Source organism: Saccopteryx bilineata, chromosome 2, assembly GCF_036850765.1.
Source record: "Saccopteryx bilineata isolate mSacBil1 chromosome 2, mSacBil1_pri_phased_curated, whole genome shotgun sequence".
Taxonomy (NCBI): Eukaryota; Metazoa; Chordata; class Mammalia; order Chiroptera; family Emballonuridae; genus Saccopteryx; species Saccopteryx bilineata.
In genome coordinates, this window is record NC_089491.1 from 37649014 (window position 1) to 37885333 (window position 236320).

At 48.2% G+C, this 236320-nt stretch overlaps 15 protein-coding genes and 3 pseudogenes across 27 annotated transcripts; 12 read left to right on the forward strand and 6 right to left on the reverse strand.

Moving 5' to 3' along the window:
* Window positions 1-7622: 7622 nt before the first annotated feature.
* On the forward strand, window positions 7623-8627 carry LOC136322210 (olfactory receptor 13C2-like; annotated as a pseudogene).
* A 5708-nt stretch (window positions 8628-14335) lies between these two features.
* On the reverse strand, window positions 14336-39495 carry TMEM8B (transmembrane protein 8B). The gene is made up of 13 exons (XM_066256780.1): window positions 38935-39495; window positions 35716-35905; window positions 35148-35355; window positions 29548-29681; window positions 28947-29215; window positions 28047-28375; window positions 24665-24758; window positions 24353-24476; window positions 24133-24275; window positions 23709-23887; window positions 15692-15838; window positions 15444-15560; window positions 14336-15206 (listed from the first exon to the last, which is right to left on the reverse strand). Exons 1-13 carry the CDS (start codon window positions 39485-39487, stop codon window positions 14871-14873), a joined length of 2823 nt encoding a protein of 940 aa, XP_066112877.1. The 5' UTR covers window positions 39488-39495; the 3' UTR covers window positions 14336-14870.
* Window positions 39496-39610: 115 nt separating this feature from the next.
* Window positions 39611-51920, forward strand: FAM221B (family with sequence similarity 221 member B). Of its 4 annotated transcripts, none has more exons than XM_066256783.1 (8): window positions 39611-39744; window positions 40299-40442; window positions 42469-43198; window positions 43344-43487; window positions 47535-47645; window positions 47793-47990; window positions 48185-48304; window positions 48456-51920. In XM_066256783.1, the coding sequence occupies exons 3-8, from the start codon at window positions 42469-42471 to the stop codon at window positions 48617-48619; spliced, it is 1467 nt and encodes a 488-aa protein (XP_066112880.1). In that variant the 5' UTR covers window positions 39611-39744; window positions 40299-40442; the 3' UTR covers window positions 48620-51920. The 4 variants fall into 4 exon arrangements, with proteins under 4 accessions (XP_066112880.1, XP_066112879.1, XP_066112878.1 ...); XM_066256782.1 differs by having other exon boundaries at window positions 39639-39744; window positions 40275-40442; XM_066256781.1 differs by lacking the exon at window positions 39611-39744 and having other exon boundaries at window positions 39886-40442.
* Window positions 51921-55237: 3317 nt separating this feature from the next.
* HINT2 (histidine triad nucleotide binding protein 2) lies at window positions 55238-57518 on the forward strand. The gene is made up of 5 exons (XM_066256785.1): window positions 55238-55495; window positions 56695-56835; window positions 56931-57035; window positions 57140-57212; window positions 57332-57518. The coding sequence occupies exons 1-5, from the start codon at window positions 55415-55417 to the stop codon at window positions 57421-57423; spliced, it is 492 nt and encodes a 163-aa protein (XP_066112882.1). The 5' UTR covers window positions 55238-55414; the 3' UTR covers window positions 57424-57518.
* Window positions 57519-58166: 648 nt separating this feature from the next.
* Window positions 58167-60645, forward strand: SPAG8 (sperm associated antigen 8). Its single transcript, XM_066256788.1, is given in 9 exon segments — window positions 58167-58188; window positions 58191-58264; window positions 58267-58385; window positions 58487-59261; window positions 59384-59558; window positions 59755-59800; window positions 59882-59996; window positions 60115-60177; window positions 60288-60645. Coding segments are annotated over 9 exon segments (1578 nt in total). The 3' UTR covers window positions 60477-60645.
* Window positions 60646-60685: 40 nt separating this feature from the next.
* Window positions 60686-80983, reverse strand: NPR2 (natriuretic peptide receptor 2). Of its 2 annotated transcripts, XM_066256786.1 has the most exons (22): window positions 79498-80983; window positions 78444-78649; window positions 72892-73005; window positions 72461-72596; window positions 72110-72204; window positions 71750-71882; window positions 71445-71529; window positions 70829-70949; window positions 70592-70666; window positions 70305-70382; window positions 69975-70079; window positions 69790-69861; window positions 66241-66400; window positions 65905-66060; window positions 65658-65826; window positions 65341-65487; window positions 64897-65020; window positions 64644-64712; window positions 61677-61851; window positions 61507-61605; window positions 61155-61246; window positions 60686-61022 (listed from the first exon to the last, which is right to left on the reverse strand). In XM_066256786.1, exons 1-22 carry the CDS (start codon window positions 80162-80164, stop codon window positions 60957-60959), a joined length of 3144 nt encoding a protein of 1047 aa, XP_066112883.1. In that variant the 5' UTR covers window positions 80165-80983; the 3' UTR covers window positions 60686-60956. The 2 variants fall into 2 exon arrangements, with proteins under 2 accessions (XP_066112883.1, XP_066112884.1); XM_066256787.1 differs by lacking the exon at window positions 70592-70666.
* A 40405-nt stretch (window positions 80984-121388) lies between these two features.
* Window positions 121389-128027, forward strand: MSMP (microseminoprotein, prostate associated). Its single transcript, XM_066256795.1, has 3 exons — window positions 121389-127165; window positions 127387-127495; window positions 127847-128027. Exons 1-3 carry the CDS (start codon window positions 127036-127038, stop codon window positions 128025-128027), a joined length of 420 nt encoding a protein of 139 aa, XP_066112892.1. The 5' UTR covers window positions 121389-127035.
* Window positions 128028-128112: 85 nt separating this feature from the next.
* RGP1 (RGP1 homolog, RAB6A GEF complex partner 1) lies at window positions 128113-132146 on the reverse strand. The gene is made up of 9 exons (XM_066256793.1): window positions 132026-132146; window positions 131475-131609; window positions 130748-130884; window positions 130377-130460; window positions 130136-130285; window positions 129719-129865; window positions 129355-129482; window positions 128973-129162; window positions 128113-128475 (listed from the first exon to the last, which is right to left on the reverse strand). Exons 2-9 carry the CDS (start codon window positions 131588-131590, stop codon window positions 128252-128254), a joined length of 1176 nt encoding a protein of 391 aa, XP_066112890.1. The 5' UTR covers window positions 131591-131609; window positions 132026-132146; the 3' UTR covers window positions 128113-128251.
* A 467-nt stretch (window positions 132147-132613) lies between these two features.
* On the forward strand, window positions 132614-142991 carry GBA2 (glucosylceramidase beta 2). Its single transcript, XM_066256791.1, has 17 exons — window positions 132614-133028; window positions 136363-136454; window positions 136749-136864; window positions 138291-138509; window positions 138816-139055; window positions 139291-139393; window positions 139551-139704; window positions 139794-139919; window positions 140113-140285; window positions 140528-140632; window positions 140827-140934; window positions 141026-141177; window positions 141293-141399; window positions 141549-141691; window positions 141773-141888; window positions 141985-142176; window positions 142472-142991. Exons 1-17 carry the CDS (start codon window positions 132694-132696, stop codon window positions 142745-142747), a joined length of 2757 nt encoding a protein of 918 aa, XP_066112888.1. The 5' UTR covers window positions 132614-132693; the 3' UTR covers window positions 142748-142991.
* On the reverse strand, window positions 142916-147669 carry CREB3 (cAMP responsive element binding protein 3). The gene is made up of 10 exons (XM_066256794.1): window positions 147534-147669; window positions 147084-147221; window positions 146812-146986; window positions 146668-146735; window positions 146468-146557; window positions 144657-144763; window positions 144479-144547; window positions 143715-143799; window positions 143543-143627; window positions 142916-143462 (listed from the first exon to the last, which is right to left on the reverse strand). The coding sequence occupies exons 1-10, from the start codon at window positions 147546-147548 to the stop codon at window positions 143158-143160; spliced, it is 1137 nt and encodes a 378-aa protein (XP_066112891.1). The 5' UTR covers window positions 147549-147669; the 3' UTR covers window positions 142916-143157.
* Window positions 147670-147768: 99 nt separating this feature from the next.
* On the forward strand, window positions 147769-179450 carry TLN1 (talin 1). 2 transcript variants are annotated; one of them, XM_066256789.1, is made up of 58 exons: window positions 147769-147907; window positions 153864-154031; window positions 154260-154357; window positions 154609-154738; window positions 154828-154980; window positions 155492-155634; window positions 155740-155867; window positions 156577-156637; window positions 157271-157375; window positions 157715-157870; window positions 158621-158722; window positions 158886-158962; window positions 159183-159363; window positions 159540-159653; window positions 159765-159873; window positions 160079-160287; window positions 160452-160550; window positions 160967-161017; window positions 161571-161738; window positions 161926-162220; window positions 162773-162939; window positions 163784-163912; window positions 164087-164203; window positions 164304-164417; window positions 164622-164756; window positions 164847-164975; window positions 165150-165252; window positions 165407-165615; window positions 165997-166116; window positions 166319-166516; window positions 166703-166842; window positions 167028-167121; window positions 167207-167296; window positions 167408-167530; window positions 168741-168884; window positions 169358-169519; window positions 169758-169898; window positions 169987-170168; window positions 170365-170497; window positions 170708-170809; window positions 170899-171069; window positions 171164-171313; window positions 171412-171513; window positions 171593-171712; window positions 172422-172568; window positions 172737-172903; window positions 173008-173191; window positions 173281-173406; window positions 173503-173619; window positions 176453-176638; window positions 176758-176865; window positions 177350-177455; window positions 177655-177779; window positions 177887-178012; window positions 178124-178186; window positions 178295-178477; window positions 178622-178750; window positions 178880-179450. In XM_066256789.1, the coding sequence occupies exons 2-58, from the start codon at window positions 153902-153904 to the stop codon at window positions 179003-179005; spliced, it is 7677 nt and encodes a 2558-aa protein (XP_066112886.1). In that variant the 5' UTR covers window positions 147769-147907; window positions 153864-153901; the 3' UTR covers window positions 179006-179450. The 2 variants fall into 2 exon arrangements, with proteins under 2 accessions (XP_066112886.1, XP_066112887.1); XM_066256790.1 differs by lacking the exon at window positions 160967-161017.
* A 3177-nt stretch (window positions 179451-182627) lies between these two features.
* LOC136322813 (programmed cell death protein 10-like) lies at window positions 182628-184053 on the forward strand (annotated as a pseudogene).
* Window positions 184054-188574: 4521 nt separating this feature from the next.
* Window positions 188575-196648, forward strand: TPM2 (tropomyosin 2). Of its 4 annotated transcripts, none has more exons than XM_066256798.1 (9): window positions 188575-188886; window positions 189305-189430; window positions 192704-192837; window positions 192931-193048; window positions 193147-193217; window positions 193362-193437; window positions 193909-193971; window positions 194137-194206; window positions 196498-196648. In XM_066256798.1, exons 1-9 carry the CDS (start codon window positions 188773-188775, stop codon window positions 196578-196580), a joined length of 855 nt encoding a protein of 284 aa, XP_066112895.1. In that variant the 5' UTR covers window positions 188575-188772; the 3' UTR covers window positions 196581-196648. The 4 variants fall into 4 exon arrangements, with proteins under 4 accessions (XP_066112895.1, XP_066112894.1, XP_066112896.1 ...); XM_066256797.1 differs by lacking the exon at window positions 193362-193437 and adding an exon at window positions 193681-193756 and having other exon boundaries at window positions 188592-188886; XM_066256799.1 differs by lacking the exon at window positions 196498-196648 and adding an exon at window positions 195176-195508 and having other exon boundaries at window positions 188594-188886.
* Window positions 191642-191762, forward strand: LOC136327802 (U4 spliceosomal RNA; annotated as a pseudogene).
* Window positions 196649-197573: 925 nt separating the features above from the next.
* CA9 (carbonic anhydrase 9) lies at window positions 197574-205267 on the reverse strand. 2 transcript variants are annotated; one of them, XM_066256801.1, is made up of 11 exons: window positions 204716-205267; window positions 203850-203879; window positions 203417-203587; window positions 203112-203254; window positions 202936-203028; window positions 201831-201897; window positions 198929-199086; window positions 198573-198723; window positions 198439-198468; window positions 197943-198024; window positions 197574-197807 (listed from the first exon to the last, which is right to left on the reverse strand). In XM_066256801.1, the coding sequence occupies exons 1-11, from the start codon at window positions 205107-205109 to the stop codon at window positions 197741-197743; spliced, it is 1386 nt and encodes a 461-aa protein (XP_066112898.1). In that variant the 5' UTR covers window positions 205110-205267; the 3' UTR covers window positions 197574-197740. The 2 variants fall into 2 exon arrangements, with proteins under 2 accessions (XP_066112898.1, XP_066112897.1); XM_066256800.1 differs by having other exon boundaries at window positions 198588-198723; window positions 204716-205138.
* Window positions 203416-216194, forward strand: ARHGEF39 (Rho guanine nucleotide exchange factor 39). Of its 3 annotated transcripts, none has more exons than XM_066256804.1 (11): window positions 203416-203508; window positions 211286-211442; window positions 212676-213141; window positions 213350-213444; window positions 213679-213799; window positions 214065-214183; window positions 214653-214723; window positions 214896-215084; window positions 215267-215496; window positions 215752-215840; window positions 216018-216194. In XM_066256804.1, the coding sequence occupies exons 3-11, from the start codon at window positions 213004-213006 to the stop codon at window positions 216031-216033; spliced, it is 1068 nt and encodes a 355-aa protein (XP_066112901.1). In that variant the 5' UTR covers window positions 203416-203508; window positions 211286-211442; window positions 212676-213003; the 3' UTR covers window positions 216034-216194. The 3 variants fall into 3 exon arrangements, with proteins under 3 accessions (XP_066112901.1, XP_066112900.1, XP_066112899.1); XM_066256803.1 differs by having other exon boundaries at window positions 214956-215084; window positions 216021-216194; XM_066256802.1 differs by lacking the exons at window positions 203416-203508; window positions 211286-211442 and having other exon boundaries at window positions 212947-213141; window positions 214956-215084.
* Window positions 216195-216382: 188 nt separating this feature from the next.
* CCDC107 (coiled-coil domain containing 107) lies at window positions 216383-219081 on the reverse strand. Of its 2 annotated transcripts, none has more exons than XM_066256807.1 (6): window positions 218920-219081; window positions 218686-218837; window positions 217310-217370; window positions 217134-217224; window positions 216947-217059; window positions 216383-216580 (listed from the first exon to the last, which is right to left on the reverse strand). In XM_066256807.1, exons 1-6 carry the CDS (start codon window positions 219023-219025, stop codon window positions 216528-216530), a joined length of 576 nt encoding a protein of 191 aa, XP_066112904.1. In that variant the 5' UTR covers window positions 219026-219081; the 3' UTR covers window positions 216383-216527. The 2 variants fall into 2 exon arrangements, with proteins under 2 accessions (XP_066112904.1, XP_066112903.1); XM_066256806.1 differs by lacking the exon at window positions 216383-216580 and adding an exon at window positions 216613-216867.
* A 5184-nt stretch (window positions 219082-224265) lies between these two features.
* Window positions 224266-225957, forward strand: SIT1 (signaling threshold regulating transmembrane adaptor 1). The gene is made up of 5 exons (XM_066254703.1): window positions 224266-224513; window positions 224629-224764; window positions 224851-224909; window positions 225012-225073; window positions 225151-225957. Exons 1-5 carry the CDS (start codon window positions 224450-224452, stop codon window positions 225382-225384), a joined length of 555 nt encoding a protein of 184 aa, XP_066110800.1. The 5' UTR covers window positions 224266-224449; the 3' UTR covers window positions 225385-225957.
* Window positions 225958-236320: the final 10363 nt, after the last annotated feature.

The following is a 236320-nucleotide window of genomic DNA, read 5'->3' on the forward strand; positions in this document are numbered from 1 at the left end:
TTAATAAAAATTTATTTAAAAAAAAAAAAAAAGACTAGCTGACCCTCAAGGCCCAGCACAAATGCCACTTCCACCAGGAAGCCACCCCACTTTGTTCCTCTCCCTGTGCTCCTCCTGCTCTATTTTCAGTGTCACTGTAAGAGCAGAGAGTGTTGAATTCTACTCTTTCCCAAGGTCCAGCCCTGCCCTGCCCCTGGCCACACAGGCTTCCTCAATAAACAAATGAACATAGCAGTGTAGAGGTGATAGTAGCAGAGCCCGGGGCTCTTCCCAAATCTGAGCAGAGCTGAGGCGGAGCGCGCAGTGATGAGGCCTGACTCTATTTCCAGGTCTGCCCAGCCCGCCAGGACATCAATCCCCTCAGGCAGCCTGGGGCCTGGAGTCCCCCATCTTTCATTAGTAGCAGCAGGAGCTCCCAGTGCCTCCCTGTGTAGCTGCACCTGGCTTTAGGGAGGCTTGCTCTACCCCTTACACTCCATGCCCCAGGATCCCGCCACAGCTGACTCTTCCCAGGGCACAGCCTCTTCCCAGCTTTCCTTCCTGCGAGCCCAGTGAACACAGTAGAAATGGACCCAGATTCTCGCAGCGTCTCCATTCCCTGCCCCCCAGGGGCACTGTCTGTATGATGGGAGAGCTGGACTTGGCCTCCAAGCAGGTAAGCACAGCCCTTGCTTGAGTCCTCGGCTCCCTTCAGTCCCTCGTTCTGCTTCTGTTGGTGAGAACAGGGGCACAGAGGAGAGGAGCACCCTGCTTCCTCCACCGGCTAAGACCTTCTGCTGGGTCTGCAATGTTACCGTATGAGTTTGGACTTCATCCTGTGGGCATTGGGGGTTTTGAATCATGTTTACTTTAGAAAGGCCACTGATTATATACCATTCTTCACCCACGAAATTGGTGAAGAATTTTTTAAATGTCTATTGTTAATTAAAGTGCATTGAAGTAGGTAATGTCATGTACTGCTGGTGGGGATGGGAATAAATTAATATGAACTTCCTGCAAAGTAAGTTGGAGTATCAATCAAGAGGCTTAAAAACTTCCAGACCCTTTGACCCAACACCTCTACTTCTAGAAATAAGTCTAAGAATATGATTAGAGGCACAAAGATTTATGTACAAGAATATTAATCATGGTATTATAGTAAAAATTGTAAGAATCTCAATGTCCAGCCATAGAAGAATGTGTATATAAATCCTGGTGGAGTCCAATGATAAAATGTGATACAGCCATTAGAATCTTATTCTTTGAAGAATATTTGATGATGATAAATGCTCACAATGTTAATGTTAACTGTTCTATGAGCAGTTAGAAAATAAGTGGTCATGTTGTACTTGTCTTTCTCTGCCTGGCTTATTTCACTTAGCATAATACTCTCCAGATCCATCTATGCTGTCACAAAAAAGTAAGATTTTCTTCTTTTTTTTACAGCTGAGTAGTATTACAGTGCAATGTACCACAGCTTTTTTATCTACTCATCTACTGATGGACACTGGACTGCTTGCAAATCTTGGCTAGTGTAAATAACACTGCAATGAACACAGGGGTGCAGATATTCTTCTGAATCACTGTTTTGGGTTTCTTCAGATATATCCCAGAAGTGAAATTGCTGGGTCATAAGGCAGTTCCAGTTTTAACTTTTTTGAGGAAACTCTATTCTGTTTTCCACAGTGGCTGCACCAATCTGCATTCCTAAAAACAGTAAATAACATTACATTCCTAAAAACAGAATCTAATGAACAAAAATAACAAAATAGAAACAGACTCATAGATACACATAATGCCTGACAGCTGTCAGAGGAGAGGGGACAGGAAGGCTGGGTGAAAAAACTGAAGGGATTAACAAAAACAACAACAAAAACAAAACAAAAAAATAAACAACTCATCGACCCAGACAACAGTGCGGTGATCACCAGAGGGAAAGGGGGGTGGAGGGAGGGAGGTAGAAGAAGATAAAGGGGATAAATGGTGATGAAAGGAGACTTGACTTTAGGTGGTGAACACACAATGCAACATACAGATCATGTATTATAAAATATTACACCTGGCCTGGCTGGTTTGCTCTGTGGTAGAGTGCCAGCCTGGCATGTGGATGTCTGAGGTTCAATTCCCAGTCAGGGCACACAGAAGTGCCCATCTGCTTCTTTACCCCTCCCCTCTTGCTTCTCTCTCTCTCTCTCTCTCTCTCTCTCTCTCTTTCCTTCCTGCAGCCATGGTTCAATTGGAGCAAGTTGGCCTCGGGCACTGAAGATAGCTCCATGGCCTCCACCTCAGGTGCTAAGAAGAGCTCAGTTGCTGAGCAACAGAGCAGCAGCCCAGATGGGCAGAGCATCGCAGCCAGGTGGATAGTTCAAGGCACATGTGGGAGTCTGTCTCTTTTCCTCCCCTCCTCTCACTGAATAGAAAAAAAAAAGAATATTACACCTGAAACCTATATAATTGTATTAATTGATATCACCCCAATAAATTCAATAACAATTTTTAAAATAAATTCAAAGAAAAAGAAAAAAAAGAGTGGTCACAATTTTGACCTGTGTTCTTGATAAAAATTCCAAAAGCCAAATCATAGTTTAATGGAAAATTCTGCAACAGCTGCTGCTCTACATAAGGCTGTTTTTAGTCCCTAAACTGTGTCAAGTTATTTTTTATTGTGCAAGAAATAGAAAAGGAAAGAGAGGGAAATAGGAACATAAAAGGAAAAGAAACATTTTTCATAGAAACACATGCTCCTGACTAAATCCCAGACTTAACATTCTCACAAGTGCTTGGGGTCCCATACCCTATACAACAATTCGCTTTCCTTAAGCTTCCATGAATCTATGTCCTTACCACATCCTGGAAGGAAACAGCCCATTTCATAGACCAATATCCTCAGGTCTGGGGCAAGGGGGTCACGGTCCCCAAGCCTCAGACCCAAGGCCAAGACTGCACTGAGACCCAGTCTTTAGATTCTCTGTTCGCTGTCTCTCTTGTGCCCACCCCAGCCAGGCCATCCTGGGACAGCACAGGAACCTGGGGTCTCTGAAGCCCAACAGCTGCCAAACCTGCAAACTTGTGTACTTTTAGAGTTTGAATATTAAATTGGGCAGGGCCCTGGCCCATCCCTGAAGTCAGGGAGCAGGAAAGGCGTCTATGTGACAGGATACCAGAAGGCTGGTCCTCTGGGGCAGGGCCCTGGCCCATCCCTGAAGTCAGGGAGCAGGAAAGGCGTCTATGTGACAGGATACCAGAAGGCTGGTCCTCTCGGGCAGGGCCCTGGCCCATCCCAGCACAGTACGTCTGCTGATCATGAACCCAGCACTTCCCAGTTCTGCTCTCGGGTGAGCCCGCCTGGCTGCCCGCTCTAGCTAACCTGCATGCACGAATGCCACTGGGCCAATAGGAGGTGAGGAGAATTCATCGCATGTTGACTGTTCTCATTTTATCTTTTTTAAACATATAAAACCTGGAATATCTGCTTGGGGAAGAGGACATAATACTAATAATATCAGCTACCACTTACTGATTCCTTACCGTGGATCAGCTCTGTGCTTGGAGCTTTGCATGCTTCCTCTCAATGGACCCTCAAAACAATCCCACAAGGAAATACTATTCTTATCTCCACATTACAGGTTAGGAAGGTGCGGCTGAGGAAACTGTTAGCAAGAGGTAGGTCTGGGATTTGGCGCTGGCCGGTCTGACTCCGGAGCCCACACTCACCTGCTCTGCTCTACAGCAAGGAGGTAATGAAGCAGGAATCCTAGACACAGGCATGCCAGGGAAATTGGAACAGAACATTCATCTTATTGGGTCACTCGTCTTTCTTTTAAAATAATTTGCGAAGCCTAAAATAAGTATTAAAAAGTTTATACTAGATTTATCAGCCAATTGATATGATATTTACCTTGAGAAGTAACCCTGGGTCTGTTAGACTTCGGGTTGGAAGTTGCTAGACGGACGTGAGAAAATGTTTTGGAGATTATAGAGAACCAGAGAACACCCAATCCAATGGTTCCATTTCACCAAAGGAGAAATTTGACCAAGGTCATAGAGTAGAATCAGAAGAAAGGCAAGAATCGAACCCACTTCCCTCACTTCCAGTCCCAGTTCATGGCGTCCCCCTGCCTCTCAGGAGGTATAAAACTGGGGAGTAGAATTAGACAATTATTCTCAGACACTCCGATTTCCCTGTAAACCTGATTTTCCAGGACATGACAGAGTGTGAGACACTGGCTGAGAGGTGCAGTGGCTTCTGAGTGTATTGTGAAAGCCCTCATAACCAAACACTCAGAAATATTTCCAGTTGTGCTCCTTGTGGGCCTGTGGTAAGATTACACAGGGCCAGCGGGTTGTGGACAGATGTGACACATGTCATTTCTGGGTCAGGTCATTTAGATGCTGGTGTTCTTTCTAAGCCGTAACAACCAATGATGGCCCAGACGGTGGAGACTCCATCACCCAGGGTCTCTGAGGAGGAGGGCATGGCCCCCTGAAAACCTACACTGGAGATGTAGCATAAGAAAGAAACCTTTGTCATGGTAAGCCACTAAAATCATGAGGTTGTGTGTTACCACAGCAAAACCTCGCTCATCTTAACTGAATCACAAAGGATGTCCCATTTTGTGCCCAGAGTCAAAGCTGTCAGGAGCCTGGCAGCATGGTATTTTCTGGACCACAGACTTATTTCTTTGGGGCCATTAGCCTGTGGCCTCATGAGCTAGTTCTAATTTCCATGAATGCGTTATGATCAGACTTAAATTGTGAGGAAACCCACTCTTCTCCTGATTTAGATCTTCAGAAACAGCAGCTATTAATTCAGGTAGGAGACTGGTACCCCCAAAGTTCTCCCAGAAGTCACAAAGGCTCATTATTCTGTTGGTGTACGTGTATTGGGAGGGCGGAAGGGGTCTCAAGATAAGACATCTGGGGTCAAGATTTTTTTTAAAGATTTTATTTATTCATTTTAGAGAGAAGAGGGAGAGAGAGAGAGAGAAAGAGAGAGAAGGAAAGGAGCAGGAAACATAACTCCTATATGTGCCTTGACCAGGCAAGCCCAGGGTTTTGATCCGGCAACCTCAGCATTCCAGGTTGATGCTTTATCCACTGCGTCACCACAGGTCAGGCTGGGATCAGGATTTTGGGTAGAAGAATAGCAGTAGATCTCAAGTGGCAACCACTGACTCCCCCGAATGGCAGTGATGAATCTCCACGTTAGCGGCTGTGCGGGCATCATGTTGTTGGGATAGCAAATTCTATAGAGGCATCTGAGAAGGCTGCACAGAGGAGGTGTGTGTGAGCTGAGCCTTGATGGATAAGTGGAAGAGAAAGGCCACTCCAAGCTAAAGAAAGAGTATGAGAAGGATGAGACAGGATTGTGCAGGGTTTGTCCATTAATGGGGAGTATCAGGTGAGGCCAGAGCAGGCGTGCAAGAAGGGACGGAGAGGAAGGTGCGATAGAAGTCAGGTCAGCCTGATCACAAAAGCTCTCAAATGCCCTTACCATCCCTGCTTGGTCCTTCGCTTAGACGAAAAAGTGAGGAAGAGATGCAGAGTCGGGTGGTTTCTAACCTTTCGTCTGCTTGAAAACACCCCCACATCTGTGTCCAGTGTCCTAATTTGAGGTTGACATAGGTCTTTTTGTAGCAACACACCCAACAAAAGCCAGGTCCTTATCTTTGAATCTGAAATACCATGAATACAAATCAGCCACATGAAGTCATAACCTTGCAAAAAGAGATGTTTTCTTTTAATTTTCCAGATTTCAGGTTTTACGGTTCCAGACTCAGAAAGAATCTCAGAGCTTTCTAAAGCCCAGAGAGAAGGGATGTGTCCAAGGTTACCGAGAGAGAGGGAATGAGTGTGAACTGTTAGCACAGAAGTCTGCCTCTCCTGTGTCCCCAGCACCTAGCACAGGGCCTAGCACATAGTAGGTGCTCAACAAATATCTGTTGAATGAGTGCACAAATGAGCTACCATACTCAGGCAATTCTTTATCTCTTCACCAAATCTTAGCAAGAGAAACCCTACCTTTAAATGTTTACATGGATAAGATTTAGGGTCTGTTACTGATCCGGATTAATCACCTGCCCCTACGTCCCAGAAACTTCCTTAACAATCACCCTGATTCAGGCGGCAGGAGGGGAAAGGCACAGGCTCTGGGGAGAGAAGGTCATGACAGACACTGGAGCTCTTGTCCCAGAGGTGTCAAGCACAGCCCAGCAGGTGCCTCGTGGCTGAAGACAAATCCTTTGATCTGGAGCCTCAATAAAAACATTAGTACTGGCCAGCTCATCAGCACCCTCACACGTATATTTCACCTGAGCTACACATTTTCCAAAAGGAAACTGAGTCTCAGAAAGCTCAAGTGACTTGGTCAATATCACACAACTGGTTAGTGCTGAAGCCAGATACAAAGCTGGGTGTTCGGAATCGCGCATTGCTTATCTGTTGAGTGACAGCCCTTGGCAGCACTCACTGTAGCAGGTGCTGAAAGGAAGGAGGCAGAGTCCTGCTCTCAAGTGTCCTAGAGGAGACAGGTACAGAGCACGCCACACAGGAACACAGAGGGTCGGCCAAGGGTTAAGGAAGCATCAGAAGGGAGCAGGTAACTGCAGGAGCAGAGGGAGAAGAAAGGAGAGATTGAGCTGGGCTCTGAGGAATGAGCAGGAATGCCCCCGCTGGGGAAGTGAGGTGAGGAGGGAGGACATGCCTACAAAAGGCAAATCCTTAGGCATAGATGTAGCACTGGGAAAAGACACGCTGTATTCAGGAGAGGGTGAGCCTTCTGTTCCTACAAACAGTAGATGCAGTTAAGGAGGAAGAATGAGGGGGGAAAGCCATCCCCCAAGGATAGACAGGGCTCCGGCCGCTGTGTCACAGGACATTGGCCTTACAGTCATTCCAAGAGTGAAGGGGCTGAATGATAGAAGTCACACTGAGCTTCTATTTCTCCTTTAGACCAGAGGTCACCGGGGTCATAAGACAGCTTTCCTGCCTAACAAGATACTGTGCCTTGGGGACATTTCAGCTTCCTCCTGTGAATCCCTGACACTGGCATTTCCCAAGGAGGCAGTCAGACAGCTCAGAACAGCAATCAAAGCCACCTGGGAGATAATTGCAGTCTCTTCCCACCCCTCCCTGTACTGAGCTAGTCAGCGACCTACAACACCTCTGTCCACTTATTTTCCTTACTGCTGTAGCCCAGCACCTAAACAATACCTAGCAGAGAGTAGGCATGCAAAAAGTATTCAGCAGTGAATGAATCTGAGCTACTATGGGCATAATTCAGCCATACGACGTCATAACCTAGAAAAGATGCTTCCTTTCAACAGCCAAGAACTCTAAATTCCAAAGGAACATGTCAAACGTGAATTCTATTCTATTGTCTCCCAAGCCCATCTTAGGGGGAACAAAAAAGGTCCTAAGGAACTAGGATGTGTCACAGCCCCTAAATTAAGTCAAACTTGCAGAACCAAGAGGGCCAGCTTGCAGACTTTAAGTCTAACTTTCTCACTATACAGATGGTGAAACTAAATTCCAGAGGTGGCGCTGACCTGCCCCAGGGCACAGCCAGATTGCTTGGCGCCCAGGCCAGCCAGAGCTTTTTTCCAACACCTGTGTGGTCCGGATGCTAAAGGAGGAAAAGTGAGATGGGTGGGACCAACGAGACGATTGTGACAGAATATGTCCTGCTGGGGCTACGCGGCCACCGTAACCTAGAAATGGTCCTGCTTGTGCTCTGCCTGGGCTTCTACTCCGTGACTGTGCTGCGGAACACCCTTCTCATAGGGCTGAACGTGCTGGACCCCCGCCTGCACAGCCCCGTGTACTTCTTTCTCAGCAACCTCTTTCTCTTGGACATCTGTGGCACATCCTCTTTTGTGCCTTTCATGCTGGTCAACTTCCTGAAAGCCAAAAGGACCATCTCCTCCCCTGGCTGTGCCCTGCAGATGTACCTGACCCTGGCGCTAGGCTCCACGGAGTGCCTCCTCCTGGCTGTGATGGCATATGACCGTTATGTGGCTATCTGCCGGCCGCTTAGGTACCCAGAGCTCATGAGTTGGGCAGACGTGCATGTGGATGGCAGTGCTGAGCTGGGGAACAGGCTTTGCCAACTCACTGCTGCAGTCCATTGCCACCTGGAGCCTCCCCTTCTGTGGTCACAGTGTCATTAACCACTTTCTCTGTGAGATCTTGGCAGTGCTGAAACTGGCCTGTGTGGACATCTCTCTCAATGAGCTGCTGTTAATGGTGGCCACAGTTGTTGTGTCAGTGGCTCCGCTCCTGCTCATCTGCCTGCCCTACGTTTTCATCCTTGCTGCCATCCGTAGGGAACCCTCTGCCACAGGCCGGCACAAAGCCTTTCCACCTGCTCTGCCCACCTCACAGTGGTGGTGGTTTTCTATGGGACTATCTCCTTCATATACTTCAAGCCCAAGGCCAAGGACCCTGACTTGGATAAGATTGTTGCATTGTTCTATGGGGTTGTGACCCCCTCACTGAACCCCATCATCTGCACCCTGAGAAATGGTGAGGTAAAAGCTGCTGCCATAGCTCTAATAGGGGAACATCTGCTCTCCAGGAAAATAGCCCACATTTCCTGTTGCTCTCCAATTCTATCCGGCAGGATGGGCGAGGCCAGTGATTGGCATTAGTCAACAGAGCCAAATATCAACAGTACAACGATTGAAATTTCTTTTGAAGGCCAAATTTTTTAAACTTAAACTATATAGATAGGTACATTGTTATTAACTTAATTAGGGTACTCCTAAGATGGCCTTTGCTAAACACTCAAGGGGCCAAAGAGCCGCGTGTGGCTCACGAGCCGCGGTTTGCCGACCAAGGGGCTAGGCTATATTGTGGTAATAACTTCAAAATATTGGTGGGTTGACACCACAATGTTTTATTTCTCGCTCATGCTACAAGTCCATTAGAGCTTGGCTGGGGCTCTGTCCTGTATCGTCATCTTCACCCTCTGGAGCTCAGGACAGTAGAGCAACTGCTGGGACACTGCTGGTCACCATGACAAAAGGAAAGGACAAAATGACAAGGCCCTCACTGACTCCTCAAGCTTCCATTCAGAAGTGGCCCGTTACCTTCCACTTACATTTTATTAGCCAGTCAGTACAAGGCACATGGCCACAGTGAACATCAAGAGGAGGGGACACAACTACCACGTGTCTGAAAGGAGAGGGAACACTGAGAAAGTCGTGAATAACTTATGACTGCCACACCATCCTACAGTCAACCCAAAAGCTACCAGGCAGTGGCTTTCCTTCTCTCTGACCATTCATACTTCTCTAGCTGATGCCTGGTTCATCATCCTGGGACAGCTCTCGTTATCTCGTTAGGTGGCTTTGTGCTGGGTTAAACTAACTAGTGGAACTGTGCCACCCAGAATTTCCTTCAGTATATGGTTCTGAATTAGGGCAGGCCATAAGAAAAATCTGCATGAGATTTGGAAGGCAGAATGGAAGCGGCAGCAGACGCTACAGGAGCACTCCCATGCTGCCACAGATCTGCTGGCTCACCTTGTCGTTAGCGCAGCCCCTCTGAGTCCCACCAGATCACCACCTTCAGCTGTTCTGACTCCTGTGCCACGTGCATCTCCATGGCAAAGACTGCCAGCTTCTCACACAGGTCACCAGTGTCACTGAGATTAAAGGCAGTGAGAACCAGACATGGGTTCCAGTTTGTCCTGCTAATGTGTCCTTATCTTCCCCCATTTCATCCCCACCAACCTAGGTACCGACAGTAACTTCAGGTCCAACACCAAATGCAGAGGGAATGGCCTTGCATAAACTTCTCTAACTGCTCCCACAGTCGCATAGGTCGCTTCTCCATAACAAATCCCTGCATCACTCAGCATGATCTGCTACTTAGGTCAAATCCTGATTCATCAAGCCCTGGCCGGTTGGCTCAGCGGTAGAGCGTCGGCCTAGCGTGCGGAGGACCCGGGTTCGATTCCCGGCCCGGGCACACAGGAGAAGCGCCCATTTGCTTCTCCACCCCTCCGCCGCGCTTTCCTCTCTGTCTCTCTCTTCCCCTCCCGCAGCCAAGGCTCCATTGGAGCAAAGATGGCCCGGGCGCTGGGGATGGCTCTGTGGCCTCTGCCTCAGGCGCTAGAGTGGCTCTGGTCGCAACATGGCGACACCCAGGATGGGCAGAGCGTCGCCCCATGGTGGGCGTGCCGGGTGGATCCCGGTCGGGCGCATGCGGGAGTCTGTCTGACTGTCTCTCCCTGTTTCCAGCTTCAGAAAAATTAAAAAAAAAAAAAAAAAAGAAAAGAAAAAAAAAATCCTGATTCATCATTCTTCTGTGTGGTAGAATGCAAGTGGCAAAAAGCCTTTGTAAATTCGAGGCTTAGCAAAAAGCTAAGTGCTCCCCCCCCCACCTCCATATTGGCTATGAAGCTGAGTATTTGCACTCATCCCATAGCCCCACTTCACTTGCTTGCTTAAGTTGCTGAAGGTAATTTACATGCCCTTCCTATCACCCCTTGTTTGTTCAGATGTTGATTTCACTTATGCATGGTGGGGGGATTCCTGTTTATGCCTTAAGAGAGTTCCTGTTTTTGCCTCAGATGTGTGACTTTGTATCAAAGACTTCCTTATTTGCATATGGCTATATAATAAAGCAAACTGGGGGCTATAGGCTCTCAGATATTGCCATCAGCATTGAAGAGGCCTCCCGATACCATCCTCTTTACTTGATGAGTCTATTTTCTTAATTCTGCACTGTTCTCCCTCAAGACCCAGAATTTCTAGCTGCGCTGGTCCGTGGCACTTCTGATCAAGAACCTTTGATGGGCTGGACCTGTGGTGGCACAGTGGATAAAGCGTCCACCTGGAACATTGAAGTTGCTGGTTTGAAACCTTGGGCTTGCCTAGTCAAGGCACATATAGGAGTTGATGCTTTCTGCTCTTCCCCCTTCTCTCTCTCTCTCTTTTTCTCTCTTTCCTCCCTCTCTAAAATGAATAAATAAATAAATAAATAAGTAATTTTAAATAATCTTTGATGGGCCCTGGCCAGGTAACTCAGTTGGTTAGAGCATCATCCCAACACTAAGGATGTGGGCTCGATCCCTGGTCAGGGCACATACAAGAATCAATCAATGAATGCATAAATAAGTGGAACAACAAATCGATGTTTCTCTCCTTTCCTCTCTCTCTAAAATCATTAGAGGATGGGGAGACCTTTGATAGCTTCCCATTACCACAATATGAAGTCCAAATTCTTCAGTTGAGTCCTCAGGCCCCCCAAACAATCCAGACATATCACCCCCGCTTCCCCACCCCCTGCACTTCTTCAGCCTGATGTTCCACTAACCCCTTCACATGCCCACCCCTCCCTACATTGTCTGTACCACCCACACTGCCATCTGCTGTTCATGCTGTTCTCTGGTAAGACCAGGAATATCTTAGACACCATCTCATTCATGCATCCTTTCCTGATGCACTTAGAAAGTGCTCTTTCCTTTTCATCCTACAGCATTTTGTCGGCATCTTTTATTCAGTATCTATCACATTCTGCTTTGCATTCATGATATTTCACCACAGTGTGAGCTCTTTGAGGGCAGGATTCAGCCAGGTCTGGCATGTCTCTGCAGCTCCCACAGAGCATTCCTGACAGAAGGTTTACTAAACTGAACTGTCCCTCAGAAGCCCTCAGAATGTCACCATCTGGGGATCAAGACCTGTGCTGCTGAGTTCTGTAGACGGACACAGCGAGGGAGCTGCAATATCTGTTGCCCAAAGCCCTGTAATCTTGGAAGGCTGGGATTGTTGGCATCTTGGTCTCTCCACCTACTGAGACAAGTCAGGAGACAACCAAGGATCCCATTTTGGGACCAGGAGACCAGGGTTCCAGACCTGGTCCAGCTGCTCTGCCCAGCACGGTCTTCTTGTCAGCCCTCTCCCCACAAGAACCCCACAGGCACCTCAAACTCAAACTATCCAAAACTGAACTCATAATTCTGTCTCCAAAGTTGTGTCACCAGCTCATAGAATGGCACTGTCACCCACAAGTCTCCACGCCAGAAACATGGCAGTCATAGATCACCATTCCATATATCCAATCAGTCACTAACTCCTATAGAATCCACCTCATAACAGCTCTTAAATTGGTCTACTCATTTTCACAGATACTGCCTTAAGCCTTCCTTTCCCATCTCTCTCACAAATATTGCAACATTGGACTGACCAGGCAGTGGCGCTATGAATAAAGCGTCGACCTGAGACACTGAGGACCCAGGTTCAAAACCCCGAGGTTGCCAGCTTGAGCACAGACTCACCTTGAGCTCAAGCTTGCCAGCTCGATCGTGGGATCATAGACATGACCCCATGGTCACTGGCTTGAGCCCAAGGTTGCTGGCATGAGCAAGGGGTCACTGGCTTGAATGGAGCCCCCCAGTCAAGGCATGTATGAGAAGCAATCAATGAACAACTAATGTGACACAATTATGAGTTGATGTTCTTCATCTCTCTCCCTTCCTGTCTTTTTGTGGCTCACACTCTCTCTCCCTAAAAAAATAAATAATATTGCAACACTGGTGTCACTTTACTTTTATCCTCCAAACCCTCTCCAAAACCCATCTCTGCACTAGCCATCAAAACACCAATCTATAAAAACAAAAACAGAACACCAATCTGTTCAAGCTACTCTCCTGCTTACATCTCTCCAATGGCTCACTTCCACAGGATAAAAACCAGACCCCACCTATCCATCCAACCTCATTACTGGCTGCTTGCCCCTCCGCCTCTCTACCCACACACTCTCCCCTGGCCCAGGCACACTGATCTATACCCAGGTCCCCAATAAATATCAGTCTTGCCTTCCTCTGTGTCTCCCCCTTGCAGTTCCTTCTCATGCCCAAACACTTCCTGACCTTTAGCTAACATGCATTGGACATATCAGATACCAGGCTAGGCACTGTACTGTGTTCTAGTGCTTTTCTGGCTGGGGATCAGGTGGAAATCTCAAGTGAGGGATGCAATATGGACACTAGTGGACTAGAAAGAACACTCTCCCAACATTATTTCATCTTGACATTATGAAAACTCATTCCACACACACTCCCCTTCCAGGAAGCCACTTCTGACCCCTCCTAGCTGGGTGGGGTCTGTCTCAGCTCTGTCCCCCTTTTCAGTGCCATCTGTATTCTTTTGACTCTGTCCTGAATCCCAACTACTTGGGTTCAGGGGTTCTGGTGACCTGACTTTATACCTCTTAATGTGATGGAATAATATTCCTGATACAGAAACAGATACCCAGCTCACACCTCTCCCTCCTTCTCACCATTCAGTTGGCCATACCACTCTCTGCTCAGTGCCCCCAAGGAGGAGATGTGATTGCAGAAACCAGAGAACAAAGGGATGTTTCCTGGCTGTAGACCTTCGAAAGCCTAGGCCAGAAAGGGAACATTAAGGCATAGACAAAAGATTTGGGAGAAGACATAAGTAAAAGTAAGGCTTCCCCGCCTCCTGATTTAACAAAAGATTCCCTAACCTTGGGAGTAGGCACAGGAGAAGGGGACAGAGTGTTGGCACAGAAGCATACAAAAAGAAAGGAGCTCTGAGCTCCACTCCCTAGGCCACGCCCCTAAACAGGTTTGCAGGCTCTAAAAGCTAGAGCGACTCATGCCTTGCTGATCCAGTTAATTCAGAACAGGACCCCAGAGTAGAAATGACTTCAAGGTGTATCTGGGTAGCCAAGGTCTCACAGGTCTTTTCACGTGGCGCAGAAGTGGTAGTGAGCCTCAGGACTAAATGGGGTTATATAGAGAGGACCAAGAATCCACTCTGGCATGGCCTCCCTGCACTGCCGACTGAGGACCAGATGGAATGACAGAACTTTCAGGGGTGGGTGTCGTATGGACTGCGGTGACCAGAAAGAACACTCTCTCAACATCTTTGCATTATAAAAGACCCTTGGAACTCAGCTATGACTTTGAGGAAAGAGAAGAACTTCCAAATTGATAAAAGATTATATTTCTGGCACTCAGGCAAAATGGGACTCAAAATAGGAGTTACATTCTTATGCTGTTTCTTGTGCATCTGAGATTTGTACCTGCTACTCCAATTTCCTGAGACCTCCTTCCCTGTTGGGTGTGGGTACTACAAGGGAGATTTGTCTGATTTAAGTCATCTCAGCACATGCCCACACACACTCACTCTCACAACTGTTCCCAGCTGCCGCAGCCTGATGCAGTAGGACTGAATCCTCAGACAGGAGCTCCAGCAGCTGGCTTGAGCTGGGCTCCCATCACCCCTGCTGACCTCTTCAGGTTCCCCTTTCCCCCTGCCCACACCCTTGGCCCCAGAAAAAAAGGCAGCACAGAACCAGCAAATATTTCATTGGAGATACACCAGACTCCACCTGCTTCAGCTCAGGATGCCAGCCCCAGTCCCAGCCCATCTGTCCTGCAATTCCCCTCCCAGCACAGCACAGCCTCTGGGAAGGAGGCTGGGGCCACGGCTGCTGAGCTGCTGGGAAGGTCTGGAGACTCAGTTTCCCCAAGATGGACTCCACTTCCTCAGGAATGATACCATGTCCTGGGAGGACTTTGTCTCCCTAGGAAGGAATCCATGTCCTCAGGAGGGCTCAGTATCCCTGGGAGAGCCACACGCCCCTAGGAGGGACAGGTGGTCCTGAGGGGGCTCTGTGGCCCTGCACAGGCCTCAGTCCTGAAGGACGCCATGGATGCAGGACAACTCCCGGCCCCAGGAAGTATGCCAGGTCCTTGGAAGAGTTCCACGTCAAGAAAGACTCCAAGTCCTCAAGAAATACATCTCGTCGTCTCATCCCTGGGAAGGCCCCACGCTTCCTGAAACCCCAAGAAGAGCTCTCTTCCCCTCGGGAGGGTTCATGTTCCCCCGCAGCCAGGCCCAAAGCCCCTCTCAGCTGGTACAGATACTGCTGACAGGGGCCCCTCCTGGGCCCACCAGGCCCAGCTCCTCCTGCTCGTTGATGCACAGCTGGTAACCGCAGCCCCGGGCCCGGGCTCCAGAGGGGACCCGGTGGTCAGTCTTGGCACGAGGGGGCAGCAAGAAACCCACACTGCCGGCGATGAGCATGTGCCAAATGCTGTGAATGTAGAAGTAGTTGTCTCGGGTCTCCACAAAAGCATAGAGTAGGATGGCACTACCTGCGATGAGGCTGCCCGGGCACAGGTAGAAGAGCCAGCGGCGCCACGTGGGTGGGTAGCAGTGCCGGCGGCGAACGCTGCGTACTGTCTGGGGGAGGCAGAGATGTAGGGCTCAGGAATGTGGGCCCAGGAACCCAAGCCAGGGCCAGTCACTGTCAGACTCCCCCTGAGCCGTGGCTGTGACTGCTGAGACTGGAATGGGTATCCTAGGCAGGATAGTGATGATGACAGGGCCCGAGCCTGCCCTCAGTTGGGGACCAGATACCCAGGGCCCTGCATCTAAGTCCTGTTGGGGTCCCCTACCCATAGCCCTCCCCACCCTTACCCAGGCTGTGGCCAAGATCCCCAAGGCGAAGAGACTGGGTCCAAGCAGATTCCAGAGTCCATGCCGGTCAAGCTGCAGAGCCATGGACAGCAGCATAGCCCCCAGCAAATACAGCACCTAGAGAAAGAGGACTCTAGGGAGCAGCAGGATGGAGAGAGGTGCTTGGCAGTGCCCTCAGGGAGAGGCTGGGAATGGATTTTAAGTAGACTTTAGCTATGGTTGTCCCCCAGGGCCCATTCTGGACTGACCTGTTTGACCACAGGCTGTAACCGAGCCATGGCAATGACAGTGACCCACACGGACATTAAGGAGCCCAGGAAATCACAAAACTGTAGCACATCATAGTCCATAATGCAGAACACCACAATGCCTGGCTGGTCACAGGCATGATAGAACTGGAGAAAGAAATTACAGGCATTGAGAAAACTGGGGACAGAGGTTCAAGTCTACAAAACTGAAAAAAGAGGCTGCAAGGGTGGTGGTACACTGCTGTCAGAGAAGCAGTGGTCAGAAGTCAGAGGCTGCACAGACTTGAAAAACCATCCCCTCTCCACTCCTGAGAAAAATATGGCAGAGAGGCCTGGTCTGCCTATATCTGGCAGCCCTGACCCTCATCCTCACCTTCCTAACCTTCCTGCATATGGAATGTACTGTAAAGAACACCAGACCAGGGAGGTCCACGTCTCTCAGGCTGAGGCCGATCCTTTCCCCACTTCCTCATGCTTACTGTGGGTTCCATCTATAATCTTCATCCTTGACCCAAGCCTTGGCCTGGACTGTGGCTTCTTGGCCAACCCCGACCCCAAGCCTCTCCGCATGTCCCAGTCTCCCAAGAGCTCAGACTCTGAATTGGGCTTCAGCCTCAGGCCTTGCACTAACTGGCCCTCTTCATCACCTCCTACCCAATGCCATGGTAGTCATAGTAAGAATAAAGGCAGCCCCTACAGCCATGCAGAAGAGCATGGCACTTCACACCATGGGAAAAAACACAGGGAGAATACAGTGTCCACTTGTCTACCTGTCCTACCCGCAGGGGACATAATAAGGAACAGGGTATTAAGGAGATTTAAAGAGGGGTGCAGGGGACACAAGTGAAATTGTATCAAGCTATCCAGGCACCTCAATTAAAGAGTCAAGGTCTGCCATCAGCCCCCCCTTGGTCTGTGGTCCCACTCCCTGTGCCTCTCTGGACAATGCTATTATGGCTGTTGACATTCTGTGAGTCACCTGAGTTCTTTTTGTCTTGGAATATTTGCTGTCACCTTTCTCTGAAGTTCTTGTAGAATTTATGATTTGAAATTTTATTGATGCCAAACACTAAGAACATGTATGGTTGCAAGAATATCTTTGGTGCAATAATGATGGGAACACATATCCCTCTGAAGATTTATGTCATTCACCTTATGAGCCACCCAAAGATAAGATACTGGACAGACCTCTGAGGAAAAGCATCTGAGAACAAACAGCAAAGCAGCAGACTCACTCCTCCATCTCCTGACATTGTCCTTGCTCCAGTCAGGAACAACGGGTTGTTATGGTGATGGAAGCAGGGTTAAGAAGAAAACTAAGAAGCTATAATGGAAGAGCAAAGGTTGTAACCTACATAAACTTCATCAAAATCTACTCTTGGAGCTGAGTTTGAGGCAAGCCAGAAGATTTTAGGGGATCAAAAGAATTTAAGATTTCTGTGAATCAGTCTGATCTCTGTCCCCTATGTTACCCCAGGCCCTCTGGAAGCCATAGCTATTGAGGGCATCTCCTGATAGAAGAAATAAGTTGGTGTAGTTTCCAGAGTTGGACTGGAAACATCAAGATGAACTGAAGCTGGGGCAGGAAGGCTAAGTGCTATGGCATCCAAAGGTGGCTTTTGAAGTGTCTTGATCATTGACAGAAGGGACCTGTTAGGCACTACTTTCAACCCAGGTCAATTTCTTCATCATTCTATTAAAAGACAACTCTAAGTCGCAAGGGCTCTGAGCCCCAAAGAGCAGTAGCCTCACAGACCTTGGTGAGACAGGTCTCCAGGCCCTCCAAGAGGCGTAGCCTTGGGTGTGGGAAGAGGGCAGGGGTATCCAGTCCACAGCTGAGGAAAGGGAGCTGGAGGAATCTCACAGGTTGATCACTCACTGGCAGCAACAGGGTCTCTGCAACTTCTGGGAAGAATGGAAATGGGAGAACTAGTCTCCTGTTTGAATGCATTAATGAGTTGAGAACAAGAAGATGGAGATGAGGTCAGAAAGAATAATTCAGGGGGGAAAAGCATTGTATCTCAAACTCATATTACAAGCCATGACACCCCAACCTTAATCAGACAGCATCCTCCTTAGGAAAATCATGTGGGAAATTAAAGCAGGTCTGTTGTACAAACTGACAGAATCTAGCCCAGATGTAGAGTTGCCATCCATAGAAGGGAAAACAGATTTGAAAGTTTAGTTTCCAGAGCCAAAGGATGAGAAATTAATTGTTAATGTTTCTTCTGAATCTATTGAAGAGTTCATTTGGTCAAATTATAAAATCATAACTCCAACAGAAAAATAGAAAGAAAGGGTAAATAATAAAGGGCAGGGAGAAGCTAGGAGTTTTTAAAAAGGAAAAAGAAAACTTAGGGATATTAGTTGGCACTGGGAAATCTTGGGTTTGATTCCTTCACATTTTAAGCTGTGAGACTTAAAATTTGTATACATATCTTATCTCTTTTCCTTTACATTAGAGGTAAAGTCCCTTCAGGAAGAGAATGCCTTGGAATGATCATATTTTAAGTACTAAAGGCTACTACATTACCCCATATTGTTTTACGATTTGAATTTTATTTTAAAGCATTATTAATTTTACATTTCCGACATAACGAAGCACTTTCCCCATATGCCTGACTTTCAAGTATAGAGAGGGAAATGCCCAAACATCTCTAGAAGAGAAACTTGTAATAAATCCTTCAATCTCAGATAAGAGAGGAGAGAGGATATATATCAGCAGAAGGAAAGTCAAGCTGAATCACCTAATATTGAAGACACATCTAAGGGAACAATTAATTGAAGGCTGATCTCAAATTTCTCTGCACTGAAAAAAAGAATAGCAAATAATGAAGAGACAGTCTCTAGAGCGGACAGGTTTTAGGGGGAAATCATCTCACTAATGTTCTAATCACAGAATAATAATGACTGATTATGCTCCAAGTACATTAAAAAGTTAAAGAGCTTGTTTGAGGTTGTAAAAAACCCACAGGGATAGAGTTAAGTTAGAATCGCAGTGTGAGGGAATTATTATTTTATTCAGTGAGAGGAGAGGAGGTAGACAGACTCCCATATGCACCTGACCAGGATCCACCCGACAAGCCCCCTCGGGAGTGATGCTCTGCCCATCTGGGGCGTTGCTCTGTTGCTCAGCAACCAAGCTATTCTTAGCGCCTAAGGCCAACTTGCTTAAATTGAACCATGGCTGCAGAAGGGGAAGAAAGAGAAAGAGAAGTGAGAGGGGAGGGGTGGAGAAGCAGATGGGTGCTTCTCCATGGCTGAAGGGGAAGAGAGAGAAAGAGAGAAGCAAGAGGGGAGGGGTGGAGAAGTAGATGGGCGCTTCTCCTGTGTGCCCTGACTGGGAATTGAACCCAGGCCATCCACACACAGGGCCAACACTCTAATCCTGAGCCAACCAGCCAGGGCCGTGAGGGAATTATTGTTCCATTAAAAAGTGTGGGCTAAATCAGCTTAGTGTATCCCAAGGTTCTCTTTACCACGCCACAGTCGCAGAGCTCCAGGGAAAAGCAACCTGGTCTCATCTCTCCAGGCAGAGGAGAATAGAAGCTCCATCTCCACACATGCTGCAGATGGCTTTTCCAGTTTACCTGAATCATTACCAGCTAGAAGCAGCAGTCATTGGGACTTGGACGTGAGCTGCAAAGTATAGAATTGTGACAACAATTCCAGTGCCATGCGGACTTTTTCTGGATGTGGACTTTTCCTGGACCCCTGCTCCTTGTGACAGCTCCTAACAAACTGAACTGGAGTTGGGTTGCATTTGCAGGGATTTGGAATGGTGTTGGTGCCAACTTGGATTTGGTGAACATGTTAAGGACACTACTCTTTTATGGATTCTTGCTGTATTGGCCAAGAGTTTGCTTAAAGGCCTTAATCACTGTAAAAAAAAAAAAAATAGAAGACTGGATAAAGAAGATGTGGCACATATACACTATGGTATACTACTCAGTCATAAGAAATGATGACATCAGATCATTTACAGCAAAATGGTGGGATCTTGATAACATTATATGGAGTGAAATAAGTAAATCATAAAAAACCAAGAACTGCATGATTCCATACATTGGTGGGACATAAAAACGAGACTAAGAGACATGGACAAGAGTGTGGTGGTAATGGGGGTGGGGGACAAGAGTGTGGGTGGTAATGGGTGGCGGAGGGGAAGGAGGGGGAGGAAAGGAAGGGGAGGGAAGGAGGGGGAGGGAAGGAAGGAAAGGGGAGGGGGAGGGGAGGGGCACAAAGAAAACTAGATAGAAGGTGACAAAACTAGATAGAAGGTGACGGAGGACAATCTGACTTTGGGTATGAGTATGTGACATAATTGAATGACAAGATAACCTGGACATGTTTTCTTTGAATATATGTACCCTGATTTATTGATGTCACCCCATTAAAATTAATAAAAATTTTAAAAAAAGAGATGCAGCAAAAAAAAAGTGTGGGCTAATTTTTATATTTGTTTTCCTTTTGTCAATGGTAATAAAAGAAGTGGTAAAAATGACACAGAAAGATGGAGAATCTAAGAAATTCAGAGTGCAAATTGGCTTCTCTTAATATAATTCTAATCTAATCTGATAATTTCCTCATCTTTGGACATTTCCTCACTTATGAGGTATTTTGGAAAATTATCCTAGATTATGCTTCTGTAAAAGTTTATCTTTTTATAAGATTAGTGTATAGTTCATCTAATGCTCCAAGCACTACAGAATGTAAAACTGGAAATGCAAATGTATTTAATCCATGCAAAGATTATGATATTTGCACTCAGGATGTAACAGAATTTACTGCTGCTATTTCCTGCTTCCATTTTCTCTTGGAAACAGTAATGGGATTTTGCCAAAGGCCACCACCAGTTACTTGTGATGGTTTGAGGAACAGAGAGGTAATGAGGAGGCAAGCTTGCAGCCTGGATGTCAGCATCAGCAAGGAAGACTGCAGGATATCAGCTCTGTCTGGGTTTTGAGTAGCAGAGCGAAGGATGGGAAGACTTGAACTGTATGGGTTAGAACTGCACAACTGTAATGTTTATTTTCCCTCATGATTTCTTATATTTGGTTTGGTTATATTTTCTGAGCTTTTGATTGGCTTGCTTTACCCTTTAAAAAATTGAAAACTACTAAACTGAGGTCATGAGTTGCTCTGTGTTTGCCAGGACTTCTGGGAAACTGAAGTCAGCGTAGAAACTTACCAGTGCACCCTCCCTACCCTGGTGCAAGGGAGCAATAGATCTCAGCAATTACATGGGAGGGATCTGGAGTCAGGCTGAGTGAACATTTTAGTCCTGCCACTCACCTTATACGTTAGACAAAATATTTAAACTTCTCTCATCTGCAAAAAAGGAGGATGGTTTTAAAAAAGTACCTATCTAGGCCCTGGCTGGTTGGCTCAGTGGTAGAGCGTCGGCCTGGCGTGCGGGGGACCCGGGTTCGATTCCCGGCCAGGGCACATAGGAGAGGCGCCCATTTGCTTCTCCACCCCCACCCCTCCTTCCTCTCTGTCTCTCTCTTCCCCTCCCGCAGCCAAGGCTCCATTGGAGCAAAGATGGCCCGGGCGCTGGGGATGGCTCCTTGGCCTCTGCCCCAGGTGCTGGAGTGGCTCTGGTCACGGCAGAGCGTCGCCCCGGAGGGGCAGAGCGTTGCCCCTGGTGGGCGTGCCGGGTGGATTCCCGTCGGGCGCATGCGGGAGTCTGTCTGACTGTCTCTCCCCGTTTCCAGCTTCAGAAAAATACAAAAAAAAAAAAAAGTACCTATCTATTATTATAGTGCTATAGTGTGAGGATTCAATTAGCAGTGGCTGGCACACAGCATGTATTTAGTAGAAGTTATTTTGGTGCTATATAAACTGTTTGGCTATATACAAAATCAGGTGCTAGGTTTGTGGCTTGTTTTGTTTGTTTTTTTAACATATTGTACATCTTTTATAACATATTTTACATTTTACATATTTTATATATTTACATTGTAAACTCCTGAAGAACAAACCAATGTCAGTGCCTGTGAACTGGATAAGAATCAGTGCATTACCCCAAGTAAAGACTATCGTGGATTTGAAGACAGAGAAGATTGTCATCTACCATACAGGTATTGTGACCTACAACATGACCAATGGATCCTTAAATGAAGACTGCTTAGGAATAGAATAAGTCTAAACTAAGTAAAGATTGGGAAAGGAGGGAAAACAAGGAACCTACTGGGAAACTGAGAGACCACTAGCTCTACATTTTGGCCCACACAGAAAAAAACAGGAGTTCGAGCAAGACTTGAGGCAACACCTCAGAGTCAGTATCTGTTCCTTAGTCTTCTGCTCATTGCCTTATTTAAGAAAGCAGAAGGTCTGTATGTGGTGCCAGTCACTGAGGCTCCCTCAGTGTTCCTACTGGGTGGAAGGTGTTTTATTCTTAGGTTGATTTACCATTGTATCCAGAAAATGAGGAGTCATCTAGGACTGAACACTCGAGCCAATGCCCAGATGCCTGTGTGAAGTGCAGGACACACACACTTGCCTACGTGCCCTGGGCTCCTCATACACTTAAGTACTCTTATTAATTGTGAATCACATTAGATCTGCATGCAGCCAAAAGTGGACTGGTGGAACAGCTGTTGCTGAGGATTTGGTGAGCAACAGTATAAGGGCATCTGGCAATAAGGAAGAGAAACAGTGTCTAATATAAAAATAGAATGAGGCACTGTCAGAGCAGTTCTAAAAAGGGGGCTGGTAAAGCAGAATTGGAATGTGCTCTTCTCATCCAGCTTAAGAAGCCAAGTCTCTCTACATGGCACGGATACAGGCTACTCTTCCTCATCGGTGGATGAACATCCAGGAGGAACCTGTGTATGACATGACCCTCAGTTTCAGGACAGTTTGCACCCCACCCTTCTCTTAAGTGATAAGTAGGATTTTTGTAATTTGGACATATATCTGATCTATTAGTGTTGAACAAACAAGAGGCATCTATTGGTTTTTGTGATATTTGTGTTGCTAAGATGTGAGGAAAGTCTGAATCCCTCTAATATTTTTGCAGGGCTCATAGGCAGGCAGTGTGTCCCAGATGCCCGGAGCCCAGAGATGAAATGAAAAGATCTCTGGATGCAGAATATCGGGGTGGGGGTAGGGTGTCCACATGGAGGATAAGTCACATTAGCGGACTCACTCCTCTGCCTTTCCTTGGAATACCTGTGATGCATGCTTGTAACATGAATTTTTATGATTATGGAAGAGTGGAAAGACAGAAGGAGACTGTGGAGATTCTGTAATGGGAGGAGAGGTATTTAAAACTATATTAATCTTGATCAAAATATGTTCCTTTGGGCTAGGATTTTATACCATACTGCCACTTTTCATGATGTCTCGACATAATTGAATCCGTAAAGCTTCTTAGGAACTTATGAGCCAGACTGTTCTATAAATTACCCCAATATAGAGATCCCCTCTGCCTTCCAAAAGTTCCATGATAATTCAAGAATGCCATGGCCACTAAACGGGGAGATACCTTTTCATACCATAAGAACACACTCACATTGTAGAAACCCTCAGTAGATGGAGAACATGGACACAGTATAACTAGCCCTTACCTCATGAGAGAACACGATGACACTGACACATGGGTGAAAGTGCAGGTCTCCTGCCCCATGCAGCTCTCACAGTGAGGGTACAGTTCCGTGCTGCAGAACAGTTACTTGCCCAATGTACTGAGGTAAAGGTCTTGGCCCTCGGGGTGGACAGGCAGGGTGTGAGACAACTAGAGACCCCACACTGTCTGCAGTGGCTGTCAGTTTTTTAAGTTACAAAGAGGTTTATTCATTGATCCCAATGTGCCTTACAAAAATGGCCATATTCTATGTGTGCCACTGTACGAAAAGGTGGGAAAGCACTGCCACAGAAGACAGTCACTAGGAGACACCCTCATATTATAAAGGTATAGACATCCCCAAACTGTGAAGAACATGGGGAAACGTAGAAGCTCACACACCACCACGGATAAGGACTCGAGAAAGACACTGACGCCACCGCATACCGTGGAAAAGAACATGGTGAACACGTAGACAGCAGCTTCCAGAACATATCGGCTCCGAATGGCCAGGACCACGGGTGGCAAAAACATGAGGTTGCTCAGGCAGAGCAGGAGTGTGGACAGCAGCTGGAATCCGTAGGTGAGTGCATCCGCACTGTCGGTGCAGCCCCAGCCCCGCCACCCTGCGGGTGGGGAGGACACAGGGTGGGAGGGTACAGAAGGTAGCCTTGGGTGTGGCCGACGCTTCGCTGGGGGGGGGGGCGCCTGTAGCTAAGCCCGGTACCACTGCCAGGGGAGGGTGGTCTCACCCAAGCTCCACCCCCCCATTCTCTCCAAACCCAGCCTCATTTCAGGTTGCCGCCCAGTCCCGCAGCCCCCGGAGCTCGTGAAGCCCCCCAGCCGCGCCTCCCCCGCCAGGAGCGCTCACCCGCCTTGCACTCGCAGGCCGCGTACAGGTAGTTGTGCGTGCGCAGCAGCTTGCACTGGCCGTAGGGTCCGCAGTCGTCCACACACGGGGACAGGAAGGTGCGCAGCCGCACCTCGGCAGTGGCGTTCCGGCACCGCACAAACCTGCGTACACACTGGCTGTCACCGTCACCTGGGGCTCGGGCATTGCCTCCTGTCGGGTCCCGCCCTGAGCCACTTACCGAGGCCCCGCCCCGCACAGGGAGCGAAGGGTCAGGAACCAGGTCCCCGTCTGCGGAAACGGGATTCGAAGTCTAGCCACTCTGGAGGTGGCACTGACTGAGAGGAGGAAGCCAGCCAAGGACTCTGAGGGGAGAAGTGCGGGGTCAGTAAGGAGAAGGGGTCAATTTGGGTCAGGACTTAAAGAACCCACACCTACCTGCCCCTACTTGCCCAGACCCTAGTCCATCCTTCCTCCATACCATGCCCCACCCCATCCCCGCCCCTGCTCTGGACTACCAGCCATCTCTGCTTTCCCCATTCCTCGTCCTCACCTTTGGAACAGGTCATTGCTGCATCCCCCAGACTCAAGGGCACCTCATGAGTCAGGCATCCAAACACTGTCACATTTTCCTGGCGCAAGGAGCTCTGGGGAGGGCAGGTATGAAGTTCATCCCACCCTCCAGGTCCTACGACCACCACCACCACCACCCCAGACTTCCACACCTGTTAACCCCTCCCCATATACTCCTCCAGGCCCTCACGGGATATCGCATTCCTGCAGGTGCTCTCAACACCAAAGCCCATCTTTCCACCCTTTTCAGAACAGAAAGACTGGGAAACACCGAATCTCCCACATCAGAGATCTTTCAAAGACTAATGAAAAGGCAAGGCCCCAAACCAAATCCCTCCTTTGGGCAGAATTTTAAAAAACATTCAGGCTAAGCCTAACTAGTTTGTGGGGGTGGGGGGGGCACGGGGCGGTTGCTGGATGTAGAAACTAGTTGTGAACAAAGTAACTGTAAGGTCTTCAATCATCTTCACCTCTTCACCTGAGTCTGAAGGCAGGAGGAGGCCTATAAAGAAATGTACTCTCCTCAGGTGAAATGATCAGGTACTGAAGAATGGTAATAGAATGCCTGAGGGGTTAAATGTAGCAATCTGGTTGAGATTAAAAGAAACTGAATATCCACAGGAGTAAATGTAAAGGGTTGTCTACACAGGAATAAAATAACGGGTTGCCGTAGCTCACCTCATTCAAGAAGGATTTGAGGTAGCTTATTAAATAAATATAACAGGATAAAAAAAATCCATGAGGGAAACTGAAAAATCAGGTAGGAAAATAAAGTTTGGCCCTGCCTGGTTGCCTCAGCAACAGAGCATCGCCTGGCATGTGGAAGTCCCTGGTTTGATTCTCGGTCAGGGCACACAGGAGAAGCGCCCATCTGCTTCTTCACCCTTCCCCTCTCCTTCCTCTCTGTCTCTCTCTTCCCCTCCCACAGCCAAGGCTCCACTGGAGCAAAGTTGGCCCAGGGACTGAGGATGGCTCCATGGCCTCGACTCCAGCCACAATGGAGTAACACCCCAGAGGGGTAGAGCATCACCCCCTGGTGGGCATGCCCGGTGGATCCCAGTCGGGCACACGCGGGAGTCTAACTGCCTCCCCATATGTTTGATACTGACTTCCAAAGCAAAGAAAGAAACATGATGAGTAACCAGACTTATGGGTCCATCAGCAAAAGGTTAATCCGAGTCACAGAAGTATAGCATCTATAGGTGTGGTTCTCATCAAAGCAGTACTGTGTGCTGGTGTGCATCCTGTCCTCAACAAGAAGAGTGAATTTCATACAACTTTCCTCAATGCAAGCCCAGGACAATATGCCACAGTATTATTCAATAAAAGTCATGGGGGGGGGGCAAAGATAAAAAATGTTTTTTAGGGATACAGCTCTCTGGTCCAAAATGACCAGTTGTTGATTCAAGGGGGGGGGATCAAAATAGTTGGAAAGATCAGAGTAGATATGCGAATATACCTTTCAGAATAAATACAACAGCTGTCTGAGGTGTGTAGCAAGAGTCACAGCATGCAGATGGGTGGAATGTAAGCATATGCCCATAAGAGTGAATTGACAAGAATGCAGAGAGGAACAGGGTGAGGGACTGCAGGGGGCTGGGCCTCTACTCTCAGGATACTGAGGAAGAACAAGTAGGGGTGCAGCCGGTCTCTGATATGGGCTCTATAGTTTCAAGGTCAAATCAAGACTTCACTGTCACTGCCCAAAGACATGGCTATATGCAAACACAAAATACATATACAGTTTTAGCCCGAACAAAGTCAGACAGAATTTAGGTATGAAAATAAGAAACATCTTCGGGTTGAAGAATCAGCTCTGCCCTGACCAGCAGGACCACTTGAAAATTCTCAGCTATGTTCCATAAAAGACCATATCAAGCCACAGACCAGGTCTCAGGTCAGCTCACAGAAAAATGGTTCCTGCCCCCAGAGCTGGGGGAGAGTAGAATTAAAAGGATCCCTGGCTGGGGGATCCTTCTTGGAGCAATACCAACCTAAGACAGTTGCTAATGGCCTTACACAAGGCTTTGCCCTCAGCCCAGTCTAATTCAAAGCATAAAATAATGACAAGAGGTACAGAAGTCTGGCTCTTCTCCCATCCAAGTACTAACCAGGCCTGACCCTGCTTAACTTCTGAGATCAGACAAGAAGTCTGGCTTTTCAAGTGTGTGAATTACACAAAGTGGGGAAAGCCCAAGACCCAAACCAGTATCATCGGGAAATGCCTCAAAGATAAACATAAACTCTTCCACTCGGGTTAAAAAGTTCACTGCAAAATCTTGAGATGGGAATTGGTAGCAGGTCACATGAACCAGGCTCAGGGCACAGAAATGTGTATGCCTCTTGGTTACCAGGAGACAAATACAGCAGTCAGTGTGGAAAAGAACTGGAACGATGCACCCCCAAGGACTACGCAGCTGTTATGAGGCTGTCTTCCTCTGTTTTCCAACCTTTTACATGGGATTCTATTATTTTTATAATTTCAAAGTAAATGAATATAATTGTTTTTGAATAAAAAAGAAGGAAAGGAAAAAGGCCCAGGGATCTTAATTCACCCAAGCCCCGGGTCATCAGTGGGATGCAGCAGCAGAAAGAGGTCATTTGATCTCAGGCTGACCAGAAGTTTGGCCAGAAGAGACAGCAGGGGGTGGGGAGAGGTCTAAGAAGCTAAGACCACACAGCTTTGAGAAGGTTGAGGGGCATCTGAAGGGCCCCTCATAGGGGCCTGAGGATATAACAAATAGACCATGCTGATACAAGATGTGAACAGGGAAAATGTGAGGAGAGTGAGGGGGGATATGAGAATTTTCTGTACTTCCCACTCAATTTTTCTATGAGCCTAAAATTGCTCTGAAAAATCAAGTCTATTAACTTTTTTTAAAAAGGACTTGGACTGATTTACTGAAATACAGCTTCTGGGAAAAAACAAAGATCAGTGGGTAAAAATCACAGGCAGGTTTTCATGGAACATCAGGACTGTCTGGCAGCTGGAGCTGTCTAAATATGCACTGTGCCCTCACAAGGTGCTGAACTCCCCACCACAGGAGATATGCAAGAAAAGTGAACACCTGCTATAGACAGAGGCCCTTAGTAAGGGGAAGGTTAGGCTACAAAACTGGGGAGATCTGGGCCACTCTGAACTGCCCTGCCTGACCCAGCCATTCGTAGTGGAGTCAATAGGGCGTGTTTGTTGAGCAAAAGTGGGCTGAGACATGGTCTCTAATCATAAAGTTCTCTAATCATAAAGTTGGGTGAAAGCAACCTTCATAGGCTTCCAGGAGGAAGTAAGGACCCCCAAACCTCTGTCACCTTCTTTTCCAAATTCCCCTATAGGGGTAACCTCCCTTGTCTCCACAAAGTACCGCATTGAGGTGGAGCTCCAGGCTAAGGACACCTCCACTGTCCAGCACTGGCAGTAGCCTCAGGCCAAACACAGCAGGGCGCTCAGGAGGAAGGGTCACACTCGGGCCGAAGAAGATGTAGAAGTGGACAGAGAAGGTGTCCAGCTCATTGCGCAGAGTCGGGCGCACTGGCCAGCAGTGCTCAGGTGGAGATGTGATCCCAGGCCCTTCCACAGGGGCCCCAAGGGATGGTGGTGGCTCCAGGGGCAATGGCTGGTTGCCCAGGGACTGGGGCATGTTCATGGCAGCTCCAGGGACCAGGGCACGGGACAGGCTTGGCTTCGGGCACTCTGTGGGGCAGAGGAAATCAGAGCTGAGGCCTGCCACCCTCACAGCCCTGTAGCCCACCACAAAGCAGTTCTCAGCGGAAAGGTTTTAGCAAAGGGTAGGAAGGGGTGAGAACTAGAATCAAATGTCCCTTAGAGTATGAGGCATCCAGGGTCACAGAATAGGGCCCAAGGGTTTCCTTGTGGTCATAGCTAACAGAATGTGATGTTGGAGGGAATCAAGGTCATCTCTCCCTCCTCAAGGACACTGTTGAATCAGATGATGGGCTTTCACAAGGCCAGTGTCCCGGAGGTCCTAGCTGTCCCTACCAACCCCAGGAAACCGAAAGAGAGATTAAATTAAGGAGAGTAATCAGGTCCCTTAGTGAGACCTGAATAGTAATGATCTGAAGGCCTTCCAGTGACTTGAAGCTCCAAGTGGGAGGACTTCAATAAGAGTGAAGGAGCCTAGGAGGGGGCAGGGAGATTGTGGGGACATGGCAGAGAGGCAGAGAACACAGCCATTATGCCTGCCTCTTCCCAGTCACAGATGTCAACACGGGCAGGTGGCTGGGGCAGACGCGGGGCTTCTGACCTTGCAGCCGCACACACAGCTGGAAGCGGATGGTCTTGCCAGGGCCACGGGAGGGTGTCTCCACACGCACGTAGACCCAGTGCCCCCAAGGGGGCAGTGCTAGCTCCAGCTGGCATATCGAGGCACCTCCACAGGCCACAGAGCTTGAGTTGTGCAGGGGTGGGGCCTTGGGACGTAGGCGCAGTGTCAGGGGGCAGGCGGATGCCCCGCGGCCCCCCACACACACCAGCTGTGCTGAAACCCTGTAAGTGAAGCTGGGCACAAAGACCCTGGGCAGAGGAGAGGTTGGGGGTAAGAAAACACAGGGTATGGAAAGGTGAGAGGGACATCAGAATGAGGGAACCACTAGGAAGAGAGGGGCAGGGAGGAGTAAGGGGCACAGGAGAAGAGAGGCCTTTTCAGGTCTTCCGCTCTGTGTTGGGAGAGAGAGAGGCAGGGGTCCAACCATCCTGGGGCTCTGGGTGGCCCCGCAGTCCAGGTTGGCCAGAGGGAGAGCAGGAACGCCCAGGTAGGATAAGAGACCTAGAGAATCCCATTCCTTCCCTGTTGGAGGCCAGGGAAGGAAGCAGGAAAGGGTCAGGTTTAAGGGGATTTGACTTACTTATACAGGGCTGAGCGATTGTGGGGAGAGAGGGTTTGCTCGGAGGGACGGCCAGGCACCAGCACGGCCACGTCCAGTAAACGCCGGATAATCAGCTGCGGCTGAAGGAGGTACTGACACTCATCCTGAAGACCCTGGGACAAAAGCAGGGTGGTGGGAGGGAAGAAACAGCAAGGGGGCTACTAAAGCTAAGTGAACAGAACTGGCTGATGATGGGGGACAAGCCTCCTCTGGCCTCCTGCTCCAAGGGCAGTGACTGAGGTTTTTATAAGTTCTGGGTCTTTCCTGCCTGATTACTTCTGCCCTTTCTAGGTCTGCAGGATCCGCTGTGATCCTCAGCACTGGCTGAGGTTGGGGATTCAAACCCAGGCCCTTCTGACAATCAGACCCTACCTTCCCCCTCCTCTAATCTAACCCTTCCTCCTGAGAATTCCTGAACAGCCCCTCGAGGTCATTTTAAACCACCCCAATCCCCCACCAAGCCCTCAGGAACTTGGGATACTGGCTCTCTTTGGGCCTTGGGAAACTCAATAAAGGCCTCCAGTTTAAATCTGCTCTCTCCCCCACAATGTCTTTAATATCCTTTATATCTTTAATATCCTTTATTCCCCACCTGCCCCTCCAAGTACTCGTCCAGCCTCTGCTTTAATACTCCCAGGAAAGGGCCACATATACCTCCCAGGCAACCTCCAGACTGTAAGCAGTTTGAAAACAGGAACCTGGTCTTACTTAATTTCTGTCTCCCCAGACACAGGGACTAATGTAAAGTGTACACCTCACAGATGAATGTTCGCTGAATCAATGAATGAAGAAATGTATCAACCCAGCTGGGGGCAGCACTGATCTCTCTGAAGCCAAAACCTGTCTCTGTCTCCTCTCCCACTGTTCTGTCTCAAAGGAGCCACAGGGACAACAGCCACACCTCCCGAGGCTGCCCGTCTGGATCAGACTGCTAACCTTTCTGTACTCAGCTGACACCACCCCTGGGCCACACAGCCTCGGCACTCTTCAGTAAGCACGGTCCCATTTATTCTGGTTCCTCCTCTGTGGCATTTGCAGCTGCCTAAGCCCTGCAACTGTAGCAGTTCAGGGGAGGAAAGAGCCACCTGATCGGGTTTCTCTGACATTCTGGACAATGACCGTGGGCTAGCCCAATAAACTCGAGGCTACTTTTCACTCACCTGTTCATTCTGACCAAGACAGATCTATAAACCTTGTTCTGGGACAAAAGTTCCAGGCTCTGACATCCCACTGAGTTTCACGCCATGAAACAAGACAGCCACAGCAGATTTCCAGCAAAGCTCCTCAAGGCTGGAAGGAGGTCTCAGTGGATGCCAGGACAGAAAACCCCATTACCCTCTGCCTGGATATTTTCTGTGATCTTTGCATCACTGCATCCCCAGCGCCTAGCACACCACCTGGCAAACACTAGGTGCTAAAAAATATCTGTTGAGTTCAAGAATGAGTATCAAAAAAGAGTGTACCTTCAGAGAGCTCCTAAATCCTCCTCATTGCTCAGAGACCTCAATCTCTGATATCCAAAGCAGATGTCCCTCACCTTTGGTGTCAAACCCTAAGGACCAGAACTACTATCACAAGTCATTTTATCTCATCAGCCTCACTTCCTATGACAGGAATCACCCACAGTAACCTTGTGGTGCATGATGCCCCAGGGTGGGGGCCCATGCTCAGGAGGTGACCCATTTCCTTGCTGGGCAGCCTGGGGGAAGAAAAACTTGGCTCCACATTTTGCTTGCTATAGGCTTAACTGAAGGATCAGTGGATATGACGTCAACGGTTAAGATGTGCTCCTTCCTTAAACTATGTAAGGTACACTTGCAGTATCCCCCCTTATTGTAGAGAGAAGCATTCAGTCAGTGGAGACCAGGGAGGGTGCAGAAATGCAGCAACCTTCACCCTGGAAGAGGGTAAAGAAAGGAAACCCAAACTTAAGTCTTCAAGAACTGTCAAGGCAGAAGGCAAGTGAGAGTCCAAACTGAGTCAACATTAGCAATCATGGACGGAACAGGGTCAAAGCCAGGAAACTTGAGAAACCAAGAGGGCCAAAAATGGGTAGTAGTGTGGGAAACAGTCTGAAAGAAGGTAGAACAGAAGGCATTAGATTGATTCTGAGACTGTCCTCGTATGGTGGGCTGGGTTTCCTTAGAAAGGCTTGAGCAGGGTGGCCAGTCCCAGGCTCTGGATGGGGCTTGCAGACTGAAGATGCCCAAACACAGTTGGCCTTCTGCATGGGAATACCCCAGTACCCAGGACAGCCCCTGGCCCACTGTCAGTCAGCAGCAGTCAACATGAAAGTAAACCAGTGCTGGACAGACGGACTACCGGAGACAAGAGTGGAAGCAGGGAGACCACTTAAAAAGTTTCTGCAGTGGCCCAGGAGGAAGCTGAGGGTAGGTGTGCTAAGAGTGGAAATAGGGCGAAGTAGATGCATTCAGGACATGCTTTAGAAGTAGAGTTAACCAGGCTTTTCTTTATAGATTGTAGAGACATAAGGGGGAATGAAGAAGCAAGGATGACACCTAAATTTGGAGCTTGAGCAATTGGTGAATGGCTGTGCTATTTACCGAGAAGAAGCTAGGGAAAGAAAAGACTTGGACTGGGATACGTGGAAGGGGAATTGAAGAGATTTTTACTTTCGGCTTTGTTTTGACTTGTACATGCTAAGTTTGAGACATTTCTTTGATAGCTCATCTGAGGTGTCAAGTAAACAGTTGGCTATAAAGTCTGAGATTCAAAGAAATTAGGACTCACTGAATACACTTGGAGAGCATTAATTTATAGTTGGTACTTAATTATTGTGCTAGAGACACCTAACGAAAGAATGGAGAGTAAGAAAGGAGTGGTCCCAGGACCAAGCACGGGGGCGCCACAACATGTTTGATCAAGCAGAGCAGATGCCAGGAGAGGACGCCGATAAGGAGTGGGTGGTGGGCAGAAAAACCAGGGCAGTTCTGTAAAGTCACAAAGGCCAGGAGGAGGGTCTATCAAAAAGGGAAGAGTAATATAAAGAACTTATTAACATGTAGTTACTAGTTAACTCTGAAGAAGGGAAGTGAGGACTAGAAGGAGACTAAGGGCAGAGGAAGACTTACTTTTTCACTGCCTTTTATACCTTTCGAATGGTGTGCCAGGTGCATATATTACCTATTCAAAACACAAATAAAATGATTTAGGAGGAGGAGGAAGAGCACAATGAGCACTGTCAGCAGATTTTAACCTCTTCAGTTGAGAGACTGAGCCACGCTTTGTCCTAGTTGGTAGATTCAACCAAACCCTTTCTTCTATAAAATCTAATTCTTTGGTTTCTTCATTTTCATTATTTTACCTGCTTTCAGTTACTTTCAAATCTTAGACTGGGAAGAGGAATCATTCAAGGAGAACTGTGCCCCAGACATTTGGAGAGTCCTCCCCTATTGAGCCATGTGGGTGCCAGATGTTACCCACAGCCCAAAGGCAAGCCCCTCAGGGCAGACGGGCACCTGGCACCTCAGGACGAACACATGTTCCAAGACAGGAAAGGCAAGAAGACGGAGGGCATGTGGGTCAAGATGGAAGAGGCTGACAGGAAAAAGAGGGAAAGGAAAAGAGGAGAGGTGACATCCGTTTTGGACAATATGAGGTTGAGAAGATGGCAGCAGAGCAACAAAAATTTGCCGTGCTCTTACTGTGAGCCAGGCTCTGTGCTGGCTGCTGGGAAGACAGTGGTGAGTAACACAGACGCAGGGGCTAGCGGAAGTGTGGGACCAGAGCTCAGGATTGTGGCCTGGACCCGATAAGCCACTTTTCTTTTACAACCTCTTAAGGCTCCCTGTCCCTTTCAGGATAAAGTTCAAACTTCTAGGCCCTTCATGATCTGGCCTCTGCTCAACCCTCCAGCTCCCTTACTTACCCTAACAACCACCCACACTGAACCATTTCTGTTCTCAAGCTTTTAGCCCATGCTAATCCTACCACCCCAAGTGCCTTTCCTTGCCTTCTCAACTTCAGTCCTCACTTCCTAACAGTTTCCTAAGACCATCTCTACCATATTACCAAGCTGAGTTAGCCATCTCTCCTTTGTCCTCTTAAAGCTTTTCCTATTTCTCACTAACATACATCTTATTTATGTGTGTGCCCAGGATCCATCCCAAGGCCTGGGACAAAGCAGGTGCTCAAGGACAAAGGTCTAAAGAGAGGTCTGAGCTTAGCCCCAAAGCTAGAACAGCACTATCTTCTGATTGCTAGGACTCTTCAGAAGCCACCCAAGGATATCCCTGAACCCTATTACTTTTTGTGTTGGTCAAGCCTCATAGGAAGTCAGGACCGGGAATAAGGAGGAACCAACTCAAGAAGATGAAGCCCTAGAGGAATGTTCTGGACAACCCACCCACAGGCTTGAGTCTAGGGAATTAACTAGAGAATTTAAGAATCCTTAGAGGCTAATTTAAGATTCCAGAAGGTAATCAAATCCTCAGAGGGACCTCAAAGATGATCCTTCCCTCCCCACCCCCACCCCTGAGCCTCTAGAACAGGCCTGACTGAAGAGCTACATCTCTCATGGTGTCCAGGTCTGCTGCCATTCATGGGCAAGATGAAACTGTGCCCTTTTCTCTCTAATCTCACCGCACCCAAGGGAGCTCTGCTGGTTAGGGCTCCAGCTTGCAATACCAAATCCCTGAGCCCCAACTTGCTACATCTAGTTGCAAATGGATATGTCAACCAAACCTGGCTCTGACCTCTCCTAACCAGGCTTCATAATTCCAGCCCAGGACAGCTTTCATATTCTTTAGCATCCTGTTCTTTAAATCCTCTCTGCTCATGCTCCGTCCTTACCAGTGGCCCCCACACACACTTGGCTGCCCTGCCCTTGACAATGGCCAGCTTATTACACCCTCCCTTCCCATCAACAGACAGGAGTAAGAAAGGAGGAAGTCTCCTCAACACCTGGAAGTGGCAGGAAAACTCTGTGGCATTTCCTTCCCCTCCAAACCAAAATAGAGAAGCATTCTGACCTTTGAGCCTACACTTCAGACTTTAACAAACTCTGCCCTATGAAATCAGTGCGGATAGTCAGGATGGACAACAGCTGCCCAAAGCTGCCTTTCAACCGGAAAGAGCTGCCCTGCCCCAGAGTGCTCTCATCTGGTCTTCCAGAGGGTGCAGGGAGCTGAAATTGTGATGGAAGAGGAATGTAGTCTCCCAGATGGACTAACGACTGGGCTGCAGACTACAAGAGTCGGCAGGGCTATCCTGGGTTTGTGCAGCAGCATTTGACCTAGCCTGGCTTCTGATCATCTCCATTAACCCTTGCACCTTCCAATAAGAAGGGACACTACACTGCAGCGCCGGGGCCTCTGGCTGATTGAAGACTCTGGACTTTTCCCTCAGCTTACGTGGACCTACCATGTCCTCCTAAGGCTCCCAAATTGCCTCCTACAGACCAAGTGACCTGCTGGCCTCTGGCTAGGCCCCACCCGAGCCACCCTCATGCTGATGCCCATCCTAGTACAAGGCTGGTGTTCCAAGTAACCCGCGGGAGGAATTCAGCAGAGATGGAGAAGCAGCTCTGGCCCCTCCTGCCCTAAACAACATCAACCCACCTTGACAGAGATGTGGCCGTGGGCCTGGGGAAGGTGGGCAGCCAAGAACCAGTCCCCAGGTAAGGGGCTGCTGACGTTAAAGATGCCTGAGGTACGGTTGGGCAATGTCCAGCTGAGGGTCAATGAGAAAACCCCAGGCACAGCTGTGTCCCCTGGGAAGTGTGTGTGCAGAGGATTGATGACAGGGGGTGCCCCGGACCGGAAATACCTAGGGACCAGAATGAGGAGAGGAGGAAAGCAGGTAATGGGGTGGGAGATGGGAAATCGGGAAAGATAGGAGAACTCATCACCAGCAAACAAGTAGATTCCCTACACTGGCACATACAATATAGAGGTTCCAGGTCGGAGGTCAGCACAGAAGGGGTAAAAGGTCAGCTCAGGCACTCACAGTCAAACAGTAGTCAGGAAGTAATCAGGAAACAGAGGTCTGGCTCCTAGTCAGTCATACTTCAATCTCAACAAGGGTCAGGGGTCAGGGTCAGGAAGTCAGTGTAAATACTCAACGTCCCACTTTAGAAAGTGGTCTGGGGTTAGAAGTGGGGGTCAGAAGGTTAACTTATATACTCACACAGTCACACTTTGGTCTGGGCAGTGGTCCCCAAAGGATCCCCCCTGCTCCTTGAAGATGATGAGGTTCCAAACAGCCAGGAATGTGTCCTCAGGAACATGGAAGTGGAAGAGTTCAGTGCTGGCAAAGGAGCGGAAAGGACTCAGCTTGCGGGGTGAGCAGGTGGAGTAATCGGTCAAGAAGAGGCCTCCTGGGGGCAGGAGAGAAAGAAAGAAGTGGGTAGGACAGAGGGCATTTCCAGTAAGTAGCAGGCACACCAGTCTTCCTCACCAATAGCACCAACTGAACAAATGCTCTTTTCTGGGCCAGGAGCTGGGTCTCATGCTGCCCTGGCTGTGATCTGCTTTAGTTTTTACAATGTATCCAAGAGGGATGAAGGGAAGTGAACCAACTAATGGGGAAACAGGCTTCCCAGGAGTCCTGGCTGTGAGGACTGGAAGGTAGAAAGCCAAGAACTGAATAGCCTGGATACTACTGTCAGAAGAACGCAGGGCTCTGGAACACCCTCTGCTGGGGCTGTTGGAAAAAATGACCTGTTTTTATAGGTAAGGAAACTGAGGCTTTAACCTACATCTGCATAAATCCGAAACCAGAACCTTTTATATGACCCCACAGCTACCCTTCACTTAGGAGTCATTGTTCTCCTCTTACCAAGCCTAACAAAACAGAGGTGTGGACAGTGAGCATGCCAGTGTGTGTGTTGGCATGGGGCTTGTAGACCACTGAGAAGGCTGGAACTCCACCTGTGGGGCTTGGGATTCAGCATGAAACTGTGTAACTTCCTTGTTTATTTTCTTCCCCTTTCTGTGCCCCTGTGGTCAGGAGCAGTAAAAACCCTCAGAAGCTTCACAAGAGCTGTCTGTATACTGGCTCAAGGCAGGAGGGGTAAGGGGAAAGTGTGGTGAGTCTGCAAGGGGCCTGCTTGGGTGGCAGAGGCAAGGACAGGAGCTGGCAGGCCACCACAAAGGCCCCTGGGGCAGGAGGAAGGGAGAGTCATCAGGCCCTCTAGGATTCAGAATGAGCAGCCTGATGGCACTTTCCGGAGGGAGGCCCAGGGAGGCAGTCAATTGGTGGCTTTGTGGAATCTCAAACCACTTGGTAATATTCATATTCAGAGCAGGGGGAGGAGAGTTCATCTCTAAATGAAAGCCAAGATACCTGATCATGGCATTAGGAGCAGAGCCAAGATGAGCAGGAAAGTCTGGTGTCAGCAGCTAGCCAGGTAAACAAGGGGGCTAGGACTGCTGTAATAGTGAAAATGACCCAGTAGCTAAGCTGGATAGGAGAGAATCCCAAATGGCAGGCAAAGTTGTGGGGAATCTGACCACTCTGGAGACTAAGATCAGTCTCAGAGAAGCCCAGAAGATGCCCCCAGGACAGGTGAGATGGTTAGGAATTCAGCAGTTTCAGGATGGAGAGAGAGAGAGAGAGAGAAAGAGAGAGAGAGAGAGAGAGAGAGAGAGAGAGTGTGTGTGTGTGTGTGTGTGTGTGTCTGTGTGTAGGGGAGATCTTGATGCACAGTTTTCAGCCAAGTAGGAAATACCCACAGGGTTACCTATCCTGACAATCTCCCTCTCTGGAAATGGGAGATATAACTCCAAAAATGAAGTGTTTGAAGTAACAGAGAAGGAGGCATCTGGGAAGGGAGGCTGCTGAAGGAGGCAATGGGGGTTCAGGTTGGCCCACCTTAGAGAGAACCCTGATTACAAATGCCATTTTAACAACCGGTTAGCCAAACTCAACAAAAAATTAGGTATCAGTTCTGCCGAACCAGTGCGAACCAGCTGAATCCCACCACTGACTTCTGTGCTCTGTCTACTGGAGCAGGAAGAGCTGAAGAGAACATATGTGGGCCAAAACGCGTACCCTCCCCCTTACACAATAACATAGGGTACTCAGGGGACGCACATGCTCACATACACCCCATGCAACATACATGTGCCTACACTCGCCAAAGCACAAGCATGTACATCCACTGCATATGCCCAGTATTTCCACAGTTGCCTCAGGTATACACTCAGACACATGAGTGTCCAGATACCAGTGAGCTTGGGCATCTCTGCAGGGGTGGTGACCTTTGGCATGCACTGACCTCCCAAAGCTTGTACACTGACCAGGTCTCCAGAGTTCACTGAAACCCAGCCCCCACCTACTAGCTACTTTGTTATTTATTATAGCCAAAGACTCTCTAAGGCACATCTCCATCACCCACCAGAGGTGGCTAAGGTTTAGGGTCATGAAAACCACAGTCATCTCCTTAGGATGGAGCCATCTTTATGGCACATCTATGGCCAAGATCCCCCACCCCTCCCACATTCCACCCCTTAAAAAGTCAGACCTCTCCCTCTCCTATCCAAATCAGTTCCTTGTTGGATGGTGGCCCTAGGCTGACAACTAGCAGATGAGGAACAGTTTGTCAATGAAGCCCCCTTGTGGGCAGACAGGGGAGAGGAAAGGTTGTTTGTGCTTTGAGCCCTTCCCCACTTGGGTTTGTTTTCCTATTAGTCATATATTGCAGTGAAAAAAAGCACTAGCATGGGATAGAAATTAAGAAACTTTTCTTAGCCCCAGTACTGCCATTTACAAGCTTTATGACCTTGAGCAAATTGCCCCCTGCTGAGCCTCAGTTTCCCCATCTGCAAAATAGCCTCTGAGTTTCAGCCCTACTCTAAAAGTGGCAGGAATTATTCCTAGGCAAATCAAGCTTATTTGAAACAAAACTCATCACAAGAAGAAAACAAATTATAATGGCAACTAACCCATATATCTCTGGTACTATGAGTTATTTTCAAAACTGCTTCCTTAACCCTGTTTTAATGCATGCCTAATATCTCAAAAATTTAGGCTAGTTCTTCCTACAGTAGATTAGAGGCTGTCTAGTGTGGAACTATTTCTCTCCCATTAAACTTTATGAGCAGGAGCAAGACTGCCTTGGCAAAGCAAGAGTCAAAGTGAGGTCAGAATGGACACCAGGAAAGAAAACCTTGGAGTCTCTGTCCTAGGGACTATTAGCCAACTGCTGAGCCTCAAGCCCTCAGTTCCCTCTCTTCTGACCCTCCCAGTCCTTCTCAGATATTTAAGAACTCTATCTTCCCTTCTTCTCCCCACTTCCTGCCCAATGTTCTAGTTACCAAAGTCCCACTTCTCCCAGTTCCCTCCAGTCCACCCCTCCTGCCAGAGCCCCATTCCTGCCTCAGTCTTTGCTGCTTCTGCACTCACCAGCCCCTGGGCCAAGGACAGAAAACAGCAACAGCAACAACAGGGCTGGCGGCAGCTGGAGCCCAGACCTGAGTCGAGGCTGGGAGAGGGGCAAGGTGTGAGAAAGGGGGGTGGGTAGTGGGAGAGACTTGGGTAAACAAAGAGATGAGGGCAAAGGTTGAGATAATGGGTTGAGCTGAGCTGGGCATGGGGGCTTGAACAAAGGCAGGGGATGGGACGGAAGGAGATGCTGTGATGGGGACTGGAGTAAAAAAAGGGTTTGGGCCCTGGGCTTAAGCAAACAGGGGGGCTGGGAAAGGGACGGGGGATGGTGGGACAGGGGCTGGGCTGGAATTTGTGACAGGAGGTGGAACAATGGCAGAGACGGGGATGGGGGCCAGACCCAGGCCTGAGACTGGGGCTGGAGGGAGAGCCTGGGCTGGGACTCGGATCTGGGCATTCGCTGGTATCCAGGCCGGGACTGGGACCGATTTGGGAAGCAAGGCGAGGGAGGGGCCGGGGGCCAAGGCCTGGATTGGGATAGGACAAGGGGCCGGGACAAGGGCTGGGCCATGGCCCGGGGCGGGGGCGGGGCCGGACAGGCCAGCGCGGGGCTCTCGCAGAGCTGACCCGCGGCTCCGCTCCCCACCCCCGGGGGTGTCTCCCGGTGTCCTCTCGGGACCGGGGCCGGGGTCGGGCCGGCTGAGGCCGAGCCGGGGACCTGGATAAGAGGAGTTTAGGCCTGGGCGACTCCGGGATGCGCTGAACCCGCGATAACCAGGCCCCGCAGCGGCGGCCTCGACCTGACGTCTTATGGCGCTCCGCCCCTCGGTTAGTTCGATTGGTCCTTCTCAGCAAAGCCCACCCCTGCCCTATTCGATTGGCCTCTAACTTGGTCCTGCCGGCTCCCTCTGTCTTTCTTGTCCCAACCACCCAGCCCCGATAGCTACCTCCTATCTTCACAGACCCCACTGGCAGCCCGACAGATATTTCATAGGAACCCTCCAGAGACCCTCACAAACAGACGCCCACAATGTCCCCACAGATATCCGCAGTCCCTACCCAGAGCCTCTGAAGGATCCCGCAAATCCCCTTTTTAAAAAAAGTGAATTTTTAGGTTCGGCCGCTCCAGACCCAATGCAGCCCTCTCAGGAGACCTCACCCTCTGGGGAGGTGACCAGACTTCTGTTGACACTGCAACTATGAGGCGTTCCCGTTGCCCTGGTGACGGATCCCTTCTCTCCTGGCCTGGGTTGTAGAGGCTTCAATTCAGTCAAGTCCCTCCATCCGCCCTGCATTCCCTCGTCCCTTCCCCTCCCGCCGTTCCCCAGATCTGACTAAAGCTTTGCGAATTTCTACAGGTGTCCTCTCCTCCCCAAGTCTAGGTTTGCAAGCAAGGCCTGTCACCACACAGTTCCCTGCAGCGGGTTTTCATCCAAAACCAAGAGCGTTCCCTCTCTTGGGGCTAACACTTCCCATTTTCAAGATCCTGACCTAAAGACCTGTGAAAGCCAAGCCAAAGTCCAGAGGTATGTAGTCTCCAATGACCCCACCTCCAAACCCTCATTCTATTTCCCTTCTTCCCCTTTTCCAAGTGGGGGGAGGGTAGAGAGACAGACTCCCACATGCGACTGGACAGGGATCCACCGACAACCCCTGTCTGGGCCAATGCTCTGTACATTTGGGGCTATGCTGGCAACCGAGCTATTTTCAGTGCCTCAGGCAATGCGCTGGAACAAATCGAGCCATGGCTACTGGAGGGGAAGAGAGATAGAGAAGGGGTAGGGTTGGAGAAGCAGATGGTCACTTCTGTGTGCCCTGACAGGGATTTGAGCCCAGGACATCCACATGCCGGGCCCATGCTCTATCACTGAGTCAACCCACCAGGACCATCCTATTTTCCTTCTAATACTTTCTGTTCCTTCCCACCTTCATCCAACCCCTTACTAGTCTCTACTTTTTATCCTTACCCTCTTTGCGCCTTCCTTTTCCCCCTTCCTCTCCTCCCATCCTCTGGTTCTCTATCCCTACCCCCACTCCAGGTCCCATTATCCACTTGCTGAAGTCTCATCATCTTCCTCCCCACCATCCTACCTCTCTTCCTACTTCCTGTCCCAAACTTCCCCTTTGAAAAGGCTATAATGAGTTTAAATGATGTATTTAGTATCTCTGAAGCATGGGGGGGGGGGGGGAGATAGGCTGGAATCCTTAGGCACTGTTGCAAATGGTGACAGGCCTTGAGTATCAGAGCCAGGAAATCTGGACTTAATCCTTAGAGTGAGTCAATAAGTATTTTTAAGCAAATGAATGCCATTGTTAGGTTTGTATTTTAGAAAGATCATGATTGGGTCATTAAGGAGGAATCACTTCTTTTGGGCATACTTGCAAGATAAATTAGGCATACCCCACAGCATGCTGGACTTACCCCAGCACAATACCAGCTCATTTGTATTAACCTGTCCACTTCCCAGATTCTTTCAGCTGAATCCCATCCTTAGCACAGTGCCTGAGTAAAAACGTAAGAAAGTGTCAGTTACATAAATCAATGAAAGAATGAGTGAGTGACCCTGGCAGGATAGCTCGGTTGGTTGGAGTGTTTTCCCAAAACACAGAGGTTGCAGGTTCAAGTCTCGGGTCAGGGCACATACAGGAACAGCTTGATGTTCCTGCCTCTCTCTCTCCCTGCCTCACTCTCCAAAAATAAAAAATTTAAAATGGGTAAGTGGATTACTATGCTGGGGAAGGCAGCAGAGACAAAGTTATTATATAATCTAGGTAGATAATGATGAGAACTTAAATCAAAATTGGAGGAAAAGGAGAGAAGAGAATGGATTTCAGGAATATTTAGATACATAGGACTCCTGGTGCCTATTTGTAGATAAGGATGGAGGGAAAAGGAGAAAACTAGGATAATTTCCAGAGTCAGTTTCGATGCCCTGTGGGACATCCATTTAGTAGGCAGTTGGTTATGAGTGTGAAATACAGGGGTTTAAAGAGGTCTGAGATAAAGTATGGATTTAGGGTCATCAGCTGGAAGTAATTTAAGCCTTGAACATGAATGACATCATCAAGGGGTGTGTGGTCCCTAGACAAAACAAGACTGTGGTCAGGGCCCTGCCATCATGGCATCCTCCTGCACTCTTCGGAGCAAACCCCCACTTTGGCTTGCTACTCCCAGTATATGCAATTCCACATCCTGACTTCCATGGTCCTAAGGTGTGCCCTAGGGCCCTGCTCTTGGACTAGCCAAGTTGCTATATTCAGGCTCCCTCCTGGGGTGTGGTCCTCTGCTACCATCTACTGATGGGATTCTGACTGCTTCAGCCTTTAATTCTTTAAGTTCCAGCTCCCTCACAACCCATAGCAGGATGCCATGTGGCGTCTAGGCACATGGGTGAACCTCGTAGCACCATACCCTAATACAGAGCTCATCTTGCTTCCCCCTTATAACTCAGGTGCACTGAGAACCTTATTCTAATTCCATACCTGCCTGTGAACCCTGACTAGTAGACCCTCCAACGCCAACCTAACGCCTGTACCCTATTCTACCACTAGATGGAAGCAGATGAAGTCACAGAAGAGCTTACCGCCACGGATGCAGAGGAGCTCTCTTCAAAGAACCCCTCTGCGAAGGACTCAGAGGAGCCCCCTATCCCTGAAACCCCTTTGGAGTCTTCCATCTCTGAGACCCCTTTAGAGCCCCTTACTTCTGAAATTCCTTTGGAGCCTTCCACTTCCCAGAACCCTGTAGAGACCTACAGCTCTGAAACCCCTTCGGAGCCTTCCATCCCTGAGACTCCTTTAGAGCCCCACACCTCTGAATCGCATGTGATGCCGTCCACCTCCCAAGGATCTGTAGAGGCCCATACCTCTAAAACCCTTTTCGAGCGTCCCCTCTCGAAGACCTCTTTAGAACACTCTATCCCTGAAAGCCCATTGGAGAATCACATCTCTAAGGTCCCAGAGAAACACCTCTCTTTTCATAACTCATCACCAGGCCATGTCTCTGTGGCTTCCTCTGGGGCTCTAAAGAAAGGTCTTTTCTCTGAGGCTTCCTCCAGTGAGGTCTCAAGGATAAGAGGAGCCACCCTGACCTCTGAATCTGAAATTCTTCAAAAGCATTCCCTTTTAGGCCTGTCACCCCAGGTCCACATGGACACATCTGCAAAGGAAAGGAAAGAGGAAGAAAAGGGAAAGGACGAGGTGGATGTCACTGACAGCACCTCTCACACAACTCAGCCTGGACATCATCTGGGCAAGAAGAAGAAGAAGAAAGGAATTAGCCGTAATTTTCCTGCCCTTTTCCCCAATCTCCACTGTCTTTCACCTGTCCCAGGAGAAGGGGTTTAGGTTACTCTTTGACCTGACTGACCCCTTCTTTTAGTTTTAGGGCCTCCTCACTTCTGGGTTATTCGGCCCCTCCTTTCCAGGTGACATCGTCAGCCCAGTGGTGCCTGCTAAGCAGGCAGAGCTGGTGGAAGTGGCTAAGGCAATGCACAGAAAGAGGTTTGGTGCTCGTGTGAAAAATCTTTTCCAATGGGACAAAAATGCAGCCCTGAATGCCATCCAGACTGGTGAGCCCAGGCAGCCTTTTGGAGACTTCTGACAGGGACAGGGCCATCCTCCAATCCATCAGTTTCTGGGAACTTGTCCATTTAATGGATAGCTACCCCTTGTGGAAATGGAAATGCCACTGGCCTGGAATCTGGGCAGGAAGCAGGCAGGCGGGATAATGTGGATGGCATGGATGCAGATGAGAAGTGGGGAATTTTGTATAAAGCTCAGATAGGAACTGTTGGCTAAAGTTGTTAAAAACAGAAGGGACACAGGACTACCTCAGCTCTAGGGCTCAGATCACGTGCACCAAGCAAACCCTAAGGATGAGAACCTGGACAGTCTCCAAGTGACTTATTGCTCTATACATGGCAAAAGGCCTTGGTTCCCTTGATGGAACTTCAGTAAAAGGCAGTCATCCCTGAATATGAGACCCATGATCACTTGAGTACTGAAAAGCTGTGAGTCTCCACCAAAGAGCAGAATCATATCTTCTAGCCCCATTGGTTCCAAGTCTCAGCCCAGAATTAGTACTCTTGAGTGGCGTGCTGTCCTTATCTATGTCTGTATATAAAGGGTTTGCAGGTGTACTGTGTAAACACATGCTATCCTGTGTGAGAGCAGTATACCTATGTTACTGAACTTTATATCTGTAGTGGTTACCTTCAGTAAGAGGGTCACCCAGACCTGCAATATGGATTCTGGGGTTTCTAGACTGAATTGAATATATGTCACTGAGTTTATTTTGGATTTTCATACTTCTTCCTTGTGATGGGAGTAGAGTTATGTCAAAACTAGATGGGCCAAAGATATAATGACAACCAGATAATTCTATGTCTTTATCATTCCTCCATGTAACTTACTTCCTTAGTCCCAGGGAGGAAACCCTCCCATGCAGGGAACCCCCCTTCCACTTCTGGACAAGAAAGTCATAGTGAGCTCATTTGTTTATCAGTCTTTTTTTTAATTATTTTTATTTATTTTTTATTCATTTTAGAGGAGAGGGAGAGACAGAGAGAGAGAGAGAGAGAGAGAGAGAGAGAGAGAGAGAGGACAGACAGAGAGAGAGAAGGGGGGAGGAGCTGGAAGCATCAACTCCCATATGCGCCTTGACCAGGCAAGCTCAGGGTTTCGAACCGGCAACCTCAGCATTTCCAGGTCGACGCTTTATCCACTGCACCACCACAGGTCAGGCTGTTTCTCAGTCTTACTTCAGCCACTGAAATACTTTTGTTTGCTTATTTTAACATCTTACGTCACTTATTCTCCTGGCAAGTGCAGGGTCTGTTCAGGGCCCTCATTCTCCTCCTTAGAACCTCCTATCTATTCCCCACTCTTCAAGTCCACTGTACTTCTTAAGATTGGACTTCTTCATTTTCCTGTTTAAACAGGCATTTTTATACTAAAATGTATCATTCAATCTTGAACAAAGATAACTGAAGAAATGCTAAGAAGGTAAAACTGACCTTTGTATCATTGGATGTGTAGGACAAGAGGGAGGGATGTGCCTAGAATGATATCTAGGTTATTGGCTTAAGTAACTGATTGGATAATGGTGCCATTAACTGAATGCCTAAAACAGAGCAGACGCTTTCTAAGTGTGTGTCAGATGTACAAAGGACAAAGGATGAGGGTCGGGTTTGGAAGGAATAATTGGCTGGAATACACTTAAAGTGCTTGTGGAACATGCTGGTGAGAGTCTAGTAGACAGCTGGCTCAATGGATCTGAAGCTCAAGAAAGAGGTCTGGGCTGGAGACATCCCTCATATAAAAATAGCTGTATCTTACATGGAGACATTCTAAGTGCAAAGAGATGTTATCATATAAATATGATTATGTGATCATGGAATTGTACAGAATCAAAATGCCATCCCAGATAATATCTCCTTCCCCTGCAGTCCTTGTCCACTCATAACAGAAAGAGGATTTGGAATCACAGCAAAGAGCTGAGGGCACTATTCTGGAATACACAGCCAGATGTCAATGGTCCCACCTAAAGGACACTGACACCTATAATAGAGTCTTATGTAGTTGCCAGTCTCTCCATTCAAACTTCAGTCTTCTTCATCTAAAAGCTGGATGCTGACTCCTACATCAGTGCTTGGACCTGACTTTCCCAGGTTCTCAGGCCAGGCCTTGATCTCCGGACATTGACCCCTTGTTCACTTCCATGCCTCACCTGCTCATCCAGGGTATCCTGCTACTCTGGAGTTCAGAATTCCTCTAGTGGAATCCTGGCCCCCACCCACCCCATTATGACTCTGCTTATACCATGCCCTTTCAACCAAGACTCACTGACATAATGGGCCACTGGCACTATAGCCCATCAGCGTCAAGACAGAAGCAGCAAAGCCAAAAGCCTCACCTGGACAGACTGTAGACACTAAAAGACCATGGGTAATACCAGAAAACCTAGTCTGACAATTAGGCCCAAAATTGTGGATTATGGACCTGGCCAGGGTTAAAGACCAGAGGACACTAACTGTTTCTCATCCTCCTCATGGAACTTCAGGATTATGCCTGGAATACAGAAGGACTTCTCTTCCCTCATGAAGGAATTTGCTCATTCACTTATTTAGTCAAGCAGTCTGTGTTCTCTGAGCACCTATTTTGTCCCAGGCCCTGTGCTAGGACTAGAGATATAGATTAAAAGACAGACTCTTCCTTGGAGTAACTCATAGTCTAAGAGGAGTCCGATCCAATGTATTGTTCTGTGAAAAGAGTAGTATGAGGAGCCATGGAAGGCAACAAGAGGGATCCCTAGACACACAGGAGAAGTTAGGGACACTTTTTTGGTGGAGGTGACACTTCACTGAAGCCTCTAAATTGGAATAAGAGTCCTCTACCTGAAGGTTCCACTCCATGGGGATTCATGCAAGATTCTTTCTAGAAGTTGGAGTACTCTCAGCTCTTATGGAGGATAAAAAAAATCTGAGTGGGAGGTGCTTTCTGGTTCTCCTCTCACACTTATGCAGCACCACCATGCTGGTCTTGTGGTGAGACTGACTATGAAGCCAGACATTTTCAGATCCCACTACTAACACCAGGCTTTAAAGGGTTGTGGCCCCTTGCTGGTGCGTGAGCTCAGGGATTCTTCTTAGCCTCACCTTCCTTTCCATGCCTCCTTTCTCAGCCTTACAAGCTTACATTTTTTGGTCTTCACCACTCATGACTTTTTTTTTAATACTTTATTTATTGGTTTTACAGAGACAGAAGAGAGAGGGGAGCATGGAATGGGAAGTGTCAACTCATAGTAGCTTCATGTTAGTTGTTCACTGCTTGCTTATTGTATGTGCCTTAACCAGGGAAGCCCAGGGTTTTGAACCAGCGACCTTGGCATTCCAGGCCAAAGGTTATCCACTACACCACCACAGGCCAGGCACTACTAATGACTTCTGACCTACCTTTTTCTCCAAGACCTTTGAAGAACCTTAGGCAGCCCTTCTCAAATTCACAGAGGGCATTAGTTCAATAATGCAAGGAACACAGAAGAGAATTATGAAGGTACCAATGTGAAGTGAGAGAAGCCCTCCTTCTGGCTCTAGGCCTGCCCAACTTCCTTCTTTTCTTCAGGTCCCTTTAACAACCATGCTCCTTAGTAGCCAATCTCCACTGTCCACCCTATACCCAGCCAATCATCTTCTCTTTCCCTCGTCCTTGAACACTTCAAGGCAACCAAGCAAAGTCAGACTCTAAGGTGGAGAGGGGAGAAGATGAGATCACCACAGTCACAGAGAACTCTGAGATTTATGTTCACCTTCAAACAAAATTTCATTTATAATCTTCCTGCTCAGAAATAGATGACTGTCATCAGTCATCTCTGACAAACTGACAGAGATGGAATGGTCTTAGGGTGGAAAGAAATTAAAACACTTGTGGAGTGATGAGACAACCTTGAGAAAAAAAATCTAAAGGGAAAGGAATCAAGATTCATGGTAGAGATAAATACACCTGCAGGGAGAGATGCATCTCTCCCCCCAGGGGGAGGGGATAGATGAGAACACTTGGGGAAGCTTGGGCTATTTTTTCTTCTCACTTGTCCTATTACTCAATCCCACTACACCCAGGTCTCTACATTGGCTGGCGTTGTCCCCATTATCTATGGGACTGTTTCCGGATTGGGGATGAGTCCAAGTGCTTTTGTGGACACTTGTTGAGAGAGCACCAGATCATATCGGGTAGGGAGAACTGAGTATCCCTCCCAGCCCTGCTTATGTGTTGGGATATAAGAGAGAAAGTGTTGGTATGGGAAAGGGGATTGGAATGGGAAGGCTGGGCCAAATCAGGTGCTGGTCTAATCCTACTACCCATTCCCATTCTCATAGATATATCCGTGCCCTGCGATGTGAGCCAGTGCCGCTGCCGCATGTTCTGCTTTATCCCATCATGCCCAGAGGCAGTGGGTGAGTTCTGGCTCAGGAGACGGGCCAGCTTTGACCCCAAGGCCTGGAGAGCCCAATGTCGCTGCAAACACAGCCATGAAGACCATGCAGCTACCAGGTTCCATCCCTGTCGGGTCAAAGGTACCTTCTAAAACAAAGGAGAACAGAGGTGGGCATGGGTGGGAACGGGATGCATATAGTTTGGGGATGAAGATACGGGAGCTGGTAAGACAGACTTGAGTTTGTGATTGGAGAGGAAGAGATGAGAATGCAGCCAGCCCATAGGAAAGCCATAAGTCCCTATACTTTTCTTTGCTGTTCCCTTGCCCTACTAGGCTGTTCCTGCAACTGTTTTGAATCTAATTTCCTCTGTGCGGCCTGTGACCAGTGCTGGGAAGAACATGAGACTTACTTTGAGACTGAGGAGACCCGGCGACGAGGAGGAAGGCCTTACGGTGAGGGGGGGCAACCAGGAACAGGGTGCCATTTTAGCATCTGTAGTCAGAAAGCCAGGCAGAAAGGTATTCCCATTCTTAACCATCCCTTCCTTACCCTCGCACCTCCTCACCCCCTGTATCCCATCCTTGCATTGGTTTCTGTCCCCAGGAGCAGACTATGTGCCTTTTACAGAGACTCCTACCCTCCAAGAAACCATCATCAGCAACACTGACCTCAAAGCCCTACAGAAGCAAGAGTCCTCTGGCCATCCTGGCTCCCACCCTGGTACCCCTGGGCTCCCTGGCCCAGTGCAGCCCCCAACCTGGCCCTAGATCTAATCCCTGTACCGGACCCTTTCACCTCGCTCTTCCTTCCTCCAAGGACAGACATTGTCAACACCTGACACAGGCCTCTGTGAGCCTGGTCCAGATCAGCAATAAAGGGGAAGCTACTGGAATCTGACCTCGCTTTATATGGGGCAGTTAGAGCCCAGCCTAGGGACAGACATTCTAAAACCTTAGAATCAGCAGCTATTGGAGGCAAAAGAGATCACTACACAGGAGAGTGGCTGGATCCAGCCATCTGCCTTCAACACACCCACATCGAACCTGATAGCCCTGGCATCAGGAGAGGGTGGCTTCAAGGAAGCCAAAGAGGGAGGGGTTTCAAGGATATTGTGAACAGTGATGTTAGCTGTAGCTGTGGTCTCTAGTAAGATAAAGGCTGAAAGGTGTCCAGTGAGTTTTGCAATTAGAAGGTCTTTGGGGACTTCAGAGAGTGTATTTTCAGTGGTATAGTGGAGGCAGATGGAGTGTCTTTAAGGAACTTGAATGAAAAGAACAGGAAAAAGTCAGACAATATCCAGAGGAAGATGTGGAGTTGAGTAAGCATTTTCTAGGAAGGAAAAGGGAAGAAGACAGTAGATAAAAGACCCTGAAAGATGCAGCAGAGAAAGAGAGATGCCTGGGGAGACCAAATCCCAGAGATGGAGCAAGGGGATGAGGTCAAGGCAGAGATGAAGGGGTTCACTTTGGACAGGAGAAACACCACTTCCTAAGACCAAAGGGAATGAAGGAAGAAAAGATGAGGCCTTCAGTGAACTGCAGGGAGAAGGACCCCATGAAAGTTTCCCTACAAAGTAGGAGACAAGGCGGGGAAGGGAGGATAAGAGTGGAGAGTAGAGACAGGGAAAGAGAGGTAAAGGTTTGGGAAGGTTAATGTGGGGAACTGGAAAAAGACCCGATCAGTGGGTAGTTCAGTAAGGTACAGTTGGAAGCAGAAGCCTAGTTAGAAAAGCAGAGAAGCAAAATATTTAGATTAATAGGTTGTGACGGATGGATGTTGGGGATGATAATAATAATCAGGAAAATAAGGCAAAATAAGAAAAATTGAAGATGTGGAGGGAGCTGACTATACAAATAGGAAAAGAAAGCAAAGCAGACTGAAAAAAGGAATTGTCAAAGGAGTAGATGTCCCTAATGAGGTCCAGTAGCAGATGTAGTGGTGGGAATTGAGGTACAGGAGACCAAGTGCAGAGCATAGCAGCTTTCAGATGAGAGCAGCTCTGATTACAAAGGCTTGGCTTAGAGAAGACTGTGTGCCTGAGGCCAAAATCAGTGAACTCGGAATGTGACTAGAAAGGCCATAGGTGACTCTTATGGGGAGTAGGAGATTATGGCACTAATGGGCTCTGTGATCCTAAGCAAGTCACTTTTCCTCTCTGGACCTCAGTTTCAGGATCTGTAAAACAGGAATAATCTCTATGCTTCCTGCTCTCAATAGAACCCAAAGAAATAACCAGTTTCAAAGTGCTTTGTACTCTCTTACCCCTCCTGGCTGTTTCCTTCCTCTTCTGAGATCCCAGCTCCTCTTTTTGCTTCTCTTCTCCAGAGCAGCTTTAGGGGTTGCCACTATCCCAAAGACATGTCAATGAAAGGTCACTGCCACCAACCCAGTGCTAACAGGAGGTGCAATAAAAGGAGAAACTTTATTCAGGTCAACACTTTGCAAACCAGGGAGACACAGCGCCTGGGGGAAATGAAAAGTGTACTCTGCCAAGGCAAAGAGGCCCACTTTTATAAAGTTCCTGCCCCATCCCTGATTGCTCTATTTAGAGGCAAATAAGGAATCCAAATTTGCAGTTTGATTGGGCCAAACAGCATTGTCCTGATTGGTCAGAATCACTCATTTTGATTAGTCATTATAGAGTTGTTCGGATGGGTCAGTAAAGATGCAAATAAGGCAATAATTGTGCAGTCCCAATTGGACAGAGAAGGCTTCAGCCTATTGGTTGAAAGATGATTCCAGGAACTCCTTTATAAGGGTGGGCTCAGCTACAGAAACACAGCACTGGAGGCTGGTAGTTCTGAGTATGGCTTTCCCCTGAAATGCAGAGTGCTAGAGGCTCCTATCAGTAATGGCTGCTGGACTCTGATTATGAATTTGAGCCCAATTAACCACAAGGAGGCTTTCTGGCAGGCATATTCCTTCTTGGGGTCAACAGGCACCACTAAGAACTGCAGCCGTTAAGGCACTAAGAAAAAGCCTATCTACATTTTCTCACATTTGGGGAGCTGTCTATCCTTCCAAGGGAAGAAATGCAACATGGACTACCGAAACTCTTGGGGGAAATCACAGGGTCAAATGTCTGCCCTTTGGAGGAGAAAGAGAGAAAAAGACTTTCTAACAATAATATGGCTATATTCCTCATTACTGGTTATAAGCAATTAGCACCATGATGACCATTCACTAAAACCAGTTCAGTTAATAGTCAACAATAAAGGAATGGTTACTATGATAAACACATTCCAGGAACTATTATGCAGCCCTTACAAAGTATATGTACACAGACTATGTGAAAGGCAGAAACCACAGGCCAAACCGAAAACACAAGGCTAGTGTGCTCCAAAAGGAAATTTTATTTTAAAAATCCCTGGGTGCAAGTGGGTAGAGACCAGCAAAGGGTATCAGCCCCCAGCTGAGCGGCAAGAGAGGACAGTAGATATAGGGCTAGAGGTGGCTTAGCATATCCTGGTTTATGGCCTTGGTCACTGACTTGACGAGGAGCAAGAGGAGGGGGATTTAGCTGCAGAAACATCTCCTCTGCAAGTTTTTTTCTGATGTAGCACAGGCCTAATCAGTGTGGTCCTATCTGGTGTCCTTGGTAAACATCCAAGATCGCCAGGGTCAGGTATCTCCCAGGAACAGCCAGGTCCTGGTGCCCCTGGGAATTATCTGTGACATTTATCACATGTATTCTGTTTTCTTTAGGCTATAAAGTAAAGACTTAAGATTGGTGAAGTAAGTTTCTAATTAATTTACAGGCTTTAATTTTTCACAGTAAATCCTGTGGCTAGGCTTTTATAAACAACTATTGTGATTTAAACTCCCCTAATTGTTAAGTCCCTCCCCAGTGTAAGCTATTCCTGACATTCCTGCAAAGGTAAACTTTTTGCTACATTTCAAAGTAAAAACCAGGAAGCCATTAAGAGAACAGCAAGCAAATTAACCATAACCTTCCAGTGGGGGATGAGAAGGTCCTGTTTCAAGCCCTTCCTCCTTTGGGCCTGCACTGTTCTCCGGACAGCAGCTGAGTAATCATTTTATCTATCACTATGTATTATGAAAAATTGACTGTAAATGAAAAAATAGAATATACAATACATATGTATTATACTATAAAATGAAATTAAAAGAAACACCAAATGTTATTCATTCTACAAATAATGTCAGGCCATGTTCCAAAATAAAAACAGTGATGCTTGACCAGTGGTGGCGCAGTGGATAGAGCATCGACTTGGTATGCTGAAGTCCCAGTTCAAAACCCCGAGTTCACCAGCTTGAGAACAAACTCACCTAGCTTGAGTGTGGGCTCACCAGCTTGAGCGTGGGATCATCGAAAATGATCTCATGTTCACTGGCTTAAGCCCAGGACTGCTGACTTGAACAAGGGGTCACTGGCTGGGCTGCAGCCCCCCAGTCAAGACACATATGAGAAGCAATCAATGAACAACTGAAAGTGCCACAACTACTAGTTGATGCTTCTTATCTCTCTCCTTTCCTGTTTCTGTCTCTCACTAAAAAATAAACAGTGGTGACTTTTGTTCTATGTGTTAGACTAACACTTACCATGTATGAGTATATTAGCATTTCGTGACCCTGTGTTTATGTCAAATATATATATTCTGAAAAGAAAGAAAAAAATATATCTACAGTGTGTTTGTAAAGTCATGGTGCACTTTTGACCGGTCACAGGAAAGCAACAAAAGATGATAGAAATGTGAAATCTGCACCAAATAAAAGGAAAACTCTCCCAGTTTCATACCTATTCAATGCAGTTCGATGTGGGCTCATGCACAGATTTTTTAGGGCTCCTTATGTAGCTATCCCGTATAGCCTCTACAGACTTGTCACTGACTGATGGCCTACCAGAATGAGGTTTCTCCACCAAACTGCCGGTTTCCTTCAACTGCTTATCCCATCGAGTAATGTTATTCCTATGTGGTGGTACTTCGTTATAAACGCACGGATATTCACGTTGCACTTTGGTCACGGATTCGAATTTAGCTAGCCACAGAACACACTAAACTTTCCTCTGTACCGTCCACATCTCGACTGGCATGGCTGTGGGCTGCTCCGCTGTATACACGGTGTTATGTCATCATCTGCACATGCGCACATGCTGCCACATCATCCTACAGAAACTGGGAGGGTTTTCCTTTTATTTGGTGCAGATTTCACATTTCTATCGTCTTTTGTTGCTTTCCTGTGACCGGTCAAAAGTGCACCATGACTTTATGGATACACTGTATATAGTCTAGGCCCTGGCCGCTTAGCTCAGTTGTTTGGAGTGTCGTCTGGAAATGCCAAAGTTGTGGTTCTGTTGTAAAGTACCATTTCACCAGGTTTACATAGAGACACCAAGTCCAAATGAATTTTTAAGGAGTTGTATTTAAAGGAGGAAATTTAATATGCCGGCCACATATAGCTAACACGGGACATAGCTGACCCAAATCATGTGCCCCGCGCACAGCCCTGAGGCAGGTTATATACCTTTGATCACACACAGGTTGGTGGGAAAAGGGGGAGGGGGAGTGATGACACAATTCATTAGCAAGCTTATAATATTCGTCTATAGGATTTATAAAAAATATTCCTATGTATCAAAACTTATAAGGTCATACAATAGCGAAAAATGTTGCTTTTCATATTAAAAGACATTTCCAAACTTTTCAGTGTTTATTTGCTATTCCTTTGTTTAGAGGTATATGCATTAATTATACATTTTCGGGATGGGGCAGGGATCCTACATGGCACCAGAGAATAAGCTTTTGTAAATGGCCCATTAAAGAAAGAAAGGAAAAGCCCTGACCGGATAGCTTAGTGGGTTAGAGCACCACCCAAAGCGCAGAGGTTGCCGGTTCGATTCCCATGTCAGGGCACGTACAGAAATGGACTGATGTTCCTGCCTCTCTCCTTCTTCTTCCTCTTTTGCTGAAATCAATAAAGAAAAATATTTTTTTAAAAAAAAGAAAGAAAGAAAAAGGAAAATGGCTTGCCTTATCTCTCCCTCCCCTCCCCACACCTGGCTGTTTACCCTGTTTCTCACAGAGGTGGGGGGAGGGGGAATCTAAGTCTCCCCAGCACAAAATCTCTTTACAATACAATGCTGTTGTCTATCCTGAGTTGGTGCAAATCACACACAAGTATAAAAATCATATTTACAAAATCTCTCTGTATGCCTAGCCTAAATTATAAAATGCATTTTAAGCTTCCTGGTAAAAGGGGTTCCCTACACAATCTCTCTGTAAGCCAGAAAACTCCCACATCCCTTTACTGTCACTTCCTATAGAAAGGAGAGGACAAGAAACCTGACTTTAAAACATCTATATTAATTTTTCAATTCTTTGGTACCTTACCACACACAGTTCAATTCCCAGTCAGGAACATACAGGAAGTAACCAATGAGTGCACAACTAAGTGAAACAACAAATGGATGCTTCTCTCTTTCCCTTTCTCTCTAAAATAAATATATTTTGCATATATCATAGAATATATATACATACATATATATGTGTGTGTATGTATGTGTGTGTGTGTGTGTATATATATATCTATATATATATATATTCCAGCAGAGCAAAATATACACCATGACACATTTCCCTTGTCCTAACTCTACACAATGAAAATACCAGGCACAGGGCTAACCGTATCAACCATCTTCTCTAATTAGGAAAGTGCATTTGCTTATTAGTCGTGTGACCAAGATAGGACACACACACACACACACACACACACACACACCCTTCCTCGTTAAAAAGAAAATTGCAAAAACCGTCTTTAAAACTGCAGGATTTGATGTTGGAGTGAAGATATTAACAAGAACATTAAGGAGGAATTGCCTTTAGATAGGTAAGTAGCAATCTTTGAAATGTTCAAGGGTCTAAAACTGATCTCGTAGGAAACACATCTATCTCACCAGTTAAAATAAATAAACCCGTCGCAGTTCACCTTCAGCCCCACTCGCCCCGTGTCCTCCACCCCGCTTCTTTTTTTCGAGACACCTAAGGCCTTCCACTCCGGGTTAGCGATGGTTTCTGGAGCCAATCAGTACCGAGTGCCTTCAGAAGACAGCCCTCCTCCTGGCCAATGAGGTGAAGGGCCTACAACCTTACAGGCTCTGCTCGGCAGGTGACAGAGCACCGCCCTCTTCCTCCCATCCCGGCAGTAGCGGCCAGACCCAAATAGGAAAAGCCCCACCCCCTCGAGCGCTGCTACCTAAACGCGAACGGCCGCGTGTATCACAGCCAATTGGAAGAAAATCCCACCTCTTGTTCTCTTTTTCCTTCCAATGGAGTGAGAAACTATCTCATAGTAAAACTAGTTAGAGGACCCAATGGAAAAGGGACTTTGACACAGACGAAAGACAAAACCAATGGAGTGAAAATATCGTCGCGTTGGCATAAGCCGCCAATGGGATAAAAAGATTCCGCCACTCCCCCGGGCTCCGCGACTGGCGGAGCCAATGGCCGCGGCTCGCTCCCAGGCACACCCTTCTGCAGCTCGGGTCGGTCGCAGAGCCCGAGCGCTGGCCGGGGTAACAGGTTCCCGCGGCCGAGGGGAAGATGGCGGCGGCCGTCGTGCTGGCCGCTGGGCTGCGCGTAGCCCGCAGGGTTGTGGCGGCCGCGGGGCCGCGGGGGGCGCAGGTGAGAAGTGGCCGTGGGCGCGAGGAGGGGGTCCTGCGGGCTCTAATGCCCTCCCGGGCCGGAGGCTGCCTGCCTCTCCGAATCCTTCAGCGGCATGCAGCCATGCGGCCTTGCGGGGACCGAGCGCGAGGTGCAAGCTCCAGGGCTGCGCGGTTAGGTCGGACTGGTGGTCGTGGCATTCCCTCCGAAAGCCTCGACGCGGGAGAAACGAAATGGCGATGACCGACGCCCTGCAGTGGCCCAGACGCCGAGGTCGGGACAGGGCCCATGCAGCCTGCCGCCTTCTCCTAAACCTGCCTGAAGCCCAGCTGACCGAACGCCTGCTGCGTGCAGCCCCCTTAGTGCCCCCCTGCAGGAAGTGAGCTTCCTCATCTCCGAACCAGCCTTCTCTCTCCCTTAAGGCCCATGATCTCCTACTGAGTACTAGTGTTAATCTCTCATCTTCCCCACTTTGCCAGAGCGACTGCAGGGGTCTGATTCATCCTATCCTTTTATCCCATAATGTGACAGCACTGACTCCAGCTTTCTGAGTCCCTGGGAAACTGGGACTTCCCAACCCTCAGTCCACTTGGGTTGAGTTAAACTAACTCAACTCTTTCACTGATTCTAGGGACTAGTTAAAATTCACAATAAGAAGTCAAACATAGCACCCAGACCCTTGTGTCAAAAGGCAATTGTATTAAAACTGGAATAAAACGGGTAACATGGCTTAAAGACCAGAAAACAAGTAATGGAAATACGTGGAAACATTCACAAGGTGAAAGAATATGGGAAAAGCTCCAAGTGGTATTAAGAGATGCAAACCACTCCCTTTATTTTACATTTGAAGCCAAGAGAAGTGATTTATCTAAGTTAAATCACTGACAAATAGCAACTGGGAACTAAGTCTACAAGTTCTCATTCTGAATCCTTTCCCCGAAAGTGTTAGATTTCCTAGACACTTTAGAAGCAGAAATCAATTGGACTGCTGAATCCTGCATTGTTCCTGAATCCTGTACTGCCAGGCCCACTCTCTGGCCTCATTCTCTGCTGCTGATGCTGTGAAATTGAGGAACTTTTCCTTTGGGTGGGAACCATTAATAGGTTCTTAGAAGGATAAAGTTAACGACTATCAGATCCCACCCTCTGCCAGCCCCAACTGAGTACATGGGAGAGGTATTACGAACTCTCTCCCTTGGGTGTGTCTGACCCACCTTCAGGTCCGAGGAGCTGCAGGTCTGAATGATGGGAATGAAGTGGCCAAGGCCCAGCAGGTAGCTGCTGGGGGAACAGCCCCAACCATCTTCTCCAGGATCCTGGATCGAAGCCTCCCAGCTGACATTCTGTATGAGGACCAGCAGGTGGGGTGCCCTTAGGACTCATCCCCATAGGAATTTCATAGATACTATCCAGCCTGTGGAGTAACAAGTGGCCTCCCACCTATCACTGCTCCCAGTGTCTCGTATTCCGTGATGTGGCCCCTCAGGCTCCAGTGCACTTCCTGGTCATTCCCAAGAAGCCCATTCCTCGGATTAGCCAGGCTGAAGAAGAAGACCAGCAGGTGGGAAGAATAGAGCCAGGATTTGGCTGGGGGAACCTTGGATTCAGCTAGAGGTTTTGCTCCTTGTCAGTAAAGCCACCTGTCTCCCTCTCCTTTCCCTGTAGCTTCTAGGACATCTCCTCCTTGTGGCCAAGAAAACAGCAAAGGCTGAGGGGCTGGGAGATGGATACCGACTTGGTGAGTGACTTGGCCCTTAAGCCCCTCCCTGATTAATTTTCATACCTACTTCCTAATATGATCTTCATTCTTTGACCTATCCTATGATCCTGACCCACTAACCCCAAGCTCCATTTCAGTGATCAATGATGGGAAGCTGGGAGCACAGTCTGTGTATCACCTGCACATTCATGTACTTGGAGGCCGACAGCTCCAGTGGCCTCCAGGTTAAACCTACCAACTGACCAAGGACCCCAGACCCGGATGTTTGGATGAAGGAAGAGGGGGAAGGGAACCTGTGATGCTAATAAACTTGCTCTCCCTCAATTTTGGATCCTGTCTTAAATATATCTATATCGATTTATACCACAAATCAGAAAGAAAACTGATACAAGATTATAGTCCCCTTTGACTACGATCTGAGTAAGACACACAAAGGAGGCCTATACTGTAGTTAAAAGCGTTTGCCTGTAGATCAGTGAGTCCTCGTAACTAGTGGTCCACCTGAGTCAAGCTTCTAGATAAGTAGCAGTGGGAATAAACCTGAATGAATAAGAAGAAACTGAATCCCAGGAGTGAGATGCTCAATCTTGGCTGTTGTCCAGCTGCCAATCCAAGTTTAAGATGGTCTTGGAGGAGGGTGGCCAATGTGAGGGCCTTTTATTGGGGGGGGGGGAGTAATTACACCCCAGGAAAGCTGCTATCCTTTAACTAATTCTCAAGTTTTACCATTTTACCTTTAAGCTATTGGCTGATGTATTTTCGTCCTTAAAATGTTTGAAAAGGCTTCCCCACTTTTGAGAATGAACTAAGGGGAAGCTACTGTTACCGCCTACATAAATACACCAAGTAGGCTTTTGTCTGATACCACAGCTCTGTGCCTGTCTCCAACACAGCCACCTTAGAAAGCCTCAAAGAATCGGGCTTAGGTACGGAGGTCGAGGCCTTAGATCAGCGGAACCTTAAAAACCCGGGATGAGGCGGAATGGAATTCGGACCGAAAGCGGACTTTACACACCGCGCCAGGTTTAAGACTTCCGCCCCGCAGGGAACTTGCTTTCACACCCCACCCTGTACTTCCGCCCAGCTCTAGTTCTGCGCAGTCTCCTGGAATTATTTGCCATCTCTATGGCAACCCGGTAGCTGGTGTCTGAAGATGGAAACCTTTGACTCTACGGAGGGATCGCAGTCGCGGTGAGAGCCGTAGCGCTGGCTGTAGGCGTTAGGGGACAAGGAAAGTAAGCTGACTTCCTCTGCTGAGCTCTTGACACTTTGATGTATTCGCTTTCTTTCAGATCTTTACAGGTCCTGCCCAGCTCCGAAGGACTAGGGTCCTCTTCGGAACCGTTACCTTCTTCGGATGGTAGTCCTAATTCTGCTCTGGCAGCCGCAACCGCAGCAGCTGCAGCAGCCGCTGAAGCAGCTGCAGCCGCTTCCACTGCTAAAGCAGCTGTATTATCTGCAAAGATCCAAGCGCCCTCCTCTGACAGCCTTCTTGGGAAGCCCTGCACGGGACCCAACTTTACCAACAAGATAGGCTGTGGGAGACCTGGCTTTCACCCTGTCTGTGTTTCCCGTATTTCTCTGCATCCCTGTACTGCAAATGACCTTAGCTCTAACCCTGGGCCTTTTACTGGCTCTAGCCCTGGCCCTGTTCCTGGCTCCAGTTCTGGTCCTGGCAGTGGCTCTGGCCCTGGTCCTGGCTCCAGTTCTGGTCCTGGCCGTGACTCTGGCCCTGGCTGTGGCTCTGGTCGAGGCAATGGTCTTGATTCTGGCCCTGGTCCTGCCTGTGAATCTGAGCCTAGTCCAGGCTATGACAATAAACCTGAGCTCAGCCCCCACACTCTTAGACACTTCAGAAATCCTGGGGCAGACACGGTCCCTAATTATGCCTCCTCGAATCACTACCAACACTGGGAGCCTCAGAAACAACCCTGGAAAATTTTGCAAGTCTCAGAACCTGCTGCCCCAAGGCTATGGGAGTCCCACAAGGTTGAAGGGAAGAGTAAGATTCTCAATGAAACATTGCCACCACGGGGTCAGTGCCTTCTCTACAACTGGGAGGAAGAGGTATTAAGGTTTTGATCTCCCTTTTCTTGAAGGCTGCCCCCAGTTTCTTGGGGGAGGCAGTAGTGTGTGATGAGAGTATTTACCAGGAAAGATATCATGATCACTTAACTTGGGGCCCACAGAGAGCCACCAACCACCTGGATCAGGTCCCAAGCATGCAAGATGGCTCCGAGAGTTTCTATTTCCGACATGGACACCAGGGACTGCTAACCGTGCAGCTACAGTCACCCATGCCCCTCAGCAGCACCCAGAAAGACTCATACCAGCCCCCAGGAAACTACTGTCAGCCAGTTCGAGGTGTGACGCATGAAGGAACGGGTCAGAATGGGTCCATTAGAGAAAAAGAGGAAGGAATTTCTGGTGGGACTATGGGTTGTCCAATGGGTATAAGGGAAAAACCCTACAATTTTTCTTCCTTTCCTCAACTTTGTTTCTCCTGGGCCAGCTTCTTAGCCAGACTCCCCCACTCTGTCCACTCCCTGCCCTCCCACAGGGAAGCGTGAAGCAATGCTGGAAATGTTCCTGCGCCACCAGATATGGTGAGAGGCTGGAGGAGGGGAAAAGGGAGGGGGAGGACAAAAACCAGGAAGAATGGCCTTGATGCCCCCATAACTGTATAGCAAAGAGGTGCAGGCAGAGCAGGAACCCACAAGGAAGCACTTTGAGGTCGAGTCTGTGACACATCATGACTACCAAAAGGAGCTGGTGCAGGCAGGGCCTCCTACATCAACAAAGGTGAGAACTCATCCCACCCCATATGTGCAGCTGGATGCCGGGGGTCTGTGGGAAAGCAGCAGGCCCAGAGGTTGAGAGAGGGAGCTTCAGGCCAAGTTATTCAGTATTTCTCCCTTAGCCTCATGACTACCATAAGGAGCAGCCTGAAACTTTCTGGATACAGAGGGCATCACAGCTACCGGTGTGTGAGGGTGATTAGCTGTTGGGAGTTGGGGGAAATGAGGGGAAGAGGTTGTCCTGTTCTGGCTTGGCAGAGAATAGGATCTGTCCTCATTCTGGCATTCCTGGCAGGGTGTCAGTAACATCAGGACACTGGACACACCATTCCGGAAGAACTGCAGCTTCTCAACACCAGTGCCTTTGTCCCTGGGGCAGCCTTTGCCCTATGAACCTGAGAATTATTCCTACCAACTGGGAGAAATCTCTTCCCTTGGCTGTCAGGGAAGAGGGCAGGTTGGCAGAGGGGGTAGTACTGTCTAAGGGTTGAGGAGAAGTGAGATGTGGAATATGGGATCTATTTCTGTACTGGAGAGGTGGGGAGGAAGTGAGTTCTGTTTGTACTTGGTAAAGGGACTTCACATAAAGGGTTGTTGCTCATCTGGAGTCTCGTTTCAGTGATTCCCTGAGTTTCTATGTCCATACCCCATAACCTTTCCTGGGAGCTGCCCTTATATGAGATGATGTCATCATGATTTTTTGTTTGTTTTATATTTGGCCAAAATATTCTGGTTTAGATACAGATATTTACAAAAGTAGGGAAGAAGAGGGCCAGGCCAGAGAGGGGCAGATATATATACAAGGTTGAGCTGCAAAGGTCAACTTCCATGTAAGGTAGGTTTTTGTGCACGTTGGTTTCCATCTCATATGACAGTATCCATTTCTGGTGTGTGGGGAGATGACAGCCACTACCTCCTCAGGTACCAGCAACAGGAGGTTGTATGACTTGAAAAGATTTGGAGTTTACAGAAGTCCAGCAGGTCCTTTCCGCTCTCCTAGGAGCCAGTAAGTTCGCATCTTTCCTTTTCCCTGGGAGCAGGAGAGTGAATATAATTCAGATTCTTCTATGTTGTGCCCTTTACCTCTCTCTCTTCCCCCAGGATCCCCACAATCACTTTCATCTGCCCTTTCCCTGACCCCCTTCCCATGGCCTGCCATCACCTTCATCTCCACATCCCCCCGAAGCTCTAGCTGGAAGCATCCCAGCTCATCCAGGGCATCCTTGGTGGTGGAGGAGACATGAATCTTCAGGGCTGGGGTGGGGTGGGGGATGGTGGAAATAAGAATAAAAGAAAAGGCAACAGAAGAATTGGTGGAGGCAGAGAGAGCGTTACCCAGCCACCGCCCCTCAGGAGACTCAGTCTTCCCAGTGCCCACGCACTAGAGCCTAAATATGTCCAAGGATGGGGCAGGCAGGAACTATAGTCTCAGACTGAGAGATTTGGAGGAACACTGAAAAGAAAAGGGCAATACAGATTGAGACCGAAGCTAGGATTGAGGGTTAATGTCTCACCTTGACCATTAGACTCCATTCGGGAAGCAGTGTTCACTGTGTCTCCAAAAAGACAATAGCGGGGCATCTTCAGGCCAACGACCCCAGCACAGACAGGCCCTGTGAGAAGAAACAGGTTGGGAGGACCTGGGAAAAGTAGTTACCAGGGCTGGAATGAGAGTTGGCCTTACCTGTGTGGACCCCTATGCGTAGCCTCAGCTGGTCATGGGGTCGATGGCGAATGCGGAAGGAAGAAACTGCATCCAGTAATGCTAGGGCCATCCGAGCAATTTCCGGGGCATGACGTTGACCATTTCGGCCTGGGAGACCAGATACCACCATGTAGGCATCTCCAATTGTCTCTACCTGATTAAGAAGGGGATTACAATGTCACTTCTATCTGTATCAGTGGAAATGGGGAAGAGTAGAAGGAAACAAGTTGGATATCACTATTAGTCATTCTGATAGCCTTGGAGGCTAGAAGATTGACTAGAAAACTAAGTGCCATAATCCTGAGAATATGGGGGGAGGGTAAATCAAGTGAATCTTTAAATCCTCCTGCCCCACCCCAGCACCTGGTGAATACTCGGTAAATGTTTGCTGAATGAATGGACACCCTGTTTGCAACAGGACATGGACAAATAGACTCTGCTGTCAGGAAATGGAAAGCAAGAAAACAGGACTGGCCTGAAGAGTGCAGAGGCTGGAAGAGGTCAAGCACCAATGAAATGGGCTCAGACAGCCTAAACTGTCAAAGGTAAGTAAGCAGGTGCTTGGTTTTGTCAATTGCACTGAAGCTATGTAAGAAACTGCCCCTGTTTTTAGGAATTAGACACTGAACTGTTAGGATAAAGGAGTACTGTGTCTGAAACTCACTCTCAAATGGCTCATAAAATAATTATATAGATAGATTTAAAAAATAAAAAAAAAGCAAATAGGGCCTGACCAGGCAGTGGCGCAGTGGATAGAGCGTCAGACTGTGACGCAGAGGACTCAGGTTTGAAACCCCGAGGTCGCCAGCTTGAGCGCAGGCTCACCAGGCTTGAGCACGAGGTCGCTGGCTTGAGCATGGGATCATAGACATGACCCCATGCATGGTCGCTGGCTTGAGCAAGGGGTTACTCTCTCTGCTGTAGCCCCCGGTCAAGGCACATATGAGAAAGCAATTAATGAACAACTAAGGAGCCACAATGAAGGACTGATGTTTCTCATCTCTGTCCCTTCCTGTCTGTCTATCCCTATCTGTTTCTATCTCTGTCTCTGTCACAAAAAAAAATTAAATTAAAATAAAATAAAGCAAATAAGGGAAAATATAAAAAATTGGTGAATCTGAATAAAAGGTTTGCCTGACCAGGCAGTGGCGCAGTGGATAGAGCGTCGGACTGGGATGCGGAGGACCCGGGTTCGAGACCCCAAGGTCGCCAACTGGAGCGCAGGCTCATCTGGTTAGAGCAAAAGCTCACCAGCTTGGACCCAAGGTTGCTGGCTCCAGCAGGGGGTTACTCGGTCTGCTGTAGCCCCACGGTTGGGGCACATAAGAGAGAGCAATCAGTGAACAACTAAGGTGTCGCAATGTGCAACAAAAAACTGATGATTGATGCTTCTCATCTCTCCGTTCCTGTCTGTCTGTCCCTGTCTATCCCTCTCACTGACTCTCTCTCTCTCTGTCTCTGTAAAAAAAATAATAATAATAATAAATGAATAAAAGGTTTATAGGAGGTCTTTGTTACCATAATAACTAAGATGGTAGAGTAAATCCAAAGGGAAGTGACAGGAATGGACATTTATTATCTACACAATGTTAGGTACTTTCTACAATAAATCTATTCCCATATTACAAATAAAATATATGAGGCACAGGGCCCTTCAGTTACTTGCCCAAGGGCACACAGCCACAAAGCCAATATTCAAATCCAAATAATTTTTACTCCTAAGCATAATTAAGCCCACCCTGTGCCAACCCAATTACTTCTAACAAAAAGCTCTTAAGCCCTGGCCGGTTGGCTCAGCGGTAGAGCATCGGCCTAGCGTGCAGAGGACCCGGGTTCGATTCCCGGCCAGGGCACACAGGAGAAGCGCCCATTTGCTTCTCCACCCCTCCGCCGCGCTTTCCCTCTCTGTCTCTCTCTTCCCCTCCCGCAGCCGAGGCTCCATTGGAGCAAAGATGGCCTGGGCGCTGGGGATGGCTCTGTGGCCTCTGCCCCAGGCGCTGGAGTGGCTCTGGTCGCAACATGGCGACGCCCAGGATGGGCAGAGCATCGCCCCCTGGTGGGCAGAGCCTCGCCCCTGGTGGGCGTGCCGGGTGGATCCCGGTCGGGCGCATGCGGGAGTCTGTCTGACTGTCTCTCCCCGTTTCCAGCTTCAGAAAAATGAAAAAAAAAGCTCTTAAAACAAGGCCCTGGCCGGTTGGCTCAGTGGTAGAGCGTCGGCCTGGCGTGCGGAAGTCCCGGGTTCGATTCCTGGCCAAGGCACACAGGAGAAGCGCCCATCTGCTTCTCCACCCCTCCCCCTCTCCTTCCTCTCTGTCTCTCTCTTCTCCTCCCGCAGCCAAGGCTCCATTGGAGCAAAAGATGGCCCGGGCACTGGGGATGGCTCCTTGGCCTCTGCCCCAGACGCTAGAGTGGCTCTGGTCGCGACAGAGCGACCCCCTGGATGGGCAGAGCATCGCCCCTGGTGGGCGTGCCGGGTGGATCCCGGTTGGGCGCATGCGGGAGTCTGTCTGACTGCTTCCCCGTTTCCAGCTTCGGAAAAATACAAAAAAATAAAAAAATAAAAAATAATTTAAAAAAAAAGCTCTTACAACATAGTTTGTCCCTCACCCCAATAAATTATTCTGTACCCACATCCTGTTTGATTCTTCCTGTCTGGAGGGGATAGAGAGAAAAGCTGGATAAGTGGAATTTATATCCCCAGGAAAATGTAGCAGATAGAGGCTAAATCTTGTGATGGTTCCAATGAGGGAAGCCTAAGGATTCAAAAGAAATTAGACTGGAATGTACAGTTAGAGTGTGAGAGCCTCATTTATCTACAAAGGGTACTCAGTACTAGGATGCTGGAGATTCAGGAGGGAAGACTGACCATGGAACAGGAAAGGTATGTGGGGTTCAGGGAGATGGGTCTTAAAGGGGTCTCAGTAGGAGGGTAGCCCCAACTCTCACCTTATAGACGTCAAAATTGTCAATTATGGCATCAAAGCAGGTATACAGGTCATTAAGGAGTGTCACCACCTAGGAATGGGAAAGTTGAGGCCCTGAGACTTGTGTCCAACTTCCTAAGAATTCTTAACCCAAGAGCCATAACAAGAAATAGGAACTCCAGAACAAATTCATCTTTCCTGTTATCAAGGACTATGCACCAGTGAAGCTTCCTCTGGTCCCTATCCCACCCCCTAATCTCACCCGTGGCTCTCACCTGCATGGGGGTGCTCTCTGCCGACAAAGCTGTGAAGCCAACAATGTCACTGAAGTAGATGGTAACACTGTCAAAGGCCTCAGCCTGTACAGTCTCTCCCCGTTTTAACTGCTCTGCCACTGAACTAGAAAGCAAGGGTACAGTTTGAGACAAACTCAGAAAGAGGATGAGATAGCTGGAGCAGAAATGAGCTCTAACAGGAAAGCTGAACCTCGTGGAGGAGGAGGAGGAGGAGGAGGGGGAAGGTGGCTGGGAAAACATTAAAGTCTAGCGCAAGGTCAGCTGTACAGGTGAAACAGTCTCTAGTCAGAAAGGCTCACTGTGCCCAAATGTAATAAAGCAAGGTTCTAAGAGTTGGGAGGTGAGTTCTCAAGAGGTTGATGAAATAGAATTCAACAGAGCAGAATATCAAAGGAAAAGTCAGGAAGGGGACAAAAGTCTCACTGGGGTAGAATCTGGTAGAGCAGAGCCTCAGCCTTGCGTTTCTCCTCCAGATAGGCCTGTGTGCGTTCCTCCACCAGCTTCTCCAGATTATTGGCATACTGTTCCATGCGCAACAGGAGGTTGTCCAGTATGCTGGTGCCACCCTCCCTGGGGGAGGAAACGGAGGGGCCAGAACATGGTACCTGCTTCAAGATTCTCAAGACTCCCAGGACTTTCTACCCAACCCACCCTCTTGGCCCCAACCGGCCCCACCTCATCCACTAAACCTGATGAGGCTTCTATCCCTGGGGAGCCCCTGCCCCTCAGTGCCCTCTCACTTGTTAAAGCGGCGAATGAAACCCTTAATTTGTCCAAAATCTGGCCGCTCAGCTGAGTCCTGGGCCCAACATCGTTCCATCAGCAAAACTAGTTCTTCATTCAGTTGTGTTCGGTCAATGCTAGGCCGGAAATATGGCCGCTGACCATTTCTGACCTTCTGAACAATCTCTGAGGGTGAAAAAGGTTTGGATGAAGAACAGGACTCCCCTAGGTAGAGGAGACTGTGGGTAGTAGACTGACTCTCACCTTTGGGGCTGAGGTCCAGGCCCTCCAAGTAGAAAGGACCACTGCGAAGTGCTATCTCCTGTAAGATGATCCCAAAGCTATAGACATCAGCCTTCTGCATGCCTGTGGTTGGCAAGGGGTTCCCATTGAGCAGTTCTGGGGCAGTCCACAGCTTCTCTGAAAAGAGGAAATAGACTGGCCAAGTCCTCAAAAAGGGTATTCCCAAGACCTCCTGGGCTCATTCCCATAATGCTCCCCACATTACTGTTACCCCATCTCTCCCTCTCATCCTCCTGGGTGGAAATGACCAGGGATAGAAGAGCAATGTAAAAGTGGGCTTATGGAGGGGGACCTCACTGGCATAAAGGGCATGGCTGTCATCAGGTTCAGCAGTCGATCGGAAGCTGGCCAGGCCATAGTCTGTGATTTTGAGCACAAAACGACTATCCACCACACAGTTGGAGGACTTGAGACTCCCATGAGATGCAATAATGCTGTTATGGAGGAAGGCCATGCCCTGCAGGATACAGATCAAGTTATGGAGTTGACTCATGTCTGGCTTAGGAGACCCACCTCCAGGAGGTGGGTGTTAGTTAGCTGTCTAAAGATCCTGGGACCATAAAAACAGTAATCCCACTGTGGAAGGCCTCCTGTGTACAGTTTCCACCCAAGGAAGCAGGCAAAACAGGAGAGTCATTCCTTTCTTGTATCATATGCTTTCCATTGGTACCCAGGTACCAGAGATAGGAGAAATGCTTAAGAGGAAGGACAAGGAGAGTTATCAGTTATTACTTTGGAAAGGATAGTCTGTTTTCTGAGTAGTGAAGGGAGCAGAACTATGAGGTGAACTCCAAGAATGATATGACACCCATGGTGGCCTCAAATGCATGCCACTACTTAGAAAGACATGGCTTGAGACCCAAGTATCAAGAGTACCTAGATGCATCAAGGAAGACTAACTAGTTGTAAACTTTAAGGTATACCCATGTGTAGGCAGGCAAGTCAGGATGGAGGAGGAAAGCAATTTACCAGAGCAGATGCTGGGCCAGAGAGAAAATCCAGGAAATAATAAATTAGAAAAAGCTGGAAAGTGGACGAAAGTAGGAGTCAGCTACCAAGCCAATGCAGAAGCTTGAAATTTCTGGCCCCACGGGGCTGACGCGAGAGAACCTTTTGCCTATGAGGGACTATACGACAGGTCCTAAGAGCGCCAAGTGGTACTTCCCAAAATGAAATCTGGAACCCACCCAACTCAGTTCAGTTAGAAAAAAGCTTCAATGTTTTGTATGCTAACCAAAACACTTCTGCCTAAATGTTTAGCTCTAAAATTTGTGAATATAGAAATGATCAGCAAACAATTCAATTAAAAAATGGGGAGAGGACCTAAACAGACTCTTCTCCCAAGAAGACATACAGCCTGACCGGGCAGTGGCATAGTGGATAGAGCATAGACCTGGGATGCTGAGGATCCATGTTCAAAACCCCAAAGTCACCACCATGAGCGCGGGACTACCAGCTTGACCATGGGGTTGCCGATTTGAGTGTGAGATCATAGACATGACCCCAAGGTCTCTGACTTGAGCAAGGGGTCATTGACTCAGCTAGAGCCCCCCTCCCCCCGTCAAGGCACATATGAGAAAGCAATCAATGAATAACTAAAGTGCCACAACTACAAGTTGATGCTTCACGCTCCACACACCCCCCCCCCCGCCCAAATCACTAAATAATATCTTTGAAAAAAGAAAGAAAACTGAGACTCTTGGACATAGATAAAAAGTGAAGTGCTTACCAGGAGGAGGGTGTTGGGAGGAGGGGATTAAAGAAGAACAAATACAAGGTGATGGAAAATAATTTGACATTGGGTGATGGGCACACAACACAATAGTTCAAATGTATAGAGATGTTCACCTGAAACCTATGTACTCTTATTTATCAATGTCATCCCATTAAATTTAAGCTCTAAATTTTAAAAAACAGAATTGAGAAAGAAAAAATAAATAATCAGGCTTCTGGCTTTGTTTTAAATCATTTTTCCATCAAATCATTGTTCTCTTAAGAGTCCTGTTTTTCCTATACTTATCATCATACCTCCAGTTGGGTACCATATTAACTTTTTACCTTTCATTTGATGGCAAGCTTTCACAAATAAAAATATATTTTCTCCCTGGCCAGTGACTCAGTGAATAGAACATTGGCCCAGCACGTGGATGTACCAGGTCTGATTCCCAGTCAGGGCACACAGGAGAAACGACTATCTGCTTTCCCCTCCCTCTTCCCCTTCTTTGCTTCTTCCTCTCCCGCAGCCAGTGGCTTGATTGGCTCATGTCAGCCTGAGTGCTGAGGATAGCTCAGATGGTCCCAGCATGTCAGCCTCAGGTTCTAAAAATAGCTCGGTTTATTCGAGCATCAGCCCAAGATGGGGTTGACAGGTGGATCCCGGTGGGGGCACATGCAGGAGCCTGTCTCACTATCTCCCCTCCTCCCACTTGGAAAAAAAGAAAAATATATATTTTTAAAATAACCTCATGAGAATTAAGCTGAAAAATCAAAACCAGCTTCAAGTGTGGTACAAATGATCCACTAGGCTAGTTTATTGGCTATGGCATTGCTTCTAAACCTCTGTCCAACCCATGAGAGATTTCAATTTATATGCTCACAAGTCCATAAACCTCTGGGCCACCTGCAAATAGCTGAAACCTAGCATATCAAAAGATACCAAAGGTTTAGTATAATTTTCCACGGTTTCTCTTACTAATAAATTTTCTTTTTCACATTTTAGTTTTTCTAAACAAAAGAGCAGATATGGCCTGACAAGGCAGTGGCGCAGTGAACAGAGCATTGGACTGGGATGCGGAGGACCCAAGTTCGAAACCCCGAGGTCACTGGCTTGAGTGCAGGCTCACCTGGCTTGAGCACAGGCTCACTAGTTTGAGCATGGGGTTGCTGGCTTGAGCATAGGATCATAGACATGACCCCATGGTTGCTAGCTTGAGCCCAAAGGTTGCAGGCTTGAGCCCAAGGTCGCTGGCTTGAGCAAGGGGTCACTCAGTCTGCTCTAGCTCCACAGTCAAGGCACATATGAGAAAGCAATCAATGAACAACTAAGGTGTCGCAACGAAAAACTAATGATTGATGCTTCTCATCTGTCTCTGTTCCTGTCTGTCTGTCTGTCCCTATCTATTCCTCTCTCTGACTCTCTCTCTCTCTGTAAAAAAATATAGATAGATAGATAGATAAGCTCATAGAGGGTAAAAATTAATTAATTAGTTAATTTTAAAAGATGGAGAAAGATTTGAGATATCTAAGGCAGGAAGACCAAAATTCTCTACAAGTACAAGACTGTCTGTGGCAGATAAAACTTATTCTTCCCAATTAAAAACCCCAGACCCTTTGTTTATTCATTATTACCCAACAATAGGAATAAGGGAAAGGGAGAGTACAGGACTTTTAGAGGACTAGAAGGAAAAGTCATAAGCAAAGAGAGGAAGAGGGAGGCATTTTAAAATGGGTGAACTCTTTCTTCTTCTCCTCCTCCTCCTTCTTCTTCTTTTCCAAGCGAGAGGAAGGGAGATAGATAGACTTCCACATGCATGCCAACCGGGATCCACCTGGCAACCCCCCATCAGGGGCCAATGTTCTGCCCACCTGGGACCATGCTCACAACCAAGCTATTTTTAGTACCTGAAGCGGAGGCACACGGAGCCATTCTCAGTGCCCAGGCTGATACGCTGTAACCAATCAAGCCATGGTTGCAGGAGGGGTTGAGTGGGGGAGAGCAGATGATCACTTCCCCTGTGTGCCCTGACTGGGACTCGAACCTGGGACGTCCACACACTGGGCTGACACTCTACCACTGAGCCAACCGGCCAGGGCCTGAATGAACTCTTAAGAGTAGGGAAGACTCACCTTAACAAGGTCATTAATGAGTGAATAACGAAACATCCAGTCCAAGTTGATGCTGTCATTTTCCAGAATATCCTGGCAAGTGACATGAAATGAATAATGTGATGACCCTAGTCCCACTAGCTATCACCTGCATAGAGTCAATGTAACTGTCTCCCCCGTCCCTGTAACCTCCACCTATCCCTCACCTGTAAACTCCCACGAGTACAATACTCAGTGACGATGCAAATGTTTGGAGGGTCTATGCAAGCACCAATGAAGCGAGTGAGATGGTTGAACTGAACATCTCTCATCTAGGGAAATAAAATGGAAAGGAAAAGAGAATTGAAAAAGCTAAAGATTAGATATAGAAATCTACCACATATATGAGAGGCTTTTCTCTTAATTACACCTACAATTTAAAGTCATTTATCAATGAACCTGTGCCCTCCTAGCCAATTTCACTATTCTACAGTCCTCTCCTTTCTCTTCCCCATTCCTATTTACCCTTTGCCCTCAACCCATACACCTTTACGTACATGTTTGAGTTCAAACAGAACCTGCCGGGTCAGCTCAATGCGCTTCTTATTCACATGTTTGATGGCAACAACATTTCCCTGATGGAGGAAGTGAAAGGGGAAAAGGCAAAATTAATATCAAAAGGAGCTTCTGGGTGCTAGGACTACTGGAGAACTGTGGAGCATCTGGGAGCTCAGCTGGACATAGAGAGGAGGGTTATGTGGAGCAGAAGTTCATGGGAAGAGGTGACAGATGGGAATGAGACAGGATGAAATGGTGGGGACCAGAACAAGCGATGACTGTTCACCTTGAAGTGACCGGTGTTGGCAAAGATCTGGTATTTCCCATGGGCTGTCATGAGCGAGCCGTAACTGGATCCCCGCTGGGGCCAAGGGCAACATGGAGGCGGAAGGATGAAAGGAACATTAGATGATGGTGGTAGTGCAGGGGCTATCATTACAGGCCAATGTGCTGGGAAAGGTCCAGGGTAAGAAAGGACAGCAACTCAAAGGAAAGCAGAGGGACAGCTGAGACAAGGGCTCACCAGTGACAGCGTGAGGCGACTTCCTGCACCTTTGTGATATCGATCTGAATTGCCAAATTGCAGCTCTTCCCAGCGAATGCGCCACAACATGCTAGCCAGCTCCTTTTCCAGCATCAGTTTTCTGTAAGGACTGCACACCTCAGTTGACTGGCAAGCCCAATCCTACCACCCCATAAATCAACAGTGGGGTTGCAGGGGCTTCCCTGTAGCTCCTGAAGCTGTGATTGTTACACCCAAGACACGGGACTAAGAGAGCAAGTTGTATTCTTGACACAGCTGGCACATTCCCTGTGCTCAGTTAGAAACAGAGGCCAAAGGTAAAAGTGTTTTCTTAAAAGGGTAGCATCCATGGACACTTCACCTTGCCCTTATGAGACCCCACTCAAAATCACTAGTTAGTATACCAAGTCTCAAACCAAACGTGGGAAAACAACACCAAGGCTAAAAGGCGACTAAAGGAAAAGGCCAGAGGGAGAGAGCATTAGGTCTAAGAGACAACTGCCAAATTAAGAGGCCTACCCGCACCCCGTGTTATAGGGACCACCTGGCCTCAGCCAGAAGGCTTGTGTGGCAATGGAGAGCAAAGGAGTAGGTCAGTGGAAAGCCCAGAACTCACCGGAAAATGAGAAAGCTGGAAACACCAAACATGATGAAGGTGATTCCTGTGCCCAACGCCACAATTGCCAGAGTTGAAAGTGGAGCTAAAGGGGAGAGGGGGCCCTGAGAAAGACTGTGTGTGGAGTTGTAAGCATAGGGAGGTCGGTGCTCAGGGTGCAGGGAACAGACACATTTCTTGAGGGAAAGAAGGAGCGGGTATAGGAGTAGAGGTAAAAGTCAAGCCAAGCTGGGAGTGAGGGAGGGGAAGGAGAAGAATGGAAGTAAAGGGAGGAAAGATTGCTCCCAGTCCTTGCACACACCCACTTTTATCACAGGATGGGTCGTCCAAGTCAAAGGCACAGGGGGGATTGTCCAGGGGGGGTGCCCCTTTCACCCAGGGGATAGGCCGTCCTGCCCACCAAATCTGCTTCTCAGCTCCCGAGTAGTGGGCTGCAGGCTGTGAGGAAGGAGAGAACTGGGCCCACAGGCCTGCTCCCACCAGCCTCCTCCCCCAGACCCCTGTCATATGGCTGCTTTTCTGCCCAACCTCCCACCCACCCAGGATGCAGCTCCCATAGAGAAAATAAGTCTCTACCTCTAGTACCTTTGATTCTGCCCCTGTTGAACCCTTTAAAGCTGGACTAGCAGGGCCCACACTCTCCTCCTTGCTTCCTCCCCCATCACCTGAAAGTCCCCAGAATCCAGGTCTCCCATGGCCCACAGGACAAAATCAGTCTCCCGGTCATTGTTCTTGTCCATAACAACCAGGCCAGTTACACCTAAGATAGAAAAGTGTACCCCTTACTTTGAGAATCTACCCTAAGCCCCTCTCCTATCTCCACAATCCCTCCAGTTATCTTAGAGCCCATCCCTGTCCCCATTTTTAATATGTGGATGCCTTTGTCATGTTCTCTGATCCCTACTAACTCTCTCCCCTGCCCCAATATCTGTATTTCCTTCTGCCCACACCACTCCCGAGTCTGACAGCAGCCGTATGGCCTCCCTCCTTATTATTAATCTGACCCTCTTTATTACCGTGGTATCTTCGTCCCTGCATTTTTTCCACAATTCGAAGTCCATCTTCCCGGGTGCCTCCTTCCTGTATTGTCTCATTCAGGACTTCAGCATAGAGCAGGATCCCATCATAGAAGCAGCCAGCAATGAGGTTCATCTGGGGGCGGTAACCTCAGCAGTGCTCCAAATGTCCTACCGGCCCCCTCCCCAGCCCCCTTCCCTATCGCTGGGGTCTCCTACATTTTCTCTCTCTGGGTTTGCTTTCTTCCCTTCTCTCGTTCCTAAGGTGCTACCCCTACTTCACTGGACACTAAGGCAGAAGGAAAATCCCGGATGGAAGTGGACAGCTCCCAAAGTAGGGCTGGCTACACGGCCACAGCTTCACGCTGAGTTCGAGAGAAGAGCTTCCCTCAAAGCCTGACTTGATTCTCAGGAGAGAGAGATCTACTTACCAGGGAGGGGGCCAGCTCCACACCAAAATCTTCCCTGGCTCTTATCAGCAGACGATTCTGGAATTCCTGATACTCAGGATTTGGGGGTTCTCGGTATGTAATGATCAATACCGTCTGTACCAACAGCACATGGGGAAGAGTGAATAGGATATTCAAGATGGGCATCAGGGAAAGAAAGGAAGCAGGACAGGGAAACTTGGTGAAATACACATGATATAAAATATGCATGGATGAATCTGAAGGCTGAGAGGATACTATGTATGCCTGCGGGGGTGGGGGGTATGTGTGTATGTGTGTTGTGTGTTGAATACATCTGGACGAAGGGAGTGGCACACCTCCATGAAAGGCAGATAGGACAGTTCTGAAATGGTGGAGCCTGGGAAACAGACAAAGTCAATTCCATCCCCAAGCCCCAGCCTCTCCCCTTCCTGAAGCCCCTGCCACCACCAGGCCGCCCTGCAGGGCTGCCACTGCACTCAAGGCATCCCTCCCGTCCCTTCTGGGCACCTGTTCACTATCAAGGGCACCCCTGATCAACAGCTCCTCTCTGGGGTGTTAATTACTTGAATGTTATCAGTAAAATGTTTACATTTCCATTCAGGATGTTTGAACACAGTGCCTCCACCCAGTGAACCAAAGAGATTTCAGGTCTTATGACAAATGGGGGAAATACTTTGAGACAGTGATTCCATCTGTGAAAAGCTATGAGCCCATTCATTTAAGTTGTGTGGAACACCTACCATAAGCAACACGGTCCTACATGTGGTATGGTCCTACACATCACTAAGTAATAGACATATGTCACAGAGAAAACATAGTTACACGCCTACACACATTTCATAGATAAGCTAATGACATATTTGGTCTGTCACGCACACAGCTCACTGGCCACAAGTCAGTGTGTCTCTGTCTCTCACTGTGGTGTCTGCCTGACTCCCCCCGGCCTCACACTTTACCCTTTCTTAGCTGACAGTCATACTAGCTTCTGCCTCTAGCCGAGTCCTGCAGTCACTGACACCAACCTCTGCCTTGGACAGGAAACTGGCTCCGCAGCTTCAGTGGAAGACTTCAGACCAATATATTGTGAAATGTGACTTTGTGAAATGACAGATTTAAATCTAGTCATTCCTATCAGTTTTGTTAATTCCTGTCGCAGCAAGCACATATAGACCATAGAAATGCTAGATACGTCACATATGATCTATTACGTATCACTTCATTCCAGGTAGGAAATAATGAAGTCAGTTTCTAATGTATATTCATTATATTTAGACCGGAGTTTGCTAATGATATAATTATTCTTACTGGAGCATTTGGATGCTTGATCACACATTTCTAATACTATCCCACTCTCAGACAAAATTAAAAAGCAGAGGGGGGCTGAGGATGGGGTTGGCAGGGTTCGTTCAGTTACACCTGTCCCAAGAATAAAAGAACCGTAGAAGGGTAGGATATTGTTGACAATGTAAAAAGTCAATAAAAGAGCTGGAAAAGATCAGGTTTAACACAATTTATGTTTCAATATAAAGGCTGATGATTGGTGTTTAATGCTTTTTAAACACTTAGGAAATATAGAGAGGTTTGTTTGTTTGCTAGACTAGCAATTCCTAAACTTCTTGGTCTCAGGACCCCTTTACACTACTAAAAATTATTAAGGACCCCATAGAACAGGGGTCGGGAACCTATGGCTCACGAGCCAGATGTGACTCTTTTGATGGCTACATCTGGCTTGCAGACAAATCTTTAATTAAAAAAATAATGTTAAAAATATAAAACATTCTCATGTACTACAATCCATTCATTTCCTACCGCTCATGTTCATGGCTGTGGGTGACTGGAACCAATCACAGCTGTCCTCCAGGACAACACCAAATTTTTATTGGATAATGCGTAACATACACGGGTCGTTGTATGGCTCTCACAGAATTACATTTTAATATATGTGGCGTTCATGGCTTTCTCAGCCAAAAAGGTTCCCGACCCCTGCCATAGAGCTTTTGTTTGTTTGATTAGATCTATTATCTTTACAATATTAAAAGTTAAAACTGACAAATTTTTAAAACACAAGCATGCTCTCCACAGCTGCCAGAGTGATGACCTCACCACATGTCACGTAGCCTCTGGAAAACTCCACTGTGCAGTCATGGAAGAATGGGAGTGACAGAGTGCAAATAACATCTTACTATAATTTTTAAAATAGTTTTGACTTCGTGGTTCCCTAAAAGGATTTCAGGGCCCCCCAGGATCCCAAGACCACAGTTTGAAAACTGCTATGCTAGACTGTTTTGCTGTGGTTACTAGGTACTAAAAAAAAGAAGAGAAAAGAGAAAGAACAACCTCCAAAGAGTTTCTGTGTTTGTGCGGGAGTTAAAGAGAAGGTGAAGGTAAGTAATTGTGTCTAATTTCACAGTGGACCTCAGGTGAAAAACAACAACAACAAGCAAACGCTGCCAAAAATGGGGTCAGCAGTGGGTGGAAGCCAAGAGTGCACCTAGGAAATGTGCAAGGCAGCAGACACCTGCCTCTGCCTGTTGGCCCACCCTCTCTGCGACCTGCTCTAGCAGCCCCAGGACGTCCCGTTAACTGTGGCCTAAAAAGACAAAGAATGGTCTCCCAAAGAGGCTCAGCCTCACACACGGCACTTGGTTTAGTGCTTATTCCATTCTAGCTGCTGGCTTCTACTTCTGTAACCCAATATCATGCTGGTCATCTAGCTTGTGACCTCTGCCTGGGTTTCTAACCCTGTAGTCCTCAAAAGCCCAACCTGGGTCTCTGGATCTTCAGTCTGGTCATTTGCTTTTTTGGTTCCACTGAATCTGCTTATTCTTTCCTACCCTGGTTGATCATCTTGGTTTATGATACCTGCCAGTTCTACTCCTGTCTAGATGAATTCTTAACCCTCTCTCCCTGTTCTCCCCAATATACACCTTAATTCAATTCAATAAGTAGGTGCTCGGCACATGGTACACAAAGATGAGCATGAGCCAGGACCTCAAGCAGCTATCCAGCATGAGCTGGGACCTTTCCTCCAGCATGAGACCCTCTTGGAAAAGCTCTGAGCATCTGTATCAAGGACTGCCACCCTTTTTAGACTGCCCTGGTTTTGGACCCCAGGAGGCCAGAGGCGTAGAGCGCTCTGGTTTTGGCCCCAGACGTAGGGCGCTCTGTTCTTTAATTCTTGGCTGGAGATGCCCACCCAACTTCCCTCACCTTTGCCCTGCTTCAGCTTTGGAAAAGGATGAGAGCAGGTTTGCCAAAAGACACCTTATCAGCCCTTCTCCCCCACCTCACCCCAAAGCCTTGGTTTTCCCCCCAGTATATTCTTGACTGCCTGTTCCCCCTTTTGTTGTGTTGTAGCAAACTCTTCCTCTTTGTTTTTCTGTCTGAATAATGTCTATAATGAGTGGGATGAGAATTAATTTATATAACTTATTATTAACTGACTCCTCCCCCTATCCTAAGAGCTGGGGCCCCTTGGCCAATAGAAACTCTCATACAAGAAAGAGAAGTGTTCATTCCACAGATAGAATGCATCCCAAAGGCTATGGAATCCTCCCACCCAAGAGGATCACAGGGACCTTCCTGGACCACATTAGCTAAAATACAATCCCCTCATTATTTTCTTTTAATAACATAACAGTCTATTCTCTCCTTTTTTTAGTAACACATTACAATTTATTCTATATTTTTATTTATTTGTTTAATGTCTGCCTATCCTACTAAATGTAAGCCCCAAAAAGGCAAGAAGTACATCTGTTACATTCTCCCTGGTATACTAGTACCTTGCACAGTCACTGGGACATAATAATTGCTCAATAAACACTAACAGAACAAGTTAGTCTTCAAATGAATCTAACACTGACTGGATAATATATATGTTCTATAGTAGACGAGTTAAGCACAAGAGTGGGGAACTCAATCTAACCTGGGGATTCAAAGATTGTTTCCTACAAGGGAAAAGAGTCGGTCTGAATCTTGAATAATACACAAGCATTATCCAGATGGACAAAGGTGAGAAGGTTGTTTTAGGCAAAAGTCATGACGTAAACAAAACCTGTCCTGCCACTGCCTATGTTCAGGTGTGACAGTCACAAACTGTCAGCCAGGCATGCAAACAGATGTCATTCACAGTCAGACATACACTAGTCAGTCACAATCATATATGTAAATCTTATTCATTAAATCTTACTCATTGAAAAAGATGACCATTTAAGTCCAGCCCTTATATATATCTCCAGGTTGAAAGGACCTTAAAGTTATCCCATACACCATCTCAAATCTTTTCAGGAAAAAGGGCGGATATGGATAAACAAATAAGAAATACTGATATACACAAGTTAGTGAAAATTGGGTGGGAGGATCAGGGAACAAATCATGGGTATGATCTTGAGAGGCACAGATATGAGGGGAGGGAAGGAAGAGTATCCCAGACAAAAGAAACAAAGAGCACAAAGATGGGACAAGGATGGGAGGGCCAGGGGGCCAGGTTGGGGGCTGGAGTACTTGGCATAAAGGGCACCAAGACTGAAAAAGTAGGTTGAAGACAGACTGTAGAAGGTCTTAAATGAAATAATAAGGAGTTGAGATTTAATTACATAGAAAATAAAGTCATTGAAAGTTTTGATAAGCGGGGTGCAATGAACAGAGTTACGTCAATTCTCTCTACCAATTTTTTCACAAATCCATTTATTTACATTCCTATATCATCACCCTTGTTCATCACCTCACTCCATTCTAACCTATTACAGGTGGTCTCACTGCTTCTAGCCTCTTCTTCCTCCTCAATTTAAATTCTGTCACCGAGTTTATCTTCACAAAAACCTCAAGGACCCCACATTCAAGTCCAGGTGCCTTAATCCTAAATTCAGAGCTCTCTTTAATCTAATTATACCTTTGCACCATTATTTCCTATATCTACTTCAGGTAAACCTTTATTTCTTGTCAGGTCCGTATCTTCTTGGTCCCCGAAACATGCCTATTCCAATATTTTTCTCTTTGTTCATGCTGCCTAGATCCTCACTCACACTCTGAGTAGGAAGATAACATCTATCTTTAAAAGTCACAGTAGAGCCTCACTTCCTTTATAAAAAACCGTCACTAACTCCAGTCACCTGACTCTCCCTCCTCTAAACCACTAAATTTCTCAGTGTCTGTTCCAGGACACATAATCATATTTTTTCTCACACTTGTATATAGTTGTATCACATCATGCCTTGCCTCTCCAGAAAGGGTGGGAGCCCTTCTATCGGCAGGGATCAGATCTTTTCCTGAACTTTTCTCCCCCAACACATAGCCTACTACTGGCGCATAGGAAAGTCACTGTTCTGGGATCTTGGGAGGTAGCCTTGGCAGACACACTGAAAAAGAGTCACAAAGGTGGGGAAGTAAGAAAGAATGATACTAGACTAGAAAAGCTTCTGTTCATTTCAAAAGCTACTCTTGCAGCTCACAATTCCTGCGCTGTTCCTGGGGTTTCTGTGGGGTCTTGTGAGAGACAGTGATCTCCAAAGAGGTTCCACTTCCCGCACCTCCTTCAACTTCGGCTTAAATACCTGAAAGGCCTCTCTGAGGGCCTGGGCCTGTTCCCAGGTGCGATTGTCCTGCCAGGGCCGACCTGTAGAGCGCGTGGAGCCTGCACGGAGACTCTCCCCAAAGACATCCAGGTAAAAGAAGACGTAATCCCCATTGGTCAGGTTCTCCCTCTGAGCCTGAAGCAGGATCTCATGCAGCATCTCCAGAGGGCCGCAGATATACACAACTGGGAGCAGGTACACAACAGAGGGGCACCCTGAGAACACATCCAGCTCCCCAAATAGCCCCCTCTCTGAAACCATCTGCATTTCCATTGTTAGCAAGGAAGAGTGCCCTAACCTACCAATCACCCAGCAGATGCTTCCTATCCCCTCCTTGGAGTCTATGTCATAAGAACCCTGGGGCTATATGGACCATCTGGCAGAGGTCAGAACCTGACTCCAACTCCCAGAGGAAGGGAGCTATCAGACTGAAGCCCTTCCTCTTCCCGGAGCCCTGCCTTCTATTCCCCACCCCACCCTCTGCACTCCCCCATTCTTCCCTGCTTTGCCTAAACTCAAAGGCTCTAGCTGCTCAGAATTTCTCAGTGTGAACTTTACCCGTCTTTCCTAACTCAGTGTGAACTTTACCGTCTTTCCCAACTCAGTGAGAGCCCATCTATAAAGTCATCACTATTTTAGTGATTCATCACAGACCCACACTATAAGGGGTCTTGGTGCTCCAGTCAGAGAAGTCTCTGCTCATGGATTGTCATACATTTTGAAGTGGCCATCAACCATCAACCTCATTCACTACTCTAGGGCACTCACATTACTCCTCAAACTCAACTTCCCCAGTCCAACATTCTCCCCTGACACAAGCTTCATCCTTCACGCTACTTTACTCTTTGTTTATACCTGCCTACGATGTCAGCAAGCTCCCCTAATATCGTGCCTTAGCCCTTTCACAGGTGCTCTGTCCACATGTGCTTCTTGATCCCAACTACCATGTACAGATGCCTGCCTCCCAGTGCTGAGCTCCAACTATACAACGACCCTCCGCCCCTGACCCTAAAATAGTCCGGGCCACACTCACTGCGCCCGTTGGACCGGATGAAGTGGGTGGCCTGCTCAGGGCCCCCTGGCTCACGGGCATACACGTGGTGCTGCACACTGAGGTTGCTGCCCTGCAGGGCCTCAAAGACGCCCTCGATGGTGAAGTAGTGAGGCCGGTCATCTGTGCGAGCGTCCAGATACAGCAAGGCAGCACGAGCCGTCCAATTGAAGTGCCCGTGTAAAGTCACTACAAACTCACCCAGCTTGGGAGCAGAGGGGCCGGTGCGCACCAAGGTACGATAATGCTCATTCTTAGCCGCAAAACCAGAGGCCACAGCACCCGCAGTCAGCAAGGGAAGGCGCCAATGTGAGGCAAAGCGGGCCACAGAGGCAGCGGGGTATACGCAACCGGGGCCCAACAGAAGGTCAGGATCATGATACAGCTTGAGGTCCACAGCACGCAGTGGTGCCAGGTACTCAGAGCAGGCGCCATCTAGTTCAGAGCTGACAAACCGCAAGTCCACGGGCAGTGCCTTGCCCAGCGCCTCCACAGCTAGTGCCACGGCAGGACCCACCCGTGGCCAGGCCCAGGCATAGCTCAGGTTGTGTTCTGGCAGCACCACTGCCAGCGTCAGGTTCCGTGCCAAGGGAGGACGCACCCCACCTGCCAGGGCTGCCACCAACAGCAGGAGTGATGGCAGTGCCATGGGGAGAAAGCAGCAGCCCCACCACCCCCAGAACCTGGGGCCACTCTGGCCTACCCTGGAGGCACAAGCACCACCCAGCCTGGAACCTGGGGAAGATGGGCAGGAAGAGAAGTGAGGATAAGCCAGCTAGGCAGGGATCAAAAATGGTAGGGTGGGAGAGGAGATGCAGGAATGCCCAGGGGGTGGGTAAGGAGTGGGTCTGCCTGCCTGGGACAAGGGCTGAGGGCTAAGAGCAGGGTGGAAGGGGGAGGGAGGGACCGAGGGGGCTGCGACTGCGATGGGGACAGTGAGAGATGAAGTAAGCTGATGAATCTAAAGTTAAGAAGGAAAAGGGGCTCCGAGGCTGGGATGGGGTGGGGGTTGGGGGGGAGGCTGGTACAAAGAAAAGGCCTGGGGGTACCTCACAGCTGAAGGGGCTCGGAGGGCAGAGAGCGGCGAAAAGGAGGACCAAGGGGGTAAGGTGGGACGGGGCCCGCACCGCGGAAGGACTGGGACCATGGGCAGGCGGGGATCGAAGCAAGGCCTGGGCCGGAGAGGAGGAAAAGGCAGGGGTAAATCTCCCTGTGAAGGCTTCTCCTGAAGCTCCAGCTTGGACTAACGGGCCCAGGGCGCTGGTCCCATCCGGAGCTGCGGCGGCCCCACCCGTGTCCCAGCTCCTCTCCGCTCCGCTCCTCCTGGGCCCGGGCGGCTGGCGCTGCCCGGCGCTTCCTCCCGCCCCCCGCCTGGGCCCCCGGGCGCGCCGCTAGTCCAGGTCAGGTCGCCGCGGCCGGGCCCGTCTCCGCTCGCTGCGCCGGCGGCGGCGGCGGCCGAGTGTGACTCCCCGGGCAGGCCGCCCGCCCCCGCCCCCTCCCCGCGGCTCCACCCTCCGGCGCCTGCTGTCGCCCCGCCTCCACCCCCCCCCCCCCCACCCGGCGCTCAGGGACCTCCCAGGTCTCAAACCCACCCAGTGACAACTCGGGGCTCCGCACAGACCCTCACATTAAGGGCCTTACCCCTGTCTTTCCCAAGCCCGTGGGCTCTCTCCATCTCACACTTTGCTATCAGCCCCTCTTCCCATCCTTCATGTATCCCTCTCTCCCTAGGGTCCCCTCTCTTAACTCTGCTGAATCCCTCAAATACTCCAGTCTCCAGAAAGCAGTCAGGAATCGCCAAATATTTGGGGTCTTCACTAGTCCTCCACCTAGTAAACCATACCACTCTTCTCATTGCCAGGAACCTCTCACTCTTTCACCAGTGAGACATGCCTGCTTGCTGGAAGACTGGCCCCTCCAGGACCAAGGGGCACCCATGATCCATTTTCCTGAGTCCTTACAATGTCCATGAGTCTTCTTCCTTGGGACTCAAAGCTTCCTGTCCACATGCCCCTGCGTGCGACCCCCGCTCCCCCCCCCCCATGTCCTCAGAGACCCATCATAGCCCACTGGGCTTCCATCACACCATCTGCTCCAGGTCAGCAGCCCCAAACAACCTCTTGTCTCTTTTATCTTCCCATACAGCACCGGCTAGCACCTGATAAAAGCTCATGGATTGACGAAGCAAAACATTCCCCCAGCAACAGAAGTCCATTGTATCTCCCTTGGGTTCCACCCCACTCACAAGCTTCCAACCTAGAAGACTCAACCCTAGATACCCCATAAGCAGAGTGCTGATCAGATTCTGAGGAACAGCTTGTGACAAATGATATCATGGTTGCCGGGAAGGACTGCTATGGGACCTTGGGGAGTTTTTCTCAATTGTCATAAAGGACATGCACATAAATCCATTCTCCTCCCCCTGCCAAGAGCCACAGTTTGTCTCCCGCTTTCCAGCCACTTCTCCAGAAATCATAGTGCCAAGAAGCTGAGAGAGCTCCTGGGTAGTGGGAGGGAGGGGTGTGGAAGAGCAGGGAGAGGGGAGGGGGTGTAGTTTTTCTGAGATGAAGGCGACACCTAGTGGTTTTGGGGGGGAAATTTAAGGACAATGCTATTTTATTCTTAGGTGTATTTCTTTATTGAACACTGGCTGCCTTGCACAAGCAGTAGGGGTGAATTTTTTAAAAAGGTGAATAATACAGCCCTTACCTTTGAGGAGCATATAAGTGGATCCCTGAGGCTCCAAGACCAAAGGCAAGCCCCCCAACAACTGTCTCTTACTCCAAGTCCAATAGAAATAGAAATGAAACTGTTCCTTTTTTAACAAGGAAAGATGGTAACTCCAGTTTCCAGCTTCCAACACTGGTAATAAAATGGAATTTCGTTTTATCTGAGCAAGGAAAAGGTGGCTAGAATAATTAAAAGGGTAATGGGAAACCTGAAAAAGGAATGGCTCCAGCATTAGACCATGCCAACCAAATACTACCTTTAAAGCAACTACACACAGCTTAAAGAGAGAAGCAAACCCAAAAGGACACAATCTCCACCAGAATTACAGAATTTCAGGGCTAGGAGGAATCTTATAAATATATTGTTCAATCCCCTCATTTAAAGATAATTGAAACTGAGTCCCCGAGGAGGAAGTCACATAGCTTCCTCCACGATTCCCCTTCCCCAAAGCTACTTGGCTTTTAATAGCAGAGCTGAGACTAGAATCAGATTTGCTGGTCTCTATGGGGCTCTGTACAGATATTCCACTGACTCACAGAACTCACCATATGAAGCCACGCTTACAGGATACAGGCCACCCAGACAAGGATCAGTCACCACTGTTACCCAGCCAAACAAATTCAAGTATGTGATATGTCTTTTTTTTTTTTTTAGCAAAGGAGAGAGACAGACAGACAGACAGAGACAGACAGAAGGAAAGGGAGAGAGATAAGAACTATCAACTCATAGTTATGGCACTTTAGCACCTTAGTTGTCCATTGATTGCTTTCTCATACTTGCCTTGACTGAGGGGTTATAGCCGAGCCAGTGACCTTTGGGCTCAAGCCAGCAACCATGGGGTCATGTCTATGATCCCATGCTCAAGCCAGCGACCCCATGCTCAAGCTGGTGAGCTCATACTCAAGGTGGCGACCTCAGAGTTTCAAACCTGGGTCCTGAGCGTCCCAAGCCAATGCTCTTATCCACTGTGCCACTGCCTGGTCCGGCGTGATATGTCATTTCAAGCATTTTTCCCCTCCCTCTTCCTTCCAACTGGCCACTAATACTAGAGAGTGGGCAAAGGAAGAGAAAGAAAAGTTAATTGCTAAATGTGTGAAAGGCAGTGAGTGGGTTTTGTTTTGTTTTTCACTTTAGGAGAGTGATTTTAAAAAGTTAGATAAAAGAGACTTTGGGCCTGGCCTGTGGTGGTGCAGTGAATAAAGCATCGGCCCGGAATGCTGAGGTCGCCAGTTTGAAACCCTGGGTTTGCCTGGTCAAGGTACATATGAGAAGCAACTACTATGAGCTGATGCTTCCTGCTTCTCCTCTTTCTCCTTCTGTCTCTCCCTCTCTTTCCTCTCTCTAAAAATCAATAAATTTTAAGAAAAAAATTTTTTTAAAAGGAGCACTTTGGTTACCTATATAATCCAATTTTCTAAGCAATCACTGCACTCCCTGATGTGGACAGTAAGATTTTGGCTATATATGGTGACTCCACTGCAACTCATACAAAGCCTGTGAAATCTAAAGACCTTGCTGGCCTGAGCAACACCCAGTTAGGAGCCAACTTTCTCTCTAACTGGGTGTTGTAAGGTTGCTAACACTGCCTTCACAAACACCACCTATAATTTCTTCTGGGACAGGGCCAACCCAAACACCTTATTTCTGATCTGTAGACCATCAGATCAGCTAGCTGCTAGAAGCTGCTGTGGTTTCCAATCTGCTCTGTTCCTTAGTGGAAAGAAATCCTGACCTTAGTCACACTCAGGTCAAAGGAAGCTCAAGACCCTCACTGAGTCCTGGAACCATCAGATGTGGGCTCATGCTAACCTCCATGACAAGTCTTGATGCCACACACTGACCCAGTTCAGCACTGAGCAGGTAAGTTTTATAACTTACCTGACTTCACAGCTAACTCTGGACCCTCAGATTTGCTCTACATCAGACCATGCTTCTGGGTCTAGAAGATTCCAGAGAAACAAACCACCTTCCAGTCCTCTCTCTGCTTGACTAACCTGACTTGCAAAACAAGGCTTTGAGTCTATGTGCTTGTCTCCTGCACACACAACAGACAAGTCCAAGAGAACCTGCCAACAGGGGGCAGAGAACAGCCATGGAAAAGAAGATAAAACGAGGCAGAAAAGATATATTTCAAATGCAGCATTTCCATAAGGGAGAGGAGGAAGCAGTGTAAAGAGAAACAGTGGAATGTACTGAAGACAAAAACTTTACTAAAATTCTGCATTATTTTTTTAGCCCCAGCAAGGAAGAGATAGACTCCTGAAGACAGGTCAGACCCCTGTTATTGCTCATGTGATCCACCTTCCACCCTCTCCCTACCTCCCTCTCTCCATAAGGAGGGCACAGTCTGGTCCACCATCTCATAATACTTAATATCCTTAAAGAGCTGTCGTTATTATTTAAAGGATCATGGGTTTTTACTTTGAATTCACATATTGCTTTTTTTTTCTTTCTTTGTTTCTTTCTTTCTTTTTTTTTTTTTTTTTTTTAGAGGGAGAGAGGAAGGGGAAGAGAGTAAGAGAGACAGAAACATCGATATATTCCTGTATGTGCCCTGACCGGGGATTGAATTGATAACCTCTGCAGCCTCTACACTTTGAAACAAAGCTTTAACCAACCAAGCTATACGTCAGGGCATACATTGCTTTCTTTTAGAGTTAAAAGGATTTATTTTTATTTTTATTTATTGATTTTAGTGGAGAGAGAGAGCTACATTGATCTGTTCCTGTATGTGCCCTGGCTGGGGAATTGAACCAGCAACCTATGTGCTTCAGGATGATGCTCTAATTGAGTTATCCATCCAGGGCAAAAAAAACAAAAAACAAAAAACCCGCTTTTAAATTTAAAATCATACCTTAGCTTCTAACTTGCTGGTCTACACATGTATTCTAAAAGTTGAACAGGTACCATACTCTGAGAGCCAGAAATACCAGGCTTGTGAAAAGACAGTCCAGAAGAGTAGTGTTTCTGTGGAGAATACTTCATAGAGTACCAGTGATTCCTAAAAAGGAATTTCAGAGTTGTCAGGAGAATTTGTCTTCAAGATGATTCAAGCTCAAGTGAACCCATTTGTCACCTATCTGCTCCATATAAGCTTAGACCAGCACATCTGTGAGTGTTCAGAAAGATCCCAGTGGTTTCCATGGCTCTTCTACATTTGGTCAGTTTTTCTAAGTACATATACTGCTTCCCTGTGTTTCTCTTACCACCCCTAGCCATTGTTATCAACCACAATAATTACTTACCACCTCTGGGGAGCATCTGCTACACAAAATCTCAAATATAGTATTATCTGTTATATTTCCTTCTCCACTTAAAATTCTGTCTTCATAAAAATCTTTCACTGAGAAAAATTGGCATGTGTTCTCTCACCTTTTAAGTCTTCAATATACAAATGTCTCACATAAAAAGAAGCAAAGACGGCATGATCATAACAGCTTCTTTTTTTTTTTTTTTTTAAGATTTTATTTATTCATTAGAGAGAGAGAGAGAGAGAAGGGGGGAGGAGCAGAAAGCATCAACTCCCATATGTGCCTTGAACAGGCAAGCCCAGGGTTTTGAACCGGCAACCTCAGCGTTTCCAGGTTGACACTTTATCCACTGCGCCACCACAGGTCAAGCCATAACAGTTTCTTAAGAATTGAAATGTGCCTGACCAGGCGGTGGCGCAGTGGATAGAGCATCGGACTGGGATGCAGAGGACCCAGGTTCGAGACCCCGAGCTTGTCAGCTTGAGCGCACGGACTCATCTGGTTTGAGCAAAAAAGCCCACCAGCTTGAACCCAAGGTCGCTGGCTCCAGCAAGGGGTTACTCGGTCTGCTGAAGGCCCGCGGTCAAGGCACATATGAGAAAGCAATCAATGAACAACTAAGGTGTCAGTCGATGAACAACTAAGGTGTCGCAACGAAAAACTGATGATTGATGCTTCTCATCTCTCTCTGTTCCTATCTATCCCTCTCTCTGTCCCTGTAAAAAAAAGAAAGAAAAGAAAAAGAATTGAAATGTATTCATCACTATTTCATCTCTATGTAGAATTTTCTAAAGAAGCCAAAGACTGGAAGAGGAGGAAAAATATGAAGCAAGATTTGACAAACCTGGCCTGACCAGGCGGTGGTGCAGAAGATAAGTAGATAGAGCGTCGGACTGGGACGGGAAGGACCCAGGTTCAAAACCCTAAGGTTGCCAGCTTGAGTACAGGCTCACCAGCTTGAGCACAGGATCACTAGTTTGAGCGTGAGATCATAGACATGATCCTATGGTCACTGGCTCAAGCCCTAAGGTCACTGGCTTGAAGCCCAAAGTCACTGGGTTGAGCAATGGATCACTCTCTCTGCTGTAGCCCCTGGTCAAGACACATATGAGAAAGCAATCAATGAACATCTAAGGAGATGAACAAAAAATTAATGCATCTCATCTATCTTCCTGTCTGTCTGTTCCTATCTGTCTCTCTCTGTCTCTGTCACACACACACACACACACACACACACACACAGATTTGACAAAGCTGTACTCTTGCATGGCTTCAATATTTCAGTACAAAGGAAAGGAAATAAGTAGTTGGCCATGGCAATGTAGGGTTGGTCAGACTGAACACAGGAAGACCAGCTAAGAGGCTCCTGGAGAAATCTAACTGTGAAAAGCTAAGTGCCTGGTCTAGGATGATGGATTAGTAATGGAGAGAGAAAAACCTATTTGAGATAATTTGAAGAAAAACAATAGAACTTAGTGGCAGTCTGAATCTACTGGATAAAGAGGAAAAATTACTCTAAGGCAGGGGTCACAGAGGCATAGACCCAGGCAGAAAAGGTAAATGTGAGAAGCAGCTGGGGGAAGATTTGCAAACCATGAAGTCCCTACTTCATCTATTTTTATTATTTTTATTTTTATTTATTTAATTATTTAATTTTTTCTTTTGAAGTGAGAAGCAGGGAGGCAGAGAGACAAATTCCTGTATGTGCCTGATGGGGATCCACCCAGCATACCCACCAGGGAGCGATGCTCTGCCCATCTGGGGCATTGCTCCATTGCAGCAGGAGCCATTTTAGCTCCTGAGGCTGAGGCCATGGAGCTGTCCTCAGCGTCCCGGCCAACTTTGCTCCAGTGGAGCCTTGTCTGTGGGAGTGGAAGAGAGAGGTAGAAAGAAAGGACAGGAGAAGGGGTGGAGAAGCAGATGGGCGCTTCTCCTGTGGGCCTTGGCTGGGGATCAAACCTGGGACATCCACACGCCAAACTGATGCTCCGATTCTCTACTACTGAGCCAACTGGCCAGGGCCTAATTTTTTTTAAAATTTTTTTTTTAAGAGAGAGAGAGAAACATCAATTTGTTTTTCCACTTATTCATGCATTCATTGGTTGTTTCTTGATTGGGCCCTGATCAAACCCACAACCTTGGCACATTGGGTCAGTGCTGTAACTAAGCTACCCAGTCAAGGCTTGCCCCTGCTCCATCTAAAGTAGATGCCTCCCAATCTGGGATGGAGGCCAGAGATGCCATTTCTTACATTTTTTTCCTTTGGACTGTTTCAACAGCCTCTGGGACAAATCTCTGGGTCTCCTGTCTCACCTCCCTCCAGTTCATCCTCCACAGAGTGTTCAGATGCCAGAGTGACCTTTTGAAACAAAAACCTAATTATGTCACTTCCCTGCTTAAAATTCTTAAATGGTTCCCCATGGAAGCTGAGTTTTTCAAACTGTTATTTTAGCAGAAAAAGCTTTCCTTCAAACAAAAGTTTAAGCATGAAACGGAAAAGAAGCCCAGCTACTGCAGATGAAGTAGCAGTGGTGGACCCAGGGACTGGGGCCCTGCCCTTAGTGCCTTCTGAGCCCCTGAGCCTCTGGGCATACCCACCAAACAGGGGGAGCACAGGAGGATTTTCCAAGCGGTACATATATATGGGTGGTTTCAAGGAAATCCATTTCCATATCCTCATCTTCCATACATACCCTTCCCTGAAACCGATCTGCACAAGAATGAGCCTGTGCTTACAGTCCTTCTCTTGCTTTACAAAAGAAAGTCATGCCCCTGGCCCTTGCCAAATCTTATTATGATGAACCATTCTAGGATGTAAAAACTGCAGGGACCAAGCAAAGGGCTACATAAATGAAGATATTAGTCCAGGGAAACTTAAAGATTAATCAAGGCACCTTAAACTTATGTACATGTATTCATGTACGTACTTCTCTGTTAAGGGTAAAACTTGGCATTGGAAATGGTTGTTTAACCCATGCTGGGATTCTCTACAATTAGCACAACTAAAGGAGACTATATTAATGACCTATTTTCTTTTCTTTTCTTTTTTTTTTTTTTTTTTTTTAGCAAGAGGGACAGACAGGAAAGGTGAGAGATGAGAAACATCAATTCTTTGTGGCAGCACCTTAATTGTTCATTGATTGCTTTCTCATATGTGCCTTGACCAGGGGGCGGGAGTAGGCTACAGCTAAGCCAGGGACCCCTTGCTTAAGCCAGCAACCTTGGGCTCAAGCCAGCAGCCTTGGGGTCATGTCTATGATCCCACACTCAAGCCAGTGACCCTGCACTCAAGCTGGTGAGCCTACACTCAAGTCAGATGAGCCCGTGCTCAAGCCCATGACCTCGCTCTATCCACTGCGTCACCACCTGGTCAGGCATTTTTAAAACTATTTTTTTTAAAGACTTTATTTATTCATTTTAGAGAAGAGAGAGAGAGAGACGGGGTGGGTCAGGAAGCATCAACTTCCATATATGCCTTGACTGGGCAAGCCCAAGGTTTTAAACCAGTGACCTCAGCATTTCAGGTCAACGCTTTATCCACTGCGCCACCACAGGTCAGGCTGACATGTTTTCTTTAAAAGTAATTGGAGTACACTAAAATAGTTGAGTTGTACTGTATACAAATTATGTTTCAATAACCTGACTTCAAACAGATAAACAGAAAAAATATAACTGAGAAGTTTTATAGGCCACCCACCAAAAAATTCAAATATACTGAATAAAAACTATGTATAAAAAATTGACTCAAAAAAAAATCAAGTGACTTCTTTTGTATTTGGCATGCTTTATTCAATAAGATTTTAGTCTACTTTATCAAATCATCATGAAATATTTACTATGATTACAGTCAATCTTCAGCTTATTTCAAGTTATTAAGTGATAAATATCTTGTTTTCTATTAACAATTTATAAATTTAAACGCATGATAATAAACATAGGATTTCAACTTAAAACTATATAGGAGAGTTATTACTATTTTAGGGAGCTCATGAGTAAAAAGTATTTGAGCTCTGCAGCTCAAAATAATGTTTAAGACATCAATGGCTACATAGTGGCTCAATCCTATCATAGAAGTCTCCCCTTCTAATAAATATTTTAAATAACAGCACCTTTACTGATTTGAAATAAAATTACTAGATAACACAACCTATTTATACACATAATTTCAAAACACCAAAAGTATCCTATCTGGAAAATAAAAAAGGAATAAAAGACAATAACCTATAGTAATGATAGGTATTTCAGTACATAGGGGTTGAACATGACTATCACAGAAGACTTAAGGAAGCCCACAGATGCTTATACCAAACAGTATGAAATGAGAAAGTTAGAGTTTAAGACAAGTAAGATCAGAAGCCAAAACATTAAAAGACATGATAAATTAACACATTAGTGTTAAGTAATAATAAACCAGATTTATTTATATATCACACCCTACACAATTACTTGGTAGAACATTTAAAAATTATACAGAACTCAGAATCTCTAAATCATACAGAATTCAGGACATTTATTTCACATACAAAATGTTGCCCTGGACAGATAGCTTGATTGACTAGAGCAGTGGTTCTCAAAGTGTGCACCAGGGCACACTGGTGTGCCCTAGAAGATTTTCAGGTGCACCCTATGGTATTCCAGAGAAATATGTGCCTGTTGGGGACCAAAAAACCAACAGGGTTTTTGGAGTTCAAATTTTTGGGAGACAGAGGTGTTGGGAATTGGCTGTAAACTGGCAGTCTGCCCAACCCCCCACCTCACTTGCCTGATTTGGTTGCAAGAGGCTGTTAAGCTGTGGTGCTGGATTGTTTACACTACCCCTCATGTTCCCAGAAAGATTGGAGGCAAGTTTCTTCTATCCTTTTTTGGTGTAAAGTTAAGATGATATGTATGGTGGGAGTTTTCTGCACTCAACACATTTAGGAGTAAAAAGAGAGGAATTCTTCAATGTATTGATGAGGAAATGAGAGTTTGCCTTTCAAATATATGCCCAAATATTGAAGAAATTGCTAGGACACAGCAGGCTCATGATTCTTCATAAACACAAGAATGAAGAAACTTAACACATTTGCGCTGGGACCTGCCGAATTTACTAAATCTTACTAAGAATGAATCTATATATATTAAAAGATAACATTTTTGTCAGGTTTGTAAATTTATTTTATTTTATTTTTTATTTTTTGCATTTTTCCGAAGCTGGAAATGGGGAGGCAGTCAGACAGACTCCCGCATGAGCCCCCACCGGGATCCACCCGGCATGCCCACCAGGGGGCGATGCTCTGCCCATCTGGGGCATCGCTCTGTTGCATCCAGAGCCATCCTAGCGCCTGAGGCAGAAGCCACAGAGCCATCCTCAGTGCCCGGGCCATCTTTGCTCCAATGGAGCCTCAGCTGCGGGAGGGGAAGAGAGAGACAGAGAGGAAGGAGAGGGGTAGGGGTGGAGAAGCAGATGGGTGCTTCTCCTGTGTGCCCCGGCCAGGAATCAACCCGGGACTCTTGCACGCCAGGCCGACGCTCTACCACTGAGCAAACCGGCCAGGGCTGGGTTTTATTATTTTTTAACCCCTCTTTTTTATGAATTCTAAAAAGCATAACTCAAAAAATTTAACAGAAAAATGTTTTCTAATGTCAGAATAAATTTAATTTTGTTGTATTTATTTTGTTTTATTACCACAAAAGCACACTTAGACTATATTTTTTCTTTAATATTTGACTTAATTATTATAACATATTTCTCAGAAATTTGTATATTGTGCACCTACAATTATTTATAAGATTTTAAATGCACCCCGACTTCCAAAAGTTTGAGAACCACTGGACTAGAATGTTATTCTAACACACAAAGATTGTGGGTTTGATCTCTAGTCAGGGCACACACAGAAGAATAGATTGATATTTCTCTCTCTCTCTCTCAAATCAATAAATTTTAAAAATGTATTGCCAGTGTTGAAGTACAAAGATTAAAAGGATAAAGTTTCTTCTCTCATGGAATACATGACCTAGTGGGGTAGGTAAAAAAGTTAAATACCTACTTTATGTTTTTAAATTATTGATTGATGAGAGAGAGAGAGAAAAGCATTCACCTTTTGTTTTACTTAGCTGTACTTTCATTGATTGCTTCCCATATGTACCTTGATCAAACCCATAACCTTGGTGTTTTGAGATGATCCTCTAACCAACTGAGCTAACTGGCCAGGGCCTGTAAACACCTACTTTTTAAACAATATGTTCTCAATTATGTGGAACTGTTCTCACATTGCACATTGCCAGTATTTGTGGTCCACCAGCTACTAAAATGGCCCACAAATGTCCAAAATACCCCTCTAGGGGCAGTACCACTGCTGCTAAGAACCGTTGGCCTACAGGATAGAAAATAAGCATGTCAGCCCACCAGGAACTGGCTCTGGCCTTCCTCTCCAGTTTCTTCTGCCTCTGTCTGCCTTCTAAACATACAGAACCATTCTTAGTTCCCTAAGTGGGCCACATTAGATCATTGGCCTGAAATGTCTTATCTTCCTTTGCCTTTTTCCTAACTACTCTTCTTTGAGGCCTTTCACCCCACTTTTTATAACCCTTAATACATTATTTTTAAAGTAGAGAGTAACTTTCGCCCTACCCCACTAGACTGTGTTTTCCATGAAGGAAAAAATTCTATCATATTTTATCTTTGTACCTCAACACTGATGATACATTTTAGAGTCAAATAAATGTTTTTTTCAATGAAGAAACAAGAGTACAGATGAGCTGATTCACTTGATAAGAAAAGAAATATTTCCTCTAAGACTGTAGGAAAAGATGGGACAATGGATGCAAGGATGGATTTAGTGATAGATAAATTTAACTTATCTTTTGAGCATTGAACTCAGTTGAATATAAACATAAGCTCCCACCCTATCACAGTCTTCTTCATCTATGCCATGACTAATGTCTCCTTCCTTCTCATCACAACAGCATGAACAGATTCCATAACTCTCTGTTCTCTTTGGTTATGTGAAAACTCAGTCCAACCCAATTGGTTTAAAACTTCAATCTCAGGTCCAATGTAGAGCTCATCTCCTCCCCTCTTCCAGCCCAAGCTGGAGCCATGACTTAAGGAACTTCAAGTGGGGAAGAGAATATGGTCCCTTCTATGGCTTTTCTTCTTCCTCTTCTAGTTCTCTAGAAGGTTTTTTAGAAGGGTTCTAGCTCTTCAGGGGTTGGGCACCGGGAGGAAAACAGAGAGGAAAGAGGTAACTGTCTTTTCAGTTAACAGGGTAGTTATTGTAAACCACTTCTGGCTGTGGATGACAGGCTACTGCAGCCTGTTCTGTGGCAGGTGTCAAATGCCAGCTCTGGTATGGGGCACTTGTGAGTGTACTTTAGAAAGTTCCCTAAGGCCTCTCCACTGAGTTGTCCGTAATAAAGACAATCTTGCCTCAAGTCATCCCTTCTACCTTCTGTCCAGCAGGGAGCCTCTTGGATGGGCTACCAGCAAGATGCCTTAAGTCTAGCTATCTCTCTCAGTGTCCCATTGGTCACAAGAAACTCATGGATCTTTGCTAAGCCAAACAGAAATAAATACAGGGTATCTGCTGCCACCTCGGCCCATCCTTCCACCTCTCTCTAATTTCTTTTCCTCTTCTCAGATAAATGTAGAGCTGGCCAAATCCACTGACCAAACATATAGTCTAACCAGGGAATGAAAAATTAGTCTTTCTTTCACATAGACTCTCTTTATACCCTCTTGCTTGATTTAGGGGGGGAGGGAGTACTCCCTGCTGGCTCATGACTCATCTGATATTTTAGATAGACTGGGAATGAGGTGGCTTGATGAGAGATGTGTGGGGCTAGTGGTTAGAAGTATCAGGGATAGTTCTGCTACTTCTTTGTAAATCCTGGAGAGAGTATCTGACACTAATTATTAACAATTCTTTCTAAAATTTATGGTACTTAGTGCTTATTTTCTTAACATTAAAAATGTTCCTTGACCAGGGGGCTCCAACCGAGCCAGTAACCCCTTTCTCAAGCTAATGACTTTTGGGTTCAGGCCAATGATTATGGGGTCATATCTATGATCCCACACTCAAGCCAGTGACCCCACACTCAAGTTGTTGAGCCCACGCTCAAGCTGGTGACCTCAGGATTTTGAATCTGGTTCCTCAGCATCCCAGGCCGATGCTCTATCCACTGCACCACTGCCTGGTCAGGCAATATCTTCTATAATATGCTGAAGTGAAGGAAAGATTATATAAAATAAGTAACTCAATTGCTATATAAATTCCTATATGAAGAGGCAAGGTTATCTTCTGAGTGAGGGAGAGAACCAGGAGTTGAAGGTTCAGATAGTATAAAGAAAAAAGAGACATAGTATAGATAGAACATTGGATGAAAGAGATGGACAGTTTCTTTCCAAAATTTAAAAAAAGGCACATATGCATACAAAAATGTTTGCACATCATTTCAGGGCTGATTATTAAAACATATATGTGCATATGTATTTTATACATGCATATATATTTGGATGAGAACTGAGCTCCAAAACCAACAGGCACGATATACATGGCTGCAAAGACTCCAACTAGATGAATCAGTCATTGACCTTGAACACCCGCTAGGTCCTTAAGAGAGAAAAATGGAGTGGTAATGTAATGCCAGCCTCTTCCACCAAATGACAGCTGACATCTTCTACCAACTATTGAAAGTAACTGAACTATCTAACAAATAGGGCAGAGGAGGTTGCCCATAATCTGCAGTTCAGAAGAAAACAACAATAAAAAAGAACCCTAAAGTTTTTCTTCTGAATCTTAGCTTTTTTTTTTTTTTTTTTGTATTTTTTGTATTTTTCTGAAGCTGGAAAAGGGGAAAGACAGTCAGACAGACTCCCGCATGCGCCCGACCGGGATCCACCCGGCACGCCCACCAGGGGGCGACGCTCTGCCCACCAGGGGGCGATGCTCTGCCCCTCCAGGGTGTCGCTCTTTTGCGACCAGAGCCACTCCAGCAGCTGGGGAAGAGGCCAAGGAGCCATCTCCAGCGCCCGGGCCATCTTTGCTTCAATGGAGCCTTGCTGCGGGAGGGGAAGAGAGAGACAAAGAGGAAGGAGAAGGGGAGGGGTGGATAAGCAGATGGACACTTCTCCTATGTGCCCTGGCCGGGAATCGAACCCGGGACTTCTGCACGCCAGGCCGACGCTCTCCCACTGAGACAACCGGCCAGGGCCTTGAATCTTAGCTTTACATTAACCTGACATAGTTCAACAAAGGGGTTCCAAGATCTCCAGATTAAACTAATTTACAATAAAAATCTACTGCTCACAGCCTGACCTGTGGTGGTGCAGTGGATAAAGCGTCGACCTGGAAATGCTGAGGTTGCCGGTTCAAAACCCTGGGCTTGCCTGGTCAAGGCACATATGGGAGTTGATGCTTCCTGCTCCTCCCCCCCTTCTCTCTCTCTCTCTCTCCTTCTCTCTCTCCTTTCTAGAAAAAAAAAATCTATTGCTCACAGAAGTTAGGGGATATTTCTAAATAAAACGAAAAAAAAAAAGAAACATTTGATTTTTTTTATTAAACAAGAACATCAGAAAAGCAAACGACAAGTCAAAGAAAGTTGTTCAATTATGCAAATGAGATACAAAACCAAGTTTTATTTCATTGATGAAAATGCACTATACAAAAGGCTGAAAATACTGGAGTATCTGAATGTTCCTTGATCCCCTAATTTTTGTGAGTAGTAATGTAAGAGTATTTTATTAAATTTTAAAGCATTATATAAGTACTAATTATTATGTTAATCATTATTTCTTATCTCAAAATGAAGTAGACTGTATCTCAGCAGTTTGAGGTCATATTCTAGAAAGGTGAAGTGTTCTAAAAGAACGAGATTGCTTGTTTTTCTAACATTGCACAAAGGTTTTCGAATTCTTTAATCTCTTCATTGAAAAGTCTAAGACAGGGGTCCCCAAACTACGGCCTGCAGGCCACATGCGACCCCCTTAGGCCATTTATCCGGCCCCTGCCGCACTTCTGGAAGGGTGCCTCTTTCATTGGTGGTCAGTGAGAGGAGCATAGTTCCCATTGAAATATTGGTCAGTTTGTTGATTTAAATTTACTTGTTCTTTATTTTAAATATTGTATTTGTTCCCGTTTTGTTTTTTTACTTTAAAGTAAGATATGTGCAGTGTGCACAGGAATTTGTTCATAGTTTTTTTATAGTCCGGCCCTCCAACCGTCTGAGGGACAGTGAACTGGCCCCCTGTGTAAAAAGTTTGGGGACCCCTGGTCTAAGAGGATACAATCACTGACGTGACCAAAAGAGAGTTTAGAAACTGTTAAATTTAGTTCAATAAAACAAATATTTGTTGAGGTCCTTCAGAGGGTACAAAGATAAGTCTCAGTTTGATTCCCTGTACCTTCACCCCCACCTTTAGGAAGTATACTCACTAGGAAGAGACAAGAGCCAGTTTATGAGACAGAGTGATTAATTAGATGATTGAGTGAAGTAGTAAATGAATATTGTCCTTCCCACATTCCTTGGTTGGTCCTATCCACCCCCATCAGTTCTTGCTCTGTTTCTTATCAGACCCACTCCTCACCCTCCCTGGTGAGGCTGACACTCACAGGCTGAGTCCTCAGTTCCTTGAGTCCCTGCCGAATTCAGTCAGTGAGAGGCAATGGCAGAAGACTAGAAGTCAGAAGGAAGCCGGAAGCAGGAGTGTTTTTTCCCTTCTCCCTGTGTGTTGGCCAGTATCTTTGACAGAAGTTGTGTGTCCCTATGGCTCTGGCTCCCCTAGGGTAGGCCCTCCAAAGTTCCGGCTTCTGGACTTCTGATTTATCCCGCCCTTGGGCTTCCTCGCCTCCTCCTTTCAGCCTGAGAGTGATAGAAAATTCCTGCCATTGCTAATCTCTGGATTGCCTTGCCTTCCCTTGAATGGCTTTCTAGCTCTTTCTTCGCTTTCATGGTTAATTCCCTGGATAAAATTCCCTCTGGCTTAAATAGTTGGAGTGATTTCTGTTTTCCTGGCTGGATTCTAAATGTGGCAGCTAAACAAAAAATGAATTTAGCAATATTAAGAGCAAAGACCCTGATTTCAAAATTGCTAAATTCAAAGTTTACTGTTATTGATGTGAGTCCAGACTGAACTATACAGAGAAGTGAACTGATTTTCCTCTTTTCACAAAGGAACACAAGAGAAAATGAATTTGAGGAAAAGACAGAAAAAGGATCGTTATGGACTTCCAAGTTCCCCCAAGATAAAATGGGGAGGGAACTGCCGACAAGGACAAAGAAATGATTGAATCTCCATTAAAATTTAGTGTGAGTCAGCCCTGGCTGAATAGCTGGGTTGGTTGGAGTATTATCCCAATATGCCAAGGTTGCTGGTTTGATCCCTGGTCAGGGCACCCTGACCAGGGTGTGTGATGTTTGGGCACATACCCTGACCAGGTGTATGATGTTTCTGTCTCTCTCCCTCTGCTCCTCTCTCTCCAAAAGCAATAAATAAAATTTTTAAATAAAATAAAGTTTAGGATGAGTCAAAGAGGAGCCTGGACCTGCACAGGGCCAGATTAACACCTTTAGAAACCCATACACTGAAAGGCTATGGTACTCTACCCCCCCACACACACATACACACAAATAAATTAAAATAAAATTAGTTCTTTATACATACAACATATGTGAAAGAAGTAAAATAAATTTAGATTCTCCCCCCCCCCCCTCCAGTAACTATTTTCACATTTAAAAACATACCAAATCTTGCCTGACTGGTGATGGCACAGTGGATAAAATATGGACCTGGGGTGCTGAGGCCCCAGGTTCGAAACTCTGAGGTCACCAACTTGAGCACAGAGTCGCCGGCTTGGGTGTGGGACCATCAACATGATCCTGTGGTCACTGGCGTAAAGCCCTAGGTCAGTGGCTTAAGCAAGGGGTTTCTGGCTCAGCTAGAACCCCCGGTGAAGCACAGGAGAAGCAATCAATGAATAACTAAAGTACCGCAACTATGAGTTGATGCTTCTCGCCTCTCTCCCTTCCTATCTGTCTGTCTGTCTCTCTCTAAAAATTCAAAAATCTTTTCCTCCAAGTCTGTTTGGTGGCCTTGTTTTGCCAGTGCCCTAAGCATACATTTTGTCTACCCACTGGTCGTCCAGTGACAGGCCTGTGCAGCCTACCCTCTCTGGAGCTCTGGTAGATAGCCTCTCAGAGATGTTGCATGGGCGTCTATGAGGGTGTGGGATGATGGAGGCCGAATCTCCCAGAAGCAATAAGAAGGGAGCCTTAAATTCACACGGTCCCAGCAGGAGCTGTAGGATTTAGAAGGGAAGGTGTGCTAGTGTGCCAATCCTAAGAGGCTCTTCCGGAAGAGCAAGAGGATGTGCAGGTTTCACCTGCTGGTGGTGAGGTGTGCAACACATGTGGGTCCAAGGGATTCCATGTGTGGAAAAAGCTAATGTACCATCTGTCAAAACCATCACTGGCTATTGTCTTTGAACCAGTTGTGGGGAAGGAGAGAGCAAGACTAGTTGTTGCAGAGAGAGGAAAGGACCAAAATGAGACCAATAACAAGGACATGAGCCTCTTCTACAAGTGCCTGTCTGTGTACAAATTATGAAAGATGGAACCAAACAGGTAGGGAACAGGTAAAAAACCAGAGATGGAGCTTCAAATTGGACTGGGAGTTATGAATCTTAGTACACACACACACACACACACACACACACTCTCACAGGATTGGACCAAATATACCTGAAAAGTACAGTATCACTCTGGGGGAAATGTCAATTCTAAAAACAAAAATTAACATCTCTGTACTTGCAAGTATTACCCACCTCCACGGTTTTAGCTAGGGCCAGGGTTGATCGTGCCTAAATTTCTATTGCCTGCTTTGTTTGCCTTCATGTGATTCCTGCTGCCCTGAATACCCTCCCCACTTACATGCCCTATTTTGCATATTCAAATTCTAACCATTCTTCAAGGTCTGGTTCAAATGCCTTCTGTTAAAGAATTGTCTTTCACCTGGAGCCTTACAGTGTTTTATGTCTCTCTTCTGTGGAGGCTTTCACTTTCTGCCTGTATTAGAGGAATATGGGTGTTTCTCATCCCTCCTGCCAGGCAGAAAGCTACCTGAAAACAGAAAACATGGTTTATTCATCTTTGGATCCCCTTAGCACCTACAGTATTTGTTGATGGAAAGAATTCTCTCCTCTAGAGTCTAGATGATTGTTCCCAAAATAATACCTTTAAAAACCTCTTTCTGAATTCCACTTTCGATGTGACCTTCAATCAGTCTGAGAGTCACACAGAAAATCACTCTAATAACTATCACTAATATTTATTTTGCACCTAGCACCAACTACTGTACCATGAGTGTTGCATCTAGTATCTTATTTAATCTGCCTAACAATGCTCTAAGACAGGTACTAACTATTACAGTCCCATTTGGGAAAGACCCTGAGAGCCAGAGATGCTAACCAACTGCCCAAAACCATCGAGTTAGTAAGTGACAGCACAGGATGTGACCACTTTAGAGTAACATCTACATTCAATTAAAAACAGTAGCACTCAGATTAATCGTTCACTTCATTTAAACCAATTCAGAATCATTTTTTAACTCTTTTAATGAAATTTATCTTCAAAGAACCATTATTTACCACATAGATATAATTTTAAAGTGTCTATAAAATTAAAATGAACAACTATTTTCTTCACCTATAATGATTGTTTTAGAAATAATACCTAATGCTAGCAAGTGTGCAGGAAATTGGTATTCTCATACACTGCTAGTGAGGTACAATCTGGTACAACTTTAGAAAGCAATCTGGCAATCTCCATCAAAAATCTTCCAAATTAATATACCATTAACCCATCAATTCTACTTCAAAAATTTAGCTTAAAAAGTCATAGATTTTTTACAGTGGCCAAGACATGGAAACAACCAGTGTCCCTCAGTAGAGAATTGGATCAAGAAGATGTGGTACGTATATACAATGGAATACTACTCAGCCATAAGAAATGATGACATAGTGACATTTATGGCAACATAGATGGACCTTAGAACATTATACTGAGTGAAATAAGTAAATCAGAAAAAGCTAAGAACTGTATGATTTCACACACAGGTAAGATATAAAAATGAGACTGCCTGACCAAGGCGGTGGCACAGTGGATAGAGCATCGGGCTGGGATGCGGAAGACCCAGGTTCAAGACCCCGAGGTCGCCAGCTTGAGCACGGGCTTATCTGGTTTGAGCAAAAAGCTCACCAGCTTAGACTCAAGGTCGCTGGCTCAAGCAAGAGGTTACTCAGTCTGCTGAAGGCCCGCGGTCAAGGCACGTATGAGAAATCAGTCAATGAACAACTAAGGTGTCACAACGAAAAACTGATGATTGATGCTTCTCATCTCTCTCTGTTCCTGTCTGTCTGTCTCTATCTATCCCTCTCTCTGACTCTCTCTCTGTCTCTGAAAAAAAAAATGAGACTAATGGACATAGATAAAAGTGAAGTGGTTACCAGGGCGAGGAGAATGTAGGGGAGGGGGACAAGAAAGGAGGAGGGGTGGGGGAAAAGTGTAAAGAAGGACAAATACAAGGTGATAGAAAATGATCTGACTTCGGATGATGGGTATACAACACAATGAATAGGTCAATCGCTGTAGAAATGTTTGCCTGAAATCTATGTATTCTTACTGATCAATGTCACCCTATTAAATTTAATGTTCTAAATAAAAATAAATTTAAAAAATCATAGATTTAACCCTAGCCAGATAGCTCAATTGGTTATCAGTGGTAGTCAACTTGGTCCCTACCACCCACTAGTGGGCGTTCCAGCTTTCATGGTGGGCGTTAGCAGAGCAACCAAAGTATAAATAAAAAGATAGATGTAACTATAGTAAGTTGTTTTATAAATATTTATTCTGCCAAACTTAGTGAAAATCTGACATAAAGTACTTGGTAAGTAATTATTATTATATGCTTTAACTTGCTGTAACTCTGCTTTATAAATTTTATAAAGTTATTTCCCTACTTTATAAATCACCATTACTGTGGAACCGGTGGGTGGTTAGAAAATTTTACTACTAACAGAGATACAAAAGTGGATGGTAGGTATAAAAAGGTTGACTACCCCTGGGTTAGATCATCATCCTGAGGTGCAAGGGTTGTGGGTTCAACCCCTGGTTGGGGCACATAAAGGAACAGATGGACGTTTATGTCTCTCTTCCTTCCTTTCACTCAAAATTCAATAAATACATACTTCTTTTTTGTTTTTTTAATTCAGTGAAAGGAGAGGAGGCAGAGAGACAGATTTCTGCATGCGCCCTGACCAGGATCCAACCAGCAAGCCCACTAAGGGCAATGCTCTGACCATCTGGGGCATTGCTTCATTGTTCAGCAACTGAGCTCTTCTTAGCACCTGAGGCAGAGGCCATGGATCCATCCTCAGCACCCAGGGTCAACTCACTCTAATCAAGCCATGGCTGCAGGAGGGGAAGAGAGAGAGAAGTGATGGGGGAAGAGTGGAGAGGCAGATGGGAGCTTCTCCTGTGTGCCCTGACTGGGAATCAAACCTGGGACATTCACACACTGGGTGGATGCTCTACCACTGAACCAACTGGCCAGGGTCAATAAATAAATACTTTAAGAATCATAGATTTGGCCCTGGCCGGTTGGCTCAGTGGTAGAGCATCGGCCTGGCGTGCAGGAGTCCCGGGTTCGATTCCCAGCCAGGGAACACAGGAGAAGCGCCCATCTGCTTCTCCACTCCTCCCCCTCTCCTTCCTCTCTGTCTCTCTCTTCCCCTCCCGCAGCCGGGGCTCTATTGGAGCAAAAATGGCCTGAGGGCTGAGAATGCCTCTGTGGCCTTTGCCTCAGGCGCTAGGATGGCTCTGGATGCAACAGAGGGACGCCCCAGATGGGAAGAGCATCGCCACCTGGTGGGCATGCCAGGTGGATCCTGGTCGGGCGCATGCGGGAGTCTGTCTGACTGCCTCCTCATTTCCAGCTTTGGAAAAATGCAAAAAAAAAAAAAAAAAAAGAATCATAGATTTATGGCCCTGGCCGGTTTGCTCAATGGGTAGAGCATCCACCCATTGTGTGGATGTCCTGGGTTCAATTCTCAGTCAGGGCACACAGAAGTACCCATCTGCTTCTCTACCCCTCTCCCTCTTGCTTCTCTCTCTCTCCCCCCTTCTCTCTCCCCCTCTCTCTCCCTCCTCCCCTCTCCTGCAACCATGGCTCAATTGCAGTGAGTTGGCCCTAGGCACTGAGGATGGCTCCATGGCCTCTGCCTCTGGTGCTAAAAAATGACTCCCATTGCAATGGAGCAAGGGCCCCAGACGGCAGAGCATTACCCCCTAATGAGCTTGCCGGGTGGATCCTGGTTGGGGCACATGTGGAAGTCTGTCTCTGACTCCCCTCCTCTCACTAAATAATTTTTTTTTATTTTTCTGAAGCTGGAAACGGGGAGAGACAGTCAGACAGACTCCCGCATGCGCCCGACCGGGATCCACCAGGCACGCCCACCAGGGGCGATGCTCTGCCCACCAGGGGGCGATGCTCTGCCCCTCCGGGGTGTCGCTCTGCCGCAACCAGAGCCACTCTAGCGCCTGGGGCAGAGGCCAAGGAGCCATCCCCAGCACCCGGGCCATCTTTGCTCCAATGGAGCCTTGGCTGCGGGAGGGGAAGAGAGAGACAGAGAGGAAGGAGGGGGGGGGTGGAGAAGCAAATGGGCGCTTCTCCTATGTGCCCTGGCCGGGAATCGAACCCAGGTCCCCCGCACGCCAGGCCGATGCTCTACCGCTGAGCCAACCGGCCAGGGCTAAATAAATTTTTTTTTAAAAAAAGCAAAACCCCAGGCTTGCCCAGTCAAGGCACATACAAGAAGCAACTAGGAGTTGATGCCCCCCTACTCCCACCCTAACCCCCACTTCTCTCCCTCTCTCCTCTCTTTAAAATAAATAAATAAAATCTTTTAAAAACAGAATCATAGATTTAGCCTCAAAGATACTCAACACAGTCTAGTGGTTTTATGTTTATTTTATTGATTTTAGAGAGACAGGAAGGAAGAGAGAGACAGGAACACCAATCTGTTTCTGTATGTGACCTGACTGGAGATCAACACAGTCTAGTCTTTAATAATGAGAAATTAGGAAAAAGCTAATTTCTAATTATAGAGCATTGTATAATGAAATTATATTACCCTTATACATTAAAATCCAAGCAGCCCATTAAACACTATTTAATAGATATATAATATCAAAGATTGTTCACCATACATCATTAAGTGAAAATAGAAGGTTGAAAGATATATGGAACAAACCCAGTTTCATTAAAAATATACACATGCCTGACCAAGCAGTGGTGCAGTGAACAGAGCATTGGACTGGGATGCAGAGGACCCAGGTTCAAAACCCCAAGGTCTCTGGCTTGAGCCCAAGGTCGCTGGCTTGAAGTTCAAGGTTGCTAGCTTGAACCCAAGGTCACTGGCTTGAGCAAGGGGTCACTCGCTCTGTTGCAGCCCCCCCCCCCAGTCAAGGCATATATGAGAAAGCAATCAGTGAACACCTAAGGAGACTAAGGAGCTGCAACAAAGAATTGATATTTCTCATCTCTTTCCCTTCCTGTCTGTCCCTATCTGTTCCTCTCTCTGTCTCTCTCTGTCTCTGTCACACATACACACTCTCTCTCTCTCTCTCTCTCTCTCTCAAATACCTGAAATGGTATAAATCAAAATGTTGAGAATGGCTATCTTTAGGGAGAGAATGGGTTAGAATTTGATATTTAACTGTATTTTCAATGATTATGTATTACTTTTGCAATAAGAAAAATATGGGGGTGTTTTCTATTTTAAAAAGTTTCATAGGGGCTCTTCTCCCCCGGGAGAAGTGCCTGGCAGGGTTCCTTTCTTCCTTTCTATAAAGCCTGTTACTCTCGACCCTGGCCGGTTGGCTCAGTGGTAGAGCATTGGCCTGGCATGCAGGGGTCCCAGGTTTGATTCCCGGCCAGGGCACACAGGAGAAGCACCCATCTGTTTCTCCACCCCTCCCTCTCTCCTTCCTCTCTGTCTCTCTCTTCCCCTCCTGCAGCCAAGGCTCCATTGGAGCAAAGTTGGCCCAGGCACTGAGGATGGTTCCATGGCCTCTGCCTCAGGTGCTAGAATGGCTCTGGTTGCAACAGAGCGATGCCCCAAATGGGCAGAGCATCGCCCCCTGGTGGGCGTGCTGGGTGGATCCCAGTCAGGTGCATGCGGGAGTCTGTCTGACTGCCTCCCCATTTCCAACTTCAGAAAAATACAAAAAAATAAAAATAATAAATAATAAAGCCTGTTACTCTGGTCTTTCAGACTCCCATGGATTCCAACATTTGGTGCCGAAACCCGGGACAGGGTACTAACTGCCTGGACGATCCCTCTTTGCCGTCCAAACTTACAACCAGGGAAGCAATGGGTAGCGGCAGCTCGTCCCGGGCTTACTCCTTGATTCTGTTTGGATGTGTAATTGTAGGTCACTTGGCCGGCAGTCTAACCCTGTTCTGAACCCCTGCTGGACCAGAAAGGTTTTCGAGGACATCGCCTGGTTCAGACCTCACAGCACGGAAATTGATGACCTCCTTAACTGGATGAGGGACTTGGCTTGCCAAGGTTCTCTTCTTGAGTTCTCTCCAGAAGAAGCAATAATTTTCCAATTTTTTCTCCCCTTTCTCCTCACCACCCCTTACCATATATTATAAAATTAATAACTGCCATTCTTTTATATGTAACCACAGAGTTGAGAAATGATAGATATGTGTATTCCAAACTGCCCTCTTGATGTTCCGCTTATCTGTCAGACCTCACCCTTACTGGACTATCGCCCCTGAGACAGAGGAATTCCAAAAAGCTGACAAGCCCCCCAAGGAGGAGCATTCTAGACATACCAGAACTTTTGCCTCAGTATCCCCTCAAGCTCTCCCAAACACTATATAACTCGCCCCTAGTCTGTAACTGGTGCTCTTCTCCCCAGGAGAAGTTCCTGGCAGGGTTCCTTTCTTCCTTTCAATAAAGCCTGTTACTCTGGAAAAAAAAAAAGTTTCATAGGGATGAAAGGATACCAAAAGAATTTCTATGTCATTAAAATAGGTTTATAGTTTCCATTTAATAACTATACCAGTAAAAAAATGATATAGTTTTTATATGTAAATTACTGGTAGATTTATTTACAAAGACATCTTACTTAGAACACTTTATACCTCTTTAATGCAACCCTATCACCATTAGTATGCAGCTCAATAAATACCTGTTGAGTAGAATTACCGTAGTTTAGTATAAACTTTTTATAAACAACCTAGATGAGAGAGAACACAGTGAAGCTCCAAGTTTACAGTTGACAGTACGTTCCTCCACCCTACCTCCATCACTTTTGACACTGTCGACCATCACCTTCTTCTTAATGCTCTTACCATGGCTTCTGCCACAGCTCACTCTTGTAGTCATCCTCCACCTCTGTGTCCAGTGACCTCTCACTCCAGCAAAGATTGTCCCCATCCCCTGAACTGTAGGCTTCCCCCACCACCACCATCACCATGCTGTAGTTTTTGGCTTTCTGCATTCCTCTTTTCATACTCACTTCCTTGGTGAGTTCATCCACAGTCATGGCATCACCTATCAAACGGAAATAATTTCCGGAACATGACTGGGTGTGGGCATGTGTGCCACGTATAAAAGGTATTTTGATATTGCACAATAGCAAGGATTAGAATTTTACAGAACAGCTCATAAAGGGAAAGACTGCTTGGAGGACGTGAGAAGGACTTGTTGGCATCACTGGCAGTGAACTCCTTGCCCCCTTCCATAAAGTAAACCAAACTAAAATACATAAATAGAACAAAGTCAGCCAAGCATGTGTTTACAATGGTCAGGTTAATGGTGTCATACATACCTCGTTAGGGGAAGGAAGAAACTAAGTAAATCAAATAATCAACAGAAGATTTTCTAAAAGATCCTAGATTCTATATTTACAAAACTTACTTATATACACAAAGTAGTTTTTTGTTTTTTTTTTTTGTATTTTTCTGAAGCTGGAAACGGGGAGAGACAGACAGACTCCCGCATGCGCCAGACTGGGATCCACCCGGCACGCCCACCAGGGGGAGACGCTCTGCCCACCAGGGGCGATGCTCTGCCCCTCCGGGGCGTTGCTCTGTTGCAACCAGAGCCACTCTAGCGCCTGGGGCAGAGGCCAAGAAGCCATCCCCAGCAACCGGGCCATCTTTACTCCAATGGAGCCTCGGCTGCAGGAGGGGAAGAGAGAGACAGAGAGGAAGGAGAGGGGGAGGGGTGGAGAAGCAGATGAGCGCTTCTCCTGTGTGCCCTGGCCGGGAATCGAACCCGGGACTCCTGCACGCCAGGCCGACGCTCTACCACTGAGCCAACCGGCCAGGGCCTCACAAAGTAGATATTTTTATTAATTACATCTTTTTTATTTTTCTGGTGGTCAGTCCTAGTCAGCAAATCACACTACTCTGAGGACTCAGCTTCAAGACAAATTGTCTAATTGCCTTCCTTCCCTTCCAATCAGATTCCTGCCCTTAAGCCTTTCCTATGTAGGAATTGCAAGACACCACTGGGTTTGCAAATTCATTATTTATACTCAGGGTATGTTAACGGTACATTCTGAAATAAGCTAAGGGCTACCGGCATGCCTTGCACCTACTGTCCAGAACATAAAGGTTACAGACTTTTGGATACGTGGTATGAGCTGACTGGACCCTCCACTCACATAAAAGTCTTCTACCAGTTTCACAGTTGCTGATATCACATCTTTCAGAAGTCCCCAAATAAGTTTAACATAGTGTGATCTGATCATTTAAACAGTTTTTAAGACAGCAATTTGAGGCTAATTCATGACTAATTCTGGCAGGAAAAAAAATGCATATGGTAGAAAGCTCCACAGACTATTAATGGAAAAGTATAGGATGCAGAGAGATAAAAGGTGGGTGCCGACAGAAATAGCAGACCACAAGAATCTGTCCTCACAGGTTTGACAGGGTCAGGTGTAGTGGATGAGTTTCAACCATATGGCTCTTCCTTCACAATGGGTGCAGCCAGTGCTGGGACATTTGTGGTGCTGAAGCAGGTACACGTGGATAAGCAGTCCTCCTGCAGCCGGGTGCACTGAGCTGCTTGTTCAACTAAGCTGCAGTCCTCTGGCATCTATTCAAACTTACCTCAGATGGGCCCAATCAGCCCTTTTTGGAAACAGGTGCACAGGTCTGCATCATTCAGTTTCCACCTTCCCTCATCAAAGGTGGTATGAGCTGACTGGTACCTTCCACTCACATGAAGGTCTTCTACAGTTGCTGATACCATGCCTTATTTTTTGTGACAGAGACAGAGGGACAGATAGGGATAAAGAGACAAGACGGGAGAGAGATGAGAAGCATCAATTCTTCATTGCGGCACCTTACTTGTTCATTGACTGTTTTCTCAGATGTGCCTTAACCAGGGAGCTACAGCAGACTGAGTGACCTCTTGCTCAAGCCAGCGACCTTGTGCTTCAAGTCAGTGACTCCATGCTCAAGCTGGTGAGCCCGCACTCAAGCCAGATGAGCCTGCACTCAAGCCAGTGACCTCGGGGTTTTTCGAACCTGGGTACCCTATGTCCTGGTCCAACGCTCTATCCCCTGGTCAGGCTGATACCACATCTTTCAGAAGTCCCAAACCAGCTTAAGATAGTCTGGATCTGATCATTTAAACAGTTTTTAAGGCACTGCTGAGACTCTATTGAACAAAAATTGCTTGGTCTCTCGGACAGCTGCCTCTCCCCACTTCTCTAGCTGAGATGACTCTAGATGTCTGAGGAAAAGGGGACTTAGTGGCAGCAGGAAAGAGTTGGACTTCTTGAACAAGTGGTCTCCTGGCTTCCTAGATCTCCAGGGTAATGTTTCTTTGCCATATTTGCTGCTTACACTGTTGGCATTGCAGCCCAAGTCAGAAGTTGCTATAACTCTAAGATCCCTCTCAGCCTAAAAATAGCCTGAGTGGTGCCCTCCGGCAGAATACATTGTACTGTATTCCCTTAGCATTATTTTTCTGAGTAACGTTGTGATGTCCATCCCACCCTCTGATGCGTGTTACTGAGCGCAGACACCACAGAAATCCTGCATTCAGCCGCTGCACCGACTTTCCTGCCGCACGTGGGAAATGCCCCACATCCTGACCTCCAGGGTCAGACATTTTCAAGAAATCTCACTGATGACTCTTTCAAAATATTTCTACATTGCCCTGGCCGGTTGGCTCAGAGGTAGAGCGTCGGCCTAGCGTGCGGAGGACCCGGGTTCGATTCCCGGCCAGGGCACACAGGAGAAGCGCCCATTTGCTTCTCCACCCCTCCGCCGCGCTTTCCTCTCTGTCTCTCTCTTCCCCTCCCGCAGCCAAGGCTCCATTGGAGCAAAGATGGCCCGAGCGCTGGGGATGGCTCTGTGGCCTCTGCCCCAGGCGCTAGAGTGGCTTTGGTCGCAACATGGCGACGCCCAGGATGGGCAGAGCATCGCCCCTGGTGGGCGTGCCGGGTGGATCCCGGTCGGGCGCATGCGGGAGTCTGTCTGACTGTCTCTCCCTGTTTCCAGCTTCAGAAAAATGAAAAAAAAAAATATTTCTACATTTCTTTTCCTATTATCTAGTTCCAGTCTCACCAGCCTCTGCCCAGGCTCAACAAGAATGAGTGCCAGGATCACTTAATAATGTCTGCTATGACAAATGACAGGGGAGCCACACTATGAATAATCCTTAACCTCTTCTTCCTCAAATTCATCAATCCAAATTAATCTGCCCTCTTCGTTTGTATCTACCAAAATCCTACTCATCTTTCAGAATTATTAGTTCAAGCTTTATTTCTTCAATGAAGGTCAACCTAGATGACAGTGATCTTATCCTGCTCTAAACTATCAGTACCAGTTTATAAATATTAGTAAATAGCACTTATTACTGATACTTGAAGTGGCTTGAAGAACAGTGGTACCATTAACACAAATTATGACTGATTTTAAGGAACCTATGAGTGGTTAATTATGGAAGATATCTGGTGCTATGGCCATCAGAAAAGAGATCTAGGGGTTCTACAAAGATACTATCGGTGAACTCTTTTGGCAGGAAAGATATTAAAACTGGGGCTGGGACAAAAACAAAATGTTTTTGCTTAACCAAAGAAGACAGCATTAAGTCCGGTCACTATACCTCAATAGTAACAGAAGCATGGGCTCACTAACTACAATTTTCCACCCTGTATTATGATAACACTCCCCCATATTGCGTTACAGCTGGCTGTGTGCAGCCTAAGATCGCCTTTTCCCAAGAAATCAGTGACCCTTTGTGGAAAAAGGTTCTTCTTGCTTAGTTAATTAAGTAGATTGTCAAAGAACTGAAATTCTTTCTTCAGTTGAGGAATCACAGATAGAGGCAATAACATTTTCTTGACTTTGCCAGGCATACAGAGGGATGTTCACTAAAACATAACCTTTCCCATTAAAATGTAAACTCCATGGAGCTTACATTGTTTAGTGTTTAGTGTTTTCATCACTGTATCTCCAGTGTCTCATTCAGTAGATGACTGATATATATTTTACTAATGAACAGTTAATAAATAGTAGATGAAGACAATACACAGAAAAGTTAATATTTCTATTCTACAATGTCTGTTTTTGAGAGAGATAATCTTCATTTCAGATTCTTTTTTTCCTACTGTATCTGTTGTGCAGTGAGAACAAAGAAAGTGATAAAATGGCCCAGCACTGGTGGCGCAGTGGATAGAGCACTGTCCCAGAATTGTGGATGTCGCCAGCTCCATCCTAGAGTCACCAGCTCCATCCTGAGGGTGCTGGTTCGAGCACCCATCAGGTCATGGATGAGTAGCGATCAATGGTACACAACCAGGTGGAGCAATGAGTTGATGCTTCTCTGTCTCTCTCTTCTTCCTTCAACCCTTTCTCTTTCTCAATAGAAAAGGAAAAGAAAAAAATAAAAAGAAAAGGAAGTGATAAAAATGAATCATAAACATAAATAGACCTAAACATAAAAGCTAAAACTTCTAGATATAGAAGAAAACACAGGAGAAAATCTTTGTCACTTTGGTGTAAGCAAAGATTTATTATGTAGGGCACAAAAAGCACTACCACATGCAAAAAGGAAAAAATTCAATTTCATAAAATTTTAAAACTTCTCTTCAAAAGACACCATAAGCCTGACCTGTGGTGGCACAGTGGATAAAGCATCGACCTGGAAATGCTGAGGTTGCCGGTTCGAAACCCTGGGCTTGCCTGATCAAGGCACATATGGGAGTTGATGCTTCCAGCTCCTCCCCCCTTCTCTCTCTCTCTCTGTCTCTCTCTCCCTCTCTCTGTCCTCTCTAAAAATGAATAAAATAAATTAAAAAAAAAAACAACAAAAGACACCATAAAGCAGTGGTTCTCAAAGTGTGTGCCCTAGAAGATTTCCAGGTGCGCCCTATGGTATTCTAGAGAAATATGTGCCTGTTGGGGACCAAAAAACCAACAGGGTTTTGGAGTTCAGATTTTTGGGGGACAGAGGTGTGGGGAATTGTCTGTAAGCTGACAATCATGCCAAATTCCCCACTTCACTTGCCTGATTAGGTTGCAAAAGGCTGTTAAGCTGTGGTGCTGGATTGTTTACACTACCCCCCATGTTCCCTGGAAAGACTGGAGGCAAGTTTCTTCTATCCTTTGTTTGGTGTAAAGTTAAGATAATATGTATAAATGAAAAAACTTAAAACATTCACGTTGGGACCTGCCGAATTCACTAAATCTTACTAAGAATGTATCTATATATATAAAAAGATAACTTTTTGTTGTTTTAAAATTTTTTTAACCCCTCTTTTTTACAAATTCTAAAAAGCATAATTCAAAAAATGTTACATAAAAATGTTTTTTAATGACAGAATAAATTTAATTTTGTCGTATTTATTTCATTTAATTACCATAAAAGCACGCTTGGACTTAATTTTTTTAATTTAACATTTGACTTAATTATTATAACATATTTCTTAGAAGTTTGTATATAGTGTGCCTACAATTATTTGTAGGATTTTAAACACGCCCCAACTTCAAAAAGTTTGAGAACCACTGCCATAAAGAAAACAAAAAGGCGCCTGACCAGGCAGTGACACAATGGATGGAACATCAACCTGGAACTTTGAGGACCCAGGTTCAAAATCCTAAGGTCGCCAGCTTGAGCACGGTCTCATCCAGCTTGAGCACAGGCTCACCAGCTTGAGTTCTGGTCATCATAGACATGACCCCATGGTTGCTGGCTTGAGCCCAAAGGTCATGGATTTGAAGCCCAGGTTTGCTGGCCTGAGCAAGGGGTCACTGGCTCAGCTGGAACCCCTAGGTCAAGTCATGTATGAGAAAGCAATCGATGAACAACTGAAGTGCTGCAACTATCAGTTGATGTTTCTCATCTTCTCTGTCCCTGTCTGTCTATCTGTCTCTCTCTCTCGAAAAAAGGCAATACAGAAGAGGCCACGTTTCAACTGAGATGTTAATTTTTTAAAATATTTTATTTATTGATTTTTAGAGAGAGAGAGAGAGAGAGAGAAGGGGGAGGAGTAGGAAGCATCAACTTCCATATGTGCCTTGACCAGGCAAGCCCAAGGTTTCAAACCGGCAACCTCAGTGTTCCAGGTGGACGCTTTATCCCACTGCACCACCACAGGTCAGGCTGAGATGTACATTTTAAAAAAATAATTAAAAATAAAGCCCTGGCCGGTTAGCTCAGTGGCAGAGCATCGGCCTGGCGTGCAGAGGTCCCGGGTTCGATTCCTGGCCAGGGCACACAGGAGAAGCGCCCATCTGCTTCTCCACCCCTCCCCCTCTCCTTCCTCTCTGTCTCTCTCTTCCCCTCCGGCAGCGATGCTCCATTGGAGCAAAGATGGTCCGGGCGCTGGGGATGGCTCCTTGGCCTCTGCCCCAGGCACTAGAGTGGCTCTGGTCTCAACAGAGCGACTCCCCGGAGGGGCAGAGCATCGCCCCCTGGTGGGCAGAGCGTCTCTCCCTGGTGGGCGTGCCGGGTGGATCCCGGTCGGGCGCATGCGGGAGTTTGTCTGACTGTCTCTCCCCGTTTCCAGCTTCAGAAAAATACAAAAAAAAATAAAATAAAATAAAAAAATAAAAAGCCGTCCTGTGGTGGTACAGTGGGTAGAGTGTCAGCCTAGAATGCTGAGGTTGTTGGTTCAAAATCCTGGGCTTGCCTGGTCAAGGCTCATACAACAAGCAATCAATGAACAACTGAAGTGAAGCAACTATGAGTTAATACTTCTTGTTCAACACCGCCCCTCTGTAAAATAAATAAAATCTTTTTTTAAATAAAAGCCAATCCACAGACTGGGGAGAAATATTTTTAATTCATATACTCACAAAGGACTGTATCCAGAATATATAAAGAACTTTTACAATGCAATAACAAGAAGCCAAACATTCCAATGTCTTGAACGAACAAAAGACTTAAATAGACTCAACCAAAAATGAGATATTGATGGAAATAAGCACATAAAAAGATGTTCAATATTATCACTCACTGGGGAAATGCAAATTAGAACCACAATGAAATACAAGCACACAACTGCTAGAATAATGTTTTAAAAACCTGACAACACGAAATGCTAATGAGGATGCAGAGAAACTAGAACTCTCATATGACGCTGGTAAAGCATTAAACTGTACAGCCACCGGGGAAACAGTTTGGTGGGTTTTTTTTTCTTTTTCAAATTAAACATAAATCCTAAGATTTCACACCTATGTATCATATTTATCCATGGTAAATGCAAACATATGTTGACAAAATGACTTGTATGTGAATGTTCACAGCAGCTTCCAAAATGTAGAAAACAACCTAAATGTCCATCAGCAGGTGAATGGATAAACTAACTGTGGTCCAGACAACAGTGGAAAACTACTTGGCAATAAAAAAGAGATGAATTATTGATATGCACAAAAACATGGATGAATATCAAAATTTTTATGCTAAATTAAAGAAGCCAAACACAGGATCCATACTCTATGATTCCATTTATATGAAGCTCTACAATGGGCAGAACTAATCTACAGTGATAAGAAATCTGATCAGTGAACGTCTGTGGTGGGGTCAGGCCAGGCAAACAGCAGGGGGAATTTAGGTGATGACTGAAATGTTCTTCTGTATATTGACTAGGGAGATGGTTACACCAGTATAAACACCTGCAGAAACTCAATAAACTATATACTTAAAATGGTCTCATTTGACTTGTATGTAAATTCTATTTCAATAAAATTAAACAATTATTTTGAAAGAATTAAGGAGTAATTTAAGTCTTGTTATCAATAGTGGCTGGCCAACAATCATTACAGAGGTTAATCAGTCCATCAGTAGTTAACAGGATCATCCTTGAGTCACCAATCTTCTGAAACATAGCAAAGGAATGGATTCTCTGTCCAGTAGAAATGGAGGTTATGGAATCTGTTTCCTAAGTCACAGGAGATAGAGTGTGAATTTGCACACCCTCTCATGATGAACTCAAGTTAATTTTTTTTTTAAATCAGGCCTAAGCTATACTGATTTGGGGAAAGTGATTTTTATCAGAAAGTTAATGCTTCAAAAGTGAAGAATTCCCACAGTGGGGAAACAGAACACTTCTAGTACATACTCTGATGGGGCCTGGACTACCCAAAGAGGACAAAAAACCATCTGGCGTGTGTACTGGTAGGAACACAGGTGTGCGCGTGCGCGCACACACACATGCGCACGCGTGCACACACGTGGGCAGAAACGCTCTCTGGCCACACTCTACATGAGCAGGTTGTTATGGTAGCCAGATTTTTTTTATCAGGTTCTTATTTGTGTAACTTGATGTACAAATGTTCATTATAATCACTTTTAAAATTGTCAGGCACTGGTAAAGCTTTCTGTGTAAACAAAGGAAGGAGAAAAAGCAAAGTAACACCTAATAACCATCCTCTATCTGCCTGCCCTACCTTATACTTCTCTCCTCCAAGCTCCCCCCCCCCCAATCTCCAGTAAGTGTAAAAACCACACCAAAGGGCTTGGGTTGGGCCAATAAAGGTCTAGGATAAAGCTGCAGATAAGAAGCATGTGTGTGTGTGTGTGTGGGGGGGGTGCTAACCAGGTGGTGGTGCAGTAGATAGAGCAGCAGACTGGGACAGCATCACACTTTGAACCCAGGTTCAAAACCCCAAGGTCTCCGGCATGAGCACGGGTTCACCAGCTTGAAATCAGGGTCACTGGCTTGAGTATGGGCTCATAGACATGACCCCATGGTCACTGGCTTGAAGCCCAAGGTCACTGGCTTGAGCTCCAGGTCACTTGAGCAAGGGGTCACTTGCACCACCTCCAACCCCTGTCAAGGCACATATGAGAAAGCAATCAATGAACAGTTAAGGTGCCACAAGAAGAACTGATACTTCTCATCTCTCTCCCTTCCTATCTGTCCCTCTCTATGTCACAAAAAAAAAAAAAAAAAAAAAAAAAAAATCAACCAGTGAGACCTGGCCCGTTGGCTCAGCGGTAGAGTATCAGCCTGGTATGTGGAAGTCCCAGGTTCAATTCTCAGTCAGGGCACACAGGAGAAGCAACCATCTGTTTCTTCACCCCTCCCTCTCCCCCTTCTCTCTCACTCTCCACCCCTTCTGCAGCTATGGCTTCAATGGTTGGAGCACTTTGGCCCTGGGCTCTGAATATGCTCTATGGCCTGACCTTAGGCACTGAAATAGATCAGTTGCCAAGCAACGGAGCAGTGGCCCCATATGAGAAGAGCATCCCTCTATAAGAAGCTTGCTGAGTTGATCCAAGTTGGGGCACATGCAGGAGTCTGTCTCTGCCTCCCTGCCTCCTGCCTCGCCTCTTACTTAATTAAAAAAAAAAAAAAAAAGAATCAACCAGTGAATACATGAATGGGTAGAACAACAAATTGATGTTTCTCTCCATATATATAAAAATTAAGCCCTGGCCGGTTGGCTCAGCAGTAGAGCGTCGGCCTGGTGTGCGGGGGACCCGGGTTTGATTCCCGGCCAGGGCACATAGGAGAAGCGCCCATTTGCTTCTCCACCCCCCCCTCCTTCCTCTCTGTCTCTCTCTTCCCCTCCCGCAGCCAAGGCTCCATTGGAGCAAAGATGGCCCCGGTGCTGGGGATGTCTCCTTGGCCTCTGCCCCAGGCGCTAGAGTGGCTCTGGTCGCGGCAGAGCGACGCCCCGGAGGGGCAGAGCATCGCCCCTGATGGGCGTGCCGGGTGGATCCCGGTCGGGCGCATGCAGGAGTCTGTCTGACTGTCTCTCCCCGTTTCCAGCTTCAGAAAAATACAAAAAAAAATTAATAAAAATGTCTTTAAAAAAATAATTTGCGGGCCTGACCAGGCGGTGGCGCAGTGGATAGAGCATCGGACTGGGATGCCGAGGACCCAGGTTCGAGACCCCGAGGTCTCCAGCTTGAGCGTGGGCTCATCTGGTTTGAGCAAAGCTCACCAGCTTGGACCCAAGGTCGCTGGCTCAAGCAAGGGGTTACTCGCTCTGCTGTAGCCCCACGGTCAAGGCACATATGAGAAAGCAATCAATGAACAACTAAGGTGTCACAACGAAAAACTGATGATTGAAGCTTCTCATCTCTCTCCATTCCTGTCTGTCTGTCCCTATCTATCCCTCTATCTGTAAAAAAAATAAAATAAAAAAAAAATAATTTGCGGGAGAGGTCACGAATTCACTGCACATTGTCTTTTGTAGTTTCCAGCATCGCTATGCCCGCTTCATGAGTACTCTGATGGCCTCTAGGTAATTAACTCTCCCACTCTGGGTACAGCCTTCCTGGGAGAGTAAAATCAAATGTTTCCTCTCCCTCAACAGAAGCCAAGGAATTTTCCTCGAGGCTCTTTCCCCCAGAACCTTTCTCCCTATGTCCAAACAGAGCCATCGTGGCACTGACTTAAGCTTGACATATCAAAGGATCTCCTGGGACTTGACGTCTTAGATGAGTGGTTGGAGAAGCAAAGAAATGGTTTGCAAGGGAGCCTGGCAAGGCAGTTGAGCAGTTCCTCCTCTATCTGTTAGTTTCACGCCGGGTTCCTTAGGTTTCCCTTCCATCCTGTGAGGCTCTGCTAAGTGGAAAAATAAATGTTTTAAGTATCCCCTTTCTCCCCTATCCCCTTTCCTTTCTCAATCCCCCTCATTAGAGTCAACATCCATTACCAATTTGGTGTGTTCTCTTCCAGACAATTTCTATACACTTCATTCTTGGGTGTTTTTTTTTTAAGCACCTATGTATACTATAAGTAGGATTGTATTAAACATTGTTATGCAACATTTTATGAAAGTTGATCTTCTATTTCTTTTGTATCTTCTCACCATCTCTGATTAAAACTGTACACACAAAAATCCAGCCAAAATTGGAGTCTATGAGTAAGGTGGGACTCAGTTAACCTCACTATTATACAGCCTATTAATTACCCATAATAGGATGGATTTGTACTCAAGTTCAGTGGAACAATGAAGATTCTAAAGAATGGTAACAATGTGTCAGGCTGAGAACTTCTTTTAGACAATATGGAAAAGGTTTTTGAGCAAGTAAATGTCAAGATGAAGACAATGTTTCATGAAGAATACCATGGCAACAATGTATATGATATAGACCAGAAGGAGAGATTTGACAGCAGAGAGACCTTCAGTGGCTAATAGAGAATAGTAGAGCTGAAGAAATAGAATTCTGGACTTCTGTCGTGGCCAGTGAAATTGGGAGAAACTTTTACAGAATTATAAGAAGGTAGACTAGTGAAGTGGAAAAAACAAATTATTGGAATTAGAAGAGCTAGATCTGAATTCCAACTCTGAAATTTATTAGCCATGTGACCTTTTGGCAAGGCACTTCCCTGCTCCCTATCTCAGTCTACCTGTCAATAAAATTAAGAACCTGGACTATTGGGGCCTCAGATTATTTTTCATAAGAACCACCCCCTCCAAAAAAAAAAAAACATTTTACAAAACAAGATTATTCTGGTTGAAGCCTGGCTAAGGGGTTCAGAGCACCAGCTATCCTTAATGTCACCTCTCTGCTGCCCGAGGCATTCTTGAGGAATCTCCAGAGGAGTAGGGAACAACAACATTTGAGAAATCTCTAAAGACTCTACTACCAAGTACTCTAATACTTAATGTCACAAGGAAGGTAAAATTGGCAGAGGTGCCTAGGAAAATAGCAATGACTTTAATAGTTGCCACAAAATCATATAATAGAGAAGATGAATTGGCTTCTAACAAATTTTCCTGCTTCTCCTTATAGGTCAAACCCAAGTTATGTCCAAAATCTCATCCAAATCTCGTGTAAATGGTAATCTAACCTCTCTATCAGCGGTTCTCGACCTATGGGTCACAACCCCGGCAGGGTCGCCTAAAGCTATTGGAAAATACATAATGCATATCAGGTATTTACATTCCGAATCATAACTGTAGCAAATTACAGTTATGAAGTAGCCACCAAAATTATTTTTTGGTTTGGGGTCACCGCAACATGAGGAACTGTATTGCGGGGTCACGGCATTAGAAAGGTTGAGAACCAGCCTGACCTGTGGTGGCGCAGTGGATAAAGCGTCGACCTGTAACATTGAGGTTGCCGGTTCAAAACCCTAGGCTTACCCGGTCAGGGCACATATGGGAGTTGATGCTTCCTGCTCCTCCCCCCTTCTCTCTCTCTCTCTCTCTCTCTCTCTCTCTATCTCTCTCTCTGTTTTCTAAAATGAATAAATTTTAAAAAAAGGTTGAGAACCACTGCTCTATATAAACAGTTCAGTCACAAATAATTCACTGCCTAATGATTCAGCTCATTTCAATTTGAGGTCCTCTAACTATTCAAACGTTCTTCCTTATTAAGCTAAATCTTTCCCCATCACTGTCATTTAAAATAAAGGTCTGTATTCCATCTTTGGAACTAAACCAAATAAATCTAACCCCTCTCCCACAGGACAGTCTTTCTTTCAACTGTTCGAAAAGAGCTGTTGACTCCGCCTTATTACCCTTTATTCTCCCTTGCTCTGGCTGCCATGAATGTTCTGTGGAGGCAGCCTGCTCTGGTTTGGGATCAGTTCATTCTTTTCTAAGCATCTAAATGCAAGTAGATGTTTATTCACTCATGACTTTAAAGACTTTAATCAAACAAGATGATCTGCCTTAAAATAAATGTCTAGCTTCATAATGAAATAAAAGTAGAACCCAAATTCATTATATATTAACTATTCTTTTCTTGCTGAATATGAGCTGCTCCCAATGTACCAGGAGTAGACTGACTGCTACATCTTTGACCTAAAGCAAATTGTGAAAACATCTAGCCAGGTATCCAAAGAAATCCAAGACTCAAGGTCCAATGAAGCAAATAGAAAAACTCTAGAGCTCATAATCTTATCAACTCTCAGGGGAATATAATTCTTACCAGTTCAGAACTCAGTTATCACTGAGGTAACATGGAATATCAATGTAAAACAGCTTTATTCACCATTCTTCATCCTACCCATTCCATATCCCACTACCAGGTCTGTAAAATCAGGGTCTGCTGACTGGGCCTAGGTATCTGCCATTCTGGGCTGTTTGAGAATAGGGAGTAGTATGACTGAGTCCCTAAGGAGAAAGCAAGCAGTCACAGCCACCATCTGTGATGCCTTGTGGGATCGCTGAGCCTTTATGGTTTCCTGTGCTCCAGTTGTCCTGGTAACCTGAGGCCTCCCTATTTGTGTTGGCATCCTGAGGCCAAGAGCGGAAGCGAAGCTGGAGCACCAGGAAGACTTGCAGGAAAAAAATGTGGGTAATACAGCAGTTATGCCACAGGAGGGTCAAATATAGGGCATAAAAATTACCGTTTGGGGAGCAGCTGGGGGTGCCGTCTTGTAAAAATTTGATTTCCAGATTCCATTTCTAGCCTTTTTGATTCAGTAGGACTAGGATGAGAAGAGGAACCTGCAATTTTAAGGGGCAACCTCTTACCAAGTAAGACAAAGACCACACTTTTGAAAATCCAGGCTAAGCAAACAAATCAGCAATTGGGAAGAAAAAGTATAACCATCTATCAATTTCAGAAGGGTGATATTCTAGAATAGTAGTTCTCAACAAGGGGTGATGGTGGGGAAATTTTACCCTCCAGAGCATGTTTAGCAATGTCTGGAGATATTTTGCATTGTCACAACTAAGAGGGCTTCTGACATCTTAGTGGGTAGAGGCCAGGGATGCTGCTAAACATCCTACAGTATATAGGATAGCCCACCCCCCCAACAAAAAATTATCCAGCCTGCAGCATTAGTGCCATGGCTGAGAGAATATTCTGCCCTTCGACTCCATCACCCGCAATCCACAGAAATCAACGTTACACACACGGTTTTATATCACAGTACAGAGACTCATGAGAGATGCCCTGGGAAAAATGAGAGTCTCAAAATGACTTTTAAAAAATAGTGAATGTTGTTAAAGACGTGGCTAAGGACATTAGAAGAACAGACAACAAAGGCAGGCAGGTATGGGCAACAATGGTGAGTAGAAAAAGGACTCACGGGTGCATGAGGCACCAGGTACAACAGTGGGAGTGAGTGCAGCTCCCTCAGCAGATGCAGCCTATTCATGGGTAGAAGGCTGGTAAAGAGATGATAAATGTGTTAAAATAACAACTAAGCAAAAAAAAAAAAAATTGAAAGACAAATGGATAAAGGAACTGTGAAGAAGTAGCTTTAGGGTTTGTCAAACATAGATCTGGAATGAAAAAATGTTAGGGAAACTTTTGCAAAATGAATGCCAAAGACTTCAGCAATGAGAAAAAAAGAAAGAAAATGAAAAGACTCCTAAAAGGAGGTCAAGAATGATGTGGAAAGAAGAATAAAAGTTATTTATGACCTTGTTATAATCACCTCCCAAGAAAGATGGGTTCAGAAAAAGTTCCTTGGTTTTCCTGAGCAGAGATAATGTAAGGGAAGAGGAGTTGGGGAAGCATGAGCACACCTAAGAGCTCTTCCGTGAGAGGAAGAGGGCAGAAGGAACGTAGGAGGAAGGCTCAAGGAGGACAGTTGTTTGTGAGAAAGAAGGGAAAAGAGAAGGAAGAGATTTGGCAGTCACTGTAAGGAGAGGGACTTTAGGAACTCTTTCTTTTAGGGAAAGAAAAAGATTAAATGAGGAATTTTTTTTTTAAGTTTTGCTTTGAGTTATGGGAGATGAGATAAAACCATCTTCTACCCCTTCTAAGAAAACTTCAATAAAAGCTGACATTACTGCCCTGGCCAGATAGATCAGCTGGTCAGAGCATCATCCTGATATGCAAAGGCTATGGGTTTGATCCTGGGTCAGGGTACATACAGGATCAGATCAACCTTTCTGCCTCTCGCACTTCTCCTCTTTCTAAAATCAATAAATAAATATTAAAACAAAACAACAAAAAAACCTGACATTACTATCAGGACTCCAGGGGTTGAGTTTGTGTTTTTTCTCAATTGTAACATGTAAGACACGCCTTCAAACAGATTAAGAGCCCAGTTATGCATGTTTTTACTGTGTTTGAGGTGATCATAAGATTTTTTTGGAATAGCCTAAAGACAGCCATGTGACAAGGAGGTAAGTTCCAAAGTTGTTTTTTGTTTTTGTTTTTTTGTGTATTTTTCTGAAGCTGGAAACTGGGAGAGACAGTCAGACAGACTCCCGCATGCGCCTGACCGGGATCCACCCGGCATGCCCACCAGGGGCGACGCTCTGCCCACCAGGGGGCGATGCTCTGCCCCTCCCGGGGGTCGCTCTGCCGAGACCAGAGCCACTCTAGCGCCTGGGGCAGAGGCCAAGGAGCCATCCCCAGCGCCCGGGCCATCTTTGCTCCAATGGAGCCTTGGCTACGGGAGGGGAAGAGAGAGACAGAGAGGAAGGAGAGGGGGAGGGGTGGAGAAGCACAGGGTGCTTCTCCTGTGTGCCCTGGCCGGGAATCGAACCCGGGTCCCCCGCACGCCAGGCCGACGCTCTACCGCTGAGCCAACCGGCCAGGGCCAAAGTTTTAAGAGCTGGCTAACACAAGAGGCACTTGCCTCATCTGGTTATTTACATTTAAATTAAATAAAATTAGAATTCCATTTCTTAGTCATATTAGCCACATTTCCAGTGTTCAATAGCCACAGTTGGTTGGTGGCTAATGACTAGACAGGACAAGTAGAGAACATTTCCATCACTGCAAAAAGTTCTACTGGATAGTACTGAAGGCGGGGGGGGGGGGGAGCTTAGAAAAATAAGCTAGCAAAAAACAAGCCCTTTTTAAATCTTTAAAAAGCTGCCAAATTAATAAATAAAGAGCTGCCACACTGAAAATGAAGTGATTTCTTCCACATTGTGTCAAAGAGCAATATAGGTTATTAATGGAAACTTGACTATAGTTGAAATCAGTACTACAACTGTAGAATCTTTTATATTCTCTGCCAGAGATAATGTTTTGGGTATAGAAATAGTATGTTTTTGAAACTCTGGCTTCTCCATCCCATCCATCTGCCATTCACCACAGCCTTACAAGTCTCTCTCAGCTCCTCAAACTCAGTGCTTTACATGAGGTCTCCTCATCATCACAGGAATGACTCTTCTCTCATCCTTCTCTAGTCTGGATACAGAATATCAAAGGATGCTGTCTCTTAAAATTCTATCCTAGCTATAAATTTACCTATCCTCATCTCCCACCCAAAACATATCTAATCTGTTTATAATGCAATATATTAAATACAAATTCATATTCAAATATTGACTTATGGTTCTATTATCTGTGCATTTCAGTCTGTGTGTACATGAGAATATTCATGCACACACACATGATAGCATCTACTGTTGGTAAACATTTAGGAATCTGACACTAAGATTATGAAATTCAGTATACAGTGCCTAGCCCAACACCAGGCTTAAGTGGTCACTCAGTGGGCTTTATAATAGTGATCGCATCATGCTTATGGATGCAAAATGTGGGAAGAAGAGACTAAAGTAGATGTGAATTTGAAAACTTTTCTTCTTGTAGGAAAAATAATGAAAATATAGGCATCTTGTGCTATATCTAGAGAAACACTGTTTAATCACAAAAGGAAGGCTGAAGCCTTGGTGAAAGTAGCATAATAGAGTTTGTAAATAGTCCAGAATAAGAAAGCTGGCTGGCTGGCTCAGTGGTAGAGCATCGGCCCAGTGTGTGGAAGTCCCGGGTTCGATTCCCAGCCAGGGCACACAGGAGAAGCACCCATCTGCTTCTCCACCCTTCCCTCATCTCCTTTCTCTCTATCTCTCTCTTCCCCTCCTGCAGCCAAGGCTCCATTGGAGCAAAGTTGGCCCCGGTGCTGAGGATGGCTCCATGGCCTCCGCCTCAGGTGCTAGAATGGCTCCAGTTGCAATAGAGCAATAGACCAGATGGGAAGAGCATAACACCCTGGTGGGCGTGCTGGGTGGAACCCAGTTGGGCGCATGCAGGAGTCTGTCTGTCTGCCTCCCCACTTCTCACTTAGAAAAAATACAAAAATTAAAAATTAAAAAAAAGAAAAAAGAAAAAGGTGCTGGAAGAGGAAAGAAGACAGAAGTAGATCACACAGAATAAATAAAACATAACCTTTTAAAAATCAGAGGTCTTCCCAAAGAGAAAGGAGAAAAAAGAGATGTCAACAAGAGTGTTAAAGATGGAAAAGAGCCAGAAAGGGCTGTGAACTTAAAAAAAAAAAATCAATGAAGAAGCTGTGGTGTATGTTGGCAAAGAGAAGTGTAGAGTTGAGGGGAGGTAGAATTTATAGTAAGAGGAAGTTGGTGTGAAGTTTTCCTCTAAAGATGCCCAGGAGAGCAAAGAAGGAATGAAGGCAAAGGCCACTGGGAATAAGGTAGTGCTGGAGCTGAAACATCACAGGAGAAAGCAACTGGGCCCAAAGTAGGAGTTTTTTCTTTTAATTAACTGACCCAGATTTTCTTGTTTCAGGCAAAAGCCATAACTGCAGCATTTAAGGATCTGTAAAATAAATTATGAAGATCTTAATCCTTGTACTTGCTATTGGCCCAAGACAACATAAATTATAAAGATCATGACAGAATTAGAGTGAGTTTCTGAGACAAATATCAAATACCATTTTAGAGTTGATTTTAGAAGAGAATTGGATATAAATTGCTATGTTGTAGAAATACTACATGAACAAAACAGCTTTAGCTTTCTCTTTATCAACCACAAGGTATATATAGAAACTTTGCAGTTACATACAAATCCACAAAAGATACTAAGTAACCTAACATATACAGTAAAACAGAGTTACTTGTCTTTGTATACTGTAGCCCAAAGCCCCCATCCCAAGAAATGTTTCACTCAGTTCAGGATACTTAGGGCAGGTCAAAGGGCTGCACAGGGAGGAAATAAAGTTAAGGTTAAAAATAAAGACTATAGCTTGGCCTGTAGTGGCGCAGTGGGTAAAGCATCGACCTGAAATGCTGAGGTTGCAGGTTCGAAACCCCTGGCTTGCCTGGTCAAGGCACATATGGAAGTTGATGCTTCCTGCACTTCCCCCCTTCTCTCTCTCTCTCTCTCTAAAAAAATAAATAAAATACTTAAAAAAATAAAGAATATAACATTAGGGAGAGGAAAACTGGAAGTGCTATGCTACTGATAGAGAAAACGGAGACATTAACAACACAGAATTCGGTCAAATCTGTGAGGGAAAAGTGGAGGCAAGACAAAGGAAAAGATTCAACACCATATAACTAATCTTAATAGCCTCACTTTGGATTTTAAATTAAATATTGAATCAGATTTTTCAAATTTTCTTTTAAAAAATTCAACAGGATTAAGTAGATATTTTAAATGCAATTTTAAATGACTGTACAAATTAGCAAATCAATGTGTCGTTTTTTTGGAAAATGACTGAATGGCAGGCAGTAATGCTAGACATAGATAACCCTGCCTTTAAGGCATTCACTAACTCCTGGCTGAGAGACCAAATCCAATTCCTCACACCTACATTCAAAGGCCTTAATAACCTAGTCACGACTGTACCTAAATAACCCTAACTGCCCCTATGGCCTAACCTACTCTCCCCGTGCGCAGACCTCTATACTGACCCTACCTAGTCTAGGGGCTGGCCATCCCCACCTTCCTGACATGAAAGTCTCTGGCTGCCCAAGGCCTACACTGGTGAGGTGCCCGTCCCCTTTGCTCCGTCTCCGCAGCCCAGCAGCCCTCTCTCCCCTTTCTGGGCCTCCGGGACTCGGTCTCTCCGTTTTGCCTGGGCCCGTTTCCCTCCCCACGGGAGGGCCTTCTCCATGTTCCACGACGTTCTCCCAGGGGCTCGCTCCTGCCTGCCTCCACTCAGGAACAAACTGCATTTAGCCTCTATTAGGTCTTTCCTACCTGGGGCGAAACCAGGACCTGCACCCCTCAGCCTCCCCCTACCCCAACTCTCCCGAGTGCTCCCGCCCAGCCCTCCTGGCCGCCCCCAAACCTCCCCGCCGCAGCAGCCAATCCCCCCTATCCGGCCAAGGCGGTGGGGGTCAGCGGTGACTCACCGGAGGGCGGGCGGCGGCCGGGGGCCGGAATGCGCTCACTTCCTCACCGCGCGCACCTGCCCAGCGCCGCTGGAGCGCTGCCCGGCCAGGCCTCCGGCGGATGTTTTCTGTACCCGTGCGGGCGCCGGGCGCCAACCACCCCCGCACCAACAGACGGGCCCCCGCAACTGGCATCCGCAAGGCTGCAGGAATCACGGGGTCGAGCCCTAACCACTGACAACTTCTGCACGCGCGCGCGCGCTCCGCATCAAGCCCCACGAAGCTACACTGATGCACACACACATACAACAGGCATGCGAGTGGGTTCAAACACCTCCCTGCCATTCCCCAACTTCTGTGACAGGGACGGCCCAACCTGTCTTCCTAGAAGCCACCTACTCCTACCTTATCTTCATCACAGATAGCTCTCATCTGGCCCCATTACCTCACACCAATCCCAATCCACTCGGGGCCCCTTTGCTTTTCAGCACCATCACCACCTTCATGCTCTCTAGCTCTCCAAGTGTCCGCTCCCTCCGAGTCTGGGTCCAGGTTGCAGAAGCAGAAGGCAGTCTATGGTCCAGACTTCCAGGGTGTCAACGAGCGTCCCTCCCGCAGAAACGCAGCTGCAGAGCTACAGACCGCGGACAAGGCCATTGGGCCCCTGTGGTAGACGGGCCTTCCAGCACCCGCTCTAATCAAGAGGGCAGTCCAAGGCCATGCCTCCCACATACCAGCCTACATCAGGGCACCCTGCTGCAACCGTGAGTTTTCTTCTCTCTCTTGGCACTCCTCTGAAGTGGAAAGGGTATCAGGCCTGACTAGGGTGAATGTGTAGTACAGTTTGCATCTCCTTCCATTTACGCTGTCTCCTTGGAAGAGGACAAACAGGGAGTCTGAGGTGGACTGATGAGTTGTTTCTGATTGGTGAAGAGGTGAGAGGCAGAGTAGTCCTCTACGAAAGTCAGCCGGAGTAGTTGTATCTGATCCACTGGCTGACAGGGAGTGGGAGTCTTGGAGCACACGAGACTGGAGACTTACAAGGAAAAATAAAATACATGCCAAAGTGACTGGCCCTGCAGGTAAGAGGGGAATACCTGGAACAGCGGTGCCCCAGTGTGGAAAAGGGGAAGAACTCTAGTTTAGCGAGGGGCCATTAGTACCAAACAGATGGCCAGCATTAGAGGGATCAGAAAGAACTCAAGAGTTTGCATGAATGAGGGCAGGAAGAAATGGATCAAAATCCATGAGAAAAAGCAGGCGTCCTAAAATAAGCTGGAAGGATAAGAAAATGATACCTCTTCCTAGGGTAGCAGTGACAGTAAAGGCCAAGGGAAAGTAGCTTTATCAGCAACACTGTTTCTCAAACCAAACATGTAGCGTTTCAAGGATACAAGGACCAAAACCAAAATGCTCCTGAAGATAGTGTTTGAAGGTGATGGTAAGATGACATGGAGAACGAGTGTGAAAAGGACAGAAGTCCAGCAGGAGATAGCAGCTCAGTATCATTAAAAGTAATGTCTACCCTGACCAGGCGGTGGTGCAGTGGAGAGAGCGTTGGACTGAGATGAGGAGGACCCAGGTTCGAGACCCCGAGGTCGCCAGCTTGAGCGCGGGCTCATCTGGTTTGAGCAAAACTCACCAGCTTGGACCCAAGGTTGCTGGCTCGAGCAAGGGGTTACTCGGTCTGCTGAAGGCCCGCGGTCAAGGCACAAGTGAGAAAGCAATCAATGAACTAAGGTGTCACAACAAAAAACTGATGATTGATGCTTCTCATCTCTCTCCGTTCCTGTCTGTCTGTCCCTATCTGTCCCTTTCTGTGACTCTGTCTCTGGGGGAAAAAAAATTGAAATAAAAAAAAAATGTCTACCCATTTTGTCTCTGAGCTCTAGCACCAACCACAGTAGCTAATATTTTGAGGACTCTATGCCAAGGACAGATGACGTACATTATCTAATTTAATTCTCTTAACCCTATGAGTATCGCTACCCCAATTTATAGATAAGAAAACAGGTTTAGAGAAGTAACTTGCCCAAAGTCATATAGCTCTTAAGTCAGGGTCTGAATCCAAGTAGTCTGACTCTGCAATCTCTGCTCTTAATTACCCATTTTGAGGTTCTCCAGAACTTGCAGGAAACCCAAAAGAGGATGTCAAAGGATAGATTCCTAAATCCTCATTCCATACTATCCAGGACAGAGGGTACTTTTGGGAAACTGGGAGTGACTCATACTGTTAGAGCATTTAGGGGTGTTCCTCTTTGCAAGGACCACCCCCAGATATGGGGAGATCTATATCTGCTGTATGTTTGGGTGATGAACACTGGAGAATCCATCTTCAGATGCCCGTGGAAGAGACACCCTTCCCATTGCCCCCCCCCCCATCACTAAGGGGCAGCATGTCTCTAGGGTACTCCAGGGAGACCCTACCCTAGGGTCTGAGAGAAACATTCTCCACTCCAGGTGCCTTGTTCACTCTCCTGAAGTCTCTGGCTGTCGCACCCTACAACAGCTCCTTGGTTTGGCTGGGGCACAGGATTAGCCATCCCCAGGAAATGCCTCCCTCCGGTCCAGGCAGGGATCCCAGCACATCCACCCCTGGAGAGAGTGTGTGGTGGGGAGAGGGGTGGAGTTGGTGGAATGCTTCCTTCTCTCCAGGTCAGAGAAGAGGTCTGGAGACCACCTGGGGGCCCTTACCCCTCCCACCTCCTTGCTGAGGAAGTGCCCAGTCCAGTGCCCCTTCCATGGCCACCTCCCTCCCCCTAGCTGTGCAGGGGCATGAATCAGCTCTCACAGCTTGTTAAAGCTGGACCTCTTGTTTTCATGCCCTCACCCCAGGAAACAGAGTTACAGCTTTTCCAGCTCTACTCAGCAGGGGGCCAGGGTCCTCACTTTATAAACATCTCCAAGCCTGTGAGAGCAGAGGGCACGGAGATGGTGTGAGACAGGAGCCCAGGGGAAAAGACGGAAACTGAGACAAGGAGAGAAACAAAGAAAAGCCAAGGAGACAAGACCAGAGTAGCCTGAACAGAAAAGCCAAGGGTCCAAAAGGGCTGTGCTACAGGAATGGCCTTAAGGATGCTCTGGGCTGGACAGGCTAAGGGGGTCCTGCGAGGCTGGGGGACCATCTGCTTGGTGATATCTCTGCTCCTCCAGCACCCAGGAGTCCACAGCAAATGCTACTTCCAAGCTCAAGGTAAAGCTGGGTAAGGCATTAGAAAAGGACAAAGAACAGAGGGCACTCGCTGGGAGGAGGGGTTGCTTAGACATGATCCTGTCAGAATACCCAGACTTCTCCCAGCTCAGAAATAGGAGACTAAATATGGGGGCAGTGTGCACTTCCTCTCTCCTACTCCTGAGTGATTCCATCGGCCACCACCATGCCCTTACACGTTTAATATTTCTGTTCTTCCCTAGCCCCCTGCCACTATGAAGGGAAATATTTTACTCTGGGTGAATCTTGGCTCCGCAAAGACTGTTTCCATTGCACCTGTCTGCATCCCGTCGGTGTGGGCTGCTGTGACACGTGAGTGACCAAAACTGGCCAGAGAGAATGGCAGTGATGTGAGTGACTGAGATGGCCAGGGCATGCTATCATGTTAGGAGGAAAAGAATAGTAGTATGAGGCTGGCCAAACCTGAAGGGACCAGCAACAGTGTGAGAGAAGGCTTCAGGCTACAAAGTGAGGGAGGCAGTGGTAAATCTAGAGGGAAAATAGTCCAGCTATGAAATTTTAAAAATCCATCCGTGGTAGGTGAGAATTTAGTTAGGGGGACCAAAAGGGCACTAGGGAGGTATGAGAGGGATGCTGGGAGAGGGGCTGTGGGTGGGAATAAAGGGAATATGCTGACTCCTTCCCCATCCTTTCATTCCCTAGGTCCCAGCATCCCATTGACTTCCCTGCTGAGTGTGAGGTACGACAGGAGGCGGGAACCTGCCAATTCTCCCTGGTGCAAAAATCTGACCCTCGGCTGCCCTGCAAAGGGGGCGGGCCTGACCCAGAGTGGGGCTCAGCCAACACCCCTGTTCCTGGGGCTCCTGCTCCCCTCTCCAACTAAACTCAACTGACCACCCTTCTGCTGACTGCCCACTGCTGCTGCCACTTCCAGGGAAACCACTAGCAGCTGCCAATTTATTCTGAATAAATAAATTAATGCTACAGCTGAAAGCCTGCTTCTCATTGTCCGTGCCATTGGGCCCCAGGTGGGAAAAATGGCCCTACTAGAGTCCAGGTGCTGAGTTCTCAATATCCTGAAGAAAGCAGTGCTGCAGTGAGCCAATTTCAGATGGTTATGGTACTGGTGCTGGGGCCCGGGGCCGCATATGAGGCCAGGGTCGGGCTTGTAGGTAGCACCTTGATGGGGAGGTCCCAGCTGAAGGTGTCTACAGGCACTTGCTCAGGCCCTGTCCAGGTGACGGGCTCGGGCTGTTCCACAGGAGGTAGTAGCACCAAACCTGGTTCTCGGGATGTTACAAATTCAAAATGCAATCGCCACTTCAGGGACACTGTAGAAAAAAAGACATAGGTAGAGGCATTAGAAGCCAGAAGTAAAAGCCAATGACAGGGCGTGGTTAGCAAATGAGCGAAAACTTATGTTCGCGAAGAGGGGGAGAAGTCACATGACAGGAAGGTAGGCTCAAGGGTTTCTCTGAAGAAATAGAGTGCCTTAGTCAGAAATGTGACAATAAGGATAACAGTGTTAAGAATCTAATAACCCAAGTGTGAGACAGTCAAGACTGGTAGCCTGAAGTAAAGCTGCCGGGGAATCAGAAATCAGTGAGTGACATGGTCAAAGTGGGAAGGGGCAGGGGAGATGTGCAAAGCTGTGAAAAGTTTAGGGGCCGGTGCATCTAGGAAGCAGGCTGAAGATCTGAGAAAGTGTTTGAGGTCAGAGGCTGGATGTGGGTATGTCTGTGAGTGTGTTAGGAATCAGGCGTGATTACACTCTACCTAAACACATTTCACTCTCTCTTCCCCTCTCCAGCAATGGTCAGGGTCTCACCAATGGCTGTGCAGAAGCCTGGGGTGGAGCTGAGAGGGATGGGCAGGGAGAAGCTGGTTCTGGTTGTATGTAGGCAGGACTCCTGGTGCCGAGCATGAGTCACATGGGACACAGAGGGGGCACCCCCTGTCCCGCGGCGCCGCTGGTACTCAGGTTGTACACGCTCTTCGGTCTGTAAGCTTACTGAAAACTGGGAGCAAGAAAAGTGTGCACTAGCAGGCATTAGGAAGCGCTGACTCCAGGTAAGAGGGCAGCCTAACCTCAGCCTGCTTTCCCTGAGTGACCCCATAATCCACTTCTACATACCACCCCTCTTTAGGTAGGCCCTTCTCCTACCCTAGCTATCAGGCCCAGCATCCCCAAAGCCCCTCTTCCTTCTCACCTGCAAACAAGCTACAGTTCCTTCCCCCAAGTTTAAGGTCCCCACTACGTCCTCGCCAAGTCTGTATACAGATTTGAAGATGCCAAATGTCCCAACTTTTCCTCGGCCATCACTGATATTGTATAGATCTGGGGAAAATGGGACACTGTAAGCCTGGAGTCCACACTGCACTGGAAAGAGAATGTAGGGCTGGGAGCAGGACGCCAAAAGGTGGGGCTTTTCTTTATAATCTGGAATGAGGTATCAGTGGATCCTCAGAAGAATGTGGCAGTTAGAGAATCCACCTCTGTGACAGGAATACTATGAGGGGAGGATAGGGTGGGGTGGGGTGGGGTGGGGCAGGCAATGTTGAAAGGATTCTCACGGAGGCTGCGGCAGGATGTGGCAGCCATGAGGCGCTCCCCAGCTAGCTCAGCTAGCCATGAATCCTTCTTCCCACCTTCATCCTCCTCCAGGAATGGACTGGATGGGGCTACAGCCTCATCCTGGGGAAACCGGACATCTTGAAGGCCTAGAGAGAGAATGAGTAGAGAAGTAGTGCTGGGAGCAAAGAGGTAAGAGTAGAGGTTAGGTTTTAGATTCCAAACTGAGAGGGCTGAAGGGAAGCCACGGCTGAGGTACACATCTCAATCTATCCTCCAAAACTTCTCCTCCATAACTCCCTCGCACCATCACTAAGACCAGGAAGCTTCCCTCCAGCCCCTCTCACAAGTTCTTTAAAGATCACTTCTGCTTTGGTGAGGTTCTTCTCTAGCCCTTCCCTCCGGGAAACCTTACTTACCCGTCAGCACAAGAACCCTCAGAGGGACCCTGAGTAAAGTGATGGGTGAGTTGACACGCTGGCAGCCAATGGTCAATTTGTAGACATACTTGACTGACTGACCTCGAAAGGAGGGTGGTCCCTCTATGGGCAGCACTTCGCTGTAGGAGTCTGGTTGGGAAGTAGTAGTCAGGGCAGCCAGGGGCAGCCAGAGAAGTCCTCCCTCCAGGAATCTTAGAAGGGATGGGAGACAGTCACTCACATGATTTGGACTCTCCAGGGTCTAGCCTCAGGTCACAGAATAGGATTTTTGGTGGAGTGGAAAGGATACATTGACCCCTCTCACCTAAAAAAAGATGAAAACTGCAGTTTAATGATCCCACTGTCCAGTACTGGATAAGGCTAGCACAGCAACTGGGGGCACAAGGCACTGCTAACAAATGGCAGCCTCCAGTAAGCTACCGCTCTTTTCTAGTTGTGAGATAGCAACAGTCTTACAACCCCAAAGCAACAATTACATTCCCCCATATCCCTAAGTAACGGAGACTAATTACCCACTGGAACAATTTAACAGCTTCACCCTTTGGTAACAATTACTCCATTCCTGCCAAAGGCAAACACCTTGTCTCTAACCTCGGTGTGGTAGAAAGACAGTCTGGCTCTCAGGCTGAACATCTGGCTGATTGGAGTCTGGAGGAGGCAGTGCTACTCGACTCTCACTGGCATGGAACTGGCAGTGGATTTGGGCACTGGCCCAGGCCAGAGCCTCACTATGGGAGGAAGTAAAAGAGGCATCAGAGGGGTTTCTGACCTCACCAATGCTCTCCAAAACTCCCTATCACATCGTCTCGAGACCAACATGGTTAGGTGGCTGTCTTAGGAATCAGGAAATCCAGAACACCAGAGGAACCATTATTACCAGAGGGAAAATGGGTGGGAGAGAGGTAGGAGAGGGTAAAGAAGAGATCAGTGGTGATGGAAGGAGACTTGATTTTGGCTAATGAACACACAATACAATATACAGATGATGTATTATAGAATTGCACACTTGAAACCTATATAACTTTATTAGCCAATGTCACCCCAATAAATACAATAAAAATAAATTTAAAAAAGAAAAAGAGACCGATAAACAAAGAAAAGTATGCTGTGGATAAAAAGGGGGATGGGAGAGGAGGAAGGAAAGGAGGGCAGAGGGGTAATGTCAACCTCATCTGTTAAACAGCCCTTTTCCTCAAGGACAGCACAATGAGCAGGAAGGTGGTGGTGTAGCTACGGGACAACCTGAGCTCTAGGTTAGCACTGTAGATACCAAGCTTCCTCCTTGAAGGACCACCTTCTTCAGTACTAGCATTCCCACCTGGATGCAGATGTGGCCGTAGGGGGCAGGGGGTTGGTGACAGTCACCACACACTCCAGCGCCTCCCCTGCCAGAAACACAGGACCTCGGCTCAGCTCTGCAACCACTTCAATCATGGCAGCTCCGGAATCGGACCTAGAAGGAAACAAAGGTCAGAAGTCAGTACCATGGCAGAGAGGGGTGTCTCTGAGAGGAGCCTGAGGGTGAGGTGAGGGCTGAAAACACCAGCGGTCAGCACCACAGGGTCAGGGAAGCGCCTGGATTTGGGTGCGGGGAGGCGGACAGGAGGTACGGGGCGCCGGGGGGTGGGGTGGAGGCAGCTGGCTCAGTACCGCCGGGGGGAGGGCGTCGCTCTGGGTCCCAGACGCCAGCCCCCCTCTCTCAGTGCTAGGCTAGTCCCCTACCCCCCTGAACCCCCAGCCCGGCCTCTGCCCCCATCCTCCAAGGTTCCACGTCCCAGACCAAGGCCACCGACACCAGTCACCTCGCTCCCCCAGCCCAGGTACCTCGCAAGGTGGAAACTGGAGTGGGGGTGGGGGGTCTCGGCATACCTGTCCACCTCTCTCTAACACAGCCCTGTGCGTGGCAGCCTCCACGGCAGAGGCGGGACTTCCCTTCAGCCCTCTCCCGGGGCAGAGCGCCTTCCGGCCGGAAGCACCCGGCCGGCTGGACCGGAAGGGGCTCAGGTCTTGGGCCTTTGGGTCACCTTCCCACGGCCTGGCACCTGGGCGCGGGCGCTCCCCCAGACACCGGCCGGCGGAGTCCAGTGCCCAACGCTGCGGGACCTGGTGCCGCGGCCCGGGGACGCAGCTGAAGCCGCCGCGAGCTCCCAGGCCGGTCCCGGGGGCGGTGCCTTGCGGGCCGGCCCCCCAGGCTCCTCCCCTCTCCGCGGGCCCTGTAGTCGCCCTTTGGCCGGGCAGGCTGATCATCGCGGCCCAATGACGACGAGGCCCGACCCTTCCCGCCCAGGACCCAGAGAGACAACTGAGGGGGAGCCAGTGGCGGCTTCATTGCTGTCGCCTCCGCTACAGCTGCAGTCACAGCTCCCGGGTTCCACAGAGACACCTGCTCGTCTCGGCTTTCCTCGGCGCCCGGCCCTCCAGGACGGCACCTAACAACAATCCGCATCCGCATCTGGACTTGGCTGGCGAGATACTTTGTACCAGAAGGCTTGGGACCTGAGGCCATCGAGGTCGTGGGTACCCAGGATCCAGGGAGCATGGGAACCGGAGTCCCGGCCTCGGAGCAGACCAGTTGTGCCAAAGGCGATCCACAGGTTTATTGCCCTGAAGATACTGGAAGCACTGAGGGTGTGCAGGTTACTGACTGCGAGATCCCTGAGGACAGCGCATCCCAAAATGAGCTGGGCTACAGCAATCCGGAGGACTCTGGGCAGCTGATGGCTTCCTACGAGGGTAAAGCTAAGGGCTACCAGGTGCCTTCCTTTGGTTGGCGCATCTGCTTGGCTCATGAATTTGCAGAGAAGAGGAAACCCTTTAATGCCAATGACATCTCTCTAAGCAACCTGATAAAGCATCTGGGCATGGGCTTGAGGTGAGTAGAATCCCATTGCCTAGATGGGCTTCACTTTGTTCCAGCAGAAGTGGGAAAGGGTGAGAAAACAGATATGTGCCTTATTCCAGTCAAGTGGCCCCTATCCCCAACATATTCTGAGCCTTGATTTTGGAGACTGAGACCAGGTCACATTTTTTTTGCAACCCTATACTCGCAGTAACTTTCTCTTTAGCAGGAAAGAGCAGAAACATTTAGGCCTGCAATCGGCCTTTCCCATTTAGGCTCCCGCTCACATACCCTTTTCCAAAGACTACTCTGGGATTAGCTATGTTTTGTGGCAGGATAGGAAAGGACAGTCTGGCTGCTGTGGTACTGACACATTGTTGTTTTATTTGGGAGGGGTGGTTCTCAGATTCCCCTGAGCAACTGGAGTATTCTCCCTACCCTGTTTAGGCACACCACATTATAGTCCAACACCCATCAAGCTTTAGCTCTAGGATGAGAGCCTGCCTGCTCTCTTAACCCTAAGCAGAGGGCAGTGAGAGATGCTGTTCACTCTACTCTGGGACAGACAGGCCCTGATATAAAAAGCAAAGACCTCTGATCAGAGAGGTACTGCCATAGGTGTCCTTGGGGTAATAGTCTTCCAGAGCTGCCCTGGTGTCGCTCTCCCCCTGCACTCCCTACTCAACAATTGCAGACTCCTGAAGAGCTTATTCTGAGCTGTAGAACTTGTCTAGATCCTTCCAGATCCCCACTGAGTTCAAAAACTAGTGATGGAGAATCTGAGACATATTAACAGGAACAGGTGGATGTGAGGACAAAAAGCATCACCTTGAGGTCATTCTGAGTCAGTACACACAGTAAACACATATCCAGGGAGCGAGGCATAAAGGTTAGAAAACCCAGCCCTGACAGCCTTTAAAGGAATCCTTCCCTTTTCCAGTCAGTGCTGTGGGGCTGGGGTAGGGAGTCCATTTATCTAAGCCCAGCCCTAGAAAGTGGGAGGGGCCTGGTGCTGCCTGGGTATCCTGCTACTTTGCCAGTACTTGTGGGTGGCCTGTACCAGAAAACAGTCATCCCTCCAGGCTGCTTCTGAAACTGAAGCAGCCCAACCTTGATCACAAAAGCCTTTGGGTCAAGGCAGGATCTAGGGCCAGAGTACTGAGAGAAGCACATTGGGGTGCATGTGGTGGGAACATTGAGGTAAAGAATTTGGGGGTTATCCTAATCCCTCTGTCCCTATATATGAGCTGAGTCATAGAGGCCTGAAGCTGTGCTCAGCCCCCTGGGACCTTAGCTTCCCATACCAGGATAGGGTGGGGCCACCAACACAGGATTTTTGGAATGGAATGAGGTCCTGCATTGAGGAGAAAAACGGGTGAGACAATAAAAAATTCTGAATGATAATTCTTAAATTGGAGCTGAAATTATGGAGAAGGCCAAATACAGCAAGAATGGCCAGCTGCAAAATTAAGGGAGTGGGACAAAGAGCTGAACTGAGGGCACAGAAAATAAGTAGCTCCAGCAAGACAGAGTTGTCTTGGCCTCAGAGTAGTCCAGACTCAGTTTTGATTGCTCTCTCTTCCAGATAGAGGCCATTCATTCAATAAATATTTATTGAGTGCTAGTTCTATACTAGGTATTTCTTTGTTCTGCCTGTCCTCATATCTTGCATTTCTCCCTTACTGCCCTAATCCCTGCTGCATGCTCTTTCCCTTCACCAATCCTTTCTGGTCTCTAGTTTCAGAGTCCAGTTTCCTCGAAGCTGGGAGGGAGGATCTTCTGCTTTCCCATCTTATCCTTTGTCTTCCCTCCCTTTCCTCCTACCCCTAGAATGTATCCCTGTTCTTTGAGCACATTTCTCCTTCCCTTGTTCCTGTCCTGTTCATCTCTCATGCCCCACTGTTTGTACATTCACATGTAAAATCAGCAAATATTTACTGATTGCAGAGCTTGTGCCCTGCTTTGTGCTTTAAATTACAGGTATTAGTCATCGTCATTGTGCCTTTCCCCAGGGAATTTAAATGTTTGTCAGACTCACATGAGAAACACTAAAATAACAAGAGGGCATCGGATTGAGAATTGAGATAGTGTATGTACAAGTAATGATCATACCTGACACAGGTATTCCACTTGATGGCTATCTATTATGTCATTTGCTCTTTCAGCCATTCCATGAGGTAGGTAGCTAGGAACATATTCCCATTTTGTAGATGAAGAAACTGAGGCTTAGAAGGATTACTTCCAGAATTACACTATTACAAGTGTTGTGCTTGAATAATGAGTATAAAATGGCTGGGTAGGGAGGAGAGTAGAATTGAGAGAGTCTCACAGGGCAGGGGTTGCTTAGTGAGGACCCACCACAAATGGGAATTTGTAGAAAGTAAGATTAGAAGGTGGTCTAGGACAGATGTCAGAGCTTTGACTCTCAAACAGAACCATTTGCCAATGGGACGTAGAGCTGTGAAAAACCCAGGAAAATGTTAATTTTTTTAAAAGGCTTTACTGGGATATTATGAGAGAGCAAAATCACAAAGCTTACAGTTTAAGTTTTGAAATTAAAAATTTAAAAAATAAGGAATGTATGGCCCTAGCCGGTTGGCTCAGTGATAGAGCTTTGGCTCAGCATTTGGATGTCCCAGGTTCAATTCCCAGTCAGGGCACACAAGAGAAGCAACCATCTGCTTCTCCACCCCTCCCCTCTCGCTTTTCTCTCTCTCTCTCTTCCCCTCCCGCAGCTATAACTCTGTTTGAGCACGTTGGCCCTGGGAGCTGAGGATGGTACCATGGCCCCGCCTCAAGTGCCAAAATGGCCCCAGATGGCCAGAGCATCGCCCAGTATGGGTGGATCCTGGTCAGGGTGCATGCAGGAGTCTGTCTCTCTGCCTCCCTGCTCTCACTTAAGAAAAATTTTTTTTTAGAAAAAGGAAATGTAACCACTGGTTGTCTATGGGTGGAATTTTTTGCCCCTCTCACCTACTGGATTCTACAGATTTTTACCTGTCATAATCAGGAGAAAAAATAATAATTTTAAAAAGAAAATTATTCCAGCACCCTATGCCTGTGGGAGTGGGGAGTTGTAGGTCAAGAAACCATCACTGGCCCTTTCAACACCTTGGACAAAAGCTCCTGTGGTAAGCTAAAACAGTGATAGAGGTGAGGCAAGATCAGAGAGGAGAGACAAAGACCTTCCCACACTGTAAGCTGGGGTGCAAAAGTTGAGAGGAGGAGAGGTTTAGAAGCAAAAGTGTCAGGTCCCTGGAACATTTAATGGGGAATCACAGCTGGGTGTCCTGAAAGAGGTAGGTGATTATAGCCCAGGAAGCACCGCCCACAATCCTTGTCATTCACAATGCCTCTTGCTCCTCAGGTACTTGCAGTGGTGGTACCAGAAGACTCAGGTGGAGAAGAAGAAACCTTTCATCGACCTCATCAACTGTGTACCCCTGAGACAGATCTATGGTGAGCCTCACCTCAGCTCTGCCCTGTTCAGAGAGGACCTAGCCTCCAAAGAGGGAGTGGAGCTAGGCAAAAGTGCTTACAGGTTAGGCAAGATTCACTGCCTCCATCCCCTAGGGTTTTTTCCCCCAAGCTTTACTGATACAATTGGCATATAACATTGTATAAGTTAAGATATACAATGTGTTGATTTCACATCCCCAGGGTTTTTAAAGGAACCCATCTTTAAAATCTAAAAGTGAGAAATGGGCTTGTTTTCTTCTCATTATTCCAGTAACATCCTGATTCTCTCTCTAGGTTGTCCCTTGGGTGGCATCGGGGGAGGCACTATCACCCGAGGCTGGAGAGGCCAGTTCTGTCGCTGGCAGCTTAATCCTGGAATGTACCAGCACCGGACAGTCATTGCTGACCAAGTAAGAGCCAGGTGGTTGAGAAGAGGTCCAAGACAGTACCTCTCCAGGCCAAGATGGGTCTGTTGGCTATTGGCTAATGTAGGATGTGGCAATTAGATGTGTACATGATCCAGTCCAGTAAGTCCTTTCAGGATTTCTTCTGTGTGCCCAGCCCTATGTACTATAGCAATGAGACACTCATAAAGCACACATTCCTTGAAAGAGTAAACATCCCTGGCACATCTGTGCCCTTTATTTCTCTAATAAATGCCTCCTACCTACTTGCTGCCCCAGCTCCACTAGCTGAGCTACTATTCAGCCACAGAAAGAATTTCCAGATCAGTTAACCTGGTTGAAAGGACATGTGGTAGGACCATAAGGGAAAACAAAACCAGAAGTCTACAAATGCAAGGGGGGAAAGGTGCATATAGAGCACCAACTGCTCACTCTGGTTCGCTAGCCTTCAGCCAGAGGTCAGCTGCTGTGCTGGTAGTCTTCTGGAGGTCTCTCTGGCTCAGGGCCTGGGAAGCCCCTCCTCTCCCTTCAACCCTTTTTCTGAAGCTTTGCTTCTTTTCCCTCTGTTCCTTCATCACATCTGGGCCTTCAGTTGCCAGAGACATGTGATCTACCTTTCATCATCTCTCTAGTGACCTCCCATGTTGAGTTGTCCACCAAGTTCCTATTTCCTGTCTGAACGATGCCTTCAGCTTTCAGCTCATCTTCAAAGGAGAAATGACTAGCAGACCTTGAGCCCAATTAATGAGCCTGTCCTCCTAGTTAGATTTATCAGCCCTGCCCAGTGTCCCAAGCTTCCTCTCTGGCTCATCCCTTAGGTATCCCCAGGGAAATACCTTCCAGAATTGTGACTCTACAGTTAAAGTAATTATTGCATGCTTAACGTGTGTTAGAGTTTTTGTATATTTAATACTTAAAGACAATTCTATAAGCATCATTATTATTCCCATTTACAAATGAGGAAATTAAGATCTAGAGAGATTTAGTAACGTGACCAAGATCACACAGTTGGTAAGCAGAAGCACTGGGATTCAGACCAGTTCCCTCTGTAGTTAAGAGCCCATGGTCTTAACCATTATCTACTATTACAAAAACCTATATATGTTTTTGTTTGTTTGTTTTGTTTTTTACAGAGACAGAGAGTCAGAGAGAGGGGTAGATAGGGACAGACAGAGGATCGCAGAGAGATGAGAAGCATCAATCATTAGTTTTTCATTGTGACACCTTAGATCATTGATTGCTTTCTCATATGTGCCTTTGCCGTGGGGCTACAGCAGACTAAGTAACCCTTTGCTCAAGCCAGCAACCTTGGGTCCAAGCTGGTGAGCTTTGCTCAAACCAGATGAGCCCATGCTCAAGCTGGCAACTTTGGGAACTAGTTTAAAGTGCCTGTGGGTTACCCCATTGTAGCCTATTTTCACTTTTGGTTTAGTTCACAGTGTGCTTGCGTCGGGAAGGGCAGACTGTGTACCAGCAAGTGCTGTCTGTGGAGCGCCCAAGTGTCCTGCGCAGCTGGAACTGGGGCCTGTGTGGGTACTTTGCATTCTACCACGCCCTCTATCCACGAGCCTGGACTGTCTATCAGCTTCCTGGCCAGAGTGTCACCCTCACCTGCCGCCAGATCACACCCATCTTGCCCCATGACTACCAGGTGAGAGTCCCGCTCTTTTTCCTCCATTATCCTCCCTTCCTTGGGATCCGTCTCTGCTGGAAATTCCACGAACTATGAAAGAAGGGGTTGGAGCATGAACATCATGCTGACTTCTCAGGACTACTGCCCAACTGGTCTTGTGTCTCCCAGCAGACAGCATGCCTGGGAACATGGGGAGATTAAGTGGAAGACAAGAGAGTATACTAAGAGTATTTGAGTCAGGTCCTTGGTACGAGGTTTGATCCTGGGGAATGGGCCCAGGAGGGGCTAAACTGGGACCATCTGAGTCTGATCTTTTGCTCCCAGGACAGCAGCCTGCCTGTAGGAGTCTTTGTGTGGGATGTGGAAAATGAAGGGGACGAAGCTGTGGATGTGTCCATCATGTTCTCCATGCGGAATGGACTGGGAGATGGGGACGATGCCCCAGGGGGTCTGTGGAACGAGCCCTTCTGTCTGGAGCGTGATGGGGAGACTGTCCGGGGGCTGCTGCTGCATCATCCAACCCTTCCAAATCCCTACACAATGGCTGTGGCTGCACGACTCACGGTACGGACCTCTGTCCTACACAGTATGTTAACCTCTGAACCACTACCCCAGCCTGGCCCCTGAGCCCACCCCCTCTCACTGTGATCTCATTCCCTAAACTTTTGAGTCCCACCCTCACCACAGCCCTTAAGCCTTCTGGGCTTTAAGGAAGTGGGAATATGTAACAGGAGTTAGTGTTCGTCAGAAACCAGCACACTTGTAGAGCTTCCCCTCACTGTCTTTGGCCCTTTAACAGGTAGATACGACCATAACCCACATCACAGCTTTTGACCCTGACAGCACTGGGCAGCAGGTGTGGCAGGATCTACTTCAGGATGGACAGCTGGACTCCCCTGCTGGTGATGGGGGGGTCTAACAGGGAGGCGGTGGGAAGAGAGGCTGTGCCTGTCTGGGGAGTAGGGTGGGAGACCTGGAAAAGACTGGGCCTTGTTCCCATGTTAGGGATCCCTGGGACTGAAGGTGGTGCCTGTGCTGATTCCTCTGTGCTTCTCTCAGGCCCAAGCAGCCCCTCTCCGAAAGGGGTAGGTCTCGCTGGGGCTGTGTGTGTGACGGGTAAGCTGCCACCTCGAGGCCAGTGCCGCCTGGAGTTCTCACTGGCTTGGGACATGCCCAGAATCATGTTTGGAGCTAAGGGCAAGGTCTACTACAGGTGAGGTGACTGAGAGAATACAGAGATCCAAGGTGCTAGCACTCTGACATGGGCCTATGTTCTCATCACTCCCTTTCTTTCCACTCCAGGCGATACACAAGGTTCTTTGGCTCGGGTGGTGATGCAGCACCCGCCCTTAGCCACTATGCACTGTGCCAATACCCAGACTGGGAAGAGAGGATCTCAGCTTGGCAGAGCCCAGTATTGGATGACAGGTGCCAGCGTGGCCCATCTCTTGTCTTTCTTCCAGCCAGGCTCTTACACTTCAGCTAGGACTCCTTGATTCACTCTCCACCCACTGAAGTCAGCAGAACTGGGCTGGGATTTTGGTGCCCCCACTCTATACTGAACTCGTTCTTTCTTTTCTGGGAGATCCACTCATTAGACCATTCTTCTCCCGACTCCCAGGTCCTTGCCTGCCTGGTACAAATCTGCACTCTTCAATGAACTATACTTTCTGGCTGATGGAGGCACAATATGGCTGGAAGTTCCTGAAGACTCCCTACTAGAGGAGCTGGCAGGGAACATGCGTCAGCTTCGCCCCCTCCTTACGGAATATGGTCGCTTTGGCTACCTTGAAGGTATGGGCTGCTGGTGGGCCATAGTATGGCAGGTGGTATCTGTGAGGCCAGTTAGTGCCCCACCATGAGGCAGGATGGTAAGTTTTGCCTACTCCAGGTTATTGGTTGGGATGAGGGGTAACTAGCAGATGTGGCTTGCGACAGTGCCCCACCCCTAACTTTAGAGGACAAGCTATGTAGGGAGGGGAACAAGAAGGGGAAGCAGGAATTCTGGCAACAATGTATCTCCCTTATTCCTCCAGGCCAGGAATATCGCATGTACAACACATACGATGTCCACTTCTACGCTTCCTTTGCCCTCATCATGCTTTGGCCCAAGCTCGAGCTTAGCTTGCAGTATGACATGGGTGAGGGTCTCTTGTGCTTTTTCTGTCTCTTAGCTGCCCAAACTCCTGAACTTTTGTGGTCCCTCAGATTGTCTTCCCCCAAAACATACCTACATCCTGTTTATTGGTTCCCTTCTGGGGTCACACACACAGCTTGGCACCACCCCAGGCCTGACCATTCTCTACCCACCTGACTTGTATGTCTGCCTCCCCAGCTCTGGCCACACTCAGGGAAGACCTGACATGGCGACGGTACCTGATGAGTGGGGTCATGGCACCTGTGAAAAGGAGAAACGTCATCCCTCATGATATTGGGGACCCAGGTAAAAGTCCTTCCACCTTCCCTCTCTCAACTTGAGCACCCTCTACTCTAACCACCAAGGCAAATGAACCAGGTTCCCTTTCTTCCCACAGATGATGAGCCATGGCTCCGGGTCAATGCATATGTGATCCATGATACTGCCGACTGGAAGGACCTGAATCTGAAGTTTGTGCTGCAGGTTTATCGGGACTATTACCTGACGGGGGACAAGGGCTTCCTGAGGGACATGTGGCCTGTGTGTCTGGTAAGGGATGCATGTACAGTGGCCAATGCCAGGGCATGACTGGTGTTTGGGGAGAGTGAGCTGGCTATTGTCTTTCCTTAGTATCTAGGTCTTCAGTATCTTGGTCCCTCTCTAGGCTGTGATGGAGTCTGAAATGAAGTTTGACAAGGACCAAGATGGACTCATTGAAAATGGAGGCTATGCAGACCAGACCTATGATGCATGGGTCACCACAGGCCCCAGGTTGGGGGGCAGGGATTTCCAGGGGGCCTGAGGTGGGGAACTGAGCACTAAGGGATTGTGAGCCCAAGGAAGAGTGGCTCATTTCCTGTTACATGGCATGGGAATGGCTGGAGCGGCCAGTCTGACCCTAAACCCGTTTTCCTGATCAGTGCTTACTGTGGAGGACTGTGGCTAGCAGCTGTGGCTATGATGGTCCAGATGGCCGCTCTGTGTGGGACACAGGATATCCAAGATAAGTTTTCTTCCATCCTTAGCCGGGGCCAAGAAGCCTATGAGAGATTGCTGTGGAATGGTGAGTTGGAGGATTCTAAGGAGTCTTAAGGCAGCTATGGAGGCAGAAGGAGCTTTACACTTTGCCTTTCCTCCACTCCAGGCCGCTATTACAACTATGATTGCAGCTGTCAGCCTCAGTCTTGTAGCATCATGTCTGACCAGTGTGCTGGCCAGTGGTTCCTCAGGGCCAGTGGTCTAGGAGAAGGAGACACTGAGGTGAGAGAGACTAGGAGGAGGAACCAGGAAGATGGGTTCTTCCTAGAGGTATGAAGCAAGTTTAAGAGACTCATGTTTCTGCCTTTACCCTTGTAGGTATTTCCTACCCCACATGTGATCCGTGCTCTCCAAACTATCTTCGAGTTCAATGTCAAGACCTTTGCAGGAGGGGCCATGGGGGCTGTGAATGGGATGCAGCCCCATGGTGTCCCTGATAGATCCAGTGTCCAGTCTGATGAAGTCTGGGTGGGTGTGGTTTATGGGCTGGCAGCCACCATGATCCAGGAGGTAATGCACCGCTTTCCCCACCTCTCCAGCAGCTATACTATGACTCAGCATTCTTGCTCAGCCCTCAAACATTTCTACTGCCTAACCCAGTGCCATCTGACCCACCCAGAAAGCTTCCCTCTTCCCTGGCACACATTCCATCTCTTGCCTTCAGTCTTCTGTAATTAAGTTTACCTCCCCCATTTACTGGGAACCGCCTGAGGGCAGAGACCCTACAATCTCCATCTGACCAGCTAAAGTGGTCATTCACAGGTTGCCAACTAATGTCTAATGTGATTGTCATCTCTCCCTACAGGGCCTGATTTGGGAGGGCTTCCAGACAGCTGAAGGCTGCTACCGTACTGTGTGGGAGCGCCTGGGCCTGGCCTTCCAGACCCCTGAGGCATACTGCCAACAGCGAGTGTTCCGCTCTCTGGCCTACATGCGGCCACTGAGCATCTGGGCCATGCAGCTGGCCCTGCAGCAGCAGCATAAAAAGACCTCTAAGCCAACAGCTGAACAGGGTACTGGACTAAGCACAGGATCTAAACTCAGACCAAAGGAAACCATGGCAAACCCAAGCCCAGAATGAGCTCTCCGAACTAAGGGAGGGAGGTGCTAACAGTCCAGCCTCCTGCCTGGCTTTTGCTCCTCCCCCATCCCCCCAGTCTCCTGCAACCCTGAGCCACCGGGACAATCATGTCTCTTCCCTTTTCCCCATCCACCCAACCTAGTAAAGGGGTTGAGGGTGACCCAAGCATCAGAATCACTTATTTATTTCTTTCCTCCCCATTCCCTCATTGCATGAAATATTAAAGGTCAGTTGATTTCCCCAAGTTCATTCATGCGGTGATAGACATGCATGGGTACAAATAAAAGACCCAGAAAGCCGGTAAGTGTGGTGTGTTTGAGCCCTCAGGCTTCCTGACAGGGCACAGAAGCTAAGACTAACCCTCCCATTCCTTTTCATTTGGACACAGAATGGAGGCCCAGGCCTCCCATCTAGCCTGAGTATCTACCCTGTAAGATAACAGATACGGGGCTGTGGGCAGGGAGCCATCCCCACTCTCTTGTAAGATTTGCCTGCAAGAGAAGGACGGGACCTGGGCAGGGGAACTTTGAGAAGGGGTCATGGAGTGGCAACTTCAGGGGAGGCTGTGTGCTAGGAGCCTGAAGCATGTGGTAGAGCAGGCAGCAAGAGTTGCCAGGAGCCTGGAGTTCACGGTCTGAGCTATCCTTTGGTACCTCCGACTGTAGAACTGACGGCTCCAGCTGGTGAGGGAGGGCCCGAAGCTGGCGGGATAACACTGAGGAGACAAACATTCTTCAGAGGCAGGCCAGGCTTCTCCCACCAGTCCACCCTAAATAGTACCCTCAAGTCTCTTACCTCCGAGCTCAGCTGGCAGGCTCCCCCTTGTGTCAGAGGAGTACATAGCAGGTACAAAGATGAGACAGAAGGAGAACAGCAGGACCTGGAGCACAGGAAAAGGAAATGAGCTCTGGATTGCACCCGTCCCTGCACCTAAGAGAAGGATTTTGCCTTCCATCAGCATCCTCACCAAGACACAGGTGCTGCTACTGCTGGTTCTGTTTGATATCTGAATCACCATGGCCTGGAGTCTCCTCAGTTGATCCAGGAGGGACCTAGAAAACAGTGAGCAGCCCCTGCGCCCTGGTACCCTGAGATACAATGAAACCCTCTGTGCACCGGATCCTCTTTCTCTCAAAAAAAAAGTCTAATAACGTATACTTTCTGTATACATGAGATAGACCCAGGAACACTAAGTCTCTTACTTTTTATCCTATTTTTGCAAATGACTTCATCCTCTCTGGACAAAATGCCTGAAGTTCCTCATTAAAACAAATACACACCTCTCTGCTCTGCCTTGACTTAAACTCCTTTGCAAAGTCAGTGGTTCTACACTGCCTAATTAGCTGTGCTCTTAATCCTCACCAGGCAGTCTATGTTCTCTATTTTCTGGCCCAACTCACCTTTGTTAGGGTTCCAGCCAGACAACTGCTCTGTTCTCTCTCCCTAGGACACTCTCCACCCCATCCTACTACCTGGAATCCTATTTTTCAAATGTCTACCCCATGAGGTCTTTCTTATTCCCGCTGTCTTTTCTTGATACTTAACTTATCCTTAGTTACTTGTGAATATTCCCTATTACTGTGAACTTCATAGAATCAGAAACCCAGTAAGGACCAAGCATCAGGTCTTGTGTGTGGAAGCTGCCCAGCTGGAAATCAAGTGTGGAGCAGGGAAAAGAGACACAGCATTACATGGGAGGGATGAGACAGCACTAATGTTAGAGTTGCTTACAGATTCTGTTCCTCCAGGAGCTGTACTTTGTTCTGTAGCTCCAGATTCTGGGCTGTGTATTTCAAGACCCTAAGAAAATAACAGGGATGTGGGGACATGGTCTGTATACTCCTTTCGAAAACCTACCTCTTCTGGCTACTTCTGTTCGCACCACCCCACAGTTTCTCTCCCGTTATACCTGCTCTCTAAACCTCCCACATACACCTTCTTCTTCCTGCGGCTCTCTTGAGCAGACTTTTTATTTCGAATCTTCCTCCGTACTCGTTTCAGAACTTGTTCCTCCATCTGAGAAAATATAAGAAAAAGGGGTAATCATCAGAACACTGGACCAAAGAGTTGTAAGGCAACTGAGTCCAATCATCTTTCCAATGCAGGATTCCTTTCTACAGCTTCCCTGACCAATAAGCACTTGGCTTCTGGCTGAATGCCTCCAAGTACCAGGTGTTAATGCCCTCACAAGTCAGATGATTTTTAACAATTTTACTAATTAAAAATTTCCTTATCCTGAGCTAACATCTGCCTCTATAATTTCTATCCACTGGACTTATCTAGCACCTAATCTCGGGCCTTACAGAACAAATTAAATGGTCTGTAGGTTTTTTTTGGGTTTTTTTGTATTTTTCTGTAGTTGGAAACGGCGAGGCTATCAGACAGACCGGGATCCACCCGGCATGCCCACCAGGGGGCGTCGCTGTTGCAGCCAGAGCCATTCTAGCGCCTGAGGCAGAGGTCATAGAGCCATCCTCAGCGCCAGGGCCAGCTTTGCTCCAGTGGAGCCCTGGCTGCGGGAGAGGAAGAGAGAGACAGAGAGGAAGGATAGGGGGAGGGATGGAGAAGCAGATGGGTGCCTCTCCTGTGTGCCCTGGCCGGAAATCGAACCCGGGACTCCTGTACACCAGGCCGATGCTCTACCACTGAGCCAACCGGCCAGGGCCTGGTCTGTAGGTATTTTAAGGCACTCAACATGTTCTCAGTTGATCTGGGCAAAACATTATTATTTTTTTAACAGAGAGAGGGACAGACAGGAAGGGAGAGAAATGAGAAGCATCAATTCTTTGTGGCAGCACCTTAGTTGTTCATTGATTGCTTTCTCATATATACCTTGACCAGGGACTACAGTAGAGTGAGTGACCCCTTGCTCAAGCCAGCGACCATTGAGTCATGTCTATGATACCACGCTCAAGCTGGATGAGCCCGTACTCAAGCCAGCGACCTCGGGGCTTCATACCTGGGACCTCTGTGCCCTGGTCCAATTCTCTGTTCACTGGGCCACTGCCAGGTCAGGCTGGGCAAATATTTTTAACACATCACCTTATGTCTTCAGGAGGGGCTTCATCTTTTAAATATCTGTCAAATATCGGCTCGAAACTGGACACTAAGATGTGATCTATCCAGTATCAAAAAGTTAGTCCCTGCCCTTCCAGAGGCAACACCTCTATTGACACAGCCTCCAAACCCCATTCACTTTCTTAGTAGCCATATCACACTGCTGACTTGTGCTTTTGAGAATCTAAAATTCTCAATCTTTCTGTCAGTGAACATTAACTTCATCACTGTACCATAATATGCTTGTGAAGCTGTCGTTCATTGCTTGAAACTTAAAACTCAGGAATTTAGATTTATTCTTGTTATACTACTTAGTCCAGCCTAAAAATTTAACTCTACTTCCTGCTATAGGTGGATTACCATGAAACTAGTAAAATCTAAGTGTCAGAGCCCCTTGCTTGCGGTCCTTTCTAAGTCCCTATGCTAATGCACTGACGATTTTGAATTATTTCTTAAAAAGAACACCAAAATTTGTGCAGGCTCCCAAAACCAGGATCTGTCTGTGCATCCAGCATATTGACTATACCTCCCAGCTTCCTATTAGCAAATCTGCTAAATTTCTCACCTCATCCCTTTTTCAAGTTACTGATAAAATTAACAGAACTGGCCTACTGGGGACCCAAAACCCCTTTCCAGCCTTTGCTCAACTAATGGAAGTCTTACCTTAGTGAGAGGAAGCGTTCCAGGCAGAGTATGCCCCTCCTGTTCCAACAGTATTTTCTCCTCATCTGTCAGTATCAGCCTAACGATCTCCTGGATTAAGAAAAGTGGGCAGCAGAGTTGCAAGGGGATGTCAGAGAGGAATGAGGAATCTGGCCCCAGACCCCTGCGATATAGGAATAATCCGCCCATAAATAAAATACCTGCTCTGCCGGCTCCTCCACATGCAGGGGAGTTATGTGAGGTCCTTCTTTCCCGATGCTCCCACTGTCTGCAAAAGACAAAGTGAATAGCCAGGCCCATGAGTCCTCTCCTTCCCCCCTCAAACTTCACCATTTCATACTCACCTACATCTATGGAAACATGTTCTTGTGGGAGAGAGTAGGAGTGATCATGGTGGACAAGACGGGGATTAGAGTTACTGAGAATGTTCAAAGATGCTGGCGGACTCGGCAGGGCGCTCAGAAAATCCTCCCCGTCCCAATCGCTCAGGAAATCCTCCGCGTCCCAATCGCTCAGTGCCTGCAGAGGGTTCAAATGAACAGTCCTTGACCTATCACCACCCCTTGCCTCACGAACACCCCGCCCTGCGCCTCCCTGACTCAATGCCCTCACCCACCTCAGAAAGCAACAACTCCCAGTCCAGTGAAGCCTCTGGGGCCTCGTTGGGCGCCGCCCCCAAATCTCCGCTTTCCTCTGACAGGAAGCCCAGCAGGTCCTTGTCACCCGGGTCCAACGCCAGCTCCATATTTGACACCTATGAAAAGAATGGGCAAAAACACAGTTCACCCCTCCACCTGATCCCAACCCCGAATCCCATGCAGGGCTCCCACCGATGGTCAGTGAGCCCCACCTATCCGCTTGTCCCTTTTCAGGCGGCTTTCCCCCTAGCTACTAGCTGTCGACGCTGGATCTGTCGATTCCCCGCAGCTTCCAACACAACGGAAGTGACGCGCCTACCCACAAGGCTTTCGGGACTTGAAGTTCCCTGTAACGAGGAAGTGGCCTGCGTGCGGCGCCACGTCCTGGGAGCTATGCAAATAGAGGAGACGTCCCTGCTGCCTCATACCCCGAGGGCGGGCATTCCGGGGAATCAGCTCCGCCTTCGCCTCAAGCTAGAAAAAGGAAGGACCAGAGGCTGAAAAGGAACTGGAGCGCAGTTCGAACGTCTTTCCCAGATAGCGCCGCACCCTTGCTTCCTGCCGGGGAGGGGCGGCCGGTCTTCGGCCGTCTCCCGTTCATCGAGAGCGAGGGCCAGAGCAGCTTCCTGCAGTGCCCGCAACCATAGAGCGCGGGCCCAGGGTGCCGCCCTCGGGTGGGGGACGTTCCGGGGACGGAAGTGGCCGAGAGTGGCGAAGGGAGGGCGAGGCCGGATCCCAAGAGCCACCGGGAGAACGAGCCGGCTAGCGGGCCGGCGGGCGGGGCACAAGCCAGGCAGCGCAGGTAGGTCGGACCGGGCGGAGCGGGAGTCTTAGGGTGGGGCCGCGAGGCTAGGCCCGGGAGTTGGGCGGGCGGGGCCCCTAACTCTCCTGCGCCTCCTGTTTCGGGTCTTGTTGGAGAGGTCAGCGTCCAGTTTATCTCGGCTATGAGCCTCGGGGTGTGAGGCTCTGGGTTAAAGTAGACCCTTTTGCGGGGGCCAGGCCCTTCCAGGATCAGTCCTCTGTCTCGGATAAGTTTGGAGGAGGATGAAGAGCGGGATGGCAGTGAGGTGCAGAACGGGGATGGGCTTTGACGTTAGCTGATAGCGGGTATGTAGGTAGGAAAGCTTTGGGTGAATTTGGAATTAAGTGGAGTTGAGTTTAGAAATCAAGATTAGCTTTAGGAGTTATAGAGCCGGGGTTAAAATTTTAGAGTGATTAGTGTAAGCCAGGTCCGTTTTATATAGGTAAAGTTTAAATTAAGGTCATTATTTTGTTTTCTAGGGTGGCCAACATAAGTCAGAGTTCAAGGTCAACAACAGGAATTAGATTAGAAATTCAGTTTCTGGGATTAAAGAACCATGGCATAGTCATTATTTGGACTAAACAGTAAAGGGTTGTTAGAAGAGGGATGAATGTTAAAGCCAGTATTGGGAAACTGGAAACAAGTTAAGGTCAAGGTTAATGTTAGGAATTAGGGGCAGTTCTAGAGGTTGTGGTTGCAATCAGGTTAGTTGACCTCAGGCAGGTAAATTTTAAGAGATTGATGTAGGTAAATGCCCTTGTTTTGCAGATCTCATTGCTATGTAGTCTCAGGGGCTTCTTTGACCCAGAATAAATGACAAACTGATTTCAGGCCATGGTTCTGGACCTCAGCTAGAATTGCAAGCATCTGGGATTCCAGCTTCTTTATTCTACTCTCAAAGCCCAAGGCTCTTCCAATGGCCACCATAGTTGAAGGTTAGGGGTTTCTGGACTATGTTGTTTACAAGATAGGAGGTGGGAAAGGGACAGAGATCTAGGAGGTGTACAGCCCTAGTCATAAGTGGGTGACTGCTTAGGGAAGGGGGGACTGGTGACTAAGGGGGAAGTAGGCCAAGGAAACGCTGTTGCCATGGGAGAAAGGAATGACTGAATCCTCTGAAAGTTCAGCCCCACTGTCTCCTGTTTTCTTCATTCCCTGAATATTAACCCTTCCTCTCCAACTCTCATCCCTGGCCCTGCATTTCACACCCTTCCTGCACGTCCCCTTACGGAAGACTTCCCTTGCCCTCTCCCACATTCATTTTACCATCCGTTCCTAGCCTCAGTTTTGCCTCTCTTCCCTCCCCTTAATCTACACACCCTCCCTTAATTTACCGTCACCCAAATCTGAGCTTTCCCATTATTTTGTAACACTCTCCCACCATTGTCACCCACTCGTTCACCTGCATATCTCTTAGTCAGCTACTGAATACTCCACCCCCAGTACAACTGGCAAGTAACCCTGGTCCCTACTGTGTGCCATCCCCTGATTCTTAGCCTCCTTAATTTCTTGGTCCAATTGTAGATCCCCTTCCCCCACTCCCCAAACAGAAAAGAGGAAATGAGACCCAAAGAGGAAACTGGGTCTTGCAGATCCCACGCCCAGCCAGGCCACTGACCACACCCCCATTTCACTCCCAGCCTGACCCTGCCACTGACCATAGCACTATCCCCTGCTGAGTCTGACCCAACCACTCGCATCTCCAGTTCTACTTAGACACTACCAGTGTCCCTTCACTCTCCCCCCCGCTTCCCAGCCTAATTTAGCCACTGACCACAGCCTGATCTCAACCTCCTATAGCCTGACCTAGCCTTTTACTTCATCATTCCCTGACTAAGCCACTGTCTGCATAATTATTCTTCCCCTCCTCCCAGCCTGATCAGGTGACTGATTATATATGTATTTTTCCTCCTATCATCTTCCCCATCCTTTCTCTATACCTTGTCTTCCCCATTTCCAGCCCAATACAGTCTCTAACCTAGTCCCTTTTTTTAAAGGGGTTACGTACATGTATTTTATCATTTTAAATTATAGTTGGCATACAACAGTATATTTCAGATGTGCATCATAGTGTTTATGCATTTATATACCTTTCAAAGTGATCACACTGTTAAGTCTAGTACCATCTGGCACAGTACACTAACCTTATCCCTTCTGTCTCTGCCTGGTGCTAACCACATCCCCTAACCACAGCCTCATCTTCATATTCCCAGCTTAGCCTGATCCTTTCTTTACCCCCTTCCCATTTTCTTACCTAAACTCAAGCTGCCCCAGTCATTGAGTGGCCACAAATGACAAGAAGCTATGGAACCCCCAGTCTGACTTTGGGTCCTGATCCCTGACAGTTAACAGGACAGACTGTCATCAGGTCCTGTCAGTTCTACCTCTTAGAATTTCTAATTAATGACATCCTTCTCTCCACTGTTCTATCTCTGGCTCCATTACCTCTCACTTGTGCTAATGCAGTATCTTTCTAACTAATCTCCAAGGAAACTGCCAGAGTTATTTCCCCAAAATCCAGTTCTGGTTATGTTCCTTCTCTGCTTGCAGCCTCCCTTGGCCTCCTGTAACCCTCCAGTAGGTGAAATCCCTTATACTTCTCTCTCTAGGCCTCTCTTGCCTTTTCATCTTAACCCTGACTTCCCCGTCACTGCTCCCTTGCAGGTACCCTGTGCTTCAGCCAGCCTGTCTGCTCTCTTCCCTGAATGCTCCTCCGTGATTTCCTGCTTCTCCACCTTTGCTTATACTGTTCTCTCTGCCTGGAATGCTACCCCTGACTCATCTCCGGCTGGTGTAGTGGAGAGCTTGGGCTTTGGAGTCAGAGACACCTGGGTTCGGATCCTGGCTTTACAACTTAGGTGTGTGACTTTGGACAAGTATCTTGAACAAGTGTTTAACTTCTTTGAAGCTCAGTTTTATAATCTGTAAAAATGGAAATAATGACACCTACCTTGCAGGGTTGTTGTAAGGATTAAATGAAACTATGTATACAAAGCAATGGATGTATAGTTAATAAAAAGATAGATCACTTCTTATTTTTATATTATCTTTATTTTTTTAATCCTAACTTCAAAAGACACTTTTCATGGTCCCCTTTCCCTAAACCTAAGAGAATCCTCCTGTGAACACATACCTCTTGGCTCTTACCACATCCTGCCCTGTTGGATAATTCTGTATTTAACTTATTCACTTAGCTCACTGAGGGCCCCTTGAGGGCAAAGGCTAGGTAGTAAGTAGGACTTCCTCTTGGTTCTCAGCCACTGAGAGTTTGGCCCAGAGTCTTCCCCATAACAGGTCTTCAGAATGCTTGTTGGATGAATGGAGGGACAGCGTCTACATAAGAAGAAATGTGGGGCGACTTAGTGCTTGCTGATAGAGGTGTTTTTGTGGGGGAGCTATGTGCATGGGGTGAGGTCTTTATGGGAAGATAAGGTGGTTGTGATGGGATCTGTGTAAGGGCTGCTTGTTTGAGATAAGGTATATGTAGAGACATTATAAGCTGTATGGAAAAGAATTCTGTGCATAGTCTGGGGTGCATCTGGGGAGAATGAATATGCATGGATAAGGGTGTGATGCTGTTTTGGGGGCCTTCAGGTCCAGCCCTTCAGCTGCCCAGTCCAGCCCTAAATGAGCCTCCAGCAACTTGAGGCCGGATATGTCAGTCTCACCCACAACCCTCACCAGCCCCCCCTCCTCGCGGTTGCGGACTCAGAGGCCAAATTTGGTAACAGACTGAGTGTTGCTCCCCCAACTCTCTTCCATTCTGACTCTGTCTTCAGCTTTCTCCCTTTGTCCCTCTCTATAACTCCCTGTCCTTCTGCAGTTCCCTTTGCGGGTATATGTTCTGGGTATATTCTCCATGTGCCCCAAATTCCTTATCCCCAGTACACTTACATTCCATTCCTTGCTGGGATTTGACCTCCTGTCCTCCATTCCCTCACCCCCTCCAATTGCCCAACTCCTCTGGAATGTATCTCAGGAATGTCTTGAGGGAGGAGGAGTTCCCTGGGAGGGGGACGTAGTGGGGGGGGGGTGTTGTTGTTGTTGTTCCATAAAACATGGAAAGGGTAACAAAGTTTTCAGGCCAGAGAAGGAACAGGGTAGCTTCTCTGTATATTTTCAGGGACCTTGTTCTGTGCCCTCATCACCCCCAATTCCTCCTCAATTCCCTTTCCTCTCACCCTCTTGTAGTTATGTGGATGTCCACTTAGGACCAGCCTGAGAGTAAGAGTAGGCATGACTCAACTCCCTTATCGGGGTCTCACCAGAGGTTTCCGTACTTAAGGAAGAAGGGGGTGCCTATATGTCCGGAGGAAATGGGGGGAGATGGGCAGTTTCAGCTTAGGGTGGAGGGTCCTTTCAGTCCTGCCCTCAGCAACTCTGACTCCAGCTTCACTCCAGCCCTCCAGAGACCCCAACGTCAGGTCTGTCCAACTACTGGGAGAAGGACTCGAGGAATGGGTGGGCAGAGAGCTGGAACTGAGGAAACTGGGAGGACCCTCTCTTATTTGGGAGTTAAGATAGAAACAAGCTGTAGTTTCTTCTCATTTGAGACCCTGGACTGTTGAGGTGAAAAATGGTCCATCAGACCATTAACCACATCTGCCTCCTGTCTCCTGTTTCTACCTAGATTTTCAAACCCCCTCATCCCATCCTTTTTCATCTCTTCACCCCCCAAAAACCTACCTCTTCCCAACTTCCCTGATTCTCAACTGCCTTCTATATCCCAACACTTCTGTCTCTGCTTCCAACCTTCACCCTAGTCCTGCTTTCACCCTTAGGGTTAGCAGTTTGCCTAGAGGGGAATGAGCAGTCTACATGTGCTCACTGTCTTAGTTAAGAAGCACCAATCCCCTTACAGAGCTGGGTCACATCATCAGCTGCCAGGCAGACTTTTCCTCTTGTGCGCTGTGCACCACCTGCCGCCTCCACTGGCTCCTCCAGCCCACTAAGAGGTGGTGCCAGGAGGGCGGGGGAAGGCAGGTTGGGACTCGTATCTTGAGAGGCACTGAAAATACTGTCAGGGGGAGACAGCAGAGATGGAGGGCAGAGTCTGAGAAGGACTTACTGAAGAGAAGCGAGCATAAGAGGAATTGTGAGGATTTGGTGACTTAGAAGGAGCAGGGACTGAGTTAGAAGGACTGGACTTTCTCTCACCTGCCTTGAAACCCCCTTCCCCCCCACCATCCACAGGGTCTCATTTCCCTTTGGCAGAATTGAATAGTTGACTAGATAATTTCTGAAATCCCTTTGGATTAGAGGGTCATAATTCTAGCTTGACTGCCAGGGAAGCCAAATATAGGGCCAAGCTCCTTGGGGAGGCCCCCAGCATCTCAGGTTAGAGGAAAGCTGGAACAGGAGTGGGCTGGATGGCTTGAATAGCCAGTGTTAGTCTCCCTGCCAGACTAGCTAGAGTCAGTGTGTGCAGGTTTTAAACGCCTTCGGGAATGATCTAATATAACGTCTTCATTTTGAAGAGACAGAAGCTGAAGCTATGAGAGGGAAGGTCACATGATGAGTCAGGGCAGAGCTCTGAAAATCCCAGATGGGAAAAAAGCAGGATTTAGTGGGAGATGGAGAGAAAAAGACTGAACCAGGAAAAGACGAAAACAAGAAAGAATCAGGGCTGGGAAAGGAACAGGGACAAGAGGCAAGAGAGACACTTGGAAGAAAAAAGGGAGGCACAGATTTCAGCGGTGAGGACAGGGTTTGTCCTCAAGTAACACTGACTTTCAGACCTGCTCTTGCACCTTGCACACTAGCCTCTCCTTCAGATGTTTTATATGGTTAGGACTGGTCCTTTTGATGTAACTAATCTTTCTCTAAAATTATTAAATATAATAAAAACCTCATTACTGTCTGCTTTAGTGAGTCCCTTTCCAAAACACTGCTCCCTGGGACATCTGGGGGACCTTCTCTCCTCCAATGAGGGTGTGCTAATGCCCTGATGCCACAGGCCAGGTGTAGCCAAGCTGGAGAGGAGAAGCTGCCACCATGGTTGCACTTTCGCTGAAGATCAGCATTGGGAATGTGGTGAAGACGATGCAGTTCGAGCCGTCCACCATGGTGTACGACGCTTGTCGCATCATTCGGGAACGTATCCCAGAGGCCCCGGCTGGCCCCCGTGAGTCTGATTACCCATGTGGCTGGGGCAGGAGTACGTGGTCCCTTCTACTCCCAGGCTCTTGGCCTTGGGAAATGACTTTATTGTCTCCCAAGGCTACCCATCCCTCACTTCTATTCTCTATGATTCCCGCCTTCCCTTTTAGTCCAGAATCACTGGGGAAATAATAAGGGCAGCCATTCAGCCATATTGGGGTCCTCATCTGAGGTGACCTGTCCTCTCTTTTAGCCAGTGACTTTGGGCTGTTTCTGTCAGACGATGACCCCAAAAAGGGTATATGGCTGGAGGCTGGGAAAGCTTTGGATTACTACATGCTCCGAAATGGGGTGAGTATCACTTCAAGGATCACCCAACATCCTCTTCCTAGTTCTACCTCCTATTTTCAATACCCACATCTGTTTTCTCTGACCCCTCCCATGCTCTTTGTCTATTATAGGCAGTCATAATACCCTGCCTGCTTCTGAGTGAGCCGTTGTAGTCCTTTTAGTAATCTCCTTTCCTCTTCTCTGGCTGTGTTAAAAAGAAGTAATACCTCGAGTTTAAAGTGGCTTCCTACCTCCTATTCCTGCTCCAACAGGATACCATGGAGTACAGGAAGAAACAGAGACCCCTAAAGATCCGTATGCTAGATGGAACTGTGAAGACTATCATGGTGGATGACTCTAAGACTGTCACCGACATGCTTATGACCATCTGTGCCCGCATTGGTAAGGGGTCTCAGTGGGGCTGAGGGCTCGGGCTAGGAAGCTCCGGCTCTGGCAAAAGACACCGCTACTGACCCCTTCCCCTCCCCTAGGCATCACCAACCACGATGAATATTCTCTGGTTCGAGAGCTGATGGAAGAGAAAAAGGAGGAGGTGACGGGCACCTTACGAAAGGACAAGACACTGCTGCGAGATGAAAAGAAGATGGAGAAACTAAAGCAGAAATTGCACACTGATGATGAGTGTAAGCAGAAATAGAATAAAGAGGGCACTGGGAATGGTCAGGGCAGCAGGAGCAGCCATTTGTTTATTGTTTATTGAACACCTGCTTTTGTAAGGCACTGTTTTAGACATTGGGGATGCATCAGCAATAAAACAAAAGCCTATACTCACAGAACTTAACGTATTAGTGAGAGAAGGTAGGAAATGGACCTGTGGTGGCGCAGTGGATAAAGCGTCGACCTGGAAATGCTGAGGTCGCCAGTTCGAAACCCTGGGCTTGCCTGGTCAAGGCACATATGGGAGTTGATGCTTCCAGCTCCTCCCCCTTCTTTCTCTCTGTTTCTCTCTCTCCCTCTCTCTCTCTCCTCTCTGAAAATGAATAAATAAAATTAAAAAAAAAAAAACTTAAAAAAAAAAAGATTAAAAAAAAAAGAGAGAGAAGGTAGGAAATGAAGGAATGAACAAACAAAAAGCAGAGACTAGACAGCACAGGGGCCACGGGGCCTTGTCACTGAGTGGACTCTGTGTCTCAGTGAACTGGCTGGACCATGGTCGCACACTGAGGGAACAGGGCGTGGAGGAGAATGAGACGCTTCTGCTGAGGAGGAAGTTCTTCTACTCGGACCAGAATGTGGATTCCCGGGACCCTGTACAGCTGAACCTCCTTTATGTGCAGGTGAGGAGAGGACCTGCCCTGCATATTGGAGGCAGGGAGAGGGGACGGTAAGGGGCATCCCTTTGCCAACATACAACATTTGCCTCCTTTCCCTGTGCTCTCCAGGCACGAGATGATATCCTGAATGGCTCCCACCCTGTCTCCTTTGACAAGGCCTGTGAGTTCGCTGGCTTCCAATGCCAGATCCAGTTTGGGCCCCACAATGAGCAGAAGCACAAGGCTGGCTTCCTTGAGTGAGTGACACATCCTACACCCTGTCAGGGCCCAGGACTTTTTGCCTTTGTGACCCCCGAGTCCTGTCTCCCAGGACTTCTCACTGCATTTCTTCTGCGGCACCAGGGTTTGACCCCCACGGTACCTTTTTAGCTTCCATCAGCCATTTGTCTCCTACTGGCCCTGTGTGGAATATGACTATAGTCCAGCTCTCTGCCCCTGCTACCTCTGTCTAAAGCAAGCATAGAACTTTTTTGAGATATCTGAAGAATTTTACTGCAGTAGCCAGAGGGAAATAGGGTACATTTTTACTCATAGGGAACACTAGATATAAAATGTCTCAAGTCTTTATCCCCTGGTATTTCTCAGAATGTAGAGTTTGGCATAGCTTTCCCAGCTTCCTACAGGCATGGTCGTCCTTCTAGTGAGCTCCTTCTGCTCCGGTTTCCTTGAAATAATGCTTTTGACCCTCTTTCCCTCAGGGACCGAGCCTCCAACTCACATTCCCTCAGTCCTTTTCCCTGTAGGGAGAGACACAGGCTGCATTCAAGACCTAATGCTAAGTCACCTTGATTTCAGGGACAGTTCAGACTCTGTTCCCTCAGAGTCTTTCTTCTCCCCAAAGATAACACTGCCCTAGACATTTCCTCATACCCCTGGGTCCACAGTCCATCGCCCTATGTCCCTGATGCTGTCCACTACATGCTGACCCTCCCTTTTCTGGTGTAGCCTGAAGGACTTCCTGCCCAAGGAGTACGTGAAGCAGAAGGGAGAGCGTAAGATCTTCCAGGTGAATGGGGACGGGAGAGTGGGATGACCTGGGAGCTTTGCTGCTTGATCTTCCTGACTGAATGGACCCCTGTGCCCGCCCTATCTGCTCCCACCTGCTTCCACCCACCAAACTCTTTTCCCACATCACCTGTGCCAAGAAAGCAGAAGACCTGGGCTTCTGGTCTCAGCTCCATCACTGCATTGCCATGGAACTCAGTTCAACGTTCTTGTTTTCTTTTTGTCTCTAACACGGGATAACAGTACCTGCCCTGTGTGGGGTTGATAGGAGAATCAAATGGGGTAGTATACCTGAAATTACTGTGAAAAGTCTATCTTTTTAAACATATAAGGTGTTATCTCTACCCTTTGAATGTTCAGCCCAAAAGGCCTTCTATTTGACCTGCTACTTAACTATCCATTCACATCTCCAGAATGTCTGCAAGTTCCTTAACTACATCCCTTGAACCTTTGCTTCTGCAGATCCTTTATCAGTGCCCAGCCCTTCACCCTCTTATTCTCACACCCTGCCCCCCTAACCTTTCCTGTGTCCCCATACTACTCTCTTGTTACAGCTAACATCCCAACTTAACTCCTTGTCTGTGACATTGTCCTTGTCGTATTTTGCTAACTCTTTTTCATTTCGTGCTCTAAGGCACACAAGAATTGTGGACAGATGAGTGAGATTGAGGCCAAGGTACGCTACGTGAAGCTAGCCCGTTCTCTTAAGACATATGGCGTCTCCTTCTTTCTGGTTAAGGTGAGTTACAGGCCCTTCTCACTGCCCTCCTTATTTTCACTCTTACCCTTTCCTGTCTGAAAGTCTGATCCTGCCCTCAGTCATATTTCCCAGCATTCCCTAAGAGTCCCGTTCTCTGCCTTGTGAAAACTTGCTCATTGTCAGTTCACCACCACCACGTCCTGCCCTACCCTGTGTTTTCTCCCTTCCCCTTTTCCCTAAAAGAGCCTTGTCCTGGGCCCATCCATAGACACCCCAGTTTAGTACTCAGCACCCCCTTGTGGTCTTGATCCGATCTGACCATTCACTTCTCATTCAATCTCTGATCTCTTAACACCAGCAACAACCTTTGTCTCATAGGAAAAGATGAAAGGAAAGAACAAGCTGGTGCCCAGGCTCCTGGGCATCACTAAGGAGTGTGTGATGCGAGTGGATGAGAAGACCAAAGAGGTGATCCAGGAATGGAACCTCACCAACATCAAACGCTGGGCTGCCTCTCCCAAGAGCTTCACCCTGGTGAGCCCCCGGGCTCAGAGGGAAGAGGACCTCGGGATTGTCAGAGACCGGGCAGCTGCAGAGGGCCCTCCACCTCCCTGGGGGCAGGCGCATTGAATGTGACTCCAGAAAGAAAGGAGAATTTTGGAAATATTGCAGGAACATGGAGGTTAGAGTAGAGGAGAAATTCCTGCATAGTTGAGTGATGCTTAAATTATTGTTTAAAATCAACAGAACAAAATTGTAGACATTAAGTTGAGATCATAGGAAACTTGGGGAGAGAGAAGAAAAAGTTGATAAAACAACATTCCTTCCCTCTTTTAGCAGCAACTATGCACTTTAATTTTCCTCCTGGCTTTATATTTTGGTTTTATGAATTGAAACTGATACCAACTTGATGAAGTGCCCCAGTGAGAGAAAGGAGTGAACGTTAGTTTTTCATTTTCAGTGCTGGCGCTAACCTTCAGTGTGGTCCTTTAAGGGTAAATGTTACTGTCCTTCTAATTTTATTATCCTGAGAGAAAGGAGATTTCCCAAATGGTATGTGTAGCATAAAGACCACTCCTCAGAAATAAAATAGTTCCCTCCAAGGAGGAAAGTAGAGAAATAGGTTGACGAAAATAGAGAAATAGGATGAGGCAGGCTTATCCTAGAGGGTTGTTGGCATGGGAAGAACCCTCATCAGCTCAACCTTGTGGCTCCCATCCTTCCCTTTTCCACTGGGATAGATTTGGGCTCAATTCCCAGTGAGCCCCCACCTTGTCACCCTAGGATTTCGGGGACTACCAGGATGGCTACTACTCCGTCCAGACAACTGAGGGGGAGCAGATCGCACAGCTCATTGCTGGCTACATCGACATCATCCTGAAGAAGGTGAGCACTGCCCGCTGCAGCAGCCTTCGCTGTCTTCCCTGACCTCTCCAAGCCGGTCCTTTAGAAATGGGGACCTGGGTTCTGAAAACTGCTGGTTGAGGAAAGCGGCTGCCTTTTCCTCACTTCCTCCTCTTTAATTCTTGTTCCTTTTTCCTTTCTACAGAAAAAAAGCAAAGACCACTTTGGGATGGAAGGAGATGAGGAATCTACTATGCTAGAGGACTCTGTGTCCCCCAAAAAGTACGAAGGGAGTGGGGCTGACCCCAGCCCTCAGGGGCATGGAAAGCAAGCCTGGGGCTGTGGAATCCTTACAATGGTTCCGTAACTAGTCGAAGGCTGTAATGAGCCCTGACACCCCCTAGTCCCCAGACCATGGGACCTGTGAAGGCGGTAGAGCTGGGAGGGAAGGAGGTGAGAGGAAGAAGACCCCTGGGAGCTCCTCACTGTGCCCTCCCTCTAGGTCGACAGTCCTTCAGCAGCAGTATAACCGGGTAGGGAAAGTGGAGCATGGCTCTGTGGCCCTGCCTGCCATCATGCGCTCTGGAGCCTCTGGTCCTGAGAATTTCCAGGTGGGCAGCATGCCGCCTGCCCAGCAGCAGATTACTAGTGGCCAGATGCACCGAGGACACATGCCCCCTTTGGTAAGAGTGCCCACATTGCCTCCACAGTACTCGGCCTCCCTCACTCAGCTGGGTCTAGCCAAAAGTTGGGCAATCTTTTCCCCCATCTCTATTTGTACTCCCCTCCCTAGCCTCAGGTTCTCATATCCTACTTTCTCTTTCTTCTAAACGTGCCCTCTGAACTCCTCTCCGTGTAGACGTCAGCCCAGCAGGCCCTCACTGGAACCATCAACTCCAGCATGCAGGCTGTGCAGGCTGCTCAGGCCACTCTGGATGACTTTGACACTCTGCCCCCTCTAGGCCAGGATGCTGTGAGTATGGGATGGAGGAGAGGTCCACGGTACTGAAGCGGGGACTCCTAGAAACAGGGTTGGGGCTAACCAAAGCAGAACAGATCCTGAGGTTGTCGCTCTTCGTCTCAGGCCTCTAAGGCTTGGCGGAAGAACAAGATGGATGAATCAAAGCATGAGATCCACTCCCAGGTAGATGCCATCACAGCCGGTACTGCCTCCGTGGTGAACCTGACAGCGGGTAGGCTGGACGCCAAGCTTATTGTCTGTGGTGGGATGGGAGGACGAGTGTGTGCAAGCATGAGTGTGACTGCACCTTGACTCATGGAAGGGACTGTGTGTGTACGTCTCTCTTGGGACGTGTGTGACTAACTGCCTAAGACTGCCCTTCCCAGCGCATCATCTAGTCTGCCCGTCCTCACACATGCTCCTCTTCCTCCCCTCAGGGGACCCTGCAGAGACAGATTACACCGCAGTGGGCTGTGCCGTCACCACCATCTCCTCCAACCTGACAGAGATGTCCCGTGGCGTGAAGCTGCTCGCTGCCCTGCTGGAGGATGAAGGCGGCAGTGGCCGTCCCCTGCTGCAGGCAGCGAAGGGCCTCGCGGGCGCAGTGTCAGAACTGCTGCGCAGTGCCCAGCCTGCCAGTGCTGAGGTCAGGGGCGGCGGGGATGGCGCTAGGGAGAACAGAGGGTTCACGCCCAAGGGAGGGGGGCAGTTCAAGCCACAGAACTGAAGTGTGGGTCCTGTGGGCACATAGGACCCGTGGGCGTGTGGGCGGGGATTGGGCAGCTTCTGACTGGTGTTCACTCTCCACAGCCCCGTCAGAACCTGCTGCAAGCAGCTGGGAACGTGGGCCAGGCCAGTGGGGAGCTGTTGCAGCAAATTGGGGAAAGTGATACTGACCCACACTTCCAGGTTGGTGACTTACCCAACCCCAGAACCCCAGCATCTAGGAGGTGACCTCTGATCCTGAGTCCAGCTCCTAGTCCTGCTACTCTGAATTGACCCCTCAGAGCCAACTTGAACCTGTTTCCAGGAATAATACTGGGAACCTCCAGTCCTGTTTTAGGGAATGAGAATTCAGAGTCTCCAAATCTAAACTTAACCTACTAATTCATAATTCACCCTTGGCCCTAATTGATGACATTTTTAGCCACCTGTCATCTTTTCCCTGTCTTTCCCATATGTAGCCCTGGCCCCAATTCGAGGACATCTGAAACCCTCTCCAGTCCTTCAGACCTTACCACCCTGAGGATACTTTTCCTCCATCCCCCTTGCCCACCCCATGCCGGTTTCCTCAGTTGACTTGTCATCCTGAATTTCCCATGCAGATATGTGCACCCAGAGGGTCTGGGGTTCGATCTCCCCCCGATCCCCCCACGGTAACGGCCTCTGGCCTGGGCCTTCCCAGCTTTGTCCTCTGAGCCGCATACACTCGCTTCTGCACCTTCCCCCCTGCCCCCCACCCCATGGGGAGCAGGACATGATGGGAGACGGGGAGGCAGGGCTCGGGAATGGGATCAGAGAGGATAGTGCAGGGACTGGTTCCCAAGACTCCGGGGTGACTGCTCCCAACCAAGATTAAGAAGAAATGGAGAAAAGAAGCTGGGGGTGGGAGGAACCCCCAAAAGTACCTCCTCTCTCCACCCCCTGTAACCGCGCTGCCCTTCCTCCCGTCGCCGACCGAGTGTATCCGCCTCGCACGTTTCTCCCTTTGGTGTAGGCTCTGTTTCTTTTGGTGTGGGTTTGTACCTTGGTTGGGGCTCTGTCCTACTGGGTGCTCAAGGCAGGGGTTTGGGGTAGGTTCTAGCTGCTTCTGCATACACTGTCCTGTGATTGGAGTCATTGGGAATAATGAACCAGCTTACGCCTCTCAGAAGGGTCCAGGGATCCCAAGCCCGATCTCAGGCCATGCTAACTGCTCCCTTCTCACAGGAGGTGCTAATGCAGCTAGCCAAGGCCGTGGCAAATGCTGCAGCTGCCCTGGTCCTCAAGGCCAAGAGCGTGGCCCAGCGGACAGAAGACTCAGGGCTTCAAACCCAGGTTATTGCTGCGGCAACACAGTGTGCCCTGTCCACTTCCCAGCTGGTGGCCTGTACCAAGGTGAGTCCCAAAGGTTGCTAGTCTGTGCCAAGGGGTAGTGCTGTCATCCACACAAGAGCCTCTCATTTTATCTCTTTGGCTCCCTCAGTCTTATTACCCAACTGAATGACTATTGTGAACACCACAAACACCCCACCTCATGACTCCTTTTCCCAGCCTGTGTTTCTGACGTTCCGTTTACCCACAGGTGGTGGCACCTACAATCAGCTCACCTGTCTGCCAAGAGCAGCTGGTGGAGGCTGGACGCCTAGTAGCCAAAGCTGTGGAGGGCTGTGTGTCCGCCTCCCAGGCAGCGACAGAGGACGGGCAGCTGTTGCGGGGGGTTGGAGCAGCGGCCACAGCTGTCACGCAGGCCCTGAATGAGCTGCTGCAGCACGTGAGATCCCATGCCAGCGGGGCCGGGCCTGCTGGCCGTTACGACCAGGCCACCGACACCATTCTTACTGTCACCGAGAACATTTTCAGCTCCATGGGTGATGCTGGTAAGGGACCCCACCCCTGAGAAGACAGAGACCCCTGGTGAGGTTCGCTGAGCCCATTGGCTATTCCCTTGCAGACCTGCCACCACCCCTGCGGACTCGGCACAGTAGACTGGACTCCCATCTGTAGCGCAGGAGTATAACCCTTGCTTTGCCTTCCGTACACATTTAAAGAGTATATCCCTCCAAAACAGAGTGTGTCAAAGTGTATACAAAAACAGATGGAAAATGGCATTATTAAGATAGCCTTTCCCACTCTGTTCTACCTCATCGCCCCCAAGAGCCTTTACTAAAAGTATCTTATCAAAACTATTTGCTGAAAATACCCGTTGGTAACTGTTTTTCTCTCCCATCAAAGCCGACCAGGAAATATTTCTCCCCCAAATCCGAAATCCAGAAAATTATAACTCCAAGGAAATCACTGGAGAATTTTGCCTCAGTCTCTTGACTGTTAGGAAAAGCCTCATCTCTACCTTGTCCGCGCCATTTTCCGGTACCCCTGGGACCCCCTCAGTGTCCCTGGCTTCCTCACCTGATTGTGCCCTGTCCCCTCAGGGGAGATGGTACGACAGGCCCGCATCCTAGCCCAAGCCACCTCTGACCTGGTCAATGCCATCAAGGCGGATGCCGAAGGGGAGAGTGATCTGGAGAACTCCCGCAAGCTGTTAAGTGCTGCCAAGATCCTAGCTGATGCCACAGCCAAGATGGTGGAGGCTGCCAAGGTACAGAGACTTCTGTGCAGACTCCCAGACTGGGCCCTGAAGGGAAGTAGACCAGTCCAGGTGGTCACCCTCATCTGATGGGGGAGACCCAGGTGAAGCAGAAAATACAAGAGAACAAATACAGGAGCACTTAGGAAGTAAATGTGTCCCTGAGTTTCCAGTGGCCCAGGCTTCCAGCTGGTAGGGTTCCCAGAGTCCTTGCTGAGTGGCAGCCGTACTTTTTTTCTTTCTCTGAGTCTAAGATCTGCTGTTCCTCCTTTTCCCTACTTTGCTGCCACCACCTGCCTGGGATCCTTCTGCTTCCTGGTCTCCTGCAAGTGCACATAGGCCTTCAGTCCCAGGGCCTGCTAGCTAGCACTGCAGAGATCAGGCAGTGGGACATTGGGACACAGGGTGCAGAGGACTGACGGGAAGAAGCCGGAAGACTCCCAGGTCTCCTGGGTTCAAGGGCATTTCAGTTGGCAGGAGTAATCAGGTCCCCTGCGTTGGTATTCCAGAAGTCTGCTCTGAACTGCAGCCTCCTAGTCTCAGAGAGTCCTGCTCACCCCCATTTGCTAGTGGTATTTGGGGGGGGGGCGTTGGGGGAAGAAACATTGCCCCTTCCCCAAGAGAAAAAGTAACAGTTTCACCTAAAGAAGGGATTTCAGTATCCCAAAGGGAATCCAGGCTCTGACCAAGGTTTCCCATTTGCCTTCGCAAGGCAGCTTGTCTCAGTAGGGATTACCTTTCAGTGGGGATATTAGAAATGACTTCAGGAGAGAAAAGCTGAGTCTGGAGAGGTCAGAGCAGAGCTTAGTGAAGGTCCACAGGGGTGCTGGGCGGTGACTGTCTCTCCACCCCTCAGGGAGCAGCCGCCCACCCTGACAGTGAGGAGCAGCAGCAGCGGCTACGGGAGGCAGCAGAGGGTCTACGCATGGCGACTAATGCAGCTGCACAAAATGCCATCAAGAAAAAGCTGGTGCAGCGCCTGGAGGTGAGGCTGGGAAATGAACCAGGAGCAAGAAAGTGTGGATGCTGTGGGAGGATGAAACTGGGAGTGATGTGCGGAGAGTCACTTAGTACTTCCCTGGAGGAGGGCAGGGGCAGGCTAGGCCAGGGCCTGGGCATGGGAATGCCTGGCGCTGTTCTGACCACTCTGTCCTCACAGCACGCGGCCAAACAGGCTGCAGCCTCAGCTACGCAGACCATCGCTGCGGCCCAGCATGCAGCCTCCACCCCCAAGGCGTCCGCTGGCCCCCAGCCCCTGCTGGTGCAGAGCTGCAAGGTGAGGCCCCAGGAAGTATGTGGGGTGAGAAGGCGTGTGGGAGCAGGGGGACTTCCCCCAGCATGTTAGGGGCTGACTCTCGTGATATCTTCACCTACAGGCTGTGGCAGAGCAGATTCCACTGCTGGTGCAGGGCGTCCGAGGGAGCCAAGCTCAGCCTGACAGTCCCAGTGCCCAGCTGGCCCTCATTGCTGCCAGCCAGAGCTTCCTTCAGGCAAGACACCCTCTCCCACTTCCCTGACCAGACCCTTTCCACCCTCCTAAGTCTCCTACAGCACCCAGAATTTAAATCTTGGCCAATAGCCTCTGTCCCAGTACTGACCCCCCGTGCTCACCATGTCCTGATGACTGTCATTAGTTGTTGTACTAAGCCCAGAGGAAAGATAGCACCCTCATCTGCCCACCTACTCCCCAACAGCCAGGAGGGAAGATGGTGGCAGCTGCGAAGGCCTCAGTGCCCACAATTCAGGACCAGGCTTCAGCCATGCAGCTGAGTCAGTGTGCTAAAAACCTTGGCACCGCCTTGGCTGAGCTCCGCACTGCTGCCCAAAAGGTATGGGAGCTGGCTGTCTTTGTGGAAGAGGAGGGTGGAGTGCTGGGACATAGCAGTACCTCTACACCCCAAACCACCATATCCTTGTAGGCGCAGGAAGCGTGTGGGCCTTTGGAGATGGATTCTGCACTGAGTGTAGTACAGAATCTAGAGAGAGACCTGCAGGAGGTGAAGGCAGCAGCTCGAGACGGCAAGCTCAAACCCTTACCTGGGGAGACAGTAAGTATTCTTAAGACCTCATTTTTATTCACACCCTGAAGTCTTTCTTCCCACCTATGTCCCAGAGCTGCCGAAAACCTCATTTAAACTGCCAGCTGTCCCCAAGTAGTTTAGGTTCCCTCTTCCCAGTTCCTCCTGTACCTGAGTCCCCTGAGACTCCCCCTTTATCCCTAGATGGAGAAATGTGCCCAGGACCTGGGTAACAGTACCAAAGCAGTGAGCTCTGCCATCGCCCAGCTGCTGGGGGAGGTTGCCCAGGGCAATGAGAACTATGCAGGTATGTGGGCCGGGCCAGGAACGGGCCATATGGGTGAGGTGGATGGGGGACTAGGAGCTGGGTGATGGACAGGGCCTGACAGGGGAAACCACTGGGATCAGGGCCTAGCGATGAAGGTGCCTTTTCCCGCCTCCTTCCTCTCCCGTCTCCCCAGGTATTGCAGCACGGGATGTGGCAGGTGGGCTGCGGTCACTGGCCCAGGCCGCTAGGGGCATAGCTGCCTTGACATCAGATCCTGCAGTGCAGGCCATTGTGCTTGACACGGCCAGTGATGTACTGGACAAGGCCAGCAGCCTCATCGAGGAGGCTAAGAAGGCAACTGGCCATCCAGGGGACCCTGAGAACCAGCAGCGGCTTGCCCAGGTCAGGTATTGGGAAGGGACCACTTCCTCCCTGTCCCCAGGTCCCATCAGAAGGCCCACTCCAACCGGGGAAAAGCCTCAGCCACACTAACGGAGGGACAGCTTCTCAGATCTGCTCCTGAGATCTCTCTGGATCACACCCGTTCTCTTCATCCTAGTACAGGTGTCTCAGACGAGGCAGGGGCCCAGCTATACATCGAGTTGGGGGAAGCTTGATTGCTGTCACTTGGTACCCTAACTTCAGCCTGCTCAGCTACAGCACTCCTTTCCCCTTTCACTTTCAGAGGGAACAGAGCAGTTCTCTTCCGTGTCCTCGGGGGGGAGAGGGGGACCTCCCAAATTGTTTTCATTTTGGCAACACTCCCTCTCCTTCCTACCTCAGGTGGCTAAAGCAGTGACCCAGGCACTGAACCGCTGCGTCAGCTGCCTGCCTGGCCAGCGAGATGTGGATAACGCCCTGAGAGCAGTGGGAGATGCCAGCAAGCGACTCCTCAGTGACTCGGTAGGAGGACTGGGGGCGGGGGACATAGGAGCCGAGGAACGGAGGAACTCCAAGCCTCTCCTTTCATCGCTAGACCTCTCCTTAAGCCTGACTTCCCAGATTTATTCCCTTTCGTTGCTCCCCGGCGCTGGGCCCAGCTCCCAGCACTCCTTGACCAAGTTCTCCCTCACATTCTCGCACCTAACTTCCTCTGACCCTGCAGGTTCCCCCCAGCACTGGGACATTTCAAGAAGCTCAGAGCCGGTTGAATGAAGCCGCTGCTGGGCTGAATCAGGCAGCCACGGAACTGGTGCAGGCCTCTCGGGGAACCCCTCAGGACCTGGCTCGAGCCTCAGGCCGATTTGGACAGGACTTTAGCACCTTCCTGGAAGCTGGCGTGGAGATGGCAGGACAGGCTCCGGTATGAAGAGGCACAGGGTCTGCTTCAAGGGTTAGATAGGAGACACCTGTGTGACCATGGAGTCCTGCTCTGCTCCCAGCTCCCTCCCCTTCCCAGCCTCTAGCAGAACTTGAATATTTGGAACAGAAGATCCCTTTTAGAGGTAAGAAAGAACTGGACAATGTGTTGATCGTCTCACTTCAACAGAGCCAGGAGGACCGGGCCCAGGTTGTATCCAACTTGAAGGGCATCTCCATGTCTTCAAGCAAACTTCTTTTGGCTGCCAAGGCCTTATCCACAGACCCAGCTGCCCCCAACCTCAAGAGTCAGCTGGCTGCAGCTGCCCGGTAAGTAGGAGCTAGGAAGCCCAGCCCTAGAACATTGCAGAGACTGAGGAAGGGGCATTTTAGGAGCTGCCCTTGGCTTAGAAATGGTTCCGTGTGAAAGAGAAATAGCTAGAGACTCCTTGTGTAGGTAGGACCGAGGAATGATGACCTGTGCACCCATTCACTCAACTTCCTGTTTTTCCCAGGGCGGTGACTGAAAGCATCAACCAGCTCATCACCATGTGCACCCAGCAGGCACCAGGCCAGAAAGAGTGTGACAATGCCCTGCGAGAACTGGAGGTGGGACTTAGCAGGGTTGAGGTTGAGGAAGGTGTTCTGGGTCTGGGGTGAGCGAGGTGTCTTACTTTGCTCTCCACCTACACAGACGGTCCGGGAACTCCTAGAGAACCCAGTCCAGCCCATCAATGACATGTCATACTTCGGCTGCCTGGACAGTGTAATGGAGAACTCAAAGGTGAGTGCAGCTTGGAACCCAGGAAGGCAGAGGGCAGGCAGATGGAACTAACCAGGAGCTTCCCTACCCAACTGATGACAGGATTGACACCTGGTTCCCTCTGTTCCTCAGGTACTGGGCGAGGCCATGACTGGCATCTCCCAAAATGCCAAGAATGGAAACCTGCCAGAGTTTGGAGAGGCCATTGCCACAGCTTCCAAGGCCCTCTGTGGCTTCACCGAGGCAGCTGCACAGGTCATTTTCAGTGGTTCCTGGAGGATGTCTGCTTTCCCTTCCTCATCTCCTAGCAGCCTGACACACACATTATGTTTGCAAAGCCAGCTGTATGGAAACAGGGGTTCTTCTATCCATCTTGAAGTGCAGATATTTGTCAGTAATCATAGAACACCAACACTTCTGATCACTGTCACCCCTGAACCCTGGTACTCTGGGTTATGATTACACTTTATTAAAATAATACCAGTGAGTAAATTTACAGTTACCTGAGTTACTACTTAATTTTGCCCTAATATTTCTACATTTTAAAATATAAATTTTTCTTTTTTTTTAATGAGAGGAGGGGAGATAGAGAAACAGAATCCCACATGCGCCCCAACTGGGATCCACTCAGCAACCCCCATCTGGGGCTGATGCTCAAATCAACTGAGCTGTGCTCAGCGCCCAGGGCTGACATTCAAACCAGTCCACCCACTGGCTGCGAGAGGGGAAGAGGGAGAGAAAGGGGGAGAGAAGCAGATGTTCGCTCTTGTGTGCCCTAACTGGGAATCAAACTCGGGACGTCCACATGCTGGGCTGATGTTCTATCCACTGAGCCAGCCGGCCAGGGCCAGTATATGAATTCTTAATACTGGCTTGAGAGTCTGTCATCTCAGACTGCTTCCCTGAACGCCCACCATCCAGCTCCCTCAACCTCCCCTACCTCCCATTGCCCTTTTCTGTTGGGTGGCCTGCTCTGTATGGCTTGACTTATTTCTGGAAGAGCATAAAGAGGAACAAAGTACGAATCAACCCTCATGATGGTCTTTCAATTATAAAAATATTTTTGGCAACCATTACCCCCACTCCCTTTCCTCTTTCCAAATCTCTGGAGCTTGGAGGTATTATAAATGTTACTTAGCCTAACAACCCCCATAGTTTTAGAACTATGTCTTTAAAAGAAGCTTCTCATGCAGGCGGTAGGGATGGGGAGCTTTCTGTAGTGTCACTGTAGTTTGTTAATACCTTTAACTTGTTAATAACTTGTTTATGATAGTTTAATTTAATGTTAATATTGCTTAGTAACTTGTTTAATTTGTAAATGCTTTGTAAGTTTGTTAATACTTCCACTCACATAGAACCCTGGTCACTAAACTTCCCCCTACTCTCCCTTGTCCCTACTATCACTGTTTGACTCCTACCGGAGGAATATTCTTCATTCTTTACCCCCAAATTTCTCTCTCCCCAGGCTGCATATCTGGTTGGGGTCTCTGACCCCAACAGCCAAGCTGGACAGCAAGGCCTTGTGGAGCCCACGCAATTTGCCCGTGCCAACCAGGCAATTCAGATGGCCTGTCAGAGCTTGGGGGAGCCTGGCTGTACCCAGGCCCAGGTAACTGAAGGGACTAGGTGCCAAGGGCAAGTCTGGGAAAGGATACCGAGCCAGGATAGACTGGCCCTTGGGGGGAGGGGGAGGTGCAGGACGTGGGGAGGACGCGAGGGCGGAGTGCCGTCTCTCCCTGCACACAGCTCCTCTTTGGGTAATTGTCTTTTCCGCCGGGTTCTCATCATTCTTTCAATTACTGCTGAGTTCACAACTTCTCTGTAGATGTTTGAGCTTACTCTCCTACTGACCCTATTAGAATTTCTCCGTTAGTGTGTCTGGCTTTTATTTCCCCTTCCCTCACACCCTGTTCTCTTTGGGTATCTCTGTCTCCCAAATCTTGACTTTCCAGGTGACCCTCTTTGCTAATTAGACTTCCAAAGATATTGCTCACCACCCCCCTACCTGAAGAGGCTCCTCCCTGGGTGTGTACACTCCCCTCCTGCCCTCACCGTTGCTCTTCCACGTGTCTGTCTCCTCAGGTGCTCTCTGCAGCCACCATTGTGGCCAAGCACACCTCTGCACTGTGCAACAGCTGCCGCCTGGCTTCTTCTCGTACCGCCAATCCTACTGCCAAGCGCCAGTTTGTACAGTCAGCCAAGGAGGTGGCCAACAGCACAGCCAATCTTGTCAAGACCATCAAGGTTCCCAGTGTTTGAATTCGTAGCCTTTCCCTGACCTGTCCAGTCTTCTCTCTCCTGAGTGCCCCCCATCATCCCCCAAGGCCTTTTACCAAATCCCTTGTTCCTGAGCTGAAGCTCTTTCCTACCCACATTGGTCATCGCCCCCCTGATCTCACACCTTTAAGCCCAGGAGGGAGACTTGGGCCTCATCTCCCTTGCCTACAGGCCATCCTGAGGGCCTCTCTGTCACCCACTTCAGGCGCTAGACGGGGCCTTCACGGAGGAGAACCGTGCCCAGTGCCAGGCAGCAACAGCCCCTCTGCTGGAGGCTGTGGACAATCTGAGTGCCTTTGCATCCAACCCTGAGTTCGCCAGCATTCCTGCCCAGATCAGCCCTGAGGTGAAGCAAGGCGAAGGGGAAACTGATGGGCCAGTTGCTACTGCATCTCCGTGGGGTGTGTGACTGACCTCCCTCCTCTCTTCCCCAGGGCCGGGCTGCCATGGAACCCATTGTGGTCTCTGCCAAGACAATGTTGGAGAGTGCTGGGGGACTCATCCAGACGGCCCGCGCCCTGGCAGTCAATCCTCGAGACCCCCCGCGCTGGTCGGTGCTGGCCGGCCACTCCCGTACTGTCTCAGACTCCATTAAGAAGCTGATTACGAGCATGAGGTATTGAGGGGATGAAGAACCCGTGTGACTGGGGGACACACACTGTGGCAGAGTGGAGGGGTGGGCGCGTAGGTGCGATTAGATGGATAGTGTTGGAGGTCACCTATTGTCCAGGATTTGGGGAATACGGGGATAGACAGACTAGCTTTGTTTTAAGGGGATATTCTTAATGTTAGAGCCTATGATGTGTCTGCAGGGACAAGGCTCCAGGGCAGCTGGAGTGTGAAGCGGCCATTGCAGCTCTGAACAGCTGTCTACGGGACCTAGACCAGGCTTCCCTCGCTGCAGTCAGCCAGCAGCTTGCTCCCCGTGAGGGAATCTCTCAAGAGGTAAGGGGATAGAGGGTTATGGGAAAAGTCCAGGAAGAGGGCTGCAGACTTAAAGAAAACGGAGGATTTGAGAGTGGGCTTCACAGAGACATCAAGAGACTGGAACCTACCTAGAGCAGTTAGTTAGTTTGGTGTGGAGAGAAGTGTAGGGTCCTGTGAGAGTAGGGGGCCCTATTCCAGGCACAGGGCTAAAGTCTGCTTCCTCCCCAGGCCTTGCACACTCAGATGCTCACTGCAGTGCAGGAAATCTCCCATCTTATTGAGCCGCTAGCCAGTGCTGCCCGGGCTGAAGCCTCCCAGCTGGGACACAAGGTATCTGGGAAGACACAAGTGGGGAGTCCCAGGGATAGGGCGAGAGGGGGTACCTGCCCAACTGACCCGCATTTCACCATGTGCCTCAGGTTTCTCAGATGGCCCAATACTTTGAGCCGCTCACCCTGGCTGCTGTGGGCGCTGCCTCCAAGACCCTGAGCCACCCACAGCAGATGGCACTCCTGGACCAGACTAAAACGTTGGCAGAGTCTGCCCTACAGTTGCTGTACACAGCCAAGGAAGCTGGCGGCAACCCCAAGGTACTGAGGGCTTGGAGGGAGGGGCTGCTTCTACGAGTTAGGGACTGGAAGACCAGGAGCAGGAGCCCCTCCACTCACTCACGCTAACCCTCAGCAAGCAGCTCACACCCAGGAAGCCCTGGAGGAGGCTGTGCAGATGATGACAGAGGCTGTAGAGGACCTGACAACAACCCTCAATGAGGCAGCCAGTGCTGCTGGGGCCGTCGGCGGCATGGTGGACTCCATCACGCAGGCCATCAACCAGGTTAGATGTGGACACTGAGGCTGCCCTGGGCCAGGGCTCCTGAACACAGTTGTAGAACCTTAACGATCTTTCCCCTTTGATTATTCTAACCCCCTCAGCTAGATGAAGGACCAATGGGTGAACCAGAAGGTTCCTTCGTGGATTACCAGACAACTATGGTGCGGACAGCCAAGGCCATCGCTGTCACCGTTCAGGAGATGGTGAGTTTGGGAGAGTGTAAGAGGACTGCCCTTGGGTAGCTGAGTTTGGATATAACTCTACCTTTTCCATTATTACCAGGTAACCAAGTCAAATACCAGTCCTGAGGAGCTGGGCCCTCTAGCTAACCAGCTGACCACTGACTACGGCCGTCTGGCCTCACAGGCCAAGCCTGCAGCTGTGGCTGCTGAAAATGAAGAGGTAAACATGGAGACATCTCTGACCTTCCCCCTGCTTCTCACAGAGAATCCCAGTGGCACGTCCCTTGTCCTTATGTTAGCCTCGGGGGCTATCCTACCCACAACTCCCTCCAGTCTTCCATGGAGTGGGGAACACACCCTCAGTCACTCCACTGAAGAGTGATCAGGGCTCTGTGTCAGCACAGGGTCAAGCCTTCAGTTACAAAGCTAAAGGAGACAGCCTGGGCTCTAGGATTTCCCAGACTACTGCTGTCACCTCTGCCAACCCTCCTCTGGGTCTGTGGCTGCTGCTCTGTTCTGCTGCAAGTCTCTGTCCCCTTCTTAGTTCTTCCTTGTTGCAGACTCATAAAGCGCTTCCTTCCCTAAGCTCCTGGCTTTCCAAGAAAGCAAGTAATTGGATCTCAGCAAGACACACCTAATCCCCCAAAACCCACCACAACTGCATACAGGCCAAATTGTAATCCATGGCCTCTGATTCAGTATAAAGTGCTCTCCTCCTCCTCCCACTGTGCTTCACACAGTCCTCACCAGCTGGTGCCCACGTGCTATTATTATCCACGTGTAGGAGGTGACCTCCTGCCTAAAGGATATGAGACAGGAAAAGTCAGTGTACTGTGATGTGTGTTTTAGGTACTTAGTGACTCTTCCAAGCACAGTGGAAATGTCTGGGTGCCTCATGTAAAATCCATCTCTTCTTCTTCTGCTCACAGATAGGTGCCCACATCAAGCACCGGGTACAGGAGCTGGGACATGGCTGTTCTGCTCTGGTCACCAAGGCAGGCGCCCTGCAGTGCAGCCCCAGTGATGTTTATACCAAGAAGGAGCTCATAGAATGTGCCCGGAGAGTCTCCGAAAAGGTGACAGCTCATTCACCCAGATGGGGGGACTGGCCCCCAACCCTACAGCCTTCCCCGTCCTCCTCCAGCTCTCCCAGCCCTCTCCTCTGTCCCTTGTCCCAGGGTCCTAGTGACCTTCCCACTTCAGATGACATCTAACCCAGTCACTATGTGACTTCCTTCCCCCAGGTCTCCCACGTGCTGGCTGCACTCCAAGCCGGGAATCGTGGCACCCAGGCCTGCATCACAGCAGCCAGTGCTGTGTCTGGCATCATTGCCGACCTCGACACCACCATCATGTTTGCTACAGCCGGCACACTCAATCGCGAGGGTGCGGAAACTTTTGCTGACCACCGGTGAGCAGGGAATGGGGCCTCATGGAGGCAGGCTGGGGGTGGGGCCACAGAGGCTGGAGGGGCAGGGGACCTGCGGAGAGCTGACAAGCTGGGCCCTCTCTCAGGGAGGGCATTCTGAAGACTGCAAAGGTGCTGGTGGAGGACACCAAAGTCCTGGTGCAGAATGCAGCTGGGAGCCAGGAGAAACTGGCACAGGCCGCCCAGTCCTCTGTGGCCACCATCACCCGACTTGCTGATGTGGTCAAGCTGGGTGCAGCCAGCCTTGGATCCGAGGATCCTGAGACCCAGGTATCCACCTGACACCCCCAATTCTGGTCAGATCCACTACTTGCTCCCCCTTTCCCTCCCACAGACCAGAGCCTCTGCTCTCCCCACAGGTGGTACTGATCAATGCCGTGAAAGACGTGGCCAAGGCCCTGGGAGACCTCATCAGTGCGACAAAGGCTGCCGCTGGCAAAGTTGGGGATGACCCTGCAGTGTGGCAGCTCAAGAACTCTGCCAAGGTTGGTGGGAACGAGGGCAGCCTCAGGAGAGAGCAGACCAACGTGCTTCCTCTGGTTCCTTAAAATGATTCCCTTTCCCACTCCTGACACGCCTAGGTGATGGTGACCAATGTGACATCACTGCTCAAGACTGTGAAAGCTGTGGAAGACGAGGCCACCAAAGGCACACGGGCCCTGGAGGCAACCACAGAACACATACGGCAGGAACTGGCGGTGAGCACGAGTCCGGGGTATTGGGGCCTCCAGTCAGAGAGCGGTCTTGTGCTAGACTAGGACACTGTACCTCCCATGGAGTCACAGAAATGTAAAATCACACACAGTTTCACTTGCTGCCAAGCCTCTAAGTGAGCCACACTCAGCTCTTTCCCTCCACGCTGTTTTTACCCCTTAGCCTTTGACAACTACCTTTTCACCACTATCCTCCCACAGTGGCCTAGTAGTTGCCACCTTCAGTGGCCTCTTCGCGGCCCTCTCTTCTTCAAACATTTCCAAAGCATTTGAGTGTGCTAATATGCCTCTCTTTGGAATTCTTTCTTCCTCTGGCTTTCTTGACCCATTTTTCTCTTCCTAATATCTGCAGTTGACATTAACTTACCTTCAACCTAGTAAATGAAGAGGCCTTTCCAAAACTGTACAAAGAGCCTTCTTTTTCTATTCCCTTTGGCAAATTCAGCCACTTTCGCTATTGTTCTCTAAGAAGTTCACTTCTGATTCTGAGTTATTTTCAGTGGCCTGTTTGACATTGCCCCCGAGATGAGATGTGGTGCCTTCTGAGCAGCTGTTCTTCTGACATGTTACTTCCTGGCAATGGTGTAACTACCTCCCAGTCATGAAGATTTTCCTCTGTTATCTTTGACCTCACTGTCTTATTCACCATCTCCAGGCCATTCCAACTACCCTTCCTCCCCCTTCTCTCGCTCCCTCTCCAGTCCCAGTCAGCACTCTCGTTCAGCTTTCGTCCGCCCCACGGGGACTGCTGGACAGTGTTCTCCCTGGGCTCCCTGCCTTTGGCCTCCACCAGTCTCAGCTCCCCTGACCATCTTTCTCATTTCTGAAACTGTCATCTTTCTGACAATCTGTTTTCATCTCTACTTGGAGATGTCCAAATTGAAACATTTAACTTCCTGCCTCCCAAACCTGATTGTTCCCTTATCCTTCTCATCTCACTAAATGTCACCATTTAGTAACTTGGTTCCTAAAGCCAGAAACCCAGCTTTAAAGTGCTTTTGTCATTCCCCACATCTCAGCCCATCAGCAAGTCTTGTGAGTGCTCCCTCCGATCTCATTTTCTCTTTTCTCCGTCTCTCCCACCACCACCTTGACCAAACCACCATAAGTCCTTAGTTGTATTTATGCCATAGCCTTGATCTTATCTCCCTGCTTCTACACTCACCCCCTCAATCCATTTTCTCTACACAGCCGCCAGAATTATCTTCTTAAAATATAAATTAGGTTGGCCTGACCTGTGGTGGCGCAGTGGATAAAGCGTTGACCTGGAAATGCTGAGGTTGCCGGTTTGAAACCCTGGGCTTGCCTGGTCAAGGCACATATGGGAGTTGATGCTTCCAGCTCCTCCCTCCTTCTCTCTCTCTGTTTCTCTCTCTCCCTCTTTCTCTCCTCTCTAAAAATAGATAAATAAAATTAAAAAAAAAAAAAAACTTAAAAAAATAAAAATAAAAAAAATATATATATAAATTAGGTTATGTCACTTCACTGCTTAACACCCTTCAGTGACTGCTCTGGCTTCTGTGTTAGAACCCACACTCCTTAGCATCACCGTCCAGTTCCATGGCCCACGCCGACTTCCCCAGACCCGTCCTGTCCCTGTCGCCTCTCTTTCTGTACCCCAGCCCCACTGCACTCTCCGTTCTTGCCCGCCCTAGGCCCTTGCACTTGCTTTTTGAACACTGGCTCCCCCCAATCCTTCAGGCTTCACCTTAAATGTCTGCTCCTCAGAGAGGCCTTTCCTGAACACCTATCTGAAATAACCTCGTTTCTGTTTCTCATCACAGCACCCTTTTTATTTCCTTCACAGTCCAGATCACGGTCTTTAGTTTTTCTGCTTGTTCACTTTTTGTCTGTATCCAAAACTAGGCTGTAAGCTCCATGAGAACAAGACCCTGTCTGCCTTCTCCCGTTGCTTCCCTAGCATCTCACACAGAACCTGCCACCTAGCCGATCGTCGATAGTTTGTTGGAAGAACACGTACATCAAAATATTATTACTTTTGCCTGACCAGGCAGTGGCGCAGTGGATAGAGCGTCGGACTGGGATGCGGAGGACCCAGGTTCGAAACCCTGAGGTCGCCAGCTTAAGCATGGGCTCATCTGGTTTGAGCAAAGCTCACCAGCTTGGACTCAAGGTTGCTGGTTTGAGCAAGGGGTTACTTAGTCTGCTGAAGGTCCGCGATCAAGGCACATATGAGAAAACAATCAATGAACAACTAAGGTGTCGCAATGAAAAACTAATGACTGATGCTTCTCATCTCCCTGTTCCTGTCTGTCTGTCCCTATCTCTGGCTCTCTCTGTAAAAAAAAAAAAAAAATTATTACTTTTATATCTGATGTAAAACTCTTAAGTCCCTTGGTGTGATAGGCAAGGCCCCAACAACCTTTTCTCCACTATCCCTCTATTCTAGAACATTCTTTAATACTCTCCCATTTGATATCCTGGTTATTCACGTCCTACCATCTACCTAAAATACTCTTCTGTTACCTGTATCTCTTAAAGCGCAATTCCTTCTCGCCCTACTCCAGCTGCTCGCTTGTTCAAGGCTTCTCTGTGGTTCAAGAATAAAAACCCCACCTCAAAAGCTGCTTCTTTAATTTCAAGCAAACCCTCCCCAGTCACTGCAGGCAGAAATAATGACCAGCTGCCTGCTGTTACATTAGCTGTGAATATGTGGACTCCTCCAAGGACATGACCTACAATAAGTACTCAGCGAGTGCTGGTTTAGTGAACACTTGGATGGATGAACCAAATTACTCGAGTGCTACATTGTCTCACAGTCCCATGTAAAACTTTTCTTATCATTCTTCCCCAACAGGTCTTCTGTTCCCCAGAGCCCCCTGCCAAGACCTCTACACCAGAAGATTTCATCCGAATGACCAAGGGTATCACCATGGCAACAGCTAAGGCGGTTGCCGCTGGCAACTCTTGTCGCCAGGAGGATGTCATTGCCACAGCCAATCTGAGTCGTCGTGCTATTGCAGATATGCTTCGGGCTTGCAAGGTAGAAACCCTGGTAGTGAGGCAGTTTTAGGGCAAAACACAGCAGGGGAGAAACTGCAGGGGTTTGGGGACCTGGAGCTCTTTGGGATCCTAAAGTTAACACATTGCTCGGTGGTATAGGAAGCTGCTTACCACCCAGAAGTGGCCCCTGATGTGCGGCTTCGAGCCCTGCACTACGGCCGGGAATGTGCCAATGGCTACCTGGAACTGCTCGACCATGTGCTCCTGGTAAGGAGGGAGTGGTCTCCTCACACCAGCCTCCCTGCTCACACAGTCCTCGTGCCATGTGCCTCAGACTTAGCTCTCTAGTATGCTCGAATCTGCTCTCCACCCACCATCTTATTTCCCAAATCCGTTATTTCCAAGCCTCCTTCCACTGGGGCCCCATCATCCTAGCATTTTTGGTTCTCCTACTCATCTCTTCCTCTTCTTTTTCTTATTTCTTTCCTTCCCACCTGACCTCCTCCTCTACCTTCGCCATCTCTTCTTTCTCCTTTCATCATTCTCCTTGCTCCTTGGCAGCCGGTGAGTGACATGCAGCCCTGCCGTGTTTCTCACGTGTGCAGAGTGCACCTGGATGGGCAGCGTGGTGTTTGAGGGCTGCTGCGTGGAGTGGTGTAGGGATGGGGTTGGGAGGCCGTGGTCTGCCCCTTTTTTAGGTCAGGGTGGGAGCTAAGGTCTGATGCTCTCTGCTCCCCACCTTTCTTCCCAGACCCTGCAGAAGCCAAGCCCAGAATTGAAGCAGCAATTGACAGGACACTCAAAGCGTGTAGCTGGTTCAGTCACTGAGCTCATCCAGGCTGCTGAGGCCATGAAGGGTGAGGGGTGGCCAGGGGAAGGGAGGAAGGGGAAACCTTTGTCATGGGGAGATCCCGATTCCGTGTTGGACTGCTCCGAGCTAGCCTCTGCCGATAGTTCCCCACAGGTGCCAGGGGCCTGGTGATACTAACCATGCTGCCCAGTGCTCCTGACCTCCCAGCTCTGGCTCAGCCCTTCCTTCCCCCTTTGTCCCACCAGGAACAGAGTGGGTGGATCCAGAGGACCCCACAGTCATTGCAGAGAATGAGCTCCTGGGAGCTGCAGCCGCCATTGAGGCTGCAGCCAAAAAGCTGGAGCAACTGAAGCCCCGGGCCAAACCCAAGGTCAGCCCTGTTCCTCCCTTTTCTGTACCCTCCTAATGGCAGAATGTCTGCACCTTCAGCCCCTTCTTCCTTTGCATCTTTCTCTACAACCTTTGTCTCCATTGCAGGAGGCGGATGAGTCCTTGAACTTTGAGGAGCAAATACTGGAAGCCGCCAAGTCCATTGCAGCCGCCACCAGTGCCCTGGTAAAGGCTGCATCAGCTGCCCAGAGGGAACTGGTAGCCCAAGGGAAGGTAAGTACTTGGATACCCAGAAGCATGGGGATAGCAGCAGCTTGTAACGGGAGGCTTTTACAGACGCGCAGAGAACACAGGTCTGAGCAGGCTCTCCTCCTTCCTTCACAGGTCGGGGCCATTCCAGCCAACGCACTGGATGATGGGCAGTGGTCCCAGGGCCTCATTTCTGCTGTGAGTGTACAACACCCACTAGGCCTCTGAGCTGAAGAGATTTGAGAAGGCTAGAGAGGGGATGGGCCAGGGCAAGAGGCGCATTTTAATCTTACCTCCTCACTTTAGGCCCGGATGGTGGCTGCAGCCACCAACAATCTGTGCGAGGCAGCCAATGCAGCTGTGCAAGGCCATGCCAGCCAGGAGAAGCTCATCTCATCGGCCAAGCAGGTGGCCGCCTCCACAGCCCAGCTCCTTGTGGCCTGCAAGGTCAAGGCTGACCAGGACTCTGAGGCAATGAAACGGCTTCAGGTGAGGAACGTTAACCCATCCCATTGTACCTTGGGCTGTGATGCTTTAAATTGTCACCCCCAAGCCATGCTTTTCTGTGGGGGAACTCTCTCAGCTGGAACCCTACCTGAATTCTCAGCCTCTCGCTGCCTTCTCTCCACCCAGGTTGCCGGGAACGCAGTGAAGCGAGCCTCGGACAATCTGGTGAAGGCGGCGCAGAAGGCAGCAGCCTTTGAAGACCAGGAGAACGAGACGGTGGTGGTGAAGGAGAAGATGGTCGGGGGCATTGCCCAGGTGAGTTCGGCCCCAGCCACTCTGAGGGACACGGGCAGCAGGGCAGTCACAGGGCCTGTGCTGGCCCCAGCTACTCCAGACCCTAAGGCACAAACTCGTTGAACTGAGGCCCTGACCCCCATCCCGCAGATCATCGCCGCACAGGAAGAGATGCTCCGGAAGGAACGAGAGCTGGAAGAGGCGCGGAAGAAGCTGGCCCAGATCCGACAGCAGCAGTACAAGTTCCTGCCTTCTGAGCTTCGAGATGAGCACTAGGACAGCTGCTTCTATTTAACGCAGACCCAGCCCAGAGACTGTGCCTGCCTCTACCAAAGCCTTCTGGGCTGCCGGGCCCAACCTGCCCGTCCCCAGCACTCCCCAAAGTGCCTGCCAAACCCTGGGCCTGGCCCTGCCCAGTCCCACTGCACATCCCCTGTCCCTTCCCGACTCCAAGTGCCTTCATGCCCTAGGGCCCCCTAAGTGCCTGCCCCTCCCCAGAGTATTAACGCTCCAAGAGTATTATTAACGCTGCTGTACCTCAATCTGAACCTGCCGGGCCCCATCCCGCCCACCCTGCCAGCAGCTTCTGGCAAATCCCCACAGCCTCGGCTCTACTCATCCTTTTTTGATACTATCCTCCTTGCACCCCCGCTACCTATGGGGGCTGTTGAGTCGTAAGCCCCAAACAGGTCATGCTCCAATAAAGGTGATTCTGCCTGCAGTTCTCTGGCTTCCTGAGGAGATGGGAGATTCCCCCAGGGCAGTGGGGCAGACTGGGATTGAGTTCTGTCACCAGCTTGAGCCAACTCAGGAGTGGAGTGGGGCAGACTGTGGCAATCAGCCCTGGGAGGCCCCTTCCTCCTCTGTGCACCCAGATCCCTAAAGTCATTCAAGTCGCGAAGGTGTCCCTGAGAAGTCATATTCCTGTTGTTCCCTATTTCACTAGCCATCACCTATGCCTCAACAAGTGTCATTCTTCTACTGCAGGGACAGGGGCTGCCGCTGCGCTTTGTGGTGGCTACCAGGGATAATCTGTTCATAACTGCTCAGAGTATGTGAACAAATCCAGTTCTTGCCAAATTCAAATTTTCAAAAGCAGCTTCGCTAAAAATAAAAACAAGTGAGCCTAAGATAATTCTGGCCACAGATTTGGTTGAGGCATTTAACAAGCAAAAAATCTAATTGAGACTGCCTCTGGTAGGTTCTACTGATGACTGAGTTGGGGCACTTCTAGTCCCTCGGAGGCCTTGTCCTACTGCCTAGAAACGCACTAGAACAGGACCTGAAAAAGCTTGACCCAAGTGTGAGACTTGGGGGCACAGCGCCCCTAGTGGCCAGGCCTGTGCGGGTAGCCCTGTTCCAGCTGCCCTGCTAATCTGGAAGTTAAGTGCAGGGAGGTGGGTGGCGTGTGCTTCCACTCCCTTTCACATTCACCCCCTCTCCCCACACTGCATGGATTATCTAGCAGACCCCTTAGGACTGCCACTATCTTCATTCATGATTCTTAAACCAACCCTGCTGACAAGTATGTTGTTTCCTTGCTTCTTCCCCCAAATAGAACACAAACCACCCATCTGCTGCTACTTGGGGCACTTTTCACCTTGAAGCCATGACATGTCCCACCACGTCAGAGTCAGTATAAAGTAAATGGAATTACTTTTATCCTCCCGAGGGCAGCCCATTAAGGAAGGTGCCAACTTCCTACCATTACTCCAGTCACCTGTGATTAATTCATTCAATATTTACTAAGCCATACCCGTGCTAAGCACTGGAAAATAGAGATGTATTATCACCTCCCTGACGCAAAGGACTGGCAACTCCAATACACACTACTGTGGCTCTAACCCCAGATTCAATGTCCTAGCCTCATGAGTTGAGGATCTTAAGAGATCAAATCCCTTCTCCAACCTCCACAACAAGTGGAAGTCCAGACTGTTTGAACTCCAGCTATGAGCCCAGGACAGCTGTTCACTCTTGCTACCACTTCCCTGCCATGTCTCCACTTCCTCAGTCACGTACCTCTCACTAGTGATGCCTCAGGGAGCCTTCTGGGAAGAGACTTGAATATCCAGGAAACCAGCAGTTCTGAATATGTGGTGTTCAGCCTTGGCCTGATCGTTCTGAAGTGCAGAGGTTGCCAGTTCAATCCCCAGTCAGGGCACATACAGGAATAGATTGTTTCTCTCTCCCTTCTTCTCTCTCTAAAATTAATTAAATATTAAAAGAATAATTTAAAAAATAATTTTTTTAAATGTGGTCTTCAGGCTGAGGGGTTCCCAAAAACCTTTCAGGGGTCCATAAGGTCAAGATTTTTTTCATAGTAATTAATAATAAGGCATTATTTTCCTTTTATCACAGTGTCAACATTGTACTGATGGTACAAAAACCTTGGTGGGTAAACTGCCTTAGTACAAATCAAGGCAGTGTACTAATAGTCACTGTATTCTCACCACCAAACACTCGCAATTTGAAAAAATGCCAGCCAGCTTCATTTAAGACTGTCCTTAAGGAAGCAGTAAAACCTTAATTTTATTAAATCTTATTCCTGGAGTAACAGTTCTTCAATATTCTGTGTGATGAACTGGGAAGCAAGCCCGGAGCACTTCTGCTGTATGGAGTATGACAGTGTCTGGAGGAAAGCACTTCGTTTTTGGAGTTGTGAGCTGAACCAGCTGCTTTTTTCACGGAACGCCACGCTGACCTGAAAGAATGACTGGCAAACCATGGCTGTCAGACTTGGGTGACAGGCAGACCTTTTCTCAAAAAAGAAAAAAGTGAGCCTGTCAATTCAGAGAAAAACCTGACAGTGTTTATTGCCACTGATACAACTGGAGCTTTCAAGTGAAAATTAGAATTTTGAAAACCTGTATCTGCCACCATGAACTTCACAACTTCCAAAAACTTAAAACAGATTTTCCTGTTGAAATCAATCCTGATATTAAAGAATGTGATTTTAAAAAAAATAATGTATACTGAAATGTATCAACATTTGGAATATCTGCATAGCTCAGTGAATCAATATTTTCCAAATGATTAATTCATGATGTTATAAAATTAGCCCTAGGTAATCCAAACAAAGTGCAATACAGACCAATGGATTTTAATATAAAATAGTAAAGAAAGGCCTGACCAGGCGGTGGCGCAATGGATAGACCATCGGACTGGGATGCGGAGGACCCAGTTTTGAGACCCTGAGGTCGCCAGCTTGAGCATGGGCTCATCTGGTTTGAGCAAAGCTCACTAGGTTGGACCCAAGGTCGCTGGCTTGAGCCAGGGGTTACTCAGTCTGCTGAAGGCCCACGGTCAAGGCACATATGAGAAAGCAATCAATGAACAACTAAGGTGTTGCAACGAAAAACTGATGATTGATGCTTCTCATCTCTTTCTGTCCCTCTCTCTGATTCTGTAAAAAAAAAAAAAAAAAAAAAAAGAACTGGGAGAAATAAATGTTTTTTTAAAAAATAATAATAAATAGTGCCTGACCAGGAGGTGGCGCAGTGGATAGAGAGCCGGACTGGGATGCAGAAGGACCCAGGTTCGAGACCCTAAGGTGGCCAGCTTGAGCACGGGCTCATCTGGCTTGAGCAAAAAGCTCACCAGCTTGGACCCAAGGTCGCTGGCTTGAGCAAGGGGTTACTCGGTCTGCTGTAGCCCCACGGTCAAGGCACATATGAGAGGGCAATCAATGAGCAACTAAGGTGTCGCAATGAAAATCTGATGATTGATGCTTCTCATCTCTCTCCGTTCCTGTCTATCCTTCCCTCTGACTCTCTCTCTGTACCTGTAAAATAAATAAATAAATTAATTTTAAAAATAGTAAAGAAAGGTCTCTGATATGGTTTCAGGATCCACATTGCAACTAACCCTTAAGAAACTACCATTTGGAGGATTCCGGACAATGTCTGGTTCCTCTCGGGTCCTTCCGGCGTTGTGGGAGTGAATTGATCCGGGAGTTGAAGAGTGCTCCAAGGTGGGAATTGCAGTCAGTGCCTCCGTTGCTGGTCAGTATATGTCTTGTGTTCTATTCTTTATTACAAAAAAAGAAAAAAAGAGAAGAACTACTGCAGTGAATGAAGATTCCTTTGCATTTTAGCACTACTTTTCTACTATAGCTGGTTTTTGAATGAGGATGACAATGGAAGAGATGAAGAATGAAGCTGAGACCACTTCCTTGGTTTCTATGCCCCTCTATGCAGTCATGTATCCTGTGTTTAATGAGCTATAACGAGTAAATCTGTCTGCAGCTCAGACACTGAGATCAGCTTTCATTAAGGCTGAAAAATAAAATCCAGGACTCACACAAGACATTATTATGAAAATTTTAGAGAAAAAAGTGTAGAAGTTAACTTCACGGAGTCCCTTCTTCGAATGGCAGCTGATGATGTAGCAGAATATATGATTGAACGACCAGAGCCAGAATTCCAGGACCTAAATGAAAAGGCACGAGCACTAAAATTCTCAGTAAGATCCCAGATGAGATCAACGACAGAGTGAGGTTTCTGCAGACAATCAAGGATATAGCTAGTGCGATAAAAGAGCTTCTTGATACAGTGAATAATGTCAAGAAATACCAGTACCAGCCTGGTGGCGCAGTGGATAGTGTCGTACTGGGATGCGGAAGGACCCAGGTTCGAGACCTTGAGGTTGTCAGTGTGAGCGCGGCTCATCTGGTTTGAGCAAAAGCCCACCAGCTTTAACCCAAGGTCGCTGGCTCCAGCAAGGGGCTACTTGGTCTGCTGAAGGCCCCTGGTCAAGGCATATGTGAGAGAGCAGTCAATGAACAACTAAGGTGTTGCAATGCGCAACGAAACACTAATGATTGATGGATGCTTCTCATCTCTCCGTTCCTGTCTGTCTGTCCCTATCTATCCCTCTCTCTGACTCTCTCTCTGTTCCTTGGGAAAAAAGAAAAGAAAAAAAGAAATACCAGTACCAGAACCACAGGGCACTTGAACACCAAAAGAAAGAATTTGTAAAGTATTCCAAAAGTTTCAGTGATACTCTGAAAACCTATTTCAAAGATGGCAAGGCAATAAATGTGTTCATAAGTGCCAATCGACTAATTCATCAAACCAACTTGATACTTCAGACCTTCAAAACTATGGCCTTAAAGTTGTATATGTTAAGAATTGTACTTCTCAATGGCAGTACTGTAATGCCTTTATCTGTAAATTTTAAAGTTTGTGTAAATTGCCGGTCTCTCCTGAAGGGATCTAACCCAGGATGTTGAGTGGGATTATTGCCATCGCACACCATATTTTTGTAAAATGTAGCTTAATCATAATCTCACACTGAAGATTTTGCATCACTTTTGCTATTATCATTCTTTTTTTTTTTTTTTGCATTTTTCTGAAGCTGGAAACGGGGAAGCAGACAGACTCCCGCATGCACCCGACCGGGATCCACCCGGCATGCCCACCAGAGGGCGATGCTCTGCCCATGGGGGGGGTGTCGCTCTGCCGCGACCAGAGCCACTCTAGCGCCTGGGGCAGAGGCCACGGAGCCATCCCCAGCACCCAGGCCATCTTTTGCTCCAATGGAGCCTCAGCTGCGGGAGGGGAAGAGAGAGACAGAGAGGAAGGAGAGGGGGAGGGGTGGAGAAGTAGATGGGTGCCTCTCCTGTGTGCCCTGGCCGGGGATCGAACCCAGGACTTCTGCACGCCAGGCCGACGCTCTACCACTGAGCCAACCGGCCAGGGCTATTATCATTCTTTTAAGAATTATAAGCCAAAAGAATTTACGCCTTAATGTGTCATTATATAACACTCCTTAAAAGAATTGTAAATATTGGTGTTTGTTTCTGACATTTTAACTTGAAAGCGATATGCTGCAAGATAATGTATTTAACAATATTTGGTGGCAAATATTCAATAAATAGTTTACATCTGTTAAAAAAAAAAAAAAAAAAAAGCCTGACCAGGCGGTGGCGCAGTGAATAGCGCGTCAGACTGGGATGAGGAAGGACCCAGGTTCGAGACCCCGAGGTCGCCAGCTTGAGTGCGGGTTCATCTGGTTTGAGGAAAAGCCCACCAGCTTGAACCCAAGGTCGCTGGCTCCAGCAAGTGTTTACTCGGTCTGCTAAAGGCCTGTGGTCAAAGCACATGTGAGAGAGCAATCAATGAACAACTAAGGTGTTGCAACGCGCAATGAAGAACTAATGATTGATGCTTCTCATCTCTCTCCGTTCCTGTCTGTCTGTCCCTGACTATCCCTCTCTCTGACTCACTCTCTGTCTCTGTAAAAATAAAAATTAAAAATAAAAAAAAGAAACTACCATTTGTTGCCTGACCGGTGGTGACCCAGTGGATAGAGCATCGACCTGGGACACTGAGGTCCCAGGTTTGAAACACCGAGGTTTGAGCACAGGGTTGCTGGCCTGAGTGCAGGGTTGCCAGCTTGAATGGGGGATCTTTGACATAATCCCATAGTCATGTTCAAGCCTGGGGTCATTCATGATCCTATTGTCGCTGGCTTGAAGCCTGGGGTTACTGCTCAGTTTGAGCTCCTCTCCCTCCCCACCCTGGGTCAAGGCACATATGAAAAGCAATCAATGAACAACTAAAGTGACACAACTACGAGTTGATGCTTTTCATCTCTCCCCCACCCTTCTCTTATGCGTACAAAAAAAAAGAAAAAAAGAAACTACTATTTGTCAAAAAGAATATGAACAATTACCTGAAAAGGCTATAAATATACCACTCTATTTTCCCACTATGTTTCTGAGTGAGACCAGATTTTCTTCATATAGAGTACTTCAAACAAACCAAATATAGCAACAGATAGAAAGCCAAGTAGACTCTGAGAACCCAGCTGTCCTCTGTTAAGCCAGATGTTAAGGACATTTGCAAAAATGTAAAATAACTGCCATCCTCACTATTTGGGGGAGGTCATTACAGTTATTTTTCATGAAAAACATATTAACATAATTGCATAGAAGTTTATTTCTATGAATTACTATTTTAACATTTTTCTCAATTTCCATTTTAATATGGTAAGTATGGATAGATATAACCTACAACAAAACCTTTTTCGGTCTTCTTCAAACGACACTTTTTTTTTTTAAAAAATTTTTTTTATAGGGACAGAGAGTCAGATAGAGGTATAGATAGGGACAGACAGACAGTAACGGAGATAGATGAGAAGCATCAATCATCAGTTTTTTGTTGCGACACCTTAGTTGTTCATTGATTGCTTTCTCATATGTGCCGTGACTGCGGGCCTTCAGCAGATTGAGTAAATGACTCTTTTAATTTTTAAGAGTATAAGGGGTTCTGAGACCAAACATTTTGAGAACTGCCACACTAGACCACGAGTTCCTCACATAGTACTAGTATCTTTTCTTAGGGAGGGGGTTTGGAATCTGGTACATAAAAATCACCTGGCAAATGTTTATCAACTGCCAACTCTATGCTTGGGCATTGGGGATTCAGAATTGAAAAAGATAGTCCCTGGCCTGGAGGACCCACAGATCAGGGGAGGAAACAGTTATTAAGAACAGCTGGCCTGACCTGTGGTGGCGCAGTGGGATAAAGCGTCGACCTGGAACACTGAGGTTGCCGGTTCGAAACCTTGGGCTTGCCCGGTCAAGGCACATATGGGAGTTGATGCTTCCTGCTCCTCCCTCCCCTTCTCTCTCTCTCTCTCTCCTCTCTCTCTAAAAATTAATAAATAAAATATCAAAAAAAAAAAAGAACAGCTGTAAGAGGGACTATGATGAGAATGAAAGGAGCCTGAACCAAGAGCATGTACCTATTATGTGGAGGGGGAAATCTTCACAGAAGCACAGACACTTGATCTGAGTCTTTAAAGCCACCAGGTTTCTGCCAAGGGAAGAATGTTTTAGGGAAAGGGAACAGAATGCATAAAAGGTAGAAGCTTTAAGAAAAGTACAGCTACTTCCAGTGCCTATAGTAGCTCAATATGAACACAGCATAAAGTACAAGTCTGCATTGGTGTGAAGTTGGGAATGAAAGATGAGACTAGAAACGTAGGCAGGGGCCAAAACAAAGAGCCTTCTATACCATATTAAGAAATGTGGACTTTTATCCTTAGGGGAGGGAGTAGGGAGGGGGTTTGGAGAATTTTAGGATCCTATTCACTCCATCGTTTAAAAGATCTTTGGTAGCAATGTAGAGGATTAGTTGAATAAATAAGTTGGGGAAGCAGGAGTAGACCACCACAGATTCAGGCTGGAGATAAAAGTAACTGCCCAAGGAAACCCCAGAGACGCTGAAGAGGAACCTCATTTGTAGAAAGTAGAATCTACAGGATTAAGTGAATGTGGGAAGTGAGGAGCAAGGGAGCGTTTGATCAAGACAAGGATCTCCTCTCCTCCCCTCCACAGTGTTAGGGGTCAAGCACTAGCTGCAGGTAGTTGGACGTGTCTTTCAGGAGTTGGGGAAAGCAGAGAGATGGGTTGGAGTTAACAGCATGAGATCAGGCTTGTTCCACGAGTAGCAACAGGCAGCTAAGCAGCCCTAAATACATTTGCGTGCCTCCTCCCCCAACCCCGGGCCGGGGCCCACGGTTCCCACGATTCTCACCCCCCACCAACACAAAACAGGCCACTCACACACACACCACCACCCCCCACAGCCCCTGGGGAAAGGCGCTCCTTCAGGCTTCTTCTGCCTGGTCTCCCTAACCCCCTCCTCCGAGGCGGTTCTCCACTTCCTCTCCCCCACCCAATCCCGAGGATAAACGAAAACAGCCCCGCACCAGCGCTTCAGACTGCCCGACCCTAGGACTTAGTTTGGGGTACAGTTTCCTGCGGTCTGGATTGGAGAGGGTCATCACTACCCCGGCTCCCGACGCTCGGCTGCTCACTCTCTCCCCTCGCCCCTAACCTTCCCCGCCCCAGACCAGCTCCGCCTCTCCACGGGGAAACATCCCAAAAAAGGGCAAAAAAGAAATTTCGGCGTAAAGTTGGCCTGCCAGCAAAGAAAGGAAAGTCCGTCGGGAGAAAGGGAGAAGGGAGGCCGCGCGGGGCAACAAGGGAGAGGGGAAAGCGGGAAAGAGGTAGGGGGTACTGGAGCGGCGGTCGGACTGCTAGAGCAGGAGGGGAGGGGAGGGACGCGTCCCGGGTGGGGGTGAGGGCGGGCGGCGCGTGTGTCCCGCCCGCCTGTAGCCGCGTGGAAAATATGCGGGGCACGTGGGGGCGGGGCAGACTGGGCGCAGAGTTGGGTTCCCGGCCGCCGGGCGACTGGAGAGGAGGGGCCCTGGCTCCAGGGGCTGGGGCTGGAAGGGGAAGCGAGGGGAGGAGAGGTCAAGCCCGCCCTCAGGGGCAGCAGTCCGGACCGCGCTCTGCACTGAGACCAGGGCTTTGGGTTCCCCTCCTGCCTCAGTTTCCCCAAGCCCCTGGTGAGGCTGTCCGTTATCACTACCACATCGGTAACGCAAATCCAGAGTCTAGGACTTAAGGTAAACTGAGGCACTCGAACCACCTCGGAGCCCCGCCTCCCAAGAGACATTTAATCTGGGGGGATTTACAGGAAACTTCTAAATTAAGGGCAGCGGCTGCTGCAGCTAAGGGGGGGCACGCCGGTCCCTGCGCCCAGGCAGCTGCCGTGAGCTCACGCCCCAAAATAGCCCCAGGGGCCCCAGCCGCAGCTGCCGCTGGGCCAGGCTGTCACTCAGAGGAAGCGCGGAGCCCCTCAGCCTGAGGGTCCCCTCCCCAACTCTCCCCACTCTTAGGGTTTCGTAGCCGATTGTCCTGGGCTACCTTCCCTTCCGACGGCCAGAGGGAGGGTGGGTAAGAGAGGGGCGGGGCCCCAAAGAGGCGGTCCCAAGGGGGTGGGTGCAGGGGGCGACCGCGCCCCCCGACCCCGCTGAGCTTCTGCCCCTACAAGGTTTGGGCCGCGGTGGGGGAAGGTCCCAGTCCCCGGCTCCGCCCGGTCCCTCCCCGCCTTTTAGGCACTCGCGCTGCTGAAACACCCCAGTCCCGCTTGGTCCTCTTCAACCGCCACCCGTGCGCCCAGTCTGCGCAGCCGACCCATTTCTCCTGGTTCGCACCGCCGCCGACCGGCCCGTCCCTCTTCGCAGCCATGGACGCCATCAAGAAGAAGATGCAGATGCTAAAGCTGGACAAGGAGAATGCCATCGACCGCGCTGAGCAGGCCGAGGCCGACAAGAAGCAAGCTGAAGACCGCTGCAAGCAGGTGGGGGCCCAGGGCCTAATGCAACCTCCTGCCCCACACCCCCTAACCAGGGTGGGGTAAGGGTAGGTCCTGCCCTGTGTCCCCCTGTCCAGGGCTCTCTCGTCCAGTGTGAGGGTTGGGCCTTCAGAGTACCCCCAGGGACCTAGCCAGAGCCACACTTCATCGCAGCCTCAATGCCTGGGAAGCCACAGTCCCCCATTCCGTGCCTACCCTTGTAGAGCAATGTTGGGCCCTGCTTCTTGGGGCTGGAAACACTCTGTACCCCCACCAGTTCCCTCCAACACCCCTAGCTGCACTAACCCTCCTCTGCCATCCATTCCTCCCTGATAGCCTTTAAATATCTCTTAGTACCCACCTCTCACACACCCCTGCCTCCTCCCTGATTTGGGCCTGGCTGACTGAGGATTCTCTCTCCCAGCTGGAGGAGGAACAGCAGGCCCTCCAGAAGAAGCTGAAAGGGACGGAGGATGAGGTGGAAAAATATACGGAATCAGTAAAGGATGCCCAGGAGAAACTGGAGCTGGCTGAGAAGAAGGCCACCGATGTGAGTGTGGACCTGGGGGATGGTGGGAGAGTTAACACACTGGGAGGGGTCCTGGGCATGAGGATGAAGGGAAAAGAGGAGCTAGATATCCCAGTACCAGGACAGAAATGTTTTCCTCTCAGGCACCCAGGCCAGGGCAAGCTTGCACAAATAATCCGAGGTAGTGGGTAAATCAAAACCACCTACCACTTCCTCCAGAAAACGTAGCCTTGTAATTCCATTTGGCTCCAGCTCTTTGAATGTACAGTGATCAAACAGTGAGTCATCGTGGGGGTGATTGGTACAAGACTTAACCAACCGCCTCAATTAATTCTCCAGCTGAAAATGGAGAGGAGACTATGGTTATGTTTGTGGGGTGTGGGTGTAGGTGTTGTTAGGCAAGAGGAGTGGAATCTGAAAATGGGCCCTGACTTGAGTTACACTCCTGGGGGGGCATTAGAAATTCCCTGGCCTTGACCTCTGGCTCCAGTGGCCCTGCTGTGCACTGGGGCCCCAGCTCAGGTTCTAACAGCCCCTCATTTACCCTCATTAAGCTGTCAGCCTCGAGACCATGCCAGGCCACAGGGCAAAGGGACAGGGCCACAAATGCCAGGGCAGCCACTTTGGCAGATCCTGTTCACTCAGATTTCTCTGTCCACCCACACCCTCTAACCTGACTTCTCTACCTCCTGTCATTCTCAATCCCCACCTTGAGGTAGGAAAATGGTCATATGACTTTGGACATAACTTATACCATTCTCTGCCTCAGTTTCCCCATTTTCCTTGTCCTCAGGATTGTTTTAACTTTATGATGAGCCTACTGTTGTGTTGGGTGGATGGGGGGATTAGCATAAGCACTGTCTGAACAAGAGATTAGAAAGGGCATTACTGTTTATGTTGACCATTATCCATGTTCCCCAATTCCCTCCCCCCATTCCCACTCTGGGCTGGTTACTCTGACCTCCAGCCTTTGGCTTTGGTTCTCCACCAGCCCTGGCACTTGGGAGGGAACTGACCTGCAGCTGCTAGTAAAGACAACCCTGGGCATCTGACACTCTATAAATAACCAAGGCCCAGTGCAGCTGGAGGCAGGACTGGAAACCCAAGGAGCTGGGTGAGAGCTGGAGGGGAGGAGGGTGGACAGGGACAGAGCCAGGGAAGCAGGGCATCAGTGCCAGGAGTAGAAAGGAAACTGCCCAAACTTATTTTGTGACCTTGAACACAGCACTTAACTTACAGTTCCTTCCTCCATTTCTCCCTTCTCTCCTGCTCCCTATTTGTCCAATGGGGACAGTAGTGCCTGTCTGTGGTTAGAAAGCAGCATCCGTAACCAGGACGAGCTTGAAAAGCAGAAAATGGTAAATGTCAGTTTTGTCATGAGAACCCCAAGACTTTCCAGTTATTTGTCATCCCACTCTCATGAAGTTTTCCTTTCATAGAGTCTCATCTGTCTAGAGAAGACCCCCCCGCAATGTCCCCATGTCATTTTCCCCAACCCCCAATGCTGTCCCCAGAGTCCTTCCACATTGAGTCATCTGGCCCTGTGCTCATGATGGGCTCTTGTCACTGTAGGTGGCCTTCAGCACCTGGAGGACAAGCTACTACTTTCTATATATGGTTTCCCTACCCTACAGTACCACCCAGGACACCTGCTTTCTACCCCCTCTGCCAACCGTCTCTTCCCTCTCACTCACTTCTTCCCCTACACTGATCCTTTCTCCTCTCCAACCTTAAATCTCAGGATCTCTATGTCTTTGTCTCAATCAAATGTTAGGATAACCTAACATTTATGGAGTGTAGATTCTGCAGACAATGTGCTCAAGTGCTTTTTGCATATTGTTTTATTTCTCAAAATCATCAGAATCACTTGAGTTCTTATAAAAAAAAAAAAAAAAGGATCTCTAAGTTCCTGCCCTGGAGATCTGCAAGGAGTGGAGAACCTGTTTAGTTATATAAACCTCCTAGATGGTCCTGTTGATTAATAGAGTATTAGAAGTACAGCACTGTTTTAAAACAGTCTACAAAGAAGGAACTGCTATTGTCAACTCGGATTTAAAAAGGAGGAAACTGAGCTTTAGAGAGACTAAATAAGTCGCCCAAGGTCACACAACTGTTGAGTGGCTGAGCCATGGCTCAAAGACAACAATCTGACTCAGAGCTGATGCTCTTAACACCACATTGAAGGACAGACAGGAAGGGAGAGAGATGAGAAACATCAATTCTTTGTTGCGAAGCTTTGCGCAGTGGGAGTATCGTAGCCAATGAGGTTTATCCGAGGTGCGATTATTGCTAATTGAAATTTTTTCCCAATTCTTCCTTGCGGCTTCTTAGTTATTGATTGCTTTCTCATATGTGCCTTGACCAGGACTACAGCAGACAGAGTGACCCCTTGCTCAAGCCAGTGACTTTGGGCTCAAGCTGATGAGTCTTGCTCAAGCCAGATGAGCCCACACTCAAGCTAGCGACCTCAGGGTCTCGAACGTGGGTCCTCTACGTCCCAGTCCGAGGCTCTACCCACTGTACCACTGCCTGGTCAGGCTTCCTCTGCTCTTTTTTTCTCAAAGTATCATCAGTTTCCGTGGAAGGTCTCCAAAATCTCCATGGTTTTGCCTCTGTATTTTATGATCAGTGTCTGAGTATCCGTCACTCACACTGCCCTTGTACAGCCCCCAGTTGCCTCTTCGCCTTGTCAGGGAACCCCTTGATACAGCCATGGATATTCCATGCAGTTCTGGCTTGCCTCCAGAGCCCCTAGCTGGGAGTCTGCCTGGCAACTGGTGACATGACTTGAGCTTGATTCTGTTATTGGGTATTTTTAACAGCATTGCGGTCTGGATTGACCTAATTCTTCCCCACCTGGGCCCGGCTCTTCTGTGGAGTCAGGGCTGCCTCAGACTTGGTCCCAGTGCTTGGAGTGTTCTTTGAGGGGACAGAGAGACCTGCATGCAGATAACCATTTGGAGCCTAACGATGCACAGTGCCTGAATTGGCCCTGTAGCAGGGAAGTGGAGCATGTGGAGGAATGCATATTTGGGGCTGGAGCATAGTCTGGGCAGAAGACAGGGTAAAAAAATAGGTTGAGATCTAGAAGACAGGAAACCTAGGTTCTTTCTTTTTAAGGGGGGGAGGGGCTCGATCAGAAGGACTTGGGCCCCCCAGGAGCAGTGCTGGGGAGTGGGTCTTCTGTAGGAAGCCTAGGTTCTTTCTAATAACAATCTTACCATCCTCTGGAGCTTCGCTGATCCTCATCCAAGGTAGACAAAGGCTTTCTGATCTCTAACCTTTGACCCACAGGCAGAGGCAGATGTGGCCTCCCTGAATCGCCGCATTCAGCTGGTAGAGGAGGAGCTGGACCGGGCACAGGAGCGCCTGGCTACAGCCCTGCAAAAGCTGGAGGAGGCTGAGAAGGCAGCTGATGAGAGTGAGAGGTGGGCAAGGGGTCCTCAGAGGTTGAACCGGGGAGGGGGGTCTGTCTCTGCTGGTTCTGACCTCACCCTCCCACCTGTCTCCCTGCCTCTCAGAGGAATGAAGGTCATTGAAAACCGAGCCATGAAGGATGAGGAAAAGATGGAGCTGCAGGAGATGCAGCTGAAGGAGGCCAAGCACATCGCCGAGGATTCAGACCGCAAATATGAGGAGGTGACAGCCCTGCTCTGCTTCCTACTCTCTCCCAAACCCCAAATACCCCGTCATTCACCATGGATCTATCCCTTCCCTCTCCCCCCCCCTCCCCCTAGGTGGCCAGGAAGCTGGTGATCCTGGAAGGAGAGCTGGAGCGCTCAGAAGAGAGAGCTGAGGTGGCTGAGAGGTAAGGGTACCCTGGGGTGGCCACTGAAAATTAGCCTGAGCCCATGGCTATGGGCACGCTGCACAGTGGGGAGGCAGTTTCTCAGACTTGGAGCCATAGGGACTGGTCCTGTCCTCTGCTCTGACCCCCACCTGCTGCCCCCAGCCGAGCCAGGCAGCTGGAGGAGGAGCTCCGAACCATGGACCAGGCTCTCAAGTCCCTGATGGCCTCAGAGGAGGAGGTAGTGACCTCTCTGGACCTTTCTGGGCAATGATGCCTTCTTTCATATCACCTTCCTTTCATCTCAGGCTGCTGTCTCTCATCTGCTGGGAGTCGGGAAGGGCCTGGGGCTTCCAAACTCTGCCTGCTGTCACTCTCACAACTTAGCTCTTCTCTTCTCTCCTCCGCCCCTCCCCCACTGTGCCATCTCCACTGTCTCCCCCACTGTGCCTTCACACCTCTCCCTGCCACACACCCCCTGCAGTAAATGTGGGGACCTAGAGGAAGAGCTGAAAATTGTTACCAACAACTTGAAATCCCTGGAAGCCCAAGCGGACAAGGTAGAGGGGGGTGGAGGGGCAGTGAGGACGGGCTCCTGCAGGGGAGGGAGGCGATGGGCCCAGGCAGGGTGGGGCTTGGTATTCCATGGGGCTCAGAGGAATGAAACATTCTTAGATGCAGTCTACTAATGGCATGTATGTGTCCCTAAAAGTATTCCACCAAAGAAGATAAATATGAAGAAGAGATCAAACTGCTGGAGGAGAAGCTAAAGGAGGTGAGAGTCCTTCCAGTCCCACCCTCCCCTCGGGCCCCCCAGTGCCCACCAGAGACTGCCTGTGGCGGGGAATTTGGAGACAGGGATGGAAGAGAAGGTTGACTTAAGTGAGTGTCTGGGAGGGCCTCATTTTTTGTCATTTCCACATCTTGCCTTTACTCCCAGGCTGAGACCCGAGCAGAGTTTGCTGAAAGGTCTGTGGCAAAGTTGGAGAAAACCATCGATGACCTGGAAGGTAAAAGGGATCTCCCCTGTACCCCCGAACTGCACTCCCCGTGATTGTCAGTCTGTTCCTTATCTTTGCATCCCATTATATTTGCCACTGATAAATTAGGTTTGGACCACCTAGGACTCCAGAAACTGGGGTCAGCGTCTACCGTTTACGTCCTTGTAACCGGCTGCAACTCCAGTGTTCTCAAACTTAAGAGCACTTGAGACTCCCCCAGAGGTTTTCAAATGGGTCCTACTCTGAAATGATTGCTGACTTTGGGCTGGAAAATCTGTATCTCTAATACGCTCTCTGGTAAAGCTGCTGCTGCTGACGGGTTCTCAGACCACACTTTGAGTAGCACTGATTTAGACAGTTCTGTCTCCAAGAGTAACAGAGGAGAGCTATATCACAGACTTCTCTATCTTTATTACATAGAGAGCTATTTGGTTTAAAATCTAGGTTTTTCAAGACATTAATAGAAAGTGTCCTTTTAAAATTAGATTTGGTGAAAACAATCACCCAGATATTTGCTAGTCTACAGTCGTTTCTCACTGTCACCAACATTGGGCCTAAAACTGTCTTTCCATTTTACTGTACAGTAATCCTTCACTTTCATAATTCCAATTTCTCTTGCTTTTGGCCTTCTCAGGCAAGCCTCAATTTTATCTCCAACTTTATAGGAATTTAGACCCTTCTGGCTAAGTACCCTCCCCTTGAAGTAAGCACTCCTGCTTATCCAAAGCACTGTGTCCCCAGGTCCCCAGAGGAGGCAGGAAGTCCTGGGAGAAGAACCAATTTAGGCTATAGAGAAGGACAAAAGAAATAGGGATATGGGGGGGGGGGGCCCTGACAACGGTCTAGCCTGCTGTCTGGCCTGTCTCTCTCATTCATCTTTGTCCACCTGTCTCTGATTCTTGTTCTCTTTCCAATATCCTCTCTTCCTTTCCTCTTTCCCTCTCCCCACACTCCCACCCATCCCTGGACCCCCTCCAGACGAAGTCTATGCGCAGAAAATGAAGTACAAGGCCATCAGCGAGGAGTTGGACAACGCACTCAATGACATCACCTCTCTCTGAGCCCTTCACCAGTCTGGCCCCTTGGCCACTTCTCTCCTGTCCTTTCCGTTCTCTCTGAGGAGCGGTCAGGCCGAGGGAGCAAACATTGCCGACATTGCACAGCCAGGCTGGGCGCAGCCTAGAACACCCGTCACGCATGCTGCGCACTCTGGCACTTGCTTCTTCCCTCTGTCCATCCACTGCCCCCTCCACCTACCAGCCTCTACCTCTTTCTGCTGCTTAATAAACTCAACTTGGTCTCCATGCTGTTTTTCTGCCCTCCAGAGAGCACTTCTTTCACCCCTACAAGAACACTAGTCCACTGCTAAGAACTTGGCTCTTATAGACACCCCCAATCTTGTGACATCCCCCCAGCTGCTCATCCACAAAACTCTGGTCCACACTGAAATCCTCTCTGCATGGGCACTGCCAGTCTGTCACTCAGTCACTGTTGCATGCGGGCATGTCTGACCCCAACAGTCACCATGAGCACTCTGGTGCCTCTGCAGACCCAGGCTTGTCACTGACCTCGGAGCATCAGCTGGGGTTCCAGGATCTCAAGGAATGGCCAGGAGGGAAATAGGGTGGTGCAGGGGAGGGTCCAGAGGTTGTGAAAGGTCTGAGATGAAGTTTGGAAAAACCTTGGATGCCAGCAACGTGGGGGTTTTACTGCAGGTCTGTTTTCTGCCTCAAGCCTGTCTGTCTAGCTCTCCTTTTCCTGGCTCAGTCTTTGTTCTTCCTTCTGTTTCCAATTCTCTTAAACCTTCTAAAGATACGGGGTAAATTAATTTATGACTCACGCCTTCCCATCCCACCTCCATGACCTCAAAGCTTTGAGTGAGGCATCCATGTCTGTCCTGGTCAGTCCATCCATTTGCCCCTACCACAGGCTCCTCAGATCCCTGAATGCTTGTGTCGTCATGTACCCATGTCTGTCCTGGTCAATCCATCCATTTGTCCCTACCACAGGCTCCTCAGATCCCTGAATGCTTGTGTCGTCATGTACCCATGTCTGTCCTGGTCAGTCCATCCATTTGCCCCTACCACAGGCTCCTCAGATCCCTGAATGCTTGTGTCGTCATGTACCCATGTCTGTCCTGGTCAATCCATCCATTTGCCCCTACCACAGGCTCCTCAGATCCCTGAATGCTTGTGTGGTCGCGTGCCTCCAACCCACTCTGTGTCAAATCGCCTGTCCGTGCCTCCCCACATCTCCCCTCGTGTCCTCTCCCCCTCCTTATGTGCTGCTTCCTCTCACAGAGACCTTGGCCAGTGCCAAGGAGGAGAACGTGGAGATTCACCAGACCCTCGACCAGACCCTGCTGGAACTCAACAACCTGTGAAGGTTGGCCCTGCCTCCGGCCAGGCTACAGTTGCCGCCCAAACCCAATAAATTCAATGTTAACTGACATCACACGGCTCTTTAAGCCTTTCTTTGGTGTTGGCAATGGTGGTGGTAGTTGTCCAAAGTGGAGAAGGCTGAGAGCATGTCTGAGGGAAGCAGCGGAATCTGAATGACCCCTTGGTGAGCAGGGCCTGGTTCCCTGCTTTTTGATGGTAGCCCTGGGTGGGGGCGCGGCACTCATTTAGGAGGGTTTGTGAACAGGCTGTGTGAAGCAGAGAGGCCTGGTAAGACTGCAGGTACCTCTTGGCCCTTACTCCCCACAGGGCAAAGGAGCTGCTGTCAGCATCACTGCCCCCATCCAGCAGGTGGCTGACCTGAAGGCAAACCTACACAGATTTTACTTGAGCAGAGTGAAAGGCCAAAGCCTCAATCTGATTTTAAGCCTAGAGGCTGAGTCTGCCCTCCCAAGCTACATATACACACAGCCATTTCAACAATTGTAGTCATTTCTGCCCCCTTCCTGATAGCAGAATGCTTCCCCGCCAAATATGTGTACACCCTAATCCTGTGAAACGTTACCTTACATGGGAAAGAGACCTTGTGATTAAGCTAAAGATTTTGAGATGGGGAGATTATCCTAGGAGGTTACCTGGATAGGCCCGATGTAATCATAAAGGGTCCTTATAAGAGAGAGACAAAAAGGTCAAAGGCAGTTGTAGGAGATGTGACAATGGAAGCAAGAGGTTGGAGTGATGTGAGGCAGGGGGCCACAAGCCAAGGAATGCTTAGCTTCTGGAAGCTGAAAAGGGTAAGAAAATATTCTCCCTTTGGTGTCCAGAAGGAACCAGCCCTGCCGACACCTTGACTTAAACCCATAAGGTTCATGTTGGACTTCTGACCTCCACAAATCTAAGAGAATAAATTTGTATTACCACTAAGTGATAATTTGTTATAGCAGCAGTAGGAAATGGACACACCACCCTGATTTGGGTAACAAATGTACCTTCTACATATTTTATTAGAAACATTTATTTAAAAAAAAAGAAATCCTGGTGATTAAAAAGGAAGTGGTGTAATAAGTGGGACAGAATAAAGTCTCCAGCTCCCACTCAGATGCCTGTGGCTGGCTTCTCTGCACATTCTCCAAGCTCCAGGCCTCTAGGCAACAGTCTCCGTGACCTCTGCTGGATGGTAGCTAACAGTCCCTTTGGTCCCACTTGCACGTCTATGTGACAGGGAAGCCTAATCAGAAAACTGGCCCAGGATGAGCTCATTTGTGTACAATTTGCATGAAGCTGTTCTGGACTCCACAAAGGAAGTGGGGGCGGTGCCTGAGGGAGAGGGTCAGTAAAACTCATACCTTTGCTGCCTCTTCATTTGCACAAGGAAGGCGAGGCTGGTCACAGCAAAGAGAATGCCAAAAACCAGGGCCAGGATGTCACCTGTAGGGAAAGGAGAGCCTGCCTCAGGGAAAGAAGAGTCAGTGGGGCTCCCTCAGGGTCTACTGTGTATCTTCCCTCTCCAGCCCCAATTCTCCAGCTGCCTCCTGCATCTCAGAATCCAGAAGAGACCAGTGGAAGGGATGGATGGAGATGGGTTCCAAGGAAGGGGTAAGATAACCACCATTTTTCCTCCCTAAAAATGAAGTAAAATTTGGGAAGGAGGATGCTAGGAGATTGCTAGAGCTTCATTCTGACCAACTCTTGCCCTGGGGACAGTAAGGGAACCCCCACCTTGATCTGACACACTGTCCTATTGGGGGTGGAAGTCTGTCTTGCAGAAGGGAGAGGCTGTAGACGTGGTCCTGACTAGGGTTGTCCCCAGTGTCATGAGCCAGAGGAGGGACACAGACTTACCAGCAGCGAGGCAGGAATTCAGAGACTGGACTGAAGAGAAAAAGGAAACATTAGAACCAGGGCTGGGACCACCAATGACAGACCCAAGGGAGGATGAAAGACCTGTGGCTGGTGGACATGGTAATACGGGATACCAGACACAGCTGCACCTGGCTCAACAGTCTGTTCCACTCCAGCAGGGAAGGAGGCCTCAATCACTCGCCCATTCAAAGGCTGCGTGGCTCGGTAGTTCAGCTGTAGCCGAGAGTCCTCAGGTCCCCACAGGGAGCCAGAAAGGGTATGGAGCTAGGGAGGTCATTAGACAATGGACAGAGGGCTCATGACAAGGAAACAAAAGGATCACAGGCTTACTCTCAGCCAGGACCTCAGGTCTCCACCCTCCATGTCCCTCTCTTCCCCTACACAGCCCTTATGCTTCTTCTTCCTCACCTCATTCTATACCCCTTTCTCCCACACCCCCCACACCCCCACATGTTTGTTCCAGCCCCACCTGCTCAGCACTCAGCCTCACTGTCTGGTTGAACACAGTCCAGATGACCCCTTGGGCACAAGGGGGTGTGGTCAGAGACCCCTCATATCGGAAGTAGCGGCGGAGGTCAGAGGGCAGCAGTGCGGATACATCCAGTCCTGGGACCCAAGTCTCCGAGTCTGTGGAAAGGACCCATGCTGGAATCCCTAGAGGGCTCCCCTCTGAAGCTCTGGGGTATAGGATTACAGTTTCATATCCCAATTCCCTGAGACCAGTTCTTCACTAAGTGTATTCCTTCCAGTTAACTCAGCACAAGACAATTTAGGGCTTTGCAGTCTCGGAAAGAGAACTGCTCCTCAGTTCCTCCCTCTGAGTCTCTGCTTTACTTTCCATATAGGATAACATGCTGGACCACAGATTTAAGCTCAGAATAAATTTTTTTTAAAAGATAAAAGAAAGCTGAATAACTTATAAAGTGTTGGGTTATGACACAGTACCATAACCTGAATTTTGGTGTAAGTCGAAACACACCCTAGCCTAAGTCACTTACCTATCCTAACATGTTGTAAAATCATAATCTAGAACATAAGCCTGACCAGGTGGTGGCACAGTGGATAGAGAGTCGAACTGGGATGCCAACGACCCAGGTTCGAGACCCCGAGGTTGCCAACTTGAGCACGGGCTTATCTGGTTTAAGCAAAATGTTCACCAGCTTGGACCTAAGGTCACTGGCTTGAGCAAGGGGTTACTTGGTCTGCTGAAGGCCCACGGTCAAGGCACATATGAGAAAGCAATCAATGAACAACTAATGTGTCGCAACGAAAAACTGATGATTGATGCTTCTCATCTCTCTCTGTTCCTGTCTGTCTGTTCCTATCTATCCCTCTCTCTGACTCTCCCTCTGTCTCTGTAAAAAAAAAAAAAAAAAAAGAGTAAAAGAACATAAAAACACATCTAAGCCACAGATAAAGGAAAAGAACATAAATATACTGTACACTATACTATAGTAACAGAAAAATGACAAAAAATGGGTAAGCTGAAACACGTCTCAATTTTTTAAAGTTTTTATGGGAGTGAGTGTCATAAACTTGAAATGTCATATGTTGAGACTGTCATAACCTGAGGACCCTCTGTAGTTATAACTATAAAACACAGACAAAAACTCAAAAAGCACAGCTCTCTTTAGTTAAGCAAAACTTAAGGTCCAGTAGGATGAAATTTAAAAAGACCCAAAGTGATTGAGAGGGAAAAGATTTCCAACAAAAGCATTTACAAATTTAAAACATTTGATGCTTATGGCCTGGCCTTTGGTGGCACGGTGAATAAAGCTCAAACTGGAACACTCAGGTCGCTGATTCGAAACCATAGGCTTGCCTGGTCAAGGCACATATGAGAGTTGATGCTTCTTTTTTTCTTTTTTTTTTTTTGTGTGTGGCAGAGACAGAGAGAGTGAGAGGGATAGGGACAGACAGGAAGGGAGAGAGATGAGAAACATCAATTCTTCGTTACAGCTCCTTAGTTGTTCATTGATTGATTTCTCATATGTGCCTTGACCAGGGGGCTACAGCAGACCGAGTGACCCCTTGCTCAAGCCAGTGACCATGGGCTCAAGCTGGTGAGCCTTGCTCAAACCAGATGAGCCTGCACTCAAGCTGGCGACCTCAGGGTCTTGAACCCGAGTCCTCCACATCCCAGTCTGACATTCTATCCACTGTGCCACCGCCTGGTCAGGCGAGTTGATGCTTCTTGCTCCTCCCCTCTTCTCTCTCCTTTCTATCTCTCCTCTCTAAAAAATGTATAAATCTTTTAAAAAAAATAAAATGTTTTATGCTTATGAAAGAGAATAGACAGTTCTCAGAAAAATTTTAGCTCTCTAGACTCAACCTCAGAAATTCCAAACACTATTATTTTGGTCTTACTTGGTTTTTGTTTTATTTTGTTTGGTTCGTTGGTTTTGGGTTTTCTTTTATTTTTATTTATTTATTTTTTTTGTATTTTTCTGAAGTGAGAAGCAGGAGGCAGAGAGACAGACTCCCGCATGCACCCAACTGGGATCCACCGGTATGCCCACCAGGGGGTGATGCTCTGCCCATCTAGGCCATTGCTCTGTTGCAACCGGAGCCTTTTTAGCACCTGAGGCAGAGGCCGTGGAGCTGTCCTCAGCACCTGGGCCAACTTTGCTCTAATGGAGCCTTGGCTGCAGGAGGGAAAGAGAGAGATACAGAGAAAGTAGAGGGGGAAGGGTGGAGAAGCAGATGGGCACTTCTCCTGTGTGCCCTGGCCAGGGATCAAACCCAGGACTTCCACACACTGGTCTGACGCTCTGCCACTGAGCCAACCAGCCAGGGCTCATTAGTTTTGGTTTAAAACCATAAAAACTGTGGGCAGCCCTGGCCGGTTGGTTCAGTGGTAGAGCGTTGGCCTGGCGTGCAGGGGTCCCGGGTTCGATTCCTGGCCAGGGCACACAGGAGAAGCACCCATCTACTTCTCCACCCCTCCCCCTCTCCTTCCTCTCTGTCTCTCTCTTCCCTTCCCGCAGCCGAGGCTCCATTGGAGCAAAGATGGCCCGGGCGCTGGGGATGGCTCCTTGGCCTCTGCCCCAGGCACTAGAGTGGCTCTGGTCGCGACAGAGCAACGCCCCGGAGGGACAGAGCATCGCCCCTTGGTGGGCAGAGCGTCGCTCCTAGTGGGCGTGCCAGGAGGATCCCGGTCGGGCGCATGCGGGAGTCTGTCTGACTGTCTCTCCCCGTTTCCAGCTTCGGAAAAATACAAACAAACAAACAAACAACAACAACAAAAAAAAAAACTGTGGGCAGAAGTTTGCATTTGCCTGTTTGCCTCTGTTCAACTTCAGTTATCAAAATCATAGCTGTCCAGTTCACGTATCAACCCTTTCCCTGTGGAAGGGACCCCACCTTCATACCTTCCTCAGCGATTTCTTCCAAATGTGACAGCAACTGCTCATAGGCGCTGTTTTCTTCTGGGCCTTCCTAGGAGAGGACAGTGCAAGACAGTCAATACATGTATCTAGGGCTGGAGTCCTGAAGGTAAGGTGGGGTTCCCACAGTCCTTCCTCACTCCTCAGCTCTGAGAATGCTGGGGAACACAAAATCTTATGGATTATTACTCAGAGTTAATTTACTCGTACTCTGCAAACGAACCTAACAAGCTCTGTGGGCTAGTTCTCAATGGCAAATTGGAGGAGGAAAAGGAAGGTGGGCCACTAGGACACAAGGTCCTCATGACCTGGCCCCACTCCTGCAGACCACAATGACCTTTGTATTCATGTTACCCCTGCATTCACCTTTAAAATCCATGTGTTTGACTTTTGGAGCAAGGACATGTTATTTCTGAGGCACTTCCCTGAACTTTGTGCTTCGAGGCTGGCACTGAGGTGTCAGTTAGGGCATGAGTGAGCCTAGCACGTGTCTCCTCATCCCTCTATTTTACTAGCTTCCTCTAATGAGTGTAATGAGTGTATGTAGCCTTGATTATTACAGGTCCAAAGAGGTCACTAAATGTTTCTCTAGACTTTATTGCTAATTTCACAAAGGGGATATTATTGTTATAGGAGCATTAGAGAAAGTACTCTTCCTGATGTCCACTTTACTGCATGTCAATCCCTGAAATGGACTATATTCTTAAGTCTTTCCACATACCATTTGCTGTACATGAAACATCTCATTTTCTTTCTCACCAGTGAACTCTTTAAGTTTTACCTCCTCTGAGAAGCATTCCCTGACCACCTCTTTTACTCTGTCCTTTGTATATGTCTACCGTATCAGCCTCCTTCACTGGCTGTGGGCTCATTAGAAACAAGGACCCAAGGTTTCATAATCCTTGTTGAGGCTCGGTTCCGCCCCATCCCCCCCCCCCCATCACAGTAGGTGCCAAATAAATGAACTAATAAGTGAATGAGGATAAGAAGATGCCAGGGTGAGTGTACTGGGATGGGTCTCTGGGAGCAAGATACACGGACCTGGGGGCATGAGGAAGCCGGGATGGGGGAGGGGGTCCAAGGCTGGTACCTGCAGAAAGGCGGCCAACACCGCCAGACCCCCTGGGCGCCCCAAGGCCTCTTCAACTTTGGCAAACGCAGTGCTGAGGTGAACCACGTGGATCTGGAGAGGACAAACCGGGAGGAATGGGCAAGATCCCCTCCCCCAGCCCCTCTTCCTCCCTTTGTAGCCAGCTGCGCGCTCACCTCTGCAGGGAAACGGTGGCCGCCAACTGTGTGCTCCGAGCCTGGGCGACCTGCAGACCCCCAGTGCAGATGCAACTGTAGGGCCCGGTACTCCCGCCCGGGACCCAGGGCCATCTCCAGCCCGGGAGGCAGAGTCAGCTGCACTGTAGAGGGAGAGCCGGTGAGCGAGTGAGCCGCCCCTGCTCTGCGCCTGAGACCCAGCCTAACCCCCAAGCATTGCCCGACTGCCCCTCTTCCCAAAGCCGGGTTCCGTCCTTAGAGAGCCTCCGCCCCTGCCCTGAGGCTCCGCCCCAGGACTGCCTCACCGGTGTGGCCATTGTTGCGGAGGCGCAGTTTCGGGAGTGGCGGGAGCTCAAAGCCGAGGAGTTCCAGGGGTCGCAGGGCAGGGCAAAATGCGGTGAGCTCCGGACGGATATCTACCGGGGACTGGAAGCGGTCTGCGCAGGCTGAGGACACCTGGGGCCAGGGCGGGTCGCCTGTGGTGGGAGAGTTTGGACTGGAAGTCTAGTGATAAGATCAGAAACGTTTAGGGACACGGGGTAGAAAAAGTCTGAAGACCCTGGGGCGGGAAATAGAAATCAGGGATGTGCACAGAAACAGGTAGCAGGCGGCATCGGGGACTGGCACACACGCATGCGGTGGGTGGGATGCTCAGGAGTAGAGTTCAGAGATGGTTGGGAGTCAGATCAGTGGAGCTGGGTGCCCAGATTGGGTCTATGTCGGGGGTGGTTGTCTCACCTCCATACCGCCAATGACTGTGGTCATCCCCTGCACAAATGAGAAGGATTAGAGTCCAGGTTTTGAGTACAGCCTGTTCCCGGTGGCCAGAACGAAGTGGGCCCCCCTCACTAGCAGGGCTTCACAAACTCAGATGTCTTACAGGGGCCTACATAGCAGGCAACAGAAATGCCTAACTAAAGCTGACCAGATGTTAAAGCACAATAGAGTGCAGCCAAACGTAACACTACAGCGGTAGTGGGCCACACAGAGATCCCACTGGCCCTGGAGATACTGGTTTGCAACCACTGTGTTTAGTAAAATGGGTGGGGGGGTCTCAGTCCCTAGGCCCAAACAGTAGAGCATCTTTCCTCTCTCCCTTACTTATACCTCCTCCCTACCCATCCCTCTTCCCTCTCTGGTCTCCAGTTCTTTTCCCAAAGTTCCTGGCTTGGGAGTCAAGATACCAGTGCACCCTACTGGCTATTTCCTTCTTCCTAGATTTGTTTCTTCACCTTAAACTGAAGATGAGGTGACCTCTACAAACCCTTTCTGCTCTTCCTCTGGTACCCCCATTTTTTCTCTTCCCTCATACTCTTCTCTCTACTCTCATTTTCTCTCTTTTCATATTCCTAATCTCTTTCTCCTCTTGAACCTTTCCCTTTATTTCCCACTTCTTCCTACTTCATCTCTCCCCATCTATGCCGCATTTTTGCCTTTAGATCCGTCCTCTTTTAACTCTGAAAGGGGAGCCCCTGGCACTGGGAAAGCGACTGCAGAATACAGGCAGGATCCTCTCCTCTGAATAATCCCTGCCTGGGCTGGAGTTTAGTGAAAGGAAATACAAACCTCCTGGAGCCTAGATTTGGAGAGCTGGTGACCATTACCTTTGTTGTTCCTTTGAGCATTATTCTGGTGGCCTTCAGTGTGTCTGGGAGCCTCAACAGTGGGTAGATCCTCTAACTTCAGAGAGTCCTCTTCTCCTGTTCCAGTCTTCATTCCAGGTGGGTCCTCCTCTCCGGGTGGATCCTCTTCACTGGGCAGGTCCTCCGGGCCCAGTGGATCATCTTCCTCCTCTTCACTGGGCAGGTCCTCCGGGCCCAGTGGATCATCTTCCTCGGATGAATCTCCTCCCATAGAAGGAGTTCCCTGCATCCGGGATAGGCTCTGGGGATGGGCAGGTACCAAGAGCAGCAGTAACAGCAGCAGTTGGAGAGTGGAACCTGGAGCAGGGGCTGAGCTCAACAGAGGGAGCCAGGGGCTGGGGCACAGGGGAGCCATGTGGCTGACTGTACGGTGCACCAGACCTGGTGTGTACGGGCTGTACGTGCATTGGAAACAGGAGCTGGGTGGGGGAGGAGCAAGCCTGGAGGGGAGCAGGCTGACTCACAGAATGCCCTTTTGTAGGGATGGAGCCAAAGTCCCTCGGGTCTGTCTGGCCAGGTGCCCCCTCCCCGATACCATACCTTAGATTGGGGTGGAGTAAGGGCAGGTATATGCGTAGGCACAAGGTTATCGGGGTCATAGGACTCATGGGACCCATGGCACCACCTGGCACCACACAGGCTTTCCCTGGCACCGCCCGGCTGCCTGCCAGCCAGCCTCGGCTAACCCTGGCCTGCTTCCCAGCCCCAGGCAGGGAAGGGGAAAGACAGGGAACTGAAGCCCCCACATCCTCTGGCTGAGAGGGGAGCAGCCCATGTGTGCATCCCCTGCTCAGCCAGAGAGCAGGTAAATGGGTAGGGCAAGCTGCCACAGGAGCTTGGGGAGGGGAGCAGATGGGTAGGTGGGAGGTGAATTTGAGTATGAATGGAAAACTGAGTGTATGTAAGAGAGACTCTGATGGGCTTAAACTAAATTTATTCTTCATCATATTACACATGTGCTCAAAAACTTTCATTGACTACCAAAGTGTGTCCATCTGTCCATCTTCCCCCTCTAGTTGACTTCCACGTCTCTTCAAAATCTTATCCAAGAGACCTGCCTGCCTTATTCTTTCTACTGTCCCTCATAATCCAGCCAAATTAAACTATTTCCCTCCCAAACCTTTGACCACTTTTGTTCATCTAGCTCTCGCTGCCAGGAATGCCATTGACTCTTATAGGCAAAACTATTTACTTAACATCTACCATATGTCAGATGCTGGCTAGAGGTACAGAAATAAGACAGCTGCTGTCCCGAGAAGCTCATGCAGTGGTCAGCAAACTCATTAATCAACAGAGCCAAATATCAACAGTACAACAATTGAAATTTTTTTTGAGAGCCAAATTTTTTAAACTTAAACTATATAGCTAGGTACATTCCTTATCAAAGTAGTGCCTGCACGTGGTATTTTGTGGAAGAGCCACACTCAAGGGGCCAAAGAGCCGCATATGTGGCTCGCGAGCCGCAGTTTGTGGACCAGGGGAGGGAGTGAGAACAAAGATTTAGGGGAGAGCCTGACCTGTGGTGGCGCAGTGGATAAAGCATCGACCTGGAAATGCTGAGGTCGCCAGTTCGAAACCCTGGGCTTGCCTGGTCAAGGCACATATGGGAGTTGATGCTTCCAGCTCCTCCCCCTTCTCTCTCTCTCTCTCTCTCTCTCTCCCTCTCTCTCCTCTCTAAAAAATGAATAAGTAAATAAATAAAAATTAAAAAAAAAAGATTTAGGGGAGAGGTGAATTCTGCCTCAGAAAGTAATATAGGAGTAGACAAATTTGATCAGGGCTGTGAAGAAGTAGCAGTTCTATTTTGTAAAAACAATGGGGAGAATGGTGTTCTGGTCAAAGGGGAGGCATCAAATATTTTGAGTGGGAGAATGACAGAATCCAATTCCCATATTAGATCATATTAAGGGCTGGTGTGGAACATGGATTGGAGGGGGAGGGGGAGTGCTAGGAGACAAGTGAGAGGACCCCAAGACTAGGCTGGGATTCCCAGTCTCTGTCTACTCATTTAACAAACATTTGTTGAGCCTCCTCCAATCCTCCAGGTACTGTTCTAGGCCCTGGGGATACAACACTGGACTAGAGAACAGCCGCCACTGTTCTGTAGCTCACATTGTAGTAAGGCCCCTATGATTTCAACAAACCAGAAGAGAGTAAGACCATCTCAGGAGGTTCCTATCTGGAACATTCAATAGGTACGCATCTGTATGGTTGTGTAGGCTAATTAAATATATGGAAATATTTCTAAATCTGTTGGTAACTAGCCCCTCACTCCAGGGTGCTCCTGCTACCCCAGCTCCTCCCTGAGGACTCTCTTGACATCCTCAGGATCTCTTATCTAAAAAGGTAAATCCTGGCCTGAGCAGGCGGAGCATCGGATTGGGATGCAGAGGACCCAGATTCGAGACCTCGAAATCGCCAGCTTGAGCACAGGCTCATCTGGTTTGAGCAAAGCTCACCAACTTGGACCCAACGTCGCCGGCTCCAGCAAGCGACTACTCGGTCTGCTGTAGCCCCACGGTCAAGGCACATATGAGAAAGCAATCAATGAACAACTAAGGTGTCGCAACAAAAAACTAATGATTGATGCTTCTCAACTCTCTCCGTTCCTGTCTGTCTGTCCCTATCTGACTCTCTCTCTGTAAAAATTAAATAAATAAATAAATAAAAAGGTAAATCCTGGCACAGCAGGAACCCTAGAGCCCCACTTGAATGCCTCGGGCACCTTCCACTAGGATACTCTGATAGATCAGTGCTTGTGTACTCATTACCATGTTAAATACTTTTACTATCTCCCCTGTCTAAATCCCTTCTATTATTCAAGACCCAGCTCAAAGGCCACGGCCACTTCTTCCAGGAAGTCTTTCTTGACAAACTTCACCATAAGAAAAGTTAGCCACCACAGTGGTTTGTCTGCCCTTGCTAATAACCTTACCCACCATCTAATTCATATTAGGATGATTTATGACATTTTATCTGTTCTAAAAGCCTTGAGCTCCATTAGGGCAGGGTCCAGTATTTGATTGATTGAGTCATTCTTTTATTCTATTATTGAGCATTTTCTCTCTGCAGATCACTTTGCCTGGACTTGAGAAAAACCAGATTCACTAAGCCAACTTCCTTGCCCTCGGGGAGTTCATTGTCAATGACTTGTGCAAGTTGAACCACAACTGTTCTAGGAGCATGACTCTTCACATTTTTATGGCACCCCAAAATATCTTCCTTGTCAGAGTGACTATGATACTGTATACCAAATCTTGTATGGCCAGACAACAACTGTCCTTAAAATAGTCATTTTAGAATGTAATTCACCTAACCATCTAAGTTGCCATTTCTGGCACTAAATTAGCCATCCATCCATGGCAGTCCGATCCAGTGTGCACTCTGAATGGTCAGCTCTTCTCTTGGTCAGCTGTGTTGTCAGCACCTTGTTTGGACAGACACATGGAAGGTTCATGGTAATATTTAAATTCAGTGGGCCTGTACAAGAAGGAATATGGCAACAATTTATCTAGTTGTTGGGCAGATAAAATATATTATGCTCACTTTGTTAAAGGTGGCGCTGCCCACATGGAAGCCCGTCGCCCAGGTGATTGCTTGGAATGGGCGTGATTGTATTAATGTGTGTTGGGGGCAGACTGTGGGCAGGTAGGATCCTTATAGCCTGGGGTTTGGTTTTAGGACTAAGCCTTTCCCACCCTTTTTGATGTGTGGTGGTACAATCCCATCATGCCTCAGATAAGTGACTTTGTATTAGAGACTTCCCTATTTTGTATATTGGATTAAAGGGGTTTTGATTTCTGCACTATAAAGTGGGGCAGACCAGGAACTTGCTCTCTCCTGGTTCCTGAGATTAGCATTAGAGGAGAGAGCAGAAAAAGGAGAGCAGAGAGAGGCCACGTGCAGGAGGCCAGGAGAAGCAGCCAAGATGGCAGAGTGTTGAAGGAGAAGCCACTTTGTGCAGAGTTCGTGCAGGGAGAAGGAAGGAGATGGGGAACAGAGGTGGATACGTCTGGTGAGCTAGAAACCTTTGATTCTAGGAAACTTGGATAAGTCAGTAGCTTTGTGAGCACTGAATGAGTGGGTTTTGGAGCCCAGTGTGTGTTTTACTTGCCTGCTGGGTGCAAGCTAGGATTAAAGAGAATGACCCACCAGTTTTTGGCTCCGTTGTTTCTTTACCAACTGTCCAAATGCAATGCAAACCTGCATGTGAATGGCCATGATGGTGGCTCCTGGCCATACACTAGTGGAGGTAGAAGAGATTATGGGAAGAGACAAGCACCATGCTAACTGCAGTCTCGGGTCCTCATATCTAGACATCTCTCCCTAACACCAATCCCATCTTTATTTCATTTCCCCTCTTTCCAAATATTCTGAATGTTCCCATCTTTACCCTTTTTAGGTCTCTGTCAGGATCTCTTTGTACACTTCTCTGTGCCATTCCGTGTGCTCGCACCCCTCTGCTGCTTTCCGTTGGTATTTCAGAGTCCAGATCTGTGTCTAGGTGCAAATCTCACTTCCTTACAGCTCCCCAGTTTCACAAAAGCCATTCTTCATGGTGCTGCCTCTTTCTTGAGCTGTCTCTGTGTGTGATTGTGTCTTTGGTCTGGGTGGGGAACGTGGACTCTGACCCTGGGTCACACCTTTGCAGCTGGGAGTCTGCCAAAACCCAAAACAGGTGTGAGCTTCTAGAGTCTTGTTTCCTGAACCTCCCCAGGTTGGGACAGAGTGTACTCAGGACTGACTGACAGGGGCATCCCCCACCTGGCATATGACCTTAAAGCCAAGTCTTTGATCATTAGGGTCTGTTTCTATCCCAGGGTGGCAGAGGGGGGAGTTATTCGCTAGTGGGTAGAAGTAAAAGCCCCCCTACTCCTCAGTCATGGATTGGAAGCAGACAGCTCAAAGCCCTTCTGGGGCCTTGAGGCTGACCTGTAGTTCTGACCCACCTCACCATCTGTGTTAGTTTCCTAGGACTTCTGTGACAAATTACCACAAACTGGGTGGCTCAGAACAACAGAATTTTTTTTTTCAAACTATTTGAGAAAGTTTATTTAGAAAGTTGCCAAGATAGCTGGGCTGCGTAGGCTCAGGGAACAGGTTACAGAGGCAAAGGAAGGGCCTGTGGGGCTTAGGAGAGAGAATAAAGGTGATGCCCTGGGGGAGGAAGACGGGGAAGGGAAAGTAGCAGGCCAGCTCCCGGGAAGGAGAGCATGCCAACAGAATTTTTTCTCTCTCACAGTCCTGGAGGCTAGAAATCTGAAATCAAGGTGTTGGGGCCCTGTCCTTTTTGAAGGCTTAGACCCTCCTCTAGCTTCTGGTGGCTCCAGGCATTCCCTGGCTGTGGCTGCATAACTCCAGTCTCTGCCTCTAACTGCACATGGCCTTCTCATCTTGTCCATCTCTCCACTAGCTGTCTCTTTTAAGAACACTTATCATTGGATTTAGGGCCCAACTGGAATAGCTCAGAGTGATCTTATTTGAAAATTTTTGGACCTGTGGTGGCGCAGTGGATAAAGCAATCTGGAATGCTGAGGTCGCCGGTTCAAGACTCTGGGCTTGTCCGGTCAAGGCACAAACAAGAAATAAGTTGATGCTTCCCATTCCTCGCCTCATCCTTTCTCTCTCTCTCTCCCTCTCCTCTCTCTAAAATCATAAATAAAATCTTAAAAAAGCCTGACCAGGCAGTGGCGCAGTGGATGGAGCATCGAACTAGGATGCGGAGGACCCAGGTTCGAGACCCCGAGGTCGCCAGCTTGTGCACGGGCTCATCTGGTTTGAGCAAGGCTCACTAGCTTGGACCCAAGGTCGCTGGCTCGAGCAAGGGGTTACTCGGTCTGCTGAAGGCCCACGGTCAAGGCACATGTGAGAAAGCAATCAATGGACAACTGGGTGTCGCAATGAAAGACTGATGATTGATGCTTCTCATCTCTCTCCGTTCCTGTCTATCTCTCTCTCTGACTCTCTCTGTCTCTGTAAAAAAAAAAAAAAAAGTAACTTATCATATTGAATAATAAAATATAGAAATATATATATTTTTTAATCTTAAAAAAATTTTTTTGGCTTAATTACATCAGCAAAGGCCCTTTTTTTTCTCTCTTTTTTTTTCCTAAAAGTGAGAAATGGAGGAGGAACAGGAAGCATCAATTTGCAGTAATTGCTTCTTTTTTTATTTTTTAGATTTTATTTATTCATTTGAGAGAGAGAGAGAGAGAGAGAGAAGTGGGGGAGGAGCAGGAAATATCAACTCCCATATGTGCCTTGACCTGGTAAGCCCAGGGTTTTGAACTGGTGACCTCAGCATTCCAGGTTGACGCTTTATCCACTGCGCCACCACAGGTCAGGCAAGGCCCTTTTTCTAAATAAGTTCACATCCACAGGTTGTAGGGGCTAGGATATGGACATGTCTATATGGGGACTACCACTTGGCCCACTCTCACAGTCATTTTAGAACTGAAGTGGATGTACAGGATGAGAAGAAATGAGTTTGTATTCTCTTCTATCCATAATCCTTGTTCATATTCTTTGCAGGCAGTTTCATCCACTTCCATGGTTTCTATCAATACAAGTTCATGACAGCCAAGTATCCCCCAGCTGGACTCTTCTCCATGTCAGATCCATAACCACCTGCTTAATGGAACATCACACATCCTTGGTGATATGATTGAGTTGCTGGATTAAGCTAACCGTAGGACCTACCTGCATCTGGATTTTTCATAAGCCCATAAAATATCTTATTGTTTATCACTTTGAATTTCCTATTACTTGTGACATAGTCTTACTGATATAAATTCCTCCATGGCTTGGCCTCTGTCTCTCCACTGTGGCACCATAGGTCCAAAGATGTATCTCATTACTCTCTCCCTTGCAAACTGTGCTCTAGTCTTGCACTGCATGCATGTATGCATGCGTCTATGTGTTATCTCCAAGCTTTGTTCATGCTGTTTGTCTCTCTTTCACATCTCCCCCACTGCTAACTGTTTCACCAGGTTTTGCTCATGAAGGTATCAGTTCATATTGTTGCCTCCTCTAAGAAGCCTTCCCTGACTCCTAGATGGGGTCATTCCTGCCTGAAAAGAAGCCTATACATTCCTTGTAACATTTATCTCACTTTATGGTAACTTCTTACCATGTCTGCCATGCTGGACTATAAGCATCCATAACAGTGTAGGCCATATTTATTTATTTTTATTTATTTATTTTTATTTTTTTTCTGAAGTTGGAAACGGGGAGGCAGTCAGACAGACTCCCGCATGCGCCCGACCGAGATCCACCCAGCATGCCCACCAGGGGGCGATGCTCTGCCCATCTTGGGGCGAAGCTCTGCTGCAATCAGAGCCATTCTAGCGCCTGAGGCAGAGGCCATAGAGCCATCCTCAGCGCCTGGGCCAACTTTGCTCCAGTGGAGCCTTGGCTGCGGGAGAGGAAGAGAGAGACAGAGAGGAAGGAGAGGGGGAGGGGTGGAGAAGTAGATAGGTGCTTCTCCTGTGTTTCCTGGCCGGGAATCGAACCCAAGACTCCTGCACGCCAGGCCAATGGTCTACCACTGAGCCAACCGGCCAGGGCCAATTTTTCAAAAGAACTAAATAAGGAAAACCTGGTACATATTATGCTTGACTAGGTAGCTCATAGACTAATCAACTGAAAGCTTTTGCCTTTAGCTATAGTTAAGCAATTCTGAAACACCATGTTAGTTATTGACACCTGCTGACCAGAAGCGAATTGGCTGTCAATTTTGGAACAAGAAAACAAGGAACTTAAAACCTAAAAGCTTTTGTCCGGGGCCAATATATTTCAAACCTTGTGACTTTTGAGAGTTCCTAGCTGTAAAGAAGCATTGGGAATGACTGAGCCCCAGAGTCTGGCATGGGCCCAGTACAGAATACAGATTGTAACTATTGCCCCTTTCCAAATCCTACAGATGGAACACTAAGGCCCCGCCTATCTGCACCCCCAAGCCTCCTGACTCAAAGTTTAGGCTCTGCCCCAACTTAACAGAAGAGAACCACCTGCCCCACCAAGCCCTACTTCGGCGGCCGTCACACACCTTCGAGGCTGCCCCGGCGTGAGGCGAGGCGGAGGCGGAGGCGGAGACCAGACGCGGGTTGGCAGGCCTTCGCGCATGCTCCGTCCTACGCGCGGCCTCCCGGCCCCAGGGGCTGTGCTTTTTTACGCTGCCCCGCCCCCGGAGCAGTTAGGATTTGAATCTCCGGCGGGACCTGTCTGAACTGTCGACCAACCAGTTAGGCATGGAGATACCGGTCCCTATGGCTAGGTGCCCGGTGCAAGAGCAGCGTGCCCGTTGGGAGCGAAAACGCGCCCGAACCGCCCGGGAGCTGCTGGAGACCGAGCGGCGCTATCAGGAACAGCTGGGGCTGGTGGCCACGGTGCGGGCCCCGCACGCCCTCTCGTTCGGGGCGGGAATCCCAGGGGTGGGAGGATCTCTGTGAGGTCCTTGATCCAGAGTACGCGGGGGGCTGGAGAGATGTCTTGTCCGCCTGTATTGGGGGGCTGGGCAGACTTCTACAGATGCTAGCTATGCCAGACGTGGGCCTCTTCCTGCAAACTATATACCGCTGTTCTCTCCTTCCGCAGTACTTCGTGGAGATTCTGAGAGCCAAGGGCACTCTGCGACCACCAGAGCGCCAGGCCCTGTTTGGGCCCTGGGAGCTCATTTACGGCGCCAGCCAGTGAGTGGAAGGGGCGTGGGGAGGGGGCAGGAGGGAGAGCCCTGGCCTCTGGCAGTGCACAGAACTTGGAGTCGGAGACCTAGGTTCCTAGTTCGAGTCTGCTAATGACCTCACCTGTGGTCTTGGCCCATTGCCCCAGTTCTCCCATCTGTAAAATGGGGTAACAGCACCACCTCTGGGGCAGGGTCAAAAGCAGCAGTTCCTTGGCAGTTCTTATTGTCCTCACCCACGCAGAGAGCTGCTTCCCTACCTGGAAGGAGGGCACTGGGGACTGGGGCTAGAGGGCTTCTGCCCCCAGCTGGAGCTCTATACCCAATTTGCTGCCAACGCAGAGAGGTCCCGGACCACCCTGCAGGTAACCTAAACAAGACCTCAGGTCCTCCCCTTATTCCTCTCTTGCCCCATACATTTCCTCTTCATCTGGAGACCCAAACTTCATTCATACCGTTCCTGCATTCATAGAGCCCTTTGGGTGCCTAGTTCTGTGCTAAGTTCTCTGTAGAGAGACAGTTTCTCTCAGGAACACACAGCTTACTGAGGGCTGGGGGTGAATACACAGGTGAATACCATGTAAGGAGTGGCTTCTCTCTCTGCTGCCAACCCTTTCCCCTTCACTCCAGGAACAACTAAAGAAGAGCAGACGTTTCCGAAGGTTTGTGAGGCTTCAGGAAGGCCGCCCTGAGTTTGGGGGCCTTCAGCTCCAGGACCTGCTCCCTCTGCCTCTGCAGAGGCTCCAGCAGTGAGTGAACTCGCCCTGACTTAGCCAACTTCTCGAGTCTGTATGACTGACTGCTGCCCTCAGCTTTGTGGGAAACCATGAGGTCCACCCCGATGCCTCTCTCTGGGACAAACTGCTCCTAAAACTCTTTTTGCAAGAATAAGGTGAACCCCCTCGAGTACCTGGAGTCGGCAGCCTCAGGTCCTTAGCTGGGACTGTGGAACTCTACACTGAAGTGAGGGGGCCTGTAATAGGGCTTAGTGACAAGGTATTTGGAAGTTTGCTGAGATGAGAGGCTGTCCTTGACTCTTCAATCTGGGATGGGAAAGGCCATGTGGTATGAGCCCAGGTTTTGAAAGAGAGGCTACAATAGCCAGAAGCAGATCTTTCCTGGCTTTGCAATGGAAGTATGTGTAGGGCGTTGTTTCAGGCAGAGGGGATTCTGCCCAGCTCTACTTCCCTTCATAGACTTCTAATTGTCTAATTCTAGGTATGAGAATCTTGTTGTTGCTTTGGCTGAAAACACAAGTCCCAACAGCCCTGACCACCAACAGCTCACACGTATGTTCTTGCTCTGCCAAAATTCAGGCAGAAGGCTGCCTTTCTTGTTTCCCTTTCTGATTGTGAGTTCCCAACAATGTCTGGTATGACCCTATCTTCTTTTGACATATACATGATGTCCCTATCTACTATTCAAGAAGTTAGACACTGACCCTGATCTCCTTGGGAATAGCCTTTCACCAGTCCCGAGTCAAAGAGGTGCTGGGAATGGGGTTGCGGGATGTTGCTCCAGGGGCTGCTCGTCTGATAAGTGAGACTGCCCAGAGAGTCCACACCATTGGTCAGAAACAGAAGAATGACCAGCACCTCCGGCGTGTCCAGGCTCTTCTCAGTGGACGCCACGCAAAAGGGCTCACCTCAGGTAGTCTGTGTACTTCCCCCTCTGCCTTCCTCTGCCCTCTTTTTTTTCCTCTGCCCTTTTCTTACTCGTCTTTCTTCTGTAGTGCCAGCACATACCCCATTTCCTCAACCTCCCTTTTTTTCCATTCCCATGGATCATAGTCCAGGAGCTGTGCCGGAATAACAGCTCTCTCATTCCCCCAGGTCGCTGGTTTCTACGCCAAGGCTGGCTGTTGGTGGTGCCTCCCCGAGGAAAACCTCGGCCCCGAATGTTCTTCCTCTTCTCTGACGTGCTTCTCCTGGCCAAGCCTCGATCCCCATTGCACCTGCTGCAGAGTGGCACCTTTGCCTGCCGGGCCCTCTACCCCATGGCCCAGTGTCAACTCCACAGGGTCTTTGGCCACTCAGGAGGCTCTTGTGGTGGACTGCTCAGTGTAAGTAGTAAGATGGGAGTCCTGTGTAAGGTAGGAGAGGCCCAACATACACCTCAAATACCTATGCGCCTGTTTATCTCCTTGGCCTGGGCCCCTATTGTAGGAAATGAGCCATCTACACACAGAGAGGATAACTGGGTCTTGGAGTTCATAGCTGATTTTGACCTCAGTCTTGAATTACCCCCATGGGAGCACTAAGGCCTTCAGCTTTGACCTGGATTCTGAGCCATGCACTAAGAGGTGGTCTCTCCGTAGCTGTCCTTTCCCCATGAGAAGCTGCTGCTTATGTCCACAGACCAGGAGGAACTATTGCACTGGTACCACAGTCTGACTTTGGCCATCAGGTAAATTGTCTTTCTTTGGTAAGAGTGTTGTGATGAGACTCAGGAGCTAGAGATGGGCAGTTCTGATCCTGTGTCATGTCCTACATCTGTTTGGGACACCCCACCATGACCCCGACCCCATGGAGGATTTTGTCTGAATAGTGTTCATGCCAAGTCTAAACTCTTTTCTCCCCACAGCAGCCAGAAGAACTAGAAGAATCTTACAAATTCCAGAACTCAGGATACTTCAGGGATAGGTCAGAGTCAAGAGTACAAAACTAAACAAAACACAGAACCCTTCATGGTTGGAGAAGGGTTATTTTGTATTTGCCTGGGGCCAGGTTATCTGACCCGCTCTTAAAAGAGTCAGGAAACCAAGTCTGACCCAACTGAACCTCCGCTGAACCAGCCCTCCAGCACAGACGAGGGGATCTGGGGCTGATAAGCTTGGTGCTATGTCTATGCCAGTGTTTATCAAGATTCTGACTTTGCAAACATGGCTATTTTTATGGTTTTATTTTCCCACTAGATTTAAGTATTTTGTAAAAGCCTTTGTCTTGGCTATGTGATATGAGAAAAGGGATTTTTGTGCCCTCAGGGCTGGCATGACTGTGGCCTTGAGAACTGAAGGAAAAGGACTGGAGCTCCCTCTATCTTCTCAGCTCTCACACTGGAAGGCAGCATCTTTGTCCTAATAAGGGAAGCTTTTCAAGAAGGGCCAGTTGTTCTTAGGCACCTAGTATGGGAGTGTGTGTGCCCAGCTGGAAAAGAAAAAGCACACAGGAGCATCCAGTCACAAGAACAGACTTTGTTTTACTAAACCTTCAGCTGTTGTCCCTCCTTCCCAGTGGGGCTGTGATGGGGCCCTTTGCGGCAGCCTTGCTGCATCTTCTCCTGAGCCCCTGCTTCATTCCCCAAGGAATAGCGAGATTCCTTGTTTCTGTGGTCCAGCTTAGGGGCTCTTCCCAGGCCTGACTGTCACCAGCCTCCTCCTCCTCCTCCTCTTCCTCCTTCATATTTAAGTTCTCAGGAAAGGGTATGCTGGCCTCTGTGAGGGGAGGATCAGGCATGTTTCAGTTTCAGAGATTTTGTCTCTACCTCTACCACTCTCACCCCCAGCCTGTTACCTGGGTCTGGAACCTCCATGCCCTTGTTTGGCTTGTTCTTTTGTAGCAGCTGGTGGACGGTGTGTAACTTCATGTGCAGAAGCTCCCGCTGGGCTCCAGCCAGGGTAGTCACACTGTGGATATGTCTACTCAGAGACTGCCCAATCTATGTCTCCATTTCTTACCTGCCATATATTGCTCTCCTTACCGCTCAAAAAGGGGGTCCAGCTGGGCTATCAGATTGTTCAGATGTTGTTCTGTCTGGGCCAGCTGTTGTGTCAACTGGGCCAGCTGTTTCTCTGGGGGTAAGGGGGAAAAGGAGAGCAATGGTTACTTCTGCTGTCTCCTAGTTCCCCACCAAGCACAGACTTCTGGAAAACCCACCTGACTGCAATGATTCCTTCTTGCCTGCCTCCTCTTGGAGAATAGCAGCTTCATCTTTCCCCTGTTACAGAATAAGGAAAGGGCGATACTGCAGCAACAAGGCCCTCCATCACGCCTGTCTCCAAAACCAGTAAAAGGAGGAAGAGAATTTGAAGTAGAGAAAACTATTGGGTTTTTACCTCAGAGAATCACAATCACATCTAGTCCAGCTCTTTACCCAGGACATGAGGCAACCTGACAGTACACCCTCACACATGGTCATTTGGTCTACTGTAACACCTCCAGGAAAAGCAGCTCCTCTCCCTCCAGTCTGATAAAACTCTGGTTTGTTAGTTTATATACAGAGCCCCAAATTGTCCTTTGCAAATCTTTTCATTGTGCTGATTACAGCCTTCCAAAATCGTGTCTTTTCAACATGATAGCCCCTCGGGAATTTGAAAACAAGTAATTTCCCCTACCCTTTTCCCCAAATCTGGTTTAATATCACCAGTCTTCAGTCAGTGCTGACTTGACCAAGTTTTCTTTGGTTGCTTTACTGAGCTTGTGCTCTTAAAGCAGTGCCCCAAAGAGAATAAAATTCTCCAGGAGTGTTCTGATACAAAATAAAGCACAATACTTTGTTCCTAGCATTTATTTGAGAAATGGGTTGTCACATCACACAAATTAAATAAAATGTTATGTTTCTTTCAGACTATACTTGGGTCCAAGAATAGACTTTATCCTTGTTAAATTTCATTATTAAATTTAGTCCTTTATCCTAGCCTGTCAAGTCTATTTGGTGTCTTGATTACATATCCTTTTTAGTTTTACATCTCTCCAAACTGGTTCAGCCCTCTTTCCCCAATGCAACTGAGTGATAGGGCCAGGGCTGTAGAATCAGCGATGGGGGGTACTCCTTTACATTTCAACAGTTTCAATTCATTTCAAAATGTACTGTCAGTTGTCATTTCAAGGCCTTCCCAAGAACATGAATGAGCCTGCTTGGTTACCTGCTAGAATTCAAAGAACAGTGACTACAGTAATTAACCTCGTGCCAATGTTGGAATCTCACCAGCAACCCCGCTTTTGTGGTATGGATGCTTGTTAGGATCAAATCCCAGCTCCACCAGTTACTAGCTCTGAGTGACCTTGCACAAATGACTTAATCTCTTCATTGGATTGTTGGGAGGACTAAGTGATGATCAGTATTTAAAATTCACCACCGCCTTTCGACATCCATTACCTTGCAGGCTGCTCAAAATAACCCTGTAATTATTGGAAAGCCAAGGAACTGTTCATTTTATAGACTGACCGAAATATGTCTCTTGGTCTTGGTACCCTAACGACCCCGTGGGAAATGCAGGCCCGGGACATGCCCACCCCTGGTCTTCCCGCACCTGCAAACACTTATACAGCACAAAAACCACGACAGCCGCGGTATACAGCGCCCCCAAAGGCAACGCCCTGGCCTGGGCCCTTTCGTGCTGGTCCTGGGGTGGCGGCGGCCGCCGGGGTTCCGTGGCTCTAGGGCCGACCTGGGTGGGGTCCCCTGCGGAGGAGGGCAGAGAAGGGTCAATAGAGCTGAGACCCGTGGGCAGTCCCAGCCTCCCTCCAGCAGCCCTCGCTGGTACCTGAGTGTGCCCAGAGGTCGAGGCTGGGGCGGTCTCCGAGGACCCCGGGCAGCGCAGACACAAGTAGCAGCCCCCATACACCCGCGAGCGAAACTAAGCTCGCCATAATAGGCGGAGGGACTAAAGGCCCCGCGGCGCCAGTTAACCAAGCACTGCAGAGCGCATGCGTAAGAGACCTCCCTGGAAAACCACGCCTACCTCAGTGTGTGGGAGCCATATATTTGCATAGGACTATTGGCCCAGCTTTCCTAATTAGTTTATTTCTTATTTATTTAGGCATCCTACATTAGCTAAGTGCCTCCTCAAATCTTAGAAGAGTTTCCTAGAAAATTGGTTTTTATTTCTCAAACTAACAACCTTCTCACCCTAATCAAAAAATAAGATTTCTATTGGACCTATAAAAAGCGAGACTACAAACTTCTCCCCCTAGTTCGTGCTGAAGGCCTGTTTCCTAGGCTACAGACGAAGGACTTGTTCCTCATTTACGCCTAGGGGAAAGTCCCCGGACCTCTGGCAGAAAGTGCCGCGTGTGCATGCACGTAGACCTTCCCCGCTTCTCACGGTTAAACCCGCCAAGAAGCGATCCCGCCTTGACCGGGAAGCCGAGCGGCGTGTGGCGGGGATTGTCGTCCGTCAGCTCCTCTAGTTACGCAGGCAGTGCGTCTCTGCGCGCACCAACCACACGGGGCTCATTCTCAGCGCGGCCACATTTTATCAAGTTACCAAGTTACCAGTCATGGAACTTCCGTCCTTAATGGCCTAATGATACACCACCGTACCGTTGTGTAATTCATTTCCTAGCCTGATCTACTATGAGCCAGACACTCCTATACAGTGTTTAGGTTTATCGTTGTCCGTATAGAAAATAATAAATAACAATACGAGAATAAACTGTATTTCGCGTACTCACAACTGTAAACTTACTTTTGGCCCACCCTGTAGTAACTCTAGGACCTTTTGCTGCCATTTCTTTTCTGCACAGCGTCTGCACAACCAGATTTCAATTCGTGTGTTCCCTTCATTCAGATCGTTAACTTTCAATTTATTTATTAGCTCAGCTATTGTACTTTCTTGGAGCCACTATTTTGTCAATTATATCTCAATGAAGTTGTAAAAATCCATTTTAATTCATTAAAATAAATTCATCAATTAATTACTGCTACACTGTAAATGCTACAAAAGCGAAGGCCTTATCTCTTTCGTTACATTTTATTCCTTTACCTAGTAAGCGCTCAAGGAATCCTTCCTTGTTGAATGAAATTAATGTTGCCAAAACGACCCTACTGTAAATATAATTAAGCTATTTTTTAATTTAATTTTATTTTTTGTGACAGACACAGAGAGAGGGACAAATAGGGACAAACAGGCAGAAATGGAGAGAGATGAGAAGCATCTATTCTTTGCGGCACCTTAGTTGTTTATTGATTGCTTTCTTATATGTGCCTTGACGGGTGGGGCGAGGGAGGACTGGAGGGGGCTGCAGCAGAGCAAGTGATTCCTTGCTCAAGCCAGCGACCTTGGAGTCATGTCTATGATCCCACACAGGACCCTGCGCTCAAGCTGGTGAGCCTGTGCTCAAGCCAGAAACGTCAGGGTTTCAAACCTGAGTCCTCCGAGTCCCGGTCCAACGCTCTATCCACTGTGCCACTCCCTGGTCAGACAAGCTCTTTTTCTTTTTAATTTTTTTCATTGATTTGAGAAAATGTGAATGAGAGAGAGAGAGAGAGAGAGAGAGAGAGATAGGCATAAACTCATTGTTTCACTTAATTGTGAACCATTGGTTGCTTCTCATATGTGCCCTGACAGGGGATGAACCTGCACCCTCCCAGCACCAGGAGGATGCTCTATCAACTAAACCACGCTACCAAGGCCAAGTTAAAAATAAGAGAATTCAGGTTCAAGAAAGTTAAATATTATTAATCAGGTAAGAGGCAAAGGGGAGATTCAAACCATTTTCTGTCTTTCTCCATATCATGTTTCATATCACCCACCCCTGGGCCTTCTCCCGCCTTCCACAACCTCTGCAGGCAGACTTAGGTAGTCTTTCTCTGTTTCACTCTCTTTTCTTTCTTTCTTTCTCTCTCTTTCTTTCTTTCTTTCTTTCTTTCTTTCTTTCTTTCCTCTTTTTTTCTTTCTAGATTTTATTTATTTAGGGGGAGGGGAGGGAGAGAGAGAAAAAAAAAGAGGGGAGAGAAGAGGAGAAGAAGAAAGCGTCAACTGGTAGTAGGTGCTTCCTGTATCTGGACAAGCCCAGGGGTTCAAACTGGCAGCCTCAGAGGTCCAGGTCATCACTTTATCCACTGCATCACCCAGGCTCACAATCTTTTATAGCTGTATGGAATATATAGGGTCTTTTTCCTAAGTAGACCAAGATTTTGAGGAAAGAAACCATTTTTCCACTCACATTTATATCTCCAGAGCTTGGCACACAAACAAGCTATCGGTACATGTGTATTAAATGAATGAAGGGCCCTGGCCGGTTTGCTCAGTGGTAGAGCGTCAGCCTGGGGTGTGGAAGTCCAGGTTGGATTCCCAGCCAGGGCACACAGGAGAAACGCCCATTTGCTTCTCCACCATTCCCCCCTCTCCTTTGTCTCTATCGCTCCCTTCACCTCCCTCAGCCAAGGCTCCATTGGAACAAAGTTGGCCTGGGCACTGAGGATGGCTCCATGGCCTCCGCCTCAGGTGCTAGGATGGCTCCAGTTGTGGTGGAGCAACGCCTCAGATGGGCAGAGCAAGGCCCCCGGTGGGCATGCCGGGTGGATCCCCTTCTGGTGCGTATGGGAGTCTGTCTCTCTGCTTCCCTGCTTCTCTCTTTGGAAAAATACAAAAAAAAAAAAAAAAAATGAATGAATGAAGTACATGTGATAAATTTCAGAAAGGAAGGGGGCACCAAAGGAGAGACCACACCCACACCCAGGGGAGTTGCCATGGCCAAGCAGACCACCCTGAGGCAGCCTGGGTTGCAGAGCAGTATAGTCCCAACGTTGCCTCCAAGCCAGTTGGTGCAGTCAATGTGGATAAGTGGTTCAGGCCAGGCACAATATGATAAATGCCCCTCACCTGATTGTTGCCTTAGGGAATTCGGGCCCGCTATTGACAGATATTCTGATTTTTCCTCCCCAAATCAACAAGTTGGGATTTTTAAAAATTGGAAATCTCTGTTTTTAAGTGTTGACAAGGAATACTTAACATATTTGACACCTGATTGGGTCATTTAAAAAAATTCTCCTCTTCTATAGGACAAAATCATCTTCAGTAATAATCAGGAAGTGAAACCAATAGTAAGGGCTGTAAAAGAAACCAACAACAAGGCCCTAGCCAGGATAGCTTCACTGGTTAGAGAAGTGTCCCAACACACAAAAGCTGCAGGCCCGATTCCCAGTCAAGGAGCACAGGAAAAGATCGTTTCTGTCTGGGTTAACTTTTAAAAATTATATCATTGTATTTTTTGAGAAAAGAGGCAAAATTTTTTTACCTATTTATTAATATATCTGAGTGATGAATAATACAATTTTTTTGTGAAGCTAACTTCTGAAAATTTGTCAAAAATAATCCTTGCTTATTCATACTTAATAGGCAATATAGCCAAATTTGTCAATTTCCACTCATAGTTCATTAAAAAATACCTTTTATTAATTTTCCTCTCACATTAAACAACAAATAGGAAAAGTCTTAACCATGAGGATGTTTAGTAAAGATTCATAAAATTTCCACTTTACAATAAATTCCAGAAATTTTCAATATAAATGAAAACTCCTAAAAGTTACCTAGAATGACATAATTAAAGTAATTCAAATTCAATTCCTTTGACTGTACAATCATTGTGCTACCATTGTTTATTATAAATCCATGGGTCAAATACAAAAATATGACCTGAGGTGTTGCAGAGCATCTTCCTGGGATGCTGAGGACCCAGGTTCGAAACCCTATGGTCACTGGCTTGAGTGCAGGGTTGCCAGCTAGAGCATGGGATCATAGACACGACCCCATGGTTGCTGGCTTGAGCCCAGAGGTCAGAGGTCACTGGTCACTGCCTCAGTTGTATCGACCAAATTCTCCCCCACCATCAAGGCACATATGAGAAGCAATCAATGAACAGCTAAGGTGCACAACTATGTGTTGATATGCTTCTCATCTCTCTCCTGTCCTGTCTATCCCTCTCCTTCTCTTACTAAACAAACAAACAAACAAAAAACAGAAATATGTACTATCTCAGGAGACAGAAATAGAGATTTTTGCCCAAAGTGAATGCAAACAACTTCAAACTGTTAACTAATTCTAGTTATAAACACATGTAGATGAATCTGCTATGTCAGGGGCCAATTGTATAACTGGGAATTCTCCATATTAACTTCCAGGTAAATTACATTTTTAAAAAATGATAAGTAATACAAAGGTGCTAATTTTAAGATTGTATATTTTTAAAGCTCATCAGTAACCACTATTTAGAACTTAGATCTACAAAAGATTTTTCAGGGAGGAGTACTTTATCACCAACATTGTTTTGAATTGCTGGAACATAGTGGTAATAAAAAGGAGACTTATTTTTACTTTGTTTTGTTTTAAAATTTTTTACAGATGATAACCTCTTACTGCCTGCAACTGGGGGGTCAGGGTCTCTCCTGCCATCCCCATCCTTGGCACATGACTGCAATGATTTTAAGTAAAACAAAACAAAATAGAAACAGCAAAACATTGTATGGGCCAGACAAAACATATCTCTGACCTCTGGGCTAAGGTTTAAATTTAGAACTTAAAATGCCTCTTCTCACATCAGTAGCCTCCCACTGATTGGACTGTCTCTGGGAAGGACAGGTACTCCACTCCTTTAAGTGAAGAAGTGCAAAAAGTCAGGGCTCAGCTTCCCAGGATAATAAGGGGCAGAGGTTTCTTTAATTCAACTAACTTTTGAGATTGATAGTTCTTAGGGACAGTTTGGATAAATAGGGTTGGGAGGAGGGTATCTAACTTTCCCTATCCCCCAAACTATTATATCAGTGAAAATAACAATGACAATGGTCATCCTAACACACTCACCTTGGATCAACATTAGGGTGTGGTGCTCACTAACATGCTCACTGAGGGACACGTACTCCCTCAGGCGACTCAGAGTTGGAGAAAAAGGCAGGCACCCTGTGGCATAGGGAATCTCTGTCATAAACCCTTGTTTCCTTGTCTTGTGGGTCCTGCGTCATGACACTTCTGCCCCCCTTGGGACTTTTCATGGGCTCACCTACACAGTGGCACAGGCCTGCCTCTCTCTTCTCTGGCTGAAGGGGGTACAGGCCCCAAGGGCAGGGGTGCGGGGTTGCGGAAGTTCAGGAGTGCTGGGTGGCACAGGTGCAGGCACTGGGCGGTGTCTGTTCTTTCACTCATCCCTCCCCTCCCCCTTCCTCCCCGGAAACCAGCTACTTTACCATCACCAGTATTGGGGATGATGAGCTGTGGGGGCCAGGCCCAGAGAGGGGTGGGAGTAAGGGGGGCTGCTGCAGCTGTCAGGCCATAAACCAGGCTTACAGCTAGGCTCATGGGAAGGACAGCAGTCATGAGCAGCTGTGACAACTGCACGGCACCGGCACCGCTAGCGCCTGGTAAGCTGGGCGGGGCAGGGGCAAGGGGAGGGGTCACGTGGCCCCATGTTCCATCTATCTGCTGGGATCTGGAGGGTTGGGTTGGGCAGTAACACCCCCCCCCTCACATCCACAGGAATTCCCTCCGTGGCCACTGCCTGGGGACTGTGGGCCCTCTTAGGGGTTGTGACACTGCTGTTTCTCATCTCACTGGCTGCACACTTGTCCCGATGGACTAGAGGACAGAGCAGGAGCCAACCGGGACAGGGATGGTGAGTGGGGGAAAACAGAAATGGGTTAATTGAGAATTTCTCCTTACCAAGAAGTCCCTATTTATTCCCTAAACTTTGTGTTGCAGTTCTGGAGGGTCTGTGGAAGAGGTCCCCCTATACGGGAACCTGCATTATCTGAAGACAGGTAGGAGGCCGGCAGAGGGGACAGGCTCAGGTCCTGGGTGGGTGGGCTAAAGGGCTGCAGAGGAGGAGCAAGAAGTGACCAGATTCCTGTTACCTGTCCCAGGACGGCTGTCTCAAGAACCAGGGCCAGACCAGCAGGATCCAACACCTGGAGGCCCCTCTAGGGTGAGTCCGTTGTGGGTGAGGAAGTGGGGAGGCTTTTTCAAGGGTCCAGTAAACTTCTAACAGCCTTGCATCTCCAGGCTGCAGAGGAGGTGATGTGCTATACAAGCCTGCAGCTGCGGCCTCCTCAGGGCCGGATCCCAAGTCCTGGAACCCCCATCAAGTACTCAGAAGTGGTGCTGGACTCGGAGACAAAGCCCCAGGCCTCAGGCCCTGAGCCGGAGCTCTATGCATCAGTGTGTGCCCAGACCCGCAGAGCCCGGGCTTCCTTTCCAGACCAGGCCTATGCCAACAGCCAGACTGCACCCAGCTGAAACGGAGGGCCTGGCACTGGGAGGCACCCATCACCCCAGCCTTCTCTGTTGCAGGGGTTACTGCTACCCTGTCTGGCTTGTGACTATTTCCCAACAAACCTCCAAAGACAGTCAGCCATTGTCCAGTCACAGGAGGTGATGTTCCCCAAACCTCCTATCTGGGCTGTGAGGGAGACATCTCCGGGGAAAGGCAGGCCCCCAGTTTCTGGGGTATGAAGGAAGCAGAGGCAGTGGTCCCCTCCCCACCTCTTTTCTCTATAGATTCCTCTCAGTCCTCAAACTCCCAAGTTTGCACTTCCTCCCCCTCTGGAGTTTTATCAGATCCTCTCCACTATTCCTTTCTTACAATGTACCCCTGCCACCTCAGTGTCTCCTCAGACACAGGAAGTAGGCAGGGGGGAGGAGCCTAAGAGAACCTGGGTGGGTATACCCCTAGGGAGGCCACGGCCTCCAGGGGTCCTGGAACCTAGCAACCCGAGGAACCCGTCTGGCTTCTGATCTGAGAACCTTGGCAGGAGCCCTGCTCGTCTCCATCCTGCTATTTGTGTTGTGTCCCTAAGGTTTTAAATAAAATTTCTCAAAAAAAGTGTTTAGATTTTTACCTAATGGTCTACACTGTAGACCCCAACAGGGTGGGAATGCGAGCTTTGCTGTCTGCACAGAGCACTTCCTGGGATCATCTAGCTGGGAACCCAAGAGGGGCTGCCTCCTCAACACTGCAGGGGTGGGTGCCGGGGTGGAGGCCGGAGCCCAGCCCTCAGATGTTGGTAATGCTGCTAGAACAGCTCCAGAATTTACATTCAGAGCCATGTTACTCCCATCACTTGAAGTCTGTAAGCTCACCAGCCCCTGACCTACTACTCTCCCCACGGACCCTAGAGCTGTGCGGCACACCCTGCAACCTGGTCATGTCCCCTAGGGTCTCTGTAAAGGTGGGTGTGGCTTCACAGATACGAGGTTTGAGGGGCAGAAGAAAGAGGAAGCTGAGGCTTTTATTTCCAAACTTCTCTTCTTCCCACTTCAAGTCCCAGAGAAAGACAGAGTAGGAAACCATGCGCCTGAAACCGGCCTGGTGGTCCCATTAAGAAGGGGAACGTCCTCTGCGCGCACAGTAAACCCAAATGCCCTGGGGTTCCTGGACCTGAGGACCCCTACCTGCGCCTCCCCAGAAGAGGCCCGGGTTGCGGTTAAGGGCATGCAGCTGGGGCTGTGTGGGAGGGAAGGTGGCTTTGGGGGCGGGCACCGGATGCGGGGAACCACTGGCAGCGGGATGTGGGGTTCTGAAGGCGGCTGTGCTGAAGACGGCTCAACGCACCCGAGGCCCGGGGGGCCTAGGGCTTGACCATAGATGAGGGTTGGGGGTTGGGGGTTGGGGTTCTGCCACCACTGGGACCCACCGGGAATCGCAGCGGAAACCTCAAACAACTCCAACTCAGACCGACTCTCCTAGCAGGGCTGTGTGGCACCAGTGACTTCAGCCCGCTCAGGACCAAGCTCCCGAGCGCCCCCGCGTGGCGTGACGCGGAGTCGCCACCGCCTCTGCGCAGGCATAATGCTACCCGGTTGGCGGCCGCTTAGGGGTTGCGCGAGATAGAGTCGAGCCCCGGATGGCTCGGAGCCGGCGGTGTTCTTCCCAGAGCAGCCCCAGTCTTCCACTTTCGCAGAACGTAGTGGACTCACTCGTGTGAAGCCGGGTCTAATTTGAATTTTGTTTTCCTTCCAATCTCCGAAGGCTGGATCCTCTGCCTTCTCTCTCCCTTACAGCCCTTTGATTTTTCTTGCTTTCTTATCTTATCACTGAGACTCATGCCCTACCCTCAGGACTGAATGCCAGGTCTGTGGCAACATCCTAATTGATCCCTACGTCTAGGAAATACGTTGGGGGCAGCCGGATTCACCTCAAACATCTTCTGAGGGCCCCTTGCCACATCTCTCCAGCTGGTTTTCCCCCACCTTATCAAACACCTGGGAGTTCTGTCCTCTTCCATAGCTCCAGGCGCTTCCCTTAGTGGCCTCCCTTGCCTCCCTAGTGTGTGATTAGAGCCAGAAAGAGGGCCGTGTCCCAAGCAAATTCCCAGGAGCAGGTCCTTAGGAGAAGCCACCCGGGCCCTTTGGGGCCCCATCTTTTCCCCTCTCCCTGAGATCCTAGCCGGAAGGGTAGAGATAAGCTCAAGACCCAGAGAAGAAGGGTCTTAGGGATGGTCAAAGGTTCAATGATAGAAAGTTCTTAACAACTTACTTATAGGTGGGGAGGGGCCTCAGAAGTGGCCCCAAGCCATCCAACCAAGGCCCTCTGTCAAGATGAATCTAAACTTTCAAGCTGGTTTTGGCTACAAGGAGAGAAACAGAACTGGGACATGAAGAGAGACCAGATCTTAACATTCTTTGAAACCTTGGATCAAGCCATGCCCATAGCTAGATCTGCTTCCTGAACTTTTTGGTTATGTAAACTAATAAATTCCTTTTTTACTTAAGTCAATCTTAAGTTTGATTTCCTATCTCTTGTAACTATAGGTTCTGACCTCCTAATAATGACTTCCATTTTCAAGTCTTTTGGTGATTATCACTTTATCTGTCAATAATACTTAAGACTACCCAGAGGGAGAGGATTCTGCACATAGAGCAAACCTATGCAGCCCTCCCTTCCACATGCCCTTTGATAACTCTCAGCTATAGGTAAAGAACTTCAAATGAGCTCTTGGCAGAGAATTTGAAGACAAGTTTCTGGAAAAGAGCCTCAGAGCCAAGAGCAAAGGGCTTTTGGGAAGGTAGCAAGTCCCAGAAACAATCAATGGCTTTGCTGAATTTCCCCTACTCTCCAAAAAAACTAATGGAGGATCGAATTTTCAGCCCTTGAGGCTGGGGCATGCAGACAAACCCGAGGGCAGAGAGACCTGCTGGAAGAAACAGGTGAATCTCTAATTGAAAAATGTGTGACGCTCAAACACAAAAGATTTCCCGAACTAGTAAATATAGTATCAGAATTAAAATTTTGCATAGATAAATCAAAGGAGAGGACATCACTGCTAAAGGCCCAAAACAGATCTAGAAAATTAAAGAGGAACTATCTCAAAATGTAACAAAAATATACACAAGCAAATCATGTTGTTAAAGGTACGATACTAGAACAGACCCAGGCTACTTAACTGCAATTTCTGTGAGTTCCTGGAGACAAAGGAACAGAAGAGAGGTCATAATTAAATAATAGATTAAGTTTTCCAGAGTTAAAAGAAGACTTAAGGTGCAGACTGGATTGACAGGAAAGGACACACACTTAGCCATATATAGCTTAAAATTCCTAAGCTAGCCCTGGCCGGATGGCTCAGCGGTAGAGTGTCGGCCTAGCGTGCGGAGGACCCGGGTTCGATTCCCGGCCAGGGCACATAGGAGAGGCGCCCATTTGCTTCTCCACACCTCCGCCGCGCTTTCCTCTCTGTCTCTCTCTTCCCCTCCCGCAGCCAAGGCTTCATTGGAGCAGAGATGGCCCGGGCGCTGGGCATGGCTCTGTGGCCTCTGCCTCCGGCGCTGGAGTGGCTCTGGTCGCAATATGGCGACGCCCAGGATGGGCAGAGCATCGCCCCCTGGGGGGCAGAGCACCGCCCCTGGTGGGCGTGCCGGGTGGATCCCGGTCGGGCGCATGCGGGAGTCTGTCTGACTGTCTCTCCCTGTTTCCAGCTTCAGAAAAATGAAAAAAAAAAAAAAAAAATTCCTAAGCTAGAAGGATGTGGGAAATTTCAGCACATTTTCAAGCAAAAAGAAATTTTTTTCTTCTCTGGTACCCTGAAAGTTAAGACACTAAAATTAAATATGAATTCATGAAAGAAAAGGCCTGTATCCCAGATCCAGCCAAGGAGAAAAGAAAGATATTAAAGATTTGTGAAAATCAGGCCCTGGCCGGTTGGCTCAGTGGTAGAGCGTCGGCCTGGCGTGCAGAAGTCCCGGGTTCGATTTCCGGCCAGGGCACACAAGAGAAGCGCCCATCTGCTTCTCCACCCCTCCCCTTCCTCTCTGTCTCTCTCTTCTCCTCCCGCAGCCGAGGCTCCATTGGAGCAAAGATGGCTCGGGCGCTGGGGATGGCTCCTTGACCTCTGCCCCAGGCGCTAGAGTGGCTCTGGTCGCAACAGAGCGACACCCCAGAGGGGCAGAGCATCGCCCCCTGGTGGGCGTGCCGGGTGCCGGGTGGATCCCGGTCGGTCTGACTGTCTCTCCCGGTTTCTAGCTTCAGAAAAATACAAAAAAAAAAAAAAAAAAAAGATTTGTGAAAATCACCAAGTATCTCACCTGAGGAATAAGACTTTACTGAAACAACAAATGAATCATAACAGAGACTTCCAAGATAGGTGAAGATGAAAAAGGAAGAAAGCAGTGGGGGCCCTGGCCGGTTGGCTCAGCGGTAGAGCGTCGGCCTGGTGTGCAGAGGTCCCGGGTTCGATTCCCGGCCAGGGCACACAGGAGAAGCGCCCATCTGCTTCTCCACCTCTCCCCCTCTCCTTCCTCTCTGTCTCTCTCTTCCCCTCCCGCAGCCTAGGCTCCATTGGAGCAAAGATGGCCCGGGCGCTGGGCATGGCTCTATGGCCTCTGCCTCAGGCGCTAGAGTGGCTCTGGTCGCAACATGGCGACGCCCCAGAGGGGCAGAGCATCGCCCCCTGGTGGGCAGAGCGTCGCCCCATGGTGGGCGTGCCGGGTGGATCCCGGTCGGGCGCATGCGGGAGTCTGTCTGACTGTCTCTCCCTGTTTCCAGCTTCAGAAAAATGGAAAAAAAAGAAAAAAAAAAGACTGTCAGGTTTTGTTATAAATCAAATTTTGGTCCATATTACTTAAACACACTTAAAGCAAAGTAATAAAATGAAGGGTCTGTCCTGGCCGGATAGCTCATTTGGTTAGATCATTGTCCAGAAGTACAGAGGTTGCTGGTTCGATCCTCAGTCAGGGCACATACAGGAACAGATTGATGTTCCCGTGTCTCTATCTCTCTCGCTGTGTCTCCCTTCCTCTCTTAAACAGACTGACTTTCTTTTTTTTTTTTTAGCTTGTTTTTTTATTTTTTTATTATTTTTTATTTATTTATTCATTTTAGAGAGGAGAGGGATAGAGAGAGAGAGAGAGAGAGAGAGAGAGAGAAGAGCTGGAAGCATCAACTCCCATATGTGCCTTGACCAGGCAAGCCCAGGGTTTCGAACCGGCGACCTCAGCATTTCCAGGTCGATGCTTTATCCACTGCGCCACCACAGGTCAGGCCTCCCTTCCTCTCTTAAAAAAATTTTTTTTAAACAAAGATGTGGGAAAGGTATATCAGTCATTTAAACAGAAAGCAGTGATAATACTGATATCCAACAAGGGCAATAAGTTACAAAGAGGTAGGAGAGAACTTTAGGGGTGATGGGAATTTTCTGTATCTTGATTGTGGTGATGGTTACATGGCTAAATATCTTTGTCAAAACTCAGGATTGTACACTTAAAATTGATAAAATTTATTGCATGTAAATTACAATACAGTAACACTGGTTTTTAAAAAGGACAAAATTGGCCCTGGCTGGTTGACTCAGTGGTAGAGAGTAGACCGGCATATAAAAATTCCGGGTTCCAGCCTGACCAGGTGGTGGCGCAGTGGATAGAGCGTCGGACTGGGATGCGGAAGACCCAGGTTCAACACCCCGAGGTTGCCAGCTTGAGCACGAGCTCATCTGGGTTGAGCAAAAAAAGCTCACCAGCTTGGACCTAAGGTCGCCGAGCAAGAGGTTACTTGGTCTGCTGAAGGCCCACGGTCAAGGCACATGAGAAAGCAATCAATGAACAACTAAGGTATCTTAACGAGAAACTGATGATTGATGCTTCTCATCTCTCTCCATTCCTGTCTGTCTGTCCCTATCTATCCCTCTCTCTGACTCTCTCTCTGTCCCTGTAAAAAAAAAAAAAAAAAAAAAAAAAAAGAAATCCTGGGTTCCATTTCCGGCCAGGGCACACAGGAGAAGTGCCCATCTGCTTCTCCACCCTTCCCCTTCCCCCTCTCCTTTCTCTCTGCCCCCCCCCCCCCAGCCAAGGCTTCATTGGAGCAAAGTTGGTCTGGGCGCTGAGGATGGCTCCATGGCCTCTGCCTCAGGCACTAGAATGGCTCCAGTTGCAACAAAGCAATGCCCCAGTTGGGCCGAGCATTGTCCCCTGGTGGGCATGCTGGGTGGATCCCAGTCGGGCACATGCGGGAGTCTGTCTATCTGCCTCCCCTGGCTTCTCACTTAGGAAAAACACACAAAACAAAACAAAAAAAACCCAGATTAAATTAGTTATGAGAAAGAAAACATCATTACAGATATAGGAAAGATTAAAAAGTGCAACTTAAAATTTGTCACCAACTAATTTTAAATTTTAGAGGAAACAGATAAGTTTCAGGAGAAATATAAATTACCAAAATCAACTCAAGAGGAATAGGAAGCTTGAAGAGTTTGATTCATCCTAGAAAATACTGAAAGAGAAAGACGATTAAAGGTCTACTTTTTGAAAAGACTGCATTCAAATAGTACCACAGCTGAGTTTTAGCTAACCTTAATAATAATTTTCATGCTATTTAAATTAGTTAAACTAGGCCCTGGCCGGTTGGCTCAGTGGTAGAGCGTCGGCCTGGCGAGGAGTCCCGGGTTCAATTCCCGGCCAGGGCACACAGGAGAAGCGCCCATCTGCTTCTCCCTCCCACCTTCCTCTCTGTCTCTCTCTTCCCCTCCTGCAGCCAAGGCTCCATTGAAGCAAAGTTGGCCCGGGCGCTGAGGATGGCTCTGTGGCCTCTGCCTCAGGCACTGGAATGGCTCTGGTTGCAACAGAGCGACGCCCCAGATGGGCAGAGCATCGCCCCCTGGTGGGTGTGCTGGGTGGATCCCAGTCGGGCGCATGTGGGAGTCTGTCTGACTGCCTCCCCGTTTCCAACTTAAGAAAAATACAAAAAAAATAAAATAAATAAATAAACTAAACTATAGAAAAAGGGAAGCTCTGATAATACTATTCTTAGCAAAAACTTGAAGTAAAAAAGAAAAAGGGGAAAACTGCTTAAACATACTAAAGGCTTCTTACTAAAACCTAATTTTGTTTACTAAACCTAATTTGTTTACTAAGACCTAATTTGTAAATATTGTTTTCAGTGGTGAAACACTAAAACAACTTAAAATAAAAATTTATAGACAGAGATGCCTTCTATCATCCTTATTATTGAACATATCTTGGAAGATTTACCAAATGCAATAAGACAAGAAAATAAATTGCTATGATCATCTGAAAAATTTTAACACATTCTTTTGCTGAAAATTCAAAAGACTATAGTAAAAAAACTCTAGTAAAAAGTATAATTGGGAAAGTTGACTGAATACAAGATAAATACAATAAATATAAACTATTTTTTTCCTGCTCTAGCAATAAACAGCCTCTCTTGCAAGACATTCATATCATCACAGTTGGAGGCAGTGTGAGCCTGGCTTGGGTTTCAGTCTGTCCTCATGGGTTCTGGCTTACCCCTGCTCCCCTACACCCACCTGCCTTCCCTTCCTGACTTCCTAGCCTGTAGACTCTAAGCTCCAGGGCTAGGAGCAAAGACAACGATCTCTCACATATTGTTTAACCAGCTCTTACAGTTGCATAATGGTGTAAGGGTAATTCCCTGTAACAAATCTCTTAATTGGAAAAATAATATGTGTATGTTCAGGCATATCCTAATGGTCTGTTTCTCTGATTGAGCCATTTATCACTGAGATATAATTGATATATAACATTGTATAAGTTTAAAATGTAAGCAGTGTTTATTTGGTATGTTTCATTTATAAATTGCAATATGATTACCACCATAGTTAGCTAACACCTCTACAATGTCACATAATTGTTATTTCTTTTATATGGTGAGAATGCCTAGATTGAGCCTTGACTGACATACTAGATGAAGGACATACCAATAATCATTGTTATTCTTTCAACTTTCCTTTAAGCTTGAAATGTTTCAAAATAAGATTGTGGGGGGAAAATATATGGCAAGGATCTAATATCAATAGAAAAGCAAATTCAACTGGCTAACAAACATGAAGATATGTTCATGCATGGATATGCAATTTAATGTAATGATGAGATACCACTTTACATTCATGGTGGAAAACTGGGGCTCAAAACCATTGGGGAACTCAGAGCCACTGTATCATGTGCTCGGAGAGTGACTCCACCACCACTACCAGGGTCAAGGTTACTGGTGTGCTTATACCAGTTCGCACTAGTCTCTGGTTGAGAGCTGCTCTCGAGGAGGCCACTTTTGGCCGGCCATGTGTTGCGGCAGCGCCGCTTGCCAAAGAAAAGCTGCAGAGAAAGACACTGGTGATTGGAAATCAAGCTGCTGTATACCAATAGGTAAGGCCTGAGGGGACAGGGATGGCTGAGGCACTGAGTGCTCAAGCATTACTCAGATCCACTCAGGTCCCTCTCAGTTCAGGCTGTCACTGCTTCTTTTTTTTTTTTTTTTTTTTTTACAGGGACAGAGAGAGAGTCAGACAGAGGGATAGACAGGGACAGACAGACAGGAACGAAGAGAGAGATGAGAAGCATCAATCATCAGTTTTTTGTTGCGACACCTTAGTTGTTCATTGATTGCTCTCTCATATGTGCCTTGACCGCGGGCCTTCAGCAGACCGAGTAATCCCTTGCTTGAGCCAGCGACCTTGGGTCCAAGCTGGTGAGCTTTTGCTCAAACCGGATGAGCCTGTGCTCAAGCTGGCGACCTCAGGGTCTTGAACCTGGGTCCTCGGCATCCCAGTCCGATGCTCTATCCACTGCGCCACCGCCTGGTCAGGCCACTGCTTTTTTAAGGTCACAATTTCTTAGAAGAGGAGAGGAATAAAAACATACACAGGAGAGTTAGTGGGACAAGCTACAGTCCCCACTGCTGTGGTGGGTTCTAAGGCTGTAACTGGGACTCTTCATTTTCCTCTTCTACCACCCCCTCACTCTCAATCAGCACTAGAGGCTGGTTTAGTTGGCTTGTCTGGTGGGTAACTGGACTTTCATTTCCTGAGCCCTGACTACTGTGCCCCTTTCAGGCTGTGGTGGCTGCAGCTGGCCATTTCTGGATTGTGTATCACTGGGCCCAGAGCACCAAGAAACAACCATGAACCCCCTGGCAAAATACGTTCAGCCTGCTCCCATTATGTAGCAGCACCCTATTGCATGATAATCAGGTTCCATTCCCCCCGCCAGGATAATCACTCCACTGCAAGTGTTGAGACAGGAGAAGCCAGGCACAATTGCTAAGTATGGAGCACTACTCTGTGGACAGACGTAGACTCTATGCAAAATTTCACCTTCAGTTCCTACTGTAAACTGAGAGGTCAGCTCCATATTCTCTCATTTAAATTCTTGAGAATGAAAATTTTTTTTTTTCTTTTCATTTTTCTGAAGCTGGAAACAGGGAGAGACAGTCAGACAGACTCCCGCATGCGCCTGACCGGGATCCACCTGGCACGCCCACCAGGGGCGATGCTCTGCCCCTCCGGGGCGTTGCTCTGTTGCTACCAGAGCCACTCTAGCGCCTGGGGCAGAGGCCAAGGAGCCATCCCCAGCGCCCGGGCCATCTTTGCTCCAATGGAGCCTCAGCTGTGGGAGGGGAAGAGAGAGACAGAGAGGAAGGAGAGGGGGAGGGGTGGAGAAGCAGATGGGCGCTTCTCCTGTGTGCCCTGGCCGGGAATCGAACCCAGGACTTCTGCACGCTAGGTCGACGCTCTACCACTGAGCCAACCGGCCAGGGCCGAGAATGAACATTTGATAATCCCTGATTTCCAGGCTAGGCCACCCTATAGGCCACACACTTGATTCAGTTGCCCAGTCAGCTGAAGTCAGAGGAGTTGGGGGTCACATAATACAATTTTTGGGGTCTAGGGCTGCCTCATCAGCAAGGATTCACCTCTCCCCTTAAAAGGAGCTGTAGGTATTGTTGGCACAATGTGTGACATATTTAGTAAAGGAGCTATAGTCCTAAGGGACAGCTTTTTGTCACAAGTTCTCCTAGTCATGTGGTTAGTTCATAATCAGCTTACAGCCCACTGAACCCAGTTTCCGTATTTGTACAATAAGCAGCTTGGGCTCATAAGACCACTTTGCCCAAAATGCCTGATAACTGTCTCTCCCTCAAACTTTTGACCAAAAACTATTGCTATGCCAGACTCTCTCCATCCCATGGTTCTGTGATTTATCTTTTTTTTTTTTTAACAGAGACAGAGAGAGAGATAGACAGGGACAGACAGACAGGAACGGAGAGATGAGAAGCATCAATTACTAGTTTTTCGTTGTGCATTGCGACCTCTTAGTTGTTCATTGATTGCTTTCTCATAATGTGCCTTGACCGTGGGCCTTCTGCAGACCGAGTAACCCCTTGCTTGAGCCAGCGACCTTGGGTCCAAGCTGGTAAGCTTTTGCTCAAACCAGACGAGCCCGTGCTCAAGCTGGCGACCATGGAGTCTTGAACCTGGGTCCTCAGCATCCCAGTCCAATGCTCTATCCACTGCGCCACCATCTGGTCAGGCTGATTTATCTTTTGAACCCCAAATTTCATTTTTCAATAAATGTTAGCTATTGTTGTTATTTTTTTAAGTGAAAGGAGCAGAGATAAAGAGACAGACTCCTGCATGTGCCCCAACTGGGATCCACCTGACAGCCCTGTCTGGGGCCAATGCTTGAATCAACTGAGTTATTTTTAACACCTGAGGTTGACACTCAGACCAATCGAGCTATCCTCAGCTCCTGGGGCTGATGCTCGGGCCAATGAGCCACTGGCTGCAGGAGGGGAAAAGAGAGAGAAGGGGGAAATGGAGGGAGAGAGAAGCAGAGGGTCGCTTTTCTTTTCTTTTTTAAATTTTTAATTTTATCTTATTTATTCATTTTAGAGAGGAGAGAGAGAGAGGAGAGAGAGAAGGGGGGAGGAGCT

Coding starts and splice junctions, on each gene's coding strand:
- TMEM8B (XM_066256780.1), bottom strand. CDS start 39,487: ATGGCCCAGCCCTTGTCCCGGCCCCTTGTCCTATCCCAATCCAGGCCT. Junction 24,276..24,352: donor CTGTGCGGGGCGGGGCCTCG/GTAAGTGGCTCA, acceptor GTGTGTACGCAG/GTTTGTGCGGTGCCGGAACG. Junction 15,561..15,691: donor TACAGCCTGTGGTCAAACAG/GTCAGTCCAGAA, acceptor CTCTTTCTCTAG/GTGCTGTATTTGCTGGGGGC.
- FAM221B (XM_066256783.1), top strand. CDS start 42,469: ATGGAAGCAGATGAAGTCACAGAAGAGCTTACCGCCACGGATGCAGAG. Junction 43,199..43,343: donor GAAGAAGAAAGGAATTAGCC/GTAATTTTCCTG, acceptor CCTCCTTTCCAG/GTGACATCGTCAGCCCAGTG. Junction 47,646..47,792: donor AGAGCACCAGATCATATCGG/GTAGGGAGAACT, acceptor CCATTCTCATAG/ATATATCCGTGCCCTGCGAT.
- HINT2 (XM_066256785.1), top strand. CDS start 55,415: ATGGCGGCGGCCGTCGTGCTGGCCGCTGGGCTGCGCGTAGCCCGCAGG. Junction 56,836..56,930: donor TTCTGTATGAGGACCAGCAG/GTGGGGTGCCCT, acceptor CACTGCTCCCAG/TGTCTCGTATTCCGTGATGT. Junction 57,213..57,331: donor GGGAGATGGATACCGACTTG/GTGAGTGACTTG, acceptor GCTCCATTTCAG/TGATCAATGATGGGAAGCTG.
- NPR2 (XM_066256786.1), bottom strand. CDS start 80,164: ATGGCACTGCCATCACTCCTGCTGTTGGTGGCAGCCCTGGCAGGTGGG. Junction 70,667..70,828: donor GTCGCCTCACGCTGTCACTG/GTGAGCCCTTGT, acceptor CCTTGGCCCCAG/CGGGGATCCAGTTACGGCTC. Junction 61,023..61,154: donor GGGGGGATGTGGAGATGAAG/GTGATGGCAGGC, acceptor TCCTGCTCCCAG/GGAAAAGGAAAGATGCGAAC.
- MSMP (XM_066256795.1), top strand. CDS start 127,036: ATGGCCTTAAGGATGCTCTGGGCTGGACAGGCTAAGGGGGTCCTGCGA. Junction 127,166..127,386: donor ATGCTACTTCCAAGCTCAAG/GTAAAGCTGGGT, acceptor GTTCTTCCCTAG/CCCCCTGCCACTATGAAGGG. Junction 127,496..127,846: donor GGTGTGGGCTGCTGTGACAC/GTGAGTGACCAA, acceptor TTCATTCCCTAG/GTCCCAGCATCCCATTGACT.
- RGP1 (XM_066256793.1), bottom strand. CDS start 131,590: ATGATTGAAGTGGTTGCAGAGCTGAGCCGAGGTCCTGTGTTTCTGGCA. Junction 130,286..130,376: donor CCCTGGAGAGTCCAAATCAT/GTGAGTGACTGT, acceptor CTTCCCAACCAG/ACTCCTACAGCGAAGTGCTG. Junction 129,163..129,354: donor GAACTGTAGCTTGTTTGCAG/GTGAGAAGGAAG, acceptor TCTTGCTCCCAG/TTTTCAGTAAGCTTACAGAC.
- GBA2 (XM_066256791.1), top strand. CDS start 132,694: ATGGGAACCGGAGTCCCGGCCTCGGAGCAGACCAGTTGTGCCAAAGGC. Junction 133,029..136,362: donor CATCTGGGCATGGGCTTGAG/GTGAGTAGAATC, acceptor CTTGCTCCTCAG/GTACTTGCAGTGGTGGTACC. Junction 141,692..141,772: donor TGAGAGATTGCTGTGGAATG/GTGAGTTGGAGG, acceptor CCTCCACTCCAG/GCCGCTATTACAACTATGAT.
- CREB3 (XM_066256794.1), bottom strand. Junction 146,736..146,811: donor ACATGTTTCCATAGATGTAG/GTGAGTATGAAA, acceptor TGTCTTTTGCAG/ACAGTGGGAGCATCGGGAAA. Junction 144,548..144,656: donor GTGGGAGGTTTAGAGAGCAG/GTATAACGGGAG, acceptor TTATTTTCTTAG/GGTCTTGAAATACACAGCCC.
- TLN1 (XM_066256789.1), top strand. CDS start 153,902: ATGGTTGCACTTTCGCTGAAGATCAGCATTGGGAATGTGGTGAAGACG. Junction 165,616..165,996: donor ACCAGCAGCGGCTTGCCCAG/GTCAGGTATTGG, acceptor TTCCTACCTCAG/GTGGCTAAAGCAGTGACCCA. Junction 166,517..166,702: donor AGATGGCAGGACAGGCTCCG/GTATGAAGAGGC, acceptor TCACTTCAACAG/AGCCAGGAGGACCGGGCCCA.
- TPM2 (XM_066256798.1), top strand. CDS start 188,773: ATGGACGCCATCAAGAAGAAGATGCAGATGCTAAAGCTGGACAAGGAG. Junction 188,887..189,304: donor CTGAAGACCGCTGCAAGCAG/GTGGGGGCCCAG, acceptor TCTCTCTCCCAG/CTGGAGGAGGAACAGCAGGC. Junction 193,049..193,146: donor CAGACCGCAAATATGAGGAG/GTGACAGCCCTG, acceptor CCCTCCCCCTAG/GTGGCCAGGAAGCTGGTGAT.
- CA9 (XM_066256801.1), bottom strand. CDS start 205,109: ATGGCTCCCCTGTGCCCCAGCCCCTGGCTCCCTCTGTTGAGCTCAGCC. Junction 203,588..203,849: donor CAGTCATTGGCGGTATGGAG/GTGAGACAACCA, acceptor CTCCCACCACAG/GCGACCCGCCCTGGCCCCAG. Junction 198,469..198,572: donor GCCAGGTGCAGCTGTGTCTG/GTATCCCGTATT, acceptor TTTTCTCTTCAG/TCCAGTCTCTGAATTCCTGC.
- ARHGEF39 (XM_066256804.1), top strand. CDS start 213,004: ATGGAGATACCGGTCCCTATGGCTAGGTGCCCGGTGCAAGAGCAGCGT. Junction 214,724..214,895: donor TGACCACCAACAGCTCACAC/GTATGTTCTTGC, acceptor CCTTGGGAATAG/CCTTTCACCAGTCCCGAGTC. Junction 215,085..215,266: donor CGCAAAAGGGCTCACCTCAG/GTAGTCTGTGTA, acceptor TCATTCCCCCAG/GTCGCTGGTTTCTACGCCAA.
- CCDC107 (XM_066256806.1), bottom strand. CDS start 219,025: ATGGCGAGCTTAGTTTCGCTCGCGGGTGTATGGGGGCTGCTACTTGTG. Junction 218,838..218,919: donor CGACCTCTGGGCACACTCAG/GTACCAGCGAGG, acceptor CCTCCTCCGCAG/GGGACCCCACCCAGGTCGGC. Junction 217,225..217,309: donor GAAGGAATCATTGCAGTCAG/GTGGGTTTTCCA, acceptor CCTTACCCCCAG/AGAAACAGCTGGCCCAGTTG.
- SIT1 (XM_066254703.1), top strand. CDS start 224,450: ATGGGAAGGACAGCAGTCATGAGCAGCTGTGACAACTGCACGGCACCG. Junction 224,514..224,628: donor ACCGGCACCGCTAGCGCCTG/GTAAGCTGGGCG, acceptor TCACATCCACAG/GAATTCCCTCCGTGGCCACT. Junction 224,910..225,011: donor CCTGCATTATCTGAAGACAG/GTAGGAGGCCGG, acceptor TACCTGTCCCAG/GACGGCTGTCTCAAGAACCA.